This window comes from Nomascus leucogenys, chromosome 14 (assembly GCF_006542625.1).
Source record: "Nomascus leucogenys isolate Asia chromosome 14, Asia_NLE_v1, whole genome shotgun sequence".
NCBI lineage: Eukaryota > Metazoa > Chordata > Mammalia > Primates > Hylobatidae > Nomascus > Nomascus leucogenys.
This window is the reverse complement of record NC_044394.1, coordinates 33166856-33455213: the sequence shown is the minus strand read 5'-3', so window position 1 is coordinate 33455213 and position 288358 is coordinate 33166856. Positions and strand designations below refer to the sequence as shown.

Below are 288358 nucleotides of genomic sequence, written 5' to 3'. Positions count from 1 at the left end.
GGGACATAAGGAGGGAAAAAGCAATGAGGATATCATGCCACAGTAAGGCTTTGGAGTCTGGGGGTGCCTTGAGTGTTTCTGCATTCGGCCACATCTGTGAGTACAGATGGATTTCAGTCCACAAAGCACTGCATGGTGACATGCTGAGGGTGGTGACCAGTTCTGGACCAAAAACCTCAGATGTGGTTTAAGGAGCCCCTCCTTGCCTGCCCAGTGGCCCGGTACGTGTGCAAACAATGGCACACCCAGTTTGATCAGCTTAGACACACCAGGTGAAAGGAAGTTGTGTCGTGGGAAGGGGTAGGTAGGAAAGGGGAGAGTTATAATCCTGATATCCAGATAAACATCTATTTCAGTTTTGAAAGATAATTTTGGTCAAGCAGAGGAATCTACTGGGATCACCTTCAAATGCCCCAAAACATCTAGGGTAGAGAAAGTCTATTAGAAAATAGCCTACAAATTTTAAAACTACATAGATTTTTGCCCACCTTGCTGTAGGACTTTGGGAATCAGGAAGGTGAAGACAAGGCAAAAAAACAGACTGTGGCCATTATGCATCCAGAACTTGTCCTTTTGGATGATACCAACAATAAAGTGATTATGGCTACATAATGGCTACATAATTAAGAGGAAGTTAATATTTGTACAGAGTAAAGTTTCCAGAGCAAGTATAGGAGCTTTTTTTCTTTTTCTTTTTTTTGACTGAAATGTTTCTATGTCTGCGATTCCTGCTTTTTCCCAGTTTCATCCCTTGGCTCCACTAAACCCTTAAGGCACAGTTTATCATGGAAGCCCATTACAGTGGCATCTCTCAAGCCACTTCCTGCCAAGGGACAGCATTTCTGTCTAACTCCTATAATTTTAAAGATGGAGACCTTCCCTGACTGGGTGTGTGATTTCTAGAAAAGAACCCTGATCAGTCAGCTGATAGTGCACAGGAAGTTGCTCTGGCTTTTTACCGAAACTATCAATTTGGTCTTTATGTAACACTAAAGATTCCTTTTCAAAAGGAAATCTTTAAGCATGGACTTTAGATCAGTGAACACGACAGGTCACTGGACAAACCTGGACATAGACCTACCTTATTCTGAGTTTGGGAATAAAGCAGGTGATTTTGATGGTGGCATGAGCCAGGTACCAAGAGAAGGTCAGAGGCTGGGACCCATGGGGGTCTGGGTGCCAACCCCTGCTCTATCATTACTCGCTGAGATTTCTGAACCCCAGACTTCTCATCTACATGGATAGGGTGATAATATCTACTGTGGGGTATTCTTATAAGAAGTAGGTTTCATGTGTACGTAAAGTGCCTGGGACATAGCAGGCACTTGTTAAACAGTAGTGTTAATAATCATTAGGTTACCTTAAAACGGTATCTGGCGGCAAAGTTGTGGTAGGCTGAATAACGGCCCCCGAGGATATCCACATCCTAATCCCTAGAACATAAGAAATGTGTTCCTTTACATGTATATAGAAAAAAAAAAAAGCTATTTTTTTCCTCTACATTTTCAACACTTTGCATCTGGTCACCAAAATGTAGGCATTGTTATTATTTGTTTGTTTGTTTTGTGGGTTTTTTTTTTTTTTTTTGCCATATCAACTAGTTCCCTGATACCAGCTGGGTGTCCTACAATTCAATTCGGTTCTGACACTATCTACCTGGAGTTAGCATCCGGTCCCACAGGCGAAGGGCTCAGTCTTTCAAAACTGCCCCCACTTCAGACACCAGTCAAAAGTCCAGGGTTGTCACTTGTGCTTCTAACAGACTGGCCATAAACTGGGGCTCCCATGACCCTCTCCTTGGGGTTGATAATTTGCTAGAATAGTTTAAAAAACTCAGGGAGACACTTATTGTGTTTGCCATTTTCTTTTATAATAAAGGACATAAAGAGGTATATAGGATGAGGTCTGGAAGGGCTCTGAGTGCAGGAGCTTCTATCCCTGTGGAGCTGGGGTGCACCACACTTCTGGTACATGGATGTGTTTACCAACCCCAGAGCTCTCCAAATCCCATACTTCAGGGAATTTTTTTTCTTGGAGGCTTCATCATGTAGGCTTGATCTATTACTAACTCAATCTCTAGCTCCTCTGCCCTCCCCAGAGAATGAAGATTGGGAATTAAAAGTGCTAAGCTTCTAATCATGGCTTTGTCTTTCTGATGACAAGCCCCTATCCTAAAGCTATCCAAGGCCTCATCAAGAGTTGTTTCATTTGAATAAAAGACACTCTTATCACCCAGAAAATACCAAGAAATTTAGGAGCTCTGTGTCAGGAACTGGACTCAAAGACCAAATGTTAGAACAAATGATGCTGCTAGTACCCGTACCACTTAGGGAACTGGAAAAGTTTAGGAGCTCTATGTCAGGAACCAGGGTCAGAGACAAATATCTCTATCTATGTATCTATGTACCTATCTATCTGTCTAGGTATCTATCTGTTTATCTATCTATCTATACACACACACACACACACTTATATATTTCTTATTATTTCACAACATGGTAAAAGTACTTTGCAGATGCAGTTAAGTCAAGGATATTGAGATGGGGATGCCATGCTGGATTATCCAAGTGTGCCCTTTTAAGAAGGAGGTAAGAAGAGATTTGACTGTAGAAGTAGAAAATGTGAGTACAAAACAAGGGTCAGAAAGATGGAAGAAAGGGGCCATCAGACAATGCTGGAAGCCTCTAGAAGCTGGGAAAGGTGAGAAAATGATTCGCCCCTTGGATCCTCCAGAAAAAGGAAATGTGTTGTGATGCTGCTGGTCTCTGGATCAGACTTTGAGTAGCCAGGCTCTAGAGGTCCACTTTAAGGGTACACATTTGATTGGCAAAGAAGATACTTTTATTTTTTTTAACAAATCTGCCCTTAACTAAGTTCCCAATTCTCTGTAACCCTTCATAACACTCTTTGATGAGTGCATATTAGCTGCTGAGTATTCACAGCTGGTAGTACACCATTTACTTCTACTCCCACCAAGTGAATTATCTGTTGCCCAGCTAATGCATTCCAAGATAATATAAACTGTACTTACTATTCTAATTATATGATAAAGTGGGTTACTTAAACCAATGAAATATGAGTGCAAAAGAAAAAACAGAGCTCTTTTTATGAATATTAAGTTAATGGCTTTGGAAAGGAAGAATAAATTTATATTGGCAAAAATATGTCAATTCACATGTGGTAAGTGGAAGGGGGACTCATAAAAACCTCTACACTTGGAACACCTTAAAATATGTCTTAGTTTTCACTCCCACTTTAAAGAAACCAGAACTTTTCTGCCACTGCTTTATGGATAGTGTTTATACAAAGAAAAGCCATAGGAATATGCATCTGCTTTTTAAGTTGGAATGTGAAAGGCCGAGTGACTGCTGTCACTCAATAGCGGTGATGATAGGTTTGCTCACAGCTCAGACCTTTGGCTTCACATATGCAAGACTGCAGTTTTTACCTAACACCCTTGTCAAGCCTCAACTCCACAAAGCTGTCAGAGGCTGTGATTAAGTTATCGTCTTTTGCAGAGGAAGTGTCTAAAGCTTAAAAAGAAAAGATTGAATTGACTCAGTTCTAGAGTCAGTAAAAGCCTCAACATCCTGATCCTGGGCCAGATCACAAGGCTTCTGCCATACTGTGCCTTTTAATATAGAGGTTCACACAGCAATGAACCTAAGGTTTGATGTATTCAGTCATGTGCCACATAATGACATTTCTGTTGATGACAGATCCCATATACAATAGTGGTTTCATAAGATAATAATATTGTATTTTACTGTGCCTTTTCTATGTTTAGATGCACAAATACTTACCATTGTGTTACAATTGCCTACAGTACAGTAACACGCTATACAGATTTGTAGTCTAGGAGCAATAGCCTGTACCATATGGCCTAGGTGTGTACCACCTAGTTTTGTGTAAGTATATTCTATGACATTTGCACAACGATGAAATCACCTGAAATCACCTAACAACCTATTTCTCAGAACATATCTCCATTGTTAAATGATGTGTGACTGTATTTAACTAAAACAGAAACATTAAGGAATATGCATAAAACAAATACTGCCAAAAATGGTGAATGTCACACTCTAACATTTAAAGAGAGATAGAATCTACATGAATCGTCCAACCAGGATTAAAGAGTAAAGAGAAAGACCAGCTGTGGCAAAACCATGTCACAATGAAGGAAGTTTGGTTCAGAAAACTTATACGGTAGAATAAGGACGCCTATCTGAGATGACCCTAAGATCCCACGGTGGTTTCTCACCAGTGTAAGTGCTACCTCAAGATAACATCATGTGGTTGAAGGTTTGAATAAAACTATGTATATACATTCTCAATCTGCTTGTGCTGGACAACTGAAATTTCAGTGTCACAAACTTATGAAGGCAAAGGGACCCATATTCTTCAGCTTCTTAAGAGAGAAAGATGTCCACTCAAGCTCCGGGGAAGGATAGACGTAATCTAGGGCAAACTCAGGAGCTCTGAGAGCCCCTCGCCATCAAGTTGACTCACTGCAGTGTCCCCATCTACCTTGAATGGTCTGCATTTTGGAAGGAGCCACAAAATGAAGAGTTAAGAATCATTTCCATAGCATTAGCGTATGTTCCAAGAGGGTTACATGGATATCCCAGAGGGAACCTTGCTGGGCAGCTCTCCTCCTCCACTATTTCATCTTTCTTTCTTCTTTTGAAAAGGGACAATGATAACTAAGTCTCAGTAAAAGCAAACAATGAAACAATCTGGGCCTTCCCATTCAAGTTGGCAAGCCAAACACTCCTTTATCTCTCTGTTCTCCCCAAATCCCACCTAGATGGCAGTAAGGAAGATAGGAAGAATGGCAGGCACAGGAAAGGATGGGCAGGCCAAGGATTTTCATTAACTTCTGGAAGCCTGTCAGTGGATGGAATTACACTCAGGAAGTAACATTAGCAGAAGGAACAACAGCTCAGAATGTGGCCCAGAGAAGGATGAAAGAGGGCAGGGCGCCAGAAGGGCCCCGGACTCAGAAATGGGAGGTGTGAAAACGACTGAAAATACCTATGGAATAAAGAGTGAAGTAGGTTCATTTCTCCTCCCATCCCCCCTCACCTGTTCATGTAATAGTGGCTTTTATGGCCCAGCCTACCCAGAGAGCTGTTCTTGGCAGCCACTTATCTATATGTCTGGGAGGAGATACAGTTCCAGAATGGAACTGTGTCCGGGTGCCTCACTGCTAAACCAAACTCAACATGTTCTTAACTTTAAAAAATAATACATATCATACAAGAAGTCCACAGTAGGATGGTTCCCAGATGGTTACCCTTGGGGCTCTGGCATTCATTCATCAGGCATCCAGGTTCTTCCCTCGGTTCACCTCCTCCACCCAGTGTGTCCACAACAAGGCAGTGGCAGCCCCATGCCTCTCACCTACACGGGAAAGCACCCGGTGCAATGCTTCTTATTCTTCCCAAGCACCTTTTTCAAGAGCACGACCTCCTCCTGGAAGGCCCTAAACAAGCCTCCCATTACACTGCATTAGCCAGAGCAGGGTCATGTGCCCACTCCAAACCAATCACTGGAAGAAGAAATGAGTTTTGTCTCTTTGTTGTTGGTGGTGGTGGTGTTTGGTTATTTGATTGGCTGTCTTAGAACGGAGCTTCTCAAACTTGAGCAGGCATCAGAATGGCCTGGAGAATTTGTTAAAATAGCACATGGGTTGCTGGGCGCCACCTCCAAAGGTTCTGATTCCATAAGTCTGGGGTAGGGCCCAAGAATTTGCATTTCTACCAACTTTTCAGGCAGTGCTGAGGGTTCCAGTTCGAGAACCACTGGATTTGAGGAAGCAACCAACAGTGAAAAGTCCCATCCTCCCCAGGCACTTTGGGAGTGGTTCTAGCCTGACTTCCTGCTCACAAGGTTCAAGTTAAGCCTTCCAGCGCACAAGCCCCACCCTCATGCTCAGGCCTAGTCATGCCTCTCAGTCAGGGAAGTCATGATTCTAACCACCAGAAAAGCTAAAAGCAGAAATGTCCAAAAGTGGCAACCTCAGGGGAGTGCTGGGAGAGAAGAAGGAGAGGAAGGGAAGTGAGACATTTTATTATTGTCATATGCCCATTTGAACCCATTGTATTTTTTTCTTCTGTATTTTAATAAAAAATACTTTTTAGTGCACTTTTTTTTCTACTAAAGAATATTTTCAACTTTTTGCCCTTCTCCAACCAAGTATTTCTGTGTATCAGGATGAAGGTTGTGCCTGCTCCTGAATGACTACTGGGTAAATAACAAAATTAAGGCAGAAATAAATAAGTTATTTGAAACCAAAGAGAACAAAGACACAACATACCAGAATCTCTGGGACATGGATAAAGTAGTGTTTAGAGGGAAATGTATAGCACTAAATGCCCAAAGGAGAAAGCAGGAAAGATCTAAAATTGACACCCTCAACATCACAATTAAAAGAACTAGAGAAGCAAGAGCAAACGCATTCAAAAGCTAGCAGAAGACAAGAAATAACTAAGATCAGAGCAGAAGAAAGAGATAGATACACGAAAAACCCTTCAAAAAATCAGTGAACCCAGGAGCTGTTTTTTTGAAAAGATTAACAAAATAGATAGACCACTAACCAGACTAATAAAGAAGAAAAGAGAGAAGAATCAAATAGATGCGATAAAAAATGATAAAGGGGATATCACCACCGATCCCACAGAAATACAAACTACCATCAGAGAATACTATAAACACCTCTATGCAAATAAACTAGAAAATCTAGAAGAAATGGATAAATTCCTGGACACATACACCCTCCCAAGACTAAACCAGGAAGAAGTCAAATCCCTGAATAGACCAGTAAGTTCTGAAACGGAGGCAGTAATTAATAGCCTACCTATCAAAAAAAGCCAAGGACCAGACGGATTCACAGCCTAACTCTACCAGAGGTACAAAGAGGAGCTGGTCCCATTCCTTCTGAAACTATTTCAAACAATACAAAAAGAGGGACTCTCTCTAACTCATTTGATGAGACTAGCATCATCCTCATACCAAAACCTGGCAGAGACACAACAAAAAAAGAAAATTTCAGGTCAATATCCCTGATGAACATCAATGAAAAAATCCTCAATAAAATACTAGCAAACCGAATCCAGCAGCACATCAAAAAACTTATCTACCACGATCAAGTTGGCTTCATCCCTGGGATGCAAGGCTGGTTCAACATAAACAAATCAATAAATGTGATCCATCACTTGAATAGAACCAATGACAAAAACCACATGATTATCTCAATAGATGCAGAAAAGGCCTTTGATAAAATTCAACAGCACTTCATGCTAAAAACTCTCAATAAACTAAGTATTGATGGAATGTATCTCAAAATAATAGCTATTTATGACAAATCCACAGGCAATATCTTACTGAATGGGCAAAAGCTAGAAGCATTCCCTTTGAAAACCAGCACAAAACAAAGATATCCTCTCTCACCACTCCGATTCAACATAGTATTGGAAGTTCTGGCCAGGGCAATCAGGCAAGAGAAAGAAATATTCAAATAGGAAGAGAGGAAGTCAAATTGTATCTGTTTGCAAATGACATGATTGTATATTTAGAAAACCCCATCGTCTCAGCCCCAAATCTCCTTAAGCTGATAAACAACTTCAGCAAAGTCTCAGGATATAAAATCAGTGTGCAAAAATCACAAGCATTCCTATACACCAATAACAGAGGACAAAATCATGAGTGAACTCCCATTCACAATTACTGCAGAGAATAAAATACCTAGGAATACAACTTACAAGGGATGCGAAGGACCTCTTCAAGGAGAACTATAAACCACTGCCCAAGGAAATAAAAGAGGACACAAACAAATGGAAGAACATTCTGTGCTCATGGATAGGAAGAATCAATATTGTGAAAATGGCCATACTGCCCAAAGTAATTTATAGATTCAATGCCATTCCCATTAAGCTACCATTGCCTTTCTTCACAGAACTGGAAAAAACTACTTTAAATTTCATATGGAACGAAAAAAGAGCCTGTATAGCCCAGACAATCCTAAGCCAAAAGAACAAAGCTGGAGACATCATGCTACCTGACTTCAACCTATACTACAAGGCTACAGGAACCAAAACAACATGGTACTGGTACCAAAACAGATATATAGACCAATGGAACAGAATAGAGGCCTCAGGAACAATGCCACACATCTACAACCATCTGATCTTTGACAAACCTGACAAAAACGAGCAATGGGGAAAGGATTCCCTATTTAATAAATGGTGCTGGGAAAACTGGCTCGCTATATGCAGAAACCTGAAACTGGACCCCTTCCTTACACTTTATACAAAAATTAACTCAAGATGGATTAAAAACTTAAGCATAAGACCTAAAACCATAAAAACCCTAGAAGAAAACCTAGGCAATACCATTCAGGACATAGGCATGGGCAAAAACTTCATGACTAAAATACAAAAAGCAATGGCAACAAAAGCCAAAATAGACAGATGGGATCTAATAAAACTAAAGAGCTTCTGTACAGAAAAAGAAACTATCATCAGAGTGAACAGGCAACCTACAAAATGGGAGAAAATTTTTGCAATCTATCCATCTGACAAAGGGCTAATATCCAAAATCTACAAGAAACTTAAACAAATTTACAAGGAAAGAAACCCATCAAAAAGTGGGTGAAGGATATGAACAGACACTTATCAAAAGAAGACATTTATGCGGCCAAGAAACATATGAAAAGAAGCTCATCATCACTGGCCATTAGAGAAATGCAAATCAAAACCACAATGAGATACCATCTCACGCCAGTTAGAATGGCGATTATTAAAAAGTCAGGAAACAACAGATGCTAGAGAGGATGTGGAGAAATAAGAATGCTTTTACACTGTCGGTGGAAGTGTAAATTAGTTCAACCATTGTGGAAGACAATGTGGAGATTCCTCAAGGATCTAGAACCAGAAATACCATTTGACCCAGCAATCCCATTACTGGGTATATAACCAAAGGATTATAAATCATTCTACTATAAAGACACATACTAATGTATGTTTATTGCAGCACTATTCACAATACCAAAGACTTGGAACCAACCCAAATGCACAATGATAGACTGGATAAAGAAATGTGGCACATATATACCATGGAAAACTATTCATCTGTAAAAAACGATGAGTTCATGTCCTTTGCAGGGACATGGATAAAGCTGGAAACCATCATTCTAAGCAAACTAACACAGTAACAGAAAACCAAACACCACATGTTCTTGCTCATAAGTGGGAGTTGAACAATGAGAACATATGGACACAGGGAGGGGAACATCACACACTGGGGCCTGTCGGGGGTGGGTGGCTGGGGGAGGGATAGCATTAGGAGAAATACCTAATGTAGATGACAGGTTGATGGGTGCAGCAAACCACCATGGCACGTGTATACCTATGTAACAAACCTACACGTTCTGCATATGTATCCCAGAACTTAAAGTATATAAAAAAAAAAAACAAAAAAAAAATGGAGGTTGTGAATGGAGCTTAATGGAGGTGGGAGTAGCTATTCTTTCAAGAATACTAATAATTCACGCTATTGCACTCCAGCCTGGGTGACAGAGCAAGACTCCATCTCAAAATGAAAATAAATACTAATAATTGAGTTAAAATCATAATAATGAGGTTGGCAAAATATCAACCTGTGGCTTGCACCAAAATTTATCTTAGCAAAGTCACTCTTCCCCTTTGGAAATACTTTGAGAAGGACTTAGGGGAAAGTTCACCTCCATTCCTCCCCCATCCACCACAACCAGCACCATGGATGTTCATGAAGGTCAGCACCAAGGCTGAAGAGAAAGGAGCTGAATGCACTACACATAAAAGGAGAAGACATTGGATTTCCTCAGCAAATCCAGCAGAGAAAAGAAGGCAAGTTAAATGGGTGCCATTGAGAGGGAGGGGGCTGCATTCCGTATGAATGATTTTGTTGTGGTGGAAACTAAAAAGGCCAAGTTCAAGTTTGACATAGGATGACCTAGACAACCAGGGAGGAAGTGGAAGTCCAAGGAGGCAGAAAAGACTCTGAGAACCATATAAGGTGAGTCCACAGTAGAGAGATGTAGCAGAGATCTTGGTTTTCACTTTCCATAGCCCCATTTATTAGAGAGTTGAAGCCAATTTTACCTCCATCTCAAGTGGCAGGCAGCCCCCTAGCTAACTCTCAGTTATATAAGAACTAGAAAAAGCCACCAAGTTTATGTCAGGGATCAAATATTTGAGCCTTGTGAAATCACCAGATAACTGAGGACTCTGACCTTCTGAGAAGGAGCTGTCACTCACCTGCTGCGGAGACATATTTATGGAGGGAGATGGAGCGGGGGGTTCCAGTAGTGTCCAGAGCCACTTAGGCTGGAAGTCATTGTAGACCAAAAGCTGAGTGTGTCCTTTAGCTGGAACAACTTTGAGAGCTCCTAGGCTGGTACTTATCTATGGAAGAAGCCAGAAAAGCCAAGTCTGAATCATTGCAGGAGACTCTGTAAGTAAATAAATAAAAGCTCTGTAGTTATTTTTAGCCCGATTCAGTCCATAATCATTATTTCATTCACATCTGAAGAATAAAGACTGATTCAAATAATACTTATGTTCCATTTGGTTCTAGTCATCATTCCCCACTAATGCCCAGGAAATAATCTGGAGGTCTTCCGTTAGTGCAAAATTATTGTTATTAATCCATTTGCTTGGAGATTTAATGGATTCTGTTCATAGATGAATTTCTTCGAGAATTCAAATTTATGTACTTTTTAAAAAGCATTTCTTTTTCTCTTTACAATTGAAATTCTGGGTTGAATTATTATTTTTTTCCTTCCTTCCTATGGCTATTTTTTTTAATTTGTAAATTACCTAATTGGTCCATTTGATGACTGACCTAACATAAAATCAACCCCACGCTATCTGCCCTGGGTAATTGGCTGCTCCCTTTATGAAGAGCTTGTCATCAGACTCTTTTATAAAGCACCTCAGAAGGGTTAACACTATTACCTTAAGGAAAGCCATTCTTTAATTGATTAGAATAAAAGAATTGAGGAGAAATGTTTTGGCAAAACAGTCTCATAATCCAAAATGCGATTGGGCTCTGCTCTCTTTGCCTCCACCCCAGGAGGATCATAAAGCAGTGCAGACATCCACATAGGCTGGCCTGTGTTGCATTTGTCCTCCTAGCACTCAGAGACAAAGACCACATGGCTGGCTCAGGGAGGCACAGAGTGACTGATACACAAGGCACACTCACTTGCCAAATTACGGGGTGTTTGGATCTTGGTTTAATATGTTCCAGATCATAACCTGGTAGAGAAAAGTCTGTTTTTCCACGTCGGTAACCACTGGGAATAGTTGACAAAAGGAAAAAACTCTTGTTTCTTAGCTCCCTCTGCTGGCCTTTCAGAAAACCACCTGTCCCCTCAGGATCCCATCCTGAGCTTTGTACACATGGAGGGCCAGCTTCCTGCCAAATGTGAGCTGGTAGGAAAGTCCGGTCCACATCAACTAGGAACAGGTCTTGGCTTCTCAAGGAACCTGGTGATCCAAAAGATGAGAATGGAAGAGGGGCCTCCCCGTGGCAAGTCCAAATTCAAACACAGATCCTCCAGCCCACCCCACAAAGAAATAAGACTGAGGCGTGTTTACTCTGGTCCTGAAGCTATGTGTTACATTTAATGCAAACTCTGACTGCCACAGTTTAAGCCCATATCACTTATTCAGGCTTAGTAGGGAAAGAAATGGAGAACAGTTGATCCACCTGACTCGATATGCTTGGTTATTTAAATGGGACCTATAGCTTTGCTTCCTCAAACAACAACAAAAATGTTATTAATTATGTTATCTTTTCTTCATGGTTCCTATTCTCCTGAAAGATTTTCAGCAACCAGTAACAGCAATTCTGAGAGATTTTCAGCAATATATCCAAATTTCCAAAGACCTTGCTGCTTTCTCATCTTGAGCTTTCTTATTTCTTGTCCCTAAAGATTTTCCTAGTTCCACTGCATTCTTTCTGAAGCTAGTGAGCAGCCAGCTACCCAACCACCCTGTGACAAAATTGCATCTGAGCTTTGTACACATCGAGGGCCATCTTCTTGCCAAATGTGAGCTGGTAGGAAAGTCTGGTCCACATCAACTGGGAAGACAGGTCTTAGCCTTTCCCAACAACTCCCAACCTGTTCACAGCCATTCATTGTGCATGATGGCAGGGAAGCCAGGGCACAGTGCTTAATGACACACAGAGCACACTGCGCCCATAGTCCTAAGGTCTATGGATCAAATCTACCCCTGGCAAAAGAAGAGATTTTGTCATGTCGATTCAGAGACTAAAATGTTGGTTGTCATTGGCCAGAGCACTATTTACACCCAAATTCCATTTACCCTAGTTAGAGCTCCCCAAGAAAAATGATTTCAAGGCTCTAGGCTAAGTCCATCACCTTGGCCAGATAGATGCCTTACAAATATATGGTCTTGGTTATTTTCTACCAAGGGAAGCAGTCCAAAATTTGTCCGAGTAGTCATGGGTCAGTCAAAGCACACATAGGACAAGGGAACAAAAGATTTATATAGTTTTTTCTACCTAGGAAAATATTATAAACACATAATACCTTCCTATAACCCTTCGTTCTTTACAAAGCATGTTAATACCGTTTTACAATCAACTGTCACACTACAAAACCATACTGTTTTGTTACACTGGTTTGTTATAATTTGTTACTATGTGTCTGTGTCTACATATGGACACATACACATATATTTATACATATACCTGTAATTTTTAAATCAGGGAGTTTTTTGAAAAATGAATTTGCATTTGTATTAGTTTGTTCTCACCCTGCTAATAATTGGCAATTAATGCAAACTTATTTTCTAGTCTTCTTCTCCGCAATTTCACTTTGGATTTTAATGTTACCTTCCCCGGCTTTCTACATTCATTCATTCAACAAATCTCTATGAAGTATCACTATGTTCTAGGTGCTACTTTCAGTGTTGGACATAAAGCAATGAACAAAGCCACTGCCTTCATGGAGCTCATGTTCCTTAAGGGAATATATAAAATAGTTCACATAATGAAGGCTTACCTAAAGGTAAAGAGAGCTATGGGTGAGTGTGATGGGGAGGTCTCCTGGAAGAGGTGACAGGGGAGAGGAGCTCAGGGAACTGATATGAAGGAGCAAGTGGTGTGAAGATGTGGAGGAAGGGTACTTCAGAACAGAAAACACAGATATGAAGGCCTCGAGGTCATTATTGAATGCCTTCTAGGTTTCAGGCATTGTATTAGAACTAGATATATAATGGTAGACAACATGGGCATGAACTCTCACTGTCATGCACTTATAAACTCTGGGGGGAAGAGTCCAATGGAGGGATCTGAGGGTGGGAATGGAGCTGACTTCGTTAAAATGGCAAAGAGAAGGGTATTCTCAGAGTCCTTGGAAGATCAGTTGATGTGCTCCAGGAAGAGGGAAGAAGGTGATATGGTTTGACTCAGTGTCCCCACCCAAATCTCATGTCGAATTGTAATCCCCATGTGTCAGGGTAGGGATGTGGTGGGAGCCAACTGGATCATGGGACTGGATTTCCCCCTTGCTGTTCTCATGAGAGTGAGTGAGTTTTCTCAAGATCTGATGGTTTAAAAGTGTTTGGCTTTCTTCACTCTCTCTGTCTCTCCTGCCACCTTGTGAAGAAGGTGCTTGCTTCTCCTTTGCCTTCCACCATGATTGTAAGTTTCCTGAGGCCTCCCCAGCCATGCAGAACTGAGTCAATTAAACCTCTTTTCTTTAATAAATTATGTACACTTATAGCAGTGTGAAAATGGACTAATACAGAAGGCAAGCAATGCTAGACTCCAGTGGCTAGAGGGAATACAGGTTGAGATGGATTTGTAGGGATAGGCAAATGTCAGATCATTTAGGGCTTCCTATGTAATTAGGAGTCTGAAGTTTATTTAAAGTGTATTGTATAGCCATGAGGGGATTTAAGCAGAGAGTAGCATTACCTGATTTGTATGTTCAAAAGATTACCCTGATTGCCGTGAAGGGAATACACTGGAAGAAGAGAAGAAGGGGTATAAAAAGTCCACTGAGGAAGCTACTGCAGTAGCTCAGGGGAGAGATCCTGGAGGAGGACCACAGTGGCCACAATAGGAATGGAGGGACAGATTCCAGATCTATTTTTGGAAATAGGAGTCATAGGTCTTGCTGTTGGACTAAAAGAGAAAGATGAGGAAGAAGGAGAATAAGATGCTTGCCCCTTTCTTACAGTGGGCAATAAGTGTTTAATGCCATTGACTGAGAGGATGAAGACTGGGAAGAGGAACACATTTGTGGGGGAGGGGCGGAGGTCCAGAGTTGCATCCTGGACTTTTCAGTTTGAAACTTTGCAGTTTGAAAAGTCCATAAGGTCATTGATGGAATATCAAATAAGCAAATTTTACATGTCATTTCTTTAAAAGGAAGTCATTAAGTTTGGATGTTTGGTAACTTCTAAAGTGACCTACTTACTATGAGCATTCAGGACTATCCTTCAGGTTGATAAAGAGGCCAAGCTTTGCCAGTGTCTGACTTTGCTTGGCCAGTATCATGCAGGGATGCTGGTAGTAAACTGATTGGCACACAGAGAAAAGGAATAGCCTTCTAACAACTAAATTAGTTGCACTTGGTGTGACAGATTCCTTAGGCACAGAATCTGAAAGAAGATTAGTAACAAAATGAAACGTCTATGAAAGTCTACTTACAATAGATACACATAAATCAGAGTCTAGGTGATTATGTGCCTATTCACAGCATCAAGGCAATTAATATGTGTAAACAATAATACAAGTGGAAAAAATGGATAAATAGGTGGATGGATAAATGGATGGATGGATGGATGGATGGATGGATGGATGGATGGGTGGATGGATGGATGGATGGATGGATGGTTTATATTGAAGTCAGGAAGACTTTTTAAGAAGAAAAATGTTCCTGGTTTTCTACTGAAAATAGAATACAGGCATAATCCATGTGATCTTCAATCTTTGCCTTTAAATCTGTGGCAGATGCTGTGTGTTGTCTATCTAACCTCTTAATCCTCCTTTCTTCCTTCCTAACAGAACCCTAATTATATGCAGTTTACCATCCCTTCTACAACCTGTCATGCATTTCAGGGAAAACTGCTCCTACCACAAGCCTCAGGGAACATGCCCTGGTTCTAGTAATTCAGTTACAGTAATCTCATTTCTCTTACTTGTTGTTGGTTTAGAGATGGGCATGTGACTCAATTCTGGCCAAGGGTACCCAATTAGAAGCCTTCTGAAAATATTTTGAAAGCATTTCCTCAATAAGGAAGACTGCAGAAAGAAACCTTCTAGATACAACAATCTTTGGAACTGCTGCAGCCTCTTGCAAGCATGAAGGGTCTGGTCTGAGATAAAATCTGACACAATGAGAACGAGGAAAGCAGAGTGAAAAGATGGTTGGCCAACTCAGCGTGGAGCCAAAACAACTCCATGGAGGCACAACTCAAAACCATCTTGTCTCGTGACCACAGATTTCTTCAGGTGTCCCAGAGCTTGCCTGTTGGCAATAAGTCAAGCGAGACAGTGTGACTGCTCTCGTATTTATGCATGTGCAACTCAGACAGATGGGTGAATTAATACCCTGTGGGGCAGAAATTTGAGTGGAGGGAGACAGAAATCAGCTAACAAATTCTCCCTTTCTACCTCAATTGGAAAGTTCTGAGAAATAGTCATGTATATGGCTTCTTCAAAGAGAATTTCATGTTATCAAGCAATCAGTCAGCTTGACTGCAAGTAATGGCTACCCAGGTAATGCACCCTCATTTTGACTCTCCTTTCCTGTCTCACTAACTTCACTCGTATTCCCTGGAACTGGAATCCCTAGTGAAATATTGACACACAAGCCTTTGCCAAAGGCTCCCCTTTAGGGAAACCAGGCTAAGACATTTCAACTTGTAGATTTAGTGGATACATGTGCACACTTGTTACATGAGTATAGTGCATGATGCTGAGGTTTGGGATACAAATAATCCCTTCATCCAGATAGTAAGCATAATATCCAACATTTAGTTTTTCACCCCTTGCCCCACCGCCTCCCTGCCCCTTCTAGTAGTCCCCAGGGTCTGTTGCTGCCATCTTAATGTCATGAATACTCAATGTTTAGCTCCCACTTAGAAGTACAAACATGCAGTATTTGATTTTCTGTTCCTGCGTTAATTCATTTAGGATCATGGCCTCCAGCTGCATCCATACTGCTGCAGAAGACATGATTTCATTCTTTTTCACAGCTGGGCAGTATTCTATGGTATATATGTACCACATTTGTTTTATCCAATTCACTATTGATGGATAGCTAGGTTGATTCCGTATCTTTGCCATTGTGAATAGTGCTGCAATGAACATAAAAGTATGTGTGTCTTTTTGGTAGAACAATTTATTTTCTTTTGGATATATACTCAGTAATGGGATTGCTGGGTTGAATGATAGTTCTGTTTTAAGTTATTTGAGAAATCTCCAAACTGCTTTCCATAGTGGCTGAGCTAAATTTACATTTCCACAAACAGTGTATAAATGTTCCGTTTTCTCCGCAGCCTCACCAGCATCTATTGTTTTTTGACTTTTAAATAATAACCATTGTGATTTGTGTGAGATGGTATCTCACTGTGGTTTTCGTTTGCATTTCTTTGATGATTAGTGATGTTGAGCATTTTGTCATGTTTATTGGCTGCTTGGCTGTCTTCTTTGGAGAAATGTCTGTTTATATCTTTTGCCCATTTTTTAATGGGGTTGTCTTTTACTTGTTTAATTGTTTAAGTTCCCTATAAATTCTGGATATTAAAACTTTAATGGATGCATATGTTCAAGGAGTATACGTTATATAATTTGAATCATTTAAAAATTATTGTAAATATTGCCTATCTTGATAAATGATGTGTGTGCACTTGAAAAGAATATGTATTCTACTGTTGTAAGTTTTTTCTATAATTGTAAATTAGATAAAACTGGTTGATGGCTTTGTTCAGATTTCCATATCCTTACTTACTTTTACTCTACTCATTTTATTTATTTCTAAGGGGAAAGTATTAAAACCTTTAGCTGTAATTTTGAATTTGCCTTTGTCTGTTTTCTGTTTTATCAGGTTGGGTTTTTAAAAATTATATTTTGAAATTCTGTTATTAGGGTCTTTGTTTCTTTTTTCCTGCATTTTTAAAATTAATTTGCTATTTTTATAAATCTATTTTATTTTATTTATTGGATTATTAGCTATAACTCTTTTGTTTATTTATTTATGTATTGGTTAGTAGTTGTTATAGTACTACAGTACTTATTCTTAAACTTATCACTGTCTACCTTCAAGTAATATTATGCCGCTTTACATGTCGCATAAACTCCTTTCAACAGTATATTCTTATTTTCCCTTGCTCTGTCACTGTGCTATCACTGTCATACATACATTTTAATTTATATATATTATAAACACAACAAAAAGTTTAATTTTTGCTTTAAGCAGTCTATTATCTTTTCAAGAAATTTAGAAGAATAAAAGTCATTTAAAATTTCCTACCGTTTTTGCCATTTCTATCACCCTTCAATCCTCTGTGTATATCCAAATTTTATTTCCATCTAGTATTATATTCTGCTACCCCCCAAAAATTTTTTTTTAACCTCTCTCATAGTGCTGATATGCTGGCAATGAGTTTTCTCAGGATTTGTTCACCTAAAAAATATTCATTTCACCTTTATTGTTGAAATATATTTTCACTAGGTATACAATTCTAGGAAGACAGGTTTTTTTTTTTTTTATCTTTAAGACAGTGTCCATTGTCTTCTGGCTTGCATCAATCCCAATGAGGAGTTGGCTGTTATTCTTGTATTTGTTTTTCTGTATATGATGGGTTTTCCCCTCCTTCTATCTTCTCTTCAAGACTTTCTCTTTATATTTAGTTTTCAATAGTTTGGCTTTTTTCATTGTATTGTTCTTTGAGCTATTTGGATCTGTGGTTTGTTACATTTTATTAATTTTGAAAAAATGTTGACCACTATCTCTTCCAATAGTTTTTCTGCTATATTGTCTTTCTCTTCTCCTTAGCAGACTGCCTTTGTTAGATGTTTGATATTGTTCAGAAATCTTGAGTTCTTTAATTGTTTATTTTCTGTTGCTTTATTTTCTTTGTGTTTTAGTTTGAGTAATTTCTAATGACATATCTTCAAATTTACTGGTTATTTTCTCTCCTGCTTATCTATGATAGTCTAACGAAAAGAATTATATTTCTTTAGCATTATGGATTTTAAAATCTATAACATTTGATGCGACACCTTTTTTTTTGAGACAGGGTCTTGCTCTGTCACCCAGGCTGGAGTGCAGTGGTGTGAGCACAGCTCACTGCAGCCTCAATCTCATGGGCTCAATCAATCCTCCTGCTTCAGCTTCCTGATTAGCTGGGACTATAGGCACAACCACTATGCCCTGCTAATTTTTAAAAAAATATTTTTGTAAAAATGGGGTTTTGCCATGTCGCTCAGGCTTCTCTCAAACTCCAAGGCTCAAGTGATCCTCCTGCCTCATCCTCCCAGAGTGCTGGAATTACAGGCATGAGCCACTGTATCCAGCTGACACTTTTTTACAGTTTCATTTTTTTCTGCTGAAATTTCTCATCTGCTTATACAAGCTGACCACCCTTTTTTACTGTATTCTGTATTATATTAATCATAGTTATTTTAAATCCTTTGGCTGATAGTTACAACATCTTGGCCATTTGTGAGTCTTGTTCTATTCTCTTTATCTCTTGATAATATGTTTTTTCTTTTTTTTCTCTGTCTTACAATATTTAATTGAATGCCAAACAATGAATGTAAAAGAACGGTAGAGAGTAAATTAATGTTTATGCTGGAAAATTGACACAGTTATTTTTTCAGACCAAGTGTGTGTTTGTGTGTGTGTAGATGTGTGTGTAAAGGAGTGAGTTGATCTAGCCAATAATTGAGCTTAGTTTGGATTCTCTTTTTCTTTTGGGTGCAATAATTTTAGTGTACCACTGCACTGGCTTCCTATTCCTTCAGTGGTAGATCGTTGCTACCTTGTGGTAAGCAGTCTTGAGTTCCAGATTGCTTTTGTTAATAATGCCACCCCGCCTTCAGTTTTCAGCTAGGCCTGGCCTCTTGTGTCGCAGAGGTGGTCTCTGTACTCACTTTCACTCAGTGGTAGTTGCTGGTTCTTCAGTTGAGGCTCATGGTGGCCGCAGGGGATGTTTCTCTGCTCTACTTCAGCCTCAGTTTTAGGCAGTCTCTGCCTTCCTGAAGCACAGAATATAGCTTTCTCTTTGTTTCTGTCCTCCTCCAGTGCCAGATAACCTTTGTCTTCTATGAAGTGCAGGGCCTAACACACAGGTAGGTTTCCTGCTACTCTTCCTTATAGCAACAAAACTCTGGCTTGTATTGGCAGGGAGGTGTTGGGCAAACCAGTTTCTTGCCTCTCCTTCAGTGGCAGCATACTTCAGTTTTTGTATCAGTGAATGATGTCACTCCAAGCAAATTTTCTGTTCCTTCCCCAGGAGGAGAAAGATGTTTTTCCTAGTGTCCAGGCAAGGTGGAAGAGCAGGAGTTTTTTTTACCCTCTTCAGCAACAGCCAACTTAGGCCTGGGATGAGATAGCCAGCCAGGGAATGTGGGAAGAGGAAAGTAGGTGGGAGTAATAGGGATGGGGGAGATGCAACTCTGGCAGCAGATGACTTCACCTCACATCAAATAAAGTGAAGTCCAGGATGTAGGCAGTTTTATTTCCCTCCCTATTCCCAGAAGCAGATGGGTTTTGTTTCTTATTGTGAAAGCATACAGGTTATCTTGACTCTCTGAGTGGCAGATAATTACTACCTTGTATTCATACAGAGCTAAGAGATTAAATAACCTTTTTACTAGGTACTCTTGCCTTACCCTCAAGCCTTGGCAAACTCTCCACACCTGCACCATTAAAATAGGCTGTCTCACTAAGGTTAAATAAAGCAACGCTCTGCCTTCTTTTCTCAGCTCTCATGTCCTTTCCACGATCTGTTTAATGCTATGTTTTTGCATTTTTATTGGTGGTATCATTTTTTAAATGATCCCCAAGTGTAGTTCTGAAATGCTATCTGTCATTCCTAAGCACAAGAAGGCTGTAATTGTGAGAAAATATTTTGAATAGTCCATTTTCAAGGCATGATAAATCTAAGGACTGGCAGCCAGCCTGCGGATGTAACAAACAGCATGGCTCATGCTCCTAGAAAGTCAAAATAAGCGAACAGAATGTAGAGGAGGGGTCAGCCCATAAAAGGGAAGAAAGGTTCATTATTGGGAAGTTGAAACTCAAGTGGGGAAGGGGACTGGGGTATAATCTTATAAGGGGAATCATAAAACTTAGGCAGCATCCAGGAAGTTTGTAACCCCATAATACTCAACCAGTGAGGAACTGGGGGAGGGACTTGTGTGCTAGGAGATAAACTACCTGCTGTAGCTGCCCCCAGTGTGTCTGCCTACCAGACATCCCACCTTGCAAGACCACCATTAAAAGGCTCACTTTTGCTGTTCTTCATGCCTCTGGGTCCGTTCTTTGAGTTTGGACAGGTGAGCGTGTTTCTCACAGTAATGAAACCACCTTGGCAAAAATTATAACAGAAAATTTTGACAGTGAAAGAGCTCTGACATATCTGATTCCATCTTGCTTTGAACCTCCAAGATGTCCTTGTTCATTCCTGAGCATATGCTGAACTAATTTAGGAGAAACTTAGTTTATAGTTTAACTTTGAATCAAAGATGATAATAGCCCTTTCCCAAAACAACCCCCTTTCTTGCTAGGGGACCAGAATGACTTTGTGGGGACTGACAAATTAGCCACAAGATTAGAAATTATGGTTTAGTATTCATACAGCAGGTGGCTCCAAGATCCTGAATCTCCCCATGTTGCTCCTGGGGATAACGTCACTATTGTTAAACCTAAGACCAGTGCTTGAGAGATTTTATGGAGTCATACTCCATGGTTCAGCTTAGCACCACCCAGATCCATAAGCTGGTTCACCTGGTCTTGTTGCCCCACCCGGGAACTGATTCAGTGCAAGAGGACAGCTTCAACTCTATATGGTTTCATCTCTGACCCAACCAATCAGCACTCTCCCCTTTCTGACCCCCTACCCACCAAATTATTCTTAAAAACCCCTATTCCCAAGTTTTCAGGGAGACTTGTTTGAGTAATAATAAAACTCCAGTTTTCCGTACAGCCGACTCTGTGTGAATTAAATGCTTTCTCTACTGCAATTCACCTATATTGATAAATCAGCTCTGTCTAGGCAGCAGGCAAGGACCCACTGGGTGGTTACGGTAATGTGCCTTGTGGAGAAAATATATGTTAAATAAGCTTTGTTTGAGCATGAGTTACAGTGCTGTTGACCATGAATTTAATGTTAAAATCAACAATATATATTAAATAAGATGTCTTTAAATAGAAATATATATAAAATAAGGTTATATATTGATCAGTTGACAAATGTGTTATAGCCAAAGACTCATACGAACCTAACTCTATATTTTCTCTAGGACCAATGGTTCTTTAATTCACTAATTCAGTGTTTAGAGTGACTTTATAGAGCATAATTACTATGAATAATGAGAGTTATCTCTATATGTGCATGTATATTGAAGGAAATTAAATATTTTACCCCAAAATATATTTCTTTGACTTATTTTGAAATGGCTGCCACTTGGCCATCCTGACAGAAGTGGCCTTGCAAAGCTGTCTCAAGTGGGGAAGTTTTACATCTGTAAAGAATCTCTGTTAATGCAGCCATGCCCCTCCCCTTTCTGTTTCTTTCCCCATATCCAGCAGAGATTGAGGGTCTGACACCATTTACCAGCTATTCTCTCTGAGACAGCCTTCATCTACATAACAAGGCCACCTTTGCTAGCCAAGCCTCTTCCCCACTCTCATAACCTGTTTTAGCAGAATCTAAGCCCCCATTCTTTCTGTAGCCTCAAAACGGTTCTCCTTGCCTACTGCCCAGATACAGCCAACTTAACAAGACAGGAGAATTGCAATAGCAAAAGAGTTTAATTCATGCAGAGCCAGCAGAATGAGAGACCAGAGTTTTGTTACTCAAATCAGTCTCCTCAAAAACTTGGTGACTGGAATTTTTGTAATAATAATTTGGTGTTTAGGGGACCAGGGAATGGAGAGAGCTGATTAGCCAGATCAAAGATTAAATTGTAGGGGGTCAAAGTGGGTTCTTCTGCCTGTCTTCTGTTCCTAAGTAGTATCACAGAACTGACTGAGCCAGATAACCAGTCTGGGTGGAACCAGCTATTGCATCAGAATGAGGGGTCTGAAAAATATCTCAAAAACCAATGTTAGGTTTTACAATAGTTATATTATCCTTAGGAGCAACTGGGGAGGTTCAGAATCTTGTGGCCTCTAGCTGCATGACTCCTAGCATGACAGTTTAGTATTCTGGGAGCCCAGGCACAAAAGAGTATGTATTCATTCATGCTGGGTGGAAGGAAGTGGTAGGAATCCTTTGGCCTTTAAGAATTCCTTAAAATTTTAGTTTTCTTTTTATTTGCCTTCAAGGTTCCTACCACTTCCTTCCACGTTCTCCCCATGCTAAAGCCCAATTTGTATGTCTTATCTCTCCTCAATGGGGCCTGTAACCCTTTCAAATTTATGTTACCTAAACATTTTACAACCTTAGCTCTTGATGGACTCAAGAATTCCATAGATCATCTGGCTTTTTCTCCTGTTAGTAGAGTGACATTCCCTTTCTGTTTTCTATATTCTAAACAGAAGCAAAACTTTTACGTTGATGTTTTACTGTTATTGGATTCTGAATTCCCCAAGGACCTCAATCAAGCTGACCTGCTACCTAAAAATAAAACTCAGTAACCCATATTCTAAATTTATTCATACTTCTAATATCCTCTATCTTCACATTTTAGCTTTAAGCTATCCTAATATTAATTTCAGTTAAATTGTATATAAAAAACAAATAGCCTGGCTCTTACCTGCCTACACTGTTACTCTTGTCTAGGTATTTCTGGAGTAACAGTGTGAGCAGGTAAGAGCAGGTAGTATTCATGGGCTGTGTATATAGGGAATGTTCACTCTCATGGTATCTGCATAGTTCCATAGACACTGCCATTGGCTGTGTCTTCCTTCAAATCTCCACTGCACACAGTGTAACTGCCCAATGGGTTCTCGTTGCCCACTGTCCAAATGCAGCCAAGTTATCAAGATGGGGGAGGGAATTGCAGAAGAGAAAGAGTTTAATTTCTGAACAGGAGACTGGAGTTTTGTTACTCAAATCAGTGTCTCTGAAAATTCTGAGGCTAGGGTTTCTCAAGGATAGTTTGGTGGGCAGGGAAATGGGTGCTGCTGATTGGTTGAGGAGGCAATCCTAGGGGTGTGGAAAACAGTCCCTGTGCACTGAGTGAGGTTCTGGGTGGGGCCACAGGGCCAGCTGAGTCAAGAGTATCTGGTTTGGATGGGGCCATCTGGTCATCAGAAATGCAAAACCTTGAAAAGACATCTCAAAAGCCAGTAGGTTCTGTAACAATGATGTTATCTGCAGGAGTAATTAGGGATGCTGCAAATCTTGTGACTTGTGGAATAATGGCTGGTAATCATTTATGCCTACATCTTAGCAGAATTCAGCCTCATTTCATCCTCCTAACCTGGTGGTCTTTAATTAGTTTTGCTATGGTGGTTTAGTTTTGGGGAAGGGCTATTATCATTTGAACTATAAACTAAATTTCTCCCAAAGTTAGCCCAAGCCCAGGAATGACCAAGGGAAGTTTGGAAGTTAAGGGCAAGATGGGAATTGGTTAGATCAGATCTATTTCACTGTCATAGTTTTCTCACTGATACAATGTTTGCAAAGGCAATTTCAACAGCAGTTTCCTGACTTGTGGTCACCATCACACTGCCAAGAAGATCCTGCCTCTGCTCCGGCACAGCTCATCCGGGTTGACCATCTCTGCTGCCCTTGGCTATCCACTGCAAACAGTGAGCGAGCCACAGGGCACCCATCTGTGCAATGTTCTGAAGAGGAATGACTGAGAATGGTTCACTCCATTTTGTGTTATGTGCTGAATGAGGAATCCCAAAGCAGGATTGCTGGATCCTGGTGCATTACAGAACTTCCAGTTTTCCCTTCAATCTTATCCCCCCATGGACATGTGGGGATCTAAGCTAAGGGAAGATTTAAGGAATAGTCATTATGTTCTCTGAATCCCTAATCTCCCTGGGAAATACATCTTTTCACTGGTTCAAACTCTTCATGCTTGGCTCCTTCTTGCCTCAGGCTACGACTTCACACAGCAGAGTGAAGCAGGCCATCCCATCAGCCCACCAGAAATATCAAGTTATGTCTGTACTCCAGCAGTGTGCACAGCTTGAATACCACACAGGGACACATGGCACAAATTAAAAGACTCCTTTGTCCCCAGTGCAAATAGCCATCTGTCAAATCTGTTCACCAATTAACCAAATATGTCTGAACTCTTTGCAGTAGGCTGTGCCTCCAGTTGCAATTTCCATATTGAAAATATGTTTTTCATTAGCAAAGGTGCTTTTCCCCCAAAAGAACTTAGAAAAATGCAAAGCAGCTTCAAACATTCACGGTGCAGTTGGAATTGTTGCATTTTAATCATACAAACTGACATTTATAGGTTCTTATCTTCGGGAGCAGTGAGATGGTGGAGGGCCATATGTATCCAATGTCAAGAACAGAAAAGTTTAAACAATTTTACTAAGAAATCATTATTCTGGAAGTAATTTAATGAACCTGAAGAGAAAATAAAAACATTTTACAACAACATATGTTATTTTTTATGGGTACAATGTTAAAAATGAAAACTAAAGAAACAACAAAGACACTTAAAAGTGAAAATGAGTATGAGCTTCATAATGCGCATACTGTAACAGATCACAAGATTGCAAGTTCTCACACCTGATTGCTTTTATAGGACATTAAAAAGAAAAGATGTAGCAATATGCATATTATCTCATGTCACCGAGATTGAGGAACAGAATTTAAGATCCTTTTAAAATGTCTCCTTTAAGTTCACAACTTAGCAATACAGAAAAATTAATACTTGCTATTCATTTGATTATTCTCCCACCTCCTGTACATGCTGCACATTTTAATTGGTCCAGTAGCAGATATGCCTTCCTTCTCACCACCTCCCTTCCCATACCAGCATCTCTTCTCTTCTCTTCTACTTCAGATTCCTGCTACCCTCCCACATGTACTTTTGAATAAGCCTTTTGAATGGCATGAGTTCTTTATACCTCAGTGTGCATTTTTGCCAGAGTCATCTCCCTCAGGGATACTTGGATTCTAAAGCTTTATTTCCAACTGGGTACTGAAAAATTTTTTAAATGAATATCCAATATCAGCTGTCCTGGAGATACACATAAACTTGATTCAAAACTTCCAATTCCACAGCCTTGAAATCCAAAGCCCTCCTTATGATTTTTGTGCATTTCCAGGAGTTATTCTCCTGGTATTCCCCGCCAATGGCTCCTGAATCTGCATGTGCTGTCTCTGTCGTGCATTCACCTGGACTTAGAAGTCAGCATCATTTTTTTTTAGTTTAATAGGATTTGCTGAAGATGTGGAGTTACATTGAACAGTGCACGTCTCTCTACCATCTCACATGTTCCATTCTGCCTTTTTTCCTTCTTTCAGCAGGAGTTGGGAAGGCTGCTGGAAGACAGCCAACTTTAGTAGCTGAGTAAAGACTAGAGTTCCAGCCATCTTCGAAGCACCACCAGGAGAGTAGTTGAGTGAGGAGAGGTACCAGTGGCAATGGCATGGCGGTGGTTCTTGGAAAAGGACTGTACCTCTGAAGCACTGTCAGCAGCAAAAAGGGTAGTGTTACTACAGGAGGAAGGAGCAGCTAAAATAGTCAACTCACCCAGCTCCCTAAGATGAGAGATTTGGAAGGATGAGATGAAGTCAGCCCACATTGACACTAGTTACACATCTGACTGTTTATTGGAAGAAGCGCACCTTCTCTCTTACTGCAGGATTTTGGCATAGAGGCAAAGATGGCTTCACTGTTTTTATTTTTTTAAGAACATGAATATTATAATTGCCTCGCTCTGTGGCATAAAGTGTAAATAATGCTTCCTGTCTTAAAGAAAAACAGACAACTTAATAGTCATTAAAAACAATTTAAGATAATTCACATATGTTCCCCCTCTCTCTCTCTTTTTTTTTTTTTTTTTTTGAAGCGGAGTCTTGCTCTGTATCCCAGGCTGGAGTGCAGTGGTGTGATCTCGGCTCACTGCAAGCTCCGCCTCCCGGGTTCACGCCATTCTCCTGCCTCAGCCTCCCAAGTAGCTGGGACTACAGGCGCCCACCACCACACCCAGCTAATTTTTTGTATTTTTAGTAGAGACAGGGTTTCACCGTGTTAGACAGGATGGTCTCGATCTCTTGACCTCGTGATCCACCCACCTTGGCCTCCCAAAGTGCTGGGAAGCGTGAGCCACCACACCCGGCCATATTCCATCTCTTAAGGATTCACCTACTCAACCCATAGTCAAATGTCTTCCCTTCTCTTCTAGCTTATCCCTTCTCAATATCTTCCATGGAGATGGAAGTGACTTGGGACTATTCTCTTTTGCATTCTCAACTCCTAAGTTAAAACTCCCTGAAACCTATCCTACTGGGTTCTTCTGGACTCCATCTCATTCCTAGATTTATTGTAATTTTTCTTTCATTTCCAGTATAAATTCTCTAGCTAACACTTCTCCTCTTGTCCAATAAAACTAGATCTCATAATAATAAAAATGACCACCAAGGAGAGTAGAATAGAGGAGAGAGAAGGAAGGTAGGAAGGATAGGATAGTGTAAGGGAAGTACCAAGTTAACAATGCTAGAATTTCCAGAATGTTCTTTATGGGCAAAGGGAGGGTCAGAGATTATGAGTGCTTATGCATTATTTGATTTTGTCTGTATTATTCAAGGAAAATGAAATTTCTTAGAAAAATTCAAAGTATTCATCACCTTTGTGTCTAGGTAAGGAGCTTCACTGAAAAAACAAAAATATGGCCGGGCACCAGGGCTCACGCCTGTAAACCCAGCACCTTGGGAGGCCGAGGTGGGCGGATCACGAGGTCAGGAGATCGCGACCATCCTGGCTAACACGGTAAAACCCCGTCTCTACTAAAACAATGCAAAAAAAATTAGCTGGGCATGGTGGTGGGCGCCTGTAGTCCCAGCTACTCGGGAGGCTGAGGCAGGAGAATGGCGTGAACCTGGGAGGCGTAGCTTGCAGTGAGCGGAGATCCAGCCACCGCACTCTAGCCTGGGCGACTGAGTGAGACTCTGTCTCAAAAAAAAAAAAAAAAAAGAAAAAAGAAAAAAAAGAAAAAACAAAAATATACAGAAGCTTATAGTGGGATTTTCTGAGGTTGGCACTAACATGTCTGTGGCCTCTGTCCACTAGAGCTATTTGAGCAGACCCTTTCTGCCAGAAGAGACCACTATAATGAAAACGTTAGTTAGTCCTCTTGGAATTATGTGGACTAAAGTGAAATTATTGAGCAAGGGGTCTAGGGACTTTGAGTGGACTGATGACTCCAAGGAGGGTCTGGCCTCCTGTCATTTGCTTTCTGCCTCTCAAATTTTGATAGCATATTTATACAACTGTCTAGAGCTACCATTTCCTCCTGGATAGGAATTTTGCATGCCAGGTACCAGCGAAAAATGAAGACGAGACCTCTGGCCCCAGCTATTGGCAGAGAGTCAGGCTTATTGGTGTACTCCTGCTGGCTGGATCATCACTGAGAGCTCACAGGCCAGGTGCTGAGAGAACATACCCCTCAGCAGCACATTTGTCAGAAAGCTGTTCTCACCTGGACGCCTGAATCCATTACAGGCTTTCCCCAAACCCAGCAACACTGGAGACCTGGCTTCTCTCTACAAATACTCTACCCTTCGAAATCTCAGTCTGGTGAACAAATCTTTTTCTCCATGCAGAGTCCAGGCCAGGTGTGTTGGGAACATAAGCCCCTGTCAAACACCTCATTGTACCTCCATCTTCAGAAGAGAAGCATGTTTTCTTGACCTTCTGCTGGTAATCACCATGTTTTGGGATGCATGGTTTTTCGTTTTAGACGTTGATGTCAATTTCAAACAAGTTATATTCCTATCACACTCCTAACAAACCATATTTTAAATTAACACGTAATATTCAGATTTTAAAGCAAAGGTACAAGCTAAAATATTAATCTGTTAATTGGTTAATAGTTATAAGGCCTAATGACACCTTTGAATCAAAAGGATATACTGTATTCTGCTTCATTTTGCAACAATACTAGGAGGTAACAAACATTGACTATTTCCTGGGTGTCAGATACACAGTACATTATTTCATCTAATCCATGGTCAGCTCCTCTTTGGCTCTCGGTACTGAGGATGAGTTCTGACCCCAGAGACCAGAGACAGCATAGAAGACACGAAGTAACCACAGCCCTTTTTCCAGTTCAGTTGGTAATACACCTCTTCGTTATGAGAGTTAATGCAAATGAGCACAGTCTAAATGAAGCCCCGCTGAATTACTCGGAAAGGGGAAGGCAATGCAAGATTTCCAAAGGAGTCTTGCAGAGAGAAACAGGAGAGCCCTGGGTGAGGATAATAGCTATCTCATTTCCTGCTAGCACTTTCTCGCCACATCACACCACTTCTCTGTTTTTCTGCTATATCAATCAGCAAAATGAGAGCCTCAAGACGATAAGGCCCATGGCCCAGAGATCATGATTAACTGCAAGATTCAAAATCAGCTGCAAGAGAACTAAGCTGTCACATGGGTTTCTAAAGAATATTTGCCTCTTTCACTAAAGGGAGAATGAAGGTTGCTTAACCTCTCTGTGAAATGAGTTTCAGTTCCTCTTCTATGAATGACTGGCTAAACTTCATTTTCTCTAAGACCCTCTAGTATTCAGTTCTCTTCCCACCTGCTTGGCCTAATCCTGCATGAGAGGCAATGATTGGCAGCAGGAAAAGAAGATACGTAATTTAATTTCTGAGTAACAAGGCTTCTGGAAAGCTTTGTAATTAACCTATTTTCCCCAAAACTGATTCTTTGTCACCCTAGGACCCTGACGATAAGCCATACCCATGATTTATCTTCTTACCTACTTGCAGTAAAGGAAAGAATAATGAACCAAGAATTGCAAGACCAGATTCTTATCACAAATCTCAAATAACTCTGTCATATTTGCATAAGTGGTTAACCACCCTGGAGTGCTTTCTTAATTGAAAAATAAGGGGGATCCAGGTGTGGTGGTGCATACCTATAGTCTGTAAACCAAAAATAAAATTCTAAGGCCCCCAAGGCCCCCCAACCATCTGAATGGGCCTCTTCTCTTGGCCAAGGGCATTCCAAACTTAACCTGAAAAACTAGTTCAGTCCATGATGGGAAAGGGGTGCTGGACACGCTCCATTATATCCTCCTCCCTTTTGGAATTACTCATAGAAAAGACTTTTTGAGTCTGACAAGAAACATTTGCAATCTATTCTCTCTAAAGGCTGCTACCTAGAGGCTTCACTTGTGTAATAAAACCTTAGTCTCCACAACCCCTTATCTTAACCCAGACATTCTTTCTAAGTCTTTAGATAATAACTCTTTCAATCAGCTGCCAATCAGAAAATCTTTGGATCTACCTATGACCTGAAAGCCCCCAGCTTCCATTTAACCTGTCTTTCTGAACCAAACCAATGTACATGTTACATGTATTGATTGATGCCTTATGTCTCCCTAAAATGTGTGAAACCAAGTTGTGGCCCAACCACCTTGGACACATATTCTCAGGATCTCCTGAGGGCTGCATCATGGGCTATGGGTCACTCATGCCTGGCTCAGAATATGTTTTTTTCAAATATTTTACAGTGTTTGACTCTTTTCATTGACAAGTCCCAGCTGTGTGTGAGGCTGAGGTGGTGGGATTGCTTGAACCAGGAGTTTAAGGCTGCAGTGAGCTGTGATCATGCCATTGCACTCTAGCTTGGGCAATGGAGTGAGACCCTGTCCCCTAAAAAAAAAAAAAAAAAAATGTAAAAGAAAAAGAAAGAAAGAAAGAAAGAAAATTAAAAAAAAAGGGGGTTGGACCAGGTGGTCTCTAAGGACCCTTCCAACTGAAACTCAGTAGTGCACATAATGTGGAAGAAAGGCATTTTCATCATCTAAAGTTCTGAAGCATTGAACTCAGCAGTGACCCAGCATGCACAGCAAATTGCCCCTGGAGTAAAAATTGCTTCCTGGAAGTGTTATTGATAAGCACTTACTCTTCATACCAGGTTTATATTTCCTACAAGAATAGCTCAGTCCCTTATTTAGAATGTGATGCCAATTTCACTACAGTTACAATGTTGATTTGAGTGTAAAATTTCATGGAAAACACATTTCTTCTAATTATTCATTTTTGCTCTGCCCAGTAGCTAAGAAATAAATGAATACATGATCTCTCCTTCAACAGCCTGAGGTTTTTTAAATTAAGAAAGAGAAAATAAGAGCTCAAAAATACTTTTGAGTAAATGAATAGTAAAACATGTCATACTTTCCAAACAATTTATTTCCTGCCATTTATGTTCCACATGAAAGTGACTAAATTCATGGTTATTGCACCTCATCATAGTCCAGAAACTATAATAATAGGTTCTGGAGAGACAGAAATTAAGAGATTATTATTTAGTTTGAAAAGAGAAAATACAGTACATGGTGAAAGGTAAGTGTATTAGTCCGTTTTCATGCTGCTGATAAAGACATACCCAAGATTGGGTAATTTATAAAGAAAAAGAGGTTTAATGGACTTACAGTTCCATGTGCCTGGGAAGGCCTCACAATCATGGTAGAAGGCAAAAGACATGTCTTACATGACAGCAGACAAGAGAGAATTGAAAGCCAAGCAAAACGGGTTTCCTCTTATAAAACCATCAGATCTTGTGAGAATTAATCAATACTATGATTCAATGATCTCCCACTGGGTCCCTCCCATAACACATGGGAATTGTGGGAGCTACAATTCAAGATGAGATTTGGGTGGGGACACAGCCAAACCATATCAGTAAGGTAGTCATATTCAGCTTCACTTTAAAACTGATGCCATAAATGTGGTTAGGTTTTAATGGAAAGTTCACATTTTTCTAGCAAATCCACAGTCACTAAGATGTTCTTTCCTGCATGTGTGGTGGGCCAGGGGCAGAACACACATGGACAGGTATGTGCCCATAACTGTTCGACAGCCCACATGGGACATCAGATCTATTTGGGAGGACTGTTTCAATGGGAAACTATAAAGTAGGACCACAGAAGTCAGCATCTTGTGGGAGGGATTGTACCATTTTGTGTTCCCACTAGCAATGCATGAGAGTTGCAGTCTTGTCCACATTCTTGCTAAGATAGTATTGCCAATATTTTTTAAATTTTAGACGTTCGAGTTGGTGGAAATTGCCATCTCATTGTGGTTTTATTTTGCATTTCTCTAATAACTAATGATGTTGAGAACCTTTTCTTTTTTTTTTTTCCTTTTTTTTTTAGCGTGAAAACATTAAGCAATTTTTCCCTTCTCCCATGGACCTTTAAACCAACATTTCTGGACTTACTCTTTTCTCCATTTCTGGATGAAATCTCAGGCATGTCCTATTCACTTTCTGGGTACTCTAAAAATAATCACATAGGCCCTTTTGTTTGGCATGTAAAAATCCAGTTTTGTCTAATAGATTCTTAACCAGTCGAGTTCCATCTAAGTGGAATGCTTCTCTCCTACCCCAGCTTGCTGTTTGCCTTCAGAAGCCTCTCTGTGGAAGGGCCTGCTTCCTTCCCTGGACCATTGTATTTCCCATACCAGGAGCTGTGGGCTGAATGTTTGTGCCCCCAACAACATTCTTATGTTGAAACCTAAGGCCCAAGGTGATGGCGTGAAGAAGTGGGGCCTTTGAGAGGTGATAGGGTTATGAGGGCAGCCTTCAGGAATGGCATTACTGCCCTTATAAAAGGGGCTTGAGGAAGCCTGTTTCCTCTTCTGCCACATAAGGACACAGGGAAGGTGCTATCTATGAGACACAGGTCCTCACCAGATACTGAATCTGACAGTGCATTGGTCTTGAACTTCCCAGCCTGCAGAACTGTGAGTTTCATTTATGAACTACACAGTCTAAGCTATTTTGTTATAGCAGACTGAATAAACTAAGACACCAGACTAAGTTCTGCTCATCTTTAAGTCATCATACACAGGGGCCTGTTGGGAGATGGGGGAAAAGGGGAGAGAGAGCATTAGGACAAATACGTAATGCATGCGGGACTTAAATCCTAGATGATGGGTTGACAGGTGCAGCAAACCACAATGGCACATGTATACATATGTAACAAGCCTGCACGTTCAGCACATGTATCCCAGGACTTAAAGTAAAATAAAATTTAAAAAAAGAATACCAACAAAACAAATATATTCTCTGCCCTTGTGGAGATTATAGTATAATGAGAGAGAACCTTTTCATGTGCTTATTAGCCATTAGTACATTTTCTTTTGTGAAATATCTGTTCAAGGCTTTTGCTACTTTTTATTGGGTTGGCATTTCATTGTTAATTTTTAGTAATTCTTTATTCTGGATTAAAGTTCTTGTTAGAGATACGTATTACAAATTTTTCCTCCTGGCTTGTGGCTTGCCTACTTATTTTCTTACTGGTGTCTTCATATGAGCTGAAATTTTTCATTTTGATGAATTCTAATCTATAAAATTTTTATTTTATATTATGTTTTTATGTTCTGTCCAATAAATCTATTTCTGCCCCTAAGACTGTGAAGATACTCTCCTCTGTTTTCTTCTACAAGCCCGTTAGTTCTTGCTTATATTTTTAAACCTTTGATCCATCTGAAATTAATTTTGGTGTATATAGAGAGAGAAGGTTTGAGGTTCTTTTCTTGCCATTTAGCTATTCAGTTGTTCCAGGACCATTTGTTGAAAAACAAACAAACAAACAAACACAAGTTGCTTTTTCACATTGAATGATTTTGGTGCCTTTGTCAAAAATTCATTGCCCATATATGTGCAGGTCTGATTCCGGACCTTCGTTTCTGGTCCTTTGATCAAGTTGTCTGTCCTATGCCAACACCACACCATATTGATTACCATAGTTTTACGGTAAGTTTTGAAATCAAGTGGTAGGTGTCCTCCAACTCTATTCTTCTTTTTAAATTTCTAGATCCTTCACATTTTATATACATCTTAGAATCAGCATGTCAATTTCTACAGAAAAGAGCTTGCTGGAATTTTAATTGGAACTTTGTTAAATCTATAAATTTGAGAAGAATAAGTATCATAACAAAACTGAGTCTTCCAATCCACAAACAGGGATGGTTGATTGGATGATCCACTGAATTTTTAAAAAATTAACTCAATGTCTTCTTTAATTTAATAACAACGGGATTTGGAGTTTCAAGTACAGAGGTCTTGCACATCTTTCCTTCCTAAGTAACAAATGGGTTTTAATACTATTGTAAATCGTATTGCTTTAAAATTTTATTTTCCAGCCGGATGTGGTGGCTCATACCTGTAATCCCAGCACTTTCGGAGACCAATGTGGGAGGATCATGTGAGGCCAGGAGTTCAAGACAAGCCTGGTCAATAGAGTGAGACCCCCATCTCTACAAACGAAATATTAATAAATTAGCTGTGTGTGGTGGTGGCATGCACCTACAGTCCCAGCTACTTGGGAGACTGAGACAGGAAGATTGCTTGAACACAGGAGGTTGAGGCTGCAGTAAGCCATGATCGCATCACTGCACTCAAACCTGGGAAACAGAGCCAAACCTGTTCTTAAAAAAAAAGATCAATTATTTTCCAATTGCTTCTTGCTGTTATGTAGACATACAACTGATTTTTATATATTAACAAATACCTTGCATCCTTGCTAAGTTGAATTATTAATTCTAACAGGTTGTTTGTAGATTACTTGTGGCTTTCTAGAAACAAAATGATGGAATCACAAAAAGATGATAGTTTTACTTCTTCTTTTCCCATCTTTATGCCTTTTTAAATATTGTTATTGCCTTATTAAACTAGCAGAACTGCTAGCATAATGTTGAATGGAAGTGGTAAGAGCAGGCAGCCTTGTCATGATCTAGATTTAAAGGAAAAACATTTATATTTTATCTAGGTTTTTAGTAGGCACTCCTTATCAGGTTAAGGATGCTCACTTCAATTACTAATTATTTGTTTGTTAATGTGGTGAATTATGCTGGTTGTTTTCCAAGTGTTCTGCCAATCTCGCCATCCCAGGCTAAATGTCATTGTTGTAATTTTACATATGCATACACATGCACACACACACATATATATATACACATATATATTACTGGATTACATGTAATACATATATACATTCAAATATATTTTAATACAATTGAATATATTACTGTCTCCAGTTTTCTTAGATCTTATGAAGAAATTTTTCATCTAAATTAATTAAGAATATTAGTCTATAATTTTCTTTCATTGTAATATCTTTGTCAGGTTTTCGTATCAATGTTATGCTAGCCTTATAAAACTATTTGAGACAGAGATTTTGTTACTGCTATTGGTGGTGACTGTGTTTATGAGGGAGGGGGGGAATGAGAGTTTTGATTGCAAACCTAGTGTTCTAAATAGATATGAAGTTATTAAGATTTTCAGCTGGGTGTAGTGGTTCACACCTGTAATCCTAGCATTTTGGAAGGCTGAGGCAGGAGGATCACTTGAGCCTAGAAGTTCAAGACTGGCTTGGGCAACATAGTGAGACTGCATCACTACAAAAAAATTTTAAAAATTAGCCAGGTGTGTTGGTGCATGCCTGTAGTCCAAGCTACTCAGGAGGCTAAGGTGGGAGGTTTGCTTGAACCCAAGAGGTGAAGGCTATGGTGGGCTATGATCTTGCCACTGCACTCCAGCCTGGACAACAGAGAACGTCACTGTCTCAGAAAAAAAAAAAAAGAAAGAAAGAAAGGAAGGAAGGAAGGAAGGAAGGAAGGAAGGAAGGAAGGAAGGAAGAAAGGAAGACAGGCAGGCAGGCAAGCAAGCTACTAAGATTTTCCATTTTTTGTGTGCGTAAGTTTGTTAAGGTGTATCTTGCTAGAAATTCATTCATTTTATCTGAATTTTAAATTTTATTAGCATAAAATTGTTCATATTACCCCCCTTTTTAATAAATATAGAATCTTCACTGATATCTCCTGTTTCAATCCTGGTATTGGTTATTTGTATTTTTCTTCTCTGTCTTGCTGAGGATGTATCAATTTATTAATCTTTTCAAGGAACAAACTTCAAATTTGTCCATTTTTCAGCCTTCTTTTTATTTTAAAATTTCTGTTTTTATACTTATTATTTACTTTCCTCTACTTCCTTTAGATTTACCTTTTTCTTTCATTTCTGGAGTATTCATGTGAAAACTTAGGTCGTTAATTTTAAACCATTTTCCTTTAAATATAAGCATTTAAAACTATAAATTTTTTCTAAGAACTGTCCCACAAATACTGATATATTATGTTTTATTATCATCTGGTTCAAAATATTTTTTCCTTATAATTTCTTCTTTGAATCATTGGGTTATTTTTAAATGTGCTACTTAATTTCTAAACTCTGAAGAATTCTTTTAGCTATATAAATGATATTGATTTATAATCCAATCACATTTGTCAGAGAACATACTCTGTATAATGTCAATTCTTTGATATTTATTAAAACTTGTTTTATGACCCAGCCTATAATCTATCTTGGAAAATCAATGTATATTTTCTGGTTGTTGGATACTTAAGCTTTTTAAATATATTGGCATAAAGTTGTTCATGATAATGTCTTATCATTTTTAAAATAGCTACTCTATTTGTACTTATATCGTACTTTCATAATTTTTTTTCCTGCCTTTTCTTCTTCTTTCCTTTGTCAATTTTGACAAGGATTTCCCTCTTCTACAAGTCTTTTTAAAGAACAAATTTTACTGGTTTCATTGACCATCCACATTTTAATTTTTATTGTTTTCTGTGTTACTAATTTCTGATTTCTGAAAATTTGTTTACTAGGCTGTGGCCTACCTTCCATCATGAGAGACTAAGTTCTATGTGGGAAAGGAAGGGACCTTTTCTCTCTAAATAAATATTTAAATAAATGAATACATGAATCAACCTGGTGTATGCTGAACAACCTGGTGTATGTTAGTACACAGGATCCATTTGTTTAATTCTTAACTCCTTCCCTCTTGGTAACATTTAGTGCATCCTCTTCTTTCACACAGCGTCTGTTTGCTAGTGTTCCAGCACTTAATCATTGGCCGTCTCTTCTTTCTATGCTTACCTTCTAGACAATCTCATGTGATCCAATGGCATTAAATATTGTGTAGACATTGATGACTCCATTTCCAGTCACCATTTTTCTCAAGATTTCCAGAATGGTATATCTGAGTACCTTCTCAATTCCTTCATTCTAACTTAACACTTAAACTTACTCTTTTCCAATATCTTACTACTCTCCCAAAGCCTGGTTATCCCCAGCATTCCCAATACATGAAATGTTATCACTCTTTGCCCCGTTTTCAGGAAAAACCTTGGAAGCACCCCAACTCTTCTGTCTTCCTATATTTAATACTGGTAAAGTCCTATTAGTTTCAAATTCAAAATATAGCCTGGATCCATCCACTTTTCCCATTGAAATAGTCCTCCCAAATAGATCCAATGTCCCATTTGGGCTGTCAAACACGTATGGGCACATACCTGTGCATGTGTGTTCTGCCCCTGGCCCGCCACCACACATGCAGGAAAGAACATCTTAATGACTGTGGATTTGCTAGAAAAATGTGAACTTTCCATTAAAACCTAACTACATTTACGGCATCAATTTTTAAGTGAAGCTGAATATGACTACCTTACTGATATGGTTTGGCTGTGTCCCCATCCAAATCTCATCTTGAATTGTAGTTCCTATAATTCCCACATGTCATGGGAGGGACCCAGTGGGAGGTAATTGAATCATGGGGGTGGGGCAGGTCTTTCCGGTGCTGTTCTTATGAATAGTGAATAAGTCTCAGGAGATCTGATGGTTTCATAAAGAGGAGTCCCCCTGTACATGCTCTCCTTGCCTGCTGCCATGTAAGACATTCCTTTGCTCTTCCTTCAACTTTTGCCATGATTGTGAGGCCTCCCCAACCATGTGGAACTATGAGTCTGGTAAACCTCTTTCCTTTATAAATTACCCAGTCTTTATTAGCAGTGTGAGAACAGACTAATACACTTGCCTAGGACACATTTATATCTCACCTGGACTAGCACTTCCTAACTGGCCTCCTTGTCCCACCCCTGCAACCACAGTCTATTCTGCACATGATAGGGGGAATGCACATGTTAAAGGCACTTCGTATTGATTACTCCTCCACTCAAAATTCCCCTATGTCTTCTCAAACACTTAGAATAAAATACAAAGTCCTTCCATGGACTACATGGTCCTGTGTAATTTGGCTTCTGGCTCCCCAGTTTCCATCACTAATTTTCCTCCATTCTATTCACTCTGCACCACCTACCCCGGCCTTCTCACTATTCCTTAAACACTCCGGTCTTTTTCCCATTTCAGGGCATTTGCACTTTTTCTTCAACCTGGAATTTTCTGCCCAGATATGCCAACAGCTTTTTGCTTTACCTTATTGAGCTGTCTGCTCACATGCCAACTCTTTCAAGAAAACTAAATCTAAAACAGCCATCAATTTGGCTGCATGCCCAGGACATTAGGCATTCCTAGTCACAAGATGAAATAGGAGGTCAACCAAAGATACAGGTCACAAAGACTCTGCTGGTAAAACAGGATGCAGTAAAGAAACCAGCCAAAACCCACCAAAACCAAGATGGTGATGAAAGTGACCTCTGGTCATCCTCACTGCTCAGTTCATTATACACTAATTATAATATATTAGCATGCTAAAAGACATCCCACCAGCACCATGACCGTTTACAAATGCCATGGCAATGTCTGGAAGTTCCCCTTTATGGTCTAAAAAGGAGAAGAATTCTCAGTTCCAGGAAATATCCCCCTTTTCCTGGAAACCTCATGAATAACCCACCCCTCATTTAGCATATAATCAAGAAATAACTATAAGTATACTCGGTCGAGAAGCCCATGCCACTTCTCTGCCTATGGAGTAGCCATTCCTTATTCCTTTACTTTCTTAATAAACTTTCTTTCACTTTACTCTAGGGACTCGCCCTGAATTCTTTCTTGTGTGAAGTTCAAGAATCCTCTCTTGGGGTCTGGATCGGGACCCCTTTCTGGTAACAGTCTCAGTGTTCAAGAAGCCAAGCTATTCCTGACCTCTCAATCTAAACTACCTCCAATTCCTTTCTGCCTCATTCCTTCAATTGTCACCTCCTGGCCCTTTACCCTGCTCTTCTTTTTTTCACAATACTTATCACTATCAGAAATTATGTTTACGAAATACTTTTTTTTGGTTTTTTGTTTGTTTGATTGATTGATCTAGACTGTAAGTTCCATGAGGGCTGAAACTTTTGTCTTGTTCTTTGCTGAATTCCCAACACCTACATGGTACTGGTACGTAGTAGCATGAATAATTTTGGGTGAAAACAATGATACCAACTTCACTGGCTGTTTTAAAAAAATTCCTGAATTTTCAATCTGAAAAATAATAAAGGTTGTATAAACTAAAGAAACTGGTTTCATTTTTGTTCGACCCATGAGCCCTGGAGGGGGTAACTGCAAGCATAGTATCTGGGCTAAGCAGTACGCTCTGACATTTCTTCTCTTAGTCCCAGAGATGACTCCTTTCTGGCCAAGCCTTAAGCACAGATGGGGAGGAAAACAGCATTTCTATTAAGTATGTAAACAAGCCAGCAGGATGCCTAGGCTTGTTATCTGCATGAATAAAATGCTTCCACTGGGGCACTGCAATGGGAAAAGAATTCTCAGTCCCCAAAGAGCTGAATTCTCCAAGAAAGTGATTCTTGGCTGATGGTTTAGAGAGAATTATTTGGAGGAAGCTCAGCAATGCTGATCTACCTTTCACAGCTGTGCAAGTTTCTCTCAGCTCCATGCCAGAATGTGAGGTAGGATAGGTTTTCTTTAAACCACAGGGAGGGTTTTCTGAGAAGACCATTTACACTGTCAGCTCCTATGGAATTCTCCACTTGTAAGAGGGATGTAGAGAAACAAATGAGGAGAAATCCAGCGGTAATACAAGAAGTTCATCTTACCCTGAACAATAACCTCACTTCCCAAAAATGCCTTGTTTCCCAGGGAAGGACTTGGCAGGTCTCTTCAGCATAACAGTGTAGGGTTGGCAACTGGAGCCTCTGTGTGTGTGTGTGTGTGTGCGTGTGTGCATGCCCGTGTGTGTGTGTGTGTGTGTATTTATATATATATGTAATACTCACTCATTGTTCGTTACCTGACTGCTGATTCTTCAGACCAAGGCTAATGTGGTTTTCGCAATGTAATTAGCTATATCTTTAGTGAGACTGTGTCCCTGCAATGAGAAAAGACCCCCTCTCTGACCACAGGCACACCCCAAATGTGGATTGTGAACAATCCTTGAAAAGAAGTGTTTATTTTTAGTAGATGTGTGTGTATATTTCTGCCCAAGTCTTTACTCAGTGAAGATAACATTATCGAGACCATGAATTAGGGCCAACTACTCCTCACCTCACACTGGATGAAAGAAGGAATTAGGCTTCATGGGCACAAGAGATGGGCTACTGGTGTCCCACCCATTAAATACTGAACATATTCAGATTTTGAGAACAGTAAACTGCTATGAGTGAATAAGAGATTCACTCGTAGTAAACCATTATGAGTGAATAAAAGACGGAGAAATCTGATCAAAGGAAATGCACGCAGCCTGGTCCTTGACTGAAGATGGGAGGGTTTTCTCCTCTCTCCTATGTTGGGGAATTTTGGAAGAGGTAGACAAGCTCCTACACCATGCAGGTGGTGGGAGCCCCCTCATGGAGGGGCACAGCCCACAGACTTCAGCAACAGCTGGAGTGAGCTGACTGGCTGAACTGATGGGCAAAGATCAGAAAGGAATGTGTGAAACCTAGACCTTCAGGAGCCTCAGTAATAGTTGGAAAGAGGATCATGCCAGAACTTCCTGCTGTATGATAGACAGGTAGGACTTAAGCAATACAATATCACTGTACACTACCCTACCGGGTAAGGCTGAGGTGGGTGGCGTACTTACTTGGTTTGATGATATGTCTCCATGGATACGCTGATTGACTCCTGAGAACATTTCATCTGAAGACCCAACCTCTTCCTAGCAGTCAAAAAGTTTGTTTAGACCGGGTGTGGTGGCTCACGCCTGTAATCCCAGCACTTTGGGAAGCCGAGGCAGGTGGATCACCTGAGGTCAGGAGTTCAAGAGCAGCCTGGCCAACATGGTGAAACCCCGTCTCTACTAAAAGTACAAAAATTAGCTGGGCGTGGTGGCGGGCCCTTGTAATCTCAGCAACTTAGGAGGCTGAGGCAGGAGAATTGCTTGAACCTGGGAGGTGGAGGTTGCAGCGAGCAAGATTGTGCCACTGCACTCCAGCCTGTGTGACAAGAGCAAGACTCCATCTAAAAAAAAAAAGTTATTTTAAATGTCTGAATGTACAGCTGGAATGAGGTATGCTTTCCTTTGCAAACTGCCATTTTGAGACTCTAGATATTTTTTCTTTGTAGGCTCCAAAAATAACGACACCAATGCCTGTGCTAATTCAAGGATTCTATATGTTTCTGTGTATATCCAGATGAAGATGACCTACTTTGTCCCATATTTTTACAATGCTGTTAAAAAGCAAAATGTGCTCATTAGTGTGTTTACTGTTTATTGATGTTCAAACTGTTCTTCCTTGAAATTCATGGAAGACTTTGGTTGGCCCATTTCTTAAATAAAAAGGTCAGAGAGCTATAGGACTACATTTTAATGCCTCATGAGAACTGTTTTAACCCCAAGTTTCTCCAAGCCTATTCCTAATCATCTATTCATTTTAGCTTTCTGGTATTGACATTTCAGAGAGCTCAGTTTTGAAACAGCATCATAGGTACCTGCTTCTCTACTACCCGTAGCCTCAGAACTCCCATCTTGGTGGCCAGTTTGGGGGTCTTTTTTAATTATCAGTGCATGGAAGCTAATAACTCCATTGGATCTATCTGTCCCACCTGTTGCCTTTTTGCTTTAGGGCAAAGGGCAAAACCTCAGAAACATTGTGCACTTAGAGTTAATTCTCATTACAATGAGCCTTTGTCCTCAAACACTCCTCTGTACATTAGCAGACATAGAGGGGTCAAAGGAAAGACCATATAAGGTGTTCCATCTCAGTGTCATTTAGAGGTATTCTTTCCAATCCTTGGTTTCGTCTCTTTAAGTGCAAAAATAAAAGAGACCCTAGAAGCTAAAAAATAGTGTAGCCTAGTGACCTCATGTTCTGAAACCAGAACAGCCTGCTTCTGAACTGTAGGCTAACCACTTACTGGACAAGTGACTCTCAGGAACACTAGTACCACCCAGTCACAAGGTTATAAAGATTAAATAAAATTATGCTTGTAAAGTACTTAATAGAGTGCACAGAGGCACTGGATTAACTCGAATTAATAGTGTAATATATTGTTATATCCCATATCACAATAGTCGAAATGAACATTTAGGTAGATCTTATCCTCAAAAAGAAAAACTTGCCTATGATAAAGAGAATGCACCTTAAGATCAGGTTAAAAAAAAAAAGTCCTCACAGGTGTGGTAAACTAAAAATGTTTAGATTCTATTTTTATTAAGGTCCTAATATGCTGGAGAATATTGATATCCCATCCATGTAGTTTGACAATGCAATCTTTGTTGAAAAGATGGTGATTATGTGGAAGACAAAACATAGTCAGAGCTAACTGATACTGAGTTATTCTGGGTGTCCAGTTAAGGGTACTTTTCCTAGGGTAGCAACTAGGAACAGAATTCCATAGACAGTGACTTAAACCAGATGGAAGCTTATTGGTATCTCACTTAGGAGAAGGGGAGATAATCAGTCCAGTGTTGGCATGGACACCACAGGTTACCATGGGCCCATTATCTTTTCTGCTTTCTGGACCACCATGCCTACAATGCAAGACTGAGTTTTATTATCCAATATGGCTCCTGGAGCTTCAGCCATTACATCGCATTTTAAACAGCAGAATTTTGGAAGGGAAAGAGAAAGTACTTCTCATTTTAGAGAAGCAAGTTCCCTACTTTCTTAAGTTTCCTCTTAGGTTTTACTGATAGGCACTTAGTCACATGATCATTCTTAGCAGCAAGGGAGTCTGGGAAATACAATTTTATTCTGAAGTAAAATTTTGATTTCTTTTTTTGGTATAAATTTAAGGGATACAAGTGCAGTTTTGCTACATGGATATATTGTGTAGTGGTGAAATCTGGCCTTTTGGTGTAACCATCACTCAAATAATGCACACGGGACATATTAGGTCATTTATTATCCCTCATCTCCCTCCCAACCTCCCATCTTTCCAGGTCTCCAGTGTCTATTATTCCACACTGTATGTCCATGTGTACACATTATTTAGCTCCCACTTATAAGTAAGAACATGCAGTATTTGGCTTTCTGTTTCTGAATTATTTTACTTAAGTTAATGGCTTCCAGTTTCAACCATGTTGCTGCAAAAGACATGATTACATTCTTTTCTATGGCTGAACAATATTCTTATGTAGTACATTCCTATGTACTACAAAGAAAATGTAGTTCTATGTACTACATTTTCTTTCTCCAACCATCTGTTGATGAATACTTAGGTTGATTCCATATCTTTACTATTGTGAATAGTGCTGTGAGAAACATGAGTGCAGGTATCTTTTTGACATAGTGATTTCTTTTCCTTTGGGTAGATACTCAGTAGTAGGATTGCTAGAGCAAATGATAGTTCTATTTGTAGTTCTTTGAGAAATCTCCATACTGTTTTCCATAGAGGTTGTACTAATTTACATTCCTAGTAACAGTATATAAGTGCTTCCTTTTCTCTGTATCCTCACCAATGTCTGTTTTTTACATTTTAATAATAGCCATTCTGACTGGTATAAGATGATATCTCATTGTGGCTTTTATTTGCAATACTCCAATGATTAGAAATGTTGAGCATTTTTTTATATGCTTGTTGGCCATTTTTATGTCTTCTTTTGAAAAATATCTATCCGTATCTTTTGTCCACTTTTTAATAGGGTTATTTATTTTTTGTTGTTGTTGAGTTGTTTGAGTTCTTTGTAAATTCTGGATATTAGCCCTCTGTTGAATTTACAGTTTGCAAGTATTTTCTCTCATTCTGCAGGTTGTCTGTTCACTCTGCTGATTATTTCTTTGGCTGTGCAGAAGGCATTTAGTTTAATTAAGTCCCATTTGTCTATTTTTAGTTTTGTGGTCTGTGCTTTTGAGGTCTTAGTCATGATTTTTTTGCCTAGACCAATGTCCAGAAGAGTTTTCTCTAGATTTTCTTCAAGAATTTTTCTAGTATCTAGACTTACATTTAAGTCTTTAATCCATCTTGGGTTGATTTTTGTATAAGGTGAGAGATAAGGGTCCAATTTCATTCTTCTGCATATCACAATCCAATTTTGCCAGTACCCTTTGTTGAAAAGGGTGTTATTTCCCCAGTGTATGTCTTTGTTGACTTTGTCAAAGATCAGTTGGCTGTAGATATGTGGGTTCTCTGGGTTTATTTCTGGATTCTGGATTCTGTTCCATTGATCTATGTGTCTTTTTTTATACCAGTATCATGCTTTTTGGGTTACGATAGTGTTACAGTATAATTTGAGGCTGGAGAATATGATGCCTTCGGCTTTGTTATTTTTGCTTAGGATTGCTTTGGCTATTTGGGCTCTTTTTTGGATCCATATAAACTTTAGGATTGTATTTTCCAATTTTTTGAAAAGTAACATGGGTATTTTGACATCTTGATTCTTTTACGAAGTAAAAAGAGAATACTGGAAAGTAAATTAAAGCTAAACTTCCCAGTCACACTAAATTCACTTTCTTAATTGGAATAATCTGAATTTTCTCTTTCCCTTCCCATTCCTGGTTCCTGTTTCTCCTTTCATTTGTAAAATGGCTATTTTAATTTTCTCTATAGATTCTGTCCTTTCAGTTTCTTATCCATTCCAAATATTTCAATTACTGAGTTTATGCAAGGGAAGGATTATGTTAAGGCAGCTAGTCTGTGGTCAGTTTTTATTCATTACCAGAGGAATTATCTTAAGGTAAGAAGGTAGGTAGCCCAGCCAAATCTCCTTGGAAACCTGCAGGTCACTCCATCTCCTGAAATAGATTAATGGTTTGATATGACAAGAGTCTTTATACAGATAATCCACTTAGCAAAATATCCCTATTCAGGATTACTTATGCAAAAAACAAAAACTAGAATCTATGGATTCATGACTCATGACTGCTTTTTAAAAAGTCACAAAATCCCTGTAATGATCTGTGTTTAAAGGGGAGAAAAGGAAATGTTTCGTAACCTAAATATTCCCCACCTAGTGAGGTGACTGAAAATTGCATTTAGAGACCTCATCATTTGTTTTGGGTCAAGGACCATGTCAAATGTGGGAAAGGAGGAGCTATGGGGACAATGAATTATCCCCAGACCATTCCTGCTTTACCAAACTTCTTAATTTCTTTAGACTCGACATTATTAGTGAAGTTTGATACTGAGTAAGAGCTCTAATTTGTGAGTCTAATTTGACTATCTGCTCTTTGTGATAGCTCAAAGTGAATGGTAGCCAAGTCTCTCTAATTTCCAATTTTCTCCTAAACTTGTAATTGATATTTCTAACCACTTGCTGGATATACCTAAATATTTTATCAGTACCTTAAAATCAACATATATAATAATAAACATCTTATCTGCCTCCTAAGCCAGTCCCTGCTCCTGAATTGCCAGTCATCCAACCTCCAAATACCACCATCATCCCCTCCTACTCTTCCTTCCTTATCTCCAGTAACACTTTAAGACCTTCACTCCATTCATGTCTTCCTTTGTATTTTTACTACCTCCTAATTGGTCTCTCTGATCCCATTCTTTCTGGCCACTAATCCTTCCAACATATTAATCTTCCCATAGTTATCTTCTATACACACACACACACACACACACATACACACACAGTGGTTTTCTAGGGAATATAGAGAAAGAGATATATCATTAAACCTTATGAAGTAAGCAACAATAAGTTATATAGGTAGACAGCTAGATGTGATAGATAAAATCCAAGGCTGTTTTCAAATTAAGGAAGGAGCACAAACTCATACACATATGATGGAAAATGGTTCCAACTCCACCCTTTAAAAGTGGTACCATGAGGAAAGGGAGTGGATAAAATTCTGAAAAAAAATCATGCAAATACCCCTCACTATGATGGAAGCATACTGGTTGTGGGAGGTAGACATCTTAGAGGAACAAACTAAAGGTTCCCTTATGGATTAAAAGTTTCTTCCCACCACCATGGATAATGACATACCAGAAATGGGAGAAATTGCCAGAATTTGCCATTTTGTTTTTTGCTGACTGGAAAGAAGACAAGAAAAGGTTAGAAAAAATAACCACCCAAAGCTAATATTTCTAAAAAGAAAAAATGATTTTGAGACAGGAATAATACAGGTGGTTGCAGGAGAACAGAAATTTCCAGGCAGCAGTTTCACCTGACTAGCAAAAGGAAACTGTTGAAATAGCCACAGAATCTAGGGGCTGATAAATCCCTGAAAAACAGGGTGTGAACCAAGCTGGCTAAGACTGACTGGACCCAACATGGTGCTGGATTTGACCTAAGTTTCACTTAGGACCTCATTATATGCTCGTTAACATACTCAATCACACACTCAACAGCACCATGACAGTTCCAGGAAAACCCATATTTGGTGTAAAAATGGGTGGCACCACAGTTCATTGAAATCTTCACTTTTTTCCAGGAGTTTCCATGAATATTCCACCCCTTGGTTAGAGAAACCCATAAATGTAGCAGCCTCAAATCCCTCATGCACAACTCTTGAGTATGCCTGCTCTCTCCTTTCTCAAGTGTATATTTTTCACTTTGAAATAAATCTCCATACTTTCACTATTTTCTGACTCATCCTTAAATTCCTTCTGGTGATGGTATAAAGAGCCTGGACACTGGCTGGGACACTGTGTTCGGGAAACCCCCACTGGTATTAATTTAGCAAAATTGAAAGAGAAAACTAAGAAACTTGATTTTGGCTTTTCTGGGGCAAGTGACTCATAAGAGATATGCGTGGGGAGCTCCAGATCACCCTCTTCTACTGCAATGTATAGTGCTATGACCAGCACTACACCAGTCAGGGAACTATCAGGAAACAGAGGGGAGACTTTAATAAAAGAGAGGCTTGCAATGGTATGGCCAGAGCTAAGATGAACCAACAAGAGACAGAGAGTGCCCTGAGGTCATTAAAAAGGGAGCCCACCAGCCCTAGGCCCAAGGGCAAAGGGGAGGAACAGCTACCAGGACCCAAAGAGACCAACAGCTATAGCCGTTAGCTGCCCAGTAGTGGTGAGGGGCTGCCAGCCCTCATGATCTGGAAAGTTAGGACTCAACTGAACAAATCCTCACCTCACTCTGCTTTATACTCTAATGTCCCATTGGCGCCTGCCATTGACCTGATCCAGAAAGAAACTAGAAGGAAACGTTGCTCAATGGTATAGTCCAAAAGTCAGTCTCTAGGTGATACAGCAAGGTAGAGAGGGGATCTAAATGGGCAAGAGTAAAATACTCTACCCAGAAGCCTTCAAATTTTCTCACCAAACGAGTGGGAGAGTAGAAAGAGAGGTAGACAGGGGAAAAAAGCAGATAAAACTAAGAATAACTCATCTAGAGCAGATTATCTCTGATGGAAGTGAAGGCTCAGTAGTTCTGAGTTGAAAAAATAATCCAAAACCCTAGGCATCACCCCCAAGGATGGGGTATGCAGCGCCAGCAAAACTGAATTCCAGAATAGAACTTTTAAAAAAATAACATAACGAAGACACAGCCCACCAATCATGGCTACAAAGAGTTCTCTCACCCCCATCCCCAGCAATCTGAAATGTGAGCACCAACTCTCTAATTGAAGCTGTAAACAGGGGAAGCAACCAGATAAAGAGGAAGTAGAATAAGGGAAATTCAGTCACCCTGATTTGGTCAACACACTGGGGAATAGAGCTGGGTCTGTCCAAGATGAATAAAATAAAAATAATCACAACAGGAAAGCTATGCACAATTATGACAAACCAAAAGAAATCAAACTATGAGAGAGAGAGAGACACAAAGGAACAGAGAGAAATGAACAGTCTACCCTGGAAGAAAAAAAATCATGGAAAACAAAAGGAAATAATAAACAAAATAAACAAATAAAAATGTTTCAACTCTTAAAGAGAATATGGAAAGTATGAACTAAGCAATACATATATCAAATATAATGGAATAAAAAGGGCTATGTCAGAGCTAAAGAGACTCTACATGTCCAACCAAAGGTAAAACTCTGCTCAAAGGAAAACTCACTCCCTTAATTGCTTAAGCTACAAGAAAAGATAAAAATAAAATAAGTCTATCACTCTACTCAAGAATTGTGAAAAGGCCAACAAAATCAAAATGAGGCCAGCAGAAGCAAAATACTTCATGTAAGAACAAAAAGCAATAAGTAAGAGGGTAAAGCAATAGTCTTGGTAAGTAAATCTGCAATGCCGCTTTTACAGGACATTTCTTTATGCTTCCCAGCAACCAAAATACCCTCTCTTCTTAAGAGCAATCATTCAAGGACATAAGCTGGGATCGTGTCATTCACCTTTGTAACATCCGAGCCTAGGACAAGAAATGTCTGTTAAATAATTGTGTGAAAGAGTCCTGGAACTCCAGTTCATCAGGAGAAACCCTCCCTGGCTTCTTGGATGAATCTTTGTCATGCAGATCAGAACTGGGGCCACTGAGAAGGCAGAGAGATAGAAAGTCAGTGAACCACAATGCCCACTGAGGCATCTTTACAAGAAAAGCGTCCGGTACAGATCCATTGATTTAATTCCATTTAAATTTGTGGGCCTCCTCTTTCCTGCCATCTCCATTTCTCTCAATGCTCACTCCAATGTTTTGGCCTCCCCCCGGGCAGGTGTTCAAAACCAGTTCAGGGGACTGTGAACTTGGATGGGGGAAAAAAATGTATTGTTATTCTCACTAACCTGTAACTGAACTTTACATTTCCTGCCATTATGAAGCAGGCAACAAACCACACTGGTATTAGCAGTCCCTGAGACTGTCGCCAAGAAATATATTTTACATCTCATTGGAGTTTGGAGAGAGGTCCCAAAATATCATTTGCATTCATTGCTACTTCAAAATCATGGTAGTTTTTAGCCCTGATGCTAAATCTTATTATGTAAGACATTAAAGATTTAATATAAAGAAATGAAATATAAATATTTACATAATTGTACCACAAACTAATTTGAGAATTGCATTTTAATAGAATTGATTTCTTCCGTATTCCTATGTATTTTATTGAATAAATTTGAAAGCATTGTTTTGCAAAGAAGCTATAAACTTCACTGGATGCCAGAAGCTCCCAAGACACTCAAAAGTTAAGGACTTTTGCATTAGGGTCAGTTGTTACAGGTAAATGAAACTACTCAGAGAAGGAAAAATAAAGATGGGAGTGGTGTTATTCTCAGTTTTTGAGAAAATCTGATTCATTTAGATGATGATTTATCACTTAATGATTGGAATTAAGGAGAGAGGTGTTTATTTGGTTTACTAGAAAGCCTAAAGGAGGGCTAAAAACATCATATAAAGGCTGCAGCACAGAGTGATTAAAAGCCTGAGCTCTGGAGTTGAACTACCGGGCTTCAAATTTCAGCGCACCATTCACTGCTTATGTGACCTTGAGCAACTTCTGTGAGTTAAGTCTATTTCCTCACCTGTAGAGTGGGAGTGATACTTGCCCCTGACTCAGAGGATGGTACGAGGACTGACTGAGACAATTCCTGTAACATGCTCAGCTCAGCTTAATACATGGCAGATTCTCCTTGTTGTTAGTATTAAACTCAGCCAAATTTGTTTCCAATAAACTTTCCCTTCATATTCTTTTTTTTCCTAATTATGAAATGCCTCCCTCACCCCATCACACAGACCTGTTTCATACAGCCAGTTTCTCTCTGTCCTTGGCCCCCCCGCCTCACTCCCATCAAAACCCATTCTCAGATAAGGCTCTGGTATTCCCTTCTTATGTCTCTGTGTGTTTTCCAGTTTCTGAGCTACCTCTCCCAGGGATGGCAATCCCATCATTGTGTGAGAAGTCCTCCCCTCCAGGGAAGAGCAATTTCAGCCTTCAAAAGCAGATAAAAGAAGTATTTCAGGCTGGGCGCAGCGGCTCATGCCTGTAATCCCAACACTTTGGGAGGCCAAGGCAGGTGGACCACTAGCGGTCAGGAGTTCAGGACAAGCCTGGCCAACATGGTGGAACCCCGTTTCTACTAAAAATACAAAAATTAGTTGGATGTGGTGGCGGGTACCTGTAATCTCAGCTACTCAGGAGGCTGAGGCAGGAGGATCACCTGAACCTGGCAGGTGGAGGTTGCAGTGAGCAGAGATAGCACCACTGCACTCCAGTCTGGGCAACAGAGTGAGACTTTGTCTCAAAAAAGAAAGAAAGAAAGAAAGAAAGAAATGTTTCTCTTGCCAAGTGGAATGCTCATCCTTTTGCTTCTCTGCACCTTTTGCTTCTATCTAGCTCAAGTCTCACCTCCTCCCAAAAGCCTCCCGGCCTCTCTTGTCCTCAACAGCAGGGGCAGGAGGTGGCCCATTATGTGACTAAACTCTGAGCACACGGGGTCTGCCCACCCCTCTGGACGTTCAGCCAAGTATGGCTTCTTCTTTTTTTTTTTTTTTTTTTTTTGAGATGGAGTCTCTCTCTGTCACCAGGCTGGAGTGCAGTGGTGTGATCTCGGCTCACCGCAACTTCTGCCTCCCAGGTTCAAGCGATTCTCCTGTCTCAGCCTCCTGAGTAGCTGGGATTACAGGTATGCACCACCATGCCCAGCTATTTTTGTATTTTTAGTAGAAATGGGGTTTAACCATCTTGGCCAGGATGCTCTCAATCCCTTGACCTCGTGATCCGCCCGCCTCGGCCTCCCAAAGTGCTGGGATTACAGGCATGAACCACCGCGCCTGGCCAAGTGTGGCTTCTTTATTTCTCTCCTCTGATTTCCTGGGGAGGGCAGCTCTTCTCATGAACAGGGGCCTAGTGTCATTCCTTTTAGATTCCTAGGAACACCCAACTAGGCAAGCTAAAGAAAGGGTATCTGTAAACATTTTTTAGCAGTTCTTCCTTAAAATCTCCTGGCCTCCATGCCTGTGCTGTGAGTTCCCAGAGGTAGAATGAGCTAAACTTGGCATGCAAAAGAACTAAGAATGTCTCTGCTAAACTTCTTAAGTAAGGGGTCTCCAGAGAAGGCTAGACAGGGGTTGAACAGTCACCTTAAGGATTCTTGAAAAGGATCCTGCCCTTTCCAAGACTGATGCTCCCTGCATCCAGGAACACTGTGGTAGAAGAGCCCTGGACTGAGCTTCAGGAGCCTTGGGGTCTAACCCTGGCCCTCATAGTGACCAGCTGTGTGACCATGAACAAATATCTTCCCCATTCTGGACTTCAGTTTCATCAGCTGTGAAATGAGTGGTTTGAATTTGATATTCTCACTTCGACTGTAGGAAAGAGAATTGGACTCACTGTTTGTGGATATATTCCAAAATATATCGTATATTTTTCAAGAATAGGACTCATATTTATAATTTTCTGATCATCTTGCAAATTCTTTGGCATTCTTTTTCATAAGGAACCTGGAACTTGTTTCATGCTTCAGGGACTGCCGGAGTGATCACCACATTGCCTCATTTAGTGTCATTCCAATTATTTTTTAAATTTTACTCAGTAGACAAAATCTCCAAAAGCTTTACTGTAAATCTGCCCTTATACTTTAGTTATGGAAACAGTTTGATTTTACTAAATCACATCTTTATCCTTTCGTATAAGACAATGTACTTATCTGTTTGTATACGGAAAGTATTTAGACAACAGAATAGATACACATAGCACAAGTGTCATTTTGTGGGGCTTACCACCAGTTTTTGGAGAAGCCATCAGCTGGGCAGCTAGTTAGATGAATCTGAACATGGCATGGTATATCATAGGTTTGTCTCTTGCTCACTTTGCATGTGTGGATATTAAGCCTGTTCAGGTTTAGCCTTAGCTTATGTAATAGACATAAACAGGTCCTCAGATTTCAAGTCTTGGCACTCAGATACTAAAAAGTATTAATGGCTTTACCAGAGCAGACTTCTAGGAAGCGGATCTATAAATCAGTTAAATCTCTTTAGGATGAAGAGGGGAAGTTTGTAGCAGGAGTTAGCACTGATCTCACAAATCATACGATCATGGAACTACTTAGTGTTCACTCAAAGAACCGTGTCACTACAACTAGGAAAAGGATAGGAAAGGAGGTGGAATTCACAGGACATGACGCTCCATGATTTTCTATATATCCAAGTATTTTCATTTCACTTGATAACAACACAACACTCTCATTCACTACAAAATTACAAGCAGACACTAATATTTGGAAGTATTACAGATAGCTGAGTGAAAAATTGATACGTTTTTAATACAATCAACTCTTGTTTAGCATTCTTAATGAAAGGGGTGAACATTATGACAATACATTGTATCATTTTTAACTTTTTAATCTAAAAGCTAACCTTCCAGATTTTAGAATGCAATATATGATCTTATATAAAAAAATTAAAATGGCCTTCCAATGCATATTTGATTTAGGCTAATATTTTAATTAATTTTACTCTCCAAGAGCATTCTGATTAAATTGTAGGGTAAGTCTACTGGGTGATAAATGGGAAGAAATAAATAGGTTTTTGTAATGTGTCTTTCAGGGAAATAAAGTAACTATACAAAATAAACTTTGCTGCCCAAAATAAGGAGTTGACTGTATTTGAAGGGGAACATGTCACACAGGGGCCACTTAAATAACCTTGTAAGTGTGCTGCTCTAGAGTTAAATAAGAAAAAGACAAGTCCACGCTGTAGCTCTCCACACTTGTGAGAATAAAAACAGATTGAAAAACAACTATTCCATTGCCCAGATTCATGCTGGCTGGGAACAGGCATGGGAAGATGATCAGCACTTCCAGTATCACAAAGATACTCTGGTTCTGGAGTTTCCAAACCCCTAAACTCATCTTCTAACCAGAGACTCAGCCACCCTTTCCTTTATGCGTCTACGGGCAAATCTCATGACCTTGTTTGCACAACCATGTTATTAGGTACATAATGCATACAGCACTGTTATGAAGCACAAAGGAATAATTTACACAAAGAAAAATAAAAGTGGAGACAGCCAGGTTTCTGGATACACAAGCCAAGGTAAGAGGTTTTTCTTGTCCAGGCGCACTACACACAGTTCCTAGTCCATCCTTTTGATAACTTGTGTGGTTGAAGGCATCTCCCACATATTGTCTCATTGGCTTCTCACAGTCACTCGGTCAGAAGGTATCACAGGTGTTACCTTTGTCCCCTCGGAGATGCTTTGCCCAGGGCTACACAGTTGACAGGATCAAGTCTGGCTCTCAGATCTGCCAACTCCAAAATACCAAACTCCAAAACTCAAAACATCAAACAAAGGAGGCAGGTTAGAAAGTGGGATGAGTCTTCAACAACCTATGGGGTCACTGAAGCTCATTGTTTAGTCTGACACTACCCATCTGTATGTCCCCTTCTTTCCTGGGTGCCCAGGGCACCACAGACTTCTGGAAGATGCATCTGACCTGCATCCCCTGCCACTGGATCACATGACTTCATTCACACTGAGGACTAGAAATGTGTGGCTTATCCCTCCTAAGAGGACCTCTATTTTAGAAGAAAAGCAAGTCTTAATCCAAAGGAACAAAGACTAGGATGGGATTCAGGCATCAGTAATAAGGATATCTTGCCCTCAAATCATATCGATGAGGATAACGTACCATGCTGTCTGGTTAGGAGGGAACTCTTCATTACTCACATTTGAGAGCTGGTGAAAACAGAAAAATGAATGAAGGCCACATCCAGGAGATATTGTGTCCACTTTCAAAGATTCTATGCTTCACAAGCGTGGAGGCATGAGAGGGAAGGGAAGGACTTAAGGGGAAACCTAATTGATTCAAATGAAATAACAGGTGGGAATAGTATCATCTGTATACCTGGAGAGCCTGAGCCCGTGCCACATCTGAGCTGCACTGAGCCCTGCATGCTTCCAGTTTTGCCTTCGTGTTTTGACTCTCCTCCACTTGCACCTCCCTCCTCACTGAAGGCAAAAAGTCCATGAAGCCAGGGGACATGCCTACTCTGAATCCAGGCTTCCCCCTCTAGACTTACTCCAGGTACCCAGAATCCCATAATTCTCTGTCCAAATGGCATCCAGGGTCTATGTGTCTTCTTCCCCAAGCCAGTCCTTCTGATGAAGAGCCTTACCACCTATGTGCAGAGCCCTGGGCCTGAGGGTGGCCATAGAGCAGTGTGGGAGGAAGAGTTTGCACAGAACTTGGCCATGAATACTGGGATGTCCATGCACAGGCATGCAAGGCCCCTTGCCATGAGAGATGAGAGGAGAAGGGCTGCAGAATGAGCCTAGAGTCTCTTTCGTATTCTTGCTCCAGCCTTGCAAATGTTAGGCATGAACTCCAGCAGAAGAATATTCCCAGAGATGGGCTAGATCAGTGTCTGATGAGTAGGTGGATGGCCCAGAGGTACTCTCACACTACGAACACAGGTACTGCAATCCTAGATACCTACTCCAGTTCTTTTGTGGAAACTCCCTTATTTCTATCTACACCACCACATTTTCCTTGGTTTAATTCCAATTTCATTTTGCCAACTAAATGTCATCAACATATATAGGTTTTGCAAGTACCTACTGGTGTGCAAATTAGACATTCAACAAATGCCACTGTTGATAGTGTCTGGTCACATGCATTTTAGAAACTCTGAGCTCCTTGAAAACATTGTTCACAGAGTGGTCCATTTACTCTGCCCTCTGCGCCAAACAAAAAGTTCCAGGTTGATGTGCATCCAAGCACACTAGTCAGTATCCGCAGGACCCTGCTTTGTGTTTAAACTTTGCAAAGTCCAGGGGGTTATTTTAGTCTGATGCAGTCCACCTCTTCCGTGGCAGGCATCCCGATTGTCTTGAGGTCCAGGTCTGCACTGGACTTACCGCCATTGTAAGAAGCCTTCCAGTGGAGCAACATGATCTTTTTGAAGTACTTGACGGTGCTGTTCTTGACGGTCACGAAGCACAGAGTGTTGATCATGCTGTTGCTCATGGCGATGCACTCGACGATGTAGAAGGCAGTGAGGTAGTGCTTCTCCTTCACGAACACGGTGGGGAAGAAGTCGCGCACGATGGTGAAGCCGTAGAAGGGCGCCCAGCACAGCACGTAGGCTGTGAGGATGCACATGAGCACCAGGACGGTCTTCCTGCGGCAGCGCAGCCTCTTGCGGATCTGCTCGGTCTGGAATCCAGGGACCGCCTTGAACCAGAGCTCCCGGGAGATCCTGGCATAGCACAGGGTCATGGTGACCACGGGGCCCACGAACTCGATGCCAAAGATAAAAAGGAAGTAGGACTTGTAGTAGAGCTGCTGGTCCACAGGCCAGATCTGGCCGCAGAAGATCTTTTCCTGGCTCTTGACAATGACGAGGACCGTCTCGGTGGTGAAGTAGGCGGAAGGGATGGCGATCAGGATGGACACCGTCCACACCAAGGCAATCAGGCCAGTGGCTGTTTGGCACTTCATCCGTGGTCTCAGCGGGTGGACAATAGCCAGATACCTGGGGCAAGAACACAAGTGGAGGCAGCCACTGTGAGAAAGAAGTACTGGATAATTTTTTTTTTTGAACAGGGTTTTGCTCTGTCACCCAGGCTGGAGTGCAGTGAGTGCAGTGGCATGATCATAGCTCACTGCAGCCTCGAACTCCTAGGCCCAAGCAATCCTCCCACCTCAGCCTCCCAAGTAGCTGGGACTAGAGGTGCAATGCACCACACGTGCTAATTTTTTTTTTTTATTTTTTGTAGAGGCAGAGTCTCCGTATGCTGCCCAGGCTAGTCTCAAACTCCTGGGCTCAAGCAAACCTGCTATTTCATTTTGCAACATTCTAAGGAGCAACCAAATGCTATGTGTGGAGGAAACTCCCAATGGTACGTGGGCTTCTGCAAAAGGCCAACTTGAAGCAAATCCTAGTGTCATCTCTAATTAGCTCTGCAACCTCAGCCAAGTTTTGTTGATGGTCTCTGACCCTTAGTTTCCTTATCTGCACAAGTTTTGTTGGCTGTTAAATATTAAATGTGATGAAGTATGCACTATGTCTGGAACAGTTTTAAGCCTAATATGTACTCAAAATGATAACAATTAGTATTAAATATAATTATTCCTCCCATCGGTTTCTAGCCTGGCACTGTTCCCAGCCCCTTCCTGTTCTTGGGCTGTTCATTCTAATTACCTTTCAGTTTAAAGCTAAAAGGGCAAGATAATTCAAAGAGTTGGGAGAATCTGCCCTTTCCAATGGAAAGAGTGGGCAAAGGTTTTTCTTCATTCCACATTCTAAAAATTGTTGCTTTGCATGCAGAGGAGGAGGAAAAGCATGTGGCCATGTGTCTCATTTTCAGCTGGAAAAATGGAAGGCAGTGAGAGATGAGTGACTTTCTCAAGGTCACAGAACACAGGACCCTTCCTTGATAGAAAACATTTAACTCTACCTCACAGGGTTGATGTGAAAATCAATTGAGAATATACATGAATGTATTTTTTTTTCTAACCGCAAAGCACCAGACAGTAAAAAGATACCGCTTTTGTCCTTTCGAAAAAAAAAAAAAAAACGCACATTGCTGTTACCACAGTGGTCCAGGAACACAAAGAGAGAGCACTTTCTAGGGGGGATGTGAGTCATTGTGCGGCATGAGAGCTGATAGCCTCTTTCCCAGAGAGAATGCACACAGCTTATGCAGAGAGCTCCGGTTTCCTGGAAGACATCCTGTGGCTGGCAGGGGGTGGAAGTTGGGGAAGGAGAGAGATGGGGAGTGAAGTGGGAGGGGATTGACTGGTCAACACTGGAAACAGACACAGTCTCACGTGTCCAGAGCTTATCCCAGGTAGAGCCCAGAGCAAATGTGAAGGGGGCCTGAAGGAAAGCCAAACAGGCTCTGTTTCCTTTGAAACCAATCCCTATGAAGTCACCTTCCTTGGAATTTTGACTTGAAGAAAGGTTCATTCTTACTCATTTTTTTTTCCTGACTGTATTTCTGCTCTTTCTGTCCCTCCCCCATAGCCTGGGCAGTCAAGCCTATTGAGCATCCTTTAGAGAGTTCACAGGAGTGCGCCTCCAGTTCTCTTCTAGCCCCTAGATGTTAAATGAAGTAGGATGGGTTGCACCCACTCTGGACGCCCGGCCGACTGCCATCCCTGGCACTCTAGCCAATATCCTGAGTGCCAGAGGGTAAAAAGGGAAATGTCTGCAGGGTGTTAGCAATGCCATTGTCAATGCACGAGTGTGGGCCCTTCAATAAGACCACGGTGCTCCTGATATAACCAGAGCCTCAAACTCACCCTGACTCACAATGAAAATGGAGAGTTTAGACCTTCTGCTGTCATTGGCTCCATTGCTGTCTGTCTACTCCACCACATCCTGCTGATTACTCTGAGAAAGAAATTTCCTATTTCATATTTATTCACTATAAGAATTTTCACCACATAATTCTATTCCTTTTCTGGATAGTAGCTACCTAAGCCTTTATGATACTTCAAACACAGAGTGTGTTTTCAATAAACACATGGGAAAGAACAATGACCTAAGACTCAGAAGACCACAAATCTAATCCCAGCTTTGCCAGAAAGTTGCTCTATGAATCTGAGTCATTTTTCTTATCCCTGTACGTTCACTTCCCTCATCTGTAAAATGGGAATATCACCTAGATGCTATGAGGCTCCAGTGAGACACTGCACATAGCAACAGTAATCTATTAATATACAAGGAATTACTTGTATATTAAAATACATTTTAAAATGTATTTTTTCCCACAGCTATTCTGTATACACAGCAATTTTCCTTTACCTGTTATTGGCAAATACTCGATTTGTAAAAGTCCTCTCCTTCTTTCTATTTTATAGGATAAACTCTACACATCAAAACTAATCTTCAGGATAATCTGTGACTACCTATCAGACAGTTATTTCATTCTGGGTCTCTCTGACATCACCCCAACGCCATCCGCAGAATTAGTGCCATGAGCTGTGCAAGAGGCCTTCCTGACATATTTACAAATAGGCAAATTGCAGAAAACTATTTCAAGAATTTCCATCAGCTTTGTCAATGCTAGGACCAGAACTCCAGAACTCTAGCATTAGTAATGCTATGTTTGCTTATGTTTGTAAAGAAGTTTACAATTTACAGGGCGTTTTCAAATGCACTTTTTCATTAGATAATTCCAACCCTATTAAATAGGTAAGACAGTGACGATGTCAACGCTATAGATGAGAAAACTGAGGCTTGGGGAAGTTAAATAACCTGCCAAAAAGCCACACAACTAGATATCAACAGAACAATGACTCGGACCCACATCTTGCTGCAAATCCAGTGGCTTCTCTGAATGCTATGTACCCCCTCTTTGTTCAGCCAAGAGCAAATGATGCCCCCTCCTCTTGCCTTCCTGGCATCCCAGCAGCCCTTCTCCTCTTTCCTCTCCATCACAGTTGGTTTCTCACTATTGGTGTTCTAAGAAGGGATCTGACATCTGGCGGCTGCTTTTCTCTGCTTATGTGTATGCCCTTGGCTTGCCCTGTGTGTCTGCCACTACAGTGGCTTAGGTCCAGATTCATGTAGAGCTAACAGTTCCCAGAGAACAAGGAATAAAGGCTGCTAGACAAAGAGATGGTCCAGGCAATAATTGTGATAATAATGGGCTGGAAAAGAAGTATTCAGGCTCTGTCTCCATTCCAGGACCAAGCCCCAGATCAAATCGTGGTGACGGTGGTCCCAGCAGCTACTAGGCTAGTCATGGGATGGGCAGAGATAACACAAGCTGATCCTCAGGCCAGTGGCCCTGACTAATGAGCTCACCAGGAGGCTTCTGTGCTTCCTAAGGTTGGGCAAGATTACTCGGCCTTAACTTCATCAAGACAGAAGAAGAGAGCTTCTTCACAGGTACTTTTCTGGCCAGTTTCCTCAGGACTCTGGGTAAAAGAGAAGTTCTGTGGAGCCCCCACATGCTGTGGGATCTTAGTGTCTCCATATCAAAAGGAAACCCAGAACTGTAGCTGGGGCAGAGGTCTTTCATGATCCTTTTTTTTTTTCTTTTAAAGACAGGGTCTTGCTCTGTCACCCAGGCTGGCTGGAGTGCAGTGGCATAACAGCTCACTGCAGTTTCTATCTCCTGGGCCCAAGGGTTCCTCCCACCCAAGCCTCCTGAGTAGCTGGGACTACAGGCACATGCCACCATGCCTGGTAATTTTTTTTTTTTTGTAGAGACAGGATCTACCTATGTTGCCCAGGCTGGTCCTGAACTCCTGAGCTCAAGGGATCTTCCCGCCTAGGGCTCCCGAAGTGCAAGGATTACAGGTGTGAGCCACCACACCTGGCCTCATGATCTTTTTTAGTTTCCTCCTGCCCTCAGGTCTGACTCCCTCTGCCTGGCTGTTGAGACCTTCTGGAATAGAGCCTATTCTTTCTGATCTCTACTGTCCTTGTGTTTCTTACCCATACTTGACATCCCTCTCTAAGGTACCTCAAATTCACCTCAGGCATTCCCACCTCTAGGCTTTTCCACACACTGTTCTACTCACTGTCTTGGGAAAACTTTCCTCTCCTTTGTTGATCTTCATTTGTTGAAGGACAGTTAGAAATCCACCTCCTCCATGAAACCTCCTCTGACTACTCTGGTACAAAATGATCTCACCCTTCTCTAAATTTTACTTAAAATTTATCCTTTACTTATTCTTTAACTGTTTTGTAAGTGTCAGTTCTCCCTGGTCCCACCCTACCCCCAACTCTGGAGGGTCAGCCCCACAAGAGCTGTGATTGTGTCTTACTTCTTTTATAACCTATTACTGTCTGTGAATTCTGGGCACCTAACAGGATTTTGGTGCAACTTCACCCTCATCGAGTGCCTAGCACTGGGTGAACAGACATGTAAAACGCTGGCTGGACACAGTGGCTCACACCTGTAATCCCAACACTTTGGGAGGTCGGGGCACAAGAATTACTTGAGACTAGTGCAAGACTAGCCTGGGCAGCATAGCGAGATCCCATCTCTAAAAAAAAATTTATATATATATATATAAAAAGCCATGGGGACAGTTCTCACAAAGACTGCAACGTTTTCTGGGAAAACAGGACATAAATGTGTTTAACCATGAGACCGGGAAGCAGTCTGGGGCTGATAATAAGTTTGGAAGAACAGGTGAAAGGTTTTGAGCCATACTTTGTAGACAATGGAGTTATTAGAGGTCTTTTAAGCAAGAGAGTGGAGACATATACAAGACAGAAGATTAATTTGGCTGCAGCCTTGCTTACTTCCCTCGAGCCACATGGAGCCTTCTCTCTATTCCTCTGTTTGTAGAACCCATCTGGTTTGTTCCTGCCTCTGGGCCTTTGCACTTACAATCCCCCTTGTCTGGGATGCTTGCTCCCTGTCTTCCCAAGGTAGGCTCTTCCCCCCTGTATCATTCAGAAGCCAGTTCAAAGGCCTCTCCTCCTCGGAGACCCTTCTCTTGACTACTCACCTAGAATAGGTCCCACCCTCAGTACCCTCAACATTTTATGTGTGTACTTGTTTTTGTTCAGAGTATTTCTTGCTTCTGAAATTACCTTCCTTTTTTGTTTGCCTGACTGGATCTCTCTCCATCCTTTGGGTATAAGCTCCAGGAAAGCAAGGAGTTTTTTGTCTTATTCACTGTCGTATCTCCAGTGCTTGCAATAGCATCTGTCACATCACAGTTACTCTATAAAAATGCATTGTTTAAATGAATGAACAAGTGAAAGTTTAGGATGGATTGTCAGGGGAGTAGCATTGACAGATGGGCAGATCCAAGAAATGCTGAAGGCAGGAAGACCAAGAGGAGACTAGGATACCAGCCCTGAATGAACAAATTGGTATTGCCAAGACCTGGAGTTTGAATGAATGCTGGTAAAGAAGGGAGAGCAGCCGGGACAAAGGAGACTTTCTTCTAGGTTAGATGCCTGGGAGAATGATGGAACCAATAATATAGACAAATACAAGCAGGTAGATGATAAATAGTTCTGTTCTGGCATTTTGTAAAAATCTTGTTTTTTTTTAAATCACATTGTAAAAACAATAATTTCAATGAAAGCGAAAAGGTTGGTGTATCAGAAATGTTCATTAGTTTATCTGCTTTTTTGTTGTAGACTATCCTATAAGGGTTAATTTAAGAATTATCATATCCACCGTTTATTTATTGCTTACTGTTTTGAATATTGTTCTAAGAAATTAAATATATTATTTCATTCAATCCTCAAAGCAACCCAATACAGTAGGCTCTCTTTTTATCCTCATTTTATAGGTGAGAAAACTGAGGCAGAGAGAGGTCAAATAACTAACATAAGACCCAACAAACAATACAGCTGGAACTTAAAGCCAGGCAGAGTAATTGCCAACATGGCTACAGAAATTTCATTAAACAAAAATAAAGGCATTTTTACAACTAAGTAGATTTGTTATAAACTAAGACAAAAATTAGTTGCTCCCAACTGATCAAATCCTGAACAACACGTGAGACCAGAGAAAAATTAATGATTCCTAGACCACAATTAGATGGTAACAACACATACAAACAAAAACAATTGCAGCAAAGATCACAAACATCAATAAAAGAATGGACACTGGAGCAGCCATTCATCCACCAAGACCTTTGGGCAGCCCTGGGAAGGCACATGGTGCTCTCCTCGAGGTCTGGGTACAAGCTTCCAATCATAACCCCACTCAACCATAGCAGCTCTCATGGTGCAAAGCATTTTTTCTAATTCATCTTTCTTATTGTATCTGATTTCCTTTGTGTAAACTCACACTGCAAGAGAAATGCTTGCAGTATTTCAGACAAGCTCTGTTTGGTATGAAAGGAGGTTATGAGCTTGAAGAAGTTCAGTAGATGGAGACTGACTGATTGACATAGATATCACTCTTACAATGTTCCAAATAACCCAATGCCCCTTAGTGTATCCTGGCTTTCTTTTCGCTTGAAGCTACTTCTTCCTACCATTGTTACTCCATTTAAGTGGTGAAATGGATCTCATCTGGGGAGTAGGGTCCCACTCCACAGGAGTCACCCTACCCCGCTTTTAGTAGCTGAGCACATGTAGTTTCTTGCTAGTATGGAACTTCAGGAAATGATTCTGTATGCTTGTCCTGTTCATGGGCTAAGAGAGAGAAGGTGGCAGCTTCTATTTTCAAAAAAGTTCAGAGACAAAGTCCTTGGAGCTCTTCCTTGGCAGCTTTGAAGGGAACCTATGAGGCAGATACTCTACCTGACTGCTCCCCTCCTTCTCCTTCTGTGGGTTCACCAGGGGTCCTTGTCCAGGTAAATGAAAAGCTGCAGGGCTCTGTGATTCAGTGGAGGGAATTTGGCCGAGGAGAAGTAGCAGTCTGCCAGGATCTACAGGGACAGACCAAGGGCTATGTAGCTGCTAACTCCCTGATGTCCTTCCCTGGAGAAGGGAGGCAGAGGTTCCACCCTTCAGCGGTTTTACAGACAGAGGCTCCTTGGTAACCCCCTTTTCTCAGGTTATCCTTTTTGGTCATCCCACCCCTGGTCGCCCTGCCTATGGTCTCAGAAAACAAGCTCTCTTAGCTATGCTCCTCCCTAGAACACTGTCCTGACTGTGAGGGCCAGGTCAAACCCCCTCAGATCCTTGAGGCCAGAGAACAGGGAGAACATATATGCCTCAGGCTCTCTGGGTTAAAGGAGAGAGACAGGCTGTTCAGATCCAAGCACACAGAGGCCTGATTTGATCCTCAGGATAATTGTCTCTAGACTGTAACCAGGTGCTTTGTAATGACAGTCCAACTGTGGGCAGAGGAGCTAGCAAAGATTGTCCCCTGAGGAACAAAGACCAGCCTGGCCCATTAGCACAAGTTTATACTAAAGGAAGAGACTAAGTTGAAGAAAGATATGCAGAGGCTGCTCTTCCTGATTTTATTTGCAATCACCAGAAACAGGTCTTCTGCACTATCTGTGCAAATGGACTGAAAGGTGCAAAGTGATTAATGCAACAACAAAAAGTAAATAAATATATGTTCCCTTTTTTTTCAAAACAAATCCTTCAATCTTTTTGTTTTTATTTATTTTTATTTTTTAGAGACAAGGTCTCCCTCTGTCACCCAGGCTGGAGTACAGTGGCATGAACATAGCTCACTGCAGCCTGGAATTCCTGGGCTCAAGTGATCCTCATGCCTCAGCCTCTCAACTAGCTAGGACTACAGGCACACACCACCACGCCCAGCTGATTTTTTAATTTTTTCAAAAGATGAGGTCTGGATATGTTGCCCATGCTGGTCTCGAACTCCTGGCCTCAAATGCTCCTCCTATCTTGGCCTCCCAAAGTGCTGGGATTATAGGCTTGAACTATTTACCACAGCCAGCCATAAATCCTTGAATCTTATTGAAAAACAGATGATGCTAGAAGGTCATATTTTAGTAGAGGAAGTCTTGATGAGATAGAAACCTCCTTCAAGATTTCCAAGTTGACTCAAGAGGTAACTGCCTGGAGGTTAAAGTGTCCCTCAATATCTCCTCTTACCTGTCTACTCTAGACCTTGAAAGGTGTAACATCTAGGAAAACATCCATAGCAGGGGAGATCAAAAGCTTCCCATCACCCAGCTCTAGGGGGCTCTGCTGTCTTCTGTCTGAACAACGCTGGAAAAGGAGAACTCTTCTCACTGTCAGTCGATGGGCAAGCTTTTGAGTCCCCCATGCATCCACATCTAGGGGGAATAGAGACACCTCTCATCAATCTGCAACTGCAGTACAGGAGGGGGCAATTCCAATGCCCCTTCCTCCCTGACTGCCTTTGTTGTCCCCACTGCTGCTGCACTCACCTGTCAATGGCGATGGCCAGCAGGGCATTGGTGGAGACATAGAGAGAGACAGTGCGCAGGTAGTTGACAGAGGTGCACAGGACGTGGCCGTGCTCCCAGGAGAGCTGACGCACCACATAGTAGTCCATCTCAAAGGGGCAGCAGACAATGGCCACCAGGAAGTCAGAGATGGCCAGGTTGGCAATGAGCAGGTTGGTGAGGTTGCGCAGTTTCTTGTAGCGGACCAGGGCAGCGATAAAGATGAAGTTGCCAATGCCGCAGACAAGCATGATCCCCACCAGGGCCATCCCAATGACAATCTTGGCAGCAAAGAACGTCCGGGAATTGGTCACATCCTCATCTTCATCCAAAGGCATATCATAGTCACCGTAGCTGAAGTTGAACGGGAAGGAAGCGGCATGGGCTCCATGAGGGTTGAGCGCAGAAAAGAAGCTGGTGGAGGTGTTGGTGGCATTGTCATCCATGAACCCCATGGTGGTCTCCATCTGGCCAGGTGGTGCTGTGAGCAACACTGCTCGGAATTCCCCGGGGCAGTGTCTGCAAGGCTGATGTCACCCCTCTCTGCTATCAGCCAGCTCTCCCTTAATGAGTCAGGATGTCTCTGCCAGCATCTTTGGGGTATGGTATCTGAGCTCCATTCTAAACCTTTGAAAGACATACAAACAGTTGGCTACATGTTGCAGTAAAGCTGGCCAAATTTAAAACCACCCTGTAACCTAAGCAGACCTATTAGCTCCCTGCCCAGAGTGAACGTAGTGTGATGGAGTGGAAATAAAGGAACCAATGAGAGAAAATGAATGAAAACCACATACTCAATTAGGGAAGGGAGGATTGCTATAGAGACAAAGCACTGGCTTAGTTTATTTCTGTTCCACTGAAGACTCAGAAATGTTGCACCTTTTCTCAAGGACAAAAGTTGGGAGTGTGGGGAGGCTGAAGAGGAAGAAATTACTTTAAATGCTATTTAAGAGGGAGGGCTTTCAGACAAGCCTGTCTGCTCTCCTTGCTCTTCTGGCAAAACATGGCTCTAAAATCACAGAGCCATAGAGCAGCCACCTTCCTCACTATTTGCTGGACTTCCTGTTCCCACATTAGAACCTGCTGTGACCCTAGAAGCTGGGAACAGCATTTATGAAGGCCTGTCCCCAGACAGAGGCTGTAGGGTAAAGTCACAGCCTGTGACTAACCAAGTGATGAGAACGGGGACGCTACAGCAAAATTTTTCCTTGGCTGGTTGAGTGTCCAGAGGTAAATAGCTTAAACACTCAGAGGTTCAACTTCTGCCAGGCAGGAGATCAATAATGTCTGCACAGCCTGGAGCTCCCTGGAGGAGAGTGTTACACCCTAGAACTGCAAGGAGTTACTACTGAGCTCTCAGGCCTCCTCTGTCAGCTGCAAGGAAGGGGAGTGAAATCCTGACACAGGGACTCCGCCACACCACATAATGGGGCTGGGGTGAGGGGTCTAGGGGGGTGTCAGCTGCCCTGGTAGGGACAGGCAGGCAGCCAGAGTCCCCCTGTCCCCTGCTGTCTCCCTGCAGTCCCTCCCAAACCCTGAAGACATCAGACCAGGGAGTGGGACATAGAAGGAGGGCTAAGGTCTGGAGAGCACCGTAAAACAAATGTCAGGAGAACAGAGGGAAGAATGCAAGCCTGAGTTTCCTGGGAAAAAAAGATGAGGAAGATGCCCAGGACCCCACCTCCCCACCCCCAGGAAAGCCTGCTCTCCATATTCCTCCAAGGCAAAACATCTGGAGCCTGTCTTCTTGGGGCCAGCGTTAAAGTCCCTCTGCGCCCCAGTGAGGCTCAGCCCCATTGCTGCCTCTCTTTCCTAACTCCTTACCCTGATTTTTTCCTTCCTCCGAGCTCTCAAGCCTGTCTGGCTCAGCCCTTGCCCTCTGCCCCTGTCAGGGAGGAGAAGCAGAACTCAGCCGAAAAGAAGGAGGGGGGCAGGCTTGGAAACCAGACAGGACAGGCCCCACTCCTTGCAGGTCCCGTGGGTCGCAGAGGCATGCCACTCCTGGAGGGGTACCCCTACAAGCATGCTATCTGAAAGCTCAAAGTAGTGTTTAAAAGCAAAGAATATAGAAACTTCGGGGGTGGACAGGAGGGCGTCACGAGATTAAGGATGATTGCCCAGCGGTCTTTTCTCCTGTATTCTCACCGTTCAGAGGGGAACCCCAATCCTACCCTCACCTGGTGAGCTCTCGATCGCTAGGAGCCTCTCTCACAAACCCCTGCTAACAAGTCCCCCGCCTGCTCCCAACTTTCTCCCTGGAGCCTGGGCAGCTTCCCCTAAGGACAGAGGAGGGGAAGCCTGGGTCTCCTGAAGAAACGCACAGGAGTGAATCTCTGGCAAATTCCCCTCTTCACTCAGAAGCCCCCGCACCCCACGGCCGCAGCCAGTGCAGCGCGGGGTCTCTGGAGCATCCTTCCCGGGAGGGCGCGCTCTTTACCTGCGGCATCGCGGAGCCCGGCAGCCAAGGTCCGGGTTTCTTATTCCGGGGCCGGAACAGGAGAAGCTTCTTCCAGAAGCCGGCAGGCGAAGGGCAGGTCCCCGCTCCCTTCCTCCTTTGCTCGGGGCTCTTTCCCGGCTCTGGCCGGGGAGTTACCCTCGCGCCGCCGCTGCAGATCCTCCGGCCCGACCCGCCCCGGACTCCCTCTCCCCGCCTCTGGTGGCCGTGAGGCGCCGAGGTGCGGGCTGCTGGCGAGGCGTGTCGGGGGTCGCCCGGGCCAGCGGGGCTGCGGAGGCCGGGATCACCCTGGGCGGGAGCGTCCGGATCGCCCTGGGCGGGAGCGACTGGAGCTCCCAGGCGGCCGCTCGCGACGAGGACGCGCGGAAGGGAGCCGGGCCAGGCGGGCTGCGCGTTGCCCGGCTCAGGCTTCGGAACGGCCGCCTGGGGCAGGAACGGGGCGGCTGGGGCTCCGGGCAGGGCTCTGCGTCAACCCTGCGCCAGGGGCACCCATGCGGGGCAGCTGTGCCCGCCTCGGGGCACGGGGCTCCTCGGCGGCTCACCTTGGCAGCCCAGCGCCGTCGGAGTGGGCGGACACGGCCCCGCTCAGCTGCGAGCTTGCAAAGGACCGAGGAGCCTCCCCTGCTGCCCACACACCTCCTCAGGGGACACGCAGGGGCCGGCCCCAACCTGGTCCCCTGGGCCAGCCTGAACGGACACCAGGGCCATCTTCGTTGCCAGCTGCCCTACCTCTCCGTAAAAGAGGCTCAGAGAAGTGCTTTCTGGAGAGCCAACAAGGGGGCGGGGTAGCACACTGGAGAGAGGAAGGACCCCCGCCCAGGGATGTCTGCTTAGAAGGCTGGAACGGACAGCGCTGGCTTATAGAGCACAGTCTACCTTTACAAGCCCATAGATTCCTCAAAAAATGAGGCACGTAGCCCCGCAATCCCACTCCAAGGTATGTAACACCCCAAACTATTGAAAGCAGGGACACACATACACTGATGTTCATGGCAGCACTATTCACAGTAGCCAAAAGACAGAAACAACCCAAATGTCCATCAGCTAAGTGGATTAACAAAATACATATAGTATATACATGCAATAGAATATTATTCAGCTATAAAAAGAAATGATAACAAGTGTTGGTGAGAATGTGGAGAAACTGGAACCCTGTGCACTGTTGGTAGGAAAGTAAAATGGTGAAGCCACTGTAGAAAACAGTATAGTGTTTCCTCAAAAAGTTAAAAAATACAATTACCATATGATCAAGTGTTTCCACTTCTGGGTGTCTAACCCAAAAAATTAAAAGCAGGGTGATACGGTTTGGCTGTGTCCCCACTCAAATCTCAACTTGAATTGTATCTCCCAGAATTCCCACTGTTGTGGGAGGGACCCAGGGGAAGGTAATTGAATCATGGGAGCCTGTTTTTCCCATGCTATTCTCGTGATAGTGAATAAGTCTGACGAGATCCGATGGGTTTATCAGGGGTTTCTGCTTTTGCTTTTCCTCTTGATGCCACCAGGTAAGAAACGCCTTTCGCCTCCCGCCATGATTCTGAGGCCTCCCCAGCCATGTGGAACTGTAAGTCCAATTAAACCTCTTTTTGTTCCCAGTTTCCGGTATGTCTTTATCAGCAGTGTGAAAATGAACTAATAATACACAGGGTCTCAAAGGCATGTTTGTACATCCATATTCATAGCAGCACTATTCACAATAGTGAAAACATGGAAACAATCCAAATGTCCATCAATGATGAAGGGACAAACAAAATGCTCCACATACACACATACACTCACATGGGAACTTCCAAAAGTTTGTGGGAAAATGGAATTAAAAGATAAAAATAAAAATACATAAGCTTTAGCTCTCAGCATAAGCTCCATCACATTCAAGATGCTTTTGTAATGATGCCAGCCATTTAGTCCATTTCTAAAGGACTGAGGATCCTGGGAATTTTTCTATTTTATTTATTTATTTTTAATTTTTTGTTGAAACAGGGTCTGGCCAGGTTGCCCAGGCTGGTCTCAAACTCATGGCCTCAAGCAATCCTCTCACCTCAGCCTCCCAAAGTGCTGGGATTACAAGCATGAGCCACCAGGCCTGGCATGGGTCCTGGGAACTTAACCATGTCAATGAAGCCTTTTTTTTACATTATTAACGTAAGAAAAATGGCTGCTCCTTAAAGACTTTTTAAGATTAGGAAATGAAGTCAGAAAGAGCCAAATCAGGACTGTAAGAAGGATGGCTAATAATTGCCCTTGTTCGATTAGAGGAATGAGCAGGAGTATTGTCATGGTGGAGAAGGACTGTTTGGTGGAGCTTTTTCAGGCATTTTTTCTTCTAAAGCTTTGGCTAATTTCTCAAAATACCCTCATAATAAGCAGATATTTCATTCTTTGGCCCTCTACAGAAAATCACATGCAAAATACTGTGGGCATCCCCCAAAAACTATCGCTATGACCTTTGCTCTTGATTAGTTTGCTTTTGCTTTGTCTGGACCACTCCCACCTCTTGGTAGCCATTGCTTTCATTGTGCTTTGTCTTCTGGATCACACTTGGAAAGCCCTGTTTCTTCTGTTATTACAGTTCTTCAAAGAAATCTTTCATGATCTTGATCCTGCTTGTTTCGTATTTCCATTGAAAGCTCTATTCTTGTCTACAGCTGATCTGGTCACAACAATTTTGGCACCCATCAAGTGGAAAGTGTGCTCAACTTTAATCTGCCAGTCAGAAATGAGTAAGTTCAACCAATTGACGTGTCTGTGGTGTTGGTTATTGTTTATGCTGCTAATCATCAGTCCTCTTCAATTAGGGCATGAATAAGATTAATTTTTTCTCACAAATTATGTGGATGGTCTGCTGCTGCAGACTTCATCTTCAACATCCTCTCGTCCCTTCCTGAAATGAGTATCCATTTGTAAACAGCTGATATCTTTGGGTCATTGCCCACAAAAAGCTTTTCATAAAGTATCAGTGATTTCACCATTCTTCCACCCAAGCTTCACCATAAATTTCATGTTTGCCCTTGCTTCAATTTTTCAGAATTCATGTTCCTCTGATAGGAGCTCTTTTCAAACTACTATCTTATCCTTCTTAGTGACTCAAACTAGATCCTGTTCAGACATGTTGTAACAAATGAGTACGAGTTTATTTGGGTGCAAAAAAAAATTGAAATCCATGCTTACTTTTTTCATAATATGCATTTTCTACGAATTTTTGAAGCCCCTTCATGTGTATGTGTGTGTGTATATACACAAAATGGAATATTATTCAGCCTTCAAATGGAATGAAATTCTGACCCATGCTACAACATGGATATACCTTGAAGACATTGTGCTAAGTGAAATAAGCCAGTCACGAAAGACAAATACTGTATGATTCCACTTACATGAGGTAGCTAGAGTAGTCAAATTCATAGAGACAGAAAGTAAGATGATGGTTGCTTAGGTCTTGGGGAAGGAGGAATGGGGAGCTATTGTTTAATTGGTACAAAGTTTCAGTTTTGCAAAATGAAAATAATTATGAAGATGGAGAGTGGTAATGGTTGCACAACAATTTGAATGTACTTAATACCACTGAACTGTATATGTAAAAACCATTAACATGGTAAATATTTTTTTTCACTTTACCACAATGAGAAAACAGGGAAAAAAAGAATGGTGTACTGACATATGCTACAACATGGGTGAATCTTGAAAACATGATGCTAAGTTAAATAAGCCTATCACAAAAAACAAATATTGAATGATTCCGGATATATAAGATACCTAAAATCGGCAAATTCATTAAGTCAGAAGGTAGAATGGTTGTTACCAGGGGATAAGGGGGAGGGGGAATAGGAGATTATTATCTAAGGGGTTCGGAGTTTCCATTTGGGATGATGAAAAAGTTCTGGCAATGGATAGTGGTGATGGTTGCACAACACTGTCAATGCATTAATGTCACTGAATTGTAACTTAAACAGTTAACATGGTGAATTTTATGTTATGTGTATTTTACATATGCAGCCATGCATCATTTAACAATGAGGATACGTTCTGAGAAATGCATCATTAGAAAATTTCATTGTGTGACTATCATAGAGTGTACTTAACACAAACCTAGACGGTATAGCCTACTACACACCTACTCTGTATGTTATAGCCTAGTGCTCCTAGGCTACAAATTGGAGCAGTATGCTACTATACTGAATACTGTAGCAATGGTAAACATACCTAAACATAGGAAAAGTACAGTAAAAATATAGTATTATAATCTTATGGCACCACCATCATATATGTGGTTCATCTTTGATCAAAACATCATTATGCAGCCCATGACTGTATGTATCTCCTATAGTATAGCTCAGACCTCCTTAGCAAGGCATCCACAAAGGCCTATACGATGTTGGCCTCCAATTTTCTGTAGTGAAAAGAGAGTGCTGCCTGGGATCTGGATCTTTAGTACATTTTGCCACTATCAAAATATACTAAATGTACAAAGTGTATATGACTTTAGGCAAGTCATATACCTTCTCTGGGGTTCTCTTTCCTCATTTACAAAATGAATGAGTTGAGCTTGCACTAGGAAATCACTGCCAAGTTCCAGTACTTCATGCAGTATCTTCCCCTGGCCTGGACACTTTCTCCTGTCATTTGCAAAAATGTCACAGCTGTTTCACATCTCTGAAGCTCATGTCACCTGGAAGGTGGAAGAGGACAGTGGTAAAGAGCATAAGATAAGGAGTCCACCGTCCCTTTCTACCTAGCTCTGCACATGTGAACGGTGTCACCTTGGGCAGTGTGGTAACCAAAACCTAGCTTTCCTCTTTTGCAATTAGGAATGACAATAGCTTCTACTTCATAAGGTTGTGGTGAGGATTAAATAAAATAAGGTGGGTTAAATGCTTAGCACAATGCCTGGCACCTAGAAGGCACCTGAGAAATGCCAGCTATGACTATTCCTTGGTGATTCTTTTTATATCTGGCCTCGTATGGGGTCATAACTTGAGGCTTTGCTCAGGTGTCATTTCTTCCAGGAAGCACTCCTTAATTCCTCCAATGGTTTTCATGTCTTCCTTACGTCTTTTTGGTTCTCTTTAAATGCACTTTTGTGCACCAATTTGCTTTCCATCTTGCACTCTTTCTGAGAAGGAGCTATGTCTTGTTCACTTTTGCATCCTATTCTGCAATGTTTTTCAGACTTGCCTGATTATACGAATTATCTGGAGTGGTAGTTGAACCTACTGATTCTTAAGTCCCACTTCAAACCAAGGGAAGGGGCGTAGAAATCTAAATGTTTAATTCGCACCCCAAGTGATTTTTTTTTCTTTAGAGTCAGGGTCTCACTCTGTCACCCAGGTTGGAGTGCAGTGGCACAATCATAGCTCACTGCAGCCTCAGTCTTTCAGGGTAGCTATGACTGCAGGTGTGTGCCATTATACCCAGCTAAGTTTTTCAGGTTTTTTTGTAGAGATGTGGCATCATTATGTTGCTCAGGCTGGTCTCGAACTCCTGGTTTTAAGCGACCCTCCCACCTTGGCCTCCCAAAGTGCTGGGATTACAGACATGAGCCACTGCACCCAGATCCAGGTGATTCTTATTATCAAGTGAGTTTGAGAATCTAAGAACTTGCAACAGATCTAGGCACAAGATACATAAATGTTCATTTGTCATTCCATGTAGCATATGTCTTCCTGACTGCATTTGTCTCTACTCAAAAATAAAAAACAATACTGGTTTGATATGAATGATTGTGATAAAATTGATAGCCTCTAGAATTGATGAGGCATCACAGAATGCATTCATTATCTAATACTGCATAACAGATCACCCCAAAACTTAGCAACTTAAAACAAATATATTATCTCATAGATCCTGAGGGTTAAGAATCTGGGAGTGGCTGAGTTGAGTGATCCCAGCCTCTAGGTCTGTCATGATATTGGAGTCAAGCTATCAGCCAGGGCTGCAGTCTCATCTGAGTGTTCAAGTGAGGGAGGATGCACCTCAAAGCTCACTTATGTGGTTGTTGTCAGGCCTCAGTGTTTACTGGCTATTGCTGGAGACTTTGGTTCCTTACCATGTGGGCATAGCTCTAGGTTTCCTGCATGACTTCACAATGTGGGAGTGAAACTCTCTTACATGTGCTATATGCTGTTCATCACAAAACAAACCCTTGTACAGTGTGGAAAGGGAGCCATACAGCTGTGTGAATGCCAAGAGGTGGAACCACTGGAGGCTAACATGGAGGTCATCTTGGAGGCTGACTACCACACAGAACTTAGAATTTTCCTTTTCCACTTCAAATATCTGGCAGGGAATGGTAGTTGAGGCTAACAATGAATTTAGCCAGAATGAAGATACGTTTGACCTTCAGAGTAGGGAGGTGGTGGTTAACTTCTCAGGACAGAGTCAGGAGAGCATAACCGGGGTGATTTATTGGCCTAGCCCCTCCTTAGGGGAAGTAGAATAATGGAAGTAGATGCAGTCTGTCAGGCTCCCTGTACTGCAAGCCCTGTTGGGGACTCATTAGAAGAGTCTGGGTGACTGCATGTTATTTTCTGTCCCTCCCCACCTTCTCCTCTATCTGAGAAACGAGGATCTGTCTGGGGCCCTCTGAGGAGTTAATCCTATCAGAATTTTAATGATTTGTCTCAGTGACAGAGTTAAACCAGGGCTAACTTGGCCTAAAGCAAAATCTGGAACTCATTTTTTTTTTTTTTTTAAGAAAGGAAAACAAAATCTGATCCTGGCACATGCCTCTAATCCAACCTTTGGGGAGGGCAAAGCAGGAGAATTGCTTGAGCCCAGAAGTTTGAGACCAGCCTGGGCAACATAGTAGGATCTGTCTCTAAAAAAAATACAAAAATTAGTATGGCGTGGTGGTGCACGCCTTTAGTCCCAGCTACTCTGGGGTAAGAGAATCACTTGAGCTTGGGAGGTAGAGGCTGCAGTGAGCTGTGATGGCATCACTGCACTCCTGCCTGGTTGACAGAGCAAAACCGTCTTTCTCTCTCGCTCTCTCTCTCTCTCTCTCTCTCACACACACACACACACATACACACACACAATCTGGAACTCCATTGATAAAATTGTTGAACTTGTTGCCCTAAGGATGCCAAAAGCCTGGAAACTTTGTCTGTGATTAGATTCCGTGGGCACAAGAGTCAGAAGTGCCTTGCCTCATCTTGCCCACAGAGAGATCCATAATATCTGAGAGAATTTGCTATCCCAGGGAGTCTTGGCCACACATGATCAAAATAACTGGTTTGGGAAGTACTTCCTTTGCAGAGGTTCATCCACTCTAAATGATGTCCATGGGCTACTTTGGATTTTTTTCTTTCCTATTCCACTGGCAAGAATCATCCCAAAGGCCTTTTGAGTTCTCGCTTTTTCATCATTTTATTCTATAATTATGCCCCTTGGGTTCAGATGTGGGCATTTTTAACATCTTAGGGCTTTTCTTCAGCCATGCAACTCCTGTTGCATGTGTCAACTCTAATACCTCAGAGAAACTCGATTCAAGGAGGGCCTTGGAGGTCATTCGGTGAACATGCATGTTGAGAAAGGAGCAAACAGATTTTCAAACGGGAAAACTACCGGCCCAATGTACCGGCAGATTTCAGAGCTCGCATAAGAATCCAGCCCCTGCCCTGCACTCCTCTGGCCCACCATGCTCACAACGCATATCTACCTGTCCTCACTTTGCCCTCCTTTCCATGATCCTTGTCTCCAGAGTCCAGCCACAATTTCTCCTGTCTGACAAATTTACTAAATCAGCTAATTTTCTGCTTTCATCAGATTTCTTCTCCAGCATACACTCATCTAATGCTATGAAAGAAATAAAGGATTCCTGGAAGATGCCAGAGCTGGCTTAGAACTCATCCTGCTTCCTTTTCCAATTACCTCTGCAGCGTGCGAGCAAGTAAGCTTGACTGGTCTCCCAAAGCCCACTCAGCTGATCAGGTGAGCCGCTCTCCGCTGGTCCTCTCCACCTCTCCACACCCCCAGGAGGAGGTATGAAGGAAAACTCAGATAGGTACAGACACATGCCCCTCCTTCTTGATGGGGACCCAAACACCTAAACAATGTTAACTTTTTCGTTAGTTTCACTCACCTAATTCTGCCCTGAACACATTTTCCATGGGATTATTTTGGAAGTTGGCAAACTATTCATGTGTTTATCAACAAGAATAAACAAGTAATAGCTTACAAGAAAGTTTTGTAAAAGAAGAGCAGTAGGAGGAAATTTTCCCTATTAATATCAAAATATAAGAAATAATGAGTATAAATATAAGATGTATCCGCTGTCAAGATCTGGTTATGCCTGGGCATGAAGTCTGATAGCTCAGTGGAATCGCCATTCTGGAGTATTTTACATGGAGACAGTTGAGGAGACAGGTGAAGATCAGAGACAGAGCCCACACATGGTGTCTGCCTCAGATTCTGGTCTTCCTAAGTCCCATGGTGGCAGGGCCATGGACAGTGGGACTCTGGGAGACAGGAGAACACAGGTAGTACTGCTTGAGGCTTCTGGTGCAGAAGGGGAAGGAAAGGCCTCTCCTTGAGAAATATGGCCTGATTTTAATGCAGTGAGGGCCACGTGAAATGCCACAGTGCCCTGGCACCTTGAGGTCACAGCTTCTGAAGGCATGAGATGGGTCTTTGCTACTGACTTGGTGCAATCTTAGGGAAAGTAGTACAAGCAGGCCCCCAAAAGTCTTTATAGGAGGATGTGTTGAGGGGTTCGGCAGGAGGGAAAGAATGTAACAGAATTATTTAAAAACATGAATATAAACTCCCCAGAGACTCCAAGTGATAAGGGGTTGGGATTTTCTGCATTATGTAGATGGAAGCAGGAGCCAGTTATCTCTGTGTGTAGGCCCGTGGTACCCTTAGTCCAGAGAATCCTGGTGAAACTGGAGTTGCAGGAGAATGCATTAGAGAAGAAGCAGCCTATACTACCTGTATCACAGAGTACAACACTTAAAGGTAGCAATTTGGTTATTCATATCCATTGTCTTATGAGTAATATTTCCTACTATCATTCTTTGATACAGATAGTCCATGCTTACAGTTTCTTCTAAGTAAAAAAAAATTAAAGAGGTACTCATATATAAGACTGTAAATGTTAGAAAAACCCCAAATCATTCAGAATTGGGTTAAATAGTGTATGAGTTTCCTAGAGCTGCCATAACAATGGAGTGACTTAAAACAACAGAAATGTATTCTCACATATTTGTGGAGGCTGAAGTTCAAAATCAAGGTATCAACAAAGGCATGCTTCCTCTGAGCTCTGGATAGAACCCTTCTTTGTCTCTTCCTAGCTGCTGGGGGTGCCATCGACCTGTGGCCTTCCTCCGCGTACAGCTGCATCCCCCTAGTCCCTGCCTCTGCCATCGTGTGGTGTTCTCCCTGTGTCTCTGTCTTCAGATGGCCTCTTTCTCTTACAAGGACACAGGTCGGCCAGACACAGTGGCTCATGCCTGTAATCCCAGCGCTTTGGGAGGCCAAGGCGGGTGGATCACGAGGTCAGGAGATCGAGACCATCCTGGCTAACACAGCGAAATCCCGTCTCTACTAAAAATACAAAAAATTAGCTGGGTGTGGTGGTGGGCACCTGTAGTCCCAGCTACTAGGGAGGCTGAGGCAGGAAAATGGCATGAACCTGGGAGGCGGAGCTTGCAGTGAGCCGAGATCAGCGCCACTGCACTCCAGCCTGGGTGACAGAGTGACACTCCATCTCAAAAAAAAGAAAACAAAACAAAACAAAAACAAAACAAAACAACAACAACAAAACAAAACAAAAAAAAACAAGGACACGAGTTGTATTGAATTACGACCCACTCTAATGACCTCAACTTAACCCAATTACATCTGCAAATACCCTATTTCTAAATAAGGTTACATTCACAGGTACTAGGGGTTAGGATTTCAACATACTTTTTTGGGGAACACAATTTAACTTACACCAAGTGTGTTATGATACATGTATGTGTGATGGAACACCACATAGCTATCAAAAATGGGGCTGTGAGGCTGGGCAGGTGACTCACGCCTGTAATCCCAGAACCTTGGGAGGCCAACGTGGGAGGATCACTTAAGCAGGAGTTCAAGACCAGCTTGGGCAACAGAGTGAGAGCCCATCTCTACAAAATTGTTTTTAAAAGAATGGGATCTATGCTATTAAATGTCAGTATAGGAAGACAGTGGCTACCCTTGGGAGAGAAAGGTGACTAGAAGGAGCCATTCAGGGGGCTTTTTGGGTGCCAAAAATATTCTGTTTTTTGATCTGGTAGCTCATGACAAGGATGTGTTCAGCTGGTAAAAATTCATCCTGCTGTACACTTATGAAATGTGTACTTTTCTGAATGTACAGTAGATCTCAAGGAAACGTTCATTAGGACATGGTGCTGCAAAAGTATATTGATTGGCATGGAAAGATAGTCATGATATATTACAGGATGGAAAAACATCAGGTTGCAAAACCATATTGCAATATGATTCCATTTGGAGGGGAAATGTATCCATAGAAGAAAACATCTAGAGGGACAAAGCAAACTACTAACATTCAACTCAGAGTGGAAAGAAAATGCAAGTGTTTTTCTCTTCCTTTCAACTATCTGCATTTTCTGATTTTTAAAATGAACTTATGTTATTTGTGTAATGCTTTAACTCTCATAAATGAAAAAAGGATGAAGTAACTAATAACAATAAATATAGGACTCAACTGTTAGGGAAAATTATTTATTTAGATTTTCTCTCATCCTATAGTCCAAAATGCAATATGGAAAGATTAAAGGGTTAAATTCCAAAAGTCAAAAACTTGGGAGCTAAACATTGGGTACTGATGGCTATAAAGATGGCAACAATAGACACTGGGGACTACTCGGGGGAAGGGAGAGAGGGGGACAAGGATTGAAAAACTAACTGTTGGATACTATGCTCAGTACCTGGGTGATGAGATCATTCATACTCCAAACCTCAGCATCACACGAAATACCTAGGTAACAAACCTGCCCATGTACCCCCTGAATCTAAAATAAAAATTGAAAAAGAGAGAGAGAGAAAGTAGAGTATGTAACAGCTTTATGCTATGTCAATATAGATAATAACTATTTAAAAACTGAGAGATAATGAAGAGGGCATATTCAAAAATATTTCAGACTGTTTTCAATAATCACATGGGGATTGATAGTATTAATATTTGTATTTCAGGAGTATTGTATATGTATTTTTGAGTAAAGCAAATAAATAATTATGATACCTCTATTATTATCTATAGTTGGAATCCAAGGGTCTTACTGTGGAGGAAAGGAAATAAGCAATTGGAAAAAAAAAGTCAAAAACTGAAAGAAAATATTGATAATTTATCTGATTTCAGAGTGGTGAAGGCTTTACTATGCACAAAAAAAGCGATAGATTATATCCCAAAGGAGAAGATTGACAGATATTTCTGCATTAAAATGCAAACATTTGGAAGTCAGCAAAATCATAAACAAAACTAAAAGATAAATGTCAAACCAAAAAAAAAATTATGATGGATATAGCAAACAAAAGGTCAACATCCTTAATATATGAAGTACTGTTACATTCTAATAAGGAAAACACTCATATCTCAAAAGACAGTGGGCAAAATACACAAATAGGCAATTAACACAAAATAAATACAAATAACAATACAATGTATTTTAAAATGCTTATCTTTACCAGTAATCAAAGAAATGCCACCTAAAACAATGAGATACCATTTTGTCTATCAAGTTAGCCAAGAACATAAACTGTAAACATGGAAACTGGATTTGTGAATTGAATTAAGAATTCAAATAAACCCTGTAACTTTGGAAGTATCTTGAGCTTTTTCAGATTCTTCAGCCTTTACTGCATTCTGCCCAGAGTTGCTTTGTAATAAATCTAGGTTGATGCAGTTGATTCCACACAACCATTTTCCCCTCTTCTGATTTTAGATCTGCCTGACATTTGTTTGAGCTGCCGCCAGGAAAACAGTCAGAGGCACCGGGCCAAGAAGGTGACATCATTTGAAGTCAAGTCAAGTGTCTGAGTTCTGTGCTGACCATCTGTACTTGAAAAGAAACATGCTCAGGAGAAGGATGAACTCAAATTACACCTAGGAGATTTTAGTTTAAAATGTGTAATTAGTCTTTCATGTGGTGTATTGAATAAATTTCAAAACTTGTCTTACATTCAGATCGTTTTCAAGTTGCATACACGTGTGTATGTGTTTGTGTGCATGCATGTGTATATTGGGAAGGAGTGAAATACATGCCAAAGCCCCTTTTATTACTGGCCAAAAGCCAGGCTGTAGCAATACAGTTGGCCTAATGAAAACACCTTCAATGTTTATTAACCAGTAATTACAGAGCACTGTGAAAATGAGAGGACTGGGAATATTGAGACAAAAAGGACTAAGACTTTCTATAAAGTATGTAAAGTAGAATGGAAGCCACCACTTAGTAAGAAGGGTATGAATAAAGAGTTGAAATTGCTAAGACAAAAACGCCACTTTGTATGGAAGCAACTTGCCCTCAACTCCTTGGCCTTTTCGTCAGCTTTTTCCTTGTTAATGCTGTCATCTTATCCAAGCTCAGCTGTGTCCAGAGCTCCTGCTCACCTGTGCCTGCTTTCTCTCTTTCTCTTTCTCTTTGTCACTGCATCAAATACTATCTTCATGAACAAGGTTGTGTGTGTGTGTGTGTGTGTGTGTGTGTAATGTTTAACTCGGCATAGTGCATGATGTATCTATTTTCAATGTGATATAATTTGGATAGGTGTCCCCTCTAAATCTCATGTCAAATTGTAATCCCCCATGTTGGAAGTGGGGCCTAGTGGGAGGAAATTGAATCATAGGGCTGAATTTCTCACAAATGGTTTAGCACCATCCTCTTGGTGCTGTTCTTGCGAGATCTGGTGCTTTAAAGGTGTGTGGCATCTCCCTGCTCCCTCTTACTCCTGCTTTTGCCATGTGATGTGCCGGAGTGCTCCCCCTTTGCCTTCTGCCATGATTGGAAGCTCCTGAGGCCCCCCTAGGAGCACATGCCGCCCTGTTCCCTACAGAGCCTGCAGAACTGTGAGCCAATTTAACATCTTTTCTTATTACCCAGTCTCAGGTATTTATTTAGAGTAATGCAAGAATGGCTTCACACACACACACACACACACACCCACACACACAATGTCTTCAAGTTTTGTCTGTAGTCACAAAAGTCATATGTATTGTAAAAACAATTTCAAACCATACGAAGCATAAAAAACAAAAATTCTCACACTTACCTTTATTCCTAATTCCACTATTAGCAGTTTTGGTATAGGTATTTTTCTAAATACAGAGTGTCTTAAAATAACCTTTTACAGAATTCATTAATGTGATATTAGCATATGTTCATATATATTTTAACCAATACAGATAATAGACTGTAAATTCACAAATGCTCCAAATACCCACCTCAGTGCCAGAGCATTAGTTTAACATTCTAGTGGCTTACATGGTTAGCTAGAATACTCTCTATGGGCCAGACATGATTCTTTGTGACATCAGGTTAGAGATGTCTTCTGTACTGCCAAATTTGCTAATTTACTACACGAGAACAAACAGAACAGGGCTTAGGATATGAAAGTGTCTTGGAGAATCTTGGAGTTTTCCTGGGAGGATACTGTAAAAACAAGAAGGCGGTTCTTATAATGGGTTGACTTACAGGCTCAGTGGCATTGACACCAAATGGTAAAACGAATGTGATCTCATTTTGTACATCAGTGAAGTGAACAAATCAGGGGATTTCATGTGTGTGTGTGTGTATATATATATATCAGGGAGATTGTATATACATATGTTATATACTTCTATTAAACAAAAAAGTAGGTTGGGCACAGTCGCTCACACCTGCAATACCAGCACTTTGGGCAGCCAAGGCTGGATGGTTGTTTGAGCCCAGGAGTTTGACACCAGCCTGGGAAACATAGCAAGACCTTGTCTCTACTGAAAATAAAAACTAGCTACTTAGGAGGCTAAGGTGGGAGGATTGCTTGAGCATGGGAAGTTGGGGCTGCAGTGAGCCTTGATCACGCCACTGCACTCCAGCCCGGGTGACAGAGCAAGACCGTGTCTTAAATAAATATATATGTTATATTATTTTCTGAAGTTTGCTTTATTTACTTATCAATGTGTATCCTTTCTATACCATTGCATATATACTGGATTTACTTCTTTCTTTTTAGTTGCTCAGTTTAGTGTTCCATTGCATGTATATACCTCAATTTCTTACCTACTGTTAAATATTGATTTGCTGCCAGTTTTTAAAGATTATCAACTGTGACTCCACATCTCGTCTTCTCTAATACTTGTTATTACCAGTTGCTTTACTGTTGTGGGAAGATAGGGACCCCAAATGGAGGGACTGGCTGGAGCCATGGCAGAGGAACATAAATTGTGAAGATTTCATTTTAATATGGACTTTTATCAGTTCCCAAAATTAATACTTTTATAATTTCTTATGCCTGTTTTTACTTTAATCTCTTAATCCTGTTATCTTCATAAGCTGAGAATGTACCTCACCTCAGGACCACTATTGTGTTAACTGTAGAAACTGATTGTAAAACCTGTGTGTTTGGACAATATGAAATCAGTGCATCTTGAAAAAAAAGCAGAATAACAGCAATTTTCAGGGAACAAGGAAAGACAACCATAAAGTCTGACTGGGTGCGGGGTCAGGCAGAATAGAGCCATAGTTTTCTTCTTGCAGAGAGCCTATAAATGGATGTGCAAGTAGGGAAGATATCACTAAATTCTTTTCCTAGCAAGGAATATTAATAATTAAGACCCTGGGAAAGGAATGCATTCCTGGGAGGAGGTCTACAAACGGCCGCTCTGGGAGTGTCTGTCTTATGCGTTTGAGATAAGGACTGAAATATGCCCTGGTCTCCTGCAGTACCCTCAGGCTTATTAGGGTGGGGAAAAAAACCCCACCCTGGTAAATTTGAGGTCAGACCAATTCTCTGCTCTCAAACCCTGTTTTCTGTTGTTTAAGATGTTTATCAAGACAATATGTGCACAGCTGAATATAGACCCTTATCAGTAGTTCTGAATTTGCCCTTGTCCTGTTTCCTCAGAAGCATGTGATCTTTGTTCTCCTTTTTGCCCTTTGAAGCATGGGATCTTGTGACCTACCCCCTGTTCTTGCACCCCCTCCTCTTTTGAGATCCTTAATAAAACTCGCTGGCTTTAAGGCTTACGTGGGCATCATGGTCCTACCAATATGTGATGTCAACCCTGGAGGCCCAGCTGTAAAATTCCTCTCTTTGTACTCTTTCTCTTTATTTCTCAGCCAGCCAACACTTATGAAAAATAGAAAGAACCTACGTTGAAATATTGGGGGCGGGTTCCCCCGATATTTTACAAAAGATGTTTTTCATTTATTATGGTGATCAAGCTATAAACCTTAGGATTGACCTTCCATAGTAGAATTGTAGTAGCCTGATGGTGAGTGGGAGAGATATTTGGGGAACAGATGGATCTTTCCTGGAGCCACAGAAATTGGAAAATTAGTTAACTCCTTGCTAATGAACCACTCTGCACTCTCCTCCAGTCTGCTAAGGCTTCCCTGAAACTGCTCCCCATTCTGCCAGTCTGCTGGGTGAGGCAGTGCAGAGTGCTGCCCATACAAAATGCAGACAGGAAGATGAATGGGGACAGAAGCTCAGCCCATGTGCCTCATGCCATGCTGATAGATAGCCTTTCTGTGGCCCGAGTTCATCTAGTAGAAGGGGCATCCTTTTCAAATTTGCACAGAGGCATATTAAGCACTAGCAGTGGCCCAGATTTTGTCCATTGGATCAATCCTTGGTCTTATTTTAAAGCCTGTGCTTCATCAATTCAGCTTGCCAGTTGATGATCATTTACATCTCATTTTACATTCCACCATTCTATATTCACTTAAATGAAGAGGACCCAGCATGGAAGGCTAGAGTACACAGTTCACATTTCTACTTTGTTGTTATCTGTATGATGGTGTGAAACTTGCTTACCTTCTCTCACATTCAGCTTTAGCATAATCTCTAAGGTCCCTTCTAGCTCTAAAGCTGCATGATTCTTTGTGACATCAGGTTAGAGATGTCTTCTGCACTGCTAAATTTGTTCCAAATCAATGAAGTCAGTTCCCTGGGCTTTGAGACACAGCCCCTATCACTGAATGAGTGGCCTAGGAGAAGCCAGAAAGCCTACTTTGACACCATTAACCACACTCTCACTGAAGCTGATCAGCTTTGCTCCCATATGCTTTAGACCCTGGTGCATATTCCTGAAGATGTCCTTTGGTTGCCACAGAACCCATTCTGCTTCACCTTCTGAAACTTCCAATGGTAGTCCTCAAGCTTGTTTTTGTAGATGAAAGATGGTTCGGGAAGATTTCAGGTTCTTCTCAGAGACCTGTTTGATGTGGACCACCTGTTGCTTGCTTGCACTATTGGCAAGCTTTAGGTACTTGTCAATGTCATCCTTTGGGCTGTTGGTACAATGTCAGTCTATTCTGTCAGCTTCAGGATCTCCTCTTGCAGGGCAGCAATAGCAGCTTTTGTGCACTGAGCACCTAGTGTTCCATCGATGAGGCCTGTGTGGATGTTGCCATCAGTGTTGGTGGACACTGCACTAGAGATCTGAGCAAGAGTGCTTGCTTCCAAATGCTCCATCTATTCTGCAGTTGCCTCCTCTCCTGATTGACATGTATCAGCAGCACAAGCTATTTCCACCACAGCTGAGCTGGTAGGAGCATTAGTCACAGATGAAGAAAACCTAGGTTGGCTTGACTGCTTGATAGCTGCCATATCCTGACCGTATAGCCTACTGATTTTGAGACTTTCCTTTGAGGCCTCTGGCTTGCCCTGCCTGCCGTAAAAATTTGTCTTGTCTTCATCTTGAGTGGTACTTGGATTTGTTGCAGGAACTGATTCAGAGCTGTGGGGTGGGAGGTAGGACTACTCTCAATCTCAGCACATGTGTTCTGGCTTTCCAGATCTATTTCAGGTTCTGGATCTGCCTGAATTTTCTGCACATCACATGGAGACATGGATGACTTCTTGGGCTACTGCCAGAAGAGATGCTTCAAGCCTTGGCCAATCACATTAAAGTACTCCAGAGCACTGTGGGCCATTCTAGACAATTTGTTTTCTGACTCTGTCTGCTTCCTGGCCTTTGCATCTGCAAAGTAGAAAATGTGGCATTTTCTACTTTGAAAACTTATCGTTTTCTTGATGATATTTTCCCCTTATCTCTCCTCCTCTAATTAAGGAAGGATTGCAACCAAACTATCCCTCCCTGATACAGGACACTGTACCGATAGAGTAGTCCCTCCTCCATCCTACCTCAATCACACCCTGTGGTTCTTTACAACACAGTATATCTTTGATGCTGTCACCAGGAAACCTTTCTCCTTAACCCAATGAAACAATAATTGTCTTTCACTAATGTCTTCTGTGATTGTGTGAATAGATTATACTTGGAGTCAGTAACAGAAAACAAACCACATACACTAATTATAAAATTCTTTGGATCTGTTTTTAATTCCATACAACTGATGTGGTAAAGTGACAGAAGATGAGCTAAACATAAATCTGGATTTCGTTCTGTCACTATCTGGGTGGCCTTAAAAATGCTACTTGGCCTTTCTGGGTCTCAATTTTCTCACTCATTCAGAAAAATATCATTTGATTACCCTCTATGTGCCAGGTCCTGTGTTAATCACAGGTAAAGAAGACCTGATCTAGACTCTGTTGGTAGGGAAGATGAACAAAAAGAAAGAAAACAACAGAAGGGAGGGAGGGAGGGAAGGAAGGAAGGAAGGAAAGGTGAGAGGGAGGGAGACAAGGAGAAAGGGAAGGAAGGAGCAAGTAAATATATAATAATAAATTTTAACATAAAATTTGTGTTTTTCAAACTTTTACTTTAGCCAAAATACTATTTGTTCAAGACGAATCTAACATAGCAGCACTGACCTGCAAAATACAGCATGGCCCCACCCTGTTGATCTCTACCACTCTCTCCTTTGGCACTCTGCCCTTGTTCATCCCACCTCTGCCACTGTGGTCTTGTCATTCCTGACTCATGCTAACCTCACTCCCAACTCAGAGTCTTGCCACCTGCTGCTCCCTCCACTTGGAACATTTCCCCCATATCTTCAGATGACCTGACCTTCATTTCATTCATATCTTTGCTTAAATATCACCTCAGAGAGGACATCTCTGATAACCCTATCTAAAATCATTTTGTGTTCCCCAGTGCCTTCCTACCTTGTTCTGCTTTATTATTTTTTTTTTTTAGCATTTATTTCCACTTGAAATTATATGTTTTTTCATTTTTATTTTCTGTCTCATCAACGTAAATTCAATGACAAGGTCTCTGCTTTCCTAATTTCTCTTTGTAACTCCTTTTATCAGGCCAGACTCATAGTAGGAGCTCCATTAATATTTGTTAAATGAACATTAGGAGAGAGATGACTAAAGGGGGAATGGTTCTATTGAAACATTGAGATAGGAAGCTAAGTCCTGTGCAATCTATTTCCTCCCCATGTAGCCCCTGAGGACACTTCCAGGTCTAACACTGCAGGACACAAATTATTTAATCAGGAAAGAGGTCTTAAACATTAAACTTTATTTTTTATTCATTTTTAAATTCCAAAACATGTACTCTGTTCTAGAATAAAAGCTATGCTATGTGCTTGGATTCAAGGAGACAATAACATTATCTATTCTGTCTTGGAGTTTATTGTCTAGCTATAAAAATTAATCTAAATTAATGGGATGATATGATAGAGAAGCTGGGGCACAAAGAAGACAGAGTAACTGCCAGCAGGACACCTTACATTTCTCCTCCATAAAAGGGATGTTTACTTCTCAGCTACAAAGTTTATTACAAGAATAAAATGAGAAGATGGATATGAAAGTGTCTGAAATACTGCAGAACATCCTCAAAAATCCAGTGTGAGTATGATTATTCAAGATTAAATAGAACATCAGGAAAAATGGCAGGGTAAGAAACTCAGGAGTTTTGCCCCCTGTGAAAGCAACAAAAAATAAACTGTCAAAATCTTTCAAAATTAACCTTTTGGAACTCTGGAAATTAACCAGAGATTGAGTAATATAAGAACTTATTCAAAAAAACTACGTAAAGGCCAGGCGCGGTGGCTCACGTCTGTAATCCCACCACTTTGGGAGGCCAAGGCAGGTGGATCACGAGGTCAATAGATCGAGACCATCCTGGCTAACACGGTGAAATCCCGTCTTTACTAAAAATACAAAAATTAGCCAGGCGTGGTGGCGTGTGGCTGTAGTCTCAGCTACTCAGAAGGCTGAGGCAGGAGAATCACTTGAACCGAGGAGGCGGAGATTGCAGTGAGCCGAGATGGCGCCACCGCGCTCCAGCCTGGCGACAGAGTGAGACTCCGTCTCAAAAAAAAAAAAAACAACTTTGTAAGAACAACAAGCTTTGTGGGGTTTCAATTTACCCTAGTGCAAGCCCTTCTCCCAGGCTCAGCAGTAGTCTTGGAAATAATAGCCTATATTCCCAGCACCATTGGAAGTGGATTAACTTCATTCACAAAAAAATTTGTCATTATGTAACCTATCTGGTGACTTCCTGGAAGACTGCTTGAAAGCCTTATCTTTATCTTACTTGACTCAATACTTACCCACTGCTAAAGCTAAAGCTGCTAACCAGGGGAGCATTTGTCAAAAACAATTATAGGCAAAATTTTAATCACTATTGCCAAAGGCAATGAATAATAGTTGGGCAAACAATAAACTGACCTCAAAACTTGAAAAGAAAGAATGGGGTATGAAAAGCTTTAAAAAGCTTCCACATATTTCTGGGAATCTAGAAAGCCACATGCTTGCCCAGAGCTGTGCACATGCTCAAGAAAGATGTAAAAAGGCTCTTACTTTTGGCTGACCCTGAGACTCTGTACAAAAAGAAAGTGAAGCCCAAGGCAAAGTTGTAAACTGTGCTAGGCTGAGTTTTGAAGGCATGCCTCAACACACACAGAGCCCTTAGAAAAAAATGGAAGAATTTTTAGTTCCAGGTGTCTAAGAAAATCTCTGTCCAATCATTAGGTGACCATTAAGCTCATAGAACAGAAACTTCAGTTACCACACATGACAAAGAATACAGACATTACAGAATTCGTTCAGAAAAGTCACTTAAAAAGGAAAGGCCCAAAGTAGAACAAGCAGCAAAAGCGAGTCATCTAAGCAACCAAAGGAAAAATACACATAGGTTGGACTTTATCAAATTAAAAGCTTTTGGCACCAAAAGACACTATCTCAAGAAAGTGAAAAGACAACCCACAGAATGAGAACAAACATTTGCAAATCATATACCTAATAGGGGTCTAGTATCCAAAATATGTAGAACCAGGCACAGTGGCTCACACCTGTAATCCCAGCATTTTGGGAGACCTAGTCAGAAGGACCACTTTAGGCCAGGAGTTTCAGACTAGCCTGGACAACATAGCAAGGCCCTATGCCTACAAAAAAATTAAAAATTAGTTGGGTGTGTGGTGGCATGTGCCTGTACTCCTGGCTACTCAGGAAGCTGAGGTGGGACAATCCTGAGTTCAGGATTTTGAGGCTGCAGGGAACTATGATCATGCCACTGTACTTGAGCCTGGGTGATAGAGTGAGGCCCTGTCTCAAAAAAAATTTTTTTAAGTGAAAGTAAAATAAAATATAGAGAGAATTCTTCAACAACAAGATGACAAATAACCCTATTTTTCAATGCACAAGTGATTGGAATAGACATTTCTCCAAAGGAGATATACAAATGGCCAGTAATCACATACAAACATACTTAACACCATTAGCCAACGGGAAATGCAGAATGGGCACAATGCCTCATGCCTGTAATCCCAGCACTTTGGGAGGCCATGGCAGGATGATTGCTTGAGGCTCGTAGTTCAAGACCAGCCTGGGCAACAGAGCAAGACCCTACTCAAAAAAAAAAAGCAGGGGAAATGCAAATCAAAACCTCAATGAGATACCACTGTATATGCACTAGAATAGCTATATTTTTTTTAAAAAAGAAGACTAACAACCATTGATGAGGATGTAGAGAAACTAGAATCTTCATAATACAGTGATGGCAAGAATGTAAAATGGTGCAGCCATTTTGGCATTGAGGAAAAAAAATTGGCATTTCCTTGACTAGTTAAATATAGAATTATATGATCCAGAAATTTCATTTTTACATATATATCCAAGAGAATTAAAAATACATGTACACTTATTAATTTGTACGTGAATATTCATAACTGCATAGTTGTCCAGTCCTGTGTTACTTCGCTTAGAATAATAGTCTCCAGTCTCATCCAGATCGCTGCAAATGCCATTAATTCATTCCTTTTTATGGCTGAGTAGTACTCCATCATAAAAATCATTGGGTTGCTGGATCAAATGGTAATTCTACTTTTAAATTCTTTAAGGAATCTCCACACTGTTTTCCGTAGTGGTTGTGCTAGTTTACATTCCCACCAGCAGTGTAGAAGTGTTCCCTGATCACTACATCCACACCAACATCTGTTTTTTGATTTTTTTGATTATGGCCATTCTTGCAGGAGTAAGGAGGTATCACCTTGTGATTTCGATTAGCATTTCCCTGATCATTAGTGATGTTGAGCATTTTTCCATATATCTGTTGGCCATTTGTATATCTTCTTTAAAGAATTTATACATCAATTTTTAAATTGCAAAATAAAAGATTAAATAGAAGCCTCCACATAATTTGAAAAATTGGTTTGCTTAAAATTAAAACTGAGCTTACACATGAGGAAATAAAAGTCTAGGGATACATCTTACTAAACACTTCTGGTCTAGACTATTGATTATGTTGCTGCTGTTTTTAGAAACAAATTATTCCCTAATACTATATTCCCCATCTTCATAGATCTTTATAGCCCTGCTTCTCCTGTGAGAAGAAGGGTTTATATCTTGAGTTACACAGTTGTACCTCGGTATCCATAGAGGATTGGTTCCAGGATCCTCACAGGCACCAAAATTTATAGATGCTCAGGTCTCCAATATGAAATAGTATAGTATTTGCATATAACTTATACACATCCTCCCATATACTTTAAATCTCTAGATTGCTTATAATACCTAATACAAAGTAAATGCTATGTAAATAGCTGCTATATTGTATTATTTAGGGAATAATGACAACAAAAAGTTTGTACATTTTCAGGACAGATAAAATAATCCTTTTTTTTTTCCTCAGCTATTTTCAATCAAAAGTCAGTTGAATCCCTGGATGTAGATGTGGATGCAGAGCCCACAAATGTGGAGGCCCAACTGTATTTGAATTCTGATTGCCTCAAAAAAGATGGGAATAGCTGTGCTAGGACCCTTTGGCTACAGGCCAAATTCCATTCAATTCAGTTCAAGTGTTTTTAAATACTTCTTTTCCCCATCTAAAGAAGAAATTAGGCCAGTTGAGGTGGTTCACACCTGTAATCCCAGCACTTCAGGAGGCAGAGGTGGGCGGATCACGAGGTCAGGAGTTCAAGACCAGCCTGACCAATATGGTGAAACCCCATCTCTACTAAAAATACAAAAAAAAAGAATTGCCGAGTATGGTGGCATGCACCTGTAATTCCAGCTACTCGGGGGGCTGAGGTAGGAGAATCACTTGAAGCCAAGAGGCAGAGGTTGCAGTGAGCAGAGATCGGGCCACTGCACTTCACCCTGGGCGACAGAGCAAGACTCTGTCTCAAAAAAAAAAAACAAAATTAGTATGTTGAAACATTTGTTATTTCCTTTTCTGTGGTCTTCTCTGAAAATGAACATTTAGGTTCTATCACACATGCCAAATCCTGTCCAGAGCCTGGGGTAGGGGTTTTGGTTACACAGCATGGCCAGGCTGCCTAATATTTTTATGGGACACAAAGGCCTGCCCTGTGGAACCTTTAAGGAAAGGAGTGAGATCCAGCTCAAAGGTCAGCAATTTGAGTAATTAGCAGAAAAAGCTCCAGCAAGAGTAGCTAGTGGATTAAAAACACAACCCTATGTAATTGTCAGAGACATTTAAACCAGAGTGACTCCATCTTGTATAGAGGCTGGGTAAAAGAAAGCTGAGACCTACTGGGCTGCATTTCCAGGAGGTTAGACATTCTAAGTCACAGGATGAAATAGGAGGTCAGCACAAGATACAGGTCATAAAGACCTTGCCGATAAAACAGGTTGTAGTAAAGAAGCCAACAAAAACCCACTAGAACTAAGGTGACGAAGAGAGTGACCTCTGGTCATCCTCATGGCTTATTATACGCTAATTATAATGCATTAGCATGCTAAAAGACACTTCTACCAGCACCATCACAGTTTACAAACGCCATGGCAATATCAGCAAGTTACCCTATATGGTCTAAAAAGGGAGGAACCCTCAGTTCTGGAAATTTCCCACCCCTTTCCCAGAAAACTCATGAATCCACTGTTTTTTAGCATATAATGAAGAAGTATCTGCCTTCACTTAGAAGCCCTGGTAATGCCACTTAGATGACTGCATCTTAGACAGTCTAGCTCAAGCTCTCTCTCTCTTTTTTTTTTGATGGGGGGGAGGGGAAATGAAGTCTCATTCTGTTGCCCAGGCTGGAGTGCAGTGGCACGATCTCAGCTCACTGCAGCCTCCACCTCCCGGGTTCAAGAGATTCTTGTGCCTCAGCCTCCCAAGTAGAGAGGATTACAGGCACCCACCAAAATGCCTGGCTAATTTTTTGTATTTTTAGTGGAGACAGAGTTTCACCATGTTGGCCAGGCTGGTCTTGAACTCCTGGCCTCAGGCGATCTGCCCACCTTGGTCTCCCAAAGCCCTGGGATTTCAGGCATGAGCCACTGCGCCCAGCCACCATTCTTTTATTCCTCTACCTTCTTAATAAACTTGCTTTCACTTTACTGTATGGGTTCCCCTCAAATTCTTTCTTGTGTGAGATCCAAGAGCCCTCTCCTGGGGTCTTCATCGGGATCTGTTTCTAGTAACATAATCTTAATCAGTCAATGTTACACCCTCTGCCCCATAGGCTTTTCAGATTTTAAAAACAGTTAACATTACATGTTTTTCACTGAGCCAGAGAATAGATAGTCAAAATTTACCTATGCACAGTGGCCCTGTCTAACGTGTTCAAGTTATTTCTGGATATGGAAGAGACAACTAACTACTAGTGGGGAGAATCCATGTTCTTCTAAAGATTTCTCTTCCTTCCTTGAAGATCAGTTATTCTCTGGGTCCAGACACCATTCCCCGCCAAGGAAGGGAGCAAATGTTACTGAGCACCAGCCATGTGCTGGCACTGTATGCACCTCATTCATTTCATACTCACCACAACTTTAAGAGGTAGATCCTTGATACAGTTTGGATGCTTATCCCTTCCAAATCTCATGTTGAAATGCGATCCCCAGTGTTGGAGGTGGGGCCTAGTGGGAGGTGTTTGGGTCATGAGGGCAGATCCCTCATGAATGGCTTGGCTCCCTCCCTGCACTAATGGTGAGTTCTCATTCTATTAGTTCAAGCAGGAATGGTATTTTAAGGGAGGCTGGCATTTCCCGCCCCCCTCTCTCTCACCATGTGACACCTTTGCTTCCCCCTCCACCCTTTGCAATGAGTGAAAGCTTCCTGAGGCCTCACCAGAAGCTGAGCAGATGCTGGTGCCATGCTTGTACAGCCCACAGAACCATGAGCCAAATAAACTTTTCTTTATTAATTACCCAGTCTCAGGCATTCCTTTATAGCAATGCAAAATGGATTAACACAATTCTCTCATTAGCTCCAGTTTATACTAAAGAGAAAGAGTAATGTCCCATAGTCACAAAGGTAGTGAACAGCAGAGCCAGAATCTGAACTCATGGTTCTAGAATTTGAAACTTATACCCTTTCCATTTTGGTGAGGTAAATGAAGCAGGAATGTGAAGAACAGGATTAAAAACAGGACTGAATGTGGCATCCCAATTCTCAGCTTTGTTATGGGGAACTGCTGGGACTTAAGACACACCATCCCAAAATATGACTATAGGAGACCAGAATATGCCACCTGAAAATATACTTCTTTGACATATTTCAAACTGGTTATTCTGAGAAACTGCAGTCACAGGAGTCCTTGAAAAGCTGTTCCATTGCAAAATAAATTTACATCTATAAAGGAAATCTACATTAATAAAGTACCTGTATCAGGAAGAGGGATGCTCAAAAACAACTTTTATTACCTGAGAGCAGGAAATGCCATCTCAGAATATGCCACTTTCATATGCTGATTACTTCAAACTGAGGGTACTTGGAGAAGAGCAAATGCAGGGAGGGGCTGTCTCTAAGCTCCTTCTATCTGCTTTCCTTATCGGCCTACGGACAGATCCTCCAGAGGAACTCAGTTGTCACCAACCAGGGAAGACTGGCTCATATCACAGCAGAGGAGACTGGGGTTGGCAAACCATGCGTAGACAAACTTGGTCACAGACTGCAACTATGCTTCTGATGGCCCATTCATCTTCCTCAAAACTCATTTACTCCAGTCTGAGTTGCCTACATCCCCTCACCCCTCTGAAGAGGGTATATAAGCTTCCAGATCCCACTGAGTTTTGGGTATTCTTTTTTCTTTCATGTGATGCCTCCGCCCCACTGTGCCATGCCTCTGTACACAATGAATTTGTATACCTTTTCTCCTGTGAATCTGTGTTATATCAATTTAATTCACAGCTCAGCCAAAGAACCAAGAAGGGTGGATGGAAGCCATCTTTGACTTCCCTACAGGACCAAGAGTGTTCCTGAGGGTTTATTTTGTTACCTCTAGAAATGTGATTTTTAATGAGTTTTGCATTAGAATCACCTGAGGAATGTTTTCATTATACATATGCCTGGGATTCATCACCTGGAAATTCTGCTTAGTGAGAAAATAAAATATGCTAAGCTTTTTATACTTCCTAGAAAAGATAACAAATAAAAATAGTGAGAGGATTAATTAAGCTCAAAAGAAATACATTGAATAAAAAAAGATAGATTTTAATTAATTTAGGACCAAGTTATTGGATCTTGAAGATGTTAGAACATCTGAATAGGATGGCATTTTGTTATCTTGTTCATAATTTCTTGAATCAGGAATGATTGTCTAGGTGTCCATCAACAGTTATATTTAAAGAGCTGTTTTTTTTTTCCCGTCGTCAATTCAATTCAGTCATTCTTTTGAATGCCTGCCATTTGAAAAGCTGCGGTTTTTAAATGCCACATCAAGAAGAAAAGGTTAAATTCAACAAAAAATTTAACAAACAATTTATTGACTACTTGACATACGCAAAGCCCCGTGCTAGGCAGTGCAAGTCTTGAAGGAAGGAAAAGGGAGACAGAGGCAGGGAGGGCATTTCAGGAAAAGGGGATAGCTTATCTGACACTACAGAAAAACAAAGTGATTGTTCAAAAAGTATCTGCTAGATTTTTTTTTGAAGTTAGGTCATTTATTTATTCCAAATATAGTTATTGAGTACATTTTTTTTCTGTTCCCCCAGGATTTGTGAGATTTTGGTGCACCCATCACCTGAGCAGTATACACTGCACCATATTTGTAGTCTTCTATCCCTCACCCCGCTCCCACTCTTCCCCTCAGTTCTCCAAGGTCCATTGCATCATTCTTATGCTTTTGCATCCTCATAGCTTAGCTCCCACATATCAGTGAGAACATATGATGTTTGGCTTTCCATTCCTGAGTTATCGCACTTAAAATAATAGTCTCCAGTCTCACCCAGGTAACTACAAATGCCGTTAATTCATTCCTTTTCATGGCTACCTAGTATTCAATCTTATATATATACACCACAGTTTCTTTATCCACTTTTTGATGGGCATTTGGGTTGGTTCCACGTTTTTGCAATTGTGAATTGTCCTACTATAAACATATGTGTGCAAGTATCTTTTTCAAATAATGACTTCATTTTCTCTGAGTAGATATCCAGTAGTGGGATTACTGGATCAAATTGTAGTTTCAGTTTTAGTTCTTTAAGGAATTTCCACACTGTTTTCCATAACAGCTGTACTAGTTTACATTCCCACCAGCAGTGTAGAAGTGTTCCCTGTTCAGTACATCCACGCCAGCATCTACTGTTTTTGACTTTTTGAATATGGCCATTCTTGCAGGACTGAGGTGGTATCATATTGTGGTTTTGATTTGCATTTCCCTGATCATTAGTGATGCTGAGCATTTTTTCATGTTTGTTGGCCATTTGTATAACCTCTTTTGAGAATTGTCTATTCATGTCCCTAGCCCACTTTTTGATGGGATTGTTTGGTTTTTTCTTACTGATTTGTTTAACTTTGTTGTAGATCCTGGACATTAGTCTTTTGTCAGATGTATAGATTGTGAACGCTTTCTCTCACGCTGTGGGTTGTCTGTTTATTCTGCTGACTGTTTTTTTTTGCCATGCAAAAACTCTTTAGTTTAATTAGGTCCCAGCTATTTATCTTTGTTTTTATTGCATTTGCTTTTGGGTTCTTGGTCGTGAAATCCTTGCCTAAGCCAATGTCTAGAAGGGTTTTTTAATGTTATCTTCTAAAATTTTTATAGTTTCAGCTCTTAGTTTTAAGTCTTTAATCCATCTTGAGTTGATTTTTGTATAAGGCGAGAGATGAGGATCCAGTTTCATTCTCCTACATGTGACTAGCCAATTATCCCAGCACCATTTGTTGAAAAGGGTGTCCTTTCCCCACTTTATGTTTTCATTTGCTTTATTGAGGACCAGATGGCTGTAAGTATTTGGGTTTATTTCTGGGTTCTCTATTCTGTTCCATTGTGCCTATTTTTATACCAGTACCATGCTGTTTTGGTGACTATGATCTTATAGTATAGTTTGAAATCAGGTAGAGTGATGCCTCCAGATTTGTTCTTTTTGCTTAGTCTTGCTTTGGCTCTGCGGGCTCTTTTTTGGTTCGATATGAATTTTAGAATTGTTTTTTCTAATTCTGTGAAAAATGATGGTAGTATTTTGATGGAGATTGCATTGAATTTGTAGATTGATTTTGGCAGTATGGTCATTTTCACAATATTGATTCTACCCATCCCACATGAGCATGGGATGTGTTTCCATTGATTAATGTCGCCTATGATTTCTTTCAGCAGTGTTTTGTAGTTTTCCTTGTAGAGGTCTTTCGACTCCTTGGTTAGGTATATTCCTAAGGTTTTTAAGGTTTTTTTTTTTTTTTTTTTGCAGCTATTGTGAAAGGGGTTGAGTTCTCAATTTGATTCTCTGCTTGGTCACTGTCGGTGTATAGAAGAGCTACTGATTTGTGTACATTAATCTTGTATCCAGAAACTTTGCTGAATTCTTTTATCAGTTTTAGAAGCTTTCTGGAGAACTCCTTAGGGTTTTCAAGGTAAACAATCATATCAACAGGAAACAGTGACAGTCTGACTTCCTCTTTACCACTTTGGAAGCCCTTGATTTCTTTCTTTTGTCTGACTGCTCTGGCTAGGACTTCCAGTACTATGTTGAAGAGGAGTGGTAAGAGTGGGCATCCTGTCTTGTTCCAGTTCTCAGAGGGAATGCTTTCACCTTCTCACCATTCAGTATTATGTTGGCTGTGGGTTTGTCACAGATGGCTTTTATTACATTAACGCATGTCCCTTGTATGCCAATTTTGCTGAGAGTTTTAATCATAAAGGGATACTGGATTTTGTCTAATGCTTTTTCTGCATCTATTGAAATGATCATGTGATTTTTGTTTTTAATTCTGTTTACGTGGTGTATCACACTTATTGACTTGCATATATTAAACCATCCCTGCATCCCTGGTATGAAACCCACTTGATCATGGTGGATTACCTTTTCGTTATGTTGTTGGGTTCAGTTAGCAAATACTTTGTTAAGGATCTTAGCATCTATGTTCAGCAAGGATATCAGTTTGTAGTTTTCTTTTTTGGTTATGTCCTTTCCTGGTTTTGGTATTAGGGTGATGCTGGCTTCATAGAATGAATTAGGGAAGGTTTCTTCTTTCTCTATCTTGTGGAATAGTGTCAAAAGGATTGATGGCAATTCTTTGAATGCCTGGTAGAATTCTGCTGTGAATCTGTCTGGTCCTGGCCTTTTTTTGTTGGTAATTTTAAAATTACCATTTCAATCTCACTGCTTGTCATTAGTCTGTTCAGGGTATCTAATTCTTCCTGATTTAAGCTAAGAGGGTTGTATTTTTGCAGGAATGTATCCATCTCTTCTAGATTTTCTAGTTTCTGTGTGTAAAGGTGTTCACAGTAGCCTTGAGTGATCTTTTGTATTTCAGTGGTGTCATTTGTAATATCTTCCGTTTCTGTTTCATTTCTTAGTGACGTTATTTGGATTTTCTCTCTTCTTTTCCTGGTTAATCTTGCCAATGGTCTATCACTTTTATGTATCTTTTCAGAGAACCAGCTTTTTGTTTCGTTTATCTTTTATATTTTTTGTTTCATATTCATTTAGTTCTGCACCAATCTTGGTTATTTCCTTTCTTCTGCTGGGTTTGGGTTTGGTTTGTTGTTGTTTCTCTAGTTCCTTGAGTTGTGACCTTAGAATGGCAGTTTGTGCTCTTTCAGTCTCCCTTCACTTCTTTTATCATTTTGATGTAGGTGTTTAGGGCTGTGAACTTTCCTCTTAGCACCACCTTTGCTGTATCCCAGAAATTTTGATAGATTGTGTCATCATTGTCATTCAGCTAGAAGAATTTTTAAATTTCCATCCTGATTTTGTTTTTGACCCAATGCTTATTCAGGAACAGGTTATTTAATTTCCATGTATTTGCATAGTTTTGAACGTCCCTTTTGGAATTGATTTCCAGTTTTATTCCACTGTGGTCTGACAGAGTGCTTGATATAATTTCAATTTTCTTAAACAAACTGAGGCTCATTTTATGGCCTATCATATGGTCTGTCTTGGAGAAAGTTCCATGCACTGTTGAATAGAATGTGTATTCTGCAGTTGCTGGATGAAAGGTTCTGTATATATCTGTTAAGTTCATTTGTTCCAAGGTATAGTTTAAACCCATTGTTTCTTTGTTGACTTTCTGTCTTGATGACCTATCTAGTGCTGTCAGTGGAGTATTGAAGTCCCCCACTGTTATTGTGTTGCTGTCTATCTCATTTCTCTGTCTATTAGTAATCATTTTATAAACTTGGGAGCCCCAGTGTTAGGAGCATATATGTTTAGAATTGTGATATTTTCCCATTGGACAAGGCCTTTTACCATTATATAATGTCCCTCTTTGTCTCTTTTAACTGCTGTTGCTTTAAAGTTTGTTTCGTCTAAGAATAGCTACCCCTGCTCACTTTTGGTGTCCATTTGCATGAAATGCCTTTTTTTTTCCCCACCCCTTTACTTTAAGTTTATGTGAATCCTTATGTGGAAGGTGAGTCTCCTGAAGGCAGCAGATAGTTGGTTGGTGAGTTCTTACCCATTCTGCAGTTCTGTATCTTTTAAGTGGAGCATTTAGGCCATTTATATTCAATGTTAGTATTGAAATGTGAGTTACCATTCCATTCATCATGCTCTTTGTTGCCTGTATATTTCTGTTTTTTGTTTTTGCTTTTTAACTTGTATTTTTGTTTTATAGGTCCTGTGTGATTTATGCTTTAAAGAGGATCTGTTTTGATGTGTTTCCAGGATTTGTTTCAAGATTTAGAGCTCCTTTTAGCAGTTCTTATAGTGGTGGATTGGTAATGGCGAATTCTCTCAGCATTTGTTTGTCTGAAAAAGACTGTATCTTTCCTTCATATATGATGCTTAGTTTCACTGGATACAAAATTCCTGGCTGATAATTGTTTTGTTTGAGGAGGCTGAAGATAGGGCCCCAATCTCTTCTAGCTTGTAGGGCTTCTGCTAAGAAATCTGCTGTTAATCTGATAGGTCTTCCCTTATTGGTTACCTGGTACTTTTGTCTCACAGCTCTTAAGATTCTTTCCTTTGTCTTAACTTTGGATAACCTGATGACAATGTGCCTAGGCGAAGATCTTTTTGTGATTAATTTCCCAAGTGTTCTCTGTGCATCTTGTATTTGGATGTCTAGGAGTCTAGCAAGGCCAGGAAAGTTTTCCTCAATTATTCCCCTGAATATGTTTTCCAAGCTTTTAGAATTCTCTTCTTCCTCAGGAACACCAATTATTCTTAGGTTTGGCCATTTAATAAAATCCCAGACTTCTTGGAGGCTTTGTTCATATTTTCTTATTCCTTTTTCTTTGTCTTTGTTGGATTTGGCTAATTCAAGAATCTTGTCTTTCAGCTCTGAATTTCTTTCTTCTACTTGTTCAATTCTATTGCTGAGACTTTCCAGAGCATTTTGCATTTCTAAAAGTGTGTGCAAAGTTTCCTGAACTTTTTATTGTTTCTTCTTTAAGCTATCTATTTTCTTGAATATTTCTCCCTTCACTTCTTTATCATTGCACCCTCCCCTGCGTTCTGCCCAGGAGGCTTCTCACCCTGTTCAAATTGTTACAAAGGTCAGCTATAGATTCGCTTCTCCCTGTGTAGTTTTACCCACTGCTCCTCTCCCATTGGATCCCTGTGGTGTCAGGCAAGAGTGGCCTGCCAGGGGACCCAGTGAGCTCCCAAGGCCTTTCTGCTGCTTCCTCTACCCTTGTTTTCAACTTGGCTCTCCAAAATTGACTCAGCTCCAGGTAAAGTCAGAAATTTCTCCCGCAAACAGACCTTTGGCTTCTCCAGTGGGGGTGTATGTTAGGGAGAGAAGGGTCTCCCTTTCCCACTTCCACAGTTGGGGCACTCACAGTTTTTTGGTGGGGGGTCTCCTGGATCTTGCAACAGCAGTCTGCTTCCTTCAGAGGGTCTGTGGGTCCTCTCAAGGTTGCTGGTTTGTTCTTGCAGTTGATCTGGAGCTAAAATTTACAATGTAAATCGCTGCCTGCTGCTCTTCCCCAGGGCTGCAATCTAGTCCTGCCTCCCATCTACCCTGATCTCCCTGGATTTTGATTTTGAAATATATTATCAATTATATATATGTGTCATTAAAAAAACCCACAATGCTTCTTTCAAGCATGGGGCTCTGAGTAGATTGTATTACTTGTTAATAATTCTTTGTTCATACTTGTCTATAGGTAGAGTATACTTTCCTAACCCCTCTAGCCTAACTCCTCATCCAACTTTGGGATTAATTATATGATTCACTTTGGCCAAGCGAAGGAGTGAACATCCTCTACGTGACCACTTGCATGGCTTGGCTCAACCATCTGAACTCCTTCCTTCCACTTGAGAACAACATGTCTCAGAATGGCTCCTTCTTCACTCTTGGTCCATTCAACACTGTCCTGGGACTTCTGGACAATGTAATGCTACAAGAAAAGGAAATTAAGTTCAAGTATTGAAAAGGAATAAACAAAACTGGCATTGTTTGCAGATAATATTATTATCTAACTAGAAAGCATCTCAAAGGCAGAAAATGAATTAAAAAAATCTAGATTTAAATTCAACACTTGACAAATTGGACTTAACGTACATCTACAGAATACTCCCCCCATCAACCACAGAATATGCATTCTTCTCATCGGCACACAGGACATACTCTAAGATCAACCACATGCTCAGCCATATAGTAAGTCTCAATAAATTCAAAAAAATTGTAATCATACCAACCATATTCTCAGACTACCTTGAAATAAATACAGAAATCAATGATAAGATCTCTCAAAACCACACAAATACATGGAAATTAAACAACTTGCTCCTACATGACTTCTGGATAAACAATGAAATTAAAGAAAATGTCAACAAATTCTTGGAAATGAATGAAAATAGAAATATAAGATACCAAAATATCTAGAATGCAGCAACAACACTGTTAAGAGGAAATTTTATAGAGCTAAATGCTTACATCGAGAAGTTAGAAAGATCTCAAGTTAATGATTTAACATCACATCCAGAGGAACTAGAAAAACAAGAAGAGACTAACCCTAAAGCTAGCAGGAGAAAAGAAATAATTAAAATTAAGCCAGAACTGAATGAAATTGAGACCTAAAAATCCACACAAAGGATCAGTGGAACCAAAAGTTGGTTCTTTCAAAGGATAAACAAAATCAATGGCTAGCTAGATTTAAAAAAGGAAAAAAGAGAGAAGATGCAAATAAGCACAATCAGAAATAAGGGTGGCATTGCAGCCAATCCCACAGAAGTACAAAAGATCTTTGGAATCTATTATGAGCACTTCTATCCACATAAACTAGAAAATCTAGAGGGAATGGAAAAATTCTCCCAACCTCCCAAGATTGAATCAGGAAGAAATTGAAACCCTGAATAGACCAAAGTTGAGTACTGTGCTTGAGTAAATTTTTAAAAAGTACTAATCAAGGAAAGCCCTGGACCAGATAGATTCACAGCTGAATTCTACCAGGAATACAAAGAAGAGCTGGTACCACTTCTACTGAAACTATTCCAAAAAATTGAGTTGAAGTGATGCCTCCCTAGCTTATTTTATAAAGCCACTGTCACTCTGAAACCAAAATCTGAAAAAAAACACAATGAAAAAAGAAAACTACAGGCTAATAGCCCTGATGAACATAGATGCAAAAATCTTCAACAAAATACTAGCATATTGAATCCAGCAGCACATCAAAATCAAGCACATATGATCAAGCAGGCTTTACTCCTGGGATGCAAGGTTTAATATATGAAAATTAATAAATGTGATTCACCACATAAAGAAAATTAAAAACTGGCCACACCCAGTGGCTCATGCCTGTAATTCCAGCACTTTGGGAAGCCAAGGTGGGTGAATCACAAGGTCAGGAGATCGAGACCATCCTGGCTAACATGGTGAAACCCTGTCTCTACTAAAAATACAAAAACATTAGCTGGGCATGGTGGCGGGTGCCTGTAGTCCCAGCTACTCGGGAGGCTGAGGCAGGAGAATGGTGTGAACCCAGGAGGCAGAGCTTGCAGTGAGCTGAGATCACGCCACCGCACTCCAGTCTGGGTGACAGAGTGAGACTCCATCTCAAAAAAAAAAAAAAAAGAAAGAAAATTAAAAACAAAAACCATATGATTATCTCAATAGATGCAGGAAAATTTTTTGATAAAATCTAACATACCTTCATAATAAGAATGCTCAACAGACTAGTCATCAAAGGAACTTATCTGAAAATAATTAGAGCCATCTGTGATAAACCCACTGCCAACATCATACTGGATGGGCAAAAGCTGAATCTATTCCCCTTAAGAACAAGAAGAAGACAAGGATCGTCTCTCTCACCACTCCTATTCAACAGTAATAGAAGTCCTAGCCAGAGCAATAAGACAAGAGAAGGAAATAAAAAGCATCCAAATAGAAAAAGAAGTCAAAATGTCTCTTTGCTGATGATATGATTCTATACCTAGAAAACTAAAGATTCCACCGAAAGGCTCCTAGAACTGATAAATGACCTCAGTAAAGTTTCAGGCTACAAAATCAATTTCAACAATCATTAGCATTTCTAGACACCAATAATATTCAAGCTGAGAGCCAAATAAAGGACACAATCTCATTTACAATAGCCACCCAAAAGTAAAATACTTAGAAATACATCTAACTAAGGAGATAAAATATATCTACAAGGAGAAATCCAAAACACTGCTGAAAGAAATCACAGATGACAGTATCAAATGGAAAGACATTCCATGCTAATGGATTGAAAGAATATCATTAAAATGGTCCAACTGCACAAAGCAATCTACAGAGTCAATGCTATTCCTATCAAACTGCCAACGTTATTTTTCACAGAATTAGAAAAAACTATCTAAAATTCATATGGAACCAAAAAAGATCCTCAATAGCCAAGATAATCCTAAGCAAAAAGAACAAAGCTGAAAGCATCACATTACCCAACTTCAAAGTATATAAGGCTATAGAAACCAAAACAGCATGGTGCTGGTACAAAACAGCCACATAAACTACCAAAATATCTGGAATGCAACAAAAACAGAAACAGTGTTAAGAGAGAAGTTTATAGTGCTAAATGCTTACATCAAGAAGTTAGAAAGATCTCAAATTTGGAATAGAGAACCCAGTCATATAGCTACATACCTACAGCCATCTAATCTTTGACAAAGCTGACAAAAATAAACAATGGGAAAATGACTTCCCATTCAACAAATAGTGCTGGGATACCTAGCTAGCCATATGCAGAAGAATGAAACTGGACACTTACCTTTCACCATATACAAAAATAAACTGAAGATGGATTAATGATTTAAGTGTAAGACCTCAAACTATAAAAATTCTAGAAGAAAACCTATGAAATACCATTCTGAACATGGGCCTTGGAAAGGAATTTATGACTAAGTCCTCAAAAGCAGTTGCAACAAAACAAAAAATTGACAGTTAAACTAAAGAGTTTCTGTAAAGCAAAAGAAACTATCAACAGAGCAAATAGACAACCTACATAATGGGAGAAAATATTTGCAAACTATCATCTGACAAAGGTGGAATATCCAGAATCTATAAGGAAATTTAACAATTCAACAAGCAAAAAACAAATAAAACAACCCCATTTAAAAATGTGCAAAAGACATAAATAATCACTTCTCAATACAAGTGGCCAATAAATATATTTTTAAATGCTCATCATTACTAATCATCTGACAAATGCAAGTTGAAACAACAACAAGATACCATCTCACACCAGTCAGAAGGCCTATTATTAAAAAGTCAAAAAACAACAGATGCTGGTGAGGCTCTGGAGAAAAGGGAACATTTATATACTGTTGGTGGGAATGTAAATTAGTTCAGTAGCTGTGGAAAGCGGTTTGAAGATTTCTTGAAGAACTTAAAACAGAACTACCATTCAACCCAGCAGTCCCATTACTGGGTATATACCCAAAGGAAAATAAATCATTATACCAAAAATACACATACAGCTTGTGTGTTCATTGCAGCACTATTCACAATAGCAAAGACGTGGAATCAGCTTTGTTGCCCATAAATTGTGGATTTGATAAAGAAAATGTGGCACATATTTATTTCTATACACCATGAAATATACACAGCAAGAAAAAAGAATGACATAATGTCTTTTACAGGAACATGGATATAGCTGGAGGCCATATCCTAAGTGAATTAACACAGAAACAAAAAAACAAATACCACATGTTCTCATTTATAAGTGGGACCTAAACATTGGATCCACATGGACAAAACAACAGACACTGAGGACTACTAGTAGAGGGAGAGAGGGAAGGGAGCAAAGGTTGAAAAACTACATATTATACCCAGCTCACTACATGAGTGACAGGATCATTCACACCCCAGACCTCAGCATCACACAACATACCAATTGACAAATCCAACCACATACCCCCGAATCTAAAATAAAAGCTGAAATTATAAAAAAAGAAAGTCTCTAAGAATATATTGCAATGCATATTAAAACTATTAAGGCAGCTATTTAATGGCCCAATAAAAGATCAGCATAGGAAAATTAAGTTGTTTTCTTATTCATAGCAATAGCAATAACTAATCAGAAAATGTTTCATTCACAAAGGTAAAAATAATTATAAAGTACTTAAAAATAAGAGTAACAAGAAATGTGCAAGACAAGAACACTATAATGAAAATGGACATGAAAAAAGAACTGAATAGATGGAAGGGCTCAGGACACCTGGCTGAGGTTAAATTTTGTAAATATATTAGCACTTCCCACATTAAATTGTACATTTAACTCATTCCCATTAAAAATTCGAATAGAATTGCTTGTTAAATTTGACAAATGTATTCTTAAGTTAATCTCTAAGAATAACCATGACAATTTTGAAAAAGATCAAGAAGGGTTAGAATAGCTAGCTTTAAAGAGGGTCTCCAATCATCTCTGCCTCTTACTAGTCATACCCTTGTGTAATCCCCTCCCTCTGAGATGGTTTGGCCCTACCACCTTACTTCTGATTAATACATATGACAAAAATGATGTTACTTCTGAGATTAGGTTACTAAAAGACTATGGCACCCAAAAATTTGGGCACCCTCTCTCACTTGATTTAGAGTCAGCAAGCTGTCCTGTTGTGAGCTGCCCCATGGAAAGGCATGCATGGCAAGGACTTGAGGCCTACCACCAGCCACATGAGTAAGCCTCACCCACTTGAGCCTTAGATGACCTCAACCCCATATGACACTTTGATTTCAAGCTTGTGAGAGATCCAAAGCCAGAGTCCCTCTGCTAATCTGTGCTCAGATTCCTGACCCATAGGATAATAAATGTTTGTTGTTTTAAGCTGCTAAGTTTGGGTAATTTTTATGCAGCAATCAATAATTCACACAACCATAAGGATTCAGTTCCTTTAACAAACTATCCCTTCAACCTCATTCAGCTTCCATTGCAGCCCAATAAATTTGAACAGAGAGAATAAATGAGTCATGGGGCTCTGCATATTTAAGATTTCATGAGGGCTTCTACTGTTACTCCCAGATAGCCTTGTGAGTTTTGTGTGGAAAAATAGGTGAATTCACCAAAGGAGTCTCCAGAAGCTTGTCTTACTCTCATGGGCAATCATTAACTTCCTGTGCTCTACAACCTCTTGGCCTTCAGCCTTGCAGGCTCAGCAATGCGATTTTGTTGCCAAACAAGGACTGATCCATCACTTAGAGTTGGACTCATATCAGTCAAGCACAAGACTTGGAAAATAAAACCAACACTTACATTTACAAATTTAAAGTAGAGCTAGAGAGAATTCTAATTCTCATGGGATCTTGAATACACAGATGACCATGAATCATCTGTTCTCCCTGTGTGAGTTACTTGAGCAGCAATGGAAGCTGAATAAGGTTAGTGGGTTGGTGGAAGGAATGACTGTTTATAATTACATATTAATTATTAATTACTGCAGAAAAATTATCCAAACTTAGTATCTTAAAGCAAATTTGAAACTTTGAAGCACTTCAGAACCTAAAATGCTTGCTAGAGGACCTGGCAGCTCTCAATAAACAGCAACACTTATTATTATCCATCATTTGTGTTCTCACCAGTGCTTAGGCATAAAAGGAAGATGTCTGGGGCCTTGAACAGGACATGAGCATCGTGTTGGGAGAAAAGCTGAGTGTTGGGAGAGAAGCTGAGGCAGGGCTTGTGTGTCTGCTAGACTTGCTGGCTCCTTGCTTCTAGCACACCCATTATCTCAAGCAGCCATATGTTTCTCATTCACTTGATACACCCTTTCTTTCCAACCCCCATATCCTCACCACCTGTTTCTTTGAGCACCAATAAATAGTGTGGGCTTCCAGAGCTCGGGGCCTTCACAGCCTCAACACTCGCAATGGCCCCCTTGTCCCACTTTCTCTCTCGAACTGTCTTTTTCTCATTCCTTTGACTCCACCGGACTTTGTCACACCCAAGACCTGGTGTTGGGTCTGATCACCCCAACATTCCTGGCTGTCCCACGTGGGGCAACAAAGACCCCAGGGAGGGAATGCTAGAGTGTGTGAAAGCGGAGGCTGCATCATCAAAGGACACCCGAGGAAGTCTAAAAGAAGCTCAGTGGGAAAGCTGAGTGTTCGGAAGAAGCAGGGTAACAATGGGACAAAGTGAAAGCAGACATTCTGCTTATTTAAATTTCTTAAGGCATTTATTACGAAGAGGGGGAGTGAAGGTTAGTACTCAGAATTTGTTATCACTCTTTAGTACAGTAAAACAGTTTTGCCCATGGTTTCTGGAACAAGGGACTATGGAGTAGGATGAATGGGAGAGAATTGGAAGAGATTTTAAGAAGGCATATAAAGATGGAGCAGAAATTCCAGTTTCTGTTTGGTCAATGTGGGCACTAATAAAGGCAGCTCTTGAGCCATTTCAAATAGATGATGAGGCAGATTCAGATGAGGAAGAGGAGGACGAGTGTAAAAACTAACTTCAGATTCTCAGTGTGAGGAACAGATACCAGAGGAGATTAAAGAAAAGAAAGGAAAACTAAAAAAATGTATGTTTTGCTAGCCTGTCGGCTCCACCTGCTGAATTAAGTGAATGGCCACCTCCTTTCTCTCCCCTTAATGGGTGAGAAAATAAGTTAGCTGAAAAATTTACTGCTCCTGTAGTTGCAACATTAAAACCTGGAGCAGTTGGTGGTGCTATAAAAAATTCTATTCATAAAAGCTAAAGCTGAGGGAGACCTTGAAGCATGGCAATTTCCCATTACTATAATCCAGCAGGGAGGACAGAATATAACCACTTTTCCTTTGAAGTTACTGAAGGAATTTAAGTGAGCCATTAGTCAATATGGACCGAACTCTCCTTTTATGCAAACTTTATTTAAAAATATGGTTCTTGATAATACCACATGATTGGGATACGTTGACAGAATCTTTTCTCACTCCATCTCAGTACTTGCAGTTTAAAACCTGGTGGGCTGATGAAGGGCAAACTCAGGCAAGGGAAAACACACAAGCACAGCCACCTATGCCTGTTTCCTTTGAACAGTTAATGGGAGTTGGCCCTAACTGGGGTCGATTAGTGAATCAAGCAGTAATGGAGGATGTTGCCATTGTTCAGCTGCAATTTGTGCGTTTACAGGCATGGGAAAGGATAAATGTTACAGGGGAAAAATACCCTTCTTTCAGTTCTGACCGTCAAGGACCTAAAGAACCATATATTGATTTTATTGCTCAGTTCCAAGAGGCTGTGCATAAAGCCATAACTGATAAAACAGCTCAGGATGTTGTAATACAGCTTCTTGCATATGATAATGCTAATGCAGAGTGTCAAACTGCTATTAGACCCCTGAGAGGGAAGTCTCATTTAGCTGAATATATTAAGGCTTGTGATGGCATTGGAGGTAACTTACATAAGGCTACTCTTTTAGCTCAGGCTATGGCTGGATTAAGAGTAGGAAAGAATATGCCCTGTTTTTCATGTTTTTGCTTTGGTTGTGGGCAATTTGGACACACAAGAAAGGAATGTAGAAAAGGAAATCAAAAGGCAAAAACTACTGCCATCAATCAACAGAAAAGTCCCGGTGTACGTCCCTGGTGTAAGAAAGGCAATCACTGGGCAAATCAGTGTCATTCTAAATTTAGCAAAGATGGATAACCTCTTTAGGAAATGGGAAGAGGGGCCCACCTAGAGCCCCTCAACAAACCGAGGCATACCCGGCACAGCCAGTGCCCTTACAAATGTACAACAATTGTCCCCCACCTCAGCAGGCAGTGTTGCTGTAGACCTCTACAGCACAATTCCTGTCTCCTTACTTCCTGAGGAGCCACCAAAGAAGGTCCCCACAGGAGTTAGGGGACTGTTACCCTCAGGAAGAGTCAGTCTATTACTCGGAAGGTCTAGTCTAAATTTAAAAAGTGTTACTGTACATACCGGAATAATTGACTCTGATTATACCAGAGAAATTCAATTAGTTATTGGTTCTTCAACTCCGTGGTCTGCCTCCCCAGGAGAAAGAATTGCTCAGTTGTTGCTGTTACCTTACATAAAACTAGCAAGCAGCACAGTGAAAAGAACAGGAGGCTTTGGTAGTACTAATCCAGCAGGGAAGGCTGTGTATTGGGTTAATCAAGTGTCTGACAAAAGACCCATTTGCACAGTAACTATTCAGGGAAAAGATTTTGAAGGACTAGTAGATACTGGAGCTGATGTCTCTATTATTGCTATAAATCAATGGCCCCAGCACTGGCCTAAGCAAAAGGCATCCATTGGTATTGTTGGAGTAGGAGATACCTTGGAAGTTTTTCAAAGTTCTTTGATTTTACCACGTCAAGGGCCAGATGGTCAGGAAGGGACAATTCGGCCTATCATTACACCTATTCCTGTCAATTTATGGGGTAGAGACTTATTGCAACAATGGGATGCTCAAATATCTATTTCTATGGATCAATATAGTAATAATAGTAGATAAATGAAGAAAAATACGGGATATCGCCCAGGGAGAGAACTAGAAAAAGATTAAAATGCCAATCAGAACCTTTAGAATTAAAAGGACAAACAGATTGGACCAGATTGGGGTGTCATTTTTATGAGCGGCCATTGTTAAGCCTCCGGCTCCCATTCCTCTTGTTTGGCTAACTGCCAAACTGATTTGGATGGAGCAATGGCCGCTGAAACAGGAAAAACTGGAGGCTTTAAAAGAACTGTTGCAGGAACAATTGCAAAAGGGACATGTAGAGCCTACTTTCTCCCCTTGGAATTCTCCTGTGTTTGTCATTAAGAAAAAATCCGGGAAATGGAGAATGTTAACAGATTTAAGGGCTGTTGATGCTGTGATTCAACCCATAGGCATGCTACAACCAGGGCTGCCCTCCCCAACAATGATCCCAAAATACTGGCCTCTCGTAGTGATAGATCTAAAAGATCGCTTTTATACCATTCCTTTAGCTGCCCAAGATTATGAAAAATTTGCTTTTACTGTTCCCGCCATAAATAAACCTTAAATGATTTCTGAAAATTATTAGGAGACATTAATTGGATTCGTCCAACTTTAGGCATTCCTACCTATGCTATGTCTCACCTCTTTTAATGGAAAAGCCTCATTTGCAGGACCTCGACAGCAAGTTTTTCAAGCTGACTTTGCTTCTGCTCAAAGGGCTGAACTTATGGCTGTGATAATAGTGTTAAAAACTTTTAAACAGTCATTAAACATTGTCTCTGATTCAGCCTATGTAGTGCAAGCCATGCAAAATATTGACTGTGCCTTAATTCAAAATGTGACTGATGAACAGCTTAACGTTTTATTTCATTCTTTACAGCAAGCAGTACAACAAACGCATTCACCTTTCTATATCACTCATGTGAGAGCACATACTAACCTCCCTCACCTTTTAACTAAACTTAACCAAAGGGTGGATACATTGGTGTCTGTGGTCTTTGCTGATGCACAAACATTTCATTCTTTAACCCATCTTAATACCGCAGGCCTTAGAAAAAGATATGGACTATCATGGAAACAAGCTAAAGAAAGTGTGCAACACTGTTCTGCCTGCCAAGTCTTGCATCTGCCACATCAAGGAACAGGATTCAACCCTAGAGGTTTATCTCCAAATTCCATCTGGAGGATGGATGTAACACATACTCCTGCTTTTGGAAAATTGTCCTTTGTTCATGTTTCAGTAGATACCTATTCACATTTTATCTGGGCCACATGTCAAACAGGTGAAGCTGCAGCTCATGTTAAAAGACATCTTTTATTTGCTTTTCAGTTATGGGAATCCCAGAAAAAATCAAAACTGATAATAGCCCAGGATACTGTAGTAAAGCCATGGCAACATTTTTTCAACAGTGGAATATTACCCATACTATGGGTATTCCATATAACTCAAAAGGACAGACAATAGTGGAAAAAGCTAATCATACTTTAAAAACTCAAATACAAAAGCAAAAGGGAGGGGACTAGTAATATAAGATACTGCATATGCAATTGCATTTAGCTTTATTAACATTAAATTTTTAAAATTTATAAAAAGATCACCCCATGACTGCAGCTGAACAACATCTGACAGGACAAAAGGAAAATAAAAAGGCTGGACCAAAATATATGGTGAGGGATGCACATACAAAGACCTGGGAAAAAGGAAAGATAATTTTATGGGGAAGAGGATTTGCTTATGTCTCTCTAGGTGACAATCAGGTGCCTGTGTAGGTGCCCACCAAACATTTGAAGATCTATCATAAACCACAGCATCTAGTGGACCCACTTGTACAGTGTAAACTGAAGGTTTAAGGATTGCTTTTAAGCTTCAGTTTGCTTTCTCTGTGCCTTCTGTTAGAAGGGGCCTGCTTCTCATTATCAACGGTAAGTTTTACCCTGTGGTAATTAACCAAAGAGGCCGAAGCTGAGTTACAAATGCTTCAGCAATGGCATGCCTCCCAACTACAGCCACAAAAGTTTTTGCTTCTGTTTCAGTAGATTTACTAACATGGGAATGAGGGTATGCTTGTGTTTTTGCAAGAGATGAGCAAACCGTGTAGGTACCCTCAAGATGTGTACGACCATGGAAAAGGAGACTGGAAGGACCCATGGATCCCAACCATGGACCAAGTTCCCCCAGTAAGAGCCATGCTGAGAAACTGCTGGAGCACCAGGGTTTTACCTGTAGATACTTAATGGACCAATGCTTTCTGACTGAACTCCTCTCTACCCTGAATACAACAGACCCTAATGGGTAGGCAGGAGTATCATCGCCCCTATTCAGCATGAAGAAGTTACAGAAGACAGACCTTCATCTTTCTGCAACCCCTAGGATTAAGGGTCCTTTTGTAAAAGGGAAAGGGGAGATACGTGGGAAGCATTCAAACCATTTTGAATAAGGGCTAAGAAAAATGAAGCTGGATCACCAACCAGCAATTAAGGGCTACACAGCCTGCAGTTGCCTTGCTCAATTAATTAAAAAAAAAAAGAGGCCACCTTATGCTAGTAATAATGATAGCTGTGGTGATTTTATAAAAAAGAGAAGGGGGCACGTTGGGAGAAAAGAGTGCTGGGAGAGAAGCTGAGGCAGGGCTTGCATGTCTGCTAGACTTGTTGGCTCCTTGCTTCTAGTACTCCCATCATCTCAAGCAGCCATATATTTCTCATTCACTTGATACACCATTTCCTTTCAACCCCCACATCCTCACCACCTGTTTCTTTGTTTGAGCACCAATAAATAGCGTGAGCTCCCAGAGCTCGGGGCCTTCGCAGCCTCCACACTCGTGATGGCCCTCTGTTTCCCACTTTCTCTCTCAAGCTGTCTTTTTCTTCGCCCCCAGGACCTGGTGTTGGGTCTTATCACCCCTACCCAAAGGTAGGTCCAAATTCTATGCTGTCATTTAGTACTTTTAACTTCCACAGCAGGAAGGGGAGCATCACTTTGCTTTCATTTCAGGTACTTGAGAAAGTAAGTGGATGCATATTAGAGGTATTTGAAATCACCTAGAGAAACCCAAAAGACTAGAAACAAATATTCACCTTAACAAGTCTGGATGCCATAAAACATTTTATAACCAGGAGTTTCAAACATACATGTCTGCCTAGAAGGCAATGTAAATAGGTTAAGCTGTAAGAGATAACTAGACTTGAGATTTATCAAATGCCTCAGGTCTTCCAGTGAGGGTTGAAGTATTGAGTGTTAGTGTTTATGGTGACTACTTAATAAACCAGCCAGTTGTGACATGGCCCATGCTGTGGCCTGCAAAATGTTCCAAGTAAGTTCGGGAAGTTGATGATAATTGATATGGGGGCCACACTGACATCACTGACCCCATGAAAACAAGAAGATACAAATCTGCTGGAGAAGCATCAGAATTGACTACAGAAGAGAGAAGTTATTTTAAGAAGACTGTGTCCAATTTGCCACTTCCAATGGTAGAAGATGCCTTTATTTATGATGTATGACTTTTCATTTAGATCAAATAACCATTCTTTTAAGTTAATTAAACTCTGTTTTAATTGAAAGTTTTTTGGTGTGTGCAAAAAATAAAGCAGTAGCTATTAATGTATTGGCTCCATTTATAAAAGAAAAATTCTATATAAACATTTTATATTGGTGTCCTCAAATAAGTCCAAATGAAATTCAGTTGAGCTGATTCCAACAAAGGTTTAATCTTTTCTTTTTCAACATTCAGAATTATAGTAAAGTTTTTGGAAGTTTATTCTAGCAAAGAAAAACATTTGAAATTATTGTAAATGCTATTATAAATCCAAGTAATAAGTTCAACACTGAAAATAGAAGTACTTATTGTGTGTGTCCATCTAAATTTTAACGAAGCATAGTATTATGGTAAAAGCAATGTTCTTATTAAGTTGAGAAACTTATGGGGCAGAAACATACAAAATTAGGTTTCTGCACACAAATTCATAATTATAATCAAATTTGCAATATTCTAAAAAACAAATAGAAGCCACAGTTGGCACCATTTATAAATATTACGTATATACACAGAATAACATAAATACATCTTTACACTGATAATATCATTCAGTTAAAAAAAAACTCTTTAGATTGGCATCAGGCATTCAGTTAAAAAGAAACTCTTTAGGTTGGCATCCAGTACGTTTTCTCTTTGCTTTCTGTTATTAATCAGATTCTAGAAATGTTTGTGCCTTTGAAAAACTACTTCATAAATCAACTTGTCTCAGAAATGTATTCGAATTTTTAATACTTCCTCTAAATTTCGATTGCATTTTGAGCATAAACAGTTTAAAATCTAATTATTCAATGACTATAACACCAAAACAATGTAAATTTTGAAACTTTTTGCAACATGGTACAAGTCCCAAGAAGGGGAATTTGGCAATATATAATGAAATTGTATTTTCCCCTTGACCTAGCAATCTCACATCTAGAAATTTACCCTGAAGGTATGCTTCCATAATTATGAAATAATACATGTATGAGGTTACATTTGTGGAATTATTTTTAATAAAGACTAGAAGCATCTGACATATCCACCAATAAAGGACTTATTGAATAAATTAAGTTATCATCAAAAAAATTTTTTGAAATATTTAGAAAATTATAATTATTGAAAACAAAGCTCCTAAACAGAAATGTTGACATTTGTTTCTTTCAAATATGGAGAAATGGAAAAATTAAATGAGAGCTTTAACTCTGATAATGCCTTGGAATATCTCTACCTGTGAGAAAAATCTTTTTATTTTTTTAACTGTGGAAAAAACATGTAAAATAAAATTTACCATTTTAATAATGTTTAAGTGTACAGCCTCAGTAATGTTAAGTATTTTCAAATTGTTTTGCATCTAATCTCCAGATCTTTTTCATCTTGCAAAATTGAAATTCCATACTCATTAAACAACTCCCCATTTTCCCACTAGCCTCAGCCTCTGAAACCCCTATTCTTTTTTAATTTGACTACCCAAGCTACCTCATATAAGTAGAATCATGCAATCGTTTTGTAACTGGCTTATTTTACATAGCATGATGTCTTCAAGGGTTATTTATGCTGCAGCATGTGTCAGAATTCCTTTTGTTTTGAGGCTGAATAATATTCCATCAAATGTATATGACACATTGTTTATCCAATCATCTGTCAATGAACATGAGTTGCTTCCACTTCTTGACTATAATGAATAGTGACACTATAAACATGAGTGTACAAACATCTCTTTGAGATCCTGCTTTCAATACTTCTGGAAATATGCCCAGAAGTGGTATTGTTGAATCATACAATAATTCCATTTTTAATTTTTTAAGAACCTTTTTTTTATAACGTAGTGTTTTCCACAGTGGCTGCACCATTTTACTTTCCTATCAACAGTGCACAGGGGTTCCAATTTTTCCACATCCTCATCAATGCTTATTATTTTCTGTTTTGTTTGGTTTTGATCATAGCCATCCTAATAGATATGAGGATTTGATTTGCATTTACCTAATGAGTAGTGATTCTGAGCATCTTTTCATATGCTTGTTGATCATTTGTATATCTTCTTTAGTAAAATGTTTATTCAAGTCGGTTGCCTACTTTTGAATGTTTATTTGTATTTTTGTTGTTGAGTTGTAGGCATTCTTTATATATTCTCAATATTAAACCCTTATCATATATAATATTTGCAAATATTTTCTACCATTCTATAGGTTGGTTTTGTGTTCTGTTGATTACATTGTTTCATGCACAGAAGATTTTTTTATTTTGATGCAGTCCAATTTGTCTATTTTCACTTTTGTGGCTTGTGCTTTGGTGTCATATTCAAGAAATTATTCCCAAATCTAATGGCATGAAGTTTTGTCGGTATGTTTTCTCCTAAGAGTTTTATAGTTGTAGGTTTTGTGTTTAGGTTCTTTAAATCATTTTAAGTGAATTTTTGAATATGGTATGAAGTAGGCATCCAACTTCATTATTTTGCATTTTTCCAGCACTATTTGTTGAAAAAACTATTCTTTCTCCATTGAACTGTCTTGACACTGTTGTTGAAAATTATATGACCATATATATGATAATTTATTTCTGAGCTCTCTAGTCAATTACATTGGTCTGTATGTCTGTGTTATGCCAGTACCACACTATTTGGATTACTATAGTTTTGTAATAGGTTTGAAATCAGAAAGTGTGAAACCTCCAGGCTTGATCTTTTTTTTTTTTGTTTTGGCTATCTGAGATGCTTTGAGAATTGAAATATATGACTTTTGGGATGGATTTTTCTATTTCTGCAAAAAATATCATTGATATTTTGACAAGGATTGCATTAAATTTGCAGATCCCTTTGGAAGTGTTGGCATCTTGGTGATATTAAGTCTCCTAATCTATGAACACAGAGTATCTTCCCATTTATTTTTGTCCCCTTTAATTTTTCTCAGCAATGTTTATAGTTTTCAGTGTGTAAGTCTTTTACTTCTTTAACTTTATTCTTAAATATCTTATTCTTTTTGACGCTATTGTAAATGGAATTGTTTTCTTAATTTTGTTTCCAGATTGTGTATTGTTAATGTATAGAAATACAACTGATTTTTGTATGTTGATTTTATATGCCACAACTTGAACTTACTTAGTTCTAATAGTTTTTGTGGCATCTTTAGGGTTTTCTACATGTAATATCATGTTGACAGTAAACAGATATAATTTTACTTCTTCTTCCTTTCCAATTTTGATGCTTTTTAAAAAACTTGCCTGATTACTCCAGCTAGGGCTTCCAGTACCATGTTACAGAAGTACTAAAAACAAGTATTTTTATTTTGTTCCTGTTCTTAGAGGAAAAGCTTTTGGTCTTTCACCACTGAGTATGTTAGCTGTGCGGTTTTCATTTATGACCTTTATATGTTGAGGTAGTTTTCTTCTGTTCTTGTTTTGTTGAGTGTTTTGTTCATTAAAGGGTGTTGAATTTTGTCAAATGCTTTTTCTGCATCAGTCTTCATCAGGGATCTTAGGCTGTAATTTTCTTTTCTTGTAGTGTCTTTGTCTGGCTTTGGTATCAAAATGAGTTTGGAAGTGGCCCCTCCTCTTCAATATATTGGAAGAGACTGAGGAGGATTGGTGTCATTTCTTCTTTAAATGTTTGGTAGAATTCACCAGTGAAGCCATCTGGTCCTGGGATTTTCTTCGTTGGCAGGTTTTTTATTACTGACTCAATCTCCTTTACTAGTTATGAATCGGTTCACAATTTCTGTTTCTTCATGATTCAGTCTTGGTAGGCTGTGTGCTTCTAGGAAATTATTCATTTCTTCTAGGTTACCAAATTTGTTAATGTACAAGTGTTTATAGTGTTATCTTATAATCCTTATTGTTGTAAAATTGGCTGTAATGGCCCCTGTTTTATTTTTTATTTTAGTTGGGTCTTCTCTCGTTTTCTCTTAGTTAAGCTGAAGTTTTGTCCTTCACTATTAATTTCTAATTTCGTTCCATTGTAATTGGAAAAGATACTTTGTATGATTTAAATTTTCTTAAATTTGTTAAGACTGATTTTGTGGACTAACATGGTCTGTGGTGGAGAATGCGCACCTGAGAAAAATGTGTATCTTATTCTTGTGGGTTGATGGTCTGTATATGTCTGTCAGTACCAATAGGTCTATAGTGTTGTTCATGTCCTTTAGTTTGCTTATTGATCTTTTATAAGCTGTTCTCTCCATTACTGAAATTGAGGTATTGAAGTTTCCTACTATTATTGTAGATCTGTCTATTTCTCCTTTCAAATCTTTCAGTGTTTATTTTATATATTTAGGAGCTCTGATGTTGGTGCATATATATTTATAATTGTTATATCCTCTTGATAAATTAATAATCATTAACAATGTTCTTTTTCTCTCTTGTAACAGTCTTTGACTTAAAGTCTATTCTGTGTGATATCAGTAGTATGCTATTCCATCATTCTTGGTTACAATTTTTTCCATGTGTTTAATTTCAACCTATGCATGTCCTTAAATCTAAAGTGAGTCTTTTTTGTCTCTAAAGTGAGACAGCATATAGTAGAATCATGGTTTGTTATTCATTCAGCCAATCTATGTATTTTGGTTGGAGAGTTTAACCACTTACATTTAATATAATTATGGATAGGGAAGAATTTACTACTGCTATTTTGTTAATTGTTTTCTCTATGTCTTATAGCTTTTTGGTTCCTGAGAAAAGAATTTTCTGATGGAGCCCCTACTTATAATTATATAATTGTATACCCTGTGCTGGAATGAAATGAAATTGAATGGGCCTATGATTTATATATATATAATTTTTTTTAATTATACTTTAAGTTCTAGGGTACATGTGCACAACATGCAAGTTTGTTACATATGTATACATGTGCCAAGTTGGTGTGCTGCACCCATTAACTCGTCATTTACATTAGGTATATCTCCTAATGCTATCCTTCCCCGTTCCTCCCACCTCACAACAGGCCCCGTTGTGTAATGTTCCCCTTCCTGTGTCCATGTGTTCTCATTGTTCAATTCCCACCTATGAGTGAGAAGATGTGGTGTTTGGTTTTTTGTCCTTGTGATAGTTTGCTGAGAATGATGGTTTCCAGCTTCATCCATGTCCCTACAAAGGACATGAACTCATCATTTTTTATGGCTGCATAGTATTCCATGGTGTATATGTGCCACATTTTCTTAATCCAGTCTATCATTGTTGGACATTTGGGTTAGTTCTAAGTCTTTGCTATTGTGAGTAGTGCTGCAATAAAAATACATATGCAGGTGTGTTTATAGCAGCATGAGTTATATTCCTTTGGGTATATACCCAGTAATGGGATGGCTGGGTCAAATGGTATTTCTAGTTCCAGATCCCTGAGGAATCACCACACTGTCTTCCACAATGGTTGAACTAGTTTACAGTCCCACCAGCTGTGTAAAAGTGTTCCTGTTCTCCACATCCTCTCCAGCACCTGTTGTTTCCTGACTTTTTAATGATCGCCATTCTAACTGGTATGAGATGATATCTCATTGTGGTTTTGATTTGCATTTCTCTGATGGCCAGAGATGATGAGCATTTTTTCATGTGTCTGTTGGCTGCATAAATGTCTTCTTTTGAGAAGTGTCTGTTCATATTCTTTGCCCACTTTTTGATGGGGTTGTTTATTCTTGTAAATTTGTTTGAGTTCTTTGTAGATTCTGGATATTAGCCCTTTGTCAGATGAGTAGATTGCAAAAACTTTCTCCCATTCTGTAGATTGCCTGTTCACTCTGATGGTTGTTTCTTTTGCTGTGCAGAAGCTCTTTAGTTTAATTAGATCCTATTTGTCAATTTTGGCTTTTGTTGCCATTGTTTTTCGTGTTTTATTCATGAAGTTCTTGCCCATGCATATGTCCTGAATGGTATTGTCTAGGTTTTCTTCTAGGGTTTTTATGGTTTTAGGTCTAACATTTAAGTCTTTAATCCATCTTGAATTTATTTTTGTATAAGGTGTAAGGAAGGGATCCAGTTTCAGCTTTCTACATATGGCAAGCCAGTTTTCCCAGCACCATTTGTTAAACAGGGAATCGTTTCCCCATTTCTTGTTTTGTCAGGTTTGTCAAAGATCAGATAGTTGTAGATGTGTGGTATTATTTCTGAGGGCTCTGTTCTGTTCCATTTGTCTACATCTCTGTTTTGGTACCAGTACCATGCTGTTTTGGTTACTGTAGCCTTGTAGTATAGTTTGAAGTCAGGTAGTGTGATGCCTCCAGCTTTGTTCTTTTGGCTTAGGATTGACTTGGCAATGCAGGCTCTTTTTTGGTTCCATATGAACTTTAAAGTTATTTTTTCCAATTCTGTGAAGAAAGTCATTGGTAGCTTGATGGGGATGGCATTGAATCTATAAATTACCTTGGGCAGTATGGCCATTTTCACAATATCGATTCTTCCTATCCATGAGCATGGAATGTTCTTCCATTTGTTTGTGTCCTCTTTTATTTTGTTGTGCAGTGGTTTGTAGTTCTTCTTGAAGAGGTCCTTCACATCCCTTGTAAGTTGGATTCCTAGGTATTTTATACTCTTTGAAGCAATTGTGAATGGGAGTTCACTCATGATTTGACTGTCTGTTTGTCTGTTATTGGTGTATAAAAATGCTTGTGATTTTTGCACATTGATTTTGTATCCTGAGACTTCGCTGAAGTTGCTTATCAGCTTAAGGAGATTTTGGGTTGAGACAATGGGGTTTTCTAGATGTAGAATCATGTCATCTGCAAACAGGGAAAATTTGACTTCCTCTTTTCTTAATTGAATACCCTTTATTTCTTTCTCCTGCCTGATTGCCCTGGCCAGAACTTCCAACACTAAGTTGAATAGGAGTGGTGAGAGAGGGCATCCCTGTCTTGTGCCAGTTTTCAAAGGGAATGCTTCCAGTTTTTGCCCATTCAGTATGATATTGGCTGTGGGTTTGTCATAAATAGCTCTTATTATTTTTAGATACATCCCATCAATACCTAATTTATTGAGAGTTTTTAGCATGAAGGGCTGTTGAATTTTGTCAAAATTCAACATCTTTTCTGCATCTATTGAGATAATCATGTGGTTTTTGCCTTTGGTTCTGTTTATATGCTGGATTACGTTTATTGATTTGCGTATGTTGAACCAGCCTTGCATCCCAGGGATGAAGCCCACTTGATCATGGTGGGTAAGCTTTTTGATGTGCTGCTGGATTCGGTTTGCCAGTATTTAATTGAGAATTTTTGCATCAATGTTCATCAGGGATATTGGTCTAAAATTCTCTTTTTTTGTTGAGTCTCTGCCAGGCTTTGGTATCAGAATGATGCTGGCCTCATAAAATGAGTTAGGGAGGATTCCCTCTTTTTCTATTGATTGGAATAGTTTCAGAAGGAATGGTACCAGCTCCACCTTGTACCTCTGGTAGAATTCGGCTGTGACTCCATCTGGTCCTGGACTTTTTTTGGTTGGTAAGCTATTAATTACTGCCTCAATTTCAGAGCTTGTTATTGGTCTATTCAGGATTCAACTTCTTCCTGGTTTAGTCTTGGGAGGGTGTATGTGTCGAGGAACGTATCAATTTCTTCTAGATTTTCTAGTTTATTTGCGTAGAGGTGTTTATAGTATTCTCTGATGGTAGTTTGTATTTCTGTGGGATCGGCGGTGATATCCCCTTTATCATTTTTTATTGCGTCTATTTGATTCTTCTCTCTTTTCTTCTTTATTAGTCTTGCCAGCGGTCTATCAATTTTGTTGATCTTTTCAAAAAACAAGATCCTGGATTCAGTGATTTTTTGAAGGGTTTTTTGTGTCTCTATCTCCTTCAGTTCTTCTCTGATCTTAGTTATTTCTTGCCTTCTGCTAGCTTTTGAATGTGTTTGCTCTTGCTTCTCTAGTTCTTTTAATTGTGATGTTAGGGTGTCAATTTTAGATCTTTCCTGCTTTCTCTTGTGGGCATTTAGTGCTATAAATTTCCCTCTACACCCTGCTTTAAATGTGTCCCAGAGATTCTGGCATGTTGTGTCTTTGTTCTCGTTGATTTCAAAGAACATCTTTATTTCCGCCTTCATTTCGTTACGTACCCAGTAGTCAGTCATTCACGAGCAGGCTGTTCAGTTTCCATGTAGTTGAGCGGTTTTGAGTGAGTTTTTTAATCCTGAGTTCTAGTTTGATTGCACTGTGGTCAGAGAGACAGTTTGTTATAATTTCTGTTCTTTTATATTTGCTGAGGAGAGCTTTACTTCCAACTACGTGGTCAATTTTGGAATAAGTGCGGTGTGGTGCTGAGAAGAATGTATGTTCTGTTGATTTGGGGTGGAGAGTTCTGTAGATGTCCATTATGTCCACTTGGTGCAGAGCTGAGTTTAATTCCTGGATATCCTTGTTAACTTTCTGTCTCGTTGATCTGTCTAATGTTGATAGTGGGGTGTTAAAGTCTCCCATTATTATTGTGTGGGAGTCTAAGTCTCTTTATAGGTCTCTAAGGACTTGCTTTATGAATCTGAGTGCTCCTGTATTGGGTGCATATATATTTAAGATAGTTAGCTCTTCTTGTTGAATTGATCCCTTTACCATTATGTAATGGCCTTGTCTCTTTTGATCTTTGTTGGTTTAAAGTTTGTTTTATTAGAGACTAGGATTGCAACCCCTGCCTTTTTTTGTTTTCCATTTGCTTGGTAGATCTTCCTCCATCCCTTTATTTTGAGCCTAATAGGCCTATGATTTTCATAACATCTGAAACTCTGCTAAAAGACTCCAAAAGCTTATACAGACAACTTATATTTGATGTGTCTGTTATGTAAAAACATTTCTTAAGAAAAGATATTCTGAATACGGGTAAAAGACAGTACCTCTGAAAATGTTGGGGTTGACATATTGTTTCATTTCAATATAAAACCAAATAAATTTGGGAATAGCCTCCATTTAGAAGAATTTTCTTTAAGCTTACTGGGTACTTCAATATCTATACTGAGAGTATTTTCTCCATTAATGATATTATGTTCTGCAGAGAAGAAACAAATGAAGACATAAATAATTTCAAGTTGATTAACCATAAATGACAACTGTGAACAAGACTTCAGATAATTTTATGAAAAAATTAAAAATTAGATCATATTTTTAAAAATACATTCTTTAGTAAAATACTACTGTCACAGAATTAGAGACAAATATGGTTAAGAAACTGATCCAAGTACAAGAATATGTATGAAGAATAAATATTCTGCTTACATTATTTTTTAAAATTTAAAAACATAATGAAATTTTAAGTTTGGGCTAATTATAGACACAGATGTATTTATATTTTTAAAAGGATTTCATTTTTGAAAAATGATTTGAATAAAACTATTTTGCAGGTCTGCTAATACAACAAAAACAATTTGTTGTTTAATAAATAAATATTTTAAAAGCATTTTAAAAGATTTTAGTGTTCTCTTTCATTTTCAGAAGTGTTCCAATGTGGTGTTGAATTATACGGTCACCCTCACTATACATAACATATCTGGACATCCCTAAACATAGGCTAAACACACGCTCGTCCTTACTTGTCCTTTGACTCAGAAATTTCATTTAAAGATGAGGCTGACTCCTATAGGCAGCTGTATTCTTGAAGGCTACACCCTCCACTAACATGGGAGGATTGGAGAACATCCGAGTTAGGTACCAACCAGACAAAGAAAGAACCCCAGCATGTTCTGCAATAGCCAAACTGATCCTGATAAGGAAGGGAAATTTTCTCCCAAGAAATTCGTTCTCTTTGAAAGATCCGAGAAAAGGATGCTGGGATTTCAAAGAAGAGGGCAACCTGCAGAGCCCACAAAGTAGGGGAAAGAAAGGTCACAAAGAAGACTTTGGATACACAACAAAATAACAGCTGCATTATTCACAATAGCAAAGACATGGAATCAACCCAAATGCCCATCAATGATAGACTGGATAAAGAAAATGTGGTATATATACACCATGGAATACTATGCAGCCATAAAAAAGAATGAGATCATGTCCTTTGCAGGGACATGGATGGAGCTGGAAGCTGTCATCCTCAGCAAACTAATGCAGGAACAGAAAACCAAACACTACATGTTCTCACTTATAAGTAGGAGCTGAATGATGAGAACACATGGACACATGGGGTGGGTGGGGAACGACATACGCTGAGGCCTGTCGAGAGGGAGAGCATCAGGAAGAATAGCTAATGGGTGCTGGGCTTAATACCTAGGTGATGGGTTGATCTGTGCAGCAAACCACCATGGCACACGTTTACCTATGTAACAAACCTGCACATCCCGCACATGTACCCTGGAAATGAAAATAAAAGTTAATAAATAAAAATAAATAAATGCTGATAACTTGGAGAAAAAGAAAATAACAGCTGCAGTTACCTGTATCTAGTGCCACGACACCATGTGCTAAGCACTTGATGGACACATTACATACATCTTTTCTCCTCATCCTTTCAACACTTCTACAAGATGGGTGTGTTATCCCCATTTTCCAGATAAAAATCTGAAGCCTCACCTGGGTCTGGGAGCTCTTTGCTGCTACACCACCCTGTCTGCCCCGGTAGAGGGCGATGGAGAGCATATAAGAAAACAAAAAGAAAACAAAACAAAAAGACATAAGTAAAGAAAGGCAAGTAAATCAAGGTTAGAACTGGAGAAAATGATTTGCTCTTATAAGCAAGAATGACTAAAGACCTTAACAGACTGTGAAAAACCTAGATGTTCAAAATAAATTGGCTTTGGATACACTTGAGAACAGTGGGCTGCTAGAGCCCTTATTAAGTCTACCAGAGACAAATATGCCCTCTTTTGGGTGAAACATGTGCAGGGAGCCAAAGCTGGGTATTAATTACCGAGTGACTTCAACTACCAGCCATCCTCTAAAAGTCTGCTGTGAAGTGGAATGTGAAATAACACAGGTAATCACAGACACAGGTTGCTGGAAATGATGCAAACACATTATTCTCCCCAAATTAAAACACTCTACTCATGTCCAGAGCTCGAAAATTTGTTTCTCAGTAAAGGTCAAGAAAAGCAAACACTGCTTGAATTTAATTATTAAGCCAGCTGTCAGTCACTGGCAGTGACACAAGCAGGAAGACATTTCAAGGCAGGAAATCAGCTGCAGTTAGCATGACAGGGTCCTTGCATCTTTAATCAGGAACTCCTCTGTCAGAATATTTCATTTATCACTGAAAGAATAATGCCAAGTTGGCATCTATGTTATTCCCTTACTGTATCTTTTTTTGTTTGTTTTTAAATAGCAAATCTAGCAAACAAGACCTTAGTTTACTAAGATTTGATGGATTTCAGTAGGGCTGATAATTGTATTAATTTGTCATTTACTGTCCACGTTCTAAAGTAGTGCCCTGAAGCAAGATCAAAACATGAGATACCAATGGCAATTCGTTTTGCTTACAAGTTTAGGCATGAGAGTGACTGGTCCAGACAGAACTGGTTCTATCCCCTGAATCCACCACTACCAACCAGCAGCGGCTTCAAAAATTAAAGGGGTGTGTGGGGAGAAAACAAGATTGGTAGATGGGAAGGAGTATTTGGATTGATACAGAGTGAATGAGGAAGATGCCTCAAACACCTGCCATTGCCTCTAGAACAACCACTGAAACTAATTTTTCCTCTGTAACTTTGGTGAATTCACATAAACTCTTGAATCTTTAATTTACCAGTTGCAAAACAGGAATAGGATACTCAAAAAGGAAGTTACTAGTAATGGTCTGAAGGTGGTGGTGGCTATGAGTGATTATGAGTGATTTTTATATTGTTCTTTCTGCTTGTCTGTTTTCTCTGGTTTTTCCAAAATAGAATTTAAAGCATGTTATAAAATTTAAATATTCTTTGACTTTTATACATCAAAGTTTCCTTAAGATTGAGTTATGGACCAGCTACTGATGAATTTTTTGATGAAAAATCCATGTTTACACATGGGTTTATAATAGGGGAAGGAATTCATCATTGACTCAAATTATAGTCAACATTCGTCTACGGTCTACATTGCTTCTCAATGAATTCTAAAGCTTCTTCCAGCAGAAAAATTAAATGATTATGATACCTTTACTACTTTCTTCCAATACATATTTTCCAGTGACCATGATGGTACAGAAATACCATCAGTGCTTAATGTCTGACACGGGGTTAATGAGCACTATAGAAAAGTTCATCAATTCAGGAGACTAACTAAAGGTCACGATTAATTACATTTTCAATAGCCTTTAATTTTTTTCAGGATAATGATGGTCATAAAGAAAAAATGATTTTTAAATTATATTGAATTAAATTAAAATGATATAACTAAAAACGGAAAACAAAGATACAAACGTATACTTAATACCAAAGAAAGTCTTATTTTTAAGTTTCTCTCCTTTAGACACATATCAGCATATGTAATGACACATTTTATGAACATGCATGTACAATCTTCATCATTTCCACTTGGAGTTCTTTTTAAGCTTTTTAATAATTTGAGTGCTATTAATGGTTATGATAGAAATGTTTATGCTTTCCATGTATGGATTTATTAATCAGCTGACATGGGCTTGGATTTTGTTGGCTATAGTGTAACTCGCTTTCTCTTCTACAATGTTCATTTTCTCAAAGTCACAAGATATACGTTTAGTTTAGTAGAACAAATATTTACAGATAATGAGACATGTATATAGCACTGGGCTAGGTAATATGTGAGAAAAAGAGAACACAGCCCATTCCCTCAAGAAAAGTAGACCATCGGTGACACTTCTAACATGACCACTTCTTCCCTATTGAGACAGGGCTGTCAGCTAGAAGTTAGGGAACCCCGAAGAGCTCTAGATGTCCTTGGTAATACTTCCTCTTCCCTGCCTTCAGGATGCCACAAGCCTTGGCTGCCCACGGACAAATCCAGGTTGGAAGCTGCAATGAGAGCTCAGTACCTTGTATCACAACTTATCCCAACATGCTGTCACCCCTGTTTGCTTCAGTCACCACCAGAATCCAAGATGCCAGTTCACTTATTCCTCATCTATTATCTTATACCTGTGTGTTCAACAGGTATACAAATATGACTCAGTTTCTCACTCCTTCACAACCCTAAACTCTTGCCCTTTGCAACACACAGCCTGTCATTTGCAAAATCCCCTAAATGCTCAACTCTTCTCTGAACATTCCCATGATCTGGCCCTACACAATCTGGCTCCTGCCTACTTCTACCAGAGGGAGCCCTCTCCCACCCCTCCTCTCCACCTTGATCCTTCTACCATAAGCACTCTAGTTTTCCTGCTGTTTCTGCAAATCCCCAAGCTCCTTCCTGCCCATGGCCTTTGTACTTGTCAGCTCCGTTTGGTATACTCTCTTCCTACACCTTCTCCTGGCCACTGCCTTGTTCAATCGGGTCTGTATTCACATATCACTCCTCAGGGAGGCCTTTCCTGACCACGGATCTAAAACAGCCACCACCCCTCACACCTATCACAAGCTCCCACCCCACCATTCTCTATGCTTTTCCCCTGCTTCATTTCTATAGCACTTATTACACCTATCATAGTCTCTATTTTGTTGGTGTATTTCCTGTTATCCCGTTATACTATAAACTCCATTTGGGAAAGAACGTTGTCTCATTCATCTTTGCATCTTCTATGCCACGAACAGTGTCTGTCACAGTTCCAGCTACTCAACAAGTATGCGTTGAATGAATGAGTGAATGAATATTTCAGAATTTTCAGAATGCCCCAGAAAAAAATTCATGGTTATGTAAGTTTTAGAAACAGTAGATATATAAACCCAGTTTTAAAGACTCACAGGACAAATTTGCTTATGCAAGGCTATGTCAAGTCTCAAAGCAACAAACCCATTTAATTCCGCATTTCAAAATTCATTTCATCATGGTACCCTTTTTGAGCCTCACCTATAAATATCTATAGACTCAGAATTCCATTTGGGAAAGATTGCTGTTGGCAACTGAAATCTGTTGAGGATACTTTAGAGGAGAATGACATCTCTTGACCTTTGGACAATCCCCTACTTCCTTCCCTTTCTTCCATCTCCAATTTCCTAATTTCTTTTATAGGCCAGAACAGAACCCACTCTCAGGAGTCTGGGCACTGGGGATCTGGGGCTCACTTAAGAGAAAGTCTGTCTGTTGGTGGACACTCAAGAGACTCTGTTACCCAAAGAGCTACACTGAAGTGAGCAATGTGTCACCCAAGCTTATTTCACATGGGTGATGGGAACCTCCAGTACAGCAGTATCCAGCCTCGCCCCAGTTCCAGCCTCCTCCAATGTAAAACTCCCTTCCTCATGGTAAGATATGAGGGTTGGAGGCCATTGTTAGGAGAGTGAGTGTAAATCCCCTTGCCTCTTCAACTTGCTACTTTTTACCATTTTTACTTGTATCCTGGGAGTTAGGTTTAAAGGCTTAATTAGATTCAGGTTAACATTTTTGGCAAGGGTGGAGTCAGCTTCTCCTTTGGGTGAACTCTGGTGGAAGTTATCTGTGATCTGCCCCTCACTGGGACCTGGCTGCACTCTCTTTTCCACGTCACCTGCATTGAGTCTCAGGTCTGACGGGCTCAGAAGCTGAGTCTGGTGGCCTCATGTATTCACTGCCTGTTACGTGTAAACTGAAGTTCACAGCATTCTCTATCTCCTTGGTATGCTGTAGGCATGGGCTACAGTTAATTTTATTTTCTCTTTACCAATGAAAACGATGCTTTCCCCAAATAAAGCATATTGTTATTTTAAAACTTATGGACCCCGTGAATTTTACAACTGACTTTCCCCCTTGTTTGGGAAGACTGAGAGCTGGATTTGCTCCTCTATAAACCAGTATATGAGCTATCCTTTTCTGTACATTCTTGTGAATTAACTTCATCCCTGGCCTAAGCTTTCTATTCTGCTTTTGTGTTCCATTCTCCATCTATTTCTTTTTCATCTTGTGTATTTCTGTAAGCTGCCTTGGTTCCTTAATGGAATGAGGCAGGAATGTAAATCCACACAGCCGCAAAGTGTTTGTAGGCATAGGAAGATGCCGGCATGTGTTGACATACTTATTTGCCTATCTTGCAAAGTTTAATCATCAGAACTGAAGGTCATGAAGCACTGCACCATACTGGGTAATGACATGACATTTCCATTGGCATTTAACAGTAAATTGCATTGCCTTTCACAGTACTAAAACTGTTGTCGTAGAAGAAAGAAAGACTTTGGATTTTGGAAATTAAAGCAAATGGGAGAAATAACGTAAACCACCTTATCTATTGGAGGCCAAAGTTTCGAGCTTGTATTCTGGCTGGAACTCTCAGCATTAGCCTAGTGCTACCAAAACCCATCTGACCTCCAGTCCTCAATTTGCTGTTCCTGAGAGGGAAGGTGGAATTCTATAAGAATTGTGATCTTTCCCTGAACGTGTTTTAAAACTGAGGACGAGGGAAAAGAAAAAATAAAATGAATATCAGACACTTTGCAATTAGCTATTTAAGAGAAATACATCTTAAGGAGGAGCTAACAGAGTCTTTTGTAGCCTACATAGCTCTGAGGTGACTCCCAAGTTCAGCTCCAGGTATTATCAGGCTGTCGACAGGTCAAGAAAGAAGACATGAGAAGAGCTGGCCCCTGCGTACAGAGAACACTAGCCTTGTCTTCCATGCTCATTTGTCTCATCTGCTTGAGAACTTCATTTCTGCCTGTCTTTGGGCTGTTTACCCCGCAAAAGCCCAACTTTGCTATTCTGAGTCTTGGATCCTTGCCCAAGAGATTAGCTAATGCATTTGTGTACATAGCAGGGTTGAAAAACAAAAGTTGCCAGGCAGCAGAAAGACGACCAACCATCCTCCCACAAACGTGACTTTAGATCTTGGTTTGAACAAATCAAGTAGTGCGATGTCGTGGAACAAATTCATACACTAGAAGGAAGTTCCTGGACGGCCTGGATTTCTGTCACCTCAGTGCCTAGAGCAGAGCTTGGCACTAAGTGGGAGCTCAATAAGTATTTATTTGTTGAACAAATGAGTGGATGCTAGGAGTTACATAGGCCAGTACAACTTCGTAGCATTGGTGTTTAATGGTCACAGATCACAAAGGCACAGATCATGTCCTGTGCTGAAAATGAGTTAAAAAATTCAAACAGGCTGGAGCTGAGCTGTCCCCTATTGCCCAGAGCTCCCAAATACCAATTGTTTGCTTTCCTTCCTCTGCAGCATTGGGAGCCATTCAGTGACTTAGAAGACGATGTTAGAGTGTGAGAGGTCGCACAAAGATATGAGGCTCCTGAGTGTTCAGCTGACACCCCCACTCCACTGACCAGGACAAAGTTTGCCCCTCTCTGCTTCTACTGCCTGTTCTATTTTTTTTTTTTATTATACTTTAGGTTTTAGGGTACATGTGCACAATGTGCAGGTTTGTTACATATGTATCCATGTGCCATGTTGATTTCCTGCACCCATTAACTCGTCATTTAGCATTAGGTAGATCTCCTAATGCTGTCCCTCCCCCCTCCCCCCACCCCACAACAGTCCCCGGAATGTGATGTTCCCCTTCCTGTGCCCATGAGTTCTCATTGTTCAATTCCCACCTATGAGTGAGAACATGCGGTGTTTGGGTTTTTGTCCTTGCGATAGTTTACTGAGAATGATGTTTTCCAGTTTCATCCATGTCCCTACAAAAGACACGAACTCATCCTTTTTTATGGCTGCATAGTATTCCATGGTGTATATGTGCCACATTTTCTTAATCCAGTCTATCATTGTTGGACATTTGGGTTGGTTCCAACTCTTTGCTATTGTGAATAGTGCCACAATAAACATACATGTGCATGTGTCTTTATAGCAGCATGATTTATAGTCCTTTGGGTATATACCCAGTAATGGGATGGCTGGGTCAAATGGTATTTCTAGTTCTAGATCCCTGAGGAATCGCCACACTGACTTCCACAATGGTTGAACTAGTTTACAGTCCCACCAACAGTGTAAAAGTGTTCCTATTTCTCCACATCCTCTCCAGCACCTGTTGTTTCCTGATTTTTTAATGATGGCCATTCTAACTGGTGTGAGATGGTATCTCACTGTGGTTTTGATTTGCATTTCTCTGATGGCCAGTGATGATGAGCATTTCTTCATGTGTTTTTTGGCTGCATAAATGTCTTCTTTTGAGAAGTGTCTGTTCATGTCCTTTGCCCACTTTTTGATGGGGTTGTTTTTTTCTTGTAAATTTGTTTGAGTTCATTGTAGATTCTGGATATTAGCCCTTTGTCAGATGAGTAGGTTGCAAAAATTTTCTCCCATTCTGTAGGTTGCCTGTTCACTCTGATGGTAGTTTCTTTTGCTGTGCAGAAGCTCTTTAGTTTAATGAGATCCCATTTGCCAATTTTGGCTTTTGTTGCCATTGCTTTTGGTGTTTTAGACATGAAGTCCTTGCCCACGCCTATGTCCTGAATGGTATTGCCTAGGTTTTCTTGTAGGATTTTAATGGTTTTAGGTCTAACATTTAAGTCTTTAATCCATCTTAAATTAATTTTTGTATAAGGTGTAAGGAAGGGATCCAGTTTCAGCTTTCTACATATGGCTAGCCAGTTTTCCCAGCACCATTTATTAAATAGGGAATCCTTTCCCCATTTCTTGTTTTTGTCAGGTTTGTCAAAGATCAGATAGTTGTAGATACGCGGCATCATTTCTGAGGGCTCTGTTCTGTTCCATTGATCTATATCTCTGTTATGGTACCAGTACCATGCTGTTTTGGTTACTGTAGCCTTGTAGTATAGTTTGAAGTCAGGTAGCGTGATGCCTCCAGCTTTGTTCTTTTGGCTTAGGATTGACTTGGCGATGCGGGCTCTTTTTTGGTTCCATATGAACTTTAAAGTAGTTTTTTCCAATTCTGTGAAGAAAGTCATTGGTAGCTTGATGGGGATGGCATTGAATCTATGAATTACTTTGGGCAGTATGGCCATTTTCACGATATTGATTCTTCCAACCCATGAGCATGGAATGTTCTTCCATTTGTTTGTATCCTCTTTTATTTCATTGAGCAGTGGTTTGTAGTTCTCCTTGAAGAGGTCCTTCACATCCCTTGTAAGTTGGATTCCTAGGTATTTTATTCTCTTTGAAGCAATTGTGAATGGGAGTTCACTCATGATTTGGCTCTCTGTTTGTCTGTGATTGGTGTACAAGAATGCTTGTGATTTTTGTACATTGATTTTGTATCCTGAGACTTTGCTGAAGTTGCTAATCAGCTTAAGGAGATTTTGGGCTGAGACAATGGGATTTTCTAGATATACAATCATGTCATCTGCAAACAGGGACAGTTTGACTTCCTCTTTTCCTAATTGAATACCCTTTATTTCCTTCTCCTGCCTGATTGCTCTGGCCAGAACTTCCAGCACTATGTTGAATAGGAGCGGTGAGAGAGGGCATCCCTGTCTTGTGCCAGTTTTCAAAGGGAATGCTTCCAGTTTTTGCCCATTCAGTATGATATTGGCTGTGGGTTTGTCGTATATAGCTCTTATTATTTTGAGATACGTCCCATCAATACCTAATTTATTTAGAGTTTTTAGCATGAAGGGTTGTTGAATTTTGTCAAAGGCCTTTTCTGCATCTATTGAGATAATCATGTGGTTTTTGTCTTTGGTTCTGTTTATATGCTGGATTACATTTATTGATTTGCGTATGTTGAACCAGCCTTGCATCCCAGGGATGAAGCCCACTTGATCATGGTGTATAGGCTTTTTGATGTGCTGCTGGATTCAGTTTGCCAGTATTTTATTGAGGATTTTTGCATCAATGTTCATCAAGGATATTGGTCTAAAATTCTCTTTTTTGGTTGTGTCTCTGCCAGGCTTTGGTATCAGGACGATGCTGGCTTCATAAAATGTGTTAGGGAGGCTTCCCTCTTTTTCTATCGATTGGAATAATTTCAGAAGGAATGGTACCAGTTCCTCCTTATACCTCTGGTGGAATTCAGCTGTGAATCCATCAGGTCCTGGACTCTTTTTCGTTGGTAAGCTATTGATTATAGCCACAATTTCAGAACCTGTTATTGGTCTATTCAGAGATTCGACTTCTTCCTGATTTAGTCTTGGGAGGGTGTATTTGTCGAGGAATTTATCCATTTCTTCTAGATTTTCTAGTTTATTTGCATAGAGGTGTTTGTAGTATTCTCTGATGGTAGATTGTATTTCTGTGGGATCGGTGGTGATATCCCCTTTTTCATTTTTCATTGCATCTATTTGATTCTTCTCTCTTTTCTTCTTTATTAGTCTTGCTAGCGGTCTATCAATTTTGTTGATCTTCTCAAAAAACCAGCTCCTGGATTCATTAATTTTTTGAAGGGTTTTTTGTGTCTCTAAGTCCTTCAGTTCTGCTCTGATTTTAGTTATTTCTAGCCTTCTGCTAGCTTTTGAATGTGTTTGCTCTTGCTTTTCTAGTTCTTTTAGTTGTGATGTTAGGGTGTCAATTTTGGATCTCTCCTGCTTTCTCTTGTGGGCATTTAGTGCTATAAATTTCCCTCTACACACTGCTTTGAATGTGTCGCAGAGATTCTGGTATGTTCTGTCTTTGTTCTCGTTGGTTTCAAAGAACATCTTTATTTCTGCCTTCATTTCATTATGTACCCAATAGTCATTCAGGAGCAGGTTGTTCAGTTTCCATGTAGTTGAGCAGTTTTGAGTGAGTTTTTTAATCCTGAGTTCTAGTTTGATTGCACTGTGGTCTGAGAGACAGTTTGTTATAATTTCTGTTCTTTTACATTTGCTGAGGAGAGCTTTACTTCCAACTATGTGGTCGATTTTGGAATAGGTGTGGTGTGGTGCTGAAAAAAATGTATACTCTGTTGATTTGGGGTGGAGAGTTCTGTAGATGTCTATTAGGTCCACTTTGTGTAGAGCTGAGTTCAATTCCTGGATATCCTTGTTAACTTTCTGTCTCGATGATCTGTCTAATGTTGACAGTGGGGTGTTAAAATCTCCCATTATTATTGTGTGGGAGTTTAAGTCCCTTTGTAGGTCACTCAGGACTTGCTTTATGAATCTGGGTGCTCCTGTGTTGGGTGCATATATATTTAGGATAGTTAGCTCTTCTTGTTGAATTGATCCCTTTACCATTATGTAATGGCCTTCTTTGTCTCTTTTGATCTTTGTTGGTTTAAAGTCTATTTTATCAGAGACTAGGATTGCAACCCCTGCCTTTTTTTGTTTTCCATTTGCTTGATAGATCTTCCTCCATCCCTTTATTTTGAGTCTATGTGTGTCTCTGCATGTGAGATGGGTTTCCTGAATACAGCACACTGATTGGTCCTGACTCCTTATCCAGTTTGCCAGTCTGTGTCTTTTAATTGGAGCACTTAGCCCATTTACATTTAACGTTAATATTGTTATGTGTGAATCTGATCCTGTCATTATGATGTTAGTTGGTTATTTTGCTCATTAGTTGATGCAGTTTCTTCCTAGGCTCGATGGTCTTTACAATTTGGCGTGTTTTTGCAGTGGCTGGTACCGGTTGTTCCTTTCCATGTTTAGTGCTTTGTTCAGGAGCTCTTTTAGGGCAGGCCTGGTGGTGACAAAATCACTCAGTGTTTGCTTGTCTGTAAAGTATTTTATTTCTCCTTCACTTATGAAGCTTAGTTTGGCTGGATATGACATTCTGGGTTGAAAATTCTTTTCTTTAAGAATGTTGAATATCAGCCCCCACTCTCTTCTGGCTTGTAGAGTTTCTGCCGAGAGATCAGCTGTTAGTCTGATGGGCTTCCCTTTGTGGGTAACCTGACCTTTCTCTCTGGCTGCCTTTAACATTTTTTCCTTCATTTCAACTTTGGTGAATCTGACAATTATGTGTCTTGGAGTTGCTCTTCTCCAGGAGTATCTTTGTGGCATTCTCTGTATTTCCTGAATCTGAATGTTGGCCTGCCTTGCTAGATTGGGGAAGTTCTCCTGGATAATATCTTGCAGAGTGTTTTCCAACTTGGTTCCATTCTCCCCGTCATTTTCGGGTACACCAATCAGACGTAGGTTTGGTCGTTTCACGTAGTCCCAAATTTCTTGGAGGCTTTGTTCATTTCTTTTTATTCTTTTTTCCCTAGACTTCCCTTCTCGCTTCATTTCATTCATTTCATCTTCCATCAGCGATACCCTTTCTTCCAGTTGATCGCATCTGCTACTGAGGCTTCTGCAATTTTCACGTAGTTCTCGAAACTTGGCTTTCAGCTCCATCATCTCCTTTAAGCCCTTCTCTCCATTGGTTATTCTAGTTATCCATTCTTCTAATTTTTTTTCAAAGTTTTTAACTTCTTTGCTATTGTTTTGAATTTCCTCCCGTAGCTCAGAGTAGTTTGATCGTCTGAAGCCTTCTTCTCTCAACTCGTCAAAGTCATCCTCCATCCAGCTTTGTTCCGTTGCTGGTGAGGAACTGCATTCCTTTGGAGAAGGAGAGGTGCTCTGCTTTTTAGCATTTCCAGTTTTTCTGCTCTGTTTTTTCCCCATCTTTGTGGTTTTATCTACTTTTGGTCTTTGATGATGGTGATGTACAGACGGGTTTTTGGTGTGGATGTCCTTTCTGTTTGTTAGTTTTCCTTCTACCAGACAGGACCCTCAGCTGCAGGTCTGTTGGAGTTTACTAGAGGTCCACTCCAGACCCTGTTTGGCTGGGTGTCAGCAGCGGTGGCTGCAGAACAGCAGATTTTCGTGAGACCACAAATTCAGCTGTCTGATAGTTCCTCTGGAAGTTTTGTCTCAGAGGAGTACCCGGCCGAGTGAGGTGTCGGTCTGTCCCTACTGGGGGGGTGCCTCCCAGTTAGGCTGCTCAGGGGTGAGGGACCCACTTTAGGAGGCAGTCTGTCGGTTCTCAGATCTCCAGCTGTGTGCTGGGAGAACCACTACTCTCTTCAAAGCTGTCAGTCAGACAGGGACGTTTAAGTCTCTGGAGATTCCTGCTGACTTTTTGTCTGTGCCCTGCCCCCAGAGGTGGAGCCTACAGAGGCAGACAGGCCTCCTTGAGCTGTGGTGGGCTCCACCCAGTTCGAGCTTCCTGGCTGCTTTGTTTACCTAAGCAAGCCTGGGCAATGGCGGGCGCCCCTCCCCCAGCCTCGCTGCCGCCTTGCAGCTTGATCTCAGACTGCTGTGCTAGCAATCAGCGAGACTCCGTGGGCATAGGACCCTCCGAGCCAGTGCGGGACACAATCTCCTAGTGTGCCGTTTTCCAGGCCCGTTGGGAAAGCGCAGTACGAGGGTGGGACGGACCCGATTTTCCAGGTGCCGTCTGTTACCCCTTTCTTTGACTAGGAAAGGGAACTCCCTGACCCCTTGCGCTTCCCGAGTGAGGCAGTGCCTCGCCCTGCTTTGGCTCGCGCACAGTGGGCTTCACCGACTATCCTGCACCCACTGTTTGGTACTCCCTAGTGAGATGAAACCGGTACCTCAAGCAGAAATGCAGAAATCACCAGTCTTCTGTGTCGCTGGGGCTGGGAGCTGGAGACGGGAGCTGTTCCTATTCGGCCATCTTGGCTCCACCCCCTGTTCTTTTTTTTTGGATCGGGGTCTTGCTCTGTTGCGCAAGATGGAGTGAAGTGGCACAATCTTCTCTGCTCACGGCAACTTCCATCTTTTGGGTTCAAGCGATCCTCCTGTCTCGGCTTCCCAAATAGCTGGGATTAAAGCGGGCACCACCCCACCTGGCTAACTTTTGTATTTTTAGTAGAGATGAGATTTCGCCACGTTGGTTAACAGGCTGGTCTTCAACTCCTGACCTCAAGTGATCCACCCGCCTCAGCCTCCCAAAATGCTGGAATTACAGGTGTAAGCCACTGCACCCAGACTGCTTCTACCCCATGTTCTGAGAGTTCTGCTTGTGGCTTCTCCTCTGCAAAGTTACCTCCAACCTTGTCTTCAGCCCTGTTTCTCCTGATGGAGCCAGTGTGGGAAGTGGTGGGCAGGCAGCGCGTCCTGCCTCCAGTACCTAGGAAGGTCCAGGCTGCTCTGCCTCATCTGTACCTCTCATGCTGTAGGAGCTGCCAAGAACAACTTTGAGGAAAGGCAAAGGCGCTCCTCAGCCTGCCAGGCGGTGTGACCTGTGTGGCCCTTGCTCTGCTTCCCAGCTTTGGTGGTGTTATTTCTTTACCTATAATGTGTGTTCAACCTAAAACTCCATTTCCAGCTGCTGCAGTTTAAAGCTATACTTCACTCTCTAATAATAAGCTAATATATGTTGGTGCAACACTTTGCACTCTGTGGTCCGAAGATCTGAAGAACATTCTTTTTTTTCCCCCCGAAAATCTGAGGAACTTTTTTTTTAGTCAGGAAGCATTTACATAGCACCTGTGTAACAAAATAAGACTCATTACTTGACAAAATGCCAGAATTTCATGTTACAGCATTGTCAAACTTTTAAAAGACAAACATTAACTCTGCAACATTTCTATGTCAGCCTGACTCCTTAATTACTAACTTTGGGAGAAAGAACAGGAAAAGAAAGATCATAACAAGCAATGACCAAAATTTGCTTAATTAAGTGACAACCACTATGGTTCAGTACATAGCTTAATCATAATTTAAACTCTAGTGCAATAACTAAAAGTTGGTTTGTTTCTCCTTATGCTGTTATGTAACAGACAGGACTGACTAACTTAAGGAAAATATGAAAAGCTGCTGGGGTCGTTTGATGAAAGGAAGAGTTGACCAGCCAGAGAACCAGACAGCTCCGAGGCCTCAGCAATGGAGGCTTGGGGACCTGCTCTCCGGAGTGCTGTGGTAGAGAGCACCTCCGAGACGACTCCTTGTCCCTGTCATTGTCTACTAAAAAAAAAAAACCCTAGAAAAAGCACCCGACTGGCCCTGCTAGTGTAAGGGGTCACCCCAAACCAGCTGCTGAGGTCAGAGGGGTAAGGTCGTGTGCCTAGGCCGTGGCCCCTGGAGGCCCTCTTCTGTGCGCCGGCACGGCACTGTCCCCAGAGAATGAATCAGCCAGTGAGGCAGCTCCCCAGAGTCTCCGCCAAGGGAAGCGCAAATGTTATTCTCTAAAATGAACCAAGTAGATGGGGTGCGATGGCTCACGCCTGTAATTCCAGTATTTTGGGAGGGCAAGGGGGCAGGATCCTTTGAGCCCAGGAGTTTGAGATCAGCCTAGGCAACACAGGGAAACCCCATGTCTACAAAAAAAAAAAAAAAAAAATTTTTTTTTTTAACTACCTGGGCATGGTGGTGCATGCCTGTTGTCCCAGCTGCTTGGGAAGCTGAGGCAGGAGGATTGCTTGAGCCCAGGAATTTGAGACTGCAGTCAATGGTGATTGTACCACTGCACTCTGGCCTAGGTGACAGAGCCAGACCCTGTCTTAAAAAAAAAATAATTAAATTAAAAAGAATAAAATGAACCAATGGTGGCTCCTGTTGGTGTAATGTCGTGTTGAGAGATGCAGGGAATGTCATTAACTCGACACCGTCACTCCAACAGGCTTGATCTCACTATTTTGTTAACACTTCTAAGGTGAAGTGCTAATGACTTTTATTGGTTTAGGAGGACAATAGTCAGTGTGCTAGTTTGAAAAAAAAGTTTGGGGAAAACAAACATGTATCCTTCCTTAGGGAATATCTACATAAACATCCAGACTCCTAATTCCAGACAGCTGTTTATTTCACAGGCCAGTAAGCCTGCTAAGTCAAAAAACGGACATCTCCTTAGCAGGAGGCATGTGTTAATATTTAGGTATGGATGACTAATGCCATTTTGAGATGTCAACCATTAATTAAAAATAACAAGTGCTATATCTAAGAATAAAATAACAGGCAGATTGATCTGTGGCTATTAATTAGACCTACCAAGCAACATGATTTTATCTTCTGTCAGTTAGCTCTTAGTAATCAACATTGTCAAAGGAAAGTGACTTTTATCAGCATGGAATTAAGGGTGCTGGGCACACAGTTTGCTTAATCTCAGTTTTAGAACAACAAATTTCTCTTTCAAAATAAAAGAGATGAATTCCAATGATATACTTTCCTTAAGCTAGCACTAACACAATTAGGAAGATTCTGGACCTTCCACTTAAGTACTGAGGTGAGGGGGGGCAGAGGTTGTTTGGAGTCCTAATTAGCTCACGTTCTTCAACCCACATTTCTTATCCAGTGATGAGAACCATGAGGAGAAAGCCTCCTGGCTTCTTACCTTTTGGTGCTCTACTAACAGAAAAGAAACAATCCTGAGTGTTCATCTGCTGACCTAATGATGCCAATACAGGGAAGAGTCCAAGCACTAAGATATCAAGGAGAACTGGATCATGCAATGTTTATGGTGAATGCCAAATATCACAGAATGTCAGCAGTTGTCCAGAAGAGGGTGAGAAGATGAAGAGTGAAGATGCCGCACCGAGCTGGTTCATCCTATTTTACCTTATAATCATCCTCCACCTGTATCATCCATAAACTCCCCACCCAACATTGCCTTACAGGGTTAAGTCGCTAAATGACTGGAATTTGGAGGATACTGGGAAAGTTCAACCATCAGATTTGGACTAGGGCATTCATTTCTTAACACCCATGGCATGGGATATGCCTCAAATCCATAAAATCTAAGATTCTACCAGTTAAATGGTTTTAGTTTTAATTTATGTTTTTGGAAAAACGTCAAGGGACATGGCCTTAGCTAAGAGGATTAGTGCTGGTCACCAAAATAGTTTTCATTGACAGAAATGTTACTAATAGTATCAGAAATAACACACGGATTATCTACCAGGTCTCTGCGAGATTCATCTTGAGACTACATCCGGTCTCTTTCACTGCGAGCCTCGATTGTATCTCTAGCAATGTTTGCCTTGACACAGGTGCTACTTGAACACGTTCTTCTTATAAGATTCAGGCCATACATTACAGTGTAGATTGAATATGACAGTCTACCCTTCCTCCCCTTTCCTTCCTCACATTTATTCCCATTCTCACATGTAAGTTCTACAAGTTACCTCTGTACCCTCCCAGTGATTTTTCTATTCACTGGTAAATAAATTACACATTGATACTTCTTTTTTTGTGTAAACAGAATTATACTAAGATCATTATTCAGTGATTTCCTTTTTTAAAAAATGTTTCTTGCCAATCTTTTCACATCAGCATATAAGTCAACCTCATTTTTCTTCAGGATGGCATAATATTCCACAGTACGGATGCAACCTACTTAACTACCTCCCCATGATGGAAATCTGGGTTATTTTTTTTTTTAATTTTTATTTCTCTTCTTATTGCAGATAGAGCTGGACTTCCCAGCATATTCATCTTTACACTGATTCACAAATATTTCTATAGGGCAGTTTCCTAAAATAGAAACAACCAGGTCAAAGGGCATGCACCTTAAATATTGAGAGCTATGTCTCAGTTACCTTCCAGAAAGGTTTGACCAATGAACACTTCTTTGTTATCACTGAAAATTATGAATATTTTAGATTTCTAAACTTGATGGTCAAGAAATATTCCTTCATTTTAATTTGTACCTATGGTTACAAGAGGGGCTGAACATGTTTTTACATATACATTGGCAAACTGTTTATCTTCTATGAATTGTTCTATGAAAAGAGAAAAATTACCTCTCATCCATTTTTCTTTTACATTTTTAGGAGCTTTTTATATGTATATATTACACGTGCTGCAAATATTTTCTCCCAGTCTGTTGCTTCATTAAAAGAAAAGTTTCTTAATTTTTATGAATGAAATATGTCAATTTTTTTCTTCTTCTTGTTTTTTGAGACAGGGTCTCGCTCTGTCACCCAGGCTGGAGTGCAGTGGCACAGTAATGATTCACTGCAGCCTCATCCTCCCAGGCTTAAGCAATCCTCCAGCCTCAGCTACCCAAGTAGTTGAAACTACAGGTGTGCACCACCATGCCTGGATAATGTTTTTTCTTTTAATTTTTCTTCTATAGAGATAAGGTCTCACTATGTTGCCCAGGCTGGTCTCGAACTCCTGGGCTCAAGAGATCCACCGCCCTGGGCCTCCCAAAGGGCTGGGATTACAGGTGTGAGTCACCACCCCTGGCCAATTTTTTTTCTTTATAGATTTTGAGGTGTAGACTTTACTTAAAAGCACTTTCCTCAACATTAGGTTAGGGAGCACTTCACATTTACTTCCCATATTTTAATTTTTCTCTATGTTTGCTTTTTAATTCACCTAAATTTTATTTTTCAGAATATGAGGCAAGAGTATAATTTCATTATTTTTTTGAATTGTCCCAATTGGTTTAAAATTGCATTTTTATCCTATATAGACCTGGATCTGTTTCTGGAGTCTCTCTTCTGTTTTATTTATTTGTCTTTTTCTGCACCAATATCCTTTTTTTTTTTTTTTTTGAGACGGAGTCTCGCTCTGTCGCCCAGGCTGGAGTGCAGTGGCGCAATCTCGGCTCACTGCAAGCTCCGCCTCCCAGGTTCACGCCATTCTCCTGCCTCAGCCTCCCGAGTAGCTGGGACTACAGGCGCACACCACTACGCCTGGCTAATTTTTTTGTATTTTTAGTAGAGACGGGGTTTCACCGTGGTCTCGATCTCCTGACCTCGTGATCCGCCCACCTCGGCCTCCCAAAGTGCTGGGATTACAGGCGTGAGCCACCGCGCCTGGCCCCCTTTTTTAAAAAAAAGTCATATAGTTCTATTGTTTTGATATAGACTTTAACAAGGTAGGCAAGTCTCCCCAATGTTCTTGTTAAAAAATTTTTGATTTGTCTAGTGTATTTTTCTTTAAAATGAACTTTAGAATTAGATTGTAAAACTTTATATATAAATAACCCATTTGGAATTTTGAATGACACTGCACGAAATTTATAATTTGGGAAGAATTTGTATCTTTCAACATTGCATTTTTCTATCTAGAAATATGGTGTGTGCATCTCCATTTGTATCAGGCCCCCATGTCCCTTAAAGTTTTAATGTTTTAATTGTGTAGGTCTTGTACAATTGAGGCAGGAGAATAGGGTCTGGAGGCAGGGAACCTAAGGCCAATTCACACTGACTTCCTAGAACTAAATCAAAAGGAAAACCTCAACTTTCCATGCCAAAGTAACAAATGGACCAGAGAGGCTACTCCCTTTGCAAACCCCCACCTTTTCTGGCGGCAGATGGAAAATTGAAAATATCTCTGATTGGTTGCAGAAAGTATATCTGATTGGTTTGCATAGGAGTGTAACTTGGTAACTTCAGCTTCTGATTGATGCCTGCTGTTCACAACCAATCAGACTGATTGCTGGCCAAGTCTTTGTTTGCATAGACGTGCAACTTTTTAACTTCACTTTAGCCTCTGATTGGTTGCAGGAAGCAACCAGTGTTTGCATAGGAGTTCACATAGGAGTGTGACCTTTGTAACTTTACTTCAGCCTCTGATTGGTTGCTTTTCACAACCAATCAGACTGATTGCAGGCCACCATTTCATTTACATGAGGTGAACACCAAGTGACCAATGAGAAACCTCTGTGGGGTATTTGGATGGGAGTAGATTCTGTATCTGGGGCCCTTAAGCCTGCTGCTCAGCCAGCTACCGCACTGTGGAGCGTACTTTCATTTTCAACTAACCTCTGCTTTTGTTGCTTCATTCTTTCCTTGCTTTGTGCGTTTTGTCCAGTTATTTTTTCAAAATGCCAAGAACCTGGACACCCTCCAACAGTAACACAATTATGTTAGGTTTATTACTAGGCATTTTGGGTTGTGGATCGTCTATATAAGATCTTTATTCTTTATTTTTCTGACTGTTTATTGCTGATATATAGGGAAGCTTAATTTGGGGTGACCATGTATTTAGCCAATTTTTTTAAAAAATCTTGTTAGTTTTAATAATTTTTCAGTTGATATTCTTGTGTTTCTTAAATAATTAAACATGTTATGCACAGTACCAGGTTCTTTTTTTTTCCTATTCAATACATAATTTCTTAAGAGAGGATTGCAGAAGAACACAAAAGAGTAGAGGTGATAGTGGACATCTTTATCTCGTGTCAGACTTCACTGGAAACACTTCTAATCTTTCCTTGTGAGCTTAGAAGCTTACTGTGGATTTCTGAAAGGTACTCATCAAGTCAGAACAGTTTCACTCTACTCCTATCTTACCACGAGTTTTCTTTTTGTTAGTTTGTGTTTTGAAGGGGAACAATGCAGAATTATCTGTACCTTTTTTTGGCCTTTCATGAGATCATAAGTCATTCCTTTAATTTGCTGATGTGATGAATTGCAGTAATAGATTTATTGACACTGAACTACCCTTACACTCTCAGCAGAAACCCTTCTAGGTCAGGATATCTTAATGCATTGTTAAATTCAATTGAGTAGTTATTTAGGATTTTAATATCGATGTTTATATTGAGGTTACTTTGTAAGTTTTCTTTGGCTAATTTAAAGAACTGGGAAGTTTCCATGTTTTTCCATATTCTATAGTAATTCTTATAACAGGGAAATTATTTGCTGAAAAAAAGTTTGATATAATTCATTTGTAATTCCCAATGTTTGGTACTATCCTAGGAGTAGAAATGTTAATACTTTCCATTTCCTCTGTGGCTATTAATCTGCTCACCCTTTTTAATGTCTTATAAAGTACACTTTGGAAAGTTATTTTTTTAGAAAGTCATACATTCATCTACATTTACAAATTGACATGAAGTTGTACATACTCTCTTACAAAATTTTAAAACATCCATATTTGTAGTTCTAACCCTTTTTAATGTTTGTCTTTTTTTTTGCTAAGAGTTGTCTCTATTTTTTGTCTTATTGATCAAGTCTGTTGGGTTTTCTTTTTTTAGTCTTTTATCTAAAGATTTTACTAATTCTATCCTATCCTTGGCTAATTCGGATGCTCTGCTTTTGTCTAGCTCTAAAATACTTAGTTGATTTATTATGAATCTTTTTTCTAATATATACATGCAAGACAATATTATCTTTCTTCAAATATATTACTTGCTACATAATAGTAACATAATACTCTAATTGTTGCTTATTTTGAAACAGCTTACAAGTTCAAGCTGATGCCTTTTTTTCCAGAGATATGATTTTAATCTATTCAGAAGGATGGATTAAAATATCACATCCATTAGATTTATTTTTCCTGTCCTTTGGTTGTTCGTTTCTAATTTCATTACACCATAGGAGGTTTCCACTGTGGGCTCCACAGACAAAATGACACCCATGGCACATACGAGGAAGTTTCCTGACAGCGTAGTTAGCACCAGTGTGAGCCGCTAAACTCACAGCTAATGAAGGTTAAAATCTCAAGAATAATGTGTGTCACAGATGGAATTTCTGTGCATATACTTTTATGGTTTCAAAGAATATTGGCTACTTCTATTCTTGACTTTCCATCTTTTATGCTTTATGAAAAATGAAAGTCGCACAGATTAATCCCAAACTTCAGAATGATTAATTTTCTTTTGAGGTGTCACAAACTCTGCTTGCTTTTCATTGTTGGGCCTGGACTGAACTGCTCATTAGAGATACATAGAAGTGGGCTTATACTGCCTGCTTTCCAAAGCTGTCCTTCAACAGCGTCTTATCCATGAACCAGAAAGTAGTGTGTGTGTGTGTGTGTGTGTGTGTGTGTGTGTGTATTTTAATACTAATATTAGTGCCCCATCTGAGAGATTCTGACCCAGTAGGTCTCTCATGGAACCTAGCACCTATTATTTTTTAAAGAAATTCACAGGGGATTCTGATGCACAGCTAGGTTAAGGATCACTGTATTAATAAATTTAACTAATACAAAAAATGCTAACAGAAGTACAAGTACCCATTCCTTAACTTTCACAACATTGTAATCTCTCTCTCTGCAGATTCCTTCTGCCTATAAAATATGCTCTGTGTTCCCATCGTAAAAACAATGCCACGCAAAACAAACCTCTACTGATTTTATCATCTCTACACTTCCCTAGCGTTATTGCAATCAATATATTTATTTCCTCTCCACCATTTCTTCCTGAACACCTTGACATCTTGCTTCTCCCACGCTACTCTTTTGGTCATCATCACTCATGTCCAAACACTCATTTATCCATTCAGCAAGTATGCACTGAGCGCCAGTTACGTTCTAGGCACTGTTCTTAACACTGGAAATTTGGCACTGAAAACAATGGACAAATAGCCTTGTCTTGATGAAGTTTACATTCTAGCCAAGTGAGAAAGAAAAACGAACAGAGATAAATTACACAGTATTTTGAGAAACACATATTATGAAAAAAATAGAGCTAGGTATAGGAGATCAGAAGTGTATATGTGGGGATGGAGTGGAGGAAGCAGAAATGTCAAATAGGCCTTAGACATTTCCCTCAAGGGGAACAACTCCTGAAGGAGATGATGGTCTGATCCATGTGATTATCTTGGGAAAGAGCATTCGAGGCAGAATGAACAGCCAGGCTGTAGACCTGAAGTCAGGAACATATGTGAGAAAAAATAAGGAGGCTAATCCAGCTGGATCAGAGAAAGTGAAAAATTGTAGTAGGTGAGGTTGGGGAGATAATAAAGGACATAATAAAGACTCTGGACTCTGGCTTTGGTCTGAGTGGGACTGGAGACCACTGGAGGGTTTGGGACGAAGGCATAATATGATTTGACTTAAGCTGTAATAGGATTACTCTGACTGCTGTGCTCTGAATAAACTTATAGGAGACCAAAGGTTGGAGCAGGGAGCCCAAGTTGATAGCAGTTGAAGTGCAGAAATATAGTCAGATTCTGGATATATTTTGAAAGTAGAATCAACAAGACTTTGCTGATTGTAGAAGGAAGTGGGACTGAAGAATAAATATTCTTAAGGTTTTGTGGCCTGAGCAAGGGCAAAGAAGTTTCAGAAGGACAATTAGAATTCAGTATTAAACATGTGAAGTTTGAGGTGTTTATCCTACACTCAAGTGGAAATGTTGGGTAGGCAGTTGGATATATAAAGGCCTGGAGCTTAGGGAAGAGGTCTGTGCTTGAGATACAAATTTAGGAGTTTTCAGCATATGGGAAAGAGCCACAAGATTGCATAAAATCACCAAGGAAATGAATGTAGAGAGGAAAAGGAACCTAGGACCAAGGACTCTGCCCTGGAACACTCTAAGTGTTCGTGGAAAAAAGAAATACCAAGCAAAGAACACTGGGAGTAAGGTGGGTAGAAAACTCAAGATATTCGGCCGGGCGCGGTGGCTCACGCTTGTAATCCCAGCACTTTGGGAGGCCGAGGCGGGCGGATCACGAGCTCAGGAGATCGAGACCACGGTGAAACCCCATCTCTACTAAAAAATACAAAAAATTAGCCGGGCGTGGTGGCGGGCGCCTGTAGTCCCAGCTACTCGGAGAGGCTGAGGCAGGAGAATGGCGTGAACCCGGGAGGTGGAGCTTGCAGTGAGTCGAGATTGCGCCACTGCACTCCAGCCTGCGCGACAGAGCGAGACTCCGTCTCAAAAAAAAAAACTCAAGATATTCTAATTTCCTGGAAGTCAAGTCAAGTGAAGGAAATGTTCCAAGGAGGTGGAAGTGACCTTTTGTTTCAAATATTGAGGAAAGGTTGAGAAGGATGAGGGCTGAGAAATGATCATAGGATTCAGGAGAGTGGAAATCACTGATGCACCTGACAAAAGCAGTTTCAATGGAAAAGGTGGTGGGAAAGGCTTGATTTTGTAACCAAGTTCAGACTCATCCTGCTCAGCGCACAACAGCCAATAGCAGGGAGACAAGGAGTTGGAGCAAGGAAGGCAACTTAATTTTGGAAAGCCAGTAAACCAAGAAGATGGCCAACTAACGTCCTAAAGTACCATCTTAAATCAGAACAAATTTCAGGCTGCTTTTATGTTAAGGGCAAAAGGAAGAGGAGGGGGTTGGGACCAAGAAGTGACCAATGAGTACAAATATCTGGGCACCAGTAAGGGTCCAAGGGGGTTGGGAACTTCTCTGTGCTTGGTCAGGTCACAATGCACCTATAAATCTTTAATAAAACATAGTTGTTTACATACTTCCTCAATAATCACAGAATTAGTTTAAAAAACTACATGATTCCTGTTTTTACATTTAATCTCAGTGCTCTGAAATTAACCTAGCCCATGTGTAGCAATGGGTAAAGTTCCCTTAAACGAAAATGGAATTAGTTATGTTAGTTCTTTTGATGTTTTTGTTACAATTTGAAGGACTTAAAGGATAGGCACTGGTGACAGCAAGTATAGACAACACTTTTGACGAATTTTCCTGTTAAGGGGAGAAGATAAATAGGGTAGTAAAGCTGTTGGGGGAAGTGAATTAAGAAAAGTTTTTTTTTGTTTCTCTTTAAGATGGAAGAAATATTATTAAGTTTACATGGTGATGGGAATGACTCAGTACATAGGAAAAAACTGATGAAATGGGAGAGGGGGAGGAATTTCCAGTGTAATGTCCTTAAGCACGTAAGAGATGCCTGGATCTAGGGAAGTGGTTTTAAATAAAATAAGAAACAATTTATCTATAATACTGGGGGAGAAGATAAAGAATTTGAGAATAGCTGGTAGGTGGGTAGATGCAGGGGACAGTTTGTAGAAGTTCTCATTGAATAGCTTCAATTATCTCAGTGAAGTAGGAAGCTAAATCTAATCTCAGTTCTTAGGCGTGTAACCATTCTACAGCAACTGACAATATTGACTACTTCTTCCTTCTTAATATTCTTTCTACTTTCAGCTCCCGTGACACAGAAAGTTCCTAACATTCCTCTTCTTCTAATTCCTCTGAAGAATCTTTTTATTTATCTTCCTATCCCTTAAATTATGACACTAAAGATCTTGTCCTCAACTCTCTTTTACCACTTACTCCTTTGGCAACTGTGGTAGACATTACTAGTGTTCACTCTGTTTCTCATCTTTTCTGGACACTCATAAGACTGTACTTCCCAAGCCCCTTCTAGTGGATAAAGCCATGTAATTACTTCTGGCCAATGAGCTGCAAACAGGAGTGATGTCACTTCAGCCTGAAGCCTTTAATTACACTATAACCCTCTACTTTCTGTATTCCCTTGCAGTCATGATTAAGAAGGTCTCATGATCCAGATGATACAACTACAAGAAGGCAGAGACTCTAAAATGCTGGAATGCTGAGTTGCTACATGGAAGACAGTGCCCTAGAGGGTCACCCAACACAGAAAATCTTGGCATAAGAAAACGTTCCTTGTGTTAAGGCACTGAGATTTTGGGGTTATCCTAGCATAACTAGTCTAACTGAATGGCACAGTGACCTACTGGAGTGGTTCTCAAAATTTTCAGCCTCAGGAGTCTTTTCACTCTTAAAAATTACTGAGAAACCCAAAAAGCTTTTGTTTATGAGGGTCGTATTGGTAGACAGTTACCATACTGGAGATTATAACTGAGAAATTTTTAAAATATTTGGTAATTCACTTAAAAAGAAGAGTAAACCCATTACACACTGACACATGTATTTTATAAAAAATAATTATATATTTTAAAGAATTTAGTCAGATGAATTGCATTGTTTCACATTTTTGCAAATCTCTTTAATGTCTGTCTTCTCTAGAAGACAGGTAGATTCCTGTATCTGCTCTCATATGTTGTTTTGCTTGAAGTACATGGAGAAAACCGGCCTTACACAGATATGTAGTTGAAAAGCAAGGAGTATTTTAATAGGCTTTTCAGATAATGGTGGATATTCTTCTTGATGTCACAAAAATAGACAAATGGCAGTTTCTGGAAGATTAGTTGAAATATGGAATCTGAAACCATATTAATGAACTTAACAGACTCTGTTACATTAAGTCCACTGCTTCATCTTACACTTTGACTGGATCTCTTACCCATGCCTGGTTTTATAACATCATACACTGGTTAAGTGGAAAATGTTGGCTCACTAAGTTTTGCACATCTTCCAAATGTTGATACATTTTATTATATCATATCACCTACAATATCATCAGAATAGTTTTTAGAGTTTTGAAAAGCTATCAAGCTAATGGTGATGAATCCGTTTTTCCGAAATTCTGATTTTTGCTTAAAAGCTCAAATTTCAGCATTACAACAAATACTGTTGGCTGTTTTCCTTGAAAAAAGGGCTCATTTAGTTCATGCTTGATAAAACATCTGCCAAATACTCAAGTTTGAATAATCATAATATGTCTGCCAGTCATTCTTTCAAGTAAAAATTTTGTTCCATAAAAAAATCTGTTAGCTGATCCTGCAACTCAATCACACCAAGATTTTCTCACAACTGAGACTGTATGTACTTCAGTATACAGCCAGAGGGGTATTTCAGTTACACTCTAGTTTCTCCTTCTCTGACTGGTCCCATTCTATCCACTATGTTATTTGAATGCTTGCCTCATTGCCTTTGTAAAATCTTTTACTGTAGATACCATTTCTTTTTCTTCTTTGTACCTTTCATGGTATTTAGTAGTCATTGTCACTGAATGAATAAATATCCTATTGTCCAGAATAGATAGTAAGCACCTTGAAAATAGGGACTCTATGTTATTCTTTGAATTGCTGACACCTAAGACAGTATCTTGGGCACAACAGAGTATAACTGTGGTTGTTTATGATGATAAAGTTTATTATGTATATTATATTAGGGTGGCCAATAATCTCAGTCATAATTATTCTTTATCACTTTACTTTCAGTACATATTGTAGAGGTGCAGCTTTGTAGGCTAGGTTTATAGATTGGCAGGCAAAGATCCCCCTCCCCAACATGCACACACCATTACGGACTCCTAGCCAACAAAGAGACTGAATGGGAATGAGGTGGCCTCACAGAGCAGGGCTGGATGCAGCGTGCTGGTGGACAGCTTCCCCCTCAGTGAGGTGTGCTGGTGACACTGAACGATTAGTTGTAAGAAACTATCCATTTACTCTCAGCTTTACATCAACATTCTGGAATAATTATGCTCACAATCTATCTGCTTTCATTACAATGAATGTTTAGGATCCTCTAGTTCTAGAAACTCAGTATCAATAGGGCCATCCTCAACCGGGGGAAAACACCAAAGTCAGTGTTCAAGTGTCCCCCAGAACTCTTCAGGTCTCCAGTTTCCCAGGGTCCTAGAAAACCCATCCCCCCTCAAAAGTTTCGCCAAAAAATATTTGCTTTTAAAATTAGGCACATAGGTGAGAAATGTATATATGATAATTTTTACCATGACAAAGGAGGCTGGGATATAGTTTAAGTTCCATGAACACCATGACAGGGAGAATTGGCTCTTATCCACTGTATAGAACAGCAATTAATTTAAAAAATCAAGCTTTGTTAATGGTGCTCTTGAGACCACTGACAGCCTAATGTTACCGGTTTTCCCTCTGTTTTGGAAAACACAGATCTAAACACAGTCCAATTACACTTCAGTCAATTAAGCTATACGTTTATTTATACAATAGGTATAATCAAAAGTGTCTTCAGGATGATTATGAAAGTTGCATTAAAACTGAATCCTAAAAAGCAGCTACCGTGAACTATTACATTACTACCAAGAATATCCTTTGATAGTAAATATTTTTTTCCTTCTAAAAGACGGGTATTACCCTTTGCATTCCTTTTTTATGACAGACTTATTGAAATACATAGTTCACATGCAATGAAATCTACCCTTTGAAAGTGTACGATGCATTGTTTGTTATATATTTACAGAGTTGTGCAACCATCACTGCCATCTAATCTTAGAACATTTTTATCACTCAAAAGGAAATCCTATACTCATTAGCAGTCACTCCCCATTCTTCCTCCCCAAGTCCCTGGCAACTACGAATTTGCTTTCTGTCTTTATGGATTTGCCTATTTTGGAAATTTCATATAAATGAGTTCATACAGTATGTGGCCTTTTGTGTCTGGCTTCTTTTACTTGCCTTCGAGGTTCATCTATGTTGTAGCATGTATCAGTACTTTATTCCTTTTTATGACCAAATAATATTCCATTGCACAGATATACCACGTTTTGCTTATCCATTCATCAGTTGATGGACATTTGGGTGTTTACACTTTCTGGCTGTTAACAATAATGCTTCTATTGACATTGTGTACAGTTTTTATGTGGAAATGTTTTCAATTCCTTTCGGTATATACCTAGGAGTAGATTAAGTAACACTTCAAGGATTAAGTTAGTGACAGGGATGAGAATAAGTTAAATATTACATTCGTAGATTTGTTATACTACCAAGGCCAAAGGGGCATTATAAGGGGAAAAATAGTTCCCAAATAACAGTAAGAGATAAAAATCAGAATAATAGGTAATAGTCTAGAGAAATGTTTATCTTATTCTTGTTCCAGTTTAAGTAAATATTAAATATTGTACAATTACTGGGAGATATATTTTAAAGCAATAAGAAAATAATATTATAAATATGTTTGATCTTTTAAGATATAAATTTTTAGGTTCCTTTAGAGTAGAAAATAATAGCATTTAACAAAGATTCTTTTGGCTTAGTGATTTATGATTTCAGTAAATATCTCCTGCTCTGTGTACACAACCCAACTGTTATTAAAGATTCTAAACTACATTTTAACAATTCAAAGTCACTTAATATGACGAGCATTATAGGGCTTAAAGTAGTTTCAGAACAGAAATACAGAAAGATACTTCATAAAACTGGAGAATAAGTGGTTTCTTCTTGATATGGGAGGCCAGAATCTTGAACTTTCAACTGGCAAACAACTTGCTACTTTCATCTGAGGTCAAAAAAACTAAGGCAAAACTAATGCCATTTGAGAAAGTTATGTCATTTCTCTATTCTTAATATAAAGACAGCACATTGAGAGTTAAAATAATCAGCTAGGACTTTAGTTTGAAAAAAAAGTCAAGTTTTTTTATTTTTTTTACTTTTAAATTCAAACATACAGTAAATTGCAGATGTGGAACACAAAATAACATTCCCTGCATGGTGAACATTTCTCTTCTACAGCCTAGTTGAATCTATTTTCAGTACCCATTTGGAACCAATCTTCCCAAGTTTTGAAGGATAAAAGTAGTAAGTGAAATTGCAAAGCTCACATCTAAGGTACTAGAAAAAAACCGCCATTATGTAACGGCTGCATTTTTTAAAGCCTGGTTCTGCTTACAGAATTACTTCAGTAACAATGAAAAGAGGCATGTTTTCATGTAATTTGCCTGGTTATACTTGCAGAGTACTCCATAATCTTTGGAAAAAAATTTAAAAAGACCAAAGTTTTGTGCAACCTATGGCTTTTACTTTTTATTACCAATATACAAAGTACATAAAAAATATCCATTTTTACTCTACCTTCTCTGTCTTCCTATTTCCAGATGCTTTAAGTAGGAAAGAAAAGGCAAGGCAACAAAAAATTCCATCTATTATACTGAAGGCTGAGGTTTCAATGTCTCATTTGTAAACAGTCAGTAGTAAAAGTCACTAACTATCAAAAGAAGGAAAATAACTGTCACTTAAGTACCTCCTTAGTTCATAAATGTTTTCCCACAAAGAAAAAGTAAATGTAAGGCATATATGACTACAGAAGTTAGTTACTATTTTCTTTTCATAAACCTTTTTGCTTCTTTCAAAAGCTCTTCCACATCTTCCTTCTCTTCATCTTCCTTTCCTGGTTCCCAGTCAGAATCTTCATCTGTTGGCTCATAGTCCTCCTCCTCATCATCTAGAAAGCTGTCGTTCAGGTCATACTCATTGGGTTGCCCAACATTATCATTATCTTCATCTAAAACATTTCTCGCTGCAAAACCAAAGATTGGTACACAACACATCAATCGCCACTCAACCTGGGATGACAGACATCTACCTATAAAATGTCTTTCTGCATCCAGAGAATTAATTTTATTAATGCACAGCTTACCACTACCAATTTCTGGAAAGGGCACTAAAATGATGCTTTGTTATTTATTATTCTAACTTTTCCTACCATGAGGCTCCTGAAACTAAAATGACCCATGAGATTAATAATAATGGTTCCTTAATCTCATAATCATATTCACAACATCCCATCTTCCCATGTGGTAGAATGTATTTTTGTCCCAATTATTCACTGCCCCTTCCTGTGATATGATTATACTTCCTTACTTCTCAGTGATTGCCCAAAGAAATGTGAGTGGAAATAGTGTGTGTCACTTCCAAAATGATGCTTTAAGACTCCTTCTCTGGTTCTGCTATTGCCATTTCCCCTCTGCCACAAGAATAGCATGTCCCAGATAGAGGCTGATCCCTCAGTCTGGATTCCAGGATGAGAATACACATGGCACAGGGCCACAGCCAATTCACAGCTGCAATAAGGAGAAATACACTTAAATAAGTGTATTTATTGTTATAAGGCACTGAAATTTAGAAATGTTTGTTATCACAGCAAACCTAGCAAAAGCTTCCTGACGCATCAGGGCGTGAGCTTAGATACTTTGGAAAGTTTAGTTTTATAGGTCTAAGATATTCTTACAGTTCATGTTTCAATAAGACTAGGATTGCCATAATAATAGACATTAGAATTTACAGATTTCTAAGTAATATTATAATACTAGAATTCTTCTGTCTCCAAATTCATTTCTTCCCCGATCCTACTCCTTCCACAGTGAGCTACAGAGTTGCTTTAAAATAAAGCAGTGAAAGACTCTAGGACAGTGTGGAACATTTAAGAAACAATTAGGAAGATTTTATCTAGAAATCTGAATGGCAGAGGACAGTCCCTAATGAACAGCAAATGTATAGGTTAAAAACATTAATGTCTGTACTTTAGTATATACTTTGGTTAACATTTTTCTAAAATGTTCACATACAACATAGTTATAATTTTAAAAATAAAGTCAATGAATTGGGAAAAATGAGAAAAATGACAAAGGAAGTAATATATCTGTCCTTTTAACTCTTATAGCCCAATACATTTATATTTTTCTTAATATCAGTACTCATTCCAGAAAGGATTTGAGACAGCTTATAATAATAAAATGCTAATAAAGGTAGAAACCAAAAACATAAAAAGCAGAATATACATATGATAACCTCAATTTTTAACACAATTATTAAAAATAGAGCATCGAATTTATCCCCAAGATTCTTGGTAGCCAAGGCTAAAAAGGCAATATAATAACTTGCCCAATTCTCATTATAGTAGGAAGCTTACCAGTTCCTTAAGGAAAATCTTGCATTACATATATCTATACAGCTTCTGTAAACATTTTGAGGGCATGTTTTATGTCTAATCTCAGTTACCCATATTTTTAAAATAATAAAATGCATTTTTAAAAAATTGGAAAGCAGTTTGCAGTCGGGAAAGGGAGTGAGAAGGAAAGAACATCAATATCTCTGTTTTTGTCTATTTTCCTCTTGGAAGTACCTTATACACATAACTTTTTTTTCTAAGATGTGAATGCACATGATCACATAACATGTCCTAATGATATCTCAATAAACAGTTTCCTTTCAGATTCAGAAATCACTTATCAGCTTTACAAGAAAAACAGATATAAAGGTGAAACAACTCCAGGTTCTCTGCTCACTTCATTGGCTGCTCCTTCTCAGTTCTCTTTGCTGGATTTTCCTCATCATCCTAATCTCTAAATTTTAGAGCTGGAACCTCTTCTCTAACTCACTCCTTAGATGATTCCATCCAGTCTTATGTCCTAAATTCCCAAATTCACATCTTAAGCCCTGACCTACTGCCCTGAATTCCAGACTCATTTATCTGGATACTTAAGCATTATCTGTACTTGGATGACTTACAGGCACCAGGAATATAACATTTCCAGTACATAACTCTTTAGTTGCTTCACCCAGATCTGGTCATTCTATTTATCAGTCTTGAATATATGACTTCTCTAATCATCCAACCATCTAGTTGTTTTAGCAAGAAATCTTGTAGTCATCCTTTAATATCCCTTACCGAGAACCCAACATCTAATACCTCAAGAGATCCTGTTAGCTTTACCTGCAAAGTAAATCCACCACTTCTCATCACATCCACTCTAATGCCCTGGCCCCAATACTATCATTTTCTTCCTGGATACAATATCCTCCTAACTGGCTCTCTTGCTTCCATTCTAGTCTATTCTTCACAAAAAAAAGTCAGAAAACCTTCTAATGGCTTTCTGTCTCACTCTAAATAAAATCTAAAGTCTTTATTTACAGGTCTCAGCTTTGAAGACTCTACTCAACTAGCCCACTAGTAGTTTTCTGATCTCATCCTATGCCATTCTGTTTACTCACACTGTTCCAATTCTATTTGCTCTTTGCTATTCCTAGAACAGTCCAAGCATGGTCATCACCAGGGATTTTAAATTCTTGATTCCCAATGCCTGATATATTCTTCCTTAGATAATCACCTGGCTTGCTCCCTCCTCCAAGCTTTGGCTCCAATGTCAAATTATCGGAGTGCTTCTTTTACCATCCTATCTGACATGGCATTCCCCATACCATGTACACACCCTTGCTATTCTGTCCTCCTACGCAGCTTATTTTTCTTCTAATTATCAGCACATGACATCAAATAATTGCTTATGTGTGCACTGCCCATCTGTGTACAATTCTGCAAGAGCAGGGCTTTGTTTCTACTGTATCCTTAGCTCAGACAACAGCGCTTAACATGTGGGAGCACTTAATAAATATATTTTTTGAATATATCAATGAATGAATAAATGAACAATTTGCAAATCAACTACTGAACATCTTTAGTTTTACAGAAACCCTTCTTATTTTAGCCTACACTTTTGATCACTAGCCTGCCAGTCAATATAATAAATTACATAAACGACTTTAATTCTGCTAAATGAAGCCTCAGTGAATCCTGGAAATATTTAGCAACTTATTAAGAAGCCTCGTTTGTTGAGGCAGTAAGACCACATTAATCAGAAGAATTTTGTTTGTTTACTCAGAAAAAAGTTTATATCTATCATCACTTACATTTTATGTTTACCTTTACACATTCATGTTCTTCTAACAGGAAGTCCAGAATCTAACAAAACCATCTGTAACAGAATTCAACGTGGCTAGCAGCCAAATTTAATCCACCTTAACTCACATGGAACAGGTACTTTATATTTTAAGTGAAAACCCTTGAAGAGCCAAGTCATGACATGAGCACAAAGTCAGCTCTAGAATTCAGCTCTGTGTCCTTTGTTAGTGGTGTCACACAGATCCTTCATAACAGGGTTGTAAATGCTGACATGTGATTATCTTTGTGGGACCAATTATTTAATAGATTATACAGTGGAAAATTCAATTAATAACTTTAAATATTATATAAAACAAATGCTACCTAGATGACTTCCCTTTTTAAAAAATTGCTGGTAGAGTCTGAAGGTGTTTTTAGAGAAATATCCAATTCTGCCTTTCAGTGTAACTGGGCCAAAAAAAAAAATTAAATTTTACTTACCTGGAAAATACTCTGAATACTGATTTTTACAATGACACACGTATTCTCATTACAATATTCCCAAGTAAATTTATCTTAGAAAGCTTTTTTTTTTTTTTTTTTTAATTTGGGTTAACACTTCTAAGTCCAGGTAAACTTGAAAGAAATAAGTCTTTTCTCTATTTTTGCCTAGAATGCTTATAAATTTCTTCCTGTTAGTTACTGCTGCTCTCATTTGATTGTCTATGAGAACCTGAAGTTGTTCCGGCTTTTTATCTGTTTTTATTGTAAAGCTGTTAAGTGATTTCTGAATCTGAAAGGAAACTGTCTATTGAAATATCATTAGGACATATTATGTGATAATGTGCATTCACATCTTACCCAACAAAAAGTCTCTTTAAAATAGCACAATTTAAGAGAAAGAGGACTAGACCAGGGGTTAGAAGTCCAACTATCTGTGTTATAAATGAGCTCATGACAATGAACAAGTCACTTAACCTAATGGAAATTACTTTTTTTTTTTTTTTTTGAGACAAGGTCTCGCTTTGTTGCCCAGGCTGGAGTGCAATGGCACAATCTCGGCTCACTGCAACCTCTGTCTCCTGGGTTCAAATGATTCTCCTGCCTCAGCCTCCTGAGCAGCTGGGATTACAGGCCCCCGCCACCATGCTCAGCTCATTTTATATTTTTAGTAGAGACGGGGTTTCATCATTTTGGTCAGGCTGGTCTTGAACTCCTGACTTCAGGTGATCCACCCACCTTGGTCCCCCAAAGTGCTAGGATTACAACTAACTCCAGAGTTCTAATTTTAAGGCCACAACAGGAACCTTCATTTTCTCTACAAATCAGTGAAGTAAAATGAAATGTGGACAGGGATTGACAGCTTGACTACTTGAAGCCAGCACTGGAGAAATAAGCTGTCACTGATTTGTAAACACTGATGGGTAATGCTGAACTACCATGGTGATGAAAAATAACTTTTAGAAAAAATAATAAACTCTTTAACATGTTTAAAACAACATATTATTTATGGGATTAGAATGTGGTAATTTCTGATTTTTTTATATATGCAGAGGAATTTATAATATGAGAATGACAATTCTAAATGTTTTTCTGACATTTCTTTTACAATTTAAAATTTCACCATTAGTTCTTATCCCAAGAACTAAGTCTTCAAACTACTGTAGAGTATATACTGTGTGACATACATGCCAGAAGAAATGTTGATTTTGCATGGAGAAAAATCTTTGCAAATTGCAGTGTTTTGTTTTGTTTTGTTGAGACAGGGTGTTGCTCTGTTGCCCAGGGTAGAGTGCAGTGACACAATCATGGCTCACTACATTTTTGACATCCTGGGCTCAAGTGATACTCCCACCTCAGTCTCCCAAGTAGCTGGGGACACAGGTGTCCCCATCACAACTGGCTAATTTTTTTTATTTTTTGTAGAGATGTGGTCTCTCACTCTGTTGCCCAGGCTGGTCATGAACTCCTGGGCTCAAGCGATCCTCCTGCCTTGGCCTCCCAGAGTGCTGGGATTACAGGCATGAGCCACCACACCCAGCCAAACTGCAGACTTTTACCAATAGTTTTTTGGTGTTAGATCTAAGATGACAGGTGCTTCACAGCAGATTAATAGCTTAACATTGATAATTCTTCATGTTTTATTTTCTTTTACTTTCTATTAAATCTTAGGACTAATTAGGATGTTAATTTTTATTAAGTAAATAAATATTTTGCCTCAATATTCCTAAAGATGAAAATTTACTATATCTACAAGAACAAACATTTTTAGTAATGCTTCATTTCACTATTAAAGACTAATTTTTTAAAATGCACTAAGCAATTAGTTGGTATTCATATTTTAGCATTTGTATATTTCTGATCTACTTTATTATATATAAAGTTCATTTCTTTTTATAATTCCATTGCATCAGGCTTTCTCATATTCCATATTCTCTTAGCTTTCCACACATTAAGCAGCAGTTTATAGAATTTCATGTAAATCCCACTAAGCCTCCTTAACAGTTTTCTTTCTAGATCTTTTAGTTTCAACTTCTGAATTAAAAAGTATATATAAGCACATACATGTATACAATTGTAGAAATAGAGAAACGTTAAAGTAGCCATCAGTGGAACATTCTAAATTTTCACAAATGGTATCAATGACCTAGAATAATACATATCACATAATAATAAAGGCCAGAAAGGAGGACCCCAATAATTAGATAAAATATTGATGATAATTTCCTTTAAATGTTGTCAACAGGTGAGGCAGCTAAAAAAGAATAAAATTCTTCACAGAATTGGAAAAAACTACTTTAAAGTTCATATGGAACAAAAAAGAGCCCGCATTGCCAAGTCAGTCCTAAGCCAAAAGAACAAAGCTGGAGGCATCATGCTACCTGACTTCAAAGTATACTACAAGGCTACAGTAACAAAAACAGCATGGTACTGGTACCAAAACAGAGATATAGACCAATGGAACAGAAGAGCCCTCAGAAATAATACCACACATCTACAACTATCTGATCTTTGACAAATCTGACAAAAACAAGAAATGGGGAAAGGATTCCCTATTTAATAAGTGGTGTTGGGAAAACTGGCTAGCCATATGTAGAAAGCTGAGACTGGATCCCTTCTTTACACCTTATACAAAAATTAATTCAAGATGGATTAAAGACCTAAATGTTAGACCTAAAACCATAAAGACCCTAGAAGAAAACCTAGGCAATACCATTCAGGACATAGGCATAAGCGAGGACTTCATGTCTAAAACATCAAAAGCAATGGCAACAAAAGCCAAAATTGACAAATGGGATCTAATTAAACTAAGGAGGTTCTGCACAGCAAAAGAAACTGCCATCAGAGTGAACAGGCACCCTACAGAATGGGAGAAAATTTTTGCAATCTACTCATCTGACAAAGGACTAATATCCAGAATCTGCAGAGAACTCAAACAAATTTACAAGAAAAAAAACAAACAACCCCATCAAAAAGTGGGCAAAGGATATGAACAGACACTTCTCAAAAGAAGAGATTTATGCAGCCAACAGACACATGAAAAAATGCTCATCATCATTGGCCATCAGAGAAATGCAAATCAAAACCACAGTGAGATACTATCTCACACCAGTTAGAATGGCGATCATTAAAAAGTCAGGAAACAACAAGTGCTGGAGAGGATATGGAGAAACAGGAACACTTTTACACTGTTAGTGGGACTGTAAACTAGATCAACCATTGCGGAAGACAGTGTGGCGACTCCTCAAGGATCTAGAACTAGAAATACCATTTGACCCAGCCATCCCATTACTGGGTATATACCCAAAGGAATATAAATCATGCTGCTATAAAGACACATGCACACATATGTTTACTGCAGCACTACTCACAATAGCAAAGACTTGGAACCAACCCAAATGTCCAACAATGATAGACTGGAGTAAGAAAATGTGGCACATATATACCATGGAATACTATGCAGCCATAAAAAAGGATGAGTTCATGTCCTATGCAGGGACATGGATGAAGCTGGAAACCATCATTCTCAGCAAACTATCCCAAGGACAAAAAAACAGACACCACATGTTCTCACTCATAGGCAGGAACTGAACAATGAGAACACTTGGACACAGGAAGGACACAGGCCCACACCAGGGCCTGCTGTGGGGTAGGGGGAGGGGGGAGGGATAGCATTAGGAGATATACCTAATGTAAATGACGAATTAATGGGTGCAGCACACCAACATGGCACATGTATACATATGTAACAAACCTGCACGCTGTGCACATGTACCCTAGAAATTAAAGTATAATAAAAAAAGATATTAAAAAAATAAAAAATAAAAAAAGAATAAAACAAAATCTTCCTGGTACTGGTTACTTTGCATTCAATAACTTGTGCAAAAATTGTAGCACTCTGAAAAAGTGTGGAGAGTTAAATAAAATTTTAAACCAATTATATATACAAGAAACGTAACAAATGACAGGAGTTGAACCTACAAGAAACAGAATGCACTATATAAACTGTTACATGTATAGAAGAACCCTATAGATGAAAGTGTTTTAGGGGTATTACAAATCAGAAATTAAAGAGTAAGAGTTTAATGTAGTTATTTTAATGTTGGCACTATATTAATAATTGTATTATCTTGTTATATATGTTCTTATGATACCCCCACTTCAAATTCAACATGTTTAAATGAAAGCAAAAACGACAAAGCTCCCCAGTTCACCCTATTCTCTATCATGTGTCTTCTCCAGTCTCCTGATAATGTGTACTATAAACCTGAGTCATCCTGACTTCATTTACCTCATCCCCATATCACAGCCAACTGATTAGTTGGTAAATCCTCTTGATTCATCCTACAAAAATCCCTCTTGTATCCAATCCAACCTCTCCATGTTCATGATGGCCGCCCTAGTTCTAGCCCTTCATTCTACCTAACTAATCTCCAGGCTTCCCCTTCTCTAATTCAAACTGTTTATCGCCAGCTTGATTTTGGTAAAATATTGGCTCATCATTATTTGCCAAAGTGCCCATGTCTTTGGTCTGGCTGTTGAGAGCTTCCATAATCTAGCTTCAGTACACCCTTTTAGCATCATTCACAGTAGCTATAGAGACTTTCCACATCAATTAAAACGATCCACTTGCTAACTCCAACTACAACACTTCTACCTTGATGTCTTTGATTGATCTATTACTCACTTTGCCTGTGATGTCCTATACCAACCTCCCACACAGCAAAGAAACAAAGGTGATTGAAATCCTACCATCTTAAAGGCCAACTTTTACTTAAAATTCTCATATCAAGTCTACCTGATAATCCCCAGCAGAAAGTACTCCCTCCCTTTCCCTGGAGATTTCAGAGCATCTCACGGCAAGAGGAGAGACCCAGAGCTGGTTCCCATAACCACAATTATGAGCCGGCTCTCATCTCTCTGTAGCTTTGCTCACATGGAAGACATTAAACAAAGGAATATGTGAATGTGTGAGTAAATGAATCAATACATAGCTGAGATTAAGATTTGGGGGTACTGTTAAATTTTAATGATTTGGGATACAAGAAAAACAAGTATGTTAGAATTCTGTATTAGGTATCTCTAAATCAGAAAAATACAATGATACCTCAACATTTAATATCTGAAATACTCAAAATCCCCAATTTTTAGATTTCGTAGGGTAAGAGATGTTCTGACTATATTGCCACATAGCAACTTCTGAAAGTACATTAAAAATGTAAGACTAAACCTATAGCCTTAAACTTATTCCTTTAAAATATCTATACTTCTATTAAAAATGATCTTTTCAATAAAGTTTTCCTTTAAAAAGTTAATTGTCCTAAAACATGTTCTTCATTCAAAAAATACTTCAATAATTTCAAGAAATTTTTCAACAAAAATTCAGATATTTTTAACTATGCTATATGATGTGTAGTCATAGTTTTTAGATAAATATTTCCTATTTCTATAAAGTTATATAAATGTGTCAAATGCTCTTGCATGGGACAATGCTACAATTTGTCAACAATATGTACTTTGAATCAAATACAATTACATTATTGCTAGAAAGGAAGACTTTATTAAACTACCATAACTGCCACACCATGAGATATGACCACAGTAAAGAAAGTATAATATATAACATGTAACCTCCATACTATGTTAGCTCAGATAAAGGGAATATTTTTATGTCTGGAGTACTAAAGCACTAAAGTGTGTTTCAATAAGAAATGTCAAATGGAATTCCCTTATAGTGAAATCATTTACTTTCATCACTTACTTGATTACAAGTCAGCTGTTTGTATGCACATATAAATGCAAGTGAGTACAGCCTTAATAGTATGCATTTTATTTTCTCACTCTGTGAGCAGAAATATTATGTGCTGATTCAGCCTCTGTTTTATATGAATGATATGAAAAAGCCAGATTTTATTAAAGAAGAAAAATACAGTTTAGAAGCATAACAAACAGAAGGTAAAACAGATTGAGGTAAGTAGGACAGAAGGACGTTTGATGGTTGCTTCTCTGGTGTCTCTCCCCCCTCCTACCTTCCTCAAAGCTCTAGCTTTTATTGGAGATGGCTGTGGTTCTGATGAAGGTGACTCCATTCTGGTTTCAGGAGTGGTACAAACTAATCAGTGGCCACAGTGATTGGATCAAGGTTTAGACTGTGATCTAATCCAGTGATAAAAAGTGAATTTTCTGATTTTTCCTAGGAATCATAAGGGTCAAAGTTGTTTACGCTCTTTACGGGTGATTATCGTCCCAGCTGAATAAGGACACATAAAGTCCCTCACTGGAAGAGGAGCCAGCCTTAGGATGATAATGACCCCTCTAAAGACAGAATGAAGGAAAAAATTGGGTCTTTGGGGACACTATTGACATTATTAATGAGCCAAAGCAATATAGCTTATCTAAATCCAGCCCTAGCTCTGGATGTTTTAGTTATAGAAGTCAATTATCATTTAGGCCAGTTTGAGATTTTGTTTTCAGGTACTGGTAAACAAAAGAATCCTAAGAGATACAAGGCAAATATATATTGTGGACAATGGGGAAAGCATTTGCTATATAAAAGGGTCGCAGTTGTGTTTTTTTTTTTTAATATATGAAAAATCATTAAAATCAGTAATTCAACAAATTCACAGAAGCAGAGATTTTAAAATATTTTCATAATAACTGGAAACTAGGTTTAACAGGAGAATCATTTAAAGGTTTCATTTTGAATTTTCTGAAGTAAAATTACTTACCTGGAAGCATACTATGTCTATATTCTATCTTGTGCTGGGGATTCTTCCTGAAAGAAGAATGCAAAAATAAAAGAGCTAGTCTTCCAATTACTAAAAGTTGATGATTATTTACACTAAACTAGAACACTGACTAACTTACAAATAAACTTAGGACCCAACAGGCCTCTTATGAAAAAGCATTTGTTGTTTAATTACAATATTTCCTGTGTGCCTACTCCATGCCAGGCACATTTCTAGATGCAAAGATAGAGTGATGAAGAAGACAAAGTTCTTACCTCAAGAGATTATACTCTAGAAAGATGGAAAAGACAAAATATATATTTCCAAAATATATCATATTTTTAAACTGTCATGTATCACATATATACAAATATAAAATAGAATCCAAAACTCATGACACAAATATCAAATATGTATTAAGTATGTATGTGCATACAGTATTAAAAAATTCTAAGGCTCTTCTTGAATCTAAAGAAAACAGTATTCTTTCAAAAGAACACCAATCACTTGTTATGAAAAAACACAAAAGTTAATTTTGTTGATAAATTCAGATAACATATTCTGAAGTCAAACAAAAAAAAACCTTCTGGAATCAAACAAAGTGTTTGAAGATCTATTTTTGATTATACATACTTATGATCCCTTCTATTATTCTGTTAGTTAAACAAATGTTTGGGTACCCTATATGTACAAGACATTCTCCAAATGTCCCAGTAGTAAAATCCAAGGCAACAGATTCATCATGACCAAGCTGACTGGTACCCCTTTCTTATAAGTACCACACACTAACTGATTGCGCCACTGGAGCCACTAGTACCCCTTTCTTAGGGAACTGACAAAGCACAGCTGGGGTACACTAACAACAGATATGTGCTAAGGTGACAACTTTTGAATATACCTGTATCAGGAGTGATTATTTTTACATGACAAATGTTCATTTGTTCATTCAGCAAGTGAATGTTTCACTATATTCCGGCTCTAAGCAGGCACTGAGGATAAAATATTTAACCAGATACACATTCTTGCCCCTAAGGAGACAGAGTCTGGGGGCAGAAGCAAGGTAGACATTAAAGAATCATTTACTTCACTGAAAAATAAGAACATCTTCTGTGAAGATAGGAAATACTCCTTATAATATATCTTCTAGGGCACAGGAACTAAGTCAAACCTTAAATCTTCTCTTTCTCAGGCTAAATAACTTGTTCTTCATTTTTTTTTCTTTTCAATAGGGCAAGTAAGACAATTAAAAAATTATATAACAGGTAAAATATGACTTTAAATTTTTCTATAAATCCTCCCATTCAACTTTATAATTCCACATCTACTGCAATGGAGAAAAATGGCCAGTCTCAGGAAGTGGATCTCTGGCCCCGAACCTAGTCTATGAGTCATAGGATGTAAATATGTACTAGGAATTATCTCAGAGCAGATACTTGCCTCCTCCAGGTGACAGATGAGCAATGTGAGCCTAAGGGGATGGAGTTCACGCCCAGGGTTTGTGCTTTCCAACTTGGGTAACGACCATATTAAGACAGACGTCCAGGCAAAATTATGGACTACATTCTTAAAATATCTCTGAAATAATCAGGTGATTAAATGTTCCACTTATAAATTCCTTTATGAGTCTATTGTAAAAAAATATACCCAACTGCTTTCTCACCATTTAAAAAAGTATAGTGTGTTTAAAATATTTCATAAAAATTATACTTTAAAAATATATTTTTTCCTGTGCCTTCGATACTATTGTGATATTAGTAAACAAAGTAAAATCAATAATTTCTAACAACATAGAACCATCTGCTTGAAAAATATTTGTCTTCTTGTTTCCAGCATTGCCTACTATATTTGCTCCAAATATTAACTTCCTTTATCTATCTATCTATCTATCTATCTATCTATCTATCTATCTATCTATCTATCTATCTCACTTTCCATCCATCAATCCATCTATCTTAGAGACAGGTCTCACTCTGTTACCCAGGCTAGAGTGCAGGGCACAATCATAGCTCACTGCAGCCTCAAATTCCTGAGCTCAGGTGATCCTCCCACCTCAGCCTCTTGAGTACAGCTAGGACTGCAGGTATGGGGTCATTGAGCCCATCCTAATTTCCTGTCCCTCCATTGTAATTTGTTGGGCAATAGGGAAGTAATTATAAATACATAAATTTAAATTACTTGACAAAACCAAGAAAAATAGAGTGTTATTGCTTTTGAGAGCTGTGACAATCATGAAATCTATTTTCCGAGATAGGTTTTAACTAGCGTTACTTTCAAGAGTTTCAACTGATAACCCTGGAGTCTTTGTAATGCTATCCAACAGAACTTTCTGTGATGAGGGAAATTTGCTCTGTGTTGTCCAATAAAGCCACTAACTGTATGTGACTGTTGAGCACTTGAAATATGGGTAATAAAGCTGAGAAAATGAATTTTAAATTGTATTTAGTTAATTCATATTTAAATGTAAACAGCCACATGTGGCTAGTGGCTATCATATTGGACAACAGTTTTAATTCAAAAACCAAGAAAAGAGTGATCCTCTCTCCTCAGCCAAGATTAATTACAATTAATCCTCCTTAAACGAACAACCAAACACCCTCCTTCTTATGAAGTGATTCTCAAACGAGGTAAACATTCTATAGGTAGAAATGCTATGATTCAAAGTATGAGGTTAGTGACTATAGTCAGAAAGACCCCATTAGAATCCTAACTCAGCCACCTCCCTGCAAGCTGTCTGAGCTTCAGTTTTCCCATGTGTAAAAGGGGGATAACAACAGACCCCATACTCACAAGAAACTGTTGTAAGGACTCATAAGATAATGCACAATAAGTCTTTAATCTAAGGGCTTGGTAGGTGGTAAATAAATAATGTTAGCCTTTGATTGCTTCATTATTAGTTCAAGAAACAGTCACAGAATACTTATTACATGCCAGCCCTTGTGTCAGTGTAACACTAATCCCTAATCTCTCTTCTTTCTGGTAACTTTTCCTACAATGTGAGCATTAAACACAGTGCAAAAGTGTAACTCCACAGTTAATTAAGGTCCTAATTCAACAGCTTTGAAAAGTGGAAAAAAGATTCTATACAAGATTGTGTGTTTAGCATAATTAACCCAAATTTGACCTTTTGATGAAAAAGAAATTTAAACTTGAAAAACAAATAAGCTGGGCAACTTAGCTGTGATGAAGACAGCTGCAAATGAACAAAGCTATGGTGATGATTTGTGGGACGATCTTTCCTACTGACCATGCTGGTGCAGGTCACTGACTTAATTAAATTCAGTCTTTATTAAAGTATAATTAATGCTGGGCATCAGGAACGGAGAAAGATAAAAATGGGGAACATTAATACCAAAGATATTTTTCATCTTTACTTTAGAAAAAATGGTTACTAGTCATTTGAGATTATTTTCAGTAACATTTTATTTTGAAAAAATTTCATACCTACTTTAAAAAGCAGGCAAGACTAGTACACTGAAATTCCATATAGCTTCATCAAGATTTTTCAAGTGTTAACATTCTATATGGGTGTCTTACTGTTATTATCTATCTATAATCATTTGAGATTAAGGCTTTTCCTCCTTCTTTTAATATATGTTTGCTTCAGGTACCAAGCAGTTCTCTTTTCCTGCTATGCCCTTAACAGTTAAGTAGGATCATTGAAAAGTTAAATACGGTCTTAATTGTTTGCTACTTCAAAAGCTGCTTTAGAAATGCTCAAGTAACTAAATGTCAGGCTTTTTAAATAAAGTACAGTAATGAAACCTAAGGAGTTAGAGACTCAAGTATGGTTTAAGCACCAAATACCGATTAAACAACTGCTGACATCAGTTGTCAGGCTAGAAAGATTAAAAAGGAGAGTAACTTTTTAAAAAGAGAAAGTGAAAAGAGAGTATCACAAAGTGGGGGAGTGGGGTTCAACTTAAAGTTTCAGAAGGTAGCTCCTCATTCTCTATTATCCTGGAAAACATTCCCAGTTGCACTCGCGTGCACCATCTACATCCGCCAACCTCACATCTTACTTAGGAAAAGGCAAGTCATTTCAGAATAAATGAACAAATAACTATGAAACAAGTGTTACATTTAATTATTCCAAAAAGGAAGAGCAGAAAATGTAATGTGAAATTTTATATTTTAAAAATGGGAAAAAATGTTCAGGTAAATGTACAGGTTTTCACCTGCGTTAGAAGGGGAAAGTTGTTTGAGAATCTTCCATCCTTTCCTAGAACTTGCTCTTTACATAAAAAGACAGGTAAAATACTGTAATGTAGACCACAAGAAACTAGTTGAGTTGGTGTTTTTCAACTGGACACTGAACTTCCAACCTAAAGCAAAAGAAATAGTTCAATAAAACTTTGCCAGCTATTTCACTGAAAATGAAGGAAAAGAATATCTATGACAGGCTCAAAAATTTGCTATTGGGGTATTTATTCTCTTTGATGATAAATAGAACTCACAGAATAGATGGACATTAATAAGAAAATCACACACTCAAAAACAAATTTTAGATATGTTTGGCTTACATAAAAATTTAAATGCTAAATTGAGTCTTCTGAAAGCTAAATTCTTAAATTATCTTTTCCTTCAAGGTCCTTCATAATCTCAGTGCCAACCTTTACTAGCAGCTCAATCTTTTGCTTCTACTCTAGGGGAGTACTCTGTGATTCTTCCCCATTTTTAGGAACCTGTTCATAGCTTTTTTGCCAAGTAAATTCTTCTAACTCTATACTACTACCTAAGTTCAAATCATATCTCTTTCATGAAAGTAACTTTGATAATCACTGGGAAATAGCTCCAGAATATATTGTCTATATTTACCACTTGGTACCTACCATGTCATTTCTTGTCCTGTCATCTAAATTTTCAGCACACACACAAACACACACTTGCACATATATGCATTATCTCTATCATCTGTCAAATGAGTGGCTGGAGGGCATGAGATTTTTCTTAAACTTTTTAATATCTTTCATAGCACCTACAAAAGTATCTCTCTCCAGCTGGTTTTCAATTACATTTTTCATAGATCAATCCATCTTCTAGAATATAATCAACTTTTTTCCTTCAAAACATGTTTTAAATTAAGCTTACACATGAGTTTTCAAAATGAGTTTTGTATCCTTTGACCAATACCTCTCCAACCCACCCCTCCTTCCAGCCTCTAGTAACCACCATTCTGCTTCTATGAGTGGGAAGTTCTTAGATTCCACATATAAGTGATACCATGTGGTATTTGCCTTTCTGTGCCTGGCATATTTCACTTAACATAATGTTCTCTAGGTTCATCTACCTTATCACAAACGATATCATTTCCATCTTTTTTAAGGCTGAATTGTATTCCATTGTGTATATATACCACATTTTCTTTACCCCTTCATCCACTGATGGACACTTACATGGATTCCATCATTTGCAACACAAACCAGAAGTTTAAAATTCTCATTGGTTGGAGTACAAAAAACAGTTTCTAATAATTTCTGGACTAAAACTTCCTCGAGTTTATGCTAATATTTATAATTTTTTATTTTTAGTAAACCCTAATCTATAGATTCCAATGATTTTCAGAAATCTACCCTTTGAAGAACAGTTTTTCTGTGGGATATATTCCAGAGAATGGCTATTCCAATCAGGTTAAAGATATTGTCAATGTGCTGAAATTGCTCTGCACTCACACCTATAAAGTTAACAATCAAAGTACTCATTAAATCTTACACAAACCCAAGACTAAAATATGTCAGAATTTCCTGCCATTAACAATGCATATTACTTCCTCAGGAAACAATGAAAATATGACACTCATATTAATCAGACTCTATTGCAATCAGATTCCCGAGATACAGACTGCTCAGCATTGTAAGACACTTAGCTCTAGTCAATCAATCACTCAGGTCAACCAGAAACACCAAGAGTCCTTCATAAACGCTGAAGATGTAGATGCCACAGTGTCTTGGGCCTGTTCTTATCTGGCAATTTAAACTTTGGGTCACCAGCATTATGTTGTGGAAGGGGCTCAGATTTCAGGATCAGAAGAGCTGAGCCTAATTCAAACTCCACTGTTTATTGGTTGTACAAGTTAGGGCAACTCCTTTGAGCCAACTCTCTTTCCTCATCTGAAAAGGAGGGATAACACTGTCTACCTCATATAAGATTGTTCCAAGGGTTAAAGTAGTGTGTATAAAAATCTGTATGCTATTAAGCATTTTAGAGATATCAGTTACTCAGATAGACATAAAAATCAATTTTACTTTAAGATATCCAACGATGGGTAGAAATCCTATGTGCTGGTAAAAGTCACTGTCAATTAATATTAAATAGCTGAATTTTTCCTTCAATAATATATAAAATTCCTGCTGAATATTTTCCCTCTCATATCTCACACATTTATATAATATTTTCTAACATCTGTCTATGCATATTCCATTTTCAAAAGTCAGTTATTTCATAACAAGGCAAAATACCTTTTGCATGTAACCCTAAGTCAAAGCTAAATGGCAACTCCGCACAACTCTTTGGGGGAATATGAGCATTTGAAATAACTTTCAAAGGCAATGCCAAATTCCACCAGATCTTTTTCCTAACAATGAAGAGGATTACTTAATCAGAGCTCATTCATAAAAGATTTACATCAACGTTTTTCTCAAATGGCATTTTCTGTAACTCAGCCGGTCTCAAAGTCCTTTTTGTTTTTTTCATTGTTAATTATTAACAGTTTGAGATCTAAACATAAAGCTATACAACCATAAACGCATCAGATTTTTGTGAGCTGTTATATTTTAAAATATGTACTTTCAAAAACATTATTCTGATTTTAATGATGTAGGTGTATAAGTAACAAAAAGTTTAGGTAATAGCATATTTAAATACTGTAAGGAACATGGTAGTTTATAAATTTTTCCATTATGACAAAGTTATAAATCTTTGTAATTATAATAAACCAATGGAAAATTTGACCCTTTCTAATATTTCCTGATGATGCTCCTACAAACAATGTTTAAACAGAAATAAATAAAACAGTCCTATTGCCATCCATTTCACTCAAACTGTCTATCAATAAAAATTCACTGAATATCTACTATATGCCAAGAACTGCTCTAGGTTCCAGAGACTCAGTCAGTAGTAAACAAGCAGAGAGTCTCTGCTTTCATGGGGTTTACATGCTGGTGGATAAGACAGGAAACAAATATACATATATTTATAATTTCAGGAAGTGATTGCTATGAAGAAAAATAAACAGGGATATAGAGAGTGACTGAACATATAGGTAGAGAGGTCAGAGATGGCATTTCTGAGGAGGTATATCACATACGTATCTGAAGGAAGAACACTTCAGGAAGAGGAAATAGCAAATGTCTACATTTGCTAAGGCCCTGATGTGAAAACAAGCTAGGATATTGGGTAAAACACAAAAACATAATGAAGATTGATACACTTCAAGGGGTATGAGTAAAAACGAAAATAGTAGGAAATGAAGTCAGAGAACTTGTAAGTCATGATAAAGTTTGTTATAGGAAGCCACTGGAAAGTTATGAGTAAGAAGATAACATGAAACGACTTATCTTTAAAGAACTGCTCTGGTTTCTATAAGGAGAATGAACTACATGAGGACAAAAGAGAAAACAGGGATACTGGGAAACTACTGCAGTATTCCAGGCAAGAGAGGATGGTGGTTATGACTGGGGTGGTAAGAGGGCAAAGGTAGAGGACCTATGAAATGAGCAGGTTCCTAATATATTTTACAGGTTGAAATGGCAAGGACTGCTGATAGACTGAATGAGTGATGTGAAGGAGAGAGAAGAGTCAAAGGTGCTTCTTGGTGAAGCACCTGAATGCTATGTGAATGGTGGAGTCATTTACAGAGGTAAAGAACACTTGGGAAAGAGTTGTTTTCATGATAAAAATCAAGAGTTCTGACTTAGAGGTGGTAAGTTTGATCTACCTATTATACAAAGTGGAGGCACTTAAACATATCAATCTGAACCATTAAATTGAATTAGCTCACCTAAGAAATAAGAACAGAAAGGAAGAGATCTGAGAACTAAGCCCTGTGGCTCTGTAATATTTACAAGTAGGGAAGAAAAAGAGGAGACAGAAAAGAAGGCTAAGGAAGGGTAGCCAGGCACATAACTGAGCTGACTTTATGAATATGAAGACACTGCTCTCTGCTCTAGACCTCTCCATAGTGAATCGAGATCCCCCAGAGCACAAGCAATCCACCTCTGTAATTTTCATGCTTTCATAAGAAACTGAAACCCAGGAAAATCAACTAGCTGATGCAAAGTCATGCTACAGAATTAGCATAACCATAACTAGAACCTAAGTCTGCTAATTTAAAAACACTTTATCACTGTTATAAAGAAGTACCTAAAGATTAACTAGACAGTGGTAGCAACAACAGAATAAGTTTTCAGTTTTATTTACTTCCAAAGATTTGCTAACTTAACACCATGATTGTAAATGAACCTAAAGAACTGTTTGAAAACCAAACACCATATGTTCTCACTCACAAGTGGGAGCTGAACAATGAGAACACACGGACACACTGGGGGGAACAACATACACTGGGTCCTGTCGGTGGCAGGTGGTGGGGGCGTAGGCGGAGGGAGAGCATCAGGAAGAATAGCTAATGGATGCTGGGCTTAATACCTAGGTGATGGGTTGATCTGTGCAGCAAACCATCATGGCAAATGTTTACCTATGTAACAAACCTGCGCATCCTGCACATGTACTCCAGAACTCAAAATAAAAGCTGAAGAGAAAAAAAAACAGAACTGTTTTACATAAGCTCCTAGGTCAGTGACTAGAACATTTTAGATGCTCAATATTTACCCAGTGAAGAAATGAACATACTATATTTTTGTCCTATCAAAACAAAATAGTTTATCTTGCATTTTTGAAATTCAATATGTATTTTAAAACTTGAAGCAAAACCATAAATCCCGTATTATCAAATATCTAGGTCTCAAAATCTAGAAGAAAAAGGAAAATGCTTAAATCTGGTCTTTATTAAATAAAAAACAAGTAAACCAGCATAAAATAGTAAAAAGTACTCACTTTGTTACCTGATAATCACTACAATTTACTATGTATGCCAAAATAACTGAAAATTTTTATATATGTGTAATTAACAGTAAATATGACAAAGAACAAATTTATTATTATGAAAATGAATGCACATTAAATGAAAAAGAAAAACAAAACCACAGAAGGCATTCCAGTAAATTTTGTCAAGCCTACATGAATATAATTGATGTTGTTACTGTAATTTCTAAATGAAGTTTAAAAAAATTATAGCAAAGTCTTATATAAAACTGTGTAGCAAGTGATTAATATTTAAGATACTTTTTTTTTCCAAGATCATATTCTTATGTACAATTAAAACATGGAAATGATGTAAGCATGGAAAATGATGATAAGTTACTTTCTATATATGCAGAACCTATAAAAATGGATTAAGGTGCTATCAACTTTGACTATTTTTTTTTTTCAGACGGAATCTCATTCTGTCACCCAGGCTGGAGTGCAGTGGTGTGATCTCAGCTCCCTAGAACCTCCGCCTCCCGGGTTCAAGTGATTCTCCTGCCTCAGCCTCCCTAGTAGCTGGGACTACAGGTGTGCATCACCTCACCAACTAATTTTTGTGTTTTTAGTAGAGACGGGGTTTCACCATGTTGGACAGGTTGGTCTTGAACTCCTGACCTCAGGTGATCCGCCCACCTCGGCCACCACAGTGCTGGGATTACAGGTGTGAGCCACCACGTCCAGCCAACTTTGAGTATTCTTAACTACAAATAGATTGATAGCATCACATGACTGATTCTGAAAATCTTAACTACCTGATAACTAGAGGTCTCCTTATGAAGATCTATTTTTGCTTCACGAAATATATTCTAGATTTATACTAAACAACACACATTCTTATTTTTTGTTAAGTGGTTTCTAAAAATCATTATCTTGCAGCTTGAAGTGTACATCTGCAGATATAGTCAGCCCTCATAGCTGGATTCAGCATCTGCAGATTCAACCAACTGCAGATTGAAAATGTAGTTAGGCCTACAATGATTGCATCCTTACTGAACATGTATAGACTTTTGTTTCTTGTCATAGTTCCCTAAACAGTACAGTACAATAACGATTTACATAGTATTTACATTTTATTAGGTATTTTAAGGAATCTAGAGATGATTTAAAGTGCATGGAAGGATGTGTGTAGGATATATGCAAATACTATACTATTGTACATAAGGGACTTGAGCATCCCCAGATTTTGGTATGCCCTGGGGTCCTGGAACCAATCCCCCACAGATACCAAGGACAGATTGTACTTTCTGTCAATTAAGGTAACATTACAACAACATGGAACACTTTTCAAAACTAAAAGAGGAACTAGCAAAAAATTTTAGATCATATCAGGATCAGCAAATAAAAAATTATTGATTTATTCAACATCACATATATGTCTTGAGAAAATGGAATTGTGCTTGTGGTAAAACATTGTGTTGTTTCACACTACACAGGCCATATTGCAGATTCAATATTACACTGAGAGCACTTATAGTTGATAACTGACACACCTCTTAAGGCATTCCCTCTCAGAAGACATTATAATTTAAAAAAATAGGACACTAGCTTCTGAAAGACATCAAGACACCAACATTTTCATCTGCATGACACATGGCAGCCTAAGGTTTTGTAATCCAAGGCAAGGTACATGAGTGTGACTTTACATTCTTACACCAAGTTGGTTGAAAATAGACTCCATTCCTATCAGTGTGTTTATATTCTCAGATAAGTACTTACTTCAACAAGTAAGAACAGGAATACACACTGCATTAAATCCTATTATTCATCAGAGGAACTGAATGAGTCAGAGGTAGGAACAGCAATCACTGGACATTAAGTATCCAATGTTCTAATTCAGACAAGTGCCTTAAACTAATGAAATCCATTAAACTGAGTGAGTCTTCTGATAAACAGCAGTGGACAGCACAAAAAGAATAAATTCGTTGACAGGCAAGATACTTTTTTATTAATTTTTTTATTTCCATAACTTACTGGGGAACAGGTGGTATTTGGTTACATGAGTAGGTTCTTTAGTGGTGATTTGTGAGATTTTGGTGCACCCATCACCCGAGCAGTACACACTGCACCTAATTTGTGGTCTTTTATCCCTCACACCCTTCCCACTTTCTCCTCGAGTTCCCAAAGCCCATTGTGTCTTTCTTTCTTATGCCTTTGCATCCTCATAGCTTAGCTCCCACATATGAGTGAGAACATAATATGTTTGCTTTTCCATTCCTGAGATACTTCACTTAGAATAATAGTTTCCAATCTCATCCAGGTCACTGTGAGTGCCGTTAATTCATTCCTTCTTATGGTTGAGTAATAGTCCATCATACTTTCTTTACATTCTTCATCCATTCGTTTATTGATGCGAATTTGGGTTGGTTTTCCACGTTTTTGCCATTGCAAATTGTGCTGCTATAAACATGTGTGTGCAAGTATCTTTTTCATATGATGACTTCATTTCCTCTGGGTAGATACCCAGTAGTGGGATTGCTGGATCAAATGACAGTTCTACTTTTAGTTCTTTAAGGAATCTCCACACTGTTTTCCATAGTGGTTGTACTAGTTTACACCACCAGCAGTGTAGAAGTGTTCCCTGTTCACCACATCCACACCAACATCTATTATTTTTTCATTTCTTGATTATGGCCATTCTTGCAGGCATAAGGTGGTACTGCATTGTGGTTTTGATTAGGATTTTGATTAGCATTTCTCTGATCATTAGCATTTTGATTAGCATTTCCCTGATCATTAGTGATATTGCACATTTTTTCATGTTTGTTGGCCATTTATATATCCTATTTTGATAATTGTCTATTCATGTCCTTAGCCTACTTTTTGATGGGATTGTTTTTTCTTGCTAATTTGTTTGAATTCATTGTAGATTCTGGATATTAGTCCTTGTCAGATGTACAAATTGTGAAGATTTTCACCCCCTCTGTGGGTTGTCTGTTCACTCTGCTGACTGTTGCTTTTGCTGTGTAAAAGCTCTTTAGTTTAATTAAGTCCCAGCTATTTATCTTTGTTTTTATTGCACTTGCTTTTAGGTTCTTGGTTATGAAATCCCTGCCTAAGCCAATGTCTAGAAGGGTTTTTCCAGTGTTGTCTTCTATAATTTTCATAGTTTCTGGTCTTAGATTTAAGTCCTTGATCCATCTTGAGTTGATTTTTGTATAAGGTGAGAGATGAGGGTCCAGTTTAATTTTCCTACATGTGGCTTGCCAATTATTCATGCACCATTTGTTGAATAGGGTATCCTTTCCCTACTTTATGTTTTTGTTTGCTTTGTTGAAGATCAGTTGGCTGTAAGTATTAGGGGTTTTTTTCTGGGTTCTCTATTCTATTCCATTGGTGTATGTGCCTATCTTTATGCCAGTACCATGCTGTTTTGGTGACTATGGCCTTATTGTATAGTCTGAAATCAGGTAATGTGATGCCTCCAGATTTGCTCTTTTTGCTTAGTCTTGTTTTGGTTCCATATGAATTTTAGGATTTTCTTTTTTCTAAAACCCTAAAGATTCCTCCAGAAAGCTCCTAGAACTGATAAAAGAATTCACCAAAGTTTCCGGATACAAAATCAATGTACACAAATCAGTAGCTCTTCTATACACCAACAGCAACCACGCTGAGAATCAAATCAAGAACTCAACCCCTATTACAATTGCTGCAAAAAAAAAAAAAAAAAAAAAAAAAAACCTTAGGAATATACCTAACCAAGGAGGTGAAAGACCTCTACAAGGAAAACTACAAAACACTGCTGAAAGAAATCATAGATGACACAAACAAATGGAAACACATCCCATGTTCATGGATAGGTAGAATCAATATTGTAAAAATGATCACACTGTCAAACTAATCCACAAATTCAACTCAATTCCCATCAGGCAAGATACTTCAAATGACAACACCAATTAGTTCTTTCAAATTACTATTTTTTCATGTTGAATTTAATTTTGTTAGATTTAAAAAGTATAACAAGTCATAGGAAATGTTAACAATGCCTGTTGTATAAGTAGTACAAGTAAAATTTAATAATTACAGATCCTTTTCTAAAGACCAACCTGCTATATTAGCAGGGCTGTGGAAATCTTTGTTTTTACTATGGTATACATTTACATATATGATCCATATCTTATTTTTTCTCATTTTACTTATGGGATGGAATGGCTACAAATGAAATATATACCTATATACATATGGTTTTTATGTTTACATACTTGCTCTACAGTGATAAAACTTTGACCCTATAAGACAACACTTCGAAATACAATATACTACCATATAAATGTAGGCATTGACATGTAGTATAATAGTAAGATTATCTAACATGGCATACAACATCTGAGATCACCTAGGTATATGAAAAAGAGAAACTGACTTGCATACATTCCAGTGATTAAAAGGTAGGACTGGGAATCAAAATAATAATAACAAAATAAGAAATCAACCTAGCATTACACTTAAGAGAATAATTGTTTTTACTTCAGAATAATTCTTATTATTTTGTAATAAGATATTCTTGTTTTGTAAAGGCAAATTTTTAAAGATAAAAAAGCAAGTAAACATGTTGTAGCTCACGAATTTCATCTCTCCTCCAAATATGTCATCTGACATGGAAAACAGGCTTATCAAAATTCTACTTTTGGAATACATATCTTTCCATTTTTCTAAATATAATAATTTATTGCTGATTTTGATGGTTTATTTTATGATCTGTGGAACTTCAATATTTTTTCTGTGGTTCCAGGAAAAATCTAGCATGCATATGCATGAAAACTCACTTTTAAGCAAACTAAACTAGTACATTTTATAATTCTGATACACTAGGCATATTCTCTAGCACTAAACAGTATATAGCTAATAAAAATAATATACCTCACAAATATACTCTCAAAAATAATACACTCTCACAAATCAAGATTTTTTAAAGAGTAAACTGATTATAATATAACTAAACTAAACATTGGTTTAGTTTCAGGAATGAAACAAAATAAATCTATTAGGTATGTTTTTTGCTCAATAATGATCATGTGACAACAGTTTGTAAGGATTTCTATTATTTTGCTGACCTGGAAAATTTATGATTTCTTCAAAGTACCTATCTAGAGAGTTTTTTAAAACTCCAAAATACTACTTTGACATTTGGCTGAAAAGACAACCCCCCCGTTATACTTCGGAAAGCCATGACTAACAGTCGTGGAGTCAGGCAATGCCATGGAGAAATTCTGGTCTCGAGGAGGGAAGAGATTTGGTTTTATCTCACTAGCTTTGGGGTCTTACACAACTCATTTAATCTTTCTTGGTTTACATCCCTTACTTCTAAAACAGTAGGCAGAGTAATCAATCATATCTAACATTCCCTAAAAGTCTCTCTGAACTGTAATTAAAATTAACAAGAGAAAAAAATATAAGTTTTTATCTGCAACCAGAATCAGGACACAAAGCAGTTCAATAGATGAAGAAAGTACCATATCTATATGTAAACATCTACACATATCTACAGACATGAAAGTTTTTATTAGTACATGTAAGCTAATTGGTTTTGGAGTCGTTTCTCTTGACTAGCCCATTCTCTGACCTATTTTAAAAAGACTGATGACAAGAAGACAGCAATTTTTGACATTAATATCCTAAGCAAGGCTTTGTATTTTGTTTTTATTCTTCTGAAGAATAGGCATTATTTTTATTTTACTTCTGAAAAGAATGTAGGACCTCATGGTAGGAGAATATTCTTTTTAACAATTAGGAAAAAAAGCCTGATAGGCTGTAAAAATCACTTTTACGACAGAATTGTGAGAGCAATGAAAATTTTAGATTATCTAAAATTCCAGAGATTTAATAATGACAGTCCTTCCTTTGTAAGCTGACAATCACAGGCTGCTTTCTTCCCTGAAGACATTTGTCAATTCTTGGTATTGGTTAAGGATAAGATTTAAACCAAGTGGAGAAACTATTCAAAGAAACAGCTCTCATAGAGTTGTCATGACCATCTGGAAAGAAACGGAGCCCCAAACACAAAGCTGATTTTTCCCAAGAAATATTTGTTGAGTTCCCTGAGAGGTGTGAGAGGCTGAGGGTCTGGGTCTAAAATTTCAAAAACGCAACATGAAATATCCAGCTCAAGTCATGTTTCAGAGAGACAAAGTCCCACTGCAGGGAAGGTATCTACAACAAACATAACTAGCCTCCCCTCAAGAAATGAACCAAAATTTAAGATGCTGAGGTGGGCAGATCACTTGAGATCAGAAGTTCGAGACCAGCCTGGCCAACACGGTGAAACCCCGTCTCTACTAAAAATACAAAAATTAGCCGGGCATGGTGGTGGTTGCCTATAATCCCAGCTACTCAGGAGGCTGAGGCAGAAGAATTGCCTGAACCTGGGAGGCAGAGATTGCAGAGAGCCGAGATTGCTCCACTGCACTCCAGCCTAGACAAGAGAGTAAAACTCCATCTCAAAAAAAATGTAAATGGACTAAGTACTCCACCTAAAAAGCAGAGACTATCAGACTGGATTAAAAATAAAAACCAATGAAGCAACTATATGCTCTTTATAAAAGACATGTTTTAAATATAAGAACACAAGTTGAAACTAAAAGGATTAAAAAAGATATTACAGAAACACTAACCACATAACCTTGGGTAGTTACATTATATTAGACAAAACAAGGATTCCACTTTCAATAATGACAGAGTAGATTATATCAGACCAACACTCCGACAGGTAACAATTACATTCTGGAAAAAATATTAAAAACAATAATCGGAAGGCAGTGGATAGCTACCAAAAGCAAGCAGAAACTGGAGTGTCAACATGTGGAAGAAAGATACAGCTCTGAGTAAATTTCCCACTTTTATGGCTTTTTCACTGAGGACAAATTTACAGCTGGAGTACTAAGAAAAACTGACAGAATTAAGTGGAGAAATAGACAAACCTACAATCATAGTGAAGGTTTTAATATTCCTCTCTCAGTAACTAGTAGAACAACCACAGGAAAAAAAAACCAACTAGCAAATATATAAAAAAATCTGAACAACACTATAACCATTTGACCAAATCGACATTTATAAAACTTTACTTCCAGCAACTAGAGAATACACATGTAAGTGCACACCATATGTTCAATAAAAGTCACCCATATGCTGGGCCAAAACAAATCTCAATGAATTTCCAAAGATTTAATTTCCAAAGTGTGTGCTGTATAACCACATGGAATTAAATCAATAATGACAATTATAATAGATACTAGAGCAATTCTCAAACATCTGTAAATATCAAAGTAGACTTTCAGGTAAAAACATTTTAGAGACTAAGAGGGAAATAATATTCAAAGGACCAGGCAACTTTCACAATTTTTAGAACCGATATCTGATCAATCCTCTAGTTCAAACTATAAATTATTAGGAAATACAGGAGAATGTGATTAATGACATCCTGAAAATACAATCAACACAATGCAAATGATGGAATCCTCTTTAGAGCAAATGATTAGCTTTCTTCAACAAATATATAGCAAGGAAAAAATGAAGAGAAACCTATTGATTAAATAAAGAGACATGGCCATCTTTTGCCATATAGAACTTAAGCAGATCCTGATTCAGATAAACTGTTAAAAAAAATGACACTATAGGGAAATGTAGATACTTGACAGGATACTGAATAATATTAAAGATTTATTTAATGACAGTGTTGTGGTAGGTTTTTAGAGCACATTTTTAGAGATATACCCTAAGATACTCATAGATAAAATGGGATGAAAAGATACGGGGTTAGGTATTTGCTTCAAAATAATACAGGGATGGGGTAGCAAGTGGTTTGGGGGTAGATGAAACAATATTGGTTATGAGTCGATAACTGCACAAACTAGGTGGTAGATTTCACTAAAACTTATTCTACATTCTCTCCACTTGTGTTTATGGATAAAATTCTCCATTACAAAAGTTTTTTTTTTTTTTTAACAAATGAAAAGACATATCACCACAGTGCCATGAGTTATATACGACATGAGCTATGAAACATGGCTTTGTTCTAAAAATATTAATAAATATATACAAGTATGTTTGTTCTACAAGTACATCTCAACACTGTTTCATCAACACTTGGCATTTGATGATTCTTTGGAAAAGAATTTGTTGAATGAATAAATAGGAGAAAACAGTTACTTCAAGGTTATATGTTTATATGTGTGTGTAATGTCCCTGATTACTAATGACACTGAGTACTTTTTCATATGTGTTTAATATTTGGATTTCCTTTTGGGCAAAAAGGCTATGTATGTTACTAAGCAAAAAGCAATAGCAATTTAAAATATGTTTTCATGTGTTCTAGATATATGTTACTCTCAATTACGTGGGTTGCAAATATATTTTTTCTTACTCTGTGCTTTGTTTTTATTCTCTTAATGTTGTGTACTGATGGATTAAAAACACCTTACTTTTAATGTAGTCAAATAAATAAATGTTTTCCATTTTAATTATTTTTTGTTTCTTGTTTTAGAAAATAATCCCTGCTCTGAGATCATGAAACAATTCCCTTATATTTATTTTTAAAGCTATATTATTTTTTTTTACATTTAGTCCTGTGAGTCATCTGCAATTCAGTTTTTGACTATGGTGTGATATAAGGGTCAAATTTTATTTTTTCTTCAGCTGAATATCTACTTATTCCCTTATAATTAATAGAAAAAATTCATTTTTCTCAATACCTGCAATGTCTCTTTTCATAAATATGTCACCTTACATGTATAAGTCTATTTGGAAGTACCATTCTGTTCTGGTCATTACTTTATCTTTGTGCCCACACCACACTGCTTTAGTAAGTATAAAGTATAACACATCCTGCCACCTATTCTTCATTATGTATGACTGTCATGGCTATTTTTATCCTCTGTAATCCGTATACATTTTAGAATCACATTATAAATTTCTTTATAAAAGCTAATATGATTTTGAATCAGTTTGTATACAAATCCATTTGAGGAAAACTGGTATTTTGACACTATTGAATAATTCAATCATGAGCATTTTGATCTTCATAATTATTTAGGTCTTTCTGAAAAACATTTTCTCATTTTACATTTAAAGTTTTATAGTTTTCTTCATAGAGGTTTCTACGCCTTTTAGATTTATTCCTAAGGACTCTTTACTTTTTGATATTATAATCTTGAAAAAATTTTATTTTCTTACTGGTTAATGTCGGAATATAGAAATAAAATTGGTTTTGTATACTGATTTTTGTATCCAATAAACATCGTAAGCACTAACTAAATTTATAACTCATCAGTAGGTCACTTTGTATTTACTGCATATACAATAATACCATCTGTTAACACAAAGTTTTATTTCTTCCTTTGCAATCCTTATCCATTTTCCTTTTCTTGTCTTAGTATACTGTCTTGCATCTCCACATAATGATGAACTGAAGTGGTAATAACAGCCATTCTTGTCTCATTTCTGATTTCAGAAAGGAAATTTTTAATATTTTACTTTAAGTATAATATTTGCTATAAATTTTTTGTAGATATTCTTTTTGATATTAAAGAAGTTCCCTTCTATTCTTACTTTATAACAAGTTTTTTTTCATAAATGAATGCTGATTTTGGTTTGTCAGGTTTTTTCTTTCCAATCATCTATGGAGATGGCTTTTCTACTTATTCTGATAACATGGTAAATGAATTTATTTTTTAATATTAAAACATGCATTCCTTAGATAGACCCCATTTGGTCATATTATATTTTCCTTTTTATTTATCACTTGATTCTCATAACTTTTCTCCCCTCAGGATATTTACAGCTATGTTCAAAAGTAAGCTTATCCTGTAATTTTTCATTCTTGTATTATTCTTGCTGGGTTTTGGTATCAAGCTTGTGCTGGTCTCACACCATGAATTGGGAAATACACCCTCTTTTACTTTCTTTGGAGTAGTTAGTGTAAAAATGAAGTGTTTCTTCTTCAAATGTTTGTTAGAACCTGCCATTAAAACCAAACAGATCTATCATTTCTTTGGTGGAAAGCTTTAAATTATGTATTCAATTTCTCTTATATTAACTCAATTTTTGATTTTTTTCTTGTATCTGTTTCTTAAAGTTGTATTTTTCTAGGAATTTGTTAATTTCTCCAAAAATTTTCAAGTTTATTGGTAAAGTTGATTATAATGAACACTTACCTTTCAAAAAAAGTGTAAATCATTTTCCTTTCTGGTCCTAGAAACTTACTTTGCCTTCTCATTTAAAACCACAATCATAGAAATAGAAACAACTTCAAATAGCCCAGTAGATTCAGCAATCTGTATTTAAAATTATCTAAGAAAGATGGCTGTCTGGAATTAAAGCTCTCTAAAGCTGAAATCACTAATTCTTTCTTTGGTAGTTTTTTTCATTTCAAGTTCATTCATTTATTAAGCAAAGTTGCAAGATACAAAGATGAGAGTCCTTGCTGTCAAGATATTTGCTGCCTGTAGGAAGAGATGTTCTGATAAAGAAACAAACATAATCTCATGAGACAAATCCTACTCTGTGTATGATACAGACAAGGACAAGATGCCATGAAAACTGAGAGGAGAAGTATTCTTACTCTTCTTTTAGGATTGGACTTTCTGTGTTGGCAAGAATAGTGGAGTAGTAAAAGTTGAGGAAGCAGAGGGATGCAGAGATAACATCCCAAATGGATTTATATGTCACACCTAGGACATATAGAGTGAATTAAGTGTATGTTGGGGTAGAATCAATAGCTTTTAAGTGATCTAATTTGCATTATAGAAAGTTGGAAATAAGCAAAAATTTCAGGCACTCGTAGATTTGTAACTTCAGTAATTTAGAATTGGCTAAAAGAAATATAATCCTACCTATTACCAATATGAAAACCTGTAATCTACAGAAGTTTAAAAATGAAAATTAAAAGGCTTGAGATAACAAGCTGCTGTCAGTTTCTCCTAGATAAGTAACAGAGATAAGAAAGAAAAGGAGTACAGCCAAACATTTCAGTTTCTATACCTATAACAGGATGGTCCATAGGGACATTCAGGCTGGTCATCAGTCTCATCTTGGTCCACGATTTGTACACCTCCATAATCACTATCACCAGGATGGCTAAAATGTTGAAAATGAACAGGATTCTTCCTAAGAGGGCGACAAATATACTGTCAGAAAAAATATATAGGATATTCTAGATTTTCAGTGGATATAGCAGGAAACAGGCAATCCACATCTGACTATCCCTGAACATAAACCAACATGCTACATTGATGACATAAGCACAGATTACATCAACATGCTAAATTGATGACATAAAGTTGATGACATCAAGTTGATGACATCAACTCAGTACAGGACTCTCACAGTAACATAATACATTTCTGGTGTCATGTGATAAGCCATGAATATCAATAGACAACTTGCAAACATTACTATATATATGACACATATGTCATATATATAGTAAGCATGTAACATAAATATAAACATATATGGCTTTTCAAAACTTTTAATAAAATGAACACATATATTGTCCCCTCTGCTAAGATAAAAAACAGAACATTTCCAACATCCTAGAACAGTCCCATGTGCCCTCTTCCAATCACTAAATCCATTTAGTACCCAAAGGTAACTATCCTAACTTCTAAAAGTGTTTTTCAAACTTTTCAGTCTCAAGACTCTTTTACACTAAAAAAAAGATGAAAACTCCAGAGAGCTTTTGTTTATATAGGATATTTACCCTATTAGAAATTATAAATGAGAAATTGAAAAAGTGTGTTTATTGACTTAAATAGAACAGTAATAAACCCTTTACATACTATCATAATAACTTGTCTTAACATAAATAATTATTAACTTCCAAGAAAAAATTATTGTTCAATACTATGGAAATTTCTTTAATCTCTACTTTAGAGAAGGCATTTGGCTTCTCATGCCTGCTTCTGCATTCAATCATTAACAACAACACATAACTTGTGGCCTCTGGGAAACTCCACTGTACACTTGTGAGAGAGTGAATGACAGTAAAAAAAAGGCATTCACAAAAAGTCACAATATTATTATGAAAATACTTTTGGGTCGGGTGTGGTGGCTCACACCTGTAATCCTAGCACTTTGGGAGGCCGAGGCGGGCAGATCACTTGAAGTCAGGAGTTCAAGACCAGCCTGGCCAACATGGTGAAACCCCATCTCTACTAAAAATACAACTAGCCCGGCTTGGTGGCGCATGTCTGTAATCCCAGCTACTCAGGAGGCTGAGGCAGGAGAACTGCTTGAACCCAGGAGGTAGAGGTTGCAGTGAGCCAAGATTGTGCCACTGCACTCCATCCTAGGTGACAGAGCAAGACTCTATTTCAAAAAAAAAAAAAAAAAAAAAAAAAGAAAATACAATTGACTTAACAGATTTCTTAAAAGTGTTATGGGGACATCCAGGGATCTCTGGATCATACTTTAAGAAGTGATATTATAAAACAACAGATCAGTATTGTCTGCCTTTGAACTTAAATGAAAATATATACTAGTATGTACTTCTTCGAACCAGCCCTTTTATGTTTATATGATTAATTCATGTTGTTACATGTAGCAGTAAGTACATTTTCAATACCATGTAGTAATAGCATCATCCATTTGATGATGGTATTATAATTTATCCATTTTACTACTGATAAATTTTTGGGTTCATTTCAGGTATTGACTTCTATAAGTAATACTGCAATGAGCATTCTAGTATAAGCCTTTTGATGCACATCTATATGCATTTTCCTGGGGATATAGTTAAGAATGGTCACAGGGTGTGTATATGCTCAGGTTTGATAAATATTGCCAAATTTCCAAAATGACTGTATTAATTTTCACTCCCAGTAGAAGGTTATTAGAGTTCCAGGTTTTCAACAACCTCACCAACATTTAGCACTGTTAGGTGTTTTTGTTTTTTTTTTTTTCATGTGGCAGTATTTATAGCAGAGATTGGCAAACTATGAACAGCAGGCCAAATTTGGCCCACTGCTTTTTTTAAACTGTGCTAAGAATATATATGTAACATAAAATTTACCATCTTAACAATTTCTACATGCACAGTTCAGTAATGTTAAGTATATTCACATTATTGTGCAACCAATCCCTAGAATTTTTTCATCTTGCAAAACTGAAAACTCTATACCCATTAAACAACAACTTCCCAGCTCCTCCTCTCCTCCCCTGGAATCCACCATTCTGATTTCTGTTTCTCCCCACAGCCACTGGTAACTGCCATTCTAATTTCTGTTTTTATGAATCTAACTACTCTAGATACCTCCTACAAGTAGAATTATGAAGTATTTATCTTTTTGTGACTGGTTTATTTCACTTAGCATAATGTCCTCAAGGTTCATACACACAGGAGCATGTGTCAGAATTTCCCTTCCTTTTAAGGCTGAATAATATTCCATTGTATGTATATACCAAATTTTCTTTATTCCTTCAATAATTGATGGACATGTGGGTTCCTTCTACCTCCTGGGTATTGTGAATATAGTGCTGCTATGAACTCTTTGAGATTCCGCTTTCAATGTTTATGGATATGTACCCAGAAGTGGAATTGCTATCTCATATGGTAATTCTATTTTTAATTTTTTGAGGAACTACCATACTGTTTCCCACAGTGGCTACACCAATTTACATTCCCACCAACAATGCACAAATGTTCCAATTTTTCCACATCCCCATCAACAATTGTTACTTGTGTTTCATTTTGCTTTTGAAAGTAGCCACCCTAATAGGTGTGAGGTGATATCTCAATGTGGTTATGGTCTGCATTTCCCTAATGTTTAGTGATGCTGAGCATCTTTTAATATGCTTGTTGGTCATTTGTATATTATCTTTAGAGAAATATCTATTTAAGTTCTTTCCCCAATTTCAAATTGGGTAGTTTGTTTTTTGGTTGTTTAGTTATAGTTCTTTATGTATTCTAGACATTAATCTTTATCAGACATATAATTTGCAAATATTTTATCCCATTCCATAGGTTGTCATTTCACTCTGTGTTGATTTTGTCCTTTCATGTACAGAAGTTTTTAACTTTAAAAAGTCCAATTTTTCTATTTTTGCTTTTGTTTTCTGTGCTTTGGTGTCATAGCCAAGAAATCTTTGTCAAATCCAATGTCATGAAGCTTCTCCCCCATTTTCTTCTAAGAGTCTTATAGTTTTAGATGTTTATAGTTTCATATGTTTAGACTATTTGATCCATTTTAAGTTATATTTTGAAAACAGATGTAAGGCAAGCATCCAACTTCATTCTTTTGCATGTGAATATGCAGTTTTCTGAGCACTCTTTGTTGAAAAAAAATCTGTCTTTTCCTCTTTGATTTGTCTTGAGACCATTGTTGAAAATTATTTAACCATATATATGAGGATTTATTTACAGGCTCTCTAGTCTATTCCATTTGTCTATATGTCTATCTTTATGCCAGTACCACACTGTTTGGATTACTGTGGCTTTGTAATACATTTTAAAATCAGGAAGTGTGAGACCTCCAACTTTGATCATCTTTAAGACTGTTTTGGCTACTTGAGATCCCTTGAGATTCTACACGATTTTAGAATAATTTTTTCTATTTCTGCAAAAGAAAAAAATAGGATTTTGATAGAGATTGCATTAAATCTGTAGATCACCTTGAATAGTATTAACATCTTCACTGTCTGTGCTGTCTGTGGCTGCTTGCAAACTATGACAGCATAATTAAGCAGTGGCAACAAAGACTGTCTGGCCCAAGAAGGCAAAAATATTTACTGTCTGGCACTTTTAAAAGTTTTGACAACCACTGATCTGTAGTATTATCTTTTAAAATGTGTTTCCCTAAATGACTAACAAGCATTAAACCTTTCTTGTGTGCTTATTGGCCATTTCACTATTCTCTTTTCTGCAGTGCCTTTTGCTCATTTTTTTTTCTTAACTGAGTTGTCATTTTCTTATTGGTTGCTAGTTATTTATTTTTGATACAAGTTCTTTGACATATGTATAACAAATATCCTCATCTACTTTGTGCCTTACCTTGTCACCCTTCTAATATTATATTTAAATATAACATAAAGGGTAATTTTAATTTTAATTTTGTCCAACTGATCAACTGGATAACATGATTATGATTCATTTTATAACATGCTTAAGAAATCTTTGTGCAATGTCATGAATATATTCTATGTTATCCTCTGTTTCCTTTACTTTATATGTTTTACAAAAATCTATCTGAGATTTATTTTGTGATAGGTATAAGGCAGGAGTTAAGATTCATTATCTTTTCATATGAATATCCAATTACCAAACACCACTCATTGAAAGTTAATGCTTAACCCACAGATCTTCAGTGGTACCTTTGTCATAAATACAGACATATAGGTTTGGTTTTGAACTCTTTAATCTTTTGCACTGATTTATCTATCCTTGCACCAATATTAAACTGCATTATATATGGTAGCTTTATGATAAGGCTTTCTATCTGGTCGTGTAAGTCTTTCAAGTTTGCACTTGAAGATTGTATTCAGAGTTCTAGGTCCTTTGCTATTCCTCTATAAAGTCAGCCTGTCAACTTATACACATACACACACACACACACACACACACACACACACACACGCACATACACACACCCTACTGGGATTTTGATAAAGATCGCCTTAAACTTATAGAGCGATTTTGAGGAAACATATATCTTTACAATATTGATTCTTGCAATTCATATACCCTTCCTCCCCATTAATTAAAGTCTCATTTAATTTTACCATAATGTTACCAAATATGTCTTTCAGATCTTTTGTTAGATTTAGTCCTAGGTGTTTAAGGTTTTGGTACTATTGTAAATGTTCCCATTTTAATTTTTCTAATATTTATTATTAGGATATAGAAATATGTTTTTTAATGTTCATTTTGAATTGAATGACTATGCTAACTTCATTTATTAATTGAGATTATCTTAAGATTATTCTGAATTTTCTCTTATTCCATGCTCATGGATAGGAGGAATCCATATCATGAAAATGGCCATACTGCCCAAAGTAATTTATAGATTCAATTATTCCCATCAAGCTACCATTGACTTTCTTCACAGAATTAGAAAAAACTACTTTAAATTTCATATGGAACCAAAAAACAGCCTGCATAGCCAAGAATCTAAGCAAAGGAACGACACTGGAGGCAACATGCTACCTGACTTCAAACTATACTACATGGCTACAGTAACCAAAACAGCATGGTACTGGTACCAAAACAGATACATAGACCAATGAAACAGAACAGAGACCTCAGAAATAACGCCACACATCTACAACCATCTGATCTCTGACAAACCTGAGAAAAACAAGCAATGGGGAAAGGATTCCCTATTTAATAAATGGTGTTGGGAAAACTGGCTAGCCATATGCAGAAAACTGAAACTGGACCCCTTCCTTATACCATATAGAAAAATTAACCCAAGATGGATTAAAGACTTAAAACCATAAAAACCCTAGATGAAAATCTAGGCAATACCATTCAGGACATAGGCATGGGCAAAGACTTCGTGACTAAAATACCAAAAGCAATGGCAACGAAAGCCAAAATTGACAAATGGGATCTAAATAAACTAAAGAGCTTCTGCATGCAAAAGAAACTATCATCAGAGTGAACAGGCAACCTACAGAATGGGAGAAAATTTTTGCAATCTATGGATCTGACAAAGGGCTAATATCCAGAATCCACAAGGAACTTAAACAAATTTACAAGAAAAAAAGAAAAAAAACACAACCCCATCAAAAGGATGTGAATAGATACTTCTCAAAAGAAGACATTTATGTGGCCAAGAAACTTGAAAAAAAAGTTAATCATCACTGGTCATTAGAGAAATGCAAATCAAAACCACAATGAGATACCATCTCATGCCAGTTGGAATGGCAATTATTAAAAAGTCAGCAAACAGCAGATGCTGGAGAAAATGTGGAGAAATAGGAATGCCTTCACACTGTTGGTGGGAATGTAAATTAGTTCAACCATTGTGGAAGATAGCGTGGCAATTCCACAAGGATCTAGAACCAGAAATATCATTTGACCCAGCAATCCCATTACTGGGTATATACCTAAAGGATTATAAATCATTCTACTATAAAGACACGTGCTAATGTATGTTTATGGCAGCACTATTCACAATAGCAAAGACTTGGAACCAACCCAAATGCCCATCAATGATATACTGGATAAAGAAAATGTGGCACATATATACCATGGAATACTATGCAGCCATAAAAAACAAGTTCATGTCCTTTGCAGGGACATGGATGAAGCTGGAAACCATCATTCTCAGCCAACTAACACAGGAACAGGAAACCAAACACTGCATGTTCTCACTCAGAAGTGGGAGTTGAACAATGAGAACACATGGAGACAGGGAGGGGAACATCACATACTGGTGCCTGTCAGGGGGTGGGGGCAAGGGGAGGGATAGCATTAGCAGAAATACCTAATGCATGTGGGGCTTAAAACCTAGATGATGGGTTGATGGGTGCAGAAAACCATGGCACATGTATACCTATGTAACAAACCTGCACGTTCTGCACATGTATCCCAGAACTCAGAGTATAATAAGAAAAAGATTCTGAATTTTCAAAATTATACAATCATGTCACCTGTAAATAATTACAGTTTCATTTTTTCCTTTCTACTCTACATGAGTTATTTCTTTTTCTTGCCTTAGTGTACTGGCTATGATCTCTACTGCAATGCTGAATAGGAGTGGTGATAGCAGACATAACTGGTTAGTTCCCAACATCATGGGAGAAACTCTAATATTTCACCATTAAGTATGAAGTTACTGTTGGTTTCTGTAGATATTCTTGAACTGAAGAAGTCTTTTCTAGTCTTATATAATTAAGAATTTTTTTCATAAATGGGATGTTGAATTTTATCAAATGACTTTTCTCTATTGAAATGACCATTATGAATTTTCTCTTTTAAATTGTGTTATGAACTGAATTGTTCCCCACCTCCCAAAATTCATATGTTGAAGCCCTAATTTCCAGTGTGACTAATTTGGAGATAGGGCCTTTAAAAAGATGATTAATGTTAAATGAGGTCATAAGGGTGGGGCCCTAACATAACATAACTGGTGTCCTTACAAGATGTGGAAAAGAGACCAGGAAGGTACATGTACAGAGAACAGGCTATGTGAGGACACGGTGAGAAAGTCGCAGTCTGCAAGCCAAGAAAAGAGGTCTCAGGAGAAAACAAACTTGCTGACACCACCATCTAGGACTTCCAGCCTCCAGAACTGTGGGAAAATACATTTCTGTTGTTTAAGCACCCAATCTGGTATTTTGTTATGGCAGCCCTGGCAAGCTAATACAATCTAAGGTAACAGAATGTATATATACTTCTATTCTGCAAGTTTTTACATTATGGCCCAGATGTGGAACTAAAGCCATCACATATATACAAAAATGTTTCAAAAAGCATAAATCAGAACTATTCAAATTTAAAAATATGAGTTATTCAAGTGCTAAAATGGCAATACATTTTAAAGGGAATATGAATGTGAAATTAACAGAATATGTTAAAATATACTATTGCAACAAGGATATCTATCTTCTAGAAAATCCTGCTATAGGCTTTTAAGATACAGTGGGGGGAACTGAATGTTTTATATGTATACATGCTGACTAGTGTCTTATTGACACAGAAGACAAACTACTGGAAAGGATTGCTAGGATATTTGGTTTGGCAAGTTGGAATGCCAAGAAATCTTTCTGAAATAGGGTTATGTAATTATAAACTTGTTACTATAAACACTATGGATGAAAGTATAGCCTAAAACTAAGAGATTATAATTTGAATTCTCAAAATAAGAAATTAGAGCACATAGGGCAGTGTAAATAAATGAAGCAAGTACAGGAGCAACCCATCAATCCAGGATTATTATATTCAGTTGTTTTACAGGGTACCATGATGATTCAAAGCACCATTAGAAAAATACAAAGAAAAATGCACAAGTATAAATAAGACACCTAAATACGACCTAATTATAGTTATACATACACAACAACTATTTAGGAAGCCATCTCTCTAATAGTTAAGAAAAGACTAAATAACAGGTATTTAGATCTGGGGGATTCAGTTTTCATGTCTGGATTCCCCAGTATTCAGATCCTCACATTAGTCAGCATGTCTATATATAAAACATTTAATTCTCCCACTGCATCTTAAAAGCCTTAAAAGGATTTTCTAGAAAATATATTGAGGAAGTACAAACAGTGGAAACACGATAAAGCCCCTAACCTTTAGGCCAGTGGGTTTTATTACGTTTTTAATATACTGTAGCATGTATCCACATAGCTACACGCTATCAAAATAACGGAATTAAATGCTACTGTAATTTCATTTTACCTATAGCAGTTTGCCCCATACATGCAGGATGTCCTCTTGACCTTGTTTCCTTCAGAACCTTGTAGAACTGAATCAGTCACCTTTGCATGCAAAGTTTCAGGACTGGAGGGATTAGAGCTGGACTCAGAATGAGACCCTTGAGACTCATCCAGAAATGACTCGCCCTGGGCACTTGAACAATTTTCAGAACAGCTCATTGCCTCATCTTCTTTATGTGGTGTTCTGTTAGTGGCAATTTTATGCTTAGAAACTTTACCAAGTTCCTCTATTGGAAGTCTGTTTCTCTGTGCATTAGTCTTAATATTATTCATCTCTGTGTTACTTAATATGATTGCAGAAAATGATTGTGGCATTTCCTGTAAAGCAAATATGAAAAACATCAGAAATAAATGAAACATTTTTTAAAAGATATGAGCATAACAGCACAAAACTACAAGATTCATGAAAATGTAAACTTAAAACTTCAAGATTCACATTTTAAAGTTATTAAATGCCACTATTTTCTATGTGCTTAGTTTAATAACTTAAAACTTTTTTAGTCATTAGAAAATAAATTTGGCCAGGCACGGTGGCTCATGCCTATAATCCCAATACTTTGGGAGGCTGAGGCGGGTGGATCACCTGAGGTCAGGAATTTGAGACCAGCCTGGCCAACATGGGGAAACCCTGTCTTTACTAAAAAATACAAAAAATGAGTTGAGTGTGGTGGTGGGTGCCTGTAATTCCAGCTATTTGGGAGGCTGAGGCAGGAGAATCGCTTGAACCTCAGAGGCAGAGGTTGCAGTGAGCTGAGATTGCACCATTGCACTCCAGCCTGGGCAACAAGAACAAGACTCCATCTCAAAAAAAAAAAAAAAAAAAAAAAAAAAAAAAGTTGTATCAAACCTTTGCAATCATGTCAAACATTCAGTGAAAAATAACCAGAAAATACAAATACAATATAAGAGAAGACATTTGCTTTCATTTGAATCTTTAACATCTCTTAAATGTCACTGTTCAACAATGTGTCGTGTTCTTAACATGCACAGTCCTTATAATTTCTTTCTTTCTTTCTTTTTTTTTTTGAGATGGAGTCTTGCTCTTTCCCCCAGCCTGGAGGGCGGTGGCACAATCTCTGCTCACTGCAACCTCCGCCTCCCAGGTTCAAGTGATTCTCCCACCTCAGCCTCCCGAGTAGCTGGGATTACAGGTGCACACTACCATGCCCAGCTAATCTTTGTATTTTTAGTAGAGACAGGGTTTCACTATGTTGGCCAAGCTGGTCTCGAACTCCTGACCTCAGGTGATCTGCCTGCCCTGGCTTCTCAAAGTGTTGGGATTACAGGAGTGAGCCACCGTGCCTAGACCCTTATAATTTCTTATTAGCCACTGCAATACTTTATTTCTGCCCTCTAAATGTAATCATGATTTTACCATAGCTGAATGACAAAACTGTTTTGCCCCCACAGAAAATTTTGCATAAAGCTATGTTCTGACCAACTTGGAAAAAGATAGGATTCCTTTAAATTTGTCTTAATAAAGTTTTGAGTTTAACCAAACTGAAGGTGCTCTGAACCAAATAAATACTCTCATTAGCACTGCAGAACCTTTATAATTTGTACTTACCACCAGCACAAACAATAAGCCTGGTCTTATTCTGTTAAAAATGACCTCTTAATTACTTATACTTCCTGTGGAGTAGAAACAATGCTCAGATACTCCCCAGTTCTCCTGGTAACCATTTCTAGGATGTGATAACAACATACCAGATACACATCAATGCTTGCTTCCACTTATAACTAAAGACTCGTGGATGCCGCATGCCATCTGAAAAAAAGCTGGTTTTACATTACCTAATATTCAATAGCTTAAATTTCTTAAGAAGATATTTCATTTTTTAAGAAACAGTACATTAAAATGCTACCCAAACTGACTAAATGCCTTGAAAAAAGGAACCTAGATCTTATCATGGTTCTTGTATAGTAACAGATAACCTATGGGGAAAGCAATCCTTTGGCTATCTCTTGGAGCTGACCCTCACTGACAACATTCATGTCATGACTCTCTAAAACATATGCTCTTTGCTCCCAGGCTGCACAAGTACACCCCAATCTCAAACCCCCAACTCCAGTACTGGCCTGTACCAGCAACTGGAACTCTCGAGTGAGAATTGGGCAATCGTAACCCACCTCCCTAGTTGGCAGTCCCCCCTGGGTCAGTTCTCCCCAGTTTTCTTTTTCCTTGTTCAGGTAGCAGTGCAGTAGATCAGCAAATCCACTGGCTAACAGATGTTCAATAAAATGTATCTCTTGTTCCTGCTGGCATTTCCAAGCTCCACAAGCAATTATCTTAGAATGCCTCTCTTCTCGATTTTAGAAAAGGAAGAAATAATTTCCCCCATAAACACTGCACTTCCCTTAACCTTAAAACCTTTTGGCCTCTCAATTCCCTTTCTATCAAGCCTAGGGGGTTGGGATGGCAATCGCTTTTCATACCTTTCATAAACGGAAAGGGCTGGTTCTTACTGCTGAGGGCCCCTTAACATGGGATACTTTATTAGTACTTCTATTCCCAGCTTTGAGCCTTAGCAGCAGTTCTGGGACAAGGAAACAATCCCTCTCAATATCTTATCACAGTAAAAAAAAAAAGAGCACAGCTAGGGAAGTGGTTAAATAAATTAATTATATTCTTACTATGAAACACTATGCAGACATTAAAATAATAATGACACATCTAAAGATGTTTTTTAACTAAACAAGAACAATATCCATACTGTGGTGCCATTTAGCTTTTTAAAAATTCCTTATATACCTATGTGTGCATTCACTTGTGTAAATCCAAATGAAAAGAGTTAGAAGGATACAAACCCAAAAATTAGTAAGGCAATGAGATCGAAGGATGAGGCAAATGGAGGTTTTCATTATTTACTTCAAATGATTCTGATACTTCCATTTTTGACAATAAGCACCTATTATGTTGTCATTTAAAAATAAATAAACCAATGAAAATGAAATATAAGAAATAAAATCCATAGTATCATATTTCAACTCCATCTACTTCCATGAATTAGAGAAGAGTTTGTTTTATTTTTAAATTCTCATAAGGAGTAGGTTTAACATGTTAATTTATTCTAAAAGAGAAAGAAATGTTAAAGTCCCAAATATCAATACTATGGATCAGGGGTTCTCAAATATATTTTAAGAGGCACAAAAGCTGGAAATCATAATGCTCTTTATGGAACTCCATGAAATATTGATTTATACTACACCCTTGGCATTCAAGAATTTAACATTCATGGTTTAAATTATTTATAAATGACCCCAAAATCCATTACATGCAGTAATTTGTAAGTTTGCTGAGGCACAAATTTGCACTGTGCCAATTACAAAGCTCAGGAGCTACAGTAAGTCACTGAACTGACGAGTGAGGGAACAGGAAAGATGGAAGGTGCTCTGTACTTGGAAGAAGCAGGAGAAAGGCAGAGAGCTCTATATTTCCTAAGCATCCCACATTGCTTATTTCTTACATTAGATGAAAATGGGCAGGATTAAATGTGGAAGGCTGGCAACTCATGATAGAGTGACCAAATCCCCTACAATGTAAATATACATGTTAGAGACCTGAGGGACAGAAAAGCATGGAGCTGGTAGAGGGTGACCTGGGTGTTTGGAGGTGGTGGGAATGTATTATTCAGGCTATTAAAATAGCTGGTTAACTTCTCAAACAAGCCCTTCCCCTGCCCCTCAACCATCTGAGTGTTAATGTAGTAGAAGGGACAAGATAAAGAACTTCCACCTAGAACAATTTCAATCAAGTAATTTATTGCTGTTTCCAAACTGCTCCTGGCAAGAATGTCTGTGGTGAAAAATTACCTTAGAAGTCCTGACTCAATCCCATTAACACTGACTAATGCTAAAGACTAAAAACTCCTAACCTCTAGCCCCAACTTCACTCCTGAGCTTCAAACTCATATAGCTAGACATTTCTTTCTCAATGTTCTATGCTCCTCAAACTCTAAATGTCAAAACTGACATTCTGCCTCTGTGTTCTCTGCCATGGTTTCTGCCAACATATTTCATCTATTCATGCTAGCCAGAAATTCAGAAGCCTTTTACTCCTTCTTGCCCTCTCTCCCCAGATCCAAGCAAGAAGTCCTACAATTTTATTCCTGAATACTTTTATAATCCAATACTTCTTACCATCCGTAAAGTCACTGCCCCAGTTTAGATTCTCTATTTCTTTACTGTGTTAATGCCACAATCTCTTCCCTTACCTCCAAGTCTTTTATCTTGTTCTTTTCCAATCTCTCCTCTGGTGAGCTGCCAGGATTACCTCTGTGACTGAAAACATTTCAAGGGCACCTCTCTGTGAACTGGTCACACTGCTGTCTTCACCCTCATCTCACACTGCCATCTCTCTAAGACCTGGTAACTTGCTCTGACCAAAAGAATTCAGCAAAAATTACAATTCCAGTTCTAGGCCTTAAAAGATCTAACAGCTTTGACATCACTCTCTTGGGGCCCAGCTGTCAGGTGAAGATGCTCAGTCTAGGCTACTTCATGGTAGGGAGAGGGAGGTGGGCCCAGCCAGCCCCCAGCCATTCTGTCAACCTTTGCTGAGGCACCATTCACATGACTAAAGCTATCACAGATGCTTCATCTTCAGCTGAGTTCTCAGCTGAATGAAGCCCAGCTGACACCAGTCATATGACACATGTCATAAAAGAATTGCCCAGCTGACCCCAGCCAACCCACACAATTATAAGACAGAATATAATCATAATCACTGACATAATCATGTTGTGTTAAGCCACTAAGAGTTGGGGTAGCTTGTTTCACAGCAATAGACAATTAAACACTTTACCATACTATTTTCGCTTACGTTGTTTCAGTTAGGCTTCCTTCTGTCATTTACGAGAGTTCTCATTAGATTATAATATAGATTATAAAGGAAATACATTGTCTTAATCTGTTTTGTAGCTGCGATAACAGAATATCACAAACTGGGAAATTTATAAAGAACAGAAATTTATTATCTCACAGTTTTGGGGTCTGGGAAGTCCAAGATCAAGGCACCAGCATCTGGTGTGAGGCTCCTTACTGCATTCTTACATGAGGGAAAGTGGAAGGGCATGAGAGGATGAATGCTGTGCCCTTACATGGCAGAAGAGTGAAAGAGTGTAAACTCACTTCTACAAGCCAAGCCCCCGAACTTTTTTTTAGAGATGAGGTCTCCTTATGTCACCCAGGCTGGCCTTAAACTCCTGGGCTTAAGCAATCCCCCTGCTTCAGCCTCCCAAGTAGCTGGGACTACAGGTACATGTCACCGCATCCAGCTTCACAAGCCCTTTTTATAGCAGCATTATCCATTCATGAGCACGGAGCCCTCATAACCTAAACAGCCTCCCATTAGGCCCACCTCCCAATACTGTTGCTCTGAGGATTAAGTTTCAACATAAATCTTTAGAAGAGATAAAAACACTCAAACCATGGCAACCATCCTTTTCACTAAAGTTAATCAATTCAAGTACCCTCATTTTCACGTCTAAATTAGAAAGTCACATAACTGGGAAGGAGTTGTAGAAAGACATACAAGAACTGGTGAAAAATATAGACTATTTCTGACAACTGTCTTATGAAGAGAAGTTACTAGAGTCACAAAACTCTTTACATAGTCTAATACATATGTTAGAAAAATTCATTATACCCAAAATGAAAATACCTACATTTGAAGCCAAGGTTTCTAACAATGTGACCTTGGGCCTCAGTTTCCTCTGAGGTGTTCAATGATGATACAACGGTAGGTCTCAATTTTGAAGGGACACTAAAATTGGGAAAGTTTAAGATATGACTGATGCACAGGCTCCAAACACCAAATGAATCAGAATCTCAGAAACAAGGTCTAGTTTGGCAAAAGTGATTTTTGTCCCTTCTCTCCACTGCTTCTCTCACTTTTCCCAAAGAGAATGTAATTCTTTCCAAGTACATTGATCCAAATGTAGGCCTGGCCAAACTGTTGTTAGTTTTATATAGCTGGCAACCTCCTGCCATTAGACTAGATAGGTGAGCCCAGCCTCTTGTTTTCTCTCTCACCTGCTCTGCACTATAGCTATCCCTTTAGGACTAGCTGTTGTAAAGGTTCAGTGTTCAGACTCAAACTGGGCAGGGATGGAGGGTGGGGTTTGGAAAGTCTCTGCTGGGATTTTCAGTCTAAGTCATATTCTCTGGCTCAGCTTTATCAGAGATCCCTGCATAAAGGATCATGAAAATTGAAGCCTTATTTTTCCTGTGCTAGAAGAGGTAAATCTTCCTCACAAAGAAGGGAAGGAAAAGCAACTGGCCAAATAGAACTTGGGCATTCCTTGGACCTGGTTGTAATACTCCCTTGATGTCATCAAAACCTCACAAATAGCTTGAATATCTTGGATCTGCTCCTCTCTATAATTTATCAATTAAGATGTTTCTCAAAGATTTTCTTGTGATTATCAAACCTTATGGGTTGGGATAAACAGAGGAAAACATGTATACTACAGATTTTCTTCTGAACACAATAATTTCTCTTGAAAAAAGGCAACGTCAATTGATATGTTCGGAGTTCAGAGAATAGAGTATAGGAGGGCTCAAAGTTTATACAAAACAAATTTTGTTTTAATAAGTTTTATGGAAAATATATGTGAGCCAGAAAACATTTTGTTTTCATTTATTAAGCTTGCCTCCATAAGTAAAGCAAAGGAATTGAGTGTATAGTGACCAGCCCCACTTCTCTAGCTGGAAGACAGGCTCCAGTGAGAAGCTGGTTCCTCTCTCTGGGAGAGAGGGTAGGAGTGAGGAGAATATATTCGAAGACTAACCTCCAAGGTAGATGTTGGCATTTCAATCATTTCGGTGCACAGTCTTCCATGACCAATCCTCTTCCTTTGGTTTTCCCTGAGACTAAGACAGGGATCCACAGAGCTCAGCCATGGGACTACCAGGATCATGAAAACTGTCATCATAAGCTACCTCTCGCTAGAGAGGAAGCATGCCTGAACTTTCTGTCCCGGGGCCATCTCTATCTTTCTCTCTCTTTTTAAGTACTTCCAATAAATATAGCCCTCATTTTCTTTAAGTACCCAGTGTTACAGAATGCGTATTTCAGCCAAACCATTCTAGTGAGTTAGCAAAAACTGAAAGAGGAAAGAAGGGCTAGAAGTACTGCCAGTTAGCCCAGAAGTGATCCTGCAACAGGCTCTTAAGAACTATCCCATCAATTTGTTTTTCTCATCACACTTAGCAAGAAAATGGTGGTTAAATGCAATCTGAGAACAACCAATGGAATAAGAGAAGCCAGGTTTTCAGAACGGAGGTGCCAAATTATGACCAGAGTCAAGTGGTCTCCCCTTTTTTTTCCAGTCTGAAAATTTCTAAGTTTTCAACAAATACTATATTAAAGATTAGTTTCAGTAAGTCTGAAAAAATTGGGCTAGTTTTTGTCTTCATAAACTCAACAATAAAAGGCAGTTTTGATTTCTCCTTATATAGCATATGATTAATTTCTATCTAAAACGCCTAACAAAAAAACAATCAAATAACGTATTTTTAAAAATCACCTTGGATGAAATGGTAGACTCTTCCTGATCAGTATTTTTGCACTTTTCTCCTGTGTCTTGTTTTGCTGATGTATTTTCTGAACTTCCTGATGAAATTAATTGCCTTCTTCCTTGCTGGGTTGTGTTTAACTGGGTTTTATCTTTGCAGATTTCTTCTTTTCCACTTCCCTGGATTACATTACCTTAAACACATAAAGAAAAAGAAGAAAATTATCTTCTGTATCTTCAAATGTCAATAATCCATACCAAAAAAAGAAAAAAGTAAAAGGATTCGAGACCAGCCTGGCCAACATGGTGAAACCCGGTCTCTACTGAAAATACAAAAGATAGGCAGGTGTGGTGGCGTGTACCTGTAGACCCAGCTACTTAGGAAGCAGAGGCATGAGAATCACTTGAACCTAGGAGGTGGAGGTTGCAGTGAGCCGAGATACACCACTGCACTCCAGTCTGGGTGACAGAACGAGCCTCTGTCTTAGAAAAACAAAAAAGAAAGAAAAGAGAAAGGATAAAAGGGCAAGTAAGATTAAAGGTCCATTCATAGTAATGCTAACTTGGAAATACTTACGTGCAAATCTCAGAAAGTATTAAGCAGCAAAATGGCCAAGAGCTCCAGCCCTGCATTCTACCAGGCTGAGATGCCAATGGAGGCTCCATCCCTTAACTATTTCATCTCACCTTTCTGAACTTTGGTTTCATCATCTGGATAATGGGAATTATAATTCATGGAATTATTAGGAGAAGTAAATGAAGAAAGATATGTAAACTATCTAGCAGAGTACCTGATACATGTTATTTTTTTAATTGTAGAATTGAATTTCTCTAACAGAAAATCTGACTTATAACTATCCAATGAACTTTACATATACTACTTATTAAACCCTAACATCCACAGTGACGAATTAAACTTAAGCTATTTTTTTTTTTTTAAACGAGACAGAGTCTTGCTCTGTCACCCAGGCTGGAGTGCAGTGGCACGATCTCGGCTCACTGCAACCTTCGCCTCCCCGGTTCAAGCAGTTCTCCTGCCTCAGCCTCCCGAGTAGCTGGGATTACAGGTGTGCACTGTCCCATGCCTGGCTAAATTTTGTATTTTTAGTAGAGACGGGGTTTCACCATGTTGGCAAGGCTGGTCTCGAACTCCTCACCTCAGGTGATCCACCTGTCTCAGCCTCCCAAAGTGCTGGGATTACAGACAAACCCAAAATAACCCAAACAGGGGAGTGACTTCTACAGACTTTGCTGATGAAGTAAATAAATCTCAATAACAATGGACATTGTATCCCATAAAATACCCAAAGTTTAATGCAGTTGGCAAACCTAAGACACTATCATATTTTGTTAACAAATTCATAATTGTCCATGGCAAATTGTCCTTCTCCTCTACTTGAGAGTGATGTCTTCATGAAGGCAGAAACTTTACATGCCTTGTTCACTGTTCCTCCCTTGTCTCCAGTACCTTCAACTGTGCCTAGCACAAAACTGATGCTCAATAAATATTTCTGACTAAATGAATTTTGAACATAAACAATTTGTCCAAAGATTCCCTTAAGAGCCAGGATACAGGTATATAAAGCAATCTGTAGTCATTATTCCATGTTCTAAAGCAGGGATTAGCAAACTTTTTCTGTAAAAAGCCAGAGAGTAAACAGATTAAACTCTGTGGGCCATACAACATCTGTCACTACTACCCCACTCTGCCTTTGTAACATGAAAGCAGTCACAGACAATGCATATATGGCTGACCATGGCCATGTTCCAATAAAACTTTATTTGCAAAAACAGGCAATGGGCCAAATTTGGCCCATGGGCTGTAGTTTGCTTAGTCCAGTTCTAAAGCACATTCAAGTAGCCTGAAATAACATTCCCTCATTAAGTTCAGGAAAGAAATGCCAATGGAATACTGTCCATATTATCAAACAGGAATATCAATTGAACCAATATAAAAAATAATATATTTATCAAATGTAACTTAGGCATAAACTATTCTAATAACTAAATTTTAACTAAATTATTTAAATATTCATCATGAATCTAAATTAGAAAATAGTTCATATCATTTTTGGAAACTGTCATAAACAGGACTTAATAGGACTGAGTAGCTTGGTACAACAAATGACCAAATGCTGTAACAGTTATGAATTAAACCAAGTGACATACTGAACTAGTGGTATTGCTGATTATGCTAAGAACTATAGTAAATTAAACAAGACACAGCTTCTACACAAATGGTAGTTTATATATTCCAAGTGTCACACATGTACCCAAAATTCTAAAATTAAAAAATATATATATTTAAAATACTCAGTTCTTCAAAACTCCAAATTCTTTACTATAAACCACCTCTAGGGACTAGAGCTAATTTTTTTTTCAGCATGAGAAGCCATTTTGATATTATTAAAATGCTCTTCACAAAGAGTATATAAAAAATGAATAGCTTAAAATGGCTGACAACAGTCTTTATATCTGGTATGGCAAATATTCTTCTGAAATCCAAAATAGGTACAGTTAAATGATAGAAATATAAAAGAAATTAACTATTAATACAAAATAGCTTGATTTTAACTATTACCAATGGCACTTATATGAGCTGTTATACTAATACTACACGAATGATAGCTCAATTATATATATATATATATGTATCATTAAAAATACATCCATCCAGTCTTACCTTCTAGAGGAACTACTCCCAAACAGCTATATTAACTATTGCACGAGTATATTTCTCAATTTTTTCCTGTGTTTAAGCAAATATATCTACAAATACATATGCATAAACATATACAGGACTAAAAGTACAAATATTATTTCTGTGGTTTAAATACCTAGGATTGCAATTTCTGGATCAAAGTGTATTGTATATTTAAAAATTTAAGAGACACTACAAGTGACTTTGAAAGGCTATACTAGTTTATACCTCCACAAGTAATGTTCGATAATACTTCTTTCTGCCAACAGTGGATATTATCGATTGCTTAAATGTTGATAAGTTAATGAACAAAAAATGCTAACTAGTTGTTTTCAATTTACATTTTCCTACCTGATAGTAAAGTCGTAATATTTACTATGTGTATTTATTATTCTGTAGTATGTCACACATAATGCTCAAAATTTCTACTGAGTTTTATCTTTTTTGTTACTAAGTAGACAATTTTTTAAAAACCTTCTTTTATAAGTGTGGTAGATAATATATCTCAGTATATTGTTTGGCAGGCTATTATTTGCCTCTGACTTTATTTACAGTGTCTTTTGCATAGAAGTATTTTTCCTTTCTATTTAGGTAAATCTATCAGTTTTTCCCTTAGGATTCCAGGTTCCCTATCATCTTAAGAAAGTGTACAGGCATAATCAAAATATTTTTCCCATACTTTCTTCAAATGCCTTGTTTTAATTTTTATATTGACTATTAATTCAATAGAAATTTGTTTCTGAATATAGTATAAAGTAGTACTTTAACATTATTTTCTTCAAAATGGAGAGCCAATTTTCTCAACATCATTTATTAAGAAATATATCCTTTCTCCATCAGTTTGAACTGATATGTGTTTATAAATTAAATGTATTTTTTTTATCTGTTTCTGGGTGTTTCATTCTTCTTTTTTTTCCTGGTCTAACTTACCTATTCCTCTGCCAGAATTATCAACTACTAAAAGCAGGCATCAGGCCCAGATCAGGAGAGTTCCATGAAGAAACATAATTTTTCAATTATTCAAATTGTCCCTGACCATATATGGAAATAATTCAGTGCTCTAACATTAAAATCTCACATAGAAGGCATACATAAAGAAAAATATGGACTAACCATAATATACATAAGAGATGTCCTAAACCAAATATTAGCAAATTTAATCTAATAGAGTATAAAAATAAAACGGTATCGTAAGATTGAACTTATTCCAGGAACACAAGCAAAGTATATTACATTAGGATATCTACCAATATCATTATTTACATTAACACATGAAAATGCAGAACTATTTCTATACCAAAACATTTTTAAAAAATTCAAGTTATTCCTGAAAACATGGTAAAAATAAAATGAACCATACTAAACATGATATGACTATTTATCAGAATCTAATACCAACCTTAAAATGCTAAAATATTAAGAGAATTTCTATTAAAATCAGGAACAAGAACAGACCAATTTTAACCATTTTTATTTAAAGTTTATAGGGTTCAGCTAATAAGACAAGAAAAGAAAGCAGTAGATAGATCAGAAGAGCCAAAATTATCCTAGTTCTATAGATAATATGATTCTACAGCTAGAAAATATAAGGTTCAAAAACTACTAAAATTAAATAACTTGGCAAAGTTGCTGGGAACAAAGTAAACAGAATAACTAGCACTTTACAAAAATGTAAGTACATTTTGAACTGTAGTCCAATTAAAATAATGTATAAATGCTCAATATTTATAATCTGCATCAAATTGCCATGGTGAAAATATTCACAGTACAAAATTAAATGCAAATCAAACAGTGTGGGGACTAGTTCAATCTTCATCAGCATGTGCCACTTTTTACAACTTCATGTTGGTAGCTTAGAAGATGCAGGAAGAAGAGCTCTATAGAATAGCATGATACCAGTGAAAATATAAAAGCTCCTTTTTCAATCTACCAGGAGTATCCCAACCTAAGAGTTATGATTAGTCTTGTGGCCTAGAAGGCTGAAGGAATAGAGATAACTGGAAATCAAGAAAGAGGAGACTCTGAAAGCCTTTGCCTAAATATATTTACTTCTCCATCACTAATGGACATTTAAAAAAATTTAGCCCAGGCCTAAGAAACTCATGACAACATCCAAGAGCTAGTACCTGAGACATACAAAATAAAATAAATTAGAACTATATTGGCTGTCCACTTTCAACACTTCTATTCATCATAGCACTGGAAGTCCTAGCCAGAGCAATCAGACAAGAGAAAAAATAAAGGGCATCCAAATCAGTAAAGAGTCAATGAGTCAAACTGTCACTGAGTCAAACTGTCACTGTTTGCCGACGATATAATCATATACCTAGAAAACCCAAGAGATGCATCCAAACAACTCTTAGAACTGATAAATGAATTCAGCAAAGTGTCAGGATACAAAACCAGTGTACACAAATCTGTAGTATTGCTATACACCAACAGTTACCAAGCTGAGAATCAAATCGAGAACTCAACCCCTTTATAATAGCTGCAAAAAAACACACAAACAAAACAAAACAATAAACAAAACAGGAATATACCTAACCAAGGAGGTAAAAGACCTCTACAAGGAAAACTACAAAACACTGCTGAAAGAAATCACAGATGACACAAACAAATGGAAACATATCACATGCTTATGGATCGGTAGAATCAATATTGTGAAAATGACCATACTGCCAAAAGTAATCTACAAATTCAATGAAATTCTCATCAAAATACCACCATCATTCTTCACAGGACTAGAAAAAACAATCCCAAAATTCATAGGAAACCAAAAGACAGCCCAAAACAAGTCTAGCCAAAGCAATACTAAGCAAAAGGAACAAATCCGGAGGCATCACATTACCCGACTTCAAACTGTACTACAAGGCTACAGCCAGCAAAATAGCATGGTACTGGTATAAAAACAGGCACATAGAGCAATGGAACAGAATAGAGAACCCAGAAATAAAGTCAAATAATTACAGCCAACTGATCTTTGACACAGCAAACAGAAATATAAAGTAGGGGAAGGACACCCTATTCAACAAATGGTGCTGGGATAATTTGCAAGCCACATGTAAAAGAATGAAACTGGATCCTCATCTCTCACCTTATACAAAAATCAACTCAATATGTATTAAAGACTGAAATCTAAGACCTGAAGCCATAAAAATTCTAGAAGATAACATCAGAAAAACCCTTCTAGACATTGGCTTAGGAAAAGACTTTATGACCAAGAACCCAAAAGCAAATGCAATAAAAACAAAGATAAATAGATGGGACTTAATTAAACTAAAAAGCTTCTGCACGCAAAAGAAATAATCAGCAAACAGACAACTCACAGAGTGAGAAAAAATCTTCGCAAACTATGCATCTGACAAAGGACTAATATCTGGAATCTACAAGAAAAAACAGATCAGCAAGAAAAAAACAAATAATCCCATCAAAAAGTGGGCTAAGAACATGAATAAACAATTCTCACCAGAAGATATACAAATGGACAACAAACATATGAAAAAATGATCAACATCACTAATTACTAGGGAAATGTAAATCAAAACCACAGTGCATTATGACCTTACTCCTGCAAGAATGGCCATAATTTAAAAATCAAAAACATAATAGATGTTGGTGTGGATGTGGTGAAAAGGGAACACTTTTACACTGCTGGTGGGAATGTAAAATAGAACAACCACTATGGAAAACAGTGTGGAGATTCCTTAAACAACTAAAAGTAGATCTACCATTTGATCTAGCAACCCACTACCGGGTATCTACCCAGAAGAAAAGAAGTCATTATATGAAAAAGACACCTACACGTACATGTTTATAGCAGCACAATTCGCAATTGCAAAAACATGGAACCAGCCCAAATGCTCATCAATCAATGAGTGGATAAAGAAACTGATATATATATATTACTTCATGTGTAATATTTTTTTTGTCAATAACATCTGTATGTGTTGATCCTCAATTTGTAGTAGGAAATGGGGAATCATAGTGGGGAGGGGCAGACACTTTCCCTCAGTAGAATAATTTCTCTGATAAAAGAAAGACTTAACTTGACCAAAAATTGGACCAATGTGAACTTGTCCCTGCAAACAACTCCTTTTCTTTCAGAACTGTTGTGTACTGCAACTGCTTCTGTGCTACTGCTTGTAATAGTTCAACATGTATTTCATTTCAAATACGTTTTCTTTCACTTGGTAGATGTCCCACATAAAATATGAAGCATGTTTTTGGGCACTTCACTTTGAAAATACAAATGAAAGTAATTTGACATTATATAATATATATATATAATATATATAATTTGACATATATATATATAGTCAAATTATATATATTATTTTTATATATATATGACATAATTATATTTTATATAATATATAAAACAATATATAATATATAATTATTATATTTTATATTATATTATAATTATATAATATATAATAATTATATATTATATATAAATTATTATATAATATAAAATATGATGCCTCCAGATTTGTTCTCTCTCTATATATACATACACCATGAAATACTACTCAGCCATAAAAAGGAATGAAATAATGGCACTTGCAGCAACCTGGATGGAATTGGAGACCATTATTCTAAGTAAAATAATTCAGGAATGAAAAACCAAACGTTGTATGTTCTCATTTACAAGTGGGGGCTAAGCTATAAGGATGCAAAGGCATGAAAATGATGCCACAGACTTTGAGGGCTTGGGAGGAAGGGTCGGGGAATGAGGGATAAAAGATTACACACTCGGTACAGTGTACACTGCTCAGGTAATGGGTGCACCAAAATCTCAGAAATCATCACTAAAGAACTCATCCATGTAACCAAACACAACCTGTTTCACAAAAACCTGTTGAAATAAAAAAAATATATAATAATGATGATGATAATAATAAAAAACTGTATTGGCTGAAAAACGAAAAAGCCTGACAACAGCAAAAATTCCCCTACATATAAAGGATTAAACCAAGAGTTAAACTGAGAGATGATCCAGGAGAGACTGCAAGGGCAGATCAAGAAAAGCAAACAAAAACCAAACATATGAAGAGTAAATTTAGGCGGCTGTACAGTGATATGCCTTAGTACATGGGCTTTAAAGTTAGTCAGAGCTAGGTCTCAGTTACAGCTCTGGTATTTATTTTATGATCTTGGATAAGTCAAATAACATGAATTAATGTTATTTGTCCTGTTCCTAATGATTCCAAAGGTTCCAAAATATCAAGTTAGTTTCAGATAATCTACATAAAGACCAATAACCACAGTTATGGTCCTCAAGCTGCAAAAGACATATGAAAGTTACCCATATCTGAATAAACCAAAATGTATCCTGCGAATTAATTTTTAAAAATCTCACATATTGGCCTATTGATCCCCATCATTTATTACTTAAACAAACAAAACAATTTTTAAAAAAATAACAGCACCACAGAATAAGTCTAATTGTTTTAACTTTTAATTGGCAGGATTCAGGTACTAAACTGTTTTAAAGTACTAAACTGTCTTTAAAGGAATTAAGTAACCTAATCTTGCTCTTATAAAGTACTTTTCCCACAGCCTTAGTTTATAAAAAGATTACCCGAATCCAAAGACTTTTCTATCTTATTTTGAAGCTTTAGCATTTTAAGTACATTGTACACATGCGATATTCCAGACCAATGTCAAATTACTCTCATTTGTATTTTCAAAGTGAAGTGCCCAAAAACGTGCTTCATATTTTATGCGGGACATCTACCAAGTGAAAGAAAACATATTTGAAATGAAATACATGTTGAACTATTACTATAAGCAGTAGCACAGAAGCAGTTGCAGTACAAAACAATTCTGAAAGAAAAGGAGTTGTTTGCAGGGACAAGTTCACATTGGTCCAATTTTTGGTCAAGTTAAGTCTTTCTTTTATCAGAGGAATTAGTCTACTGAGGGAAAGTGTCTGCCCCTCCCCACTACGATTCCCCATTTCCTTCCTACAAATTGAGGATCAACACATACAGAGATGTTATTGACAAAAAAAAAATATTACACATGAAGTAATTGTGGGGGTGGGAAGAACTGAAAACAACTGTACTAGAATGACTTACTGCAAAATTCTTAGGCTTAGATTGGAAAATTCTCCAGATTAAACCACATGCCCCTTAACACATAATGTATAGTGCACTTTTCCCATGAGAACACTTTGATCCTAGTATAATCCAAACTAGCATTAAATAAGATATATTCTGTACATAATATATTTGATCCAAAACTTTAGAAGACTTCTATGACCACTGTGCAGAATACACAAAGCAATAAGAGTAGTAATTTTCCAACTAAAATGTGTATTCATTTGTGCTGTTAATTTTTTTAAAAACAATGTTCAAGGTAAAATGGCAGAATAGCATTAACTAAACTAATAACTGCCAATAAAATCATTGTAAATTCAGGAAAAAATATTTTTTAAACTATCTGTAGGCACTGGAGATTGACCAAAGAGGCAGAGTTGGAGAAGTGTCAAGGTTGAAAATGAACTATAACCTATAAAGTTTGTGAACTTGTGACTTTTTTCCTGAGGGCCTTCTCCAAGTCACACGTGGCAGAAAGCTGCAACCTTACTGGTTTAAATGGTCAGAGCAGAGAGTTTGAGGCTAGGAGAACAGGCAGAGGTGAGTGATAAAATCCTGGAAGGAAGGAAGCCACAGAAGGGGCAAGAGCAAAAACCTACATAAAAACTTGACCCCAATTCTTGGCTGACTGCTAAACTACATTTGCATGGGGCCAACCCCAAGGACCCAGAGAAAAACGCAGCAGCTGGAAAGTGAAAGAACTACCTAGAGCCTGCAGCTGCCATCCATAACAGGGGAAACAGGGTAGACTCTGAATCCAGCCAAATTAATTGCTATCAGAACAAAAATACTTCTTCAGAGGAACATAACAAAATCAAGAGCCTCTACAATGTATCATCCATAATATCCAATATCAATAGAAAATCACTAGGCACAGAATACACAGGAAAATGTGACCCCATAAAAGAAAACAAGCAGTCAATAAAAACTAAGTCTGAAATGGCAAAGTTGTATGTAGATGCAGACTTTATTGCAGCTATTATAAATATGGTCAAAGACTTATAGAAAAATACACAAAATGATTGAATAAACGGGGAATCTCATCAGAGAAACATAAACTATACAAAAAAGAACCAAAGAGGAATTCCAGAACTGAAAAGTACAATAACTAAAATGAATAATTCACTAGATGGACTTAACAGCAAATTAGAGATGGCAGAAAAAAGAATCAGTAAACTCGAAAGTATATCAATTCATCTGGCATTTTTAAAAATCAAATTAAACACTCTTATTGTGCTAGCCTTTTATCCTAGACATAGCACCAAGAAGTCTGTTTGAAAGTCTTCATTAATATAATGCTAGCACATAATAGCACTTGTTAAATGAAGAAAATTAGGGTGGTATTTGATAAATGGCATAAAGTAATAGCCTATGTTTTAAATTAGACTTCATGTTCACAACTAAAAAAAACTAGGCTAAGCTATACACTTACACAACCTCTATCTCTATAGAACTAGTTTATAGTTTTTCTTCAGAAAAACTTTCAAATTCTGTTTAATGTTTTCTTGAAAGTCAGCATTAGTAGAAACAAAAACCTACCTCCACTGATTGCTGGTACTGAAAGGTTTTGATCACTTAAATGTTCTGCTAACATCCAAGCTGGAAGGATTCTTTTCCTCTCGGCAAGGATTGGCTGCTGCTTACTGCAGTCTCTATTTTCACCTAGGAAAGACTAAAAAGACACCTATAAATTACTAAAAATAATCACACATCTTTAATGAATTTGCAAAATATTTGCTTTGCAGAATACTACCATTAAAATACCCATATGCAACTGTAGACTGAGTTCATAAAATTTCTTGAACAAAGAAATTATTTCTATTAGTTTAACTGTTGGATTACTGCCATATTCTCTAGAGCTTAACTTAAAATCAGCAAAAGTAGATAAATGCTGGCAATATTGTCATAATAGACCTAATTTCAGTTGTCTTTTCTGCCTTCATAATAATTTGAAGAACATGTTATAAATGGATGAGATATCAAATTTCTCACCACACTATTTGTGGGAGTCATCTGGGTCTTGGCTATTTCTGTGCTTCCTTCCAGTTGTGAGGCACCGGTAGTCTCATGAGGTAAATTAATCACGGGGGATTTTGGTGTTTCATTCAATATATTATCTTCATCAAGCATTTGACTGTTTCTATAAGATAAAATAGAAACTTGTCTTTAATTTTAAATTTAACACACTTCTGCTGCCTTAGAACTACATCTAAGTTATGTCCCTTTTCTCAGACTTAGCAAAAACAAAAAAAGCAGATTATAGTATATTAGAATAAAATATATAGACTAGAATATGTTCTTTATTTCCTACCTGCTGTATTGCCATAAAATACATCAATCTTTCCAAATCATGGGCCTAGAAACCACAATTATTTTTGAGATGTGTGGCAGCCATCTCTCTCAAGGCTTAAGAGCTCTTTATTTAATATTTGTCCAGATGGTCCACAAAAATTAAGATCACCACCCAGCCTCTAGAGAGATAATGTAAACTGCAAGGGCATCACCTAAGCTAGTTAGACGTTTGGAGAAAAAAGAAATAAAATCCTGAGTTTAAGTTGACACATAACTGCTACTGAAGTTCAGGGAAGTATTAAAGAGCTACTTATGAAATATCCCCAAACTTGTAGTACAGCTGCAAGCTAAATGTTCTGGAACAGGAACATGTGGGACATGCCAGCAGAACCAATTACCTCATACTCCTGCAATATGCAGTAAGGTCATCCAAAGTTGTTGGGTTATTAATACTTATGTATGCATAGACATGATCCAACAAATTTGTCTTTTTGAAAATTTGAAACTATAGATGAAATACTACTCAGAAATAACAAGGAATGAACTATTGATGTGTGCAAGAATATAGATGAATCCCAAAGGCATTTTGCTAAGTGAAAGAAGCCAGACACAAAAGGCGTATTGTATTACTCCATTTATATGACATCCTGAAAGGTAAAGCTACAGGGACAGAAATAATATTAATGGTTGCCAGGGATTGGGGGTGGAGTGAAGGGACAGACTACAAAGAGCCAGGAGAGAACATTTGGGGAAATGGAAATGTTCTATATCTCACTCTAGTAGTATTTTAAATGACTATATTATCATTTTTAGTGCATTGAATTGCACATTTAAAAGGGATGAATTCTACTGTGTGTAAATTGTCCTCATTAAACGTGAATTTTTAAAAACTAAAGATATAAGATTTTAGAAGTATGTCTAGCTGAGCAAAGTCTAATTAACCGCTTGTTTTATTTGTTTGTTTTAGTATTTCTTATACAGGGAATAATCTACTTCAAAGGCAGCCTTCAATGTCAATGGCAAGAATCAGCCAAAAGAGAAAATTTACTTAGAGTAAATTACTATGCAGCATCACATTTTTTGTTCATTCAATCAATATTTTTAAAACTTCTACTGTGTGTCAGACACTGTGCCAGGTGCTGGAGACATATCTTGGAAATGTCTGATTGTCCTAGCTATGAAAGGTCACTCCACTACAATACCCAGACCCATTTTACTCATAGATTACAGGTGTACTTCCAAATTATAATTTTTTTCAAGTTTTCTTAATATTTAACATGAAAAATATTAAGAAACATTCAAGAGTAGTGTGATTATTTTTCACAATTTATAGTATTAGGAATTAAGTAACATCATCAATTCCATTTCTAGTTTATTTTCTATTGTGGCATAAGTCTGAGATGAATTCATATACACTCTATAGTCTATATGTAATTTTTATTAATAGTTACCCACAATAAATGTAGTAACAAAAAAAAATCTCAGAACAAAATTCTATTTAACATTTCATTCAAAAAAGTACAAGTATAAATTATTCTATTACACATTTATTTAAATATCAGTCACTGTGACATATATTTTTATTTTATCTTCAAATACGTCTATTAGTAATCAACTATCACAGGATTTATAAAGCATCATTACAGAATATTTTAAATAAAAAATTAAAACTTGGAAAGTTAAATGTAGCCTAGTAAAGGTAATTGAGATATCCTTTTTTATAATCACTTTATTGAAAAATAATCCACATAGCCATAAGATTCATCCTGTTAAAGTGTACTATCCAGTGTTTATTAGTATGTTAACAGAGTTGTGCAACTATCACCAATATCTAATTTTAGAACATATTCAACACCTCAAAAAGAAATACCACATGCATTAGCAGTCTCTTCCTATTGCCTCTTCCTCCTGCTCCTGGCAACCATTAATCTACCTTCCGTCTCCATAGATCACATTTTCTACATATTTCATATAAATGAAATATAGTATGTGGTCTTTCATGTCAAGCTTTTTCACTGAGCATAATGTTTCAAGATTCATCTGTGTTGTAGCATATGTAAATATTTCATTCCTCTTTACGGCCAAATAATATTCTACTGTATGACTATACAATACTTGTTTATCTATTCAACAGTTGCTGGACAGGTGAGTCATTTCCACTTTTTGGCTATTATGAATTAATGCTGCTGTGAACATCTATGTACAAGTTTTCATGTGGACATAGGTTTTCAGTTCTTTTGGGTATATACATAGGAGTCGAAATGCTCAGCCACATAGTAATTCCATGTTTAAACTTTTGAGGAACTGCCAGAGTATGTTCCAAAGAGGCTATAGCATTTTATAATCCCACCACAATGTATAATAGTTCACTTTCTTCACAACCTCACCAACACTTGTTGTTACATTTTTGATTATAGCTTTCCTAGTAGATGTAAAGTGGTATCTCATTATGGTTTTAATTTGCATTTCCCTGTGACTAGTGATGTTGAACATTTTTTCACGTTCTACTGACCACCTGTATACCTTCTTTGGAAAAATGTCTATTCAAATCAGTTATGCATTTTAAAATTGGGTTGTTTGCCTTCGCATTGCTGAGAATTCTTTAGATATTCTGAATGTAAGTCTGTTACATGTGATTTACAAATATTTTCTCATTCTGTGGTTGTCTTTTCACTTTCTTTTTTTTATATTTTATTTTATTATACTTTAAGTTCTAGGGTACATGTGCACAACATGCAGGTTTGTTACATATGTATACATGTGCCATGTTGGTGTGCTGCACCCATTAACTCGTCATTTACATTTGGTGTATCTCCTGATGCTATCCCTCCCCCTCCCCCTCCCCCCACCCCACAACAGGCCCCGGTGTGTGATGTTCCCCTTCCTGTGTCCAAGTGTTCTCATTGTTCAATTCCCACCTGTGAGTGAGAACATGCAGTGTCTGGTTTTTTGTCCTTGCGACAGTTTGCTGAGAATGATGCTTTCCAGCTTCAACCATGTCCCTACAAAGGACATGAACTCATCCTTTTTAATGACTGCATAGTATTCCATGGTGTATATGTGCCACATTTTCTTAATCCAGTCTATCATTGTTGGACATTTGGGTTGGTTCCAAGTCTTTGCTATTGTGAATAGTGCTGCAATAAACATACATGTGCATGTGTGTTTATAGCAGCATGAGTTATATTCCTCAGGGTACATACCCAGTAATGGGATGGCTGGGTCAACTGGTATTTCTAGTTCTAGATCCTTGAGGAATTGCCACACTGTCTTCCACAATGGTTGAACTAGTTTACAGTCCCACCAACAGTGTAAAAGTGTTCCTATTTCTCCACGCCCTCTCTAGCACCTGTTGTTTCCTGACTTTTTAATGATTGCCATTCTAACTGGTGTGAGATGGTATCTCATTGTGGTTTTGATTTGCATTTCTCTGATGGCCAGTGATGATGAGCATTTTTTCATGTGTCTGTTGGCTACATAAATGTCTTCTTTTGAGAAGTGTCTGTTCATATCCTTTGCCCGCTTTTTGATGGGGTTGTTTTTTTCTTATAAATTTGATTGAGTTCTTTGTAGATTCTGGATATTAGCCCTTTGTCAGATGAGCAGATTGCAAAAATTTTCCCCCATTCTGTAGGTTGCCTGTTCACTCTGATGGTAGTTTCTTTTGCTGTGCAGAAGCTCTTTAGTTTAATGAGATCCCATTTGTCAATTCTGGCTTTTGTTACCATTGCTTTTGGTGTTTTAGACATGAAGTCCTTGCCTATGCCTATATCCTGAATGGTATTGCCTAGGTTTTCTTTTAGGGTTTTTATGGTTTTAGGTCTAACATTTAAGTCTTTAATCCATCTCGAATTAATTTTTGTATACGGTGTAAGGAAGGGATCCAGTTTCAGCTTTCTACATATGGCTAGCCAGTTTTCCCAGCACCATTTATTAAATAGGGAATCCTTTCCCCATTTCTTGTTTTTGTCAGGTTTGTCAAAGATCAGATGGTTGTAGATGTCTGGTGTTATTTCTGAGGGCTCTGTTCTGTTCCATTGGTCTATATCTCTGTTTTGGTACCAGTACCATGCTGTTTTGGTTACTGTCGCCTTGTAGTATACTTTGAAGTCAGGTAGCGTGATGCCTCCAGCTTTGTTCTTTTGGCTTAGGATTGTCTTGGCAATGAGGGCTCTTTTTTGGTTCCATATGAACTTTAAAGTAGTTTTTTCCAATTCTGTGAAGAAAGTCATTGTTAGCTTGATAGGGTTGGCACTGAATCTTTTCACTTTCTTAACTGTGTCCTTAGAAGCACAGAACTTTTAAGTGTAATGAAGTCCAATTTATCTACTTTTTCTTTGTTTGCTTGTGTTTCTGGTGTTATAACCATTGCCTAATGCAAGGTCACAAAGATTTACACCTGTTTTTTCTAAGAGTTTTATAGTTTTAGTGCTTATATTTAGACCTCTGATCCATTTTAAGTTAATTTTTATATGGTGTGCAGCAGGAGACTAACTTCATTCTTTTGCATGTGGATATTCAATTGTCCCAGCATCATTTGTTGAAAAGAACTATTCTTTCTCCCATTTAATTGTCTTGACACCTTTGTCAAAAACCAACTGACCCTAAATGTAGGGGTTTACTTCTGGACCCTCAATTCTATTTCCTTGATCTATATGTCTTTCTTTACACCAGGACTGTCCTGATTACTGTAGCTTCACAGTAGGTTTTGAAATCAAGAAGTGTGAACCCTCCAACTCTTTTCTTCTTTTCTAAGATTGTTATGGCAATTAAGTTATTCTTAAGTCTTTCAAATATATTCCAAATTTTGCTTAAATGTTATGTATTTTCATATCTTTAATATAAAATATGCTACTATCATGAATGAGCTGGATCTAAAAATACATTTTAAATAATCATAAATGAATTTGAAACTTGCATATTGTCACACTATCATGACATTTTCATCACCATTTTATTGTTTCTTCAATATCAGTGATTAAAATTAGTAGTTATTTATATGGAATCTACGTACTTAGATTTTCAACAATTTGAAAAAAAAGTAATTCAGTATAACAAAGGATTTACTTCACTTTCCTCATAAGTGTCTTAAAATAATCTCCCTAGAGTGAAAATGTCGTACTTCCTCATCAGCAATAAAATTCAGCTATGAAAACAAAATGTTATACTTATCATATTATCACTCAATTTAATATCCTCAGATATTTCATTAATGCATTCAAAAAACCAACACTTACTAAGCACCCACTATTGGGGAGGAAGAATTAATATTAGTGCTTCTAAGTGAAATGTGCTATAATTTAATTTACTAAAATATAAAACTAAGTATTCTTTTTCTTATTTGGTTTTCTCTTTGACTTCTCAAAAAAGCATGAGTTTTGGTACTCCTGGCAGAATGATTTCATAGACACATATGTAGAGAAAAGAGTGAAAAATGAACAAACTAGAACTGACATGTATAGACTTAAATGTTCCTTCAAAGTAGGTAATGAGTAGGAATAATTATACAGAATCTAAATACTATATAAAAAACATTTTAATGTGAGTAAAAGGAAAACCTAAAGAAATGACAAGCTTTTCTATGGTTGGTTTGTGGTTCAGATCCCTTTCTTAAATTCACACTGGTTGGAAGAAAAGAATTATGGCAAAGGAGTCCTAACAACTTCTACAAAGCATATAAGCTTTTTTCTATTCTTTTTTAATGTCTTAAATATTTCAACATGCAAAAATATATAGAGAACATATGTAGTCTATCTGCATATCTATGAATATAAATACTTGTGTATCTACCACCCTGATAGAAACATTTTCTCGTATTTGCTCCAGATTAATTACAAATACAATTCAAGCCCTCTCCATACCCAGCCTCAATCTTGCTCCTTTCCCTCCCATTCCTTCTCCAAAAGTAAACATTAGCCTGAATTTGATGTTTATTATTCCCATGCATGTCTTTATACTTTCATTATTTGTATGTATGCATCCATTATTTTACAGAAATTATGTATGTTTCATATGTTTATAGCCTTTTTGGGTTTTTTCCCTCAACATTATAGTGGGGAGATTTATCCATGTTTTAACCTGAGCTCTCTCTTAGTTCATTCTCTTTCATATAATTACAGGATTATACCAAATTTATTTAGCCTTTCTGCAGGTGTTTTCACAATTCAAATGAGTGCTATAGTAAACATTCTCATACAGCAGGGGGTAGTTAGTAAGAGCATCAACTCTGGAAACAGCTGGCTTGAGTTTGGATCGCACCTCTGCCATGTATTAAGCTGTGACCTTGGGCAAGTCTTAAACCTTCTGTGTCCCAATGTCTTCATCTGTCATATAGGGATATTAGCAATACCTAGTCCTCATAGAGATTATTATGGAGAATAAAAAGTTCATACATGTAAAGCTTGTACAACAGTAAGCAGTGTTTTTATGTGGTTGGCCCTGCAAAACAGAGCTAGTTCAAAAACAGGAAAACCCCAACAATATCAAGAAACGTCTAGAAGCGTATTTCAATGCTTCCTATCTAATACATAGTCCACTTCCCCTTGCTAGCAGACAGTGGACTCTCCCTCTCTGGAAATCAGGCAGCTGCCTCCCCTGGGTAGACATCTCTCATGATGATACTCAAATTCAAGATCTGCCCCCACCTCCCCTCATGGCTTCTAGTCTAATAACCAGGGTTAACTCATCATTACCTGACTACAGAAGTACTGTCCTTGCTTCAATAGGAAACTAAATATTCACTAAGAAGCTACAGGACCTAGCTAATGGCAGAAACCACAAGAATTTGCCTGTGATGGTGTGATATCATAAGAAATACATATTTTGGTCTTCACTTCTGGTTCCTGGCTAGAGCTCCGAAACAGGTGAAAGGAGCCTCTTTTGTTGTTCACAATACGCCCCTTTCAACCACATCTGAATGTATGTTAATGAGGTGACTTTTAGAAAGCCTCTAAAGATGAAAGGCTGGTTGTTAGGAAAACCAATCATGATTAGAGGGTAGGAACTCCCAGCCTCACCACCAGGGAGGGAAGAGCGGCTGGAGATTGACTTAATCACATTGGCCAATGATTTACTCAATCATGCCTTTGTAATGAAGCCTCCATAAAAACCCAAAAAGACAAAGTTCAGAGGACTTCCAGGTTGGTGAACAAGAACGTGTCCATGTGCTGGGAGAGTGGTGTACCCCAACACTCCACTGGAACAGAAGCTCCTGTGCTGGGGACCCTTCCAGACCTCACCCTATGTATCTCCTCATCTGGCTGTTAATTTGTATCCTGTAATATAGCACTTGTAATAAATCCGTAATCTCGTAAGTAAACTGTTCCTGAGTTCTGTGAGCCCTTCTAGCAAATGACAGAACCCAAGGTTTAAATAGCCTGAGAAAAGTACAGTGCTGTGAAAATGGGTTTATTTTCAGTTTCATCAATACGAAAAAATTCAAAATTCACTAATCCCATAAACTGATATATTTAAAGTGTGACACTGGCCTTAAAGACACTGGTCTTTCACACTAAGGAAATAAGCTAATTTGAATCAATATAAATGAAATTTAAATAGACATATAATAGTTTAAATAAGTTATCAGGCAATGACCATATCGTGTTTCATAAGGATGCACATTTTCCTAATTTTTGAAAAAAGTAGGTAATTCTATTATGAAAGTTTATTGTAACAAAAAAATCAGTTCTTTACATGTCTCATTTCAACAGCTAGTTTAAATAGCATGCTTCATACATGTATGATAAGAGAAAAAGACATGTACTTTAAAGTAGTAAGCAATGGTTAATGAATTTCATTTAACTAAAAAGCAACTTCCTGACATTTTTTCCACTTACGTTTAAGCATTTTTAGATATAATTTATATATGAAATGTACACATCAGAAGTGTGAAATTTGATTAGTTTTGACAAATGCGTACATCCACATAATCTGCACCCTTAACAAGACACAGAATATGTCCATATTTGTTTAAAAGCTGAAACAAAGCCAAACAAAAAGCTCCTTTGTAGCTTCTTACTAGTCAATCCCCTTGGAAACAATGATTGATTATACTTCTATTTAACAGATTAGTTTACTTATTACAGAATTTAATATCAATGTAATCATATAATAGACACTGTTTTGTGACTTGCTTTTCTTTTTGGTAGATTCCTCAGGATTTTCTAAATACAAATCACGTCATCTGCAAATAAACACAGTTTTACTTCTTCCTTTCAAATCTGATATATTTTATCTTTGTCATATTCCCAATCTTAGGGGAAGAACTTTCAACATTTCACTAATAGGTTTTTGGTAGGAAAAAAGTTTCCTTCTTTTCCTTGTTTTCTCAAAAATTTAAAAAATCATGAAGAGGTGTTGAGTTTTGTCAAAATTATTTTTGAGCATCTATTAAAATGATAGTTCTTTAGTCTGTTATGGTGAATTGCTTTGATTTTTATACAATAAACTAACCTTGTATCCCTTGGACAAGCCCCACTTGGTAATAGAGTATTATCCTTTTTACATATTGCTGGATTTGATTCGTAAATACTTTATTATGAGGAATATTGGTCTGTAGTTTTGAGGGATTTTTGTAAAATCTTGTCTGATTTTAGTTTCTAAATTATAGAAGCTTCATAAAATGAGTTGGGAAGTATATCCTCTTCTATTTTTTGAGAAAAAAGAATAATATTGGCATTATTTCTTCCTTGTAAGTTTAATAGAATTCATTAGTGAAGATCCTTACGGGAAATACTTAAATTATGAATTCAATTTTTAAAATGAACATAGAATTCATCAGATTTCTATTTTTCCTGCATCAGTTTTGTTTTTTAAGAAATGTACCCATTCATTTCAATTGCCAAATTTATTGGCATAAAGTTTTACATAATATTTCCTCATTATTCTTCTAAGATCTGTAGTATCAGTAATGATATCCCCTCTTCTACTGTTGATATTGATAATTTGTGTTTTCTCACTTTTTTCTCAGTAAGCCTTACTACAGTTTCACCAATTTTATTAATCTTTTCACCAAACCAGCCCATAGCTTTACTGATTTTATTTTGGCCATTTTCTATTTCACTGACTTCTAGTTCTTACTTTCTTTTTTCTATTTTCTTTGGGATTAATTTGCTTTTTGTCTATCCTCCTAAAGTAGAAGCACAGATCACTGGTTTTATAGATTTCTTCTCTTCTAATACAGGCATTCGACTATAAACTTCCCACTAAGGGCTAATTTAGCTGCATCTCACAAATTTTTATGCTGTTTTCAATATCATTCTGTTCAAAATGTTTTCCAATTTCCCTATGATTTCTCTTTGACCCAAGGGTAATTTAGAAATGTGTTATTTAATTTCAAAATATTTGCATATTTGTGTAGCTATTTTATTGTTAATGATTTCTGACTTAATACCATTGCTATCAGAGAACATACTCCGCATAATTCTGTCCATCTACTTCTGTAAGTCTCGTTTATCCATTCTATAATTTAAAAGCTGAAATGAAGCCAAATAATCTTCTGACTAAAAAAACTAGTGTATGAATTTTAACTGTAAGCCAGACATCAGTATATTTATTCTAATACCTCATTTCCTCAGTTTCTCTGTTCTATATTTTCTGCTATTTTTATAAGAAAGAGGAGTTAGACAAGTGTAAGTCAGAAGTTAATACCTTAATAAAATTCAAAAAGCTAAAAAAATGAGGAAAAGGTAGTCAATTTTGAATTAACTACATCGAATACTGTTAGATGGAAAATACATTCTGAATACAATGGTAAAAGACACCACCTATAGGAGCAACTGCTATCAACGCATAGTAAGTTTGCAAAGTCAAATGTTTTCTAGAAACAGATACACACGTGCATGTGCACAAAACACACATCACATGCAAAGGCATGCACACACACACACGTGTACACACACATTGCACACCTACTCTATCTCCAGTTTAATAGTTTCTACTGGTTCCTACCGAAGGATTTGTGATGGCTGAAGAATTAGATTAAAAATAACATTCTTACTCTCATTTCATGAAGCACTTACCTTAAGGTACATTCCATTTCCACTTCAGAGGGTATAGAGAGAACGCGGAAAATGTATTTGTCAACTAACAAAGAAAAACTATCTCCAGGATTCAAATAGCACCACAGATTTGTCTTCAATGGTAAGAGCTGACTCTTCTCTGAAGACTGATAAAAACACGGATTTGTGTGTATCTAACAAATTAGAGAAGAATATAATTAAATTTAAAAAAGAATACAATAATGTTGTAACTCAAAATTACAAGAAAAATACAATTAAATATGAATTCACAATTTTGGTATCAAAACAATTTAAGCATAAACTTAGACTTAAAAGTTTAATAAATCTAACTCTTATAAGTACCATAATTATTATTTATATATAAAAGAGAAAAGAAGCTATGGTATACCTCCCATTTCTCCAGGACTCAAAGGAAAAATCAACTAACTGGTTAAAAGAGTCTTCTATTTTGCTTAATAGAGACAACTGGACATCACAAGAAGAAATATGAAAAATAATTCTTAGTATGGAAAAACTGAGCCCCCAACTTCCACATCCAAAATGCGCTAATTTCCTGAGAATGGCTAGTTTCTTTACCATTTATTTTCTCCTACTAATTTCTTATTACAATTAAAAAATAAGAAACTACAATGCTATGGTTTGAATGTGTCCCCCGAAGTCCATGTGTTGGAAACTCCAACCCTAAGGCAACAGTGTTGACAAGTAGGACCTTTAACATGTAGGTCATAAAGGAAATGTCCTCATGAATGGATTAATGACATTATCACAAGAGTGGATTCATTATCTGGGGAGCAACTTTGCTATCTAGAGAGTGGGTCTGTCATAAATGCAAGTTTGGCCCTCTCTTGCTCACTCTCTCATGCATGCTTTCTCTCCACGTAATGCCTTCCACCACGTTATGATGCAGCAAAAAGGCTCTCACCATATGCGGCCCTGGCATTTTAGACTTCCCAGCTTCCAGAACAGTGAGCCAAATAAATGTCTGTTCATTATAAATTACCCAGCCTCAGGTATTCTGTTATTGCAGCACAAAATGAACTAAGACATATAGGAAGGAAGAGTCTAATCAAATCTGTCAAGCAAACAACACAGCTTTCTTTCTACCTTCTGAAAGAGGAATCGTCTTATTTGTTTAAATGAAACTCCCACTATGAAGATCATCCACATTCAAATCAAAGTAGTAAATGAATCTCAAAGTTAGAACTATTACAATATCCACTATTTTAAATTATGTTTGCCACTACTTCCGTATTAGCAAAGATAACAAGAGTTGCTTCAAAAAACAAAAAGGACCTATTATGAGGTACCTTAAAAATTCTAACTAGATTCAAGCTAAAATTGGCCATTTCCATAAGTCAAATAGCCTTTTTGTCATAATATCACTGGGTTTTTAAAATAAATAAGCTTTAGGATATGACAAAGCAATCTACATAATGCAGATCTCTGGTGTTTTGTTTTTTTTTTTAAGTACAATCTTATAGAGAGCACCTATCTCTATTACCCTTCCTTCTATCTGTTTCATCCGTTTAAATGAGAGTTTTTCTGGAGACATCACAGCAAAGTAATTACCACCCTGGGAATGGACATATGCTGAGCAATAACAACAACAAAAAAGACACATCTTTGAAGCTAGAATGAATATAATCCACCTAGTTCTGACCATTCAATTTCGTAAGAATCTGGCCATACATCATATTTCTATCCTTTAAATCTGTGTTACAAGAAAGCAGTAAAATAAAACTTGGAGATAAAGAGCAGAGGTAGAAATTTAAAACAGAGATGACACAAATTTGGTCGGCCATTATTTTATCAGTCAAACTATATACAAGATTGCATAAGAAGGGAGATGCAGTGTGATTTATGCAATACTGTATTCCTAAAAAGAGTAGTGAATGTTTGATTTTTAAATTCAAGTTACAATTTAAACAATGTTTAGAAATCTTTCACCATGCTGACAGCCACTCCTAATTTCTCTCTCTCAAAGCTGTCCTCTGGCTCTTGGCAGGTTGAGCTTTTGAGTGCAACAAGCACATGACAAATTGACAGGTTGTGAGCTTGTGTCCACTGCTGAACTTGGGAATCATGCCCTGTATTCCTCATCCTTTTGGGCGAAGGCTCCCTTTCCTTGAGTATGTCATGGTCATCAGAGTCAGGAATGTTGAACTAACATGAGAAGCAAGAGTCAGGAATCCACATAGCTTTGGTCTGAACTCTGAATATTCTTTAAGTGAGGCTTGGCTTCTGATTATAGGCTAAGACCATGTTCTTATTCATGAGCATTTTAAAACTTCAGATGAGTCTCTAAACAACTTTAAATACTGACATAGTCCCAAACTTACAAAGGCTAGGATGTTAAATACAAAGGCATAACGTTGTAAGAGTGGAAAAGGTAAAATACTTAAGGAAACTACATTTCTTTACAAAAGCATCACAAACCCAAAGATAATGCAATATTCTGTTTGAGTATGTTTTCCTCAGCGGAAAGCACTTAATATTTAAATTATAGTTGGTTAAATATTGGCAGTCAGCAAATCCAGCCACAAAGAAAGTGAATCCATGAGTATGGTCCATGATCATCTTTTCTTTTTCCTAAAACTGTTCATACAGGAGATTCCAAAATGAAGAGTAAAAATGACACTAAATTCTAATGTTTGATCCTCTAACATAAACCTAAATTCATATTACTCACTGAATAAGTTAAAAAATGAATGTCAAACTACATATACTCCAACTAAAATGCTACACGTACATGAAGTCCAAAAAGTAGTTTTTAAAAAGTTACAAGGTATATAAAAACCTAACAATATTAATAAACAAAAAGGAAGATTACACACCAAAAAATTAGGAATGAAAACAATGGCATAATTACATAAAAAATAAAAGTTTTGAAAAATAACAGAATACTGTAAATACTTTATAGCAATACATTTGTAAATATGGCCAAAAGAGACAATTACCTAATAACACCAAGTAGATTTTTTTAAAGTATGTTTACGTGTATGTATGTGCAGCCTGTTTGAAAGTATTTAATTTTTTTTCTTTTTTTGAGACAGAGTCTTGCTCTGTTACCCAGGCTGGAGTACAGTGGCATGATCTCTATTCATTGCAACCTCTGCCTCCAGGTTCAAGCAATTCTCGTGCCACAGCCCCCTGAGTAGCTGGGACTACAGGTGCCCGCCACCACAACTGACTAATTTTTGTATTTTTAGTAGAGATGGGGTTTCACCACATTGGCCAGGCTGGTCTCAAACTCCTGGCCTCAGGTAATCCACCTGCCTTGGCCTCCCAAAGTGCTGGGATTACAAGGGTGAGCCACTGCACCTGGCTTGAGAGTATTTAATTATTAGAGAAAGGAGATTGAATTGGACCCGTAATATTTCAAAAGTACAATCAATAATTAAAAATCTTTTCAATCCCTCCCAAAACCAGACCCCAGTGGATTTAAAGATTTTTCTGAATATTCAAACTTTTCTTGATATCACAAAAGGGTTAAGGATCCCTAACTGCTTCAAATGAGACAAGTTTAACTTTGATTCTAAAAGCAAACAAGGGCAGACAAAATATTGGTAAGCCCAACCTCACCGTGATTAAAAGATATAACTACCTACATAAGAGACATTATTGGTATGTGCCTTTTAACAAATTCATGAGATTATAAATTCAAACTTCAATAGATCATGCTACAACTTTAGAACTGGTGCAAAGGATGCATTATCCCTGCAAAAAAAATGGAACTAAAATACAAATCAATTTCCTATAGCTTTCTCTTAGAGTTATCATTAAATATTAAAGAATGATAGATGTATACCCCCAAAAAGCACCTTATTTTCAGTGTTTGTTTGTTTGTTTAATATGGAAAGCTTTTTTTTTTTAACAAAATAAGTTGAGGAAAGGCTATTATTATAGGATTTTCCAGATATCTCACAAGTACAATTTTAATTTCATGAGAAGAAAAACATTCTCAATTCAGGAACTTTGTGCAATAAAAAAAACACAACCACCCAAAGACGTATATTTTGAGGGTCAATAATAAAAGGCAAAAAAGAAAAACTGCAACTTATAGAGCTACTGCCTCAATCATCCAAGGCCCCAAGTGAGTAAGATTTTACTAAAATGAAATAAAAGCACTGACAGCTATGAATTCACCCTAAGGGCATAACCAATCACTGGTGATATAGTTATTTACAAAGAACATCATCATCAGTTTGCCTTTGTAATGTCTTTTCTCCCAGCTGATACTAGGCTGTAGATTAAATTTAAATGAAATATAAAAAAGCTAACATCATCTCCTCATGAGCTAGCATCATCTCCTCATGCACTATTTCCTAGAACTGCTGGAGAGCTACAGCATTTTTTGTAGGAGAAATGTTAGAGGGAAAAAAGGCAGAAAGTCATCCAATTTAAAAGTACAAATTAGTAATTGCCCTAATTGCATTCAATTCTCCTTGTCAAAGCTATTTTTTTATTTGGTGGTAAGTTTGGATTTCCAAGTTAAAGAAAAGCAGAAAAACATTTAATCACTTAAATATAATTTGGGGTATGCAGTATACAGAAGGGATCATCATAACAAAACATTTGCTATATTCATTTATGTAATTTTACCAAGATCTTTAACTAAAATTTCCCTCTTGACATTTTACTACACTTGTATAGATAACTTGCTTTAGTAGATCAAAGAATTTGTGACTGATTAGGGAACAGAGAATAAGTGATATTTCACAAACATTAAGATAAAATCAATGAACGAGAAGTCACTTGTCCATCATATTCTGATTTTCAAGATCTTTAAATTTCCATTAACAATTAAAATCAGTGTTAGAAATTCTCTAAATGTCTTTAAATTGCACCTTGTAGACAGTGCAGCTACAATAAGCTGCTGAATAAATATATCAATCTATTTCAAGATAATGGGCATTTTACTGAAACTATATTAATATAAACATGGTTATTAGCTAGTCAGGTTTCTAACGTGCAACTCAAGTTTTCAGTCCATTTTTCTACTGGATTTTTTATTTTTTTCTCATTGATTTAAGGCATCTGTCATATGTTTTGGATAGCACTCCTGATATAGCTTTGTCACTGCCCAAATCTCATGGTGAACTGTAATCCACAATGCTGGAAGTGGGGCCTGGCAGGAGGTGCTTGGATTACATATAGGTGCCTCAAGCCAGATGCCTCATGGCTTGGTGCTATCTTAAAGATAATGAGTTCTCATGAGATCTGCTCATTTAACTAATACAGAGTGGGCACCTCCCACACTATATTAGTCTGTTTTCACCTAAGACTGGGTAATTTATTAAAAAAAAAAAAAAAGGTTTAATTGACCCACAGTTCTGTAGCCTGTACAGACAGCATGGCTGGGGAGGCCTCAGGAAACTTTCAATCATGGTGGAAGGCAAAGGGGAAGCAGGCAAATCCTACATTGCTGGAGCAGGAGAAAGAGAGAGAAGGGGGAGGCGCTACAAACTTTTAAACAACCAGATGTCATGAGAACTCACTATCATGAGAACAGCAAGGGGGAAATCCAATACCACCATGATCCAATCACCTCCCACTAGGCCACTCCTCCAACACTGGAGATTACAATTCGACACGAGATTTGGGCAGGGACACAAATCCAAACCATATGACCCTCCCACTCTCTCTCGCTTGCTCCTGCTTCCAACATGTGATGTGCTGGTTTCCCTTTTGCCTTTTTAGATGATTGTAAGCTTCCTGAGGCCTCCGCAGAAACCAAGCAGATATGGGCACCATGCTTCATGTAAAGCCTGCAAAACTGTGAGCCAATTAAACCTCTTTTTATAAATTACCCAGTCTCAGGTATTTCTTTATAGCAACACAAGAATGGCCTAATACAGAAAATTGGTACTGGAATTGGGGCATTGCTATGAAGATATCTAAAAGTGTGGAAGTGACTTCAGAACTGCCTAACAGGCAGCAGTTACAAAAGTTTGGAAGGCTGAGAAGAAGACAGGAAGATGAGAGAAAGTTTGGAATTTCTTAGAGATTGGTTAAATGACCAAATGATCAGCAAATTTGTGACCAAAATGCTGATAGTGGTATGGACAATGAAGTCCAGGCTAAGGAGGTCTCAGATGGAAATGAGGAACTTATTGGGAACTAGAGCAAAGGTCAAGTATGTTATGCCTTAGCAGAGAGCTTGGCTGCATTTGGTTCATATCCTAGGGATCTATGGAAGTCTGACCTAAAGAATGATGATTTAGGGAATCTGGTAGAGGAAACCTCTAAGCAGCAAAGTGTTCAAGAAGTCGCCTGGCTGCTTCTAACAACCTGCACTCAAATGCATAAGCGAAGAAATGACTTAAAGTTGCAACACATATTTAAATAGGAAGCAGAGTGCAAAAGCTTGATAAATTTGTAGCCTAGCCATGTGGCAGAGAAATTAAAAGCTTTTTCAAGAGAAGGATTCAAGCAGGCTGTGAAGCAACCACTTGCTAGAGAGAGATGTGCACGACTGAAAAAAAAAGTCAGGCTCGGCACGGTGGCTCATGCCTGTAATCCCAGTACTTTGAGAGGCTGAGGCGGGTGGATCACCTGAGGTCAGGAGCTTGAGACCAGGCTGGCTAACATGGCAAAACCCCATCTCCACTAAAAATACAAAAAAAAATTAGCTGGGCGTGGTGGCATGTGCCTGTAATCCCAGCTACTTGGGAGGCTGAGGCAGGAGAACTGCTTGAACCCAGGAGGTGAGGTTGCAGTGAGCTGAAATCCCACCACTACACTCCAGCTTGGGTGACAGAGGAAGACTCCATCTCAAAAAACAAACAAACAAACAAAACAAGTTCTAATATCCAAGACAACGGAGAAAAGGCCTCAAATGCATTTCAGAGACCTTCATGGCAGCCCCTCTTATCACAGGCCCAGAGGCCTAAGAGAGAAGAATGATCTCATGGGATAGTCCCAGGGCCCTGCTGCCCTGCATGGCCTTGGGACAGTGCTATCCACATTCCCACTGCTCTGGCTCCATCCATGGCTCAAAGGACCCCACATACAGCTTGGGCTGCCACTTTGGAGGATGCAAGCCATAAGCCTTGACAGCTCTCACATGGTGTTAAGCCTGTGGGTGCACAGAGTGCAAGAGTGGTGGATTCTTGGCAGCCTCCATCTAGATTTCAGAGGATGTATGGAAAAGCCTGGGTATCCAGGCAGAAGCCTGCTGCAGTGGCAAATCCCTTACAAGAGAACTTCTACTAGGGCAGTGCAGAAAATAAATGTGAGGTGGGAGGTCCCACACAGAGTCCCCACTTGGGACACTGCCTAGTAGAGCTGTGAGAAGAGGGCCACCGTCCTCCAGACCCAAACATAGTAGATCTACCAACTCCAGCCTGTGAGAGCAGCCTCAGAGGATGTACCCTCCAAAGCCAGAGGGGTGGAGCTGCCAAAGGTCTTGGGAGCCCACCCTTTGCATCAGTGTGCCCAGGATATGGACACAGAGTCAAAGATTACTTTGGAGCTTTGAGACTTACTGACTGCCCTGATGGGTTTTGAACTTGTGTTGGACCTACAGACCCTTTGTTTTGAAACAGGGATGTTTACCCAATGCCTATACCCCCATTGTTTCTTAGAAGTAAATAACTTTTGATTTTACAGGCTCATAAATAGAAGAGACTTGCCTTGTCTCAGGTGAGACTTTGGACTTCTCAGATAATGCTGGAATGAGTTAAGACTTTGGAGAATTATTGGGAAGGCATGATTGTATCTTGCAATGTGAAAAGGACATGAGATTTGGGAGAGGTCAGGGGAAGAATGATATAGTTTGGGTATTTGTCCCCACCTGAAACTCATGTTGAATTGTAATCCACAAATGCTGGAGGTGGGGCCTGGTGGGAAGTATTTTAATCATGGGGGTGGGGATACCTCATGGCTTGGTGCTATCTTCCAAATAGTGCATGAGTTCTCATGAGACTTAGTAATTTAAAAGTGTGTGGCTTAGCAAAGACATGGAGTCAACCTAAATGCCCATCAATGATAGACTGGAAAAAGAAAATGTGGTATATATATACCATGGAATACTCTGCAGCCATGAAAAAGAACAAGATCATGTCCTTTGAAGGGATATGGATGGAGCTGGAAGCCATTATCCTCAGCAAACTAATGCAGGAACAGAAAACCAAACACTGCATGTTCTCACTTATAAGTGGGAGGTGAATGATGAGAACACATGGACACAGGGTGGGAAACAACACACAATGGGGCCTTCTAAAGAGTGGAGGGTGGGAGGAGAGAGAACATCAGAATAGCTAATGGATGCTGGGCTTAATAGCTGGATAATGGAATGATCTGTGCAGTAAACCACCATGGCACACATTTACCTAGGTAATAAACCTGTACACCCTGTACATGTATCCCTGAACTTAAAAGTCGAAGAAAAAAAAAAGTGCGTGGTACTTTCCCCTCACTCCCTCTCCCTTGCTCCTGCTTTCGACATGTGACGTGCCTATTTCCACTGTGCCTTCTGCCATGATTGAAAGTTACCTAAGGCTTCACCAAAAACCTAGCAGATGATGGCACCATGCTTCCTGTAAAGCCTGCCCATGAGCCAGTTAAATCTTTTTTCTTTTCTTTTTTTTTTTTTTTTGAGACGGGGTCTCACTCTGTCTCCTAGGCTGGAGTACAGTGGTGCGATCTCAGCTCACTGCTATCTCTGTCCCCCTGGGGTTCAAGCAATTCTCCTGCCTGGGCCTCCTGAGATTACAGGCACCCACCACCATGCCTGGCTACTTTTTTTTTTCTTTTTTGGGACGGAGTCTCGCTCTGTCACCCAAGCTAGAGTGCAGTGGCGTGGTCTCGGCTCACTGCAAGCTCTGCCTCCCGGGTTCACGCCATTCTCCTGTCTCAGCCTCCTGAGTAGCTGGGACTACAGGCACCCGCCACCAAGCCTGGCTAATTTTTTGTATTTTTAGTAGAGATGGGGTTTCACCATGTTAGCCAGGATGGTCTCCATCTCCTGACCTCGTGATCCACCCGCCTCAGCCTCCCAAAGTGCTGGGATTACAGGCGTGAGCCACTGCGCCTGGCCATGCCTGGCTAATTTTTGTATTTTAAGTAGAGACAGGGTTTCACCATGTTGGCCAGGCTGGTCTTGAACTTCTGACCTTAAGTGATCTGCCTGCCTTCACCTCCCAAATTGTTGGGATTACAGGTGTGAGCCACTGCACACAGCCTAAATCTCTTTTCTTTATAAATTACCCAGTCTCAGGTATTTCTTTATGTCAATGCATGAATGGCCTAATTACATGTACCAATTACATGTGTTTTAAATATCTTCTCCCTGTTGTAGTTATCATTTTCATTATAGTGTCTTTTGATAAACGAAGTTTCTTATTTTAATTTCATTGGCTTTTCCCAACTGTTTTTATGGTTCATGCTTTTTATATCTTGTTTAAAAACTCTTCCCTACTCTAAAGTCATAAAGGTTTTTCCCTGTATTATATTCTAAGAGTTTTATAGTTTGACTCTCACATTTAATCTACCTGGAGTAGATTTTTGGGTCTGCAGTAGGGATCTAATTTTTTTTTCCAAACAGATAACTGTCCCTGTACCATTTACTGATAAAAACTCCTCTTCCCCACTGATACGCAATGCTAGCCCTGGCCCAGTCAAATTTCCACATACGTAAGTCCAAATCTAAAGTTGCTTTCAGTCCTAAATTTTATTCAACTGAAGGCACTAAAACTTCTTGTTAAGATAGATCATCAATTAGTTGTAACTTGAAGAAATTTTTTTAAAGAAAAGACACCCAATGCCAAGAGAATCCTGACTTCAGAAACATAACAACAACAACAAAATACTACAGAGTTCCAAGAACCTGGGCTCTTATTCCCATTCTAGAATTTGCTGAGTATTTAAGATCAGACGTTCTCCAGAAGGCCGTGACATTCTAAGTTATCAAAAAAAGGTACTCAAAAAAGCATAAAAAACATCTACCTTTCTCCCATATCTAAACATCACATTTATGGGAAAGTTTACAAAATTACACTAAATAATATTTAAAAGATCATAAACAGAGGTATAACTTAAATCATTCCAAATTTTAGTTTTATATCTAGTGGTCATGAGGAATTTTTGCTCGAGCTTCTAGTATTATTTCTACTACAGTTTTGTGCTCAAAAGACACCTGTAATGTCATACATAGTGGTTTTATGATCTGCGTACCATCTAATTAAAGACCCAGTAAAAGTGAAGAGTATTTTAAAAAGGAGCCTTTTTATAACTGAACACTGCTAAAATCCCACATAGAAATTTGGCTCACTACATACTGGATAAAATTTAACTCAAGGTAAGATTTTCAACTAATAAAATCACCTTTAATTTGAGCATATTTATTTTACATTATTAGTACTCTTTTGTTTTTTTTTTTTTTTTTTTTTTTTTTTTTGAGGCAGAGTCTCGTTCTGTCGCCCAGGCTGGAGTGCAGTGGCACGATCTCGGCTCACTGCAAGCTCCACCTCCTGGGTTCACGCCATTCTCCTGCCTCAGCCTCCCGAGTAGCTGGGACTACAGGTGCCCGCCACCGTGCCCGGCTAATTTTTTGTATTTTTAGTGGAGACGGGGTTTCACCGTGTTAGCCAGGATGGTCTCAATGTCCTGACCTTGTGATCCACCCGCGCCGGCCTCCCAAAGTGCTGGGATTACAGGCGTGAGCCACCGCGCCCGGCCTTATTAGTACTCTTTTGAATAGCCACAAAAGTACAAAATAGATCTGAAAAATTTTCAGCCAAGTATAGACACAACTCCAACTAAGCACCTTTATTAAAGCCAATTTGTACAACATTTTAAAATATAAATGTCCTTGATTAACACTGAGAAAAAATGTAAATGTTTAAAATATTCATGCATTAGTAAATATGACAGTTTTCTAACAACCTATTTTTGATATAAAAAAATTTAATGCCATGTCAATTTTGTTATAAGAAGGGTTTCTTCTTATCATTGAGTAAATAAAGAGTGTAAAGAGAAAACCTGGTATCTATTGAGTTGCCCACAATTCCACTGGTTAATTTGCTCACAAAATAAATGTGCTGACATGGACACAGTGGCATAGCAGACACTGGAGACTCAAAAGGTTGGTAGTTTGACAGGTGGGACAGGGTTGAGAAATTACCTAATGGGTACAATGTACACTGTTCAGGTGATGGTTACACTAAAAGCCCAGACTTCACCATTTCACAATATAACCATGTAACAAAACTGCACTGTACTCCCTAAATCTATATAAATAAAAAAATAATCATTTCTATATTTCAAGATCCCTCTATTCTTTCCTTTAATGTGCTTTAGTAACAATAAAAAAACTTATGTTAGGCCATGGTAGTTCATTGGCAGGGTGTTAGAAATTGGGCACCAGAGAATAGCATACTTTTGTGAAAATCTATCATGTTCTCACTCCTATATATGCCATAGATAGTTCTCACCACAGCATTTACTCATGCATTCAACAAATATTAATTAAATACCTACTATGTCTTAGGCACTATGCTAAACACTAGGGATACAAAGATTAGTCAGAGTTCCTATACTCAAGGACCTTATGATCCAGGATGTCATCTCAGAAGAATAAGACAGCTGGACAGGATACAGAGATGAATATCTAATGGTAAATAAAGTGGCTCCTAAAGGAGTGTTGACTCCAGATATTAACACTTTTTCAAGACACTAAGATAATGCAGAATGAAGATGAGACATAAACTCTTTTAAAGATTATTTATTCAAGGCTGAGATAAGGTGAATACATTGAATAATTTTTTATTCAAAAAATTTCCAAGTACTAAAATTAAAAAGATGCTTTCCAAATTTGGAAACAGTTGAACATAGGATAATAAAAGCAAGTACTATCTGCATAAAAAAAAGAACTAATGATGTAACAGGCAGTTGTATATAAAATATGAAAATATAAATTGGTTTAAAAAGTTATCAATTAATGAATTCCATGAAAGTTTACCACCATACGATCTAGTCTAAAATAAAAGGACCCTCATGTACATATTTCATTGTCTTACACAATAGACTCTGCAAATGAAAAGGAATAATCACATTGTATATTCTTAGAAACTGGCTGTCCCTGCATATCATCAGTGATTTCGCAGCAGTAAACTATAAAGCAAGCAATTAAAATTAGAGCCCTCAACAAAAACTTTCAAATTAAAATCATTTTTCAAACCTCGAAGTTGAACAAAGTCTAAGTTTTAGAAATATTCAACTCTACACAGAGTGATACAGAAGGTGTTAAAATATAACCCTATAACATTTAAGTTACTTTGGTCACTACCCCAGCTCAGAAAACCAACTATTAATAGTTATGGGCTTTCTTATTGGATATTATTTGGAGTATTCAATTTTAAACCAAATCATAATATATACATGAACCGGCAGTAATCTTTCATTGAAATTCTAATTATGTAAATGTGGCATTGTCCTATGAGAAAATACATAGTTTTCCTCGTAGTTTAGATCTTTATCTCCTAATTATTTTCTGGCAATGAGAAGGATATATTCTGACATTAATTCCCTATTCCCATAACCTTAGAAAATAGGCACCTCTGCTTGGGAACTGAAAGGGTAAGAGACAAAAGTTAAAATGAATCATTAATAACATATTTACCGGTTTGATTCGCAGCTGACCACCTGCCACCTCAAGAATGGCATGTCTTCTGGATACTCTCTTGTCTGTTATCTATACAGTAAAAAAATTAAAAGATTAAGAATAGCCAACTCCTTAAAAAGCAACAAAACAAAAAGGCAAACAAAACCCTTGGCGATGTTTCTGAAATCAGTAGACTAGATATGAAATATATCATTCATTCAACAACTGTATATTGAAATGATTGTCCTCATTTAACAAATAATGAAACTCAGAGATTAAAAATCCTGCCCAAAGTCATGTAAGAGTCAACAACAGAGCCTCAAGCCTAGAATCTAACAGATCCCAAAACCTTGCATGATAGTTTCCATTCATGACAGACATCTGCTGGGGATTCTTACCAAGAAAATTCATAAAATAGGAGAAGTCTCTATATAATATGTACTTACCAGAAAACATTTCAAATACAAGCAACATATAGTATATCATGATGACAAAGGTTTTAAAAGGAAGAGATCCCATGCTCAAGGATCTGGTAAGTATAAAACGGTCTGACTCTAGGCTTTGGGTTCAAAGAGACCCAGATCAGGCAGAACTGCATGCAAACTCTGGGGCCATCAGCAGCAGTTAAGAGTTCAGGAAGGCAAGAAGGGGAATAGTGAAAACCAAACATTTTCAGTAAGAAAGAAATTAGCATTTTTTAAAAATATCTATTTGCTTCCTGTTTTGAGCCAACAGTGTTCCACTTATGCTCACAATCATTTCCACATACCAAAGTTCAAAAATTGTTTGCATTTTAAATGCTGACAGTGCCAATCAAAGCTTTCTCTTTTCACTGTAAACACAATAGTTAAGACTGCCTTTTTTATTTGTGGTTGATTGATAGATAATGAAAACATGTTAAGCACCAACTTCACTAACACTGTAACAACCTGACCCATCTCTTGGTAACCTTGGTATTTAGCACTTGAATGTTGGCATTATCCACATAAGGACCAAAATTATCAGTAAAAAATAGACCATACCAACACATAAACTCAATTAAACCTATTAGTTCCACAAAAAATGTGAAACTGCCAGGAGTCAGTACTCATTTTTTTAACCAGAGAGCTGTTCCACACTTAAGGCTGTGACATATAGACAGTAATATCAAGCATCAGAATGAGTATCACATGAATGAATTTTTCACAATCTATTGTTAGCCACAATGGCCATCCAAGAAGTAAGTACAAACTAATAATCTTTTGTTTCAGAAAAAAAGAGGCTAAAAATTTAAAGATTCCTTTCTTTTTCCCAGAATGTACCTTAGTAGGCTAAAAACAACAGCAGTTATCTGATGACTCATTGCATCATCTGCACAGAACTTTCGCTTAAATGTTGTGATTCAACATAACATTGCCATAGCTATTATTAACACTTCACATAAAAATTGAAAGTCCAGAGAATTTAGGTAACTTGGGTAGGTCACTCTCCAAATAGGCAGTACTCCAAATCCACACTCTTTTTAATAAAAATAGGTAATAGGCAGGGTGCGGTGGCTGCAATCCCAGCACTTTGGGAGGCTGAAGTGGGAAGACTGCTTGAGCCCAGGAATTCAAGACTAGCCTGGGCAACACAGTGAGACCCCCAACTCTACATAAAGTAAAAACTTAGCTGGACAGGGTGGCATGTGCCTATAGTCCCAAATATTAATACTTGGGAGGCTGAGGTAGGAAGATTGCTTGAACCCAGGAGGTCAAGGTTGCAGTGAGCCATGATCGTGCCACTGCACACCAGCCTGGGGGGCAGGGTGAGACCCTGTCTCAAAAAAAAAAAAAAAGATAATAAATGTGAGAACACATTTATACATGACTATACCTACATGTAATCATTCAAAAGTAATTTCAAAAAATGCACATTATTCTGTGGCTGAGAGTAAGCAGTTCCTATTTCTGACTTGGGTACCAAAATCTCATTGTTACTTCCGTACTACAAACCAATTTTCTAACCAATAGAGTAATAAGCTATCAAATATAAAACTATGGCATATAAAGATGGTTCCTTTAACAGTCCACCTTAAATTTCTTTCTTTCCTTTTTTAAACTGTATTTTTTCAGGAAGCAATAAATGAACTTTTCCTATCTCTGTCTTTCTTTGAAGTAGGCTTCACTGACACTACAAAGATAAAAGACATTTTAAGTAACATAAAAGTATAATGTGACCTCTAGTGGACACATAACTCCACAACAGTGTAATTTCATTACAAGCGATGTGTCTTTATAGAATACAAACAGAATGCTATAAATAGTCTTTGAAATTAACATCACTCAGACATTTATAGTGTTCCTTTTAAAGTAAACCCCTAAATAGTGAATACACGATAAAATAACCATTTGCACTTTCTCAATGGGAAGTGTAAAGGTTTAATAAATTATCATTAAAACATTTTAATTTCAGGATTGATATACGGAGAGGGGTGGGGAGCAAGTGACAAACAGATTATCCTAAAGATCTGATGATCTGCTTCATTTAACAGCCTGTCACTGCTCCTTAGACAGAGTGAATATCCAACACATTTTTATTATTTATTAATATATCAACTGTAATAACAATCAATTATCAACACCAAAGCACCATTCTAGACTTGTCATGTATCATCTTTTTCAGTCTTCACAAAATCTGTGAAGAAGATATTATTATTATACTTCACTTCATAGGTGAGAAAACAGAAGTACAGAGAGTTTAAGCAACTACTCAGTTACACAATCAATTAAGTAGTAGGGCCAGGATCTGAACCTAAGGAATCAGATTCCAGAACCATTCATGCTCTTAACGTTGTATCACATCCCTCAATATCATTACATGAAACCTAAAGCAAAACCTCAGTTTTTAAGATGATTTACCCAGTTTAACTGTCAAACTAGAACATAGTAAAGAACTGGAAATAAGGCAGAAATGGCTATTTAATAACCAAATAGACATTCAGAGGAGATTCAGATCCTAAATAAAGCTCCAAGAGGCCCTCCGGCTTTCATTTGGTCCTGCTTATCTAATGGCATACCTAAGTCTAACAAGGTATGTCATCCAAATTCTTAATTCTCTATTTGTAAAGTGGATAGGATTTAGTAGACAGCACACTGACAATAGGAGAAAATGACTGATGTTGGTCTGCAGGTGGAAAGAGAAAGGCTACTAAAAAGCAAAGAAACCCAAGGACTCAAAAAGAATACACTGGTTAGAGGCCATTTAGGGTAGGACAAATGGCATAAATTACTTCAAAATATACTGAAGGCTTGCCCAAGTTTACTTACTGATTACCAAGAATCACCAAGTTTAAATTAAAACTTCAACTGAAAGTCAGATATTTCACATCTTAGAAAGCCATAAAAATAGTTAAATTGAAGAATTCCAATTTTTATAGAATAATTATGCTCACCTAAATTCTAATCACAACACACATTCTTCAAAGAAATCAACAAATAGAGCAAATAAAACTACCCATATCCCATCCCATATCTAATGCAAAACTAGGAGATGGAGATTACTAAAAACTTTAACTTACATGTAAGAGAGATGAGAAATGTCAATTTCAGAAGATCAAGCCCCAGAACCTATGCTGGCGCAGAGAAAATCAGGTGGCAAATGACAGAAAAAGAGGAAAGAGGGAGTGGGAATCTAGCGGCGCTGAAGCATAGGTATCACTCCCAGAAAAATTAAGTCACACTTTTAGTGAGAAATACTAAAAACACATTTCAGATCCAACATTGCAGAGGCCAAGCTAATAGAGAATCCAAAACAGAGGCATAAAAATACGTGGAACCAGGTATAGCAAGCTCAGAAAAGGCACCACTTCTCAGGCAGAAGGAGGACACTTGGAAGAAAAAAATAAATCCAATAGTATAGATTTTGGCTTCAAAATACCATTCCCCACTAAAAGAAACTAGAGCTCTTTTGAGAAATGTCATATTCCAGGTCTGAAGCACAAAAAGTATAATGTGGACCTAGGATATCTTCTTGCGCCAGAAGACAAAGAAATGCTCAAAAATTGATGGGTGCATGTCGGAAGGACAGAGAAACCAGTGCAAAAAAACTCCCACTGACCAAATTTAGAACAATTCGAGCATCAAAATAGTGATAATACTGGAATACAGCAAATTGAATCCCAAAATAATCCATGATTCCGTACAAATCTACATAAAGTAAAAAATTAGTTGGACAGGGTGGCACGTGCCTATAGTCCTCAATATTAATACTTGGGAGGCTGAGGTAGGAAGATTGCTTGAGCCCAGGAGGTCAAGGTTGCAGTGAGCCATGATCGCACCACTGCACTCCAGCCTGGGCAACAGGGTGAGACCCTGTCTCAAAAAAAAAAAAAAAGATAATAAAAAAGATTCCATATGAATCATGGATTATTTTGTGATTCAATGTGCTGTATTCCAGTAATATCAGAGGGTAAGGCTGGGAGAGATGCATTTCTTTATAAAAGAATGCCAGCTAAAGTAGAAAAAATGGTAGAATGAGAAAAATCACTATTTTCTAACTGTCAATGTAAAAATTAAGTTAGGAACAGATAAAAGGATGTTTATTTCCCAACAAGAAAAAGGTTTGTTGGGAATAAATACTCATGAAGTCTCAGTATCACTCCACAGATTACTGACAAAGGAAATGGTAGATTAACTGTGAAATCTGGCAGATACCACCTTACCAAGGTGATTACACTTACCACATCACCACAGCAGGACAAACTGATAGATGTGCTTCCTAATGTGGTACTCTGAATAAACATCACCTACTTAATATTTTCATCAAAAATGTTTAATGTGAATCAAATTATGTGCAAACAATCAGACAAACAAAAATTGTGAGACACTCTAGGAATAACTGACCTGGACCCACAGAAGCACTGATGTCATTAAAGACAAAAGGCAAGAAAACCATTCTAGATTAAATAAAAAAAAATTTAACTGGATCCTGATTTTTTTTAAAAAATGCAAAAAGTACATTATTGAAAACGATGTACAGAACTGAGTATGGGATATTAAAATTTATGGCAGAGTTACACATTTCTAGAATATAATAACAGAATATAGCTATATAGAAATGTCCTTGTTCTTAGGTGACACATGTTGACATATTTAGTGATGAACTGCCATAATGCATGTATGTACTTTCAACTGTGTTCAGGAGAAAGAAAAAAATGTGCATGCACACACACACACACAGGCATATTACAGAAGAAAAATCAATGCCTTATTTGATTAAATTGCTGTTTGTCAAATTTCTGTTACTTGTAGTCAAAAGCAACTGTGATTAATACACATTCCTCTAACAATTGTTATATTTATTTTTTTTAGAGATAGGATTTTGCCATTTTGGCCAGGCTGGTCTCAAACTCCTGGCTCCAAGTGATCTGCCCACCTGGGCCTCCCAAGGTGCTGGAATTACAGGCATGAGTCACTGTGCCTGGCCTTAAACTGCTTTTTTTTTTTTTTTTTTTTTTCAGACTAAGCTTCGCTCTGTTGCCCAGGCTGCAGTGCAATGGCACAATCTAGGCTCACTGTAAACTCCGCCTCCCCGGTTCAAGCTATTCTCCTGCCTCAGCCTCCCAAGTAGCTGGGATTACAGGCATGTGCCACCATGCCCAGCTAATTTCTTTTTTTACATTTAGTAGAGACAGGGTTTCAACATGTTGGTCAGGCTGGTCTCAAATTCCTGACCTTGAATGATCCACCCACCTTGGCCTCCCAAAGTGCTTGGCTTACAGGTGTGAGCCACCGTGCCCAGCCCTAAACTGAATTCTTAATATTGTTTCTTGAATGTGAACAGGTCTCTCTATTCTTATACCACTTTTGTAGTGATACCATGTGGATCCCTTATATTTGACTTTCTGGTTTTAAATATTAATAGAATACTTCATCTACTATAATACACATACAGGTCCCTTCTCTAGTTTTAAGATACAAAGATTATACCAGAAAAAAAGATAAACACATGAAAACATAAAAGAACTGTTTATGATCTGTTTGTTACCAAATACTTATTTTCGGTATTTATTGAACTCAAACAAAATGGACATCTTCTTATGTGACAAGCAGAAATACTTAGATATTTTGTATCAAAGTCTGTGATCTGTTTGTTTGACTGCAATTCTCAAAATTCTAAAACCGAAAGAAACAACCCTAAATAAAGTAAAAGCAGAAAAGCTACTGGATCTTGAAATAGAATAGGGTGGTACCTTTCATTTCATTTTTTGTCTATATATAATATAGACAACACAAGTTAATTTTTTGTAAAATCCTTTTCTAGAGAAGTTTCTGAACATCATAGACAGGTATAATATATCGCATTAATTCAATTTTCTCATGTAACTTGGTTCCTGTACATATAAGAACAGAAAATAGTTCGTTTTTCAGTATAAACTATATTACAATTTGTTTTTTAGTACAAACTCTATTACACAGGATATTATTATAGTACAAATATAGTACACAGGATGTATATTATAGTACAAATTGTTTTTCAGTATAAACTATATTACACAGGAAAGGTTAAGATAATTATATAATACTTTATACTCTAATTTTATAAAAATTATCTTGTACGAATAAAATCAGAAAGATGGCTGACTAGAGGTGCCCAATGCGTGCCCTTGCCCCCTAAAAAGGGACCCAAACACAGAATCAACAACTACAATTCAACTGGATTGTCTGAGGGAGAGCACTGAAGTGCAGCAAGGGAGTGGCAAGATCCCTGTGGAGCACAAAAGCAGGATGAAAAGAGGTGCAAGGCACCCTGCCTCTGCTGTCCCATCTCCCCAGTGAGACTGGCTAGGAGCCAGGAGGGACTTCTTATAGGGTAATGGTAAGCACAGGGCCCCAACCACAGAAACTTGCAGTTCTTACTACAGGAGAATCCCACAGTCCTTACAAGCCTTGAGCTGTTTGGAGAGCTACCTGGAATTTACAAAGCTACATTACTCCACAGTAGGAGCTCGTGTTATGCACTCCCCACCTTTGCATGACCTAAGCTGCTACAGCATAGCACCTTCTTGAAACCAGAGCCACTGCTGGAGGGTGTCCTGCTCTGGGGGCCAGTAGCCACTGTGTCTCTCTAGCTTTGAGGCTCTACCATCATTCCATAAAGACCACATGAAGGACTGTAATGCAATGACTCCAGTTACTCAGAGCCTGGGCCCAGGGACAGTCATGACTCTGGTACTGCATAATGGGGAAGTCAACCCCAGGCTGGCCAAACCACCACATGTCTGCGCCCCCAGCTGCAGAAACAGCATAGCAGCCCACCCCTGGTATGCACTTCCCCAAGCTAGCCAAACCATTGTGAGCTCACACCCCAGCCAGAGAAACAGCAGACCACCCCCAGCGGGCATGCCACCAAACTGGCCTAATCATTGTGTGTCCATACCCCCAACTGAGGAAACAGTCTGGTGGAACCACCCTAGGCGGACATACACCACAAGCCAGCCAAACCGTCCCACACCTGCACTCCAAGCTGGATAAACAGCCTGGTAGCTCTTTCCTCAGTAAGCCAGACCCTGAGCAGCCAAACCACAACATGTCTGCACCCTAAGTCTGATAAACAGCCCAGAGAGCCAGTCTCTGAGCTCTCTGCACACCAGCACCCTCAGCCTGAGAAGTAGCCTAGCAGCCCTGCCCTCAGTGACCCAATCTCCAAGCCAGCTGCCTCGCTATGTGTACATGCGTACCCCTGGCCCAACAACCAGCCTAGCGAGCCCATCTCTGGCAAAGTCATACCACTACCACCACCACACACTTCCACAGCCTAGGCCACTGAGGCACTTGCAAACATCACTAATATGGGTTACAGCTGAGGAAACTGCACAGAGACCATACCACTGTGCTCACTCAGAACCTAAGCCAGTGTACTGTACCCATCAGACACCATAAGACCCATCTAAAGGAATAGGTCTTTCCCTGTGAAAGCTACTCCACAAAATTAGAAGAGGCAACTATTCCACCAGATGAGCAGATATCAATATAGGGACACAAGAAACATGAAAAAAACATAACATCCCCAAAGGAACACATTAATTCTCCAACAGCAGACTCCACAAAAAAAAGAAATTTATAAAATGCCAGAAAAAGAATTCAAAATAACTTTAAGAAATTCAACAAGATAGAAGAGAATGCAGATAACCCAATTTACCAAAATCAGAAAAATAATTCATTATCTAAATGAGAAATTCAACAGAGAGAAACATCATAAAAAATAACCACACAGAAATCTTACAGCCAAGGAATTCAGAGAATAAAATAAAAAATAAAATCAAGCCTTCACCAGACTATATCAAGCAGACGAATTTCCGAACTTAAAGACAAGTCTTCTGAAATAACCCAAAGAAAAGAAAAAAGTATTTAAAAGAATGAAGAAAACCGATTGAATTTATGGGACAACATTAAGCGAATAAATATTCACATTATGAGAATTCCAGGAAAAGAAAATATGGAAAAGGCATAGAAAACCTATTTAATGAAATAATAGCTGAAAACCTCCCAAGTCTTGAGAGACAGAAGGATATCCAGATGCAGGAAGTGCAAAAGTTCTCAAATAAATTCAGCCCAAAAAGTTCCTCTCCAAGGCACTTATAGTCAAATTTTCAAAAGTCAAAGACAATGGGAAAATTCTACAAACAACAAGAAAAAATCATCAAGTCACATAAAAGGGAATGCCCACTAGACTAACAGCAGATTTCTCAGCAGAAACCTTACAGGCTGAGAAAATGGCATGATATATTTAGTGCTGAAAGGAAAAAAAAAAAAAAACTGCCAGCCTGGATATAGGATACCCAGTAAAGCTATCCTTTAGAAATGAAGTTTTCCCAAACAAGCAAAAACTAAGGGAATTCCATCACCACTCAACAAGCCCTAGAAGAAATACTTAAAGGAATTACTACAAGGCTTCACTGCTGAATTCTACCAAACTTTTAAAAAAGACTAATACCAATTCTTCTCAACCTATTCCAAAAAATTAAAGGGAAAGGAACTATTACAAGTTCATTACATGAAGCCAGTATGACCTTGAAACCAAAACTAGACAAGGACACACAAACAAAAAGAAAATTACAAGTCAACATCCCTGATGAACATATAGATTCAAAAATCCTCAAAAAAAATACTAGCAAACTGAATCCAAGAACACATTAAAAAGATTATACACCATGATCAAGTGAAATTTATCCCAGCGATGCAATGATGGTTCAAACATACAGAAATCAATAAATGTGATATATCACATCAACAGAATTAAGGACAAAAACCATATGATCTCAAGAGTTTCAGAAAAAATATTTGATATAATTCAACATCCCTTCATGATAAACACTCAACAAATCAGGTATAGAAGAAACATACCTCAACACAATAAAGGGCATATATGACAAACCCACAGCTAACATCATATGGAAAGGGGAAAAGACGAAACCTTTTCTTCTAAGAACTGGAACAAGCTAAGGATGCCCCACTATTACCACTCTTATTAAATATAGTACTGTTAGTCCTAGCCACGGCAATTAGGTAAGAAAAAAAAATCAGCCGGGCATGGTAGCTCACACCTGTAATCCCAGCACTTTGGGAGGCCAAGGTGGGTAGATCACAAGGTCAGGAGTTCAAGACCAGCCTGGCCAAGATGGTGAAACCTCACCTCCACGAAAAATACAAAAATTAGCTGGGCATGGTGGTGGATGCCTGTAATCCCAGCTACTCGGAAGGCTGAGCCAGAGAATTGCTTGAACCCAGGAGACAGAGGTTGCAGTGAGCTGAGATCGTGCCACCGCACTCCAGCCTGGGTGGCAGAGTGAAACTCTGTCTCAAAAAAAAAAAAGGAAAAAAAAAAGAAAGGGCATCTAAATGGAAAGGAAGAAGTTGAATCATCCCTGCTTGTAGATAACGTGATCTTACATCTAGAAAAACCTAAAGACTCCACCAAAAGAACACTTAAAACTGACAAACAAATTCAATAAACTTACAGGACACTTTAACTTAAAACAATATGGGGGTTAGGGGAACCAACTTGACTCCCCCAAAACTTAACTACCAATAGCCTACTGTTGACTGGAAGCCTTAATCAATTATAAATAATTGATTAACACATATTTTGCATGTTATATGTATTGTACAGTATATTCTTAAAATAAGCTAGAGAAAAGAGAATATTAAGAAAATCATAAGGAAGAGAAAATATATGTACTATTCATTAAGTGGAAGTGGATCATCATATAGGTCTTCATCATCATTGTCTTCACCTTGAGTAGGGTGAGGAGGAGGAGGAGGAGGAATAGGAGGAGCTGCTCATGCTCAGTGTGGCAAAGGTGTAAAAGGTAAAGGAGGTAGAAGGGAAGGCAAGAAAGGCAGACATACTTGGTGTAACTTTATGAAAATACATGATAACTTGCCTAACTTTTTTGCTTTCCATTTCTTTAAAAAAAAGGTTTTATACAGTTCCAATCCTATTCTACCATTTGTTTAGTTTCAGGGTCTGTATCATAGAAAGGTCCATGTTGTAAAAGAAAAGCAGTCTTGAATAAACGTAACCCTTCTGCCAGAGTGTTTAGTGTCGGTTTGGTAACTGGCACTGCTGCTTCTATATGTCTTCCTCATTGCTGGCACTGGTTCAGAAGCATTCATCTCCATCAAGTTGTCTTGCGTTAATTAGTGTTTATTAGCTCTTGAATTTCTCCAATATCTATACCTTGAAATCCTTCACCCCTGACTTTTTGGCCATATCCACAATCTCTTTCATAATTTATTTGATTGGCTTTGACGTAAACCCTGTGAAGTCATGCACATCATCTGGACAGTTTTCTTCATCAGGAATTTACTGCTTCAGGCTTGATGGTTTTCATGACCTTTTCTGTAACAACAATGGTGTCTTCAATGGTGTAATCCTTCAGGACTTGTGATGTTCTCTCTAGGGAGGTTCTCTTCCATAACACTGACAACCTTTTCCATAGAGTACTGTGTATAATGAGCCTTAAAAGTCCTTATGATTCCCTCATCTAGTGGCTGAATTAGAGATGCTGTGTTTAGGGGAAAGTAGACCACTTCAGCACCTTCGTTACTGAACTCATGGGGCTCTGGGTGGCCAGAGGCATTGTTCAAAAGAATTCTAAAAGACAGTCTCTTACTGGCAAGGTACTTCCTGACTTCAGGGACAAAGCATTGATAGAACCAATTCAGAAAAAGGATTTTCATGTCTAGACCTTCTCTTTGTACAACCAAAAGAATGGCAGCTGGTGGTTATCTTTTCCCTCCAAGGCTCAGGGGTTAGCACCTTTGTAGATAAGCGCGGTACTAATCATAAACCCAACTGCATTTGCACAAAACAGTAGAACTTCCTATCCTTTCCTGCCTTAAATCCCAGTGCTCACTTCTCTTCCTTATTAATAACTGTCCTTTGTGGCATTTTTTTTTCCAGAGTAGGGCACTTTGATCTACATTAAAAAACCTGTTCAGACAGACATCCTTTCTCCTCAATGATTATCTTAATGACATCTGGGAATTCATCTGCTGCTGCTTGGGCAGCAGAAACTGCATTTTCTGTTACCTTGACATTTTAAAAGCCAAACATCTTTTTAAAATTATTAAACCATTCTTTGTTGGCATTAAATTCTCCAGCTTTAGATCTTTTACCCTCCTTTTGCTTTAAGTTGTCACATAATGGCTTTACTTTTTCTTGAATCATATTAGAGTCTATAGGTATGTTTTTCTTATAGCAATCCTGTGTCCACATAAAAATTGCATTTTCAATACAAGATAAAAAGGTGTTTTACAAAAAGCACAAGGTTTTCCCACCTGCTGGCATAGCTGCAGTGAAAGCTTCATGAATTTCCTTTTCTTTTTTTTACGATTGTCCATATGCTGTATTCATTTATTTTGAAATGGCAGGCAACACAGCTGCAGACCTTAATCTACCGTATATATCAAGGAATTCAACTTTTTCTTGTAATTTTTCTCTTCTTTTTTTTTTTCTGTCATTATTTTTCTCTGCTTTTTGGGAGAACTTCCAGCATCACTAGTGGTATTTCACATAGATCCCATGGTCCCATGGTGTGTTAATCAAGGTTTACGGTATTGCACTAAACACGATAAAAAAATACAAGACTCATGAGAGATCACCTTTTTTTTTTAGAGTGATATAGTATAGTTTGGCTGTGTCCCCACCCAAATCTCACCTTGTATTGTAACAATCCCACATGTCAAGGGTGGGACCAGGTGGAGATAACTGAATCATGGGGTGGCTTCTCCCATACTGTTCTCAGGGTAGTAAATAAGTCTCACGAGATCTGATGGTTTTATAAGTGGGAGTTCCCCTGTGCAAGCTCTCTTGCCTGATGCCACGTAAGACGTTTGACTTTGCTCCTCATTCGCCTTCCACCATGATTATGAGGCCTCCCCAGCTATGTGGAACTGTGAGTCAATTAAGCTTCTTTCCTTCATAAATTACCCAGTTTTGGTTATGTCTTTATTAGCAGTGTGAGAACAGACTAATACAGACAGGGTCTCACTCTGTCACTCAGGCTGGAGTATAATGGTGCAGTCATGGCTCACTGCTGCCTCAATCTCCCAGGCTCAAGTGAGGTTCCCACCTCAGCCTCCGAGTAGCTGGGATTACAGGCATGCACCACCATGCCTAGCTAATTTTTTTTTTAATTTACTTTTTGTAGAGATGGAGTCCCATTATGTTGTCCAGGCTGATCTTGAACTCCAGGCTCAAGCAGTCCTCCCACCTCAGCCTCCCAAAGTGCTAGGATTACAGGCATGAGCCACCACACCCAGCTGAGACCTGTTTTTATTATGATACACAATTTACTGGAGAGTTGAACCGCTCTTGCTGAGATGATTCACATCACACGTTGTCGTAAGCAGATACCTGCAACAGTAAAGCTCACCAAAACAGCAACAAGAAGTGGCTAGAAATTATTACAGAAGTACAGTATGTATTACAGTGAATTTTATGCTTTACATTTGTCTACATATCTCTCAACTGCAAATGGCACTATGTACACTCTGTGTTTGTGTGTGTATGTTTTGATAAATTTTACCTTTTTATAATAGATTTGAGTATATTTTATGGTAGTAAATGATAAAATAGACTACTACCTACATATATTTCATTTATTCATGACATATCGTTTTAATTTTTCAATGTTTTTTAAATACAGAGTTTGTGAGTTTTTTCAAATTACCACAAATCTCCCAAAAACTTTTCCAATATACTTGTTGAATCTGCATAGAAGTGGACCTATGCAGTTCAAAACCAATGTTGTTCAGGGTTAACTGTATTCACAAAATTGTGCAACCATCACTTCTATTTCCAGGATTATTCATCACTCCAAAAGGAAACCTCATACCCATTAGGACTTTGGGTTTTAAGTGTGACAGTAAGCCACTGGAAGGTTGCACTGAAAATACTATTTAGAATATTAATAAGAAAATTTATATTATAATATTAATTAAAAATCAGTGGTAACTATTGCACAATACATACACTGAATAAAATATATATACCTATGTACACAGATTAAATACATGAAAGAACTACATTGAATGTTTACAGTGCTTATCTCTTGGTAATTGACTTCGAAGTGCTTATTTTGTCTTCCTGCTTACTTGATTTTGGTGAAATTCCTACTTTCTTTTTTTTTTTTGAGTCTCACTCTGTTGCCCAGGCTGGAGTGCAATGGCACAATCTCAGCTCACTGCAATCTCTGCCTCCTAGGTTCGAACGATTTTCCTGCCTCCGCCTCCCAAGTAGCTGGGATTACAGGCGTGCACCACCACACCCGGCTAATTTTTGTATTTTTGGTAGAGACAGGGTTTCACCATGTTGGTCAGGCTGGTCTCGAACTCCTGACCTCAGGTGATCCGCCCACCTTGGCCTCCCAAAGTGCTGGGATTACAGGTGAAAGTCCTACATTTTCTACATTGAGTATATAATCTTGCAAAATTGGGAAAGAGCATAATACACATAAAAAAACATTACTTTACACAATACTTCACAATTTACAGTGCTTTCCCAAAAGATTATCTAGTTTGCTGTATCAACAACAGACAAAAATAGACAAATTCAAATTTTAATGGTAGGGAATAACAGAAAGTCATCTAGTATAGGATTTGAGCCAGTATTATGGTGAAATGCATAAACCTAAAAAAAAAAAAAAGCTTGGGATCTATTTTAGACATAATTTCATTAGATTATTTCCTTCTACTTTTGTGAAGCAGAGGGTAAATAATATATATATATACACACACACACACACACACACACACACACACACACATATATATAAAAGACTCAAACTGAATCCAGACTGGTTACTATAAAGAAGTCTACAAATCATAAAATTTTCTTATCTAGAGATCTTCCCAGTGCCAAGTCCAGCATGCATTCCAGAGCTCAGTCATCTATGCTGAGACTCTGCCATAATATTTGATGAGAGGTCGGTCTTATTCCTCAACAGAGCAAAAGTAGTTGATATAAGATGTTTAACGTTATCGTATTTGGAACGTACAAAGTCCAACTTCTGATGTTAAGAAGGGGCAATTATGAAGAAATAGACTTGATTTTGCCCAGAGACTCTCCATCAACACTTCAATTCAGAAATCAAGTTCTCTTTAAAAGGTTAATATATTTGATGTAAAATGTTCTTTGGAACTTGTGAATATGCTTTCCCATAAGAATAAGGGTGTAAATGGTAGGTTATCAGGCAACCTCACAAACCCCTAATTCACAATACTGATTAATATGCATCATTTTAGATTTTAAAAAGCAAATCCAATGCTTTTTGAGCTCTAATTCAAGGCTGGTGAATTGTTAGCCAATATGATGAAATTGTGCTGACTATCATGATGTCACTGAAATTTCAACTCATCCAACCTGTTTGGCTTGCAATGCTGCTTACATAGTGAATGCTGCACAAGTGTGAGAACATCGTCCTCATCATTAATACATGATGACAGAGGCAACATAGTAAGTAAAGACATAAGGAGAGCTTAAGAAGACGAAAGTGGGTTTAAAACACCACTTGGGACTTTGGAAAATTAATGTGTCTAAGTAGTTATTTTGCTTATTCAGTTCGGTTCAGCAGACATTTCTTAAAGACCTATTCTGTGCCAAGTACTCTACTTAGTGTATCTAGAAGTAGTTTTTTTTTTTTTCATGGCTAAACTCTGAAAGATTTTATTTATTTATTTTTTTATTATTATACTTTAGGTTTTAGGGTACATGTGCACAATGTGCAGGTTTGTTACATATGTATCCATGTGCCATGTTGTTTTGCTGTACCCATTAACTCATCATTTAGCATTAGGTATATCTCCTAATGCTGTCCCTCCCCCCACCCCCCACCCCACAACAGTCCCTGGAGTGTGATGTTCCCCTTCCTGTGTCCATGAGTTCTCATTGTTCAATTCCCACCTATGAGTGAGAACACGCAGTGTTTGGTTTTTTGCCCTTGCAATAGTTTACTGAGAATGATGTTTTCCAGTTTCATCCATGTCCCTACAAAGGACATGAACTCATCATTTTTTATGGCTGCACAGTATTCCATGGTGTATATGTGCCACATTTTCTTATTCCAGTCTATCGTTGTTGGACATTTGGGTTGGTTCCAACTCTTTGCTATTGTGAATAGTGCCGCAATAAACATACGTGTGCGTGTGTCTTTATAGCAGCATGATTTACAGTCCTTTGGGTATATACCCAGTAATGGGATGGCTGGGTCAAATGGTATTTCTGGTTCTAGATCCCTGAGGAATCGCCACACTGACTTCCACAATGGTTGAACTAGTTTCCAGTCCCACCAACAGTGTAAAAGTGTTCCTATTTCTCCATATCCTCTCCAGCACCTGTTGTTTCCTGACTTTTTAATGATGGCCATTCTAACTGGTGTGAGATGGTATCTCACTGTGGTTTTGATTTGCATTTCTCTGATGGCCAGTGATGATGAGCATTTTTTCATGTGTTTTTTGGCTGCATAAATGTCTTCTTTTGAGAAGTGTCTGTTCATGTCCTTCGCTCACTTTTTGATGGGGTTGTTTTTTTCTTGTAAATTTGTTTGAGTTCATTGTAGATTCTGGATATTAGCCCTTTGTCAGATGAGTAGGTTGCAAAAATTTTCTCCCATTCTGTAGGTTGCCTGTTCACTCTGATGGTAGTTTCTTTTGCTGTGCAGAAGCTCTTTAGTTTAATGAGATCCCATTTGTCAATTTTGGCTTTTGTTGCCATTGCTTTTGGTGTTTTAGACATGAAGTCCTTGCCCACGCCTATGTCCTGAATGGTATTGCCTAGGTTTTCTTGTAGGGTTTTAATGGTTTTAGGTCTAACATTTAAGTCTTTAATCCATCTTGAATTAATTTTTGTATAAGGTGTAAGGAAGGGATCCAGTTTCAGCTTTCTACATATGGCTAGCCAGTTTTCCCAGCACCATTTATTAAATAGGGAATCCTTTCCCCATTTCTTGTTTTTGTCAGGTTTGTCAAAGATCAGATAGTTGTAGATATGTGGCATTATTTCTGAGGGCTCTGTTCTGTTCCATTGATCTATGTCTCTGTGGTGGTACCAGTACCATGCTGTTTTGGTTACTGTAGCCTTGTAGTATAGTTTGAAGTCAGGTAGCGTGATGCCTCCAGCTTTGTTCTTTTGGCTTAGGATTGACTTGGCGATGCGGGCTCTTTTTTCCAGGAGCTGGTTTTTTGAAAAGATCAACAAAATTGATAGACTGCTAGCAAGACTAATAAAGAAGAAAAGAGAGAAGAATCAAATAGATGCAATAAAAAATGAAAAAGGGGATATCACCACCGATCCCACAGAAATACAATCTACCATCAGAGAATACTACAAACACCTCTATGCAAATAAACTAGAAAATCTAGAAGAAATGGATAAATTCCTCGACAAATACACCCTCCCAAGACTAAACCAGGAAGAAGTTGAATCTCTGAATAGACCAATAACAGGCTCTGAAATTGTGGCAATAATCAATAGCCTACCAACCAAAAAGAGTCCAGGACCTGATGGATTCACAGCCAAATTCTACCAGAGGTACAAGGAGGAACTGGTACCATTCCTTCTGAAACTATTCCAATCGATAGAAAAAGAGGGAATCCTCCCTAACACATTTTATGAGGCTAGCATCGTCCTGATACCAAAGCCTGGCAGAGACATAACCAAAAAAGAGAATTTCAGACCAATATCCTTGATGAACATTGATGCAAAAATCCTCAATAAAATACTGGCAAACCGAATCCAGCAGCACATCAAAAAGCTTATACACCATGATCAAGTGGGATGCAAGGCTGGTTCAACATACGCAAATCAATACATGTAATCCAGCATATAAACAGAACCAAAGACAAAAACCACATGATTATCTCAATAGATGCAGAAAAGGCCTTTGACAAAATTCAACAACCCTTCATGCTAAAAACTCTCAATAAATCAGGTATTGATGGGACGTATCTCAAAATAATAAGAGCTATCTATGACAAACCCACAGCCAATATCATACTGAATGGGCAAAAACTGGAAGCATTCCCTTTGAAAACTGGCACAAGACAGGGATGCCCTCTCTCACCGCTCCTATTCAACACAGTGCTGGAAGTTCTGGCCAGGGCAATCAGGCAGGAGAAGGAAATAAAGGGTATTCAATTAGGAAAAGAGGAAGTCAAATTGTCCCTGTTTGCAGATAACATGATTGTATATCTAGAAAACCCCATCGTCTCAGCCCAAAATCTCCTTAAGCTGATTAGCAACTTCAGCAAAGCCTCAGGATACAAAATCAATGTACAAAAATCACAAGCATTCTTGTACACCAATCACAGACAAACAGAGAGCCAAATCATGAGTGAACTCCCATTCACAATTGCTTCAAAGAGAATAAAATACCTAGGAATCCAACTTACAAGGGATGTGAAGGACCTCTTCAAGGAGAACTACAAACCACTGCTCAATGAAATAAAAGAGGATACGAACAAATGGAAGAACATTCCATGCTCATGGGTTGAAAGAATCAATATCGTGAAAATGGCCATACTGCCCAAGGTAATTTATAGATTCAATGCCATCCCCATCAAGCTACCAATGACTTTCCTCACAGAATTGGAAAAAACGACTTTAAAGTTCATATAGAAGTAGTTTTTAACTCTGGCTTTGCAATAGAATCATCTTCAGAGCTTTTAAAAATACAGATACCACCCAGGTGCAAAGGCTCACGCCTGTAATCTCAACACTTTGGGAGGCTGAGGCAGGCAGATCACCTAAGGTCAGGAGTTCGAGACCAGCCTGATCAACATAGAGAAACCCTGTCTCTACTAAAAATACAAAATTAGCCGGTTGTGGTGGCACATGCCTATAATCCCAGCTACTCAGGAGGCCAAGGCAGGAGAATCTCTTGAACCCAGAAGGCGGGGGCTGTGGTGAGCCAAGATCGCACCATTGAACTCCAGCCTGCGCAACAGGAACAAAACTCCATCTCAAAAAAATACAGATACCCAGACACTACCTACAGAATCAAATTACCAAAGAAAGGAACTCATATAAAAGTATGAAGACATGTGAGAACACAGCATATTCATGGTAAGTAGTAAATGGGGGATGAAAATTTGAAGGCATTAATTCAGGGGAAGATATATATAATTGTAAAATATAGTCTTTGTCCCTGTTGCCTGGCATGACCACTAAAATCCTCAGAATCTCCCAAGTGATGTCTTTTTGTATGCTAATGAGTTAAGTGACATCTAGCAGCCCCTAGATAGCTTCAGGGTGGGAGCTAGTCACTGGAAAGACCAAGGTATAATTAGAGAATTGGGACTTTCAGCCCCAAGCCCAGCCTCCTCTAGGGAAAGGAGAGGGGCTAAAGGTTAGCTGATCACTAATGGCCAGTGGTTTAATCAATCATGACTAAATAACGATGACTCCGTAAAAACCCAAATGGGACAGGGTTAGGAAAGCTTCCAAACAGGTGAACATGTAGAGGTTTCTGGAGGGTGGCACACTTGGTGAGAGCATGGAAGCTCGGTATCCCTTCCCATAGCTTACCCTATGCATCTCCTCATCTGTGTCCTTTGTCATATCCCTTATAACAAACCAGTTCTAAGAGCTGCTCTAGCAAATTAATAGAGCCCAAGGAAAGGGCCATGGGATCCCCATTTACAGCCAGTGGTTCAGAAGCACAGGTAAAACAACTTGGGGCTTGCAATTGCCATCAGAAGTGGGGGGAAATCTTGAGAATTGAGCCCTCAACCTGTGGGAGCTGATGCTATCTCCAGATAGATGGTGTCAGAATTAAATTGAATTAGAGGACATCCAGTTGATGTCTGCTGCAAAAGTGACCGCTTGCTTGTTGGTGGGGAGAAATAACCACATATTCAATCACAGGAGTCTTCTGTGTTGACTGTTATATTTTTGTCCATTCAAAATATACATAGGAAAAGTGATTTGCCTCACATCTATTAGAATGATCAAAATTTAAAACACTGATAACACCAAATGTTGATAAGGATGTCCAGTGACAAGAACTGTCATTCATTGCTGGTGGGAATGCAAATAGTACAGCCACTCTGGAAGACAGTTTGGCGGTTTCTTACAACAGTAAACATACTATTACTATACAACTTTACTATCCAATCCAGCAACTGTGCTCCTTAGTATCTACCTAAATGAGTTGAAGATCTACGTTCACACAAAAATATGCACCCAAATGTTTTGTTGTATTATCCACGATCACTAAAACAAAAGCAACCAAGACGACCTTTAGTAGGTGAATGGATAAACCAACAATGGAATATTATTCATCACTAAAAAGAAATGTGCTATCAAGCCATGAAAAGACTTGGAGGAACCTTAAATACATATTACTAAATGAAACCTGAAAAGGTTATGTACTGTATGACTCCAACTCTATGACATTCTGAAAAAGGCAAAACTATGGAGAAAGTAAAAGAGTCCAGTAGTTGCCAGGGGTCCCAGGGAGCCTCTGGGGGATGAATAGGCAGAGCACAGAAAATTTTAGGGCAGTGGAACAATTCTGTGTTATATTGCAATGGTAGATACATGTCATTATACATTTGTCAAAACCCACAGGATGTACAATACCAAGAGTTAACCCCAGCGTAAACTATGAAATTTGAGTGATAATGACATGTCAATGTGGATTCATCAATTGCAACAAACATACCATACTGTGTAGAATGTTGATAGTCAGGGAAGCTGTACATGTAAGAAGGCAGAGAGTATATGGGAACTCTGTACTTCCCACTCAGTTTTGCTGTGAACCTAAAACTCCCCCATAAAATAAAGTCTACTTTAAAAACTAATATATTAAAAAACAATGTTTGTAAAAGTTAAACGGGATCATTGACGTAATGTGATCATCCCACAAGCCTGGTCAACACTTACCCAATTATCCAACACACCATATCTTAGAGCCTTAAACCACATAAGCCCTTCCTTACACCACCCACTCTTCATCTACCAAAATTCTAACCGTCCCAACACACCACAGTCAAACTCAACATGCTACCAAGTTCATGAAGCTTTCTTTCCCTGATCCCACCTCTTAACTTCAGGTTCCTTCTTATACCTCTCTGTACCCTGTGACATCATTCTGTCTAGCTTGAGGACTAAGCTCTGATTATTTTTTTTTTATCTTGCCCGAATTCCTTTCTAAGGGGTCTGGGGAGTCATGCCCTACAAATCATAAATTCTCATCAGATGAGTTTTATTTAACCCTGTATAACGTGACTTACTTTCCAGTCTGACTCAGGCATAACAAGGAAGAAAATCACAATGTTTTACCCTAAAATATATTTCTTTGCCATACCTTGGAACTGTCCTGCAAAAGTCTCTTGTGGGAAAAACCCACATTCTATAGAGAATCCCCTTTCCCCTTTGTTTTCCTTCCTTCCTTTCCAGATCCAGGAGATAATCAATTAAGAGCCAGGCACCCTTTCAGGTCTGATAAGAAACATTTTACAATCTGCTATCTCTGAAGTCTATCTGAGAGCTCTGCAAAATAAAACTTGGTCTCCACAATCCTTTATCTTAACCTAAACATTTCCTTTGATCTCAGGTCTTGAGATAAACTCAACCAATTGTCAACCAGAAAATGTTTAAATTTACCTATAGCCTGGAAGCCCCTGCTTTGGGTTGTCCTGCCTTTCTGAACCAAACCAATGTATTTCTTAAATGTTTTGATTGATGTCTCATGCCTCCCTAAAATATATAAAAACCAAACTGTACCCTGACCACCTTGGGAACATGTTCTCAGGACCTCCTGAGGGCTGTGTCACGGGCCATGGTCACTCATATTTGGCTCAGAATAAATCTCTTGAAATATTTTATAGAATTTAACTCTTCATCAACAGACTCATGGTATTTAACCAAAACTTTTAATAAAATGTGACCTTTCAAAAATCAGGGATTATATCTAAAAATTCAAATTTCTTACTATTCTTAAAAAAACAACATGATACTGTTACCAAGTAGGAATAGGGGAAAGGAGCAGGGATTGCATAGAGACCCTCTCCTTGTGGCCTTCCCAACACTGAGGCAGAACTGTTGTCATTTATCACTGTCCCTGTGTTGTTTTTCTTCTTCCCTCTCACTTCGCTCACTCCAAGTGTCAGCCTGGCTCCAGTCCCCATGTGAGGTTGTAGCCTTGTTTAGTTATTAATACTTGTTTATTTGTCTCTCAAACCTACAAAACTACAAGTTTCTTGAGAGCAAAGGCTTGTTTCTTATTCATCTTTATTTCTCCTATACTCCCTCCCATCCAACCATAGTATATGTTTATCAACTATTTCCTGAATTCAGCAAATTATCAATCAACAAAACAGGAAAAATGTTAAAACTTAATTCATTATGAATGCTACTACTCAAGATTTAGCAGTTGGTAGGACTGCATCTTTATTTAAATTCACTTCAAAACTCAATGATAACCCTTTTTCATATCTAAGTCACAATTAGGCTCTTTTTGAGGGTAGAGTGAATGAGAAGCTGAGATGCAGAAATGGAAGGAAGAAATCATGTGTTGAAGGCCTACTATGTGCTAGGCACTGGTTGTAGGCTAAATAATAAAATGAGGGAAGGGCAAATCTAGAAATAAAAGAAATGTAAGGGAAGAAACCTATGTTGGAGCAGGTAGGAACAGCATTCCAGGAAAGCCAGGAGGATTCTGCAACAAGCAGTTAAAGTATAGAGCTGCCAGGTCAGGGGATGGTTACTTTGTGTAAACTATGTAGAACATTTACAACATTCTTAGAAGTGGTGAACTGATACCACCTGAAGAGTCTATACTGAAGCCTATGACCTTCCCTGTCCCCCCAACTCTTCTCCTTTTAATCAAAGCAGTCAATTTAATTACATCTACATTGAGAAAGTATCACTAGATATCTTTTGCTATCTTGTTTCCTAGGAGGAAAATAGATCATAAAGAAATATGTTATATAATCCCTGCTGTCAAAATGAAATAAGAAAAATCTGAAATCAGAAATAGTAGATTTCATTTAAGAGTGTAACAGCTTTAATTAAAAACCATAAAGCAAATACTGTGGTCTAACAGTGCTTGACATGTCGTACTGTAAAACCCTTTTAAATTAAGTTTCTTAAGATAATGGTAGATTCACATGTAGTTGAAAGATATAATATAGAAATACCTCTTGTACCATTTATCCAGTTTCCCCCAATGGTAACATCTTACAAAACTATAGTACAATATATCAACCTAAGATATTGATACTGACACAGTTCAGACAAAGCACATTTCTATCACCACAAATATCCCTCATGTTGCTATTTTATAGCCATATCCATTCCCTTCTGCCCTCCTGCCTAATATTTTAACCTTTGGCAACCACTAATCTGTTCTCCATTTTTGAAATTTTGCAATTTCGCAATTTCAATGATGTTATATAAATGGAATCATACAATATGTAATCTTTTGGATTGGCTGTTTTAACTCAAGTTCTCTGAAGATTAATCCTGCTGTAAAACCTTCTAACTGATGCCAATCATGGAGCAGAATCAAAATCTAGTAAACAAAGACCTGGGGTTCTCTGATGACTCACATGAAAGCAAAGGGAACAAGAAAGATTAAATTTCGTTGTCCTTTGCTCTCTGTGACAGGTTTCTCTGTTGTGTTTTCCTACCACCATAAAAATATAAAAACATTCTCATTGTCAAACTGTTTTACTACCAAGACTATTTTACACAGTGAGATTATAAACTTTTATGTTTGTGTGGCCATCAAGGTTTATGAAGCTTGTCTCAGAAAAACATGCCCAATTAAGAAAGTTCAAAATCATCCTTATTTATATTAATCGTTTCCGATACCAATTTACAATGAACTTACTGAGTTTTCCACTTAGAACTCAGTCTTCACTCTCTCACAATACAAAAACAAATCTCACTGGAATTGCTGTTGTTGGAAACAGGAGCCCTTATGTTGTGTTTTAACCACTGCAGAGAAGAATTGAGTGCATCTGTCAGCAACAAAATCGAAAAAAACTACAAGGCGATTTGTTTGTTCTCCAAATGTTTCCTTTAACACACTTAGGATGTCATTCATAACCACTTCCGATACATGCCAACTTTGGCAAGAGAATCTCATCCCTGAATGTTATTTCAAAAGGAAAAGCAAAATCTTGACCAGGTAACTAAACTGCCCAGCTTTCACTCCTTACCATTTTTAAAAACAGATACCAAATAGGCTCATCTCACATTAGCAAGTTGACCACACAAAGAACAAGCTACAAACAATGAAAGGGTCTGCAATCTGTTGCCATGTTTCTAAACCACGGCCCTAAAATTCATCCATCTTTTAACTAGACCCACAGTACTCTACTGGTGACAATATCTTAAGCAAGTCAAAACTCGTTAGTCACCAGACATATGATTACTAGATTAAGCACATACTCTTAAGTTTCTAACCTACGAATTTAAAAGAAAAATAAAGCCTCCAGACAGTTCCTTCCAGTGTTTGTATAGGCCAATAAACGATGAAAAAAATAGAAATGATGTTAAACATGTACATAATCACTTGTCCAGTAAAAAAATGAACAGCAATTGAATATCTACTGCCTCAATAACCTTACCACATGCACATGTGCATGTACACAACACACAACACACACACACCCCTTTAGGACCAGCTTCCATAATCTTAAACTACCACTCCTTTCCCTGCTCCCAGAAGGCACCTAAGACAAGTACCAATGGTTCCATTTAGACTCTGGAAGTTAACCAGGATAACAGTACACACTCCTTACTCCTTGGTGGTTAGCTCACTGACACAGGTGTCTCCCCAGTCCCAAGAGAAAACTCCTAGAGGGTAGGGACCCATGTTCCATTCATCTTTGTATGCCCCACAGTGCTAGAATCTGCAAAATGTTCTACACAGTGAGCACCAAACAAGAAATGTTGAATGTTAAAGAAAAAAATAAAAAACTAGATGTACTTAAGAGATCTATAGAATTACGGAATGCAATATGCAAATGTTCTCACTCCTAAACCTCCCAAAGAAGGTAGAGAATATTTAGCTTTGTGGCATTATGTGTCCAAAAGCTTATGTATGGACTTTAAATATTGTATGTACGGCTCAATTTTCTCATCTGAACGATGAGGATAATAAAAATACCTAACTGATAAGGTCTTGAGGCAGTTAAAGATGTTGGTATAGGTAATGTCTCCTTAGACCAATGACACGAACGCTATACACATTACTTATGAAGGGTTCGCTACTCATTTTACTGGAAATAATAAATAATATAAATAAATAAATAAATAAGGTCCACACAGCTCTGCAAAGGAGACCCAAGCTTAAAAGAAATTAGCCTAGAAGACGTAATATCACAGTTTGGCAAACTTTTCTGTAAAGGACCAGACACTACTGTAAATATTTTAGGCTTTACAAGACAAGCCGCAATACCCTCAACCCTTGGAGCAACTATTCCCCCTGAAAAATTAGTAGGTTTTTTGTTTACATTTTACATTTTAGAATTTAAGAATCATTCTTCGTTCATGGGGCCATACAAACATAGGCTTGATTTGGCCCCCAGACTCTAGTTTGCCAATCCCTGGATAAGATAATAATGGTAATACAGTCAGCGTTTTAAAAGCAACCTAAGGAAATGTTTGTGAATTGCTTAAAGGTAACTGAAAAACGTGCGGCCCCAAACTTCTAAAATCCGGACCGGCGGACCAGCGCGGTGGGGAAACCGGCCAGGACTAGGGCCGGTCTTCGGGAGCCGGCGCGGACCTCCACGGCTCTCGCGGTCCGCTGAGCCCCCGCCCACACTTACTCCCAGCAGCGGCCCGCGGCCGATCACCGTCTCCCCGGGCGCCAGGGCCACCCGGGGACCGCCGTCCCGCGGCTGCAGCTCGAAGCCCCCGGACATGGCGGGCAAGGATTAGGCCCCTTCGCCAGGAGACTGGCCCCTCCACTGTTTCCGCCCTCCACAGACACACGCGGGGCAAGCCCAGGCCTTGGGAAAAAACACCGGGTGAGGGCCGCCTAGGTTCCCCGCGGCTGCGCCGGTCCTCAGAGCCCGGCCCCAGCGCAGCTTCCCGAGTCCCGCCCCTCCACGCCTACTAATGACGCAACCGGGGATTCCCCAGTCACACCGCCTCAAAACTATTGTTTAAAAACCCCGGCTTATTCCCCACCACCCTTTTCACCTCCCTCCCATCTTGGAGGGCTCCGGGCCTTGTAGTCCTGGTGCCTTTCTTCACTCCTTTCCCGAGCTGAGACGCCCTGGAAAAAACTACCAATCCCGAAAGGCACTGCGCGCCCCTCTCGGCGCCTGCGCGAGTTCCGAGTCAGAAGGGCGGGACTCAGGTGGGCGGGATGGGAAGAGCTATGGGGAAGGATTCGAATTCCGGAGGATTTAAATCGCGGGAGAAGAAGCCACCGCGGCCTAGTAGGTAGAAGGGTCTTCCGTTCCCGTTGGCTTAGGTGTCTACGCTCCCGGGGACGCGGCCCGGACGCAAGCTCAGCCTTCCCTCCGCGGCCTGGAGCCGCAGTGACAGTCAGCGCTGACGGTTGTTGTTGTCACTTGTCAGTGTCCCGTGTTCTTGGGTTCCAGCAGCTGCAACCCGCGCGGGACACGAGGAGGGTGGCTCAGACGGGACGTGGGGTGATTAGCCCTGACCCGCGGGATCTGGATGGAGTGGGGCTCCCCGCCCCTCCGACTGCGCTGCCGCCGATCTATCCCTCCGAGTGATAGTTGAAAGGGGGACGAGCTTTTACTTCACTTGAGAATTCAGGAAAGCTCGGTTCATAAAGGAGAAAGGGCAGAAGAGGGGTCGTTTCCAGGCATCCAGACGAACCTGGACGTAGAAGAAAGATTCCTAGTGGGATTTTAGAACCTCGCCAAGGCATCCCCTGCTGTGAAATTCAAAAGCCTTCATTCCCGTTACAGGAATTCCACAAGGGGAGGCATTTTATTCTTCCAGTAAGATCCTGGGAGAAGTGGATAAACACACTGTAACGTTTAAATACACTGTAACGTTTTCCTCATGTGAGATTCTTTTCAAGAACGTTGTGATTTGGCTTTGGTTTGTATTGGTGGTGGGAGGGGCCAAGGTGCATGGCAAAAACTTGCTCTTGACTCACCCGTTTTTACCAGTTTGCTTTCTTACTTCCCCAAACCCTCAAGAAGACCTCTGTTGAACACAGACTGTAGTTCCAGCCACCACAGCTAATCTGGATCATGAATGGGAGCCACCGTGGTCTTGGCAAGTCCAGAAACATAGCTGAGTAGCTCATCTAGAAAAGAGATTTGTGTTGAGCTGAGTTAAAAGAAGTATTTAGCTGTATCTCAAACCTCTCCTCTTGCACAACCAACCCCCATTATAAAAGGAAGTGCAAAATGGAATAAACTGATTTTAAGTGAATACAAACTGTCTTTATATACAAAAGTAACTCAAGGGTGGTGATGTACCCAGTCATGCTTTCAACTGATTTGGGAAGCCTACACCATTCACCTTAGGTAAATTAGCTGAAACTGAGCTTTAAATCTGGGCTTCAAATAGTCATATACTGTACCTAGCTGAGTTCTAAACATTGTTTACAGTTATCACTCACTATTGCTTGATGTCTTCAGTGACTATTATCCTTAGCTCGTAATTATGCGTGTAGGGTAGCTTCAAGGGGCCATTTCTAAAACACTACTCTTATGACTGAGTTGAGTATTTGAGACTTTGTTTCATAATCCAGATCTCATCTTCTTGTCCATTTCAGATAGTAGTTGTGTCAAATGTAAGTACCTACCTACCTATTAGATACAAGTAGATGAAATTCTTATATAAACAACTAGAAATCCAGCAAGTTTATGATTAAGTCGCAAATTGCAAATTAATGATGAGGCATCAGTTCCCATATACAACAAGTATTCAGGAGTTTAATAGGATTGACTCATACACATTTTCAAAGGTACAAAAGTACCGGGTGTGGTGGCTCATACCTGTCATCCCAGCACTCTGGAAGGCTGAGGCAGAAGGATTGCTTGAGGACAAGAGTTCAAGACCAGCCTGGACAACATAGCAAGAACCGTTTCTCCATAAAACAGTTTTTGGTTTTCTGTTTGGTTTTTTTTTTTTTTGTATTTTTTTTTTTTTTAAAAAGGGGGGTGGGGTACGCTGAATCAAGAGAATCGCTTGAGGCTGGAGTTTGAGGCTGCAGTGAGCTATGATTACACAGCTGCACTCCAGCCTTGGTGAGAGTGAAACTAACATGTTGGGTGCCTCCCATGTGCAATTCAGATGTAGCAAGACTAGATGTTTTACACACTATCACTGTTAATCCTTGCAAGAACTTTCAGGAGAGGGGCAACATTGGCCCATTTTACAGATTGAGAAGCTAAAGTCAAGAGAGTTCTTAAATTATACCCAAAAAGCATCTGACTCAAAGTCGGATTTATTTGGAGACTGAGCGTGTTTAAATTTTGCCTTTTAGGTTACATATGAGGATAACTTACTGAAACATTAAGCTATGGATAAAAACTCCAAGAGAAACAATAATTCAAGAGTTTCTCACACAGAAGCGAATTCTGTGGATGCTGAGAAGGAAAAAAATGAGAGTCAAAACAACTTTGTTGAACTGCTGCCTGCAGAAGTCACTTTTAAAATTTTCAGTCAGCTGGACATTCGGAGTCTGTGCAGGGCTTCATTGACATGCAGGAGCTGGAATGACACAATAAGAGACAGTGACTCTTTATGGAAACCTCACTGCATGACTGTAAGAGCTGTGTGCCGAAGAGAAATAGATGACGATCTAGAAAGTGGTTATTCCTGGAGGGTAAGTTTAATCTTTGCGATCTGCAGTATTGTTGACAGCGTTATGATAGCAGGTTTGCGCCAATTCTAACTTCTGCTTGGAGGAGACAGAATTACATATGCAGAATAACACAGACAGTGTGTTGACTTTTGGAAATGAGTTAAAGTTATTAGTCTTTTCCTGCTAACCATACTGTTTCCACACTACCTTTCATTTATCCTTTTGCATTTTTTAAATTCTAAATTCGGGAATTTTCCTGTGTTAACCAGAAGGGAATTAGCTCCTTCTTTTCACTTCACCTTATCCCACTCCGTATAAATACACATATACATACACACACGTACACAGACACATAAATTTATTAATATATGTATATATCAGTGTAAATACTTACTCTTTTTTTCAGCCCTGTCAATCTACTTCTCTAGCTTTAAACACATTAACTAGCCAGCCACCTACTACAGTCTTTTTTAACGGTGATTTACCTCTTTCAGGTAATACTGCTGAGGAATTACCAGAAGAGTAAAGTGAAACACGAATGGCTAAGTGGCAGATACAGCAACATTTGTTCTCCCATTAGCCTACCAGAAAAAATCATGTACCCAATGGATGCAGATACATGGGGGGAAATTCTAGAAGCAGAACTGGAAAGATAAGGGGAAAAAAAAAAATCACAAACAAATCTCAGGTCTTTGAAAGTTTAAAACTTAAATGACTCTTAGGTTGCAAAAGCGATATCTTCATTCGTTCATTTTGTTGTTCATCTTTTTAAAAGAAAGTGAAATGGAAATATTGTAAAAGTAAAGCTTTATTTTTGTTTTGCACTTTAGTAAAAATTTTTCTGGTTTTATTGTAATGTGGAAAAATCATGAAATGTTATTTTTATAAGAAATAATATACTGATAGAGTGATTCCAAATACAATGTTTCATGTATTTGTATTAATATATTCGCAATACTAAATGAAAGAGTGATTTGTATGTTCAGCTTAATGATGATTCAAAATTTCAGGAAGCCACTTTAAACTGACTTAAAGATTCATTAAGTGGTGGTTATAACTAGGCTTATGGGAAGACTAGCTAAGTGAAATTAATAGCAATACATTTAAATTAATATATTGACATTTTAATGACTTTAACGTTTCTATTTCAGTGGAATCAGATTGAAATGTCAAATAGTGAAACTATTTTTAATGTGTTAAACCTGTGGTTTAGTTTTAAGTTAATGTCATCTCAGGGCTAAAGCTTCTCCAATTGAGATTCCCGTTATTTTATATAAACCTGGAATGGCTCTCAGGAGCTGAAAGGAAGTGGAAAGTTTCCAGAACACTTTACCATCAGAATGCCACGCTAGCCTGGTAAAACTCTCTTTCTGACAGCCTTATAGCACCATCTAGTGTGCTATTCTTAGATACCAAGACAAAGGACTTTCAGCTCCTTTTTGTTTTCTCCATATTAAAAAGAAAACTATTATTCTAAAGAATCCTTAACACTTGTCTTTTGTTAAAGTTTATAACTTTTTAGGAGCCTTTATTTTAACTTTTAAAAACTTTTGTTTCTCTTCATAAAAACAGATGATATACTACTCACTATAACAAATTGTTTATTCTGAATCTGTGGTTACCACCATAGTAAAAAAAAGTGTCTACAAACTGCTTTAGTTAGTGTGGGGTTTTCTTCTTAAAAACTGTTCTCTATAGCATTAAATATAAGAATCCAGGAAACCAGTATTTAACAAATAGGCAAATATTAGAAAGATGCCCCACTATATGCAAATTCCGTATGTTGAATCAAGCAGTAGATAATTAATTGTCTCCTACTATCTTCTTAGAGTTGGAAGAGTCCTTGAAAATCAGGCAGTCAAGTCTCCAGGACTATTCAGTAATTTTCTCAATAGGAACATTGTCAGTCAGCTAGCCCAAGCTCAAATCCTGTACTTCTACTAATAGCATCTCTGTTATGTCACAGAACAGTCCGGTTGTAGTCTAGACTTGAACTGAAGACCACCTCTCTGTAACGTTTGCCTTCTAGCCCCACTTCCACCCTCTAGAACCAGGCTGATTCAGTCCTTCTTCTCTATGATTGCCAGATATTTGAAGACTGCTTGCCTGTCTCTTCCTAGGTCTTCTCTCCAATTCCACTGATGATCATAGAGTATAATTTCTAGACCCAACAACATTCTCTTCTGCCCATTTACTCTTAACAAAAGAAAGGGGCTGTGCGCCATGGCTCACGCCTGTAATCCCAGCACTTTGGGAGGCCAAGGTGGGTGGATCACCTCAGGTCAGGAGTTCAAGACCAGCCTGGTCAACATGGTGAAACCCTGTCTCTACTAAATATACAAAAATTAGCAGGGCGTGGTGGCGGGTGCCTGTAATCCCAGCTACTTTGGAGGCTGAGGCAGGAGAACTGCTTGAACCTGGGAGGCAGAGGTTGCAGTGAGCCGAGATCACGCCATTGCGCTCCAACCTGGGCAACAAGAGTGAAACTTCGTCTCAAAAACAACAAGAAAGAAAGGTATCCTACTAATTTTATTTCATAAAAGATAAGAAAGCACTTGGAAATTTTCAAAGTATGGGAAAAATTAAAGCTATAAGCATTTTGCTGAATAGCATCTGTGTACAATAGTATATGTACACATATATTGTTAGCTGTTTTTTTGTAATGGATATTGATTATTTTTGTCCAGCCCCCTTACAATCTATCATCATCATCTGTTAATAGAAGTTATCCTAATTAGGGAGACTCACCCTTCTCACTTCCAACCACGTGTGTGGTTTTTTTTGGCCGGGGTGGGGGGGCGGCTTTTTGTTTTTGTTTTTGTTTTTGTTTTGTTTTTTGAGATGAAGTCTTGCTCTGTCGCCCAGGCTGGAGTGCAGTGGCATGATCTTGGCCCACTGCAACCTCCACCTCCCAGGTTCAAGCAACTCTCTGTCTCAGCCTCTCGAGCAGCCGGGATTATAGGTGCCCGCCACCATGCCCAGCTAATTTTTGTATTTTTAGTAGAAACGGGGTTTCACCATCTTGGCCTCCTGACCTTGTGATCTACCCGCCTCAGCCTCCCAAACTGCTGGGATTATAGGCATGAGCCACCACACCCAGCTGGGTTTTTTTTTTTTTATCCTGTTTTTCCCAGCCTCCGTGTTTAGTCCAAGGATGGAAACATGACCCAATACCGCCTGTTCATAAGTTGGAAGAAAGAAGCCCTTTCCTCTTTGCTGATGAAACTGTTCCCTGCCACACAAAGAAAACGGATCTTAAGTAAGAGAATGTGGAGCCACCAGGGGAAAGAACAATTGCAGGGAAAGAGGCCTGATTATATTCCAGACCCTGGTCCCGGCCATTCCTTATCTGCTTACCTAAATTAATTCAAATTGAGTTTCACCATCATACTGGGACCCCCACCTGATGTGGTTTCTTTGCCCATTTTTCAAATATGTATTATTTGTGGCTTACATTAACATCTTAGATTTCACTCTGACTTCCTCACCAGTCAGTCTTAATCTGCTATAATATGGCCATCACTCCATATGGTTGAAACTGTTGGTATCCAAATTACAAGTGACTTAATGTCTAAATCCACTGGATGCATTCTACTTGTTAATATATTTGACACACATAAACACTCACACTGACACACATAAGTACTTCTTAAAACTCTCTCCTCCATGGGTTGGAACTATAGTCTCTTGGACTTTTCTTTCTCTACTCTAACCCGTCTTCTCAGTTTCCTTCAAAGACTCACTTTCCTTCATCTACTCATTACATGTTAGTGTTCCCCCAAGGTTCCACATGTTGTCATCTCGTCTGTATACTCTAACATCCTTGGTGATCCCATCTACGACTCCTGTGTCAGCTGCCATTGTTGGTGCTAATGCCGTCCACGTCCGTGTCCCAACATCAGATCTCCGTGAGATGCTCCAGAAATACATATGCTATTATCTTTTGGATTTTTATCCAAAGATAGTATAAGTATATATATATATATATATATATAAAATATTTGATATATCCAAAGATAGTTTATATATAAACACCTGAATCAAAACTTACCATCTCATAAAAGTAGTTCTTCGTCCAGTTCCTATCTCAGTGAATGGCATGTCCTGTTAGAAAATCACCATATTTTACTTTTCTCCATCATTCTCCAAGTCCAGTCGAGTCAATTCTTAGTTGATTTTATCATCCAAATATCTAAGTAATTCACCTCTTCTCCATCTTTATCTCTGCCTCATTACTTAATTCTTGTCCTTATTTGAAGTTGGGATTTCTAAAATAACCTCTTACTGGTGTTCCTGCCTCCAGTTCCTTCCTTTTACTGTTAGCAGTATAATCTTTGTTAAACCCCAAATTTAGCACATCACCCCTAACTTAAACTCCTGACTGCGTTCAGGTAGAAATCAAAATTCCCCACTAAAGCCCGTAGGGCCTTTAATGATGTGGTCTGGCCTACCTCTCCAGCCTCTTCTCTCACCACTTTCCCACCCTATATCTTTCTGTTCAGTCTTACAAAACTGTTTCATAAAACTTTTCTCACTTCTCTGCCCTTGCACAGGCTGTTTGATATACCCAGAGTGATCCCCACCATTGATTCTTTCCTTGGCAAAAATCTATTGTAAAACTTATCGTCTTGGCCTGGAAACAATCCATAACTACTGCTGTTCTGGATTAAGTGACTTTTTAAATGTTCTTGTAGTTCTTTGTATAGACCTCTCTCAAAGCTGTCATATGACATTAAATTGTCTATTTTTTGTGTGTGTTTGCCCCTTTACACTGTGAACTTCTTAATGACAGGGACCATTTTTTATTTATTTTTGTGTCTTCAAACCTGGCACACACTAGGTGCTCTATAAAGATTTGTTAAATTATTTCTATAGTTATTTATTTTAATCCTACACAGAATGTATAAAAATAATTTACTATATTGTTAGTGAAAAAGATTGTATCAAAATGCAGTATACAATCCTTAAGGTATGTGGGATGCTTGATAGTAATACGAATATATGAATAATTGTTCCAGTCTTCTCCAAACCTGTAAGAGGGAAATAGGAAAATAAAAATGTTTTGTTTTATTTTTTGAACTCTTGAAAATAAACTTAACCTCAAGAATATCACTTATTATTTTGAATTATTGAATCACTCCCATCAGTTTTAAGTATTAGCTTTGCAAATTATGTGAATGAACATTAACTTTGACTTTTTTAGTGCTATTGCACTAAAATAATTCTTTATTTAACAAATTATGTGCTATGATCATGGTCTACACTGAAAGGAAATCTTTGGAACTTAGTGATAAATTTATGGTATGGGCTTAGAATGAACCATGCATTTATCAGGCCAAGCCATTAGCATCTGAAAACATGAGTGGGTGGAGCAGCATGGAGGGAAGGAATGTTCTTACTCATAGATAAAATAACATGTTAAGTGTGCACCCTGTGTACAAGAAGCAAGATTCTTGGGGAAGAGTATTAAGGAATTTTGAGTGTTTTTAATCAGCTTAAGATCTAGTATTTAGAAAAATAAATTTAGAAACCTTTTTTTTTAGTTTCTTCTGGTTTATAATCCAATCTTAGTCCAGAACATAATCATCAATAAAATCTCTGTGAATATAAACTTTTGACCTGAGGATACTTGCATATGTACAAACCTAATTTTAAAACTATGGCTGGGTGTGATGGCTCACACCTGTAATCCTAACACTTTGGGAGGCTGAGGCAGACAGATTGCTTTAGCTCAGGAGTTCGAGACCAGCCTGGGCAACATAGTGAGACCTTGTCTGTACTAAAAATTTTACAGCCAGGTGTGGTGGCCCATACCTGTAGTCCAAGCTACTCAGGAGGCTAAGGTATGAGAATTGCTTGAGCTTGGGAGACTGAGGCTGCAGTGAGTCGTGATCACACCACTGCACTCCAGCCTGGGTGACAGAGTGAGGCCCTGTGTCAAAAGAAAAGAAAAATGTAACATACCCCTGACCACTTTAACTTCATCTTTGCTTTGACTTTATATCATGTCTTCTCTCCAAGACTTCAAATGCCCTGGTAATATTAATGAAAGTAAAATGAGTAGCAACTTAAGGAAATGGGTTGGGAAGAATACATAAGATGGAAAATCACACATTTTTATTTAGAGTTTAAGACCAAAAACATCAAATTGATGAAATCAGATCAACAATGGATGAAGCTGATTAATTATACCAGCCGACTTTAATTGAACGCCTTCTTGTACCAAGCATTGTGTTTACACGGTGTATGCTTACTCTATATCCATTTTATGGATGAGGAAACTGAAAGAGAATGATCTTTTCCATCTATTTCATCACCACTTCCCAGCACTTACAAGAATATGTCATACATAGTAGGTACTCAATAAATGTTTTCAAATGACTTCAGAAACTTAGAATGAATAACTTAGATGAAAGAGCCAAGAATGTCCCTCCAAGTTTTTCATTTGAAAAATTTCAGACCCACAGAAAAGTAAAAATATATCACAAATCACTATTTTGTACACCATCCACCTAGAAATACAAGTTGTTAACATGTTTCTATGTTTATTTATTCATCTTTGCTGAAACATTGAAAAGAAGTTGCAGACATGATGATACTTTACCCCTAAATACTTCAGCATATATCTCCTAAGAATACACTCCTGCATGCAATATCATTATCACATCTAAAAATTCTTACATTAATTCAATAATATCATGTAATTTACGAACCATATTTAAATTCCTCAGTGGCCCCCAAAATATCTTTTATAGATTTTTTTCAATTTAGACTGCAAGAAAATATTTATACATGCATCTGAGTTTTTTGTCTCTTTAATCTCTTTTAACCAGAAGTGTCCCCTGGCTTTGGTTTTATTTGTTAGGATATTGACTATTTTTTTTTTCTTTTGAGACAGAGTCTCGTTCTGTCACCCAGGCTGGAGTGCAGTAGTGCAATCTCAGTTCACTGCAACCTCCACCTCCCAGGTTCAAGCAATTCTCCTGCCTTAGCCTTCCTAATAGCTGGGACTACAGGCACACACCACCACGCCTGACTAATTTTTGTATTTTTAGTAGAGACAGGGTTTCACCATGTTGGCCAGGCTGGTCTCAAACTCCTGACCTCACAATCTGCCTGCCTCGGCCTCCCAAAGTGCTGGGATTACAGGCTTGAGACTGGTTATCTTACAGAATATTCTGTAGTTGAGTTATCTGATTCTCTCTTCATAATTTGATTCAGAGGGCAGGCGTGATGACTCACACCTATAATCCCAATACTTTGGGAGGCTGGGGTGGGAGGATCACTTGAGCCCAGGAGTTTAAGATCAGCCCAGGCAATGTAGCAAGATGTCATTTCTACAAAAATTTTTAAAAATAAATTGACTGGGCATGGTGGTGGGCGCCTGTAGTACCAGCTGCCTGGGAGGCTGAGGTGGGAGGATTGCTTGAGCCCAGGAGGCCAAGGCTGCAGTGAGCTGTGATTGCAACACTGCACTCTAGCCTGCAAGACAGAGTGAGACCCTGTCTCAAACAAACAAAAAAAAGATTCAGTAAAACATATTTGGCAATTATACTACATAGTAATTATACTGTAAGTGATGAAATATACTTCTCATTGTATCACATAAGAAGCACATAATGTCTGATTGTTCTACTATACAAGATGGTTAAGTCTGATCATTTGGTTGAGGTATGGTAATCACCAAGTCTCTTCACCAAAAGACCCATTTTTCCATATAGCCAATGTTTCTTTTTTTCAACAACCCATTTCTAGAGTACTCCCGTATGGCCAACTCTATGCTAAGTGATATATAAACATTATCTAACATATGGCTAGTTTTCTCCTCAAGACATTTACCAAATTCTGAAGCTCTGAGGGACTGTAAGCTAAGAAGCTAAGCAGAGAGCCTCTTAGAAGCAAAGGAGTTTTTGCCCAGTCTCACACTACTGAGGACACAATGATTACAGTTGAGGACCCAGTAGAGGGAAGGTAAACAACTCAGGTTCTCAGTTGAAATCTTTGGTGGGTTCTGTACAATGGGCTGCAGCCTCAATTCAGGTAAATCTCCTATTTGATTAAGGTGAGCAAACCCCACTGCCTAATGGAGGATAAGGTGAATTCACTCTAGAGGAAGATGACATCATCTGGAGCCTCTACAGTTTTTCATATACAATGTCTGCACTTACAACATTATCAAGCATCCTAAAAGACAGAACTAAATGATTGGAAGTCACAGGTTGGGTGGGGTGGAAGAACATAGAAGCAAAGTCACGGGGATTTAGTTACTGGAGTTTGCAGGCAAGAATTTTTAAATAGCTATGATTTTAAAATCCAGGCAGATGGATGAAAAGATGAAGAAAACAGATTAATATGAAGATGTTTACCAGAAAACTAGAGAACTAAATGGAAATTCTACAATTGAAAAATACAACAACAGAAATTTATGCATAGGCTTAATAGCAGATTATAACACTGAAAAAGCATTTATGTACTGGAAAATAGAACAATAGAACAATGCCAACATTGAAGCACACGAAGAAAAAAAACAAAAAAGGATTTAGAGATTGAAACAGAATACAAAGGTTCAATATGTTCATATTGGATGTCCAAAGGAGACGGAGAGAGAAAGGTAGCTCTTAAATTTCCCTCCGCTTAGTGGGACATGGGATATCTGAGTGAGTTGCCCCCACCCCATGAGATAGCTGTAGAAGTAGCTGAGAACACAGCAAAGGAGCTGCAAAGCAGAAGCCGTGGGATTGAGAGCCTAAACCAGGAGCCAAATAGTGGTTGCTGCAGTCTTTAGAGTAACAGTAGCCACAGTGCAAATTGAGGTGGGCCAGAGTCAGCTGAAGGAAGACTCCTGTACCCCAATCCCTGATTGTGCTAAGAAAACTGAATGCAAATTACAGTAACCAAGAGTGCAGTGAAAGGAGAGGATTAGTGGAAAGTGGAAGGTTGTTAGGAAGGCAGGGAAGCATGCAGGCCTGGGGCTTTGCCCCGATGCCTTGCTGTTACTTCAGCCACCTTTCTGCATGGATGTCAGGAAAAAGGAAGAAGGGAAAAAAGAGGAAGCAACTCCAAGTAGAGCTGCCAGATTTAGCAAATAAAATACATGAGTTTCAGATAAATAGCAAATTGTTTTTTGGTATATGTCCCCAATGTTTGCAAAGAACACACTTACACTAAAACAAATTCATTTTTATCTGAAATTTAAATTTAACTGAGCATCTTGTATTTTCTCTGGCAGCTCTAACCCTGAAAGACTGAGTAACATGCTGAGCCTGAGTTAATGTGGAAATAACTGGAGTATGGTTGCCCCTCTGAACCCATGTGTTCTGCATCCACAGGTGCAACCATGGGTCAAAAATACTAGGAAAAATAAAAACAAATGGAAATACAACAATAAAAAAAATATAAAAAGCAATACAGTATAATAACTACATAGCATTTACATTGCATTAGTATTATAAGTAATTTAGAAATAATTTAAAGTATATGGAAAGATGTGCACAAGTTGTGTGCAAATATTGCACAATTTTATGTAAGGGACTTGAGCATCTGCAAATTTCGGCAGATACCAAGGGATGACTGTACTTTTAATGGGCAAGATTAAATTTTACAGGGGGTCTCATTCCCCTCCCAATTCCACACTGCTCACAGAACAGAGAATAGGAGTTGACCAAGTGGTGATATTGTAGGGTAACTCAATCTCCTCTCAGGCCCACTCTGCCTAAACACTCTACAGCACACCCCATTTCCACTCTACTGTGAATGGCACATACCTAAAACAAATAGCATGTCCTATTTGTCCCACCGTTTCCAGGTGGAACGTACAGCAGAAGTCTGTTCTGTCATGAAATCATCAAACGTGTTTGTGGCTTTCAACACTGGAGGAAGGTGGAGATAGGACCTCTTGGAGATGCCTCATGTAACCCTCCTTTACTCTTCTTGGATTCTCTTCTTCATGCCAACTGGCAAACTTCTCAATCCCTTTTGGGGTGGGAATGCTGTACTGCACTTCATTCATATCCTATCTTTTTCTTCCTTCCTATATCTGATAGTTCATTTAATAAACACTGTTCTAGATTCTCTAAAGGGAATAATTTGGAATTAGAAAGACCTTTTCCTTCCTCAAGTGCCTCTATCATTTTTTTGTGCCAACTGAAGAATCACAAGGTTCATGAATGTGGAAAGGAGAGCTTTATTTCTTATAAAGGGTTGCAGCCTGCAGGCTGGCCATCCCACAGCCTGGGAAGGATAGCTTCTGGCAGAAACCAGAAGCAGGTACTTCTAGGGAGGGAAGGGTAAGACAGGAATTTAGGCTGAAAGGGTCAGCTAAGTATATACATTTAACAGGCTATAGGAGGAGCTATGAATATTCACAAAAGGGGAGTGCACTCATGCATAGTAAGCTAACATGTATGTTACCTACATCCTATGTTCACTTTAGGGTGGAAACTTAACATTTAAATGTATTAAAATTAGGCTCTATATGTCACAAGGTGAAACAGAGGACACAGAAGCATCCTGTGTGCAGCCTCTGCAAACCGGCCAGAACCAGTCCATGGTTAGCAGCCTCTTATCAGGAAGGAATGATGGTCAGTTGTTGTGTCAAACTGCAAAAAGGAAGAGGAGTCCAGCAAGTCTTCAGAAAGGGCCTGTTTCTGTTTAACATTTAGGAATGGAAGTATAATGGCAAGTAGCAAGGGAGGGAGTATAACAGGGCATGTCTGACCTCCCAATCCATCATGGCTGGGAATTCAGTTTTTAAGATTTCTCTAGGGTCTCCTTAGCCAAGAGGGGAGTCCTTTTAGTCAGTTGCACGGGGGACCTGTGGATTTTATTTTCATTTCTCAGTTGAAAGCCTAGCTGTTAAGACTTCTGAGTCTTCTATGCTTGAAAAAAGTCTTTTGAAATTCAAAGCTGAGCTCTGATTTCTTTATTCTCAGCTGTACCTACCAGACCCACGAAGCACTGGGTGCCTGTCTTTCCAGGTAGAGAGCTGCAGAGAAATAAGATTTACTGGGCATGGAAAATACAGTGGAAAGTATTACAAAAAAAAAAATCAACCCATTCTAGTATTACTCTACACAATAAAATAATGCTGGAAAAGGAAGAAAAAGTAAAAACTATAAAGAACAGCTGAGACAGAAGAAGGTAATAAAACAAACAAGGCATGCGAGTTGGGTTTCTAATAAAAGCTTGACATCCTTATATTCAGTTCTACCACAAGTAAAACTGACTTTTTTCATGAACCCGTTTGCATTTTCCAATACCTCCATGTCAGGGCCGGATGGAAATAAAACAAGATAAAACTGCAGTTTTACAAACCACACCAATCGTACTGTATTATCATAAACATTAACTGGTCAAGAAAAAAAAATTTTTCTTAATTAATTAATTTAGTTATTTATTTTTAGAGAGTGGGTCTCACTATGTTGCCCAGGCCGGCCTCAAACTCCTGAGCTCAAGCAATCCTCTCACCTCAACCTCCCAAAGTGCTGGGATTACAAGCATGAACCACTGTTCTGGCCCAAAAGAAATTTTTAATAATCATTTTCTGAGGCCTACTTTTCTACTATGGGTTTTCCGTGCCTTGTAGAGGAAAAAAACCCAGCTGCTGGTTTCCCAGTTTGCTCATTTTGATTTACTTTTAATATGACGAAATTATACAGTCCATTTGTCACACAATGAAAGCCTGATAGAAAATGCGTAAAACCATAAAAGAAGCTTTCTAAAAATCACACATGAAAATCTCCCCACTCATTGCTGTGGTTGTGTTTTTTGTTGCCTAACAAGTAGATTGAGCACAATTTTCTGTCTTTATTCTCATTGGTTAGTGAAGAAAATAAAAAGGACTGCTTTTACCATTGTTTTCCCCTGTATGGCCTACTGTTTCATCAGTTCAACTTTTTTTCTCTCTCAGACTTTTATTATATCTTTTTTAATATGCTTTCTCCCTAAATGTTTTATTTTGAAAGTTTTCACTCTTACAGAAAATTTCAAAGAATAGAATATAGCATCGTCACCTAGATTAACCAACTGTTAACTTTAACCACATTTGCTTTATCTCTGTCTATACCAGCTCCCTAAACCTTATCACTGTTAACATTCTGGGCTAGATAATTCTTTGTATGGGAGAGAGCCAGGGGTGCTGTCCTATACATTGTAGAATGTTTAGCAGCATCCCTGGCCTCTATTCATTAGATGGCAGTAGCACCACTTCCCAAGTGCTGACAACCAAAAATGTCTCCAGACATTGCCAAATGTCTCCTGGGGGAAAATCCCTTTTGTTAGGAACTATTGGTTTATACTACATTTAAAAAAAACAACCTAAATGTCCATCAACCAAGAAGGAGTGGATAAAGAATATATATCTATAATATATATTTTTATACATATATTATATATTATATATATAATATATATATAACTGGGGTATATATATTACATGGTGTGGGTACATATATATATATAAAAGTATATATATATATATATATATGTACCCACACCATGTGATACTACTCAGCCATACAAAGGAACAAAATAATGGCATTCAGAGCATCCTGGATCCTGGATGGAGTTGGAGACCATTATTCTAGGTGAAATAACTCAAGAATGGAAAACCAAACATTGTATGTTCTCATTTATGAGGGGGAGCTAAGCTATGAAGACACAAAGAATAATATAATGGACTTTGGGGACTCGAGGGGAATAGGAAATGGGGGGCAAGGGATAAAAGGCTACACATTGGGTTCACCATACACTGCTCAGATGATTGGGTGCTCCAAAATCTCAGTAATTACCACTAAAGAACTTATCCATGTAACCAAAACCCACCTGTTCCCCCAAAACTATTGAAATAAATTAAAAATGGTTTGGGTGGGGAAATATGCATAGCGGCGAGGCAGGTAGGCACATGGCAGACTCTGCGGGGCTGGCGTTGTGCGGGCAGAAGCTGGTGGTGCAGGGCAGCAGCTGGTTCCAGACCACCTCCACTGCAAGCAGTGACGACAGCCTCTTCATCTATGACTGCAGTGCTTGAAAACAAGTCACAAGAAAATAAAGGGGAGGACGAGCCGCCCTTGGTCCGGGGGAGCGGTGCAATTCTCGGTCCACCTTCTCCAAGTCTGGCAGCTGTTTTGCTTTAACCGATGACAGTGTCTGATTCTTTTCTGTACAAAACCATGGCAATGTCTAAGTGTCAGGACTATGATAAGGAGGTGTACGGACCTGACCTTCACAGCCTCCGAAGGTCTTGGTGGCTGACAAGTCTGGAGACGTCTCCTCGTCGGTGCTGGAGCCACACGGATGCGGCCAACCGGAGCTGCGGCACCTTTCTGTCCATGCTGTTAGACGTGGCTGTGCATCCTGATGACCACTTCGTCCTCACTGCGGACCGGGACAAGAAGATCCACTGCGGACCGGGACGGGAAGCAGGGCCGCCACACCCCGCAGCATTGAGTCCTTCTGCCTCGGGCACACAGAGTTTGTGAACTACATCTCCATATTGCCCACTCAGCCTGAGCTGCTTCCATCCTCCTCCGGGGACTGCACCCTGAGGCTCTGGGAGTACAGAAGCGGCCGCCAAGTGCACCGCTGTCACCTCCACAGTCTCCAAGAGCCCGCGGACCTCCAGGTCCCGCAGAGGTTTGCCGCGCCCAGGATTGCGTTCTGGTGCCAGGAGAACTGGGTGGTGCTTCTGAGCACCTGCATTGCTGTGGGCTACATCTTCCAGTTTCACGCCCGTAGACGGTAGTTGGTGTACAGGCAGCAGCTGTCATTCCAGCGTCGAGTGTGGGATATGGCTTTTGAGGAAACCCAGGGGCTGTGAGTGTTCCAGGACTGCCTGGAAGCCCCCCTCCCCTGTTGCTCTGCAGGCCTGTGGGTCGCCAGTGGCAGTCTGTTCCTGAAAGTGCCATTTTAAAGAAAGTCTCCAGTGTTCTTTGTGGGAACTGGGCCATGCTGGAAGGCTCTGTCTGCGCGAACGTGAGCTTTAGCAGTCTCTACAAGGCCGCCTTTGACAACATAACCTTCTACCTGAAGAAGAAAGAGGAGAGACTGCAGCAGCAGCTAAAGAGGAAGCAGCGCAGTGGAGTCCCCCACCTGGGCCAGTGGGCAGGCCAAGGAAGGTAAGGCCGAGGGAGTCGGCCTGGGGTTGCTGATCTTGGCTGTCGGTGGTGCCCCACACCCTCGAAACAGGAAAAGTAGTTTTCACTTGTTCCCCCTGCATCCTGGCATCTCCCTTCAAAATGGAAAGTGTGGCCGGCCGTTTTGGCTCACGCCTGTAATCCCAACACTTTGGGAGGCAAGGCGGGCAGATGACGAGGTAAGGACATTGAGACCATCCTGGCTAACACAGTTAAACCCCGTCTCTACTAAAAAAAAATACAGAAAATTAGCTGGGCATGATGTCGGGTGCCTGTAGTCCCAGCTACTCAGGAGGCTGAGGCAGGAGAATGGCGTGAACCTGGGAGGCGGAGCTTGCAGTGAGCCGAAATGGCGCCACTGCACTCCAGCCTCGGCTACAGAGCCAGACTCCATCTCAAAAAAAAAAAAAAAAAAAAAAAAAAGGAAAAGGTGACATCAGGTGCGACCAGCTCAGCTCAGAGAACGGGACTGTCTCCTGGGCTCTAGAACATTCTGTGTCGTTGGGCACAGGCTCTTGCCTGGTGCCTGTGCTCCTTTCTGGTTGAAGGGAAGCCAGATGGGTGGAAGGGAAGCCAGATGGGTGGAGTGGAAGCGCTTGAAGCACTTTACCTTCACGTTGGAGGCAGCAAGTGAACCGGCAGCGGTGGCAGCTGTCGGCTTTCTGCTATTCTGGAGCTTGGCGCGCTTCCTCTAGGAGGATCTATCGCCGACGCTGTGGACGCTTTCCTGTTGTTCCCACCGTCTCACCGTCCAGGTGATGCGCCGCCCCGCAGTAGCTGCGCGCCATACGAGGCTGTTGAAACTTAGAACGAACGCTTCAGCCTGCCCCAGCCCCAGCCCCGTACCTTGTGCTCAGGAGCTGCCCCTGGCGAGTGGCTCCCACGTGGGAAGTGCCCAAACGCGTTTCAGTGTCGCAGGGAGCTCTGTCAGGCGGCGCTTGCACAGACGGTGAACTTGATTCAGGAACTGTGAGGACATGGGTCCGGCTAGAAACCCGGTTTTACAGGAAGGTGATCGAAGACGTCGTGTGTGTTTATTTTGATATGACCTTCGCACACACTGCAGAGCAGCTGGGATGTCACTGAATTTCAATCACCGATCCATGAGGATGAACTTTTGTAACTCCCTGGAAACGTTTAGCAGCAACATGTGAAACTAGTCTCAAAACATATCAAGCAAAACGTTTGGGTGCGTGCACTGTTTATGAGTGAGGTGCTCACTGCTTGATTTGGGAAGAGGCTTCTAGGTACATCGGGTAATTCGTTCAGGACGGCTTCTACCTGCTCTTCAGTGATTAAGTCTCAGCAAGGGAACAGATGTGCATGCTGGTGATGATTTTGGTGTGGGTTTTCGCTGGGGACTTAGAATCCTTTTGTGTATCCAAAGCTGGAATGCTTCACATTTTTCATAAGTGCTTTGTTTTCCTTTTAACAGTGATCTGGAAACAGTGCTGACTGCAAAGCTGAGGCCCACTCCCCTGTGCTGGGGACCAGAGGTTTCAGAACAGAGGGGCCGTGCCAGACCATTGTCCTCCTGTACCAGCAGCCTCACCTCCTTCACAATTCTGGGGCATCTGGAGCGGGTCATGCTCTTGTTAATAGTCTGCTTTGAAAATCTTGGTTCTAGGAGAAGTTAAGTTTGGTCTTGTCAGTATCTTCACTTAAGATAGGGTTGGCAAACTGGCCTGTGGGCTGAATCCTGCCCACTGCCTGATATATGGCCTGCGAATGGTTTTTACATTTTAAAAATCGTTGAAAACAAATTAAAAATATATTTCATGACATGAAAATCATGAAATTCAAATTTCAATGTCTGTGAATAAACTTTTATTGACACAGTAAAAAAAAAAAAAAGAGATAAAAAACCACACACACACTTTTGTTGAGCTGGTGTATTTGAAAGTAGGTTTGTGTACTTCATGACATTTTGCCCCAAAGTATCATAGCATGTATTTCTTTTTTTTTTTCTTTTGTGATGGAGTCTCACTCTGTCACCAGGCTGGAGTGCAGTGGCGCGATCCTCCAACTCCATGGTTAAAGTGATTCTCCAGCCTCAGCCTCCCAAGTAGCTGGGATTAAGGCACACGCCACCACACCCAGCTAATTTTTGTATTTTTAGTAGAGACGGGGTTTCACCATATTGGCCAGGAAGGTCTCAATATCCTGACTTCGTGATCCGCCCACCTCAGCCTCCCAAAATGCTGTGATTACAGGCGTGAGCCACCGCACCCGGCCATAGCATGTATTTCTTAAGGAAATGCACACATACCTGCATAACTGTAATCACACCCAAGAAATTTAACTTTCATCCAATAATGATATCATCTAATACCCAGCTCAGATTGAAATTTCCCTCAGCTGATCACAGAAAAATGTGTTTTCAAGCTTCTGAATGTGTGCCAACCTGAAAATTAGAAATATATTAATTTTTTCTCAGTAATTTATTACGAGCTTTTCCAAACATACACTAAAGTTGAAAGAACTTCCTCATAGTAAATTTAATTCGAATTTCTCTGCCATAAACATGAGGTTTATACGTTTAAGGGCACTTGTGGGTTTTGGTGTGTATGAATCTTTGTGTTTCCCAATTTTTGAGTGTTTTGTAAATTGAGGAGTTTAGTTCTTTATCTATGACATGTGTTGCAATTATATTTCTCCCAGTTTGTCACTTGTCTTTCGACTTTGCTTGTGGTGCTTTTTTTTTTTTACAAAGATTCTTTACATTTTATTTTATTTATATTTTTAGAGTTGGGGTCTTGCTTGTTGCCCAGACTGAAGTGCAGTGGTACAGTCATGGCTCCCTGCAGCTTTGACTTCCTAGGCTCAAGTGATCCTCCCACCTCAGCTTTCCAGGTCGCTGGGACTGTAGAGATGCACCACCATACCCAAATAATGTGTGTGTGTGTGTGTGTGTGTGTGTGTGTGTGTGTGTGTGTGTGTAGACAGCCTCCCCATGTTGCCCAGACTGGTCTCAAACTTCTGGGCTCAAGAGACCCTCCTGTCTCAGCCTCCCAACATACTGGAACCACGCCCGACCAGTCATTTTTATTGATGTCAAAATTATTGCTTTTTTTCTGCTATTATATCTGGATGATGAACATGGTTTAAAATTTTTCCCACCACAAGATTATAAACAAATTCACTTATGTTTTCTTCAAGTACTTATATGGCTCGTTCTTTCTATATGAGTTTTTCCTGCAGTATAATGTATGTTAAGGATCCAAAGCTATCGTTTTCAAATGACTGTTCAGTTGTCCTAGCACCATTTATTAATAAGTCTGTCCGGGCCGGGCGCGGTGGCTCAAGCCTGTAATCCCAGCACTTTGGGAGCCCGAGGCGGGCGGATCATGAGGTCAGGAGATCGCGACCTTCCTGGCTAACACGGTGAAACCCCGTCTCCACTAAAAATACAAAAAATTAACCGGGCGTGGTGGCGGGCGCCTGTAGTCCCAGCTACTCAGGAGGCTGAGGCAGGAGAATGGCGTGAACCCCGGAAGTGGAGCTTGCAGTGAGCCGAGATCGCGCCACTGCACTGCAGCCTGGGCAGCACAGCGAGACTCCGTTTCAAAAAAAAAAAAAGTCTGTCTGTGATTTGAGATGCCACCTTATTTATATGAAAATTTTCTTTTTAGTTGGTTCTATTTCTGAACTTTCCATTATGTTCCAGATCTGTCTATCCATTCATACCACACTGTTTTAATTATACGAAAGATTTATTGTGCATTGGTATTTAATAGGGTTCTCTCTCTTCACTGATCTTTTTTACTGGTTTTCCTATTTATGCGTATATGTTTGCTTATCCACGTGAACTTCGGAATCAATTTCTGTAGTCCCAGGAAAACTACATATTGCAATTTTATTAGGGTGGTGTTAAATTAGGGATAATTTATATCATTATGATGTCAACTTATCTTATCCAAGACCAAGAAATATTTCCATTTGTCTTTTAGGAATGTTTTAAATTTTTCCTCATATGGATTTTACACATTACTTCTTAAGTTTATTTCCAAGTATTTTATATTTTTGTTGTTATTGCAAATTGAATTTTTTCTTCTTTTATCTTCTAACTAGTTATCACTTACATACACACACATTTACACTCACACACACGTGATTTTTGTACACTCATTTTGTAGCCTGCTAACTTACTGAGGTCTTTTGTTCATTTAGTGTCATCATTTATTCTATTGGGTTTTCCAGATATACTGTCATATCAACTGCAAATGGAGAGAGTTTTACTACTTTTCCAAGTCTTATGCCACAATTTTTTAATTAGTATACTGACTAATGTCTCCAATATGATGTTAAACAGTATTGGAGATGGCGGACATTTTTACCTTGTTTCTTACCTTAGTGGGAATGTTTCTACTATTCTAGTGTTACTCCATTATAATATTCTCTCTGTCTTTCTCTCTCCCTCCCTCTCTCCTGTCTCTCTGTCTCTCATACATATATAAAATCATGTTAAACAAAAACCCATTAACGTCTATTTTATCTAATACTTCTACTGGAAATGTATATTAAATTTTATAAAGGGACTTTTTGACATATGTGATTTGTTATAGATTTCTCGCCTGAAAATTTCTAAGAACTTTACTAATATTAGTACTCTACATTCTATAACAATAGTTTCTTAAGTTGATACAATGTATGTATGTTTTCTCAGCTCCAGAGAACCAATAACATTGAATATCATATTTTAGAACCATGAAAAAATTTGATAAACAGGCTGGCTTTCTTTGCCAAAACTGTCTTATAATAGTATCTTTCAACGATTAAGTACCTTTCACATGGCCATTTATGTACTCATCAAAGAGTCTTGAAAGGTAGTTTCTAACATTAATATTTTTAAGATACAAAAATGCAGACTTACAGAAGTAATATTACTTAAGCAAAGCAAAACGGCTTGCCTATGGAGGAGAAAGACCTTGACTCCAGGACTGACTCTAAAATGCTTTCTGTCACATCGTCCTTGAGATCTGGTCAATGCTAATCCTCTGCCAGCAGAGGGCGCAATATTTCTACTAAAGCCCAGTCAAAGCGCTTGAGTGGGAGCAGCTGGTTCCCCATTGCAGCCCTGTTTGCTGACTGCAAAACCTCAAAAGTCAGAATTTGTCTGTACCCTTTTAGTTGCAAATGACAGAACTGAAACTAGTCCTGCCCAAACCAGGTGGAAGGGTTGGACTGAAAATGGAGTAGGGTGTTTCCCCAAAGAGAACATAGAGTATAGCCCCAAAATGACAAAAAGCCTCTTCTGCTAGAAATACAAGATATCAGGGAACATAACACTCCAATGAAGAGACTTCTCTTCCCATCCCACCCCTCAGACCTGGCCTGGCCAACAGGCCACCCCCTAGGTTTCTATCTTAACCTCCAAAGACCCAATTAAGAACACTTAAATTCAGCTTTTGCATATTTTATCCACAAAGGCCCAAGTCATTATTCTGTGTCGATGTTTTGCCACAGGGATACTATTTCTTATGGATTTGTTCTTCAAAGCTTCAGCCTGGCATTTCCACTGACTCTGTGGCTCTGTGAAACCAAGCTGCAGTCGTGAGTATATTCTGTTGACATAGCAGATATGAGCTCTGAGGTTGGGTTAGATGTAAAGAAATTTCTCACGCTTTCACTAACATCGTGAATAAATTCTAGTCTCTTGTGTGAAAAGACTATAAAAGGAGTTCACCTGGGGATGAGAACATTTCTAAGATTATGTTTTTATTTTTTCCCTCTGAAAACTCACATAGACAGACAGAATGAGCCAGAGGCCTTGGAGAGTTGAGCAAAGTAACCAAAATTCACATCCAAAATTCCATTTCATTTAAAAATAAACCTATCACATGGAAATTTTGAAATTCATCTCCTGGATTATGTGCTTTAGTACATACACACCCACACACACCCACACACACACACACAGTATCCACACCTCAAAATGGAAAGTAAAATGTGCCCAAGTATGGTGTATAATTTTATCTCAGTATGACTTACTTTTGGATTCTACTTTCCTGACCCTGCCCAAAGTACAATGTATTTTTGATTCAAAAGTCAACACTTAACATTAATGTCCATAGATAACAATAACAGTCGAGCGCTTACTATACAGAAGCTATCCTGCCAACAACCTTTGGAGGAATTCCCTTCCTTGGAATTGCTGTTGACACAGCAGATATGAGCTCTGCTTGCCGTTGACCAGCAGGCTTGCTGTTGGCATTAAAGGGATACTTGAGAGGTCACGTGCTGATCTGATTTGGCTCTGTATCCCCACCCAAATCTCATCTTATAGCTCCCATAATTCCCACATGTTGTCGGAGGGACCCAGTGACAGATGATTGAATTATGGGAGCAGGTCCTTCCCATGCTGTTCTCATGATAGTGAATGGGTCTTACGAGACCTGATAGTTTTAAAAATGGGAGTTGCCCTGCGCAAGCTCTCTTTTTACCTGCCACCATCCACATAAGATGTGACTTGCTCCTCCTTGCCTTCCGCCAGGTTTGTAAGCCCTCCCCAACCCTGTGGAACTATAAGTCCATTACATGCATTTTCCTGTATAAATTACCCAGTCTCAGGTATGTCTTTATCAGCAGCATGAGAACAGACTAATACACATACCCTGGCAATTCAGGCCCCCCTGCACGGCCTTCAAGAAACCCGACTGGAGCCCCCAACCCATGAGGGTTGCATAGGCTCAGAGGCTGCTCTTAGTAAGTCATGTGGCTTGTCGGCTTTGTTTTTTCTTAAGTAACGGGAGCTTATTTTTCCAGACCTTTATTCCATAAATGCTTGGGGATTTAGAGTGAAATTTTAGCAAGTTTTAACATTTTGATTGTTTGCAATTCCTCCTTTAGTCTGTTGTCACCTCTCTATTTTTGTTCTCTCTGTTTATCCTTCAGCTTATTTTAGCTTTGTCGTGATTTTACCTTTCCAAATCTTATGGGTCTAGCATTTTTACTTTTCATGCAGTCTATTCTTGACTTTACAATGTATATTTTATCCTTTTAATCTTTTTTTAAATTTTACCGTAATTTTCTACCTTAATCTGTTACTTTAACTTTTTAGCTATAGCTCTTTTGATTTTTTTTATTTTTAACCAAATCTATTACTTTAATTTCTGAATAATTCTTGCCTCAATCCTTTTACTTATAGTTCCTTTTTATTCTTTTAACTTAAGTTTTTGTTCACGTTTTTCTTTTTAAATGTATTCTCTTTTGCCCAGAGTACTTTTAAAAATATTTTATTCTTTTTTTTTAACTCTCAAGCTATAGTGCTGGGCAGAGTTTATGATCTAGAAGTAACACAGCTGTGGTGAATGTACACACATGGAACACTGGATACTTTTTTCCTTCTAGCCATCTCTGCATTTATCTTTCTGACTGCTTAGCAAATCATTCATCATATTCAGTGTTTTTCTCCAAAAATAAGTAACTGGGCTATGTCAGAGACTGAGGAATGACAACCCCTTCCCAGGGCCCGAAGCTTCCTACTTATGCAGGCAGCAATTTGAAATACTAGAATGAATGTCTCTTTGTGAAGAATTACATCTTCTAAAAACCTGTGGTCTCTGATGTATAACTCACCTATAGAAGGGGTGGAGATTGGGCAGAAATTACCTCTTCTTCCTCCAATTTTCTCCAATGCTTTAAACCATGAATCCCACTGCTTGAACCAGAAACCCATGAGACATCCAGGCAAGTTCTGTGCATTCTACCTCATCAATTTCACTTCTCACCTGGGCTACTACCATATCATCCCAACATTGCTTCTAATCTTGATTCCTTCTATCTATTCTCCAAATAGTATCCAATGTGATCATGTCACTCCCTACGTGAAACCTGTCAATGGTTTCTCAATGCACCTCAAATAAAACCAGAGTATTTACTGGAGCCTCCACCATGTGGCATGGTCCCCACCTGTCTCTTCTGCCTCAGCATGTTCCTTTAGCCTCCTCCCTTACACCAAACCTTTGGTTCCTTGGCCATGCCAAGCTGTGTCTCACCACTAAACCTTCATACATATGAGTCCCTCTTTCTGGGGTACTTGCTCCCCTACTCTGTGCAATGTTGGTTCTTTCTCATCTTTCAAGTAGGGTGACCAACCATCCTGGTTTGCCTGGGACTAAAGGGACTCCAGGGATGCAGGACTTTTCGTTTTAAAACCAAGAAAGTCCTGATCAAACTGGGACAAGTTGATCACCTATGTTCAAGCCTCAGCTCCTGAATCAGTTCCTCAGCAAGACTTTCCTTGCCTGCTATATCCAAAGCAGACTCCTCCCCTGACCGCCCTCCCAAGCTCCTGTTATGTCTCATTTCAACATCCTGTTTCCCTTGTAGGGAGGACTTAGTGCACTTTGAAATTAGTTTACTTTATGTATGTCTTTACTGGCTTTTCTCTCTTTCTCCTTCCCTAGTGACTAAATACCATGAGGTGCCATCACACCTGTCTCATTCGTTGTGAGATCCCAGGGTCTAGCACTGAACCCGGCACACATTTATCGAAGGAAGCAAGGATGGAAAATAAGAGAAAGGAAAGATAAAGAAGCCCCCCTAATGTAGCTCAGGCTTACTTTTATGAAGAACTATATGGTGTTTTTCTGTCCTACAAACTGCCATAGAATGTGGCAGACCCATTCTTTACAAGCCTACTCCTATGCTTTTTTTTTTTTTACCGGATTCATGTCCATTTTCTTTGAAATTACTAACAAATCATTTTGTTGCGTGAGTTTTGTGTGTGAATTTTCTTTGCTCTCCTCCCTTCTTATTCCCTTCACAGTGTCAAGGAGTTCCTGACAAGGTATTTGATTTCTTTAAATGCAGAAATGCATAAACCCCAAATGCCTCCAGAGGCCAAGGCAGTGACATACAGGAATAAAACAGGCTCGATGAAAGAAAAATCACCTGACGAAAGGCATAACCAGACTTGCCTTTTTTTTATGGAACTATGGCACAAGCACATAATCTCATACACATTTATATAACATTGAAAATTTTATTTTGCCAATGAAATGGAACACAGATTGAAAAATTAAATATTTGGTTATCCTGAATGCTGCGAGAGGTTGTGGGTTTTTGTTTTGATTGTTTGTTTGTTTGTTTGTTTTGACGTAGTTTTGTTCTCGTTGCCCAGGCTGGAGTGCAATGGCGTGATCTCGGCTCACTGCAACCTCCACCTCCTGGGTTCAAGCAATTCTTCTGCCGCAATCTCCCAAGTAGCTGGGATTACAGTCATGCACCACCATGCCCTGCTAATTTTGTATTTTTTTTTTTTTTTTTTTTTAGTAGAGACAGGATTTCACCATGTTGGTCAGGCTGGTCTCGAACTTCTGACCTCAGGTGATCTGCCCACCTCGGCCTCCCAAAGTGCTGGGATTACAGGTGTGAGCTACCACACCCAGCCAAGAGATTATTTTTTTACACAACCTATATCCATACAGAAAAGTGTTGTTGCTTTATACAACTGATATAAGAGAGCAGGTGTTCCCCCCAAGACCCCAACCTTTGGGTTTCAGCAGGGGAAAAATATTTAATATTCAATCCATGTCAAACCTTAGGCCAATCCAATAACAATGATTAAATATCAGATTTTTGAGGAAAATGCTCATGTGATTTTGTGCCAGGAGAAGTCAAGTAACATCTATTCTTCCATCATTGCTATCCCAAGCAGCACAGTATCTGGTGTTACGTCTGCTGGAGTATAACTGGCTGATGGTGTCCCTGGGCTTTCTGCTGGCATTTACTCCTGCCTTACAGGTGATGCACGCATGGCCTCTTCTCTACAAAACAATAAGGGTAGGGGGAGGGGGACAGGGAGTGGGAGGGACTGGCATCTCATGCTAATCAGGCCTACCCTTAGCTATTGCCTGGCTATTGACCCAAATCTCTTCCAAGTCCATGTAGTCCCACAGAACAAGTCAGTCTCCCTCCAATGTCTGCTGTGGGGCAACCTGCTCCTCCCAATGGCAGGGGCAATGACAAACTCTCTGCCTTTCAATCTGAAACAAAGAGGCTTGGAGTTTAAATCAGAGCTACCCTCTTCCTGGTCACATCCAGCAGCTGTCTTGGGTGGGCTGGTTCACCCTACATTGACATGGAGCCTCGTCTCCTCCAGAATCTCAAAGTGTAAGCAGGGAAAGCCATTCTGTCTCCAAGTTATCTAGCCTCCCACTCTCCACATCGTGGCTTACAGGCTCGAGCATGACACATTGTTATTGGATTGGCCTAAGGTTTTTTCTGTCCCTCCTGATTCTCTCTCCCTGATTTTCCCACAGCACCAGAACAAGGAGGGGCAGGTTTCCGTCACCACCACCCCCTTCTGGCCTCATCACCTGGCATCCCAGCTGGAGCATCTTCTTTACATGAGCTCCACCATCTGAATTTCCAGGTCTGAAAACAGGAAGCCCTTTCCCTCCCACCAGTGACTGGATTGTAAGCCTTGCTGTCAAGCTTAAAGAATGTCAGAGTCGGAATATTATCTTCCTCTCACTCTCGCGTGGCTTCTGTAACAGACCCGAATCTCTCCCAAGGCTAAGGGTGATTGTTGTGTACCTGGAAAGACACAGAAATGCTTCCCTGTTAAATGACATTGTCTTTTTTAAACTTGTTATTTCTTCTATTTGAAGCTAAAACCTCACACATTTTCTTCCTCACCAAGCTTTCACTGTCAGGTCTTGTGTTTCTTATTCAATTTACAACACAGAGTTTAGCCTTCAATCCTTTACGTAGGAGAGAGATTTATTTCTATACATAGTAAAAACAGCTGATAACAAGTATAGGTACTTCCAAATATGGGTACAATCTTTGCACAATGATTTTCATATCTAGGCTAACCACTCTTAAGATATTTATAAAATTCTGCTCTTCTAAAATAACTTTGTTTCTTTTTTATGATCTCCTTTAACAACTCTTTAGTAACTTCTACTTCTGGCAATTTTTCCACACTCTCAATATTAAGTTAGATAGTAAAAAGAATAGTCTTAACTCATTTTCATAAAGTTTGAAATCAGACAATTTTTTGAAATTTAGTCCTCAGCCTCACAAATGTACGTCATACCATGATTTCTATTTTTGGAAACGGACTTCAGTGTAGTAAAATGGGTCAAATTATTTGCCAGTTGATTTCCCTCAAGAAACAATTTCACTAGGAATGAGTGGATTACACAATGTGTTTATATAACCACTTATGAATACCCATGAAAGGGTATTGTCAAAATGTGATGAGTTACAATGTCAATAAAAAAACCAAGTCTTTGATCCAGTCTTCCTGGTTGTCCAAGGGAGGTTTAAAAAAAATCGGATTTTTTTAAGATTGACATTTCAAAAAATCTCTTCAACATTTGGCAGAACTAAGTGAACTGCTGCTATGACTTGTTTAGCCAATTGATTAAGGAGTGCATAGAACTGTGTAGGGATTAAGCAATGGGGCCATATTTTGTTTATAGTGATACATTCATAGTGTTCTTCATGTTTTATTTTAAGGAGAGATCATTCCTGGTAACTGTAACACTCAGATGCATTATATTCTTACAAAATATTTTGGTTTTGAATTTAAATTTTATAAAATGTCCAGCAATAACACCAATCATTGCAGGAGCATCATCATTTTCATTGGTTTATATTAAAAAGTTTGAGACTTCTTGAAACACAGGATTAAGTAGATAAAAAGAGGTCCAAGGACTGAGCCCTGAGTCACTCTATCTCCAGAGATGAAGCCAGCAAAGGAACTGACAAGTGAGACAGAGGGAAACTAGGAAGTAAAGTGAAATGCTGCAAGGAGGAAGGGAGGGACTAATGACGTCAAGTGCTGCTCATAGGTCAAAGGATGGAACCATTAGGCCAATTGGGAGAACTTGTGGCACTTTTCCTTGGGCCTGCCAATGGCTGCCCATGGACCAATCAGCACACACCTCCTCCTCTCTGAGACCTATAAAAACACCAGACTCAGCCAGAGTCAGAGAGATGATGGGGAGAAGACAGAGAGATGAAGGGATGACCTGCCTGCAGAGAGGATCCACCTACTCCAGGGCCTCATCTCTGCTGAGAGCTGCAGAGATGACAGGACAACCTGCCTGCAGACAGACACTACCTCTGTGCTGAGAGCTGAAGAGATGACAAGATGACCTGCCTGAAGAGAGGATTCACCCACTCCAGGGCCTCCTCTCTGCTGAGAGCTGCAGAGACAACAGGATGACCTGCCTGCAGAGAAGTGCTACCTCTGTGCTGAGAACTGAAGAGGTGACAGGATGACCTGCCTTCAGAGAAGTGCTACCTCTGCGCTGAGAACTGAAGAGGTGACAGGATGACCTGCCTGCGGAGAGGTGCTACCTCTGTGCTGAGAACTGAAGAGGTGACAGGATGACCTGCCTGCAGAGAGGACCTACCCTTTCTGCTGAGAGCTGAACACTCCTCGGATTTACCTGCCTGCAGAGGGGAGCTATCCTCTCTGTGAGAGCTGAACACTCACTGTGACACCCTGGCTATAGAGAGGAGCTACCCACTGTGGGTCTCCTCTGAGCTGGTCTATCGCTTAATAAAACTCCTCTTCATCTCGCTCACCCTCCACTTGCCTGCATACCTCATTCTTCCTGGACATAGGACAAGAACTCAGGACCCACTGAATGGCAGGGCTAAAAGAGCTGAAACAAAAGCGGGGCTGAAACATGCCCCTGCTCACCACATTGCAGGCAAAAAGAGGGAGAGAAGAACTGCGGCCCTTTGGGGAGCTGAGACCTGGGTGTTCCCTGAGCCAGGGCTGTGATTCCCTCTTTGGAGCCCTGCAGCTTCTGGAGTCTCCAAGTTTCCAGGCCCCAGAGCATTTGCCAGTGCCAGCTATGGAAGCTGCTTGTGGTGCACCTAGTCCAGATGCAGCCTGGCAGGGAGCTAGCGCCCACACCAGCACCTGGAGTTGCTCGCCCCACAGCAGCAGCTGGCATGCCCGGCTATGTACAGTGGCTAGACCCCACGCTCACTCATACACCCTTCATTACTCCGCGCCTGGCTTGCCCTTGGCAGGCATGGGATCCAGGCCAGTAGCATGAGCTGAGTGCAGCCTGCTGGGCCAATTGAGTGGAACAAGCCCAGCAGGCCAGAGCAAAACTTGGGCAAAGGCACCACTGGCCACAGAGGTTTCTGGCTGGCGAAGCGACACCCCGAGGATCCCATAACACAATGAGCATTTGTAGCCATCATCCCAGTGTGTGGATTGAGTAGAAAAGAGAAATAGCATGCCCTCACTAGTGCTTCCATACACATAGAGACCACAGACTTTGGAACAGCATCCCTGGCATCTTTGTTTTGGAATGACATTGAAACACTGAACCAAGTCAAATAAGGGGACATTTGCAACTTTGCTGACTCATTTGTCAAGAATAAAAAAATACACAGGCAAATTTGAATGAAGGCCAGGCACAGTGGTTCACACCTGTAATCTCAACACTTTGGGAGGATGAAATGGGAGAATCACTTAAGCCCAGGAGTTCAAGACCAGCCTGGACAATATATCGAGAGGCCTGTAATTCCAGATATTTGGGAGGCTGAGGTGAGAGAATTGCTTGAACCCAGGAGGTTGAGGCTGCAGTGAGACTTGATCACGCCACTGAATTCCAGACTGGGCAATATTGTAAGACCCTGTCTCAAAAAATATATTAAAAAAGCAAATGGAGAGAATGTGAGGAGAATCATCTGTGAAGGAAACTGGAAGGTCTTTTCCAATTTCTAACAATACAGTGGGCCCTGAGAAAACACTTTTATAGAGAGAGAATGATTAGAACATTCTCTCTAATAATGATAGTCACATCAATGTGTATATATGTATAGGCAACAAGATAGTATCAATAAGTTGAATATGCCTTTAACAAGCTGAATGTACCTTATTCTTTAGCCTTCTTGAAAATAAAAGCCTAACCTAGTCATCTACCTGCATGGGGAGAATAGGGTGGAATTATAAGTGCAGATAGGTTGTAATTAGAGGATTTTAGTGGCTGACAATCACTAAGCATCTGTTGAAAGATAAGTGAATAGCAAAATTAGAAAATTACAGCCTCCATCAAGGAATGCAGCCCTCCCAACATCTCGAGACCCATTTCATACTTATAACCTCCAGAGCTGTGAGATAATAAATTTGTGTTGTTTTAAGCTTCTAAATTTGTGGTTACTTGTTATAGCAATAGGAAACTCATACAATAATTTTTATAGAAAGAATATACAATTAAATGCAAAAATACACTCATCTTAAGTGTACAGCTTGAAGAGTTGTCTTCCACATATTAATCGAGTGTGGCTAACTTGTAGATCAAGTCATAGCACATCCCAGCAGCAGCCTATGACTCCCTCCTGCAACTGCCCAGTTTGTACACCGCACCCCTAAAAGGAAAGAAAAATTCATACATTCAAAATACTTCTCACACCAAATGTGTGGAGTTTACCTCACATTAAGCAATTCTCCAACTCTCCAGATACCAAGTGGGTGTCCTACAATTCACTCATGACACTAACTACCCAGAGTTAGTGCAGACCCCATAGGTTGAGGGCTCAGCCTCGCAAGCCTGAAACCAAATTTAGACACCAGTCAGTAGTCCCAAATTGTGACCTGTCCATCTGGCTAACTAGCTATCCATTGGGGGTTGCCATGACCTTCTCTTTAGATTTGATAATTTGCTAGAATGGCTCACAGGACTCAAGAAAGTGCTTTACTTACAATTAGCAGTTTATTTTAAAGGATACCACTTAAGACCAGCCAGATGAAGAGATACACAGGACAAAGTATGAGGGTGGAGCTGAGAGGTTCCATCCTGCTCCACATGCTCCACCCTCCCAGCACCTCCATGTTTCCACCAACCCTGAAGTCCCCCAAGTCCTGTCAGTTAGGGGTTTTATGGAGCTTCTATTAGGTAGCCATGATTGACTAATTAGTGGTCCCCAACCTTTTTGGCACCGGGAACCAGTTTCGTGGAAGACAATTTTTCCACAGATGGGGGGTGTGGTTTCAGGATGATTCAAGCGCATTACATTTATCATTCGACTATCATAAGGATGACACAACCTAGATCCCTTGCATACTCTGCTCACAATAGGATTCACACTCCTACGAGAATCTAATGCTGCTGCTGATCTGACAGGAGGCGGAGCTCAGGCAGGAATCCTTGCTCACCCACTGCTCACCTCCTGCTTTGCAGTCCCGTTCCTAACAGGCCATAGACTGGTACTGGTCAACAGCCCGGGAGTTGGGGAACCTGGTCTAAATCATGGGCCACTGGTGACTGAGCTCAATCTCCAGCCCTTCTCCCCTCTCCAGAGGTTGGGGGAGGGAGGGAGTGCTGAAAGTTCCCACCCTGTAATCAACCATGTGATTCCTCTGGTAACCACCAGCCTCCGAGAGTCACCTCATGAAAACAAACTCAGATATGATGAGATAATATACAATAATTAATATAAATAACAAAAGACATTCCTCTTGCCTTTATCATCCAGGATTTTACAAGTGTTTAGGAGCTATGTGCCAGGAACTGGGGATGAAGACCTAATACATGTTTCTTATATTCTTAATGTGTCACAATATCACAGCCTCCAAAAGTAACCTCTATTCTGACTTTTATAAATGTTGATTAATTTTGCCTGAATTTAAACTTCATATAATTAAAATCATATGATTAATTCCTGCAAGATAGTAATTTAAAATAAGTCAGAAGTACTTTTTATTCCCGGCAATCTTTCTTAATCCCTTAGCCCCTTCAGAGAAGAGTGAAGAACTCAGCTGCAAAAAAAATTGATGTCAACTTTAGAGATAATAGTTATGAAAGCCAATGTTTTTCTTATCAAGTGCCAGGTTTATTGCGAGAAGAAAGGAATTTTGAGTTTAGTTGAGCCGAAGCTCAAAGTATACCAAGCTCGTCCGACCCACAGCCTCTGGGCTTTATATGGCCCAGGATTGCTTTGAATGCGACCCAACACAAATTCATAAACTTTCTTAGAACGTTGAGAGTTTTTTTGTGATTTTTTTTTTTTAGCTCATCAGCTATTGTTAGTGTTCTTGTATTTTATGTGTGGTCCAAAGAATTCTTGGTCTTCCATTATGGCCCAGGGAAGCCAAAAGATTGGATATCCGTGGAATTTAGCATAGAGTTCATTTTAAAAGTTAACTAGACTTCCTATCTCTGAACTTACAGTCTTTTCCTTACAGGCCCCTGAACAACTGCGCAGGCCATTCATCACTGTGTATGAGTCCACACACATATTATCACCAGGTGTCCCACTCAAACTCTGTCTGTAGAAAAGACTGCCCTTTGCTTTCAAGGCCAACCCTGGTGTCAGATTTGCATTGCTATCCGAAGGATTTTTCCTTCCCAAATTTTGCTTCCTTCCTTTTTTATCTCTCGTGGGATTACTCCTTCCCCTTCTCATCAAACCTCCTCCACTTACTTCTGTCTCAGCTGCTTTCCAGAGAAACCAGCTGACCACTTCATACCTTTGGAGGAGTGATGTTTAGAAGAATGGAAGAAGAGCTATGTGCATGTGCAGGGTGAGGCTGTATGCAGAGAATTACAGTAACCGCTTTATGTCATGGGGTAGCTGATGAGAACTAATACAAGAGGAAGAATTTAGAATGAGTACAGATAAAAGAATATAAGTCCTCTCCTCTACTCTCGAGAATTTGGGGGAAAATTGGTCAGGTCATCAGCTTTCCCACAGAAAGTTGTACAAGACTGGAGTCACTTTATTTGGATGCCAAAGCAAAGAGCAACCCAGACGGCTGGAGAATTCCTGGTACCTTGCATGCTAAATGCAGCAATAGGTTAGAATGATATTCCTGGGAAGAGTATGAGTAGGAAGGAGAGAAAACAGCACTGATTAAAAGTGCAGACTCTCGGTTTGAATCCCATCTCTGCTATCCTACCTAGTTGTATCACCCTGGCCAATTTACTTCACCTTTTTAAGCCTCACTGTCATCATCTGTAAAACGGTGATAAGAAAAGGAACTATCTCAAAGGAATAGGGTGAGGGTGAAATAAAACAATTCTTGAAGAGTACTTAACCAAGTTCCTGACCTAGACTACATGTTTTGTAAATGGTTGTTATCTTACTAAATTCTAGGAAACATCTGCCAGGGAAGGCAGATGATATTAAAGAAACAAGGCCAGACCAGGGAATGTTATTATTCTCTCACACATAGATATAGTATTGCTATAGTTCAAGCAGAGCCTGCAGTTACAAGAACTTTCAAGACGGACTTAGTTACTAAATGCATTAGAAATAATGTACAATTTCTACCCTACAGGTGCCACGTGACATATTAAACATTTTATATAACCTTACTCATGGTTATGCTGAACTCTTAACATAGTGTTTCATCAATGTTTATTTAAACTTGCAGATATGCTACAACCAGAAATGGGGATTTCCAAATTGCTTATTCAAGGAC

The 288358-nt window shown here is 38.8% G+C and overlaps 3 protein-coding genes and 1 pseudogene across 3 annotated transcripts; 2 read left to right on the top strand and 2 right to left on the bottom strand.

Annotated features, from left to right (window-relative positions):
* Positions 1-54216: 54216 nt before the first annotated feature.
* On the bottom strand, positions 54217-65902 carry PROKR1 (prokineticin receptor 1). Its single transcript, XM_003262484.4, has 3 exons — positions 65642-65902; positions 63187-63831; positions 54217-54913 (listed from the first exon to the last, which is right to left on the bottom strand). The coding sequence occupies exons 2-3, from the start codon at positions 63669-63671 to the stop codon at positions 54217-54219; spliced, it is 1182 nt and encodes a 393-aa protein (XP_003262532.2). The 5' UTR covers positions 63672-63831; positions 65642-65902.
* Positions 65903-146141: 80239 nt separating this feature from the next.
* APLF (aprataxin and PNKP like factor) lies at positions 146142-254082 on the bottom strand. The gene is made up of 10 exons (XM_003262483.2): positions 253842-254082; positions 228550-228621; positions 215928-216100; positions 205609-205756; positions 205156-205288; positions 194824-195005; positions 187257-187612; positions 178892-179017; positions 158843-158889; positions 146142-148475 (listed from the first exon to the last, which is right to left on the bottom strand). Exons 1-10 carry the CDS (start codon positions 253935-253937, stop codon positions 148273-148275), a joined length of 1536 nt encoding a protein of 511 aa, XP_003262531.2. The 5' UTR covers positions 253938-254082; the 3' UTR covers positions 146142-148272.
* Positions 254083-254411: 329 nt separating this feature from the next.
* On the top strand, positions 254412-259316 carry FBXO48 (F-box protein 48). Its single transcript, XM_003262482.3, has 4 exons — positions 254412-254459; positions 255198-255530; positions 256496-256837; positions 257311-259316. The coding sequence occupies exons 3-4, from the start codon at positions 256532-256534 to the stop codon at positions 257470-257472; spliced, it is 468 nt and encodes a 155-aa protein (XP_003262530.1). The 5' UTR covers positions 254412-254459; positions 255198-255530; positions 256496-256531; the 3' UTR covers positions 257473-259316.
* Positions 259317-269717: 10401 nt separating this feature from the next.
* On the top strand, positions 269718-270963 carry LOC100579699 (annotated as a pseudogene).
* Positions 270964-288358: the final 17395 nt, after the last annotated feature.

Excerpts from the sequence above, each read along its gene's own strand:
- PROKR1 (XM_003262484.4), bottom strand. The coding sequence starts at position 63,671 with ATGGAGACCACCATGGGGTTCATGGATGACAATGCCACCAACACCTCC. Across the intron at positions 54,914-63,186 it reads CTGGCCATCGCCATTGACAG|GTATCTGGCTATTGTCCACC; the intron begins GTGAGTGCAGCA and ends TTCTTGCCCCAG.
- FBXO48 (XM_003262482.3), top strand. The coding sequence starts at position 256,532 with ATGGATAAAAACTCCAAGAGAAACAATAATTCAAGAGTTTCTCACACA. Across the intron at positions 256,838-257,310 it reads AAAGTGGTTATTCCTGGAGG|GTAATACTGCTGAGGAATTA; the intron begins GTAAGTTTAATC and ends TACCTCTTTCAG.
- APLF (XM_003262483.2), bottom strand. The coding sequence starts at position 253,937 with ATGTCCGGGGGCTTCGAGCTGCAGCCGCGGGACGGCGGTCCCCGGGTG. Across the intron at positions 205,757-215,927 it reads GAAATGGAATGTACCTTAAG|AAACAGTCAAATGCTTGATG; the intron begins GTAAGTGCTTCA and ends TTTATCTTATAG. Across the intron at positions 158,890-178,891 it reads TATGGACCATCCTGTTATAG|GAAGAATCCCCAGCACAAGA; the intron begins GTATAGAAACTG and ends TTCTTCTTTCAG.